The 266,948-nt window shown below is 42.4% G+C and overlaps 5 protein-coding genes and 2 long non-coding RNA genes across 13 annotated transcripts; 5 read left to right on the top strand and 2 right to left on the bottom strand.

The window, feature by feature from the left end:
• Nucleotides 1-34,862: 34,862 nt before the first annotated feature.
• Nucleotides 34,863-40,718, top strand: LOC140917657 (uncharacterized). Its single transcript, XR_012160944.1, has 2 exons — nt 34,863-35,839; nt 37,669-40,718. It is a non-coding gene; the product is annotated as an uncharacterized lncRNA (long non-coding RNA).
• On the bottom strand, nt 35,095-45,569 carry HMGN5 (high mobility group nucleosome binding domain 5). Its single transcript, XM_073360933.1, has 6 exons — nt 45,301-45,569; nt 43,497-43,526; nt 41,893-41,922; nt 40,799-40,849; nt 36,912-37,055; nt 35,095-35,762 (listed from the first exon to the last, which is right to left on the bottom strand). The coding sequence occupies exons 1-6, from the start codon at nt 45,313-45,315 to the stop codon at nt 35,715-35,717; spliced, it is 318 nt and encodes a 105-aa protein (XP_073217034.1). The 5' UTR covers nt 45,316-45,569; the 3' UTR covers nt 35,095-35,714.
• Nucleotides 45,570-79,536: 33,967 nt separating this feature from the next.
• On the top strand, nt 79,537-136,041 carry SH3BGRL (SH3 domain binding glutamate rich protein like). Its single transcript, XM_073360932.1, has 4 exons — nt 79,537-79,710; nt 118,640-118,825; nt 125,509-125,589; nt 132,441-136,041. The coding sequence occupies exons 1-4, from the start codon at nt 79,666-79,668 to the stop codon at nt 132,471-132,473; spliced, it is 345 nt and encodes a 114-aa protein (XP_073217033.1). The 5' UTR covers nt 79,537-79,665; the 3' UTR covers nt 132,474-136,041.
• LOC140917656 (uncharacterized) lies at nt 87,539-89,832 on the top strand. The gene is made up of 4 exons (XR_012160943.1): nt 87,539-88,125; nt 88,253-88,422; nt 88,532-88,588; nt 89,515-89,832. It is a non-coding gene; the product is annotated as an uncharacterized lncRNA (long non-coding RNA).
• A 3,945-nt stretch (nt 136,042-139,986) lies between the features above and the next one.
• On the bottom strand, nt 139,987-143,239 carry LOC140917650 (SH3 domain-binding glutamic acid-rich-like protein 3). Of its 2 annotated transcripts, none has more exons than XM_073360926.1 (3): nt 142,752-143,239; nt 141,649-141,816; nt 139,987-140,531 (listed from the first exon to the last, which is right to left on the bottom strand). In XM_073360926.1, exons 1-3 carry the CDS (start codon nt 142,797-142,799, stop codon nt 140,430-140,432), a joined length of 318 nt encoding a protein of 105 aa, XP_073217027.1. In that variant the 5' UTR covers nt 142,800-143,239; the 3' UTR covers nt 139,987-140,429. The 2 variants fall into 2 exon arrangements, with proteins under 2 accessions (XP_073217027.1, XP_073217028.1); XM_073360927.1 differs by lacking the exon at nt 142,752-143,239 and adding an exon at nt 142,203-142,738.
• LOC140917649 (TLR adapter interacting with SLC15A4 on the lysosome-like) lies at nt 142,348-179,616 on the top strand. Of its 6 annotated transcripts, none has more exons than XM_073360923.1 (3): nt 142,348-142,368; nt 145,105-145,263; nt 154,591-156,275. In XM_073360923.1, exon 3 carries the CDS (start codon nt 154,638-154,640, stop codon nt 155,565-155,567), a length of 930 nt encoding a protein of 309 aa, XP_073217024.1. In that variant the 5' UTR covers nt 142,348-142,368; nt 145,105-145,263; nt 154,591-154,637; the 3' UTR covers nt 155,568-156,275. The 6 variants fall into 6 exon arrangements, 5 of the variants coding, with proteins under 5 accessions (XP_073217024.1, XP_073217025.1, XP_073217023.1 ...); XR_012160940.1 differs by lacking the exons at nt 142,348-142,368; nt 154,591-156,275 and adding exons at nt 142,971-143,719; nt 179,041-179,616; XM_073360924.1 differs by lacking the exon at nt 142,348-142,368 and adding an exon at nt 142,971-143,707 and having other exon boundaries at nt 145,105-145,147.
• Nucleotides 179,617-196,411: 16,795 nt separating this feature from the next.
• LOC140917648 (sodium/hydrogen exchanger 2-like) lies at nt 196,412-261,658 on the top strand. Its single transcript, XM_073360919.1, has 14 exons — nt 196,412-196,691; nt 199,140-199,603; nt 204,198-204,448; nt 212,914-213,131; nt 220,609-220,805; nt 228,890-228,979; nt 235,169-235,239; nt 239,377-239,541; nt 240,793-240,904; nt 242,185-242,319; nt 242,682-242,711; nt 247,046-247,112; nt 257,621-257,755; nt 258,625-261,658. Coding segments are annotated over exons 1-14 (2,217 nt in total). The 3' UTR covers nt 258,627-261,658.
• The last annotated feature ends 5,290 nt before the right edge of the window (nt 261,659-266,948 follow it).

Raw genomic sequence — 266,948 nt, 5'->3', positions numbered from 1 at the left:
GGCATGTAAATGAGACTGTTCACAGGTGGCCACTAACTGTATGTTCCCTGTTTTAGGGGTGCCCAATTTGAGACCCTAAGGCTGAGCACTCACAGCTGCAGCTGAAGTCGCTGCTATATAAAGTGAAGTAGTCTGAAAAATCAGGTCCTACGCATCTCAAATTGGGCACCTGAAGTTAGTGGACACCTTTGACATTAATCTCTGTGTACCTCCATTCTCCATCTGTAAATTGGGAATAAAAGCCACTCACCTCACAGAGTTGTTTTGAAGATACATTTGTCGACGTTTGTGAAGCACTCATACTATAGTGAAGAGCACCATAGAAAAGCCCATAAGGAAATTAGTAATTCTGTATTCACAGCAGGGTTGGAATAGTGTGCAGTAAATAAGGCCTCGAGTGACACACTGAACAATGAGGAGAAAACAAAATTTTGAATAGCTGCCCATTAAGTGAGCACCATCCATTGTGCATTGAATGAGGCAGGGGTCCTATGGAAAAAATATCATGTGACGATGTAATTAAAGCTATCATAATGCATATGCACAAGGCAGTTAAATTAAGCGTGCACAGAGAACCTTAATTCTGGCATTTCCTTACTTCTGAGTGCTTGACTTTGCGACCTTAGCATTCTTATAGCATAGTTCTTTCTATACAGTACTATATATTATATGAATTTAATTGTAATCCCTTTCTGTGTATTACACAGTTTAGTGCTGAACTCATGACTTGTGAATTATGGGAGTATTTGACTAATTCATCTTATTTTGTAAAAGATATGGTTCACTTAAAAAAAAAGCCAGATGGATCCCGTCTCTGCAAGATGTTGTGCCCTGTTATGAGACACCCAGATTCAGAAATAGAGTTGAATCACTGGCTTTGACTTGTGAGACCTTGGAGGCATTGTAGAGAGGGTAAATGTAATACTTAACATGTATTGCTTCTACCTTCCCTATCACAGAAACACCCACACTGCTCAGTCACAGGAAAGCATTGAAGATTTTTGCCTAATTTCTTTCTGTCCAAAGAAGAAAGGAAAGGTATTGCCAGATTAAACACAGTAGAGGAGCAAGGTCCTAGTCATGCTACAGGCTGCAGTGGGTTCCAGGTAGGATACAGGTCAGATAGGGTACAGCTGTAACCATCACATCAGCACTGTCTGTGAGCCTGCTGTAAGATGTTTGAGCTGAGGAATACTTTGATTTTCCTGGCAGGATTAGGTACTGTTATAACTTTTCAACCTGCTGGAGACCAAAGGTGAGGTGTATGTCTATTTAATACATGAGAAGTTCTTAGGGGCAGGGTCTATGGGGCAGATCCTCTGCTGGTGTCAATTGTCATAGCTCCACAATTCGCACCAGCCAAGGATCTGCCTCACGTCTTCATTTATGCTAGTAGAGCGCCTAGCACTGATCCTGACTGAAGCCTGTGAGGTCTAGTGTAATAATAATAATAATTAATCATAATAGACAGCTATCTCCAAATATTAAGGAATTAATTTTGTCTTAGTACTAGATGAGCATTTTTCTTTCTGTTTATAAATTTATTTGTGTGTGTGTGGTGGTCTCTAACCATTTCAGAGATAACCAAAACAATTCAGTTCAAGTCATTCAGTTTCCTATCAAAAACAGGGGGAACTGGATCCAAAAAGTGGATCTGTTCTGCATGACGGGATGATCAGAAAAGGATGGTGGGGAGAAAAGACGGTTAAAACTGAGGGTTGATTTAAGCAAATACATTAAAAAGCCAGACACCCTAGCAATGCTAAATGATTTAGAACTGCAACAAATGTTAATTTCTTAACGTGTTCTAATGTCATAACTATAGAAGCCAGACACTGCCTGTCTTCATGTCATCACAATTCTCTTGCAATAGTCGGTTATTCCCTAATATAAAGCCTGTGTTCATTTTTAAAACAACAAAATTGCCTTTTTTGGTTTGGTTGTTCCCTGAGAGGGCAGGAGTTCTTGGCTGTAATTAAAATGATATCTCAGAATTAAATATGTGGCTATATCAGCCATGTGCTATGAAAAGCATTTGGACTGCCTGGCTCACTAAAAAAAACCCTCTGCCTCAAGTGCAGACCATTCATGTGCACAAAGCCACGGATATTCAAGGGAAGGAAACAGGATGTGAGGTACTGGCACTCCAGTCCTCCGCGGCTTTTCTCTGGATAAACTGATAGTGCGGTGCCTCTGCTCATTGAAGAAAAGTAATAGTTTTCCTCACCTCCAGTTTAATTACTCTCTGCCACTCAACCCATTAATACCGTGGTCCATTCTGAGGTCAGAAATTGAACAATGTTTCCGAGCTTGACCCCTCCCTACTTTCTTTGTGCCATCTGCCATTGCCATGACACTGTGCTTTGCTTTTCATGCTTCACTAGATTCACTGGATATGCAGGGTAATGGGGCTATTTCCCCCCCGCCCCCCAAGGTCTTTTTGGAAGGGAAATAAAAAAAATGAATGGATAAAACTGCTGTGTGCTGCCCTTTTCCTTTTCACTTCTTTTTAAGCCTTTTAGCATACAGTTTTCAGCAATTTAAAGGAAAATTGCCCAGAAAGAAAGAAACCGAAATCTGTCTTATTTTTTTTAAACAAAACCCATCACACAACACAAGCAGCTGCAGAGAATTTCTGTTCCAAATGGATGATGTAATGGGTTTTGTCAGCCAATGTTGTAACAAATAAAAACTGAGACCCTAAAATCATTCCAGCTTTTGATGACACTCATAAGCTTTCTGGTGCAAGTGATCACTAAAATGAACTTTAGCTTGCAGATGTATAGTGCAGTTCTTGATTTAAGTGAAACGAAGATTAAAATACTCTAATCGGGTAACAACTAAAGCTGCTATGTCTTCCACTGTTTATCTGTTCAGCCAATCTTACCGAGTGAAAGAGAAATCATGCATGCTATGCCATTTAACCAAAAATCTGCCACTGTTAACATTATGCATAAATATATTCTCATTCCATATTTCCTGGCATTGTAGTACTTAGGCTTTTGTGTACTGTTATTACATTATTGAGGTGGGGGGAGAGAGGGATTGTGGTATGCAAATAAGCATTACAAAATATATAGACTAAAGAAGAGATAGTAAATGCATAAAATTAAAAGTCTGTTTTTGGTTAAATGGCATAGAATGCACAAGGATAGATATATACACATTCTTACAGAACAGGTGTATGAAGTAAATAGAAAATATGGATGATTTATACATAAACCCTCTACTGTGCATCTATTTTGTTTTCAAATAAATCATTAAATATACTCATGCTAGTCAGAGAAAATAACTGTTGAGTAGTAAATGTGGGGGTTTATATATATTTACTCGTTTTAAATGGTGTAGTTATATGATAACATTGTCAGCCTTAGGAGGTTAAGGATCCTAAAGTCTTCAGCATTTTGTGCCAGCACTTTTCTGCATTACAGACAAGGTAGTTGTTGCTGGGGTGTATTTTATAATTAGTCAGGAGTGAAAAGCAAAACACTGGACTAGCCCAGTGGCCTGGTGCTGTAACGGTCCCCTGGGAGAAGCAGCCATTTTCCTAGTCTCAGTAGCTCAGCCAGCAGGGGTTGGTGTTACTGTGGAGGCAGCCACTCACGCACTGGAGATAAGACATGTCTGTGATTGCTAAGTGGTAACCGTGCCAGCTAATTACAAACTTCAAAGGGAGCCCTCTACCTCTGGAAGGATGGTGATTGTGGACCTGAAGGATGAAGGGCTAGGAAGGGGAACAGTGGAGGCTTGAGGTGAGTGGTGAACCAGGAAACAATGAGGTTCAGGGAAGTGGAAGGTCTCTTTGTGGGCAGAAGGAACTCTTTAAACATTGAAATACATGTAAGTTTGCTTTACATATTGACCAGTGAATGTCCCGCATTAGTGAGGGAGAGAGCCAGCCACCTTGTGCCAAAAATGCTAACATATTGAAGGACGTAAGCCCCTGATTTTTCAAGGGGATCAGGTGTTTATTTCAGGCATCCTGCTATGAGCAGAAACAAAACCCAGGGGCTGTTGAGATCCAGTCCCCATTTTTTGAAAATTTTGGGGGTAGATAAGTTTATCAGTGATTCTAGTTCTGTGATTAGGAGCAAGCAGACACATAGGCTGTGTGCAGCTTATTTAGTATCTCTCTCTCTCATGTTTACATCAACAACCTCATAGCTCCTCTCCTCCACTCTAAGCCAATGCCACAGTAGCTATGGCTCCCCTCACAAGTTCTGTCAGTGCAAAACTTCCCTCTGACATAGCAGTTCTACCAACATGGGGGAGATTTGCTTATTCAAGCTTCTGCTGTTTGATTTTCCCAACGTGTCCCAGCAGTACAGCTTCATCCATTTTTCATTGTAACAGCAAGGCTGAAAGACCAAAAATTCTACTTTCATAACAAAACTCCTCACAGGGACCAGAAATGTAAAGTGGCCTTCCCCACCCCCTCCCCAGCTGCACTGGTGAATTGTTTTTTGCAGTGGGAATTCACTATAAACCTTACCTAATCACTAACCAAATTATCCCCTCCCCGCTGGGTTTTTATATTTTCTGCCTTCAGAGGAGATCTGTCTATGTGGCAATATACCCCTTCCCTAATCCCATAGAAGTTCCTCCAAGAGGTGTCCACAGGCATTGACTTCCACTGTGTGGGAGACATTGAGACTGGGCGCCTTCCTCTGGCCCCACTGGAAATTAGTGCTCACTATAGAGAGAGGACACATGGTGTAGTGGTTGGAGTGCTAGCCTGGGATTTGGCAAATCCAGCTTCCTTGCTTTGTCACAAACTTTCTGTGTAACTGTTGGCAAGTCACTTAGTCTGTTTTGCCTCAGTTCTCCATCTGTAAAATGGGGGTAACAACACTTCCCTTTCTCATAGGGGTGTTGTGAGAATAATACTTTAAAGATTGTGAGGCACTCGGATATGGTAATGGGGGCTATATAAGGATCTAAGATAAATAGAGAGACATCAGCATTAAGGCCTGAGTTCAGCAAGGCACTTAGACTCTCATTTAACCTTAAGCATGAATAGCCCTGTGATGGGTTGGACCCCCGTTTCGGGGTGCCACTGGATGTGCTGGGGTCCCACTGAGCCCACCTGTCCAACCAGCCTGGGTTTCCCTTACCCTGTGCTGCTCTCAAGCCCCTTTCCAGTACACACACAGGCAGGGACGCACCCAGCTGTATAATCACAGAGTCTGCGATTAGCTCTTTTGGGGCGGGTTCAGCTAGGGGAATGCCCAGCTCTCCTGTGCACACACCCTCTGGAGTGTAAACCCAACATTGTATTGTCTTGCACTGTATAGAGATCTATATAGCATAAACTCATAAAAATCATCCCTCCTTCACTGTGGAGGGAGATATGCACAGCTCTCCCGCCCCACCCCAGTTATGAATTGCACAAACTAGGTTTTGGAATAAACAAAAAGTAAGTTTATTAACTACAAAAGGTAAATTGTAAGTGATAAGGGATAGCAAACAGAACAAAGCAGATTACTGAGCAAATAAAACAACACGCAACATAAGCTTAATTCACTAAAGAAACAGGTTAAAAATAGTAATTTTTCACCCTAAATATTGTTTTAGGCAGGTTGGTAGAGTTTATGAAGCTTAGAGTTCCACTTATTTCTCTTCACAAGCTAGACCCCTGTCTCAGCCTGGACTCAGCCCATGCCTTTCTCCAGCTTCGTTCCTTTGTTTCTTCCAGTGCTTTCAGAAGTCTTCCATCTTGGGCAGGGAGGCAATGGAGGAGAGCCCTCATTGACTCACTTCCCAGCCTTAAATAGGATTTACATAAACATTTGTTTCCAGTGGAAAAATACCAGCAGTGTCCAAGGTGGTACTCTATACCAGGTGACATTATCACATGACCTCGCAGTGTTAAATCCACCATGAGACAAGGTTTATTTGTAATGTCAACAAGAAGGAACGCCAGGAAGATGAGAGATCAGCGTCTTCAAAGACCCATTCTATTGTCTTTCCTAATTGCCCATTCAGGCTGATTGCCTACTGTCTGGCGGGTGTTCCTCAAGTACACACACAGTTGTAATTGTTACATAGTCAATATTCCTAATACACGCATACAAATTGATACATGCACACATTCAGCAAATCATAACCTTTCCAATGATACCTCACGTGACCCATCTCTTGATTATGCCATGTTCATATTACAACAATATTTTATAAAGAATATGGGGTGCAGCGTCACAAGCCCCATTGACTTCCATGCTTAAAATTTAGCCTGTGTGTAAATGTTTTGCTGAATTGGGGCCTATCTTTCCTTTGGAGATGTGAAAATTCCACTGAGAGGGATACCAAGGGGGTCGCAGCTGTTTGGGGAGCTCCTGGTGGCCAACTCCTCCAAGAGTCCTGCTACCAAGGATTGAAGAGGGAATGGGGGGAAGCTATGTAATTGGCCTCAGAAGAGCCTCTGAGATCTGTTGGTTTTGGAGGCCGACTCCTTCTCTCCCCTGTTTCTGACATGTCTGTGTAGTTTGCTCCCCATCACCTTATGAAAGAATGTGAAGGAATCTCCCCAGGTGCAAACTCACTGAGATTCCTGTCTCCTACATGGAAGGAGGCCCTACAGGGAAGGTTATGGTTCTTTACACTTATTAGAGTACAGCATATAACTAAATTCAAAATGAAAACACAATGAAAATTAGGCAGAGGGAACGTTTAACACTATTACCACTCCTCTGACTAGCTTACTATTCTCACACCAATTAGCTATACAAACCTATATAATCATCGCTCGCTTGGATAGTAAAAGGCAGGTAATAGGCACAGTCCCTTTGCCAGGCATGAACCTCACAGACAGGCAGCCTGTATCTCTGTTCCTCAGGCTGTACTGAAGAGCTATAGCTTACATTTCCATGTCTATATGGCTCATAGGCAAATAATTATGCACCCCTTTGCTACTGACTGAATGTTTTCCCTTCTGAGCATGCCCAGAAACCTTCAGTGTGCTCTTACGTAAAAGTAACTCTAAGCTTTAACGAAGTTCAAAGCAACAGCTAACTGACTCTAGTGGCTCAACATTTCTTTGGCTTCCTTGCCCCAACGACAACAGCATCTGTTAGAGTCACATGACATCAATGATAGGGTCCGCCAAATCTCTGCATTTCTTCTCACAACAGGGTCATAAAGCACCGTACATTAAGCATGTACATTGGCCAAACTGGACAGTCTCTATGTAAAAAGAATAAATGGACACAAATCAGACGTCAAGAATTATAACATTCAAAAACCAGTTGGAGAACACTTCAGTCTCTTTGGTCACTCGATTACAGACCTAAAAGTGGCAATTCTTCAACAAAAAAACTTCAAAAACAGACTCCAAGGAGAGACTGCTGAATTGGAATTGATTTGCAAACTGGATACAATTAACTTAGGCTTGAATAAAGACTGGGAGTGGATGGGTCATTACACAAAGTAAAACTATTTCCCCATGTTTATTCCCCCCCTACCCCCAACTACAGTTCCTCAGACGTTCTTGTCAACTGCTGGAAATGGCCCACCTTGATTATCACTACAAAAGTTCCCCCCCTGCCCCCGGCTCTCCTGCTGGTAATAGCTCACCTTACCTGATCACTCTCGTTACAGTGTGTATGGTAACACCCATTGTTTCATGTTCTCTGTGCATATAAATCTTCCCACTGTATTTTCCACTGCATGCATCCGATGAAGTGAACTGTAGCTCACGAAAGCTTATACTCAAATAAATTTGTGAGTCTCTAAGGTGCCAGAAGTACTCCTTTTTGTGGATACAGATGAACACGGCTTGCTACTCTGAAACCTGTTTTTTCTGCAACCCTAATTGATGGGGTTCAACTTGTACACTCCATTTAACCAATAAAAACTTAGCTAAGGAGCACTAGCCCCATCTCACTGCGCCAAGTAGCAGCACAGCATTTTCCGCCCCCATGTAGGAAACCTCAAAAGAGTCCGACATCAAAAGCCAAAGGAAACAGAATACTGCTACCCTCACCCCCTCTTTTGTTCTGTCTTTTCATTACATTCCAGGCAAGCACTGAAAAGGGAGGGACTGGAATGAGGGAGGTTAGATCACTGAATCTCAGGTGAGAAAATACAGCTTCTTCTTTTAGTGCTAAATATGAGTGTACAATTATAATTTAAAAAGAGAGAGAGAGAGAAAGAAAATATGCCTCTTTAGCCCTCACCTCACACGATTTATTCAATGATATCAAATCCCTTCAGGGCCTGATTCTTCACTGTCTTGTACCATGCATACTTATTGACACCTGTGCAACTTTATTTCTCAGCTCTATTTCTCATTTATACGGGGTCTGAGATGCCCACAATTCTTCACCACTCCTCCTGGTCCATGACATGGGTTCATTGGTCTTGGAGTTTGTAATGGTCCTGCTACTCGCCCTGAGAAGTTGAATTAGGACAGGCAGGCCCAATCAACCAATTAAGCAGTAAACAGGGGAGAGATGTATGCTATGAGGAGGCTACTAATTGGAAGCAAGCTCACCTGTGAGGGAACAGGTGGGGTTTACATAAACCCAAGAGACTGGCAACAGAGAAAGGTTGAAGAGTGGTAGTTACTCTCTCTGAGGGATAGGAATCCCTGAGATCTAGGAGAGAGGATCTGACTAGGAAGAGTGGAAGCACACTAGGCAGTAGTCCAGTGGCAAGAGCAGTAAGGTGAAGGAAGCTGCACACCTTGACTGCTTGGTAAAGGGCCCGGGACTAGAACCCAGAGTAGAGGGGGAGGCTTTGGTTCCCCTGCCAACCAGTGCCAAGTGGTACTACCAGGGGCAGTGAACTAGCAGACTCTCTGAGTCACAGCAGGAGTCAGGGTAGTTGAATATTGCTTAGCCAGAGAGACTTGGAAAGTATCCTATCTTGGAAGGGAAGAACACTTAGTGACCTGGTCAGGGGGTTGAGACACAAAGAGGAAGCAGCAACTCCTGGAGCAAGAGAGGGGGCCGCAGATAGAGAGGGACGAAGTCCAACTGCTGGAAAGGGGTGTTGGCCAGGTACAGCTAATCCCCAGAATTGCCCAAAGGGGGCACCACCCAGGAGTAAGCAGAGCACCCTGTGACAGAGTTCCAATCCTTTTCCGTTCAAACGTCTCTTGACAGTCTTTCCATTGTATCCTCAGTCTTACACATGCTTTTTTGCTGTCCTTCCCCCCCCCCCCCATGATTTCTTTGCTGGTCATTGACAACTGTGCAAGTTGGGTGTAAAATGCTATCAGTGTATGGAAAAGCAATATAGGTTTGGAATGTGACATACAGTAGAACGTCAGAGTTATGGACACTTTGGGAATGGAGGTTGTCCATAACTCTGAAATGTTTGTAACTCTAAACAAAGTGCAGTTAGGGTTCCAGATCCAGCAGCTGACATTCCAAGCCAGGATTCAGCAGCAGCTGAGCAACCTAGTCAGCCCCTGCATGAGTTTGCAAGCTTGTCCCCCTCCAGGCGGGGGGTGGGGTGGGTGTGTATGTGTGTCCCTGTCCCTCTAGGCACAGTATGGGTGTGTGTGGGTAAAAAGCATATCTCCCCTCCTGGTGGAGGGGAGGTAAAAACAGCATCGCCCCCTCAGGGTGGGGCCGAGGGGGGATAAAAACAGTGCGCCCCCCTCCCGACCAGGGACAGGAAAGAGTAAAAGCTGTGCAGACCCCAGCATTGCTCCTGCTCTGCTGTCTCTGGCTGCCTTGGTAGGGTTGCCAGGCATCTGGTTTTCGACCGGAATGCCCAGTTGGAGCCGTCAGGGTCCCTTTTTGGTCAGCACTGCTGACTGGGCCGATAAAAGTCCAGCCGGAGGTGCAGCGGGGATAAAGCAGACTCCCTGCCTGCCCTGGCTCTGCGTGGCTCCTGGAAGTGGCCACCAGGGGCAGCCAGGGAAGTTGCGCGCACTGCCCCCGCCTCGAGCACCGGCTCTGCAGCTCCCATTGGCCGGGAACCATGGCCAATGGGAGCTGCGGGGGTGGTGCCTATGAGCACGGACAGCACGCACCATGCAGAGGTCAGAACCTCCTCCTACATCCTAATTCCCTCCCAGACCCTGCACCGCAACCCTCTGCCTAAGCCCTGAGGCCCCCCCCAGAGCCTGCAGCCTGCACCCCCTCCTGTGCTCCAAACTTCTCATCCCTGACCCCAGCCCAGAGCCCACACCCCCAGATGGAGCCCACACCCCCTCCCGCACCCTAACCCCTAGCTCTGAGCCCACTCCAGCACTCCAAACCCCTTGCCCCAGCCCAGAGCTCCCTCATGTACCCCAAATCCCTCATTCTGAGCCCCACCCCAGAGCCTGCACCCAGCCAGAGCCCTCACCCCCTCCTGCACATGAACCCTCTGCTTCAGCCCAAAGCCTGCTCCCGCACCCTGGACCCCTCATTTCTGGCCCCACCCCAGAGCCCGCACCCGCAGCTGGAGCTCTCATCCCTTCCCACACCTCAACCCCCTGCCCCAGCCCAGTGAAAGTGAGTGAGGGTGGGGGAGAGTGAACAACAGAGGGAGGGCAGCTGGAGTGAATGGGGTTGGGGCTTCAGAGAAGGGCTGGGGCCTCTGGGAAGGTGGCGGGGCAAGGGTGTTCGGTTTTGTGCAATTAGAAAGTTGGCAACCATATGCCTTGGCTTGGCAGCCCCAACATCTTGCTGTAAGTGGCTGGGAGTGGGGTGGGGGCAGGCAGCCCAGATGTGCCTACCTGTAAGATGCAATACAGGTACAGTACAGTACTTGCTTGCTTGTTTTATTTAATCGCTGCTGCTGCCTGATTGGTTACTTCCAGTTTCACATAGTGTCCGGTTGACCAGTCAGTCTGTAACTCTGGTATTCGTATCTTTGAGGTTCTACTGTAGTGGAAGAAATGTGACTGAAGGGCTTTTAGACATAAACCCAGGCCAGAAAGCTCAGAGATATTTGGATTATAGGTTTTGACTAAGCCCATAATAGAGAGGGGCCTAGCAGTGAAGCTCATATCTGAATCTGAACTGCCCAGCAGTCGAAGGATGTTAGGATTTGAAATTAGGTTCAGATCTATATTTAGTGCTTATAGTTGATATCAGTCCTTTTGATAATGCAAGTTTGAGAATTAGAGTATGAAATTGTAAACTTCCCTTTATATTTTTTCAGACTTTAATAAGAACTTCTCTAATGCTGTTTTTTTGTTTTTATCTATGTGGTTAGGTGTTTTGTTTTGAGGTCACCCAATGAAATTAGTAGGCAGCAGGTTTAAAACAAACACAAGGAAGTACTTCTTCACAAAATGCAGTCAACCTGTGGAACTAGTAGCCATGGGAAGTTGTGAAGGCCAAAAGTATAACTGGGTTCAAAAAAGAATTAAATACATTCATGAAGGGTAGGTCCATGAGTGGCTATTAACCAACATGGTCAGGGACAAAACTCTGTGCTCCAGGAGTCTCCAACTGCCAGAAGTGGGGACTGGACGACGGGATGGATCACACAAAATGGCCCTGTTCTGTTCATTCCCTCTGAAGTGCCTGGCACCTGCCACTGTCAGTGACAGAATACTGGGCTAGATGGACCATTGGACTGACCCAGTATGTTTGTTTGGGGGAAGAGGGGTTGTACTGGCAAGAAACTTGACTTGAGAAATCAAACAGCATATACAGAAAGTATCAATACAGATTACTGCCTGTGCCACAGACAGCTGGATGTTACAAAGGCTACCTGTTTGAAATGTGCGAATACCATGAGAAAACTAGGTACATTCCATATGGAAATGTTGTAAGGGATTTTTAGAATTTAGTGATTACTGGAAATATCTAAATTGGGACAAGTGATTACATTCTTTGTTATTCTGCGAGAGTGTTTTGTGAGTCAAGTCCAATGGAGGCTCCTTTCCCCTATGTGCAGTTCAGTGTAGCTCTTACTTAACGCAGTTATTGTCTGCCTTGCCTTCAGACACTTTAATCGCTATTGTTACACATAGAACATGCAGGAACACACTCATTGCTCTTGATTCTACATATGTTAGTTCCTATGAATGTCCAGTTGACACAGCAGAGGAGGTAGCATGATGTTTGAAGGTGTCTGTACATAAGTACTTATGTTTTCAAATGTAGTATCTAAGGTCAATGGCATAGCTTATACAGCTAGGTAAGAAATGAAAATGTTTGAAATAACATTTGCATTTCTTGGTTTGTTTTTTCTCCCTCCAGGGAGTGTAAGGTCATAGGCTGTACAGCTGCTTGGCTGGCTAGAGAAAGATAAGTGAATGCCTTCGAATCCACAGTGGCAAATACAATCTTCCTAATTGTTTGAGATACTGTCTGTCCCCCTCCAGTAGAACTTCACTATCCCACACAAAAACAAGATCAGATCCCATACTGAGGTGGGTTCTCTTTACACATGTCCTTTTTTGAATGTTGCTGTTGACATTTATCATAAGGAGGTTTTATCTTGCAAAAACATCTAAAGTTCTGAGGCCTATGTATATAAACTATAAATGTCCCATTGTTATCTTATTTAGTCTTTTGTACTAGCACGTCCCCCAAATGTTGCACCACTCCATGAGCATCCACCACCAGAGTGAGAAAATAAAAGTGTGCATTATTATCCCGATCTCTAATTTAACAGGGAAGCATACTCTGCAGTGTACTTTTTTCTCATTAGACTGCAAGAGATCATGCAAAGTGCTGTAGGCTTGTGGAATTTGGAAATAAATTAGACAAATTCTCTGCTCACTTCCATCAGGCAGATCTACTGAGGGCAATAGGATGGGACCAGAACTTTAAAAGTAATATCAGTACTGTAAATCCTCATGGCCAAGAATCACAACAGCAGAGTAGGAACCTGGATATGTGACTAAAAAATGATGCAAGTAGAAGATTTTTCAGTTCCTGTGGCGCTGAGATTCTCTATGAAATAGGCAATTTCAAACAAGTGGGGTTCCCTACATCTAAACAATAGGCTCACCAAAGTACTGGCTGAGAGATCGTAAATTAGAGCTGCGCACAAAATAGCGGGGGATACTTTCCCTGGAAATTTTCCACTGAACAAGCTGAATTTCTATGAGGAATGCAGACACTTCCTGAAGAAAAAAAAAAAAAGAAGTTTTTAAATGAAAAACCAATTTTCTCTCAAAAAACAAGTTATGTTGGAAATTTTTCAGCCAACCCTAATGTAAATCAGTCTGTAAGAAGAAGGGACAAGCATACAGGCAATTGTACAGCACCAGCAAAAATTTTTGAAACAGCCCATTATATAAGCAGATGGGGGAACTGATAGGAAAAAGTATTAGTGAAAATTATAATATAGCCTGGAGTGCAGGGGCCCAAAAGGAAAAAAAATATAGGACAAGGTTTTTACTGGTCCTTATATAAGTGTTCAAATGGTGGTTGGATAAAAAGTCTGTCTCCTCCCTCGTACATACAGGCAAAGGCAAAGTACAATGGCCATCCTTGCACTTCCTGAGCATCAGAACTGGTACAGGCTAGTATAGCTGCTATTAGCCCACCTCTCTAGTGTGTCTCACTGAGCCACAATACTTCCATGCTTAGGTAGTTTGTCTCTGCACTGCCACTTACTGTGAGCTTTCTCCGATTGGGATAATGTAGTTCACCAAAAGTAACAGAAACCCAAGTACTGAGTGCGATTAGGGTCATTATAGATTGGGATTGAGATAAAAACACTAAGAAAAGCAAAACGATAAAGGAAACATTGCACAAGATGGGATGAACTACAAAAACTATTTAAAGCACAAAATCAATGAGGCCCAGCCCAGAAAAGACAGGCCTCCAAAACTTGGCTTGGGTAATACATTGACAGGAACATTAGAGATTACTAAAATAATTAACTGAGTGTTATGCCTCAGAGGCCACCACGGCTGATGAAGAACAGATGACTAAATAAACATTTTTCCATAAGAAGGAGGAGAAATACTGGAAGAAGCCAGGAGAGAAATCAGGAAACCAGAAAGCGCTGTGAGCACTGACAGAACCCAGACAGGACTCCTCCCAGAAACCAGAATGAACAGGGCAGGAGATGGAGAGAGTCAGAGAGAGAGCGCGATGTTTTATTAAAAAATCACTGGAAACTGCTCACAGATTACAAACTTGAGAAAGGCTGGTGGTTAAATAGCAAAGGAGTAAAGTGAGACTAGTTATTGGCCCAAGAACTGTCAATAAGACACATGATCTCTGTAGGTGAAGTTCAAATGTTATGAAGGGAGCACAAATGAAAGCTGGATGCACCAGTTACCCAGGTGAGGGCAGGGCACCCAGTATGCCTGGATATTGTGTGCATGTAAGTAATTCTAATGATGGTATAACTCCTGCGCATAAAAGTAAGCAATTCCTGTAGAATATGTTGCAGTCAAAGCCTGCTCTACTGTGATCCTAATCTCACTGTCACAGTCTCCACTGATAAACAGTTGCTTTCACTACTTGCTCTTTGTGTGAAAGACTGCATTGCCCCCTAGCCAGAGGCCAATTACCATTTGGTGGGGCCCTGGGCCAGGACAAGTGGGGGCCCTTCGCCACCTCTTCTATCTGCAGTCCCCCCTCCCATTCCTCCCTGCTCCTGCCAGGGAAATGGGGTCGGGGCACAGGAGCTTTCCTCACTCTGCCTGCCTGGCACTACTGCCGGGGAGCGGGGCGCAGGGGCGCCCAATTGGCCAGGAGCCCTGGGCACAGGCCCCGTTGGCCCAGTGGCTAATCTGCCTCTGCCCCCAGCCAAACATCATACTTACCCACTTACATTCTCCTGCTAACTTAGGGTGACCAGATGTCCCGATTTTATAGGGACAGTCCTGATATTTGGGGCTTTTTCTTATATAGGCACCTATTACCCCTCCCATCCCCATCCCGATTTTTCACACTTGCTATCTGGTCACCCTATGCTAACTATGTGCAGGAGAATTGGTGCTTAATATCCGTTAATAGATCTTGAAACAACAGGAACTAGGAGTTTGCCATGAGAAACGGACTTCCAAAATTATATGGTTCCACTTGCTACCATGCACTGAGCGGCAGTGCACTGAATACCATTGGGCTCACTACCTGCAAATGACCTTGCTACAGTAACTTCTCGGTCACCTGAAAATCTTCAACATTTCCCTTACAAATCAGAGCTTGGTCCAAGTTACAAAGATCAGGTCCAGATCTGAACCTTGCCAAAGTTCAGAAGTATTTGGATGAAGATTCTGATTTGATTAGTTCTAGAGAAAGTGGCCAGTTGCAGGGTTTGGATCTGAATTCAGGCTTTCCCAAAGTTTGATGGTCCTGTGATCCAAAATACAGGAGCCTTATTTTCTACATCTGTAAAAACAGGGAGACTAAGGGCATGTCTATATGGGAATTTAGTGCATGGCAAGCTGGGTTGTAAATTCATAACCTAACCTGGCACACACAAAGTTCCATAGCAGTAGATCAAAATGCATGATAGACCCAGTGTGCAGCTGCAGGGTCCACATGGTCACTTAGTGTGCAGGAGGTTAGTGGACTGTAGATTTATACCCAACTTGCTATGCACTAAATTGCCATGTAGAGGAGCCCTAACACTACCCCATCTATGTAAAGCACTGAGGTTTAAGGATGAAAAGCATGATCTAAGTGACAAGTATTATTATTCATTTAAACTATATAAAAGTTTTGTACCATCAGACAAGGGATATTCAGATATGTATCATCAGTTCATTCTTAACACGAAACACTGATCTAAGACCAGAGCAGTTCAAAATGAGGCCTATTGACACTGTAGATTGTAACTGGTTAGTCTTGCAAATATACATTAATCACAGAGTTGGTAAAACATACATTATTCATTTGCTCTCCTGTAGTAGCTTTAAGGTAAATTGTACTTCCTTCTGTGTAAACATTTATTTAGATAATTGTTTTAATGTACTTCCATAATTTATTCCATAGGTTGTAAAACATATATGGAGCAATTGCTGTTGGTAGTATAAAGTTTATTTGATTTTTTTTTAAAGGTATCAAACACATTTTTAGATTCATCTTGATTTATCATCTAAATTGTAATTAAATCCCTGATCCAACCTCATTAAAATCAATGGAAAGACTCCCATTGGCTTTAGTAGGAATTCAATCAGACTCTTAGGGCTTGCCTATGCAAACATTTCATTCACTGCAAGGTGGGGTGTAAATTTACCTCACACTAGTCTGCCATGGACTAATTGTCCAGGTGCACCCTGCTGACACCCATTAACCAACTGCTAATGCATGTCAGTAAGGTACACAGACTGTTAGTCCGTGGCAGGCTAGTGCGGGGTAGATTCACACTCCAGCATGCTATGAACTAAATGTTTGCATAGACAAGCCCGTAGACAATTTTCATTGACTTCATCAGAAGCCTGGTAGTTTCCTAAATAAATATAAAGAGAGACAGCTTTTAGACATTGATATGCATCACAAAATCCTTATAAAATGGTTACTTCTAAGTATCCCAGGTATTATAGATTGTTTTCAAAATTCCACAAAGGGTCAAATCCATTGAGCTTAGTTGCTTGACAAAAGCCAGCAGGATGTGATCCATCCAACATAAATGAAGCTAGGAACTGAATACAGGCCAAATTATATTTATGAAAAAATGTATTTTTCTAACTACCAGCACAGCAAAATTTCAAATACTTTCTGGGTTGGGTTAGAGGTAGCTTTTCTCCTGGTATTTCAGGACAGTACCTCCATTTCCAGCCATGTTTTACATCCAGAAGGACCTGATGTCATGTAAAACTGAGTTTCCAGCCTTCTGTAATTACCGGTGTAAATGCTATTATTTAGATATCTGGCTACTTGACCTGCATGTACAAATCAGGTAGCTGGATGCCTATATTCTTGGATTTGTATCCACACTTAACCGGGGGCACAAAACTGGAGGTTAAGTTGAAGTTCCTTTAAAAATCAACCCTGAGGGGTCTAGCAATCAGAGTGAATCGCTGCAATTTTGCCCCTGCAATTAATTTGAGGCCAGATTGATGACCTGTAAAGTTATTTAGCCATTAATACAGAGCAAAATATCCCAGACTGTTCTAGTCTATCTGTTCTATATAGGTTCTTATACTGTGCTCCTCACCATAGTATGCGAGTGCCTTCCATTTTCACGTTGAGCAACTCAACTACATATCTGTCATATGTTGTTTGTTCACTAGAAGCATGTGCAATGGAATCCCTTGTTTTTGGAGGGTCTGGGTTGGGGAGGGAGATTAAAAACCATATATGTATGTGTTGCTATATATTTATAATTTTCACTGAGGCACAATACTTCCATGAAGAGGTGGTTTGTCTCTGCACAGCCACTTACTGTGAGTTTTCTTGTACTGGGACAATGTAGTTTGTAGACAGTAAGGGAAAAAGAAATACTGAGTGGGATTAGGATAACTGTAGATAAGGATAAAAACCTTAAGAAGAACAAGTTAACAGAAAAGGAAATAGTGCATAAAATGTTGGGGTGGCCTACAAAAACTACAATTGAACACCTCATCAGGCACAAAGGGGACTTGAACTTGTGGTTTTCTGCCTCCTGGGTGAGTGCACTAACCACTGGGTTAGAAGGAGGGTTGTCTTTCTCTGGTTCATGGATTGCTCCTTGGGGCTTAGGCAGGCGATAGGTGCCTAGAGGGAGGCAGCAGTGCTCATGCTGAGAGGCAGGAACTTAGGCACCTTGGCAACTATTACTGCAAAAATGTAGGTGCTGAGCGAGTTAGGCGCCTGTGGTGATAGGCAGCAGCCAAGCAGCAGTTTTGTGGATTGCAGTGGCACCTAAAAACAGTATGAGGGTTAGGTGCTTGAGTATCTTTGTGGGGCCATACCTGGAACCTTGATTTTGCTTCAAAATTTTATGGGAAGTTCATGTGGAGAGCACAGGGCAGGGGTGATGTGTTCATGGTAGCCTGTGTTGCTGAGAAGATGTGCTGCAGCATTCTGTACTAGTTGGAGTTTCCTAAGTGTTGAAAGCTTCATGCCCAGGTGTATTACATTGCTATAATCCATCTGAGAAGTGACAAAGGTGTGGATAACAGAGACCAGGTTATCATCAACCAAGACAAGACCTATAAAAGGAGCAGTGTGTGGTTTAGAGGAATGTGTGTGGCAGTGCAAACAGGACCTCCTCAGTTCTCGTCCCAGCTCTGCTAGTAATTCCCTGCACTGGGCAAGTCATTTAGAATGGGATTTTTCAAAAATGCCTAAGTGATTTAGGAGCACATGGCCCATTTCAACTTGTATAGGGAACATCAATGGGCCTTGTGCTCCAAAGACAGTTAGGTGATTTAGAAAATCCCACCCAGTCTCATATTCTACATCTGTAAATTGAGGATGATAATAATAATTATCCTCACTTAGCTCAAATGAGTCTGTCACAGGCTGACTAGCCCTTTGAGTAGGGTGACCAGATGTCCCAATTTTATAGGGACAGTCCTGTTATTTGGGGCTTTTTTGATATAGGTGTGACGTTATTGACAGGAACTGTGACTGTATAGAACATTGTTGCACTTGGTCTTGTACAGAGGAGGCCAAGTGGGGTCTCTATCGAAAGGTTGTAGTTCACTGGTTATAATTATGCTGTCTGTAGGTGTGTATCATTTTTGTATTTGAAGTTATGAATATTGGCTATGTACTTGTTTGATTTTAAGTAGCCTCAGTGAAGCATTTGGTCAGCTTCTTGAGAAAAGACTATTCTCAATAAGTGCCCAATCAAGAAACACTTAAGCTGACAATGGACTTTGAGAGATGCCAATCCACATCTGAGCTTTCTTGGGAACGTTCAAACTAACATGTAAGCAATGGTGTCGGCCTGTAAAGAACTGAGTCATGCATGAACACGTGACTTGCCCATGTGACTCCAAAACTCCATCTTGTAGCTGTGATTCTGCATAGGAAAACACAAGGGGTTTCCACCCACAAGACAGACTATATAAGGCCCTGGGAAACCCCTCCATTTGATCTTCAGCTGGTTCAAGAGATAGCCTCTCCACCCCAAAGAGATGCCTGAAAAAAACTGGAACAAAGGACAGTAACCACAGGGTGTGAGTGATTGCTGGACCCAGACTAGGAGGGAGTCTAGTTTGTAAAAGAAGCTTATAGTAACCTCTCTGAGGGTGAGATTTACCTGCATTTAGTTTCTTACTGTATTAGGCTTAGACTTGCGTGTTTTTGTTTTATTTTGCTTGGTAATTTACTTTGTTCTGTCTATTATTACTTGGAATCACTTAAATCCTACATTTTATATGTAATACAATCACTTTTTACTTAATAATTAACCCAGAGTAAGCAATTAATTCCTGGGGGAACAAACAGCTGTGCATATCTCTCTATCATATCTCTCTCTAACAATTTATGAGTTTACCCTGTATAAACTTTATCCAGAACAAAACAGATTTATTTGGGGTTTAGATCCCATTGGGAACTGGGTATTTGGGTGTTGGAGACAGGAGCACTTCTTAAGCTGTTTTCAGTGAAGCCTGCAGCTTCTGGGGGACGTGGTTCAGACCTTGGTCTGTGTTTGTAGCAGGCTAGTATGTCTGACACAACCAGGCAAGGTACTGAAGTCCAAAGCTGCCAGGGAAAACAGGCTCAGAGGTAGTCCCAGCACATCAGGTGGCAGTCCCAAGGGGGTTTCTGTGACCCAGCCTGTCACAATAGGCTTCTATTAACCTCCACCTCCTGTCCTGATTTTTCACACTTGCTATCTGGTCACCCTACCTTTGAGGCAAGTTAGGCTCAGCCTGGCTTGTGATGATCAGATAACCAATCCCCAGCTGATCCTGACTGTCTGAGGATCAGATGGCTCAATTAAAATTATCAGACACCACTGAGGAAGAGTTGGGTGACTTCCATAAAGGACTGGAAAAGCTCAGTTGTGGAGAGAAGTTGTGTCCTGTGACTTGCCTGAAGGGAAAAGGTAGTAGGCTCCTGTGTCAGGCAAGGGACAAGGCTAACCCGCAGGCAAGCAACCTGGATATAGACTAGGAATAAGGATGTAGTTTGGAGAGAACCAGACCTGGGGGAAAGACTCTGGGAAAGTAGCCCTGAAGGTCAGTGGTTTGGGTAAAAGGTGGGCCTCCAGGAAGAAACTCTGGAGGGTCAGTGCTCTACAAGTGAGTGGAGTGGAAGGGCACCTTAAGAGAGGTAGAAGATGCTTTTGTTTTATGCTGTTTGAACTAGAGGCTGCTACTAGAGAGGGCTTTCTTGTGGGACAGTAGACCTGTTGCGGGGCTATTGTTGGAACTAAGAGGGAAACAGAAATGAAGCTATGACTGCTCTTTGCCACAGTAGGCAGGGAGTGGGTGCTCTCCTAGGCTCTTAGGACTATTCATTACTTAATGCTTATACAGTACTCTGAAGATGTAAACCACACTGCTATTCACAGAAACTGAAGAAGTGTTCATCCACCCATCTATCTCATACCACCCATTTAAAAGATCAGCTCCTCATACAGGCCAATACAGAGGTCTTTAAAAAAAACAAACAAACAAAAACACACCAAAACTGCATACCCAATATATGTATCTTATTGGCGTAGCATAAAACTAGTTAATGGCCAAAAATACGTCCTGTACAAGGTGCCCAAAAAGTTATGCTACTTCTAGCTGCCAAACAAGGGGCTTTATGTCATACAAAAGACACTGGTTGAATCTTGCAACAGAACAAATGGACAGTAAGGAAAAAACACTCTGCCGCTGTTGGAGGATTTTTCTGTTATTTCCAACCTTCTGAACCTCATTTAAAAGAGAGAGGAAGTAATCTGTGATAAAGTGTGACCATGAAACACAAATAAGTATTGCAGGAAAATTCCTATGCATACCATCTGACCGTATAGAATGAGGAAAGGAAAGTGACCCCACTCACAGTCCATGCTATGGCAGCAGAAAGGCTGATTCAGCGGCTAGTACTATAAATCTGATCAAGAGACAAATAAAACCCCGGCTCAAACTAGTAGATGCTGCTGTACCTTACGTATTTATATTGAACCATTAAATATAGCCCCTTTTTGTGGTATTTTGATGAGTGATGTGTGGGATACTAGCATTGCTGGGAAGCAAAATTCCTATTAATGAAAATGGTGAGTGAATAGAGAGCAATGTTAAAAGTAAACCCAGTGATGTAAGACCCCGAAAGCCAGCACCCACACATCACCTCCTCCAGCATATGAGGTATTGGAGATTTTCTTACTGGCAGTTTTTTGGTTGTTGTGCCTGATTATTTACTACTTGTATTACAGAACTGCTTAGGGGCCCCAGCCATAGAGCAGGACTCCACAGTGCTAGATGCTGTGCAAAGACAGAACAAAGAGATGGTCCCTGCCCTGATAAGGTTACAAATCTAGTATAAGAACAGAGACAAAAGGTAGGTGCAACAAACAGACGGGAAGCATAAGAACATCATGTGTCATTACTGGTCAACAAAGTAAGTAGAGGTTACAGTACACCAGCTGCCTAGCCATTGCTAAGTTTTTTTGTCAGTATCATAACAGGTGTGGGTGGGTGAGGGGAGTGGGTGTAATTCCACCAGTTTTAGATAAATGGTTCCTCCTAAAGAAAAGAACTTGTACCATTTAAACAGGCAAGTCTAGTAGGGAGTCTTACACTGTGTAGCTGTTAAATGTTTATTAGGTAGCAGATATTTTAAAATAATATCTTGGAGCCTGATCCAAAGGCCATTGAAATAAATGGACAAATGGGTTTCTATTGATTTCAACGGGCACTGGTTATTCTTGTCCTTAACATTATTCTCCATCAGTGTGTTTGGTGAGCTTCAGGATATTACCTTTCCCAAGCCTTTTCTGAGGGTGATTAATTAGGGAGCTTGGCTGGGGTAATATTATTTGGAGTTGAGAAGTTGTAGGTGGCCTTTGTTAAGATCTAGTGTTATAGCCCTTGTTTGGGCATCCTGCTTTCTTAATATATGAAAGAAGCCTCTTTTATATAAAACCTAGAGTATAAGTGAGGCACAGTAAATAAATGCAAATGACTAAATAAATGTTACCATGGTTACATGATTTTCAATTACTGTAATCCTTCCATGGCCATAAAACATTGACTAAAGAGGTGGAGATTGACATTACAAAAGCCTAAATGCGGATGTCTTTATGGAGATCCTACAGGATCAAGTTTTCTGCCTTGCCACTGTAGTAATTACAACTGATTATCAGAAGTGGAGGGAATGAAAGAACAAAGAAATCTATCAGCCCATTGTGTTTATAAATGAAAATTGTCTCTACATATAAGAATGCTACATTGTAGCTGGACAATATAAACGCAGTTAGACTATAATCTGAAAGGCAGCTCAGCCAAGTTAGTTCTAGATATCTGAAAATTGCAGAAGATCTGCTGCAGAAGTGGTACATATATGATCCTACACTTGCATAGCATGAAAATAGACCCTTAGCAGTACTTACAGCCAGCTAAGAATAGTCTATATGAATGCTATATGCTGTTTTCAGCACAGGTATGCCATTCAATGTAACAAAGGTGAAATCCTGGCCCCATTGAAATAATAGAAGTTTTTCCATCGACTTCAGTGGAGGCAAGGTTTCAACCAAAGTAACTGCTTTCCGTTATGTGGTGGTATGAATATGCTGTGCTATGGTGTCAACTATAATAAATTACCCTATGAAATTCACCTTTGATTTAATTCAGCAAGAGAAGGAAACTTCAAAGCAGAGGTTACCTGAGTAACGTTACTCTCAACCAAGTGCTATAGGAATCTCTGAGCAACATATTATGTTATACTAGGCTCAATGAAGAGTTAAGGACTGTCGGTTAGCCTAATTTAGGAATGTCCTTGCTCCTTTGGGTTTGATATAGAGCCTTGTCTCAATGTGGAACTACACAGGAGTGACTTTTCATGTATCAAAGTACAAATAAATCCCATAATATAATTTGAAGGTATGTACTATTTAAAATATATCATACTGGTGGGGAGGGGAATTTCTTGTTTAAAATTTTAATCTAATTTAGCTCTCCTGGAAGAGGCCAGAATGACTGACACCCCTGGAGTCCAAAGTCCTCTTTTATCCACACGTAGCAATTACTGTGTAGGCAGCAGCAGTGCAAGCTTCCCCACTCCCTGCCTGTTACCACTCCCCAATCCCACCCAGCTGATGTATCTCAACCTGGACCTGGAGGACCCCCACCTCTATGTGATTGAGTATTTTAGTCTTCATACCAATTTGTTCCTTTACCTCCCTTCTAAGGCTACCAAGGGTTTTAATTAGTGTAAGTTGTGGCAGTGGTTTTTGTGATGTGGATACCTGGACTGAGACCATTAACTCATTTTACATAGGCCACTGAACAGCCATCAGATGGGAACAACTTTCAGATACCACAAGCTAAGCCAGATTCAACCAAGTGATTTGCTGGCGATAGTCTCTTGTTCAATACCATTTTTGTGAGATACCCAGTCCCCTTCCTTGTGTGTTTTTTAATAGAATTTTTGTTAAATGATGAGGTGCTCGATTATGGACTTCAGAGTTCAGGTTGTAGCAAACTGCAGCAGTTGAATTACAAACCTCTGGAAAAATGGAATGATAATGGAAGTGTTTTACTGTCCCTTAACTATAATATCAACCTGGGGTGACACTAATAATACTGTGTACTGCAGGCAGAATTATAAACTACAGTACATAGAACTTCCATACAGTACAAAGTGCACACAGGTGTTCTATGCTAAGCTAATGTTTTTAGTGAATTCCTACTAAGGCTAATAGTCTTTCAAATAATTTGGAATATTAATTTATGATTTATTTAATCATTTTCACTTATACAGCACTCTAAGTTTACATAGACACAGCGTGAAATCCTGACCATACTGAAGTCAATAGTAAAACTCCCTTTGACTTGAATGGGGCCAGGATTTCGCCGACATTATTGTTACCCCTTTTGACCTGAATAGTTAGCCAAAATTTAGGGCTTTGTGGGTTGTTTCCATTAGGAGAAGAAATTGATGATGCAGTCGGGTATTCTTTGCTACAATCCTATTCATTTACAAAGAATGAACTGATAGTTCTGTTTCCCTCAACACAGTAGGAATCAAACAGCAGGAGACAGTTTTTTTGCTCACACTCCCAACCCTCTTTCCAGCTAGTGCTTTACTCAAAAGTTCTCTTAGCTTTTCTCAGAGTCATGCTGCAAGTGCATCTCTGGCTATGTCCTTGGCTTTCTGCTGTTTCTCTGTCAGCTTCTCTGGTGTTTTGTTGCTTCCCTCCCACACAGACACACAGCTGTAATCAAATCAATACCCTACCCCTGCGTTTATCAGACTCTTGGGAAACCCAGTGGACTAAATGGCCCAGCTACTGCCCAGGTTAGCATGCAGTCTAGTCTTTGGATGTTGGCTTTCCATTGTTTCAACAAAGGAGCATTTAATTGTTCCTTGTTTAAGCTGAATGGAAGCTAGCTGTCATACCCAGGAGCCTCCAAGGGGCGTATGACAGCGTGTGTAACAGTATGTAGTTGGATTTTTAAAAAGTCCTTTTGCCTTAAAGCTGATGTACATTAAAATATAAACAGATCGTACAGATTAAACCAAATGACAGAACTCTCCTCGCCCTCTGTCCTCTCTGGATTTTTAAATACGACCAGCCCTTTAAAAAACCTGCAAACTCTTAGTCCACCCCTTTCTGGGAAACCTTAAAAATAGATAAAGCTTGTAGGGAGCCCCAGACTCTGTTGGATCAAGGAGGAAATCAAATTCCAGAGTTGAGGACACATCATGGAAAATGTGGCATCATGTAGCACCTTTCTGATTATACTGGCAGTAGGTGCTTAAGAACATAAGAACGGCCATACTGGGTCAGACCAAAGGTCCATCTAGCCCAGTATCCTGTCTTCCGACAGTGGCCAATGCCCGGTGTCCAAGAGGGAATGACCAGAACAGGTCATCATCAAGTGATCCATCCCCTGTCACCCATTCCCAGCTTCTGGAAAACATAAGCTAGGGACACCATCCCTGCCCATCCTGGCTAATAGCCATCGATGGACCTATCCTCCATGAATTTATCCAGTTCTTTTTTGAACCTGTTATAGTCTTGGCCTATACAACATCCTCTGGCAAGGAGTTTGACAGTTTGACTATTTAGGGCAGACAGATCATAGATTCTATTGACAAAGGGCTTAAAATCCAAAGGCAAAGCAAAACAAGTCAAGACAGGACAAATCATACACAGAATGTGGTGTGGCCATTTTCTCCTTCCGTGCTGTTTTCTGGCACAGGTTCTCTGCAGCGGTGGAATGCAGTGGCCTGCCTTTGAAGTGTGGATATTCTACAGAAGTGCTGGCACTTCAGAATGACATCCCTCCTATGCAGGAAAGCCCCAGAGTTGTATTTCGTTTCACATTGTAGGAGCACTCAATGTCCCTCGCTATAGAGAAATCTCCATAGTTGTCCTAGCACCCGTGCCACTACACTGGTTTGAGTGCTGCTCTAGATAGAACATAGGTGTGTTTACCACTGTGTCATCTAAAATTGCTCAGAGGCGGGTTAGATGACATGGTGGTAAATATACCTATGCCCTGTCTACACTAGTGCTCCCACTCTGTTGCTACTACCCATGGAGTTGCACTGGTGCTAGAGTAGTAGCAGGAGACTTCTTTCTAACCTGAGAGGCAGCTAATTGTTAACTGACACCACTTGAAGATTGAATTTTTTACTCAGAATGTCCTATGTGATTACTGAGTTAAACTTACACTGCCGTTATACAAGAATACTCAGACATGAACACCACCTAGAGGCAAGATAATAAATTAAACTATAAAGATTTATAGGTGAGAGAACCAAACTCGTGTGAACCATTTTGGCCTACCTTCAGCCACTGTGGAGCTGAGACCCCCAATATAAGCTGAATATTTTTGGCTGCTTTGCTTCAAACTAATCCTTCTAGGAAAGAGACAACATCAGCTGATGTTAACTGGAGGCTAACATATCACTCAAGAAGTATTACGTTTAGCGAGAACCTTTTGAGAGGGACAATATTTTACATATCCCTGACATTGGGAAGATATTTGTGGGGATACCCACTGGTAACTGTGTGAATCAGGTAATTCAGTCCTTCCTGATCCACTTCTATTTTTTTTTATTTTATTTTATAATATCCACTTTATTTTAGTGGATATTAGATAAAATAAGAGTCAAATGTATCAAAGTGATTATTGGTTAAAGCTTTTTTGAATGTGACTTGTGGGACCTGTGCACCTCATGCCGACAGTTTGAGAAATGTGCATCATTTGACAATTTCCAAGTTTCCAATGATCAGTTGTGACTCCTAAAATGCACTAAGACACTCCCTTTCCCTTTAACTATTATTATTATTTGTATTACCATAGCACCTAGAAGCCTTATTGTGCTAGGTGCTGTACAAACATAGAACAAAAAGATAGTCTCTGCCCCAAGAGCTTACAATCTAAGTAGTTTGCAATCTAACTTACTTTGCTTCTATGACTACAAGGGCAATGAAACATAAGAACCATGCAAACTTTGGTTTAGCTCTGCCTTTCTCTCCCCTCATGGAAATCTCTGTGGGAAGAGATTTGGGGGAGATGGACTGGTAAAACTCCACAAAAATCTTCTTGCAGAATTTTCGTTGGATTGTTTGATCTATAGAAGGCTTGAGGTTCTGTACCCAGGTTCCATTCCAAAGGGTCCCCCCACCTAAAATGTCCCAAGCTTCTGCCCTCAGAAACCATGAATCCTGGAGGGGGGCACAGGAGACCAGGACCTTCCCAGTGCAATTCATCCTTGTGTAGAGGGGGAGCACAAGGCTCATGGACCCTTAAGCTGTCTATTTCAGGGGCTTAAGGAAGATTTAAGTACTCCATAGATCTTGTGCTGGCCCCACTGCACATGGCTCCTTTGGCCACAATGTTGCACTGGGAGCTTCAGTTCAATGGATTATCCACCATGACCCCCAAATCTCTTTGAGTCAACCCTTTCCCAGCTACAGTCCCCCATACTGTAAGTATGGCCTATAGTCTTTGTTCCTAGATTTGCATTTAGCCATATTAAAATTGTTTGCTTGGTAAGCTGGGCTCAAGCAATGGTTTATGCTTACCAAACATTGTTTGCTTGGTAAGCTGGGCTCAAGCAATCCAGAGAGCTCTATATCAGTGACCTGGCTTCTTCTTTATTTACCACTCCCCCAATTTTTGTGTCATCTGCAAACTTTATCAGTGATAATTTTGTTTTTTTCCAGGTCATTAATAAAAATGTTAAATAGTTTAGGGCCAAGAACCAATCCCTGTGAGAGGCCTCTAGACACGGACCTGTTTGATTCCCTGTTTACAATTACATTTTGAGTCCTATCAGTTAGCCAGCTTTTAATCCATGTAATGTGTGCCATGTTAATTTTATATCTTTCTCGTTTTTAATTAAAATGTCATGTGGTACCAACTCAAATGTTTTATGGACATCTAAGTATATTACATCAATACTCTTACTATTATCAACCAAACTTGCAATATCATCAAAAAGATGTCAAGTTAGTTTGACAGGATCTATTTTCCATAAACCTGCATTGATTGGCATTAATTATGTTATCCTCTTTAATTCTTTATTAATTTTGTCTTGTATTATTCCTCCATTATCTTGCTGGGGATTGATGTCAGACTGACAGGCCTAAAATTACATCTTTTTTACCCTTTTTAAATACTGGCACAACATTAGCCTTCTTCCAGTCTTCTGGAAGTTCCCGATGTTCCAAAACCTATTGAAAATCAACATGAATGGTTCAGCAAGCTCCTCAGCCAGGTCTTTTAAAACTCTTGGATAAAAGTTATCTGGACCTGCTAATTTTAAAATGTCTAACTTTAATAGCTGCTGTTTAACATCTTCCTGAGATTCTAGTAGAATGGAAAGAGTGTTATACGATATAACTACATCATCTGGTTTTTTCCAACTATAGAATAGAAATATTTATTGAAAACTTCTGACTTTTCTGCATTATTATTGATAATTGTACCATTTCCACATAGTCATGGACAAATACCACTCTTAGGATTCTTTTCTTCCTAATATACTTAAGAAAATTCCTTATTGTCCTTAAAGCTCCTGACAATAGAGTGCACGTTGTGTTCTTTTGCTTCCCTTATCAATTTTCTACAATTTCTAGCATCTGATTTATATTCATTGCTATCAACTTCCACTTTCTTCCATTTGTGATTGTTTGTGTGTTTGACAGCTGCCTTCTCTCCCTCTCTAAACCAGGTCTTTTTTTAACCAATATTGCTTTCTTCCTAAATTGTGGCTTTTGGGGAATCTAGTAAAGTATTCATATTTATCATTCACATTTTTTTTATTACATTCAGCTGATTTGTATCATAACGATTTTCAGCGTTGTGAAATTGGCCCCTTTAAAGCGCAAAAGTATAGATAGCTCTGGTCTGGAGTCTATTCTGTTTGTATATTATAAATGTGATCAAGTTATGATAATTTTACCTAAGTTACCATAAAGATAAACTGATCACAGAACTATAAATTAATCTGTCAAGACAAGATCTAATATAGAATTCAAGAGTAAGAGAATCAACAGTAAGAGATGTGCGCTGGGGAGCTGTGGGATTTTCTGAAGTGGGGCTCCCTTGATCTCCCCTGTTGAATCTGTTTCACTGTGGATAAATAATGAAAGAATGATTCCGTCCAGATAGGTGCCCTAACCACTGGACCATAGTCATTCTCGCTCGCTCTCCGTCCTCCCCATCCCACAACAGTCAGAGAGAGAAAGTCATGCACTCAATATGTGCAATACTTTACTTTTTTCATTTAAGTACACATCTGAGTTTGATGCACCAAACATACCTTTATTTGGCTATACAATCATAAAAGCCAAGAGGCAGTTTGCACCTGGCAATCTTTCAGATTTGGAGATCATTCTGAAATTTAGATTTACACACCGTCTAAAGAGCTTAGAAATTTTACTCTGGGTGAACAACACCCTTTATAATAACAACCATTCCTAGCTTTTCACTGTGCAGTGGTGTGTTAAACATTCAGGCTAATGGCATGACATTCTGATATTTCTGAGATATAAATGCATTCTGGGATGTATACATTATAGGAGTAGCAATAAATTGCATTTGAAGGGACAGCAACTGCATGCTTGAAAACAGGTGGTCTTAGTGCTCTGAATAGTCCTGTTCCTGTATGTCAAAGTTAAGCACATTTGAGTCTGGTTGTCTTTTAAGTTTGCTGTTTCTCTGTGATTGTAATAGCTGAGAATTTACATTAATCTGTATGTGTATGTATACACATATAGATAGAGATTACACCACGTGTGTCTCTCTCATAAATCGCAGTCATGTGATAAACTGCATTTATACCCTACGATCACCTCCCCTGCACTCCACCCACACTACCTGTAGCACTCCAAACTTCTGATCAGCTTTCAGACAATTGCTACTTGAGCACATAAATCAAATCCATATAAATGTTTCCTTCTTTCCTCACATGTGGAACTCCTCCCACTTTCCTCTGCCCCGACCCCCAAAAAATTACATTGGCTAAAATGGGTAATATTCAAAGCTGAGCAAGAAACAGGATGAAGTTTTTGATCTCTCTGAGTCCTAGGGGCTAGAAACAGGAGCTGTGTACTATTAGAAGATAAGGAATCCCCTCTTCCTTTCTGGTGGGATAAAGCTTTCATTTCTGACTGATTATGAAACACTGGAACTTAAAGCAGTGATGTTCTGATGTATGGAAAAGATAATTTAGGGGGGGAGAAGAGCTGAGCTCTGCAAAGACACGGGCCAGTCATCCCTCCCCCACCCCCGTGGCTGGAAGCAGCTCCCATCCCTTTCCTCCTGCATGGTGCACAAAGGCTGCTGCTGGCTACATTCTGGTTTGAACCCTGGCAGAAGTGTGGGAAAGGGGGACATGTGACTCTGCATGCACCCCCACATGTTGCCTCGGGAAGATGCAGCACAAGAAGCGGGTCCATCCCAGGGGCCCAGCCAGTCATGGCAGGTGGAGAGTATTGGGCAGAGAGGGGAGGGTCGGTTGGTCACCCCATGTCAGAGATGTATGGGAGTGTGTGTGTATCACTTCTCCCCGGGTGTGTATGTTGGGGAGATGGGTGTGTGTGTCACTTCTCCCCGTGTGAATCCTAAAGTCTTAAAGATAAGAAGGTAAATAAAAAGAATCCAACTACACAGTATTTCTTTTTAACAGGTCCTCAGCCAACTCAATGTTAATTTGAACGTTTGTACTGCATAGTTCTGACTGATTGCCGTTGAACTCGCTTGAATATAAGTAATTTTACCAGGTGTCCTGTGTTCAGCATACAGAAATACGGTCACCCTATTGAGACCTGAATTGACAGCCTTTCATCCTCACACCACATCATCTCCACAACCTTGTACTCACAATGCAGATGTGCTATCGTACCAAGACAAAACAGAATTTGCTAAGTAGGTGGTGGCAGCCTTAAGTAGAGGTTTTCTTTAAATCTCAACCTTAATGTTTCAGAGGTTTTATGTTTATTAAATGAAAACATCAACAGCAGCTAGTTTTTGTTTACAATGAACTGATTCTTGTCAAACAGTGCCTATTTGACACCGATTAATATCTAAAATATTACATTCTGCCATTCTGCATTTACTGTTTCATTTTAAAATCCAAGTCCACACTCACTCTTATACACACCTTGTATAATAATTCAAGTGCTATAATGGCATTTTATCACTGTAAATTGTTGCTAACCTGACCTTAAATCTATCCTGCTGGCTAACATTAACCACAACGCTTCAGAACTGTCGCTGTCTTAGCCTCATGCATCCATTCATTACATCATATTTTTTCCTAGGATCTTTATTTTTAATAACAATAACTGAACTCCCACATATTCAATTATTCCTGGCAACTCCGTGACACTTTAACAGTTGTTAAAGAGGCAACATCAAATTCTTCATGCTCTGGGTATTGCAAAACTAAATCAATCCTTTACACCTATAGAAATAAGACTAATTTTAAAAAAACCCTACAAAAATCACAAGAAAAGGTAATGATTGTCTTCTTCTTGCATTCCTGCTGAGCCTTCACACTTGAATTCATTGCCAGTAGCCTTTTCCATATAATAAAAAATGTGTATCCATCTGATTGTCAGTTTAAAGACTTTCTTCCTATTTGGACCTGCTCTAGATAGACCATAAACCAGTCAAGGAAGCTCTAGATGTCAAAGTGGTGTTTGCTTTTCAAACTAGTCAACCAGTGTCCAAATGACAGGATCAACTAATGATGAGGATTTGTTCAGAGAAAAGTAATCTGTTTACTTTGTGCAACTCCTCTTGAGTGCAAGTTTCTATAGCAAAGCCATGAATAACACACAGAGATTTTTCTGTAAAAATTCTCAAGCAATTTTCTTTATTTGTTGGAAACATGGAATCTGATGCTTGCAATTACTATAGAACCAAGAACAACTCTTACATTAGCACCAAAGAGGAGGAAAGGTACAATACCAAACACACACAATAGTGCTGTAACAGTCTGGATACTGAAATGCAGAAATACGTCTTGACATAATGACCGTAACTAGCACATGTACACCCTGGCATATGAACTGGCCCTAAGCTAGAATGAAAATATTATATTCTTTATGCCTACAATTTTATAGATCACAAGCCTTGAAAACACTTCACTTTAAGCAAATAGAGGTTAAATGTGAAGGGAAAAGTTTGTGTTTTGGTTTGAAGAAACATCTTATATTCCTAGCAAATCCAATCCAGATATTTTAAGTCAATTTTAGAAGAAATAATCTTGTTTGGTATATTGCATACATGGTATTATAGTACTGTTTTTTCAGATGTGCATAAGAACATAGTACATTTTCCTCTTATGGAATTATGAGCCTGCTCCAGAGCCCAATGAAATCAATGGGACTCTTTCCATTTGGAGTGGAGTCTTTGGATCAGGTCCTACATTACATGGGTTCATCCAAAGAATAGGCCCCCCCAGAACTGTGGTAGAACTTTACTCATTCAAAAATAGGCTCAATTCAGAAAGTATTTTTCATTTGTAGAGTTGTAATGAATTATCTTCTGGCTGGTTATCACTTCTTAAATTTAGACACATACTTCCAGTGACCAAGATAGAATACTTTTAAAATTTTTATTATGTCCAGCTAAGTATCTAGTATTTGTCATGTACCCCAATACCTTTTTATGTGAGTGCCAATTATGAAATACTATTTTGCAATAACTTTGGAAAACTAGTAGCTATCACTGGAACCATTCCTTGAAATTAGAAAGACAATAATTAGTATAATTTATTTATCTTTCTCCAAATAAATATTATATCTTCTATGATCCAGCCAAATATCTGAAGAATGAGACAGCAACATTTTAGGCAAACATTGAGGGGTTTTTTTTTAATTTAGAAAATAATTCACAATATAGTCTGACCTCTAAAGTGCCTGGAATCTTCACCCCTCTCCCCATACCATACCGCTGCCATTTGAGATCGGGAATAATGCTGATCTGCCTTAGAATAAAAAGTGACCAGGTATTCTCTGTAAGGGTCTCTTTCCTTTGCAAAATTCTCTCCTCAACCTGTTCTAAAAGAGCCCAAATAGAGTGACAGGCACACACAAAAAGTCCATCTGTTTCAGTGGGCATTTGTGGAGGACTGAGGCAGCGGGGGGGGGGGGGATTTGTCTGGTAGGGTGTTGGTGATTAAAGCCCTATTATAGGTCAAATGACCGATCAGATGAGGTGTGGTAGGGTGGAGGGAAGAAGAAACACTGCTGCCTTGATTGATGTTTGGTTACTCCTGTGGTATCAGGTTTTTAAGTATATGTATGGCTTCCCAGAGCTTTTGATAGGCACCCACTGGTATGGAGTTTCTTCTGAACTAAAATCAAAATAGTTTATAAAGATCCAAAAGACAACCCACTCCCCTCTTTCACCAGCTAAATCTAGTAATATCCCTTGACTGAGCTATTGGTGATTATCCAATAATGAACAGGGGATATTCTGTCACTCACAGGAGTTCTGGCCAATCAATCAGCTTCTTCCCCTAGGCCATTATCATATACCTGAGGAGACAAAGTGGTGGACCAGCTGTGCTAGAAGAATAAAAAACACAAGTATTCTTTCTCTTGGGAGTTTTTCCTATGGGAAGGAAAGATCAGGTCCTAAAACATTTACAATCCTTCTTAGTAAAGTTGGGAAGATACCAAAATACTAGTGATTGAAGGTGATTTGGGGAAATTTCAACTAGTTGTCTTGAAACTTAATGATTTTAACTACTGGATACCATTCTTTTAAGCCACTTCTACACAACTGAACAGCATTTTGGGGCAGGGCCTGTGACTATCCTTTGGACAATACTGCAATACAAACTCAATAATAATGACATCAGATAAATGGGTTAAAAATCATGGACATTCCAGGGCTTGTACTAACATACAGGAAAAAGTTAAATTCTGTCTACAGCATTGACTTTGAAGAATGGCCTGGCAACACACATAAATTGGAGCTGTCTATATGGTTTGGTTGCTGTTGCTTCTTTATGGTTCAGAAAGAGGCCCAAGAGGTTGCATCTCTCTGACCACAACCTCACTCATTCTCTGGTCAGTTAGTCTTCCTGGGTTGACAAGAATTGAATTTATAATGCAGAAAAGACAAAACACCTTTTTTAAAAAAATTGTTCAAACCTTCTTTTAAAATAAGCAAGGAATAGCACAAGCCTCATTCCCCCTGCGTATCACTTCTAACTGTTGATACTTGGGTATAGGGGTAATGTAAATGGAGACCATGACGTACAAAGAATGAGGCGGAGGAAGGAGGGAAATACTAACAAATTCTACAATTTATATGCAATGTAGTGAAACAGACTAGTCATGTAAAGATTCTGATTGGAGTGCTGAAACTTAGTTATTTACTGAACACACCCATCTGTTTGTATGCAGTTCTGACTTTGCACACTAAGGCCCAAATTCACAACCCTCATTTTGTCCTCCCCACCCCTTATAAAAATAAATCTAGAAGTGCAGAACATATTCTGTTCTCATAAGCTGTGTGCTTTATCTGTGTCTTTCTCTGCTGTACCTTCCTGTACCAAACCTAGCCTTTTCAAAGGCTTATACTAAAATGTATCATGTCAAGTGATTTCTTGTATTTAAAAGAAAAACCACCACTACAAGCACGTAGTATTTCATGCTTCCGGTTGCTAGATTGTCTTATACAATAAAAGTTTTTAATTCTGCACTGCCAGTCATTTTGCTTCTTACCAGATATATCTGGCCAATAGTGTGAACTGAGCCTTTTGAATAAAAGGAGACTTACGGAGGAAAATTTAAAACATCCTTGATATACAGTCACATGCATAAAATTAGGTAGAAAACGTATTACTCCATACAAACCCTGGCCCTGAGCCTAGTTACTGTTTTCCAATTTAATGAGGCTGACACTAATCAGGAAGAGTGTTGCATTAATGGAAAACACTTTTTTTCCACCTGTAGCCTCCTACTAGAGGAGAGTAGAGGGGCTTATAAATGAATTTCATGAGTACACAACACATTTTTAAATAAGTAAATTATAAACAAGAATTGTGAAAGTTCATAATTTTATCTAGTGCTATAGAACATTCCCCTAGCACTACAGAAAGTCCTTTCTTACTATTGAGGGTTTGATTTAAACCCTTTAAGCCTCGATGCAGAAGCTTGTGCAATGGTCTTACAGCAAGAAGGACTTAGAAAACATACCAGAGGGATAGACAGGTCTAAGTTAAATAGGTTCTGCTCTTTAAATTTGGGAAGATTCATCATCCTAACTTCTAAAATGGTTATGCCATATATTTTAAAGATGCCAAGTACATCATCTTTGCTTAAACGATAGAAGTACCTCACAGGCATTACCATTTGTGAAATAAGACATAAATCTTCACTTGAAGATCTAGAACCAGATATGCTGATTTATACCAAAACGCCATAAAAACCAATGTAGCCATGCTAGCTCTACCAACTGTGGATATGGCCCATAAAGTGGTGTTTGTCTACATAGCTGGAGAAAATGGCTTAGAGGCCCAAGCATTGATCATATTGTGAATTCAAGCTCATCACCTACATGTTTTCAAGATAAAACATTGTGCTACCGATCACCTTTAGGGGAATTATTACTTTTCCAGCAATACAAGTTTACAGCACAAGCAACAAACCACAATCAACTTTCGAGGAGTCTTTTTTATTAAGATAAATCCAGCAAAATTCCTAACAGTGGGTACATACAACCAACCTGCCCTTTTAAAAGAAATGTTTGTATTTCATTTAAAAACATGATTACACTTTATTTTTTTCTCCAAAAGTGACAAAATAAAGTTACATTTGGGAAACAGATTTCCAGCTCCTAGGATTTTCATGAAAATATCTCACCTTCTTTATAAAAGCAACCCACAGAACCACTGGAATGTTTAACGCAGTTATTTGTTTTGAGACCTCCCCACTTTAAGAAACCATATAACACATACAAGGGTAAAATTAAAATCTGAAGTCTGTAAGCATGACTTACACAAAAAGGGACACACTGACAGAAGTCGAAAGCTACCACCACTTATTCTTTCCATGTACCATACAAACTATTACAATCACAAAATTTAAAAACAATGATTTTTTGTTTTGTTTTGTTAGGGATTTAATTCCCAAGTAACCGAGATGAAGATGTTCCATAATTAAATTCATGCTAAAAAAACCTGCATTTATAAAATAGTTGATAAAAATATTCCTCTCTGTTAACAATACAGCATGGAGGTATGGATACCAGATGATGGAGATATAGGGCAAGGTTAACATTACTCGGACTTGGCTTCCTTATCATCGGATGCTTCAGCAGCTGGTGCCTAAAAGTGTTTGGGAAGAACAGAAATGTTACGTTTTCACTCCAGCAAAGCCCCACTCTAACCCACCTGCTGAACAGGTTAGTTTGCAAAAAACTTACCTAACTAGAAAGGGATACAAAATTACTAAGGGAAATATAAACAGACTGGAACCTTGGTTGACAAATGTTACAAATTTTATAACAGGACTGATGCTGCAGCTAACACTGCAATATTAATGTAAATCCAAACAGGTGAAAATTTGGAATATTTTTGAGATTCACATCAACCATATGCTGGTGGCAGGATACAAAACCTCATTTCTATAGATCAGAAAGGAAATCTGAAATGTATATGTAAAACTGCAGTTATCTGCTTCCCTACTGTCCAACTTTTACAAATATAGTTCTTTCTACTGGTTTTTAAAAATGTTCTTACTACAGAACAAACTTAGCTAAAAACAGATTCCACCTGCCCCTTAAAAAAATACTCACAGCCTTTGAAAGACACTTCTGCACATACTGCTCCAATATTCACTTTTTATCATACAGGCTGTTGAGTCAAGAAGTCATTTTCTTTAAAGGTATTAAACAATACAAGGATGTTCAAGACTTGAAGAGAGACCTTTTTTAACTGAAAGCTTGGATACTAAAAGCAGCATGCTGGGAGAGAAGGGGAAGAGAGAGAGAAAAGAATCACCCACACATGATATCTTTTCCACATCCCTTCTTCTCCTCCACTCCCAGCCCAGAGTAAATTTCTGTATAGAAACAAATCTGACCCCACCTCTGCACGTGCAATAGGCTCTACAGAGTGGAACCAGCATGACAGGATTCAGAGGCTGCACAGAGTATGCATATACCCTGCACAAAGCCCAGCCCAGGGTGGGTGAGGGAACACATCAGGGGAGCTGCAGCTACCTAGGTCTTCTGGTTCTTCCCTGACCCAATGGGAGAAAGGAAAGCATGAGGCTACAGAGCAGATGTGTGTTTGAAGGAAAAGTTCTCTCATTGCTTCCAGAAAGAGGCCCCTATTGCTGTTATCCCTGCCAGCCCTTACCCAATAGATATCAATTAACTGAAAGGTAAGAGGAATCCTTTGTCTCTGCAGCTGCAATAAAAACAAAGCTGTTTGTGACTATGCTTTTCAATACATTCACTGCAGTTAAGGTACCTCATTAGTTTTGGTATCTCCATTTTCAGAGTGGTTTTCTTCTTTAGCATCATCTTGCTTAGTTTCATCTTTGCCTTTGGCTCCCTTCTTCCCCTTTGCTGCTGCTTTTTTGTCCTCCTTTTTATCATTTGCTGCCTTCTCTTTCTGTTAGAAGTAATCACATGAACAAAAATGCATGATAGATGCACACAAAACTGGAGATTGCATTAAAGCATCAATATTTTCAAGTCTAAAGTTTGTATAACTAACTACTACTTATTGGAAATACAATTAACAAAGGTGAGGTGCACCAGATGAAAATTTCTATCAAGAAATCCTTTATTCTCTATCCTGTCCTTGATATACTACTGGGAATGAATAATCTAGAGGAACAAAGTCAAAGGTAGTTATGTCTGGGGTTAAAGAAATTCCCATTTTAAACATACATTTTATTAAGTTAGCTAAAAGTGTTGATGAGCTTGCATTTTGGCAGTTGAGCTACCTGCCAAACGACATTAAAAGAAAGACTAATCTAAGAGCATGCACAGTCAATAGAAACATTAGAATTCTTCAGAGATGCTCTAAATATAAATTAGAAGAGTGAGAGAGAGGAAAGCTGAAGTCACCAAAGAATATTGCAAAAATATTCCTTGTTGTTCCAAGCAATATATATCATGTATGAGTTGTGCAAATTCAACTGTATCACTATAGATATAAAGAAAAAAAATTGAAATTAAAGTTTTAATGCATATTGCAATAATTGCAACTTTTTACACAGGAGTCACAATTAAATCAAAAGAAGGAAAAAAGCCCTCTGACACCATAACTCTGAAGTAACAGCCTTCTATACTTTTGGATCAAACCACCGCTTCACAACTCCCACCTACTTCAATTCCAGGGATTTGCACCTGAGTGCCAAAACTTCTGATTATACCAACCCTAACATCTTCTTCCACTCCAAAAGACAGAGGAACCATGAATACTTGGAAAATTACTGCTCATAAAATATCCTTTAAAAGATGATGTGGTCTCAGGGATTACAATTCATAAAAATGTACCTGTTTCTTACAGAGACTAAGTGAGTGAGGTAATGTCTTTTATTGGACCAATTACCTCACCCACCTTGTCTCTCCAATATACTGGGACTGACACAGCTATACCTATTTCTTCAACACTTTTAGCCTAGTAGTGTATGGCAATTATTTTATACTAACGTGACAAAACTCACTAAATGGGACCATTTGTATAAAGCCTCAAGAGACCTTCATAAAGGTTAATGGGCTAGAACATTTGCCCAGAACTAGGGGTGTGGAGGGTCCTCTTCAGGGTCTCTCTCCCTCCTACCACTTCCCAAACAAAGAAACGGTAGTGGTGATCTACCTTCAGAGCACCTTCCTTGTGGAGTCCCTTCCATAGGATTGGGGGTTGATGGTTGAAGAAGGGAATCCATTCCTGCCTCTCTCCCACGGGAAACTAATGGAATCTTATTAACTGTTCCACAGCCTTCTCTTTACTGGGAAAGCACCATCTTAAAAGAGGTTCCAGGAGCAGCCAATGACTCGGGATTTCTTGGTAGCACAACTCTTATGGAGCCATTCTGTCAGGGACACAGGATCTCTACACAAAAAGCCATGGCCTGCCACAGATTCCAGACATCAACGTCAATCCCTGGCTTCTGGGGACAAAACTACTGGCCATTCTGCAACATTGGTGTGTGATATATCTGTTCCCAGAACAGAATGATCCTGCACAAGGGAATCCTGATGGAATTTTTCGTTTCTAGGCCTTCTCCTGCAGCTCTTTCCATGGGAGGAGGGCCAATGTCATTTTAATAATTTTTCCTGAATGAATGGGAAGCCCAAAGATGGCAACATCAGGTGATTAATACATCATGTGATTTTTTTCAACCCTGCTTTATTTAATAAGGATATATTTAAGAAGATGAAAGCTATTCTTATAATTATAAACAAAAAGCTGTTAAAAGAATGTTAAGGATGAAAATGTTAATGATGAAAAGTTAAAATTGGACAGTGCCGGAATTACAGTAGCCTCTGAAACCTACATTTCATCTCCTTGTGTGTACATATTGATAGCCTCGCCCAGCATCTCCTCAGAGTCTCTGAGAGAGCCACGAGTAGAACCCAGCTCCTCTGGGTCCAAGTCCAGAGCCTTACACACAAGAGAACATTCTCCTTTTCCTTGCAACCCACTACTTCATTCACTGTGCAATGAATGAGGCACTACTCTGGGCGAACAAATACTATGTGATCATTTAATTAGACTGCAACACGATGCTATGTACTTGGGGGGGGCCACACTACCTATGGACAGTCAACTTTAATTGTGATATTTCCTAACTGTTGAAGGATTAAGTTTGCACCTAACATTCTATTAACAGGTTTTTTATGTAGTTTCTTAAGTTTTTTAAAAAGCAAATTGAAAAAAACGAAGTGCATCACGAGGCACCACAGTGATTTCTGCATGAGTCAGCAGCAGCAGAGTCTGAACTCAGGACCTTTTGACCCACAAAACAGCTAAAAGGGAAACTCATGGTATCACTAGGTTCTCGTCTTCTATGTAGATTCGCCACTATATGGAGCCAATACACACTTTGCTAGTGACTTGCGCATGTCTGTTTGTGAGACAGGAGAAGAATGCTCAGTCTTAAGCTTCTTAAGTTCTGTTACTGGCTCTGGATTGTGGTCTACTGGCTCAACTGTAGAACTAAGTATGTAGATTTGTAACCTTTGTTCTGAAAGGCACAGTACCTAAGTGGATGAGACTTGGGTCTGCCATATTCGAGACCTATGTTCTATTCCCAGCTGTCCCTGAAGTGACTTCGTGCAACCTTTCAGTTACTTCAAGTGTAAAATGGGGAGGGAGAATAATAGTTGCCTGTCCCTTAAGGTGTATGAGGCCTTGTTTAATAAGGGCTGTTAAGAATACATTATAAACATCAGAAAGTGGAAGCAGAACTCATGATCTCCTGGCTTTTATCCTAACACTCCTTTGTATAGGGTAAAGGATATTTTGCAGTTGCTGCTTTGCTTGGGTATCCATTCAGAGCCACAAAGAGAGCTGTGAGTCACAGAGCATGCTCAGACTGTTGGATTTTTCAGATATTTTAACAGGAAGCCTCTAACTTGCTCTGCTGAGAATGTGCAAAAGGTGATGCTCAAAGGCCTATAATTTGGCCACATCTGGGTGAATTTTCAACAGGTCAACAAAAGACACTTCTTTGATCCCACAACTATCCCCTGCCAAATTTTGAGTTCCTGCTCTAAAGCACCAAGGAGCTTTAAAAAAAATGGTTGGAAATTTAATATTAAAAAAAAAATCAGGAAAAAATAGGTAGTTTTGCTAACTTCATTCTCAGAAAACGTATTTTTTCTGAACATTAAAAAAATATATATCTAGCCTGAGGAGATAAAGCATAGAAAATTTTAATCCCAGTGGTTAAAGTCTGACAAATTAATACGCAACTGAAAACAGGGTCTTACTATGTACAGTGTAAAACACTTTCTTATAGGCATAGCTACCGGCACTGCCTACAATTATGGCTCTGTGGTCTCTATTCCACACATATTGTTAGGAGATTGATGCTTTGAATAGTCTCCCATGGCAAGCAGTGAAAGAATCATCACAATTTGTTTAAAATTTCTTCAGACAAATCACTCAAGAATTTACCATAGGGAATGTTCCTGCACTGGAAGTAGTGTGAAAAAGAACACTCACTAGCTCTTTGCCATCTGTAATTTCTAAGATACTGACAGAGATTCCTCTAACTGGGCAAAATACATAATCTCATTAAAAATATTAAAAAACTAATTGACTCGTTATGCGCATCATTCCTATAAATACATTTTGAAAAAGAAAACCGCTGTATTAAAGAGGTCTTAAATATTTACCTTAGGTGCTGCCTTTTTGGGCTTTGGCTCCGGTTTAGGTGGAGCAGGTTTCTGTACAAAAAGCATATTGTAAAATAAGAAATATACCACCTGAAGAGCACTACAATGGTCTTATTAACAACCTCAACATACTTACTCCGTATGCAAATTTAAAACATATTAAAAGCATAGATGCAGGGCCATATGCTCCCCTGTGTAGTGTAAAGGACCAGAAAAGAATATGAACCATAATCATTTACAAGACTGAGATATATAAATTAGTATGTGTCATTTCACTCAGATACATGAGGAAAATGAAGTATGTGGCAGTGGTTATGACTAAAATATTTAATAAGTACATGTACTGTGTAGGGAGAGATGAGAGTCCTGCACTACTACACATGTGACAGCATCTTAAGTAAAGATCCACAGGATGTGGAAATGGACACTAAACTTTTCTGAAGTCTCTTGCTGTCTGAGATGATTTTTACCCCTATCCTTTGCAGAGGGTTCCTGGTATGCATAGGTATCTTCTGTTTTACCAAAATGAGGTGCAACTTTTCACCAATATGGCAGCATTCATTTTCTTTGTTTCCTGTTGTAATTTCCTTGGTAGCATAAATTGATCCCAATCCTTTGAGTGTTCTGCATGTGGAAGAAGACTGCCAGGCATAGAGCACTTACAGGACTGGGCTTATATAGTACTTTGGCTTTGCCCTGAACTTTCCTGTCTTCAAACGTAATGCCCTCTTTAGAATTTGCAGATCTTAGGCCTCCAATCTGCAGTTCTTGTTCCCAAGAGTTGTGCTGCTGAAATCAATGGGACTACACATGTGAGTAAGGATTGCAGGATCCAGCCATTCCTGAATATGATGGTTTTTATGTCAAACTAGCATAGTGGATTTATCTCACATGTAAAATCTGTGAGTAGGTTCTGTAATATGTTGGTACACAAGCCATGGAAGCATGGACTATGAGTTTTATTTTTAAATGTAAGTGTGAACACATATCTACCTATACTCTTCTCATCACCATGAGATTCTTCCTACTCCAATCTTCCTGAATTGTCATCATCACGTACATCACAAATTCAATTTAAAAAAAAAGATACTCACTGCTGATAATCTAGCTGACCTTCTTTTTGGCTGCATAAAAGAAAGAGGTGTCACTAAAATTTAAAGAAAGAGCCATACATTCTCAGAATTATATCATCATCATCATAAAATAATTTGATGCAACCATTATTTAATGAAGCATTAAAACAAATACCAAGATCATTTACAGAGCTATGGATGTAATGGGTTTGCCTTTTTCCTAAAAAGCAAAATAGAAATGCCTATTTCTTTCACCATTTCCCCCCTTTTCACCAAACCCAGGTAAATAATAAGGACCCAATACTGTAAGCTCCTATGCATAGTTAGATCTCTGTGCCTAAGAGAAGCAAGACTGTGGTCTAAGGACCACATTTAACCTGAAACTGATTATCTTTGGCTGTGGAACTCCAAATTCTCCTGTACCAGGAACAGCTTTCTCTAAATCTGTGCATGTTAGTGCACCGAAGCTTCCAGTTTCAGACAGCTTAACAGCTGGGACAGGCAGTGAATTCTCCAAAATGTCTCTCAAGTTATAGTCCAACAGACTGGACCCAGCGTTCCCTATCACGTGATATTTCATCCCTGACACCCAGAACCTGCATCAAAATCTGCTAGCACAGACCCATGTGACTGCTCACAGACAAGGTTCTGTGCAAACAGATACCTCTATTGGAGTGAGGGGCCTCAGTTAGTAATTTCTTTTAAACCAGTGGTCTCCAATCTTTTTACACATAAGCTCACTTTTTGAATTTACGTGTAACCCAGGATCTACCCCACCTCTTCCGAGGCCCTGCCCTGCTCACTCCATCCCCCCTCCCTCCGTTGCTCGCTTTCCCCGACCCTCACTCACTTTCTCCGGGCTGAGGCAGGGGGTTGGGGTGAGGGCTCTGGGCTGAGGGGTTCGGGGTGTTGGGGGAAGCTCCAGGCTAAGCCTGGGGGGCAGGGTGTTGGGGTGCAGGGGGGATGAGGGGTGCAAGCTCTAGGAGGGGGCTCTGGGCTGGGGCAGAGTGTTGGGGTGCAGGAGAGGATACGGGGTGCTGGCTCCAGGAGGGGGCTCAGGGCTTGGGTGTAGGAGAAGTTCAGGGTGCAGGAGGGGGTACAGGGCGCTGGCTCTGGGAGGGGGCTCAGGGCTGGGCTCCTGCCGGGCAGCTCCTGGTCAGCAGCGCAGCAGGGCTAAGGCGGGCTCCCTGCCTGCCCTGGACCCACGCCGCTCCCAGAAGTGGCCAGCACGCCCCTGTGGCCTGCTGGTGTGTGTGTGTGTGTGCGTGTCTGAGCGCTGCTCCTGCCTGCAGGCACTCCCTCGCAGCTCCCATTGGCCGCAGTTCCCTGTTCCCAGGCAATGGGAGCTGCAGGGGTGGTGCTTGCAGGCAGGAGCAGCGTGCGGAGACACATTTCCCACCCGGGGCCGCAGGAGCGTGCTCGTCACCTCTGGGAGTGGCGCAGAGCGAGGGCAGGCAGGGAGCCGCTGGACCTTTCGCAGCCGGAGATCGCGATCGACTGTCAGAGGCTCCAGGATCGACAAGCCAATTGTGATCTACTGGTTGGTGACCAGTGTTTTAAACGGTTTACCACCACACAAGTTCTGAGAGAAATAAGTTCATTTTATTAATATTTTATAAACCTACCTCCTCCTTCACCTCGCCTTCAGCTGCAGCCTGCATAAAAAAATTAAAAGAGCAAAATGTAAAAGGTTTGCATTCTTTACAGTCATGAAGGGGAAATTATGCCAAATGCTTGCAAACAGGCATTTGAGAATTATCATAGAGGTGACCAGAATAAGGAAGTCTGTGAAAATGGAATTAATGCTGGACCTATTTTCAGTGTGAGGTTGGAAAATACTACATGCCATTTTCTCTCAATAAGTCTACATGCAGCATGGGGAGACCTACTAAAAAAGTAATTTCAAATATATCACAGTCAATTTTATCTTCATGTCTTAGTTCACCAGTTAAAACAGCTCTCCTTGATTTCATATCCTTGCAGTTTCTCGTATTACCAGCTCTTCTCATTGCCCTTCTACCTTGCGCACTTTTTAGTCATACGATCCCCGGCAGTAAATAAAGTTTGCAAAGTGATCAAGCAAAAAATAATAATTGTGTAACTTCTGTTCCACTCCTCCCCCACATCCAACAGCTAAAAATGTGCAGCTGTGCTTTCAAGTCAGATCAGTGCAAGAGCCTAAGATCACTTCAAAGTTCCCAGATAAAAGACTACAACTCCCACAATGCCTCGGGCTCCCACTTTTGTTAAACGTCATTGCGTCAAAGCGTCCCCACATTTAAAAAGTTCCCGCCAAATTACCTGCAACAACAAGGTCGTTGTCAGCCCTATGCAAGGACAATGCTCTACTATCTATGCCCAGAGGCATCCCACTTACAGTAGGGGGAAGAGACAGCAGCAGCTGGATGGATGGGGACCTGCTTTAATGCCCTCAGGATTAGTGGGAGGAAGGGAGGCGTGTCACACATTGCAACACAGGCTACACCCAATTCCAGTACACCCGGAGAAATAAGAGCCCCCAGCAAGTGTATTTCTCAGAAGACAGGAAATGCCCGTGTCGTCACTTAATAGCAGAATGCCTTCAAAATGCAAACATGCAACACACATAAATGAAGGGGAGATGCTGAGATAACCAAGTGTTTGACCCTTAAAATGCACACACGGTCACAGCTACACTAGCGTCTGCTAGGCAGCACTATTTTAGATGTTGGAATTTTAGGGGCCCGGCTGCCCCTTTGCAAACAGCTCTGGGCTTGCTGAAAAGCAAGCTAGGAAAGACCAGCTGCTGAGCAGAGTCAAAGTTACTAATTCTGGTTGTGAATCCTTCCCAGCCTCTCTTCCCTTCAAGGACAGTTTCAAACTCTGCGCCGCCTAATGGCTCCAAATTACCATTGCACAACCATCTGGTATGACAAGAAGTGGGAGAGAAAAAAAAAAGGGAGAACAAAGGCAAACGCAGGAGAAAGAGGCACCGTTTAGACTCAAATCCTCCCAGGCAATGGCCCAATCAACACTAAAATGCCCCCGGCGATTAATGGGAAGGTTCTGGCTGTCCAGCCATGCGCTTTTCGGGGCGCTTGGAGAAGCACAGCCTTCCGTGGCTAGCTCTGCCTGCCTGTATTCTCCATAGGGGCAGCAGCAGCACTATGGCTGTTTGTAATCCAGCATGGAGACACTGCTTAGCCTTCTCCTTGCAAACAAAACAGCCCAAAGTGAACTCAGACGCTCCCCTGCTCCCACAGATGAGCCCGACCGCACATTCTAATCATTGCCCTTTAGTTCCAGCTCCACTTTAGGACATGCACAAAAAAATTAATATGCAAAAACTCTACATACACACGCATAAATTATAGATATTTTTGTAAACGCTCCTCTAATCTCTCTCCTTCATTCCCCATTTCTCTCCCCCCCCCTATTTTTTGTACTTACCTTTCTTTTGGGCATAGTTGCACCTTAATAGTTGATTGCAAAATAGATAAGAGATCTATTAAAAAACAAATGCAATCAGAAAACAAAAAACTGTTTCAACCGTTCTGCAAAATTGCCAAAAAAATTTTATAAGGGACCAAGAGTTAATTGCAGCAGAAACTGAACAAAAAAAAAATCCCCCCCTCTTTATTGCAAACAGTAAAATACACCAACACGCAACCAAACTGCATGAATGGGGAGCGCGAGATGGGTCCAGCCTGAGAGTGACGCACCAGCTGGCCAATGGGAGACTCAGGCAAGAGCAAGGGAGGCGGGGCCGGAGCCTTAGCCCGAGAGAGACTCGCAGCGCACGCAAGGGGAAGCTGCTGGCTTTACGCTGTCTGCGCAGGGGAGCCGGCCTAAAGCGCTCGCTGAATAAGGCTCCCGTCCCCAGCCCGGTGCGGGAGGTAGCGCAGTGGTGGCCTGCCTGGCTGGGTTGACGGGGGGTGCCTGGTGTCGGCAGACAGGGGCTCGCTGGGCAGCGGGAGGGGGTCTCCAAGCCGTGTGCGCCGCGTTGGGCAGCCGCTGCGGGCTCCTTCCCCCCTCCCCGCCGCCCACATCCCCCCAGAGGCTGTGACAGAAACTTCCCTGAAAGTTACCAGGGGCAGCAGGATTGTGTCTGCTCGTCCCTGAGCCCAACAACATGGCTGCCTAGCCAGCTGCACCTTCCCTCCCCCAGCAGGGCCTGGAGCCCAACAAGGGGGCGGGGAGGCAGCAAGGGAGAAAGCAGCCCCCCCCCCCCCCCGTGCCATGGGTTTGGGGCCCATGGAGGGAGGATAAATAATGGGCTGTCTCATGCCATTGGTTCTGAGACAGGGCTCTCTCCACACCAGCTCCCATGGGGGCTTCTGCTTCCACCTTCCTGGCACGACATGGCAGGGCTCCACTGCCAATTTGCAATACCCAGCACAGCCCATTTATGACTGTTATGTGTTACTAGGATGGAGGCAGCTTGTGGCTTTGCACACGGTGCTTTATGCTGGTAGCATGAACCCTGGTGACCCTGCCCTGCCAGCCTCATAAGCCCACCTGTTGAAAAGCACTGTCACGCAGTTTCATTGCTGCGTGAATATGTATATAGTGCATGCCATACCTTTCTGCAGGTATGCTGAATCCTTTTCAGGTCCAGGACTGGCACCAGTTACATTAGGAAGGTGTTTGGGGGGATTAATTATATTTTAAGGTGTGCTTTCTAGATCACAAGAAATTGCATATTAAGTCGATAGGTGCCCATATTTGGGGTGTGGCAAGTCCCCTGCCTCTCTGACTCCTGAAAAAAGCAGTCGCTTTCTTTAAGACATGCAGAATTCTCTCATGTTGGAGTGCATGGTAGAGCAGCCGTCGTCATGAAGGATTCAAAAGCAATTCACAAACTACTGAAACTTGGCACATTGTTCCAAGCACACATCTGGAGTGGGAGGGCCAGGTATTTAGGGTGAGTCCTGCGGTGAATTCTCAGATACAGGTTGCTGCTGTGGTTAAGTTCCACTGATGATTCCACAATAGCTAACTGACACCATTCACTTCAGGATTTCTGCCCCTCCAACCTGCATTTTTCAGTGATAAAAGCACGCAGGTCCTCAAATGTATTTAGGCTCCTAAGTTCCATTGAAACCAACCTAAGATCTTCCGGGGTCGCTTGTGAACATCCTAATGACTTTAAACTGGGACCCAAAGTCATATGAGGCTTCCTGTGAACATCTTTGTGTGGTTGAGTGTTTTGGAAACTATGGGGTTAGTTCCACAATTAACTTTTACATTATGTTTACTATGCTTTTCTTTTCACCTTATTGTTTTACAAAAATATTTTGATTTTTCTGAAAATATTCATGGAACAAATTGATTTTAGTAATCACTAGGAAATTACTTTTCCCTAGATACTTCTGCAGTGTACTGTTATGCTGGAACATGTTAATGGCTGTCATGAAATGGGTCTTTGGTCTATAAACAATCACAGATCTCATTAATTCTGACGGAAATGCTAAGCACCCTTCCTTCAAACTAAATAAAAAGAACAATTAAATATCCCTTGAAGATAGGATAGCTGCAAACTATCAGAAGCCACCTCCCAAGGCAATGGACAACTTAGCAAAGTAATCAAGCAGTGTGGGCTCAGGGGTTTCCCTGGGACTAGTTGCAAGTGGACAGGCGAGGGGGTTGATTGGTAGTAGCAGTATGCATCTTTGTGTGCTAGAGACAGAAAGTGAGGCTACGCAACTCGAGCTACATGAATAATGTAGCTGGAGTGGACGTACCTTAGGTCAAGTTACCGTGGGGTCTACACCGTGGGGGGTCAATGGGAGAAAATCTCCCATCGACTTACCTTACTCTTCTGGTCGGAGGTAGAGTACAGGGGTTGACTGGAGAGCAATCTGCAGTCGATTTGGCGGGTCTTTACTAGACCTGCTAAATCGACCACCAGTGGCTCGATCTCATCTCCATCCCTGCTATAGTGTAGTCCTGCCCTGAGAGAAGCAATTGTGAGTTTTGTGACAGACACTGCAACCACATGCAATATCTTTGTGGATTGTGTTGTATTAAGTGCATGAGTGTTTTTATGTATCACTGTGGGCCAGGGATTGTATACAGCTCTGGAGGGGTGGGGTGGGGGGGCGGATTGTCACAGCTTTGCTAAGAGTCAAGAAAAATGGGGGGTGATTATGGTGAATCACTTAGATTATAAACACCTCCAGAGAAGTATCACCTCTGGAGAAGGCTTGCAGAAACTGGTTTCTCCAGAAACCAACAGACAAAGAAAGGGCTTTTGATATAAAAACACTGTGTTTAAGCTGACTTCAGTCTTCTCTCTGATCCAGCAAACAAATGGGACTTCCTGGCCAAGGGCCCCAAGCCTTGCTGTAGGATTGGAAAGACTTAGGCTTACCAAGGTCCCATAAGACTGATAGGTGACCTTTGGTAAGCTTTTAGCATGTGCATTGTTTTTTATTTATTTTTGTGTTTTGTCTGTAATGCTTTTACCTTAAGAATAAATAGGCTTGCTTAGAAAGAGCTGTGTGGTAATTTGTAACTGCTGGCAATACACTGGTCATAGCCTTTGGAGAGAAAGTGCTGGCCTTTAGGCAGACTGGCTTGCTGGAGATATTGCAGTATAAGACAGGGAGCAGTGCAGATTTAAAACCTACCAGTCAGAAGGGAGCGGGACAGGGGTTCCTGCCCAGAGACAGGTGACAGCTGGAGACCTGAGACCAAACTAGAATCTCCTGGAGTGGACCATGGAGGAAAGGGATACAGGTGCAATTACCCTGAAATTGTGACAAAGCATGTCCTTGGGAGGAAGATGAGACAGAGCTTCTTTTGGACACACTACTTGTGGGAAAAGCAGACTTGGGCTGCCTGCTGTTATTTATTTCTACTATGATCATGGAAACAGGACTTTGTGTACATTCTTTGTAAATAAACACATTTGCACCAAAGAGGTACCTGAGTTGTATTCTCAATTTCTCCTTCCAGTGGAAGCAGCCTGGCAAGTCCCCAAATATTGCCTGACCACTTGGGCCAAAAGGGGCAACAATATGATTGTGCCATACACAATGCATTTTGAGTCAGCCATTGGCCAAAGATGATTTCAGATTAATGAGCGCCAGGTGTAAGAATAAGTGTCCCCACACACTCAGGCCCTGATTCACAAAGGGACTTTGGTGTTGTGACTCTCAGCATTATAATGCCTAATTTTTAGGCATCCAGAAAATAACAGGAACAAGTCTGTGAGCTACAAAGGCATCCTATACAATGTATGGGACGAGAGAGGTGTCTTACAATGTGATTCACAAAGCCAGCATACTAGGTGGGGAGTCAGCTAAGCTAGCTAATGGGAGATGCCAATGACAGGAGCATGTGCTAAACCCTGCCCTTCTCTGATAGGTGCTTCCCTGCAGCCCAAACTTAGGTGCCTATCTCTGCTAACGATTTATGAACTGGGGAAAGATAGGTGCTACTCCATCTAACTCGTGTGTGGGGCCCAATCTGGTAGGCATGCTCTCAGACCACCTAACTCCACACGCAACAGCTGGGGAATTGGTAGATCTCCGTTATCAACTTTAGTTAACCAGAATGCAGGAAACCACTGGTTTGAGTTCCCCCCTCTGATGTTGAGGATAAAGCATTTGAACAAGGATCTGCCACCACTCAGGAGAGTGCCTTAACCCCTGAGCTAAAGAATGGACTGATGTGGGGTTCCCTCGGTCTTGCCTGTTGAAGATATTTCACTTTAATTAAATGTTAATTGGGCCATAGAGAGTGAGATTGACTCTAATCAAGTGACAGGTTTCAGAGTAGCAGTTGTGTTAGTCTGTATCCGCAAAAAGAAAAGGAGTACTTGTGGCACCTTAGAGACTAACAAATGTAAGGTGCCACAAGTACTCCTTTTCTAATCAGGTGGTTAGAGCACTCTTCCATGAGGTGGTAGATCCCTGTTCAAATCCCTTCTCATGGGGCGGAGGAGGACTTGAAGCAGTGGTCTCCCACAGACTGGCTGAGGGCACAAACCCCAGGATTAAAGGAATGACTTGTTGTGGTGAGGAGTTAGACACCTCTAAGCAAGCCTACCATATCAGGCCCCATGTGTGAGTTAGATGGGCGAGTGCCTATCTTCACCTGGTTCGTGAATCACTCTGGAGCATAGGTAGGAGTGAGGTGTTTGGGCACCTACAGTGAGGGAGCAGTGTGTATGCCCAGAGGCAGAAACATGGGTGCCTAGCATAGGTGCCAACTCATGGGTGCTCCGGGGCTGTAGTACCCTTGGGGAAAAATTAGTGGGTGCTCTGCACCCACCAGCAGCCAAGCTCCTCTCCCCCCCACCCCACCTACTCCTGCTGCCGAGCATGTTGCATCCCTGCTACTCCGCCTACCTCCCAGCGGTTCCCGCCACCAAACATCTGTTTGACGGCGCTTAGGACTTTCCAGGAGGGAGGAGTGGGGATGCAGCGCACTCAGGGGAGGCAGAGAAGAGGCAGGGCAGGGGAGGGGACTTGGAGGTAGGGGGTGGAATGGGGGAAGGAAGGGAGCGGGGACTTTGGGGAAGGGGTGGAATGGAGGTGGGGCCAGGGGTGGGGGTGCGGTCAAGCAGCTACCGGTAACAGTGGAAGTCGGCGCTTATGCCTAGAAAAACTTTGCTGAAAAAATGTAGGCTCTGACCAAGTTTAGGTGTCTGCAGAGTTAGGCAGCAACTGAACAGGAGTTTTATGAATCACAATGGTGCCCTAAGAATGAGATTTAGACACCTAATTGTAGAGATTAGTCATCTAAGTACTGCTGTGAATCTGGCCCTCAGAGATTGTTCATAGACTGTAGAGCCGGAAGGGACCATTGTGATCATAAAAGCTAATCTGTCTTCCTGTATTTTAGAAATGTTGTGCAGCCCACATCTTCTTTCTGGCAAAGGTCCCTACTAAGTCTCATATTAGGGGGTAGCCGTGTTACTCTGTATCCACAAAAACAACAAGGAGTCTGGTGGCACCTTAAAGACTAACAGATTTATTTGGGCATAAGCTTTCATGGGTAAAACACACTTCTTCAGATGCTAAGTCTAGTCATTCCCATAGACTGAGGACACACTGAGTTACACTCTGGCCCTCGATACTTTGGTCATGCCAGAATGTTTACAAGAGGTCTAAAATACTCCTGGCCCTGGGCTGTCTTCCATATAGTAACTTGAATGGGGAGAACCCCATAGAAGTCCCACTATGGGACTTCTTGGCCTGCAAACAATAGGTACAATAGCATCTTATCCCAATTTCAGGATTCAGTAGTCACAAATGTACATAGCATTCCTTTAAGTTCCCTGTTAAAGCGTTCTACTAGCCTGTCTGTCTGTGGGTGGTAAACAGAGGTCCTTACTAATCATATATTAAGGGGGGAACATAACTCCTGAATTAGCTGGGACATGAATGCACTCCCCATATCAATTAATATCATATATAGGATCCCTGTTCAGGAAAATACTTTAAATAGCTCATTAGCTATGGCCTGTGACGTTGCCAAGAGCAGATCTTCCAGGTATCAAGTGGCATAGTCCACAATTACTATGATAAACCCACAGGTACTAGAATTTGGATCTCTGTATCGCAACCACCCCTACCCCAATCCATTCGAATAGAGCATCCAATAGCAGAAGAGGGACTAATGGAGACTTGTGACAGGCCTATAATTACCCAGATTGTCCCATTTACCCTTTTTAAATATTGGCACAACATTAGCTTTCTTTCAGTACTCTGGAACTTCCCCAGGGTTCCAAGACTCAAGGAAATCGACATTAACAGTCCAGAAAGCTCAACAGCCAGCTCTTTGAAAACTCTTGGATGTAAGTTATCTGGACCTGCTGATTTTAAAAATTCTTTTTAGTCACTGCTGTTTAACATCCTTAGTGGAAAGTATTTCATCATAACATAATCAACATGATATGGCTGCATCACCTGGGTTTATCCCAAATACAGAACAGAAATATTTTTGAATACTTCTGTCTTTTGTGCATTTTTATTGAGAATTCTATCATTTCCATCTATTAATGGACCAATACCATTGTTAGAATTCCTAATCTATTTAAACTCATTATTATCCTTAACTTTACTGACCACATATTTCCCCTTGTGTCCTTTTCCTTCCCTTATCAATTTTCTACAATCCCTAGCTTTTGATTTTATATTTATTACTATCAGATTTCCCTTTCTTACATTTGTTATATATATTTATAGCTGTTTTCACTTCCCATCTAAGCCAGGTTGTTTTTTTTTAAATCAGTGTGGTCTTCTTTCTAGATTGTGGGATTTTGGCTTTTGGGCATCTACTAAAATGTTCCTAAACAGTTACTATTAGGATAAGTTTTAGGATAACTTTTAACAACAAACAAATCCCCATTAATTTAGAAAGTTTGGGACTTAGGAATTCTCCTGCAGTGCTGGAAGCCTAAATAAAAAAACATGGGGCCAATGAACCAGAAATTAAAATTATCTGTCAGCAACAAGATAATCTGATCTGTTTTTAATTTTGTTGTCTGAGATTAAATAAATAAGCCACATAAAAGGTGAAAAATTTAAATTGAACTCTTAAAATGCTTTCAACTAATTCTAAACTGGTATTATAAAATCATGACTGGTGTGGACAAAGTAAATAAGGAAGTGTTATTTACTCCTTCTCATAATACAAGAACTAGGAGCCACCAAATGAAATTAATAGGCAGCAGGGTTAAAACAAACAAAAGGAAGTATTTTTTCACACAATGCAGAGTCAACCTGTGGAACTCTTTGCCAGAGGATGTTGTGAAGACCAAGACTGTAATAGGGTTCAAAAAAGAACTAGATAAATTTATGGAGGATAGGTCTATCAATAACTATTAGCCAGGATGAACAGGAATGGTGTCCCTAGCCTCTGTTTGCCAGAAGCTGGGAATGGGCGACGGGATGGATCACTTGATGATTACCTCTTCTATTCATTGCCTCTGGGGCATCTGGCATTGGCCACTGTTGGAAGACAGAATACTGGGCTAGATGGACCTTTGGTCTGACCCAGTATCGCCGTTCTTATGTTCTATTATCATTCACATTCTTCTGTTTAAAATTCTTTCTCCCAGCTCATTTGGCTCATAATTCTTTTCACCTTTGAGAAACTGGCTGTTTCAAAGTACCAAATATATATTTTACTATTTTGCACTTTATTCTGATTGCACTCAACAAATGTAATCACATCATGATTATTGTATCTCATGTGAACTAGGAACATTAACTAAATTTTCTGTTGACTAATACATGCTGGTTAGCATAATATCATATTAATAATATGTATTATACACACACTAATATGCATGTTAGTATGCATTAAGGATCAGTAACATTAAGCACAAATATTGTAACAGTAATATAGCCTAAACTGGCCTATACCGTTACACAGACCTTTGACATAAATCATGTTCACTTATGCTATGTATCCCATAACACCTTGCATTTTTTGAAGTAAACATTTGGCATAAACAGGTAGGAAACTTGTCAAAATCAAGATATGTTCATTCTATGACTTAACACAAGTGAGGGAAGTATCTTCATGGACCAGTATCTGTAATGCTAGTATCCCAAACAAGGATAAGGAAGATTAGGGAACTGGGACAAACTGATGGGCTGGATTTTAATGATGTGTAAAGAGATGTGTAATTTGTTAAATCATCATATAAATGATACCAGCTGAAGTGTGTAACTTTGGGAGCCCACCTTCTGCATAAGGTGCATGTAACATCACTGCGTGAGATGGCTTCCCAGAGACGGGTATCACATTGAACCTTTTCCCTGCACTATATTATTAAACCTGACTGACAATGATTATTTGGCCTCTTGAATATATTTCATAACGAACCAAAGTGTGGTCAAATAGTGGATACAATTTATCAACAAACCATTGTTTGAATAAACAATGGACAGGTCACAGATTATGTCCTTTTGTGCCACATTTCAATGCATTTTCTCCTGAGCTGCTTGCTCTTTATCCAGCTCTACTCGACATCCTGGTGGTGACCCCTCGTGGACATCTACTTTGCAATGTCCACAAAAAGACCTTGATTCTTGTGGCTGGCCACAAGAGTTTCATGACCTGATGCTTTTTCCCAGATGGTGATGAGATCCAGGGTCTCATCACTGCTCCAAGCAGCTGCACGAGGCATATTGTGGAGCTTCTGGGGTTGTAATTGTATTGCAAGAATGATGCATTGGGATCCAGAAGCAAATGGGAAAATCTGGCTCTGTGTCAGCTTTTAAAGTGGCAAGGGTGTTATACCGGGACATGGGAGGGCACACAGGCAAACGGACAGGTCAGTAATAGTCTAATTGCAAAACACCATGGGATAGCCGGCAGGAGTCCTGGGGCAGCTGTTGCCTGGTGGCCCCCAGGAGCAGTCCTGGGGCAGCCCCTGGCAGCTGCTGCCTGGCGGCTCCTAGCAACTGGTGCCACTGGCCCCAGCCTTCTACCCACAGCACTGCCCCCCTCAGCATTGCCCCCCTCCCAAAAATACATTTTGTCAGGCATATTTATACTATAAGTTCTGGACAGATCACAGGCCGTGAATTTTTTGTTTATTACTCGAGACCTGCCCATGACTTTTACTAAAAATATCCATGACTAAATCATAGCCTTAGTTATTGCGCAGTGATGGGATGCATCCTGTGTACGCAAGTCTTTTCAAACTGGATTAACTTGATTTGATATGGTTTAAAATCCCAGTTTAGTCAAGCCCTAACTACCACCAGATTTTAGTCCTGTGATCTGTTCCTCGTTAGCTGTCTAGATGAGATCTAATACAGAATTCCCATGTGTTAGATCCAGTACTTTTTGTATTAGGAACTTGTCATATAAAATTTTCAGAAATTAGAGTGGGCCATTCCTTCCTTGTATCATTCTCATTGATAAAATTAAAACAAATTATAGATATCTTATCATCTTTGCTAAATAAAAAAGGACATTTAAAGGTGAATTGCAAAGAGTGTGAGAAACATACATTCCTACGTTGTGGTAGCTATATATTTTATTTTAAAATGCAACCATCATGATATTGTAACTAAATGTGGGGTAAATACTAACATGGATAAACATTTTTGGCAATTTGAAAGATGGAGAATTTTTTTAAAAGTAGTGAATTAAGTTTTAAATGTTTCATTGAAACATATGCAACAAAATCATCAAGAAAAGGGATAGCCTGGGATGGTGCTGAGGCATACAGGAACAGGACAAGGAGTTCACAGGATTCAGGGCAAAGGAAGCACAGATGATCTGTATGTAACCCCTTTGGGGTTTAGAGAGCATGGCCCCTTTAAATCTTTTTCCTAATGGGGAGGGGGAGCTGTGAGAGAAAGGAGGGAAACTCCAGGGTGTGGGTGTGGAGCTCCAGAGAGAATCATAGAATCATAGAATAACAGAGTTGGAAGGGACCTCTGGAGGCCATCTAGTCCAACCCCCTGCCCAGAGCAGGACCAATCCCAACTAAATCATCCCAGCCAGGGCTTTGTCAAGCCTGACCTTAAAAACTTCTAAGGAAGGGGATTCCACCACCTCCCTAGGCAACGCATTCCAGTGTTTCACCACCCTCCTAGTGAAAAAGTTTTTCCTAATATCCAACCTAAACCTCCCCCACTGCAACTTGAGGCCATTACTCCTTGTCCTGTCATCTGCTATCACTGAGAATAGTCTAGATCCATCCTCTTTGGATCCACCTTTCAGGTAGTTAAAAGCAGCTATCAAATCCCCCCTCATTCTTCTCTTCCGTAGACTAAACAATCCCAGTCCTCTCAGCCTCTCCTCATAACTCATGTGTTCCAGCCCCCTAATCATTTTTGTTGCCCTCCGCTGGATGCTTTCCAATTTCTCCACATCTTTCTTGTAGTGTGGGGCCCAAAACTGGACACAGTACTCCAGATGAGGCCTCACCAATGTCGAATAGAGGGGAACGATCACGTCCCTCGATCTGCTGGCAATGCCCCTACTTATACATCCCAAAATGCCATTGGCCTTCTTGGCAACAAGGGCACACTGTTGACTCATATCCAGCTTCTCGTCCACTGTCACCCGTAGGTCCTTCTCTGCAGAACTGAAGGGCTCAGCCTGCAGGCCCTCATAGAGTGAAGCAGCAAAGAACCTGCCTGAAGCCTGGGAAGGGCAGGGCGGTGGATCGGGGACACCCAAGGACAGGAGCCAGGAGGAGCACTGTGCCAGGGAGGAATCACCCGAGAAGGACAGGCTGGAACTGGACCCAGTATCACTGCTGCCCAGAGCTGCATGGGGCTGTGAGTACTGGGGCTTGTGACTCTGCACTGGGAATAAGGAGGGAGGCTGCTAGCTAGTTAAGTGGGGAGGTGGTCGCTCTGTGTGGCTTTGCAGAGAGCGGCAGAAGAGGGCACCGGAGGGGTTTGTTGGGGAAAGTTTACTGGTGCTGAAGATGACCAGGAGCACCCAAGACTCACTACTGGACTGGAACTTTGTTCAGGACTGCTGAACTCTTTGTGCAGACCCATTGCTCAGTGTCTGCCCTTTCACCCTGTGCTACCACTGGGCATGTGGGGCCTTGGTTTGGATGCAACCGTGTTTTACTGATCCTCCGATATTTCCCCTTGTTATTTTTCTCCTCTCACCCCTCTGGTAATAAATATTTCCCTTTCTTATATCCACTGTACTTTTCCTGTAGGCGTGTGTGTTCACTCTGCGGGGTTTGGAACAGAAGCCCCTGGAGTGGAAGGGATTTTTCCTGCTGCATTTCTGCGCGCGCCTTCTCTTGGCCAGAGCTACCTGTAGAGCAGACTCCATCTCGGCCACGAGGGCGCTAAAGTTACATGTATTCTGCAAAGCAAACAAATATAGCCAATTCTAAACAAACCGACCTTTTCCAGTTCAGTACATATTGAAATTTACCTAAAAATGGTATGGAAACTTTTCATACTTTTCTCTTTGATGTCACTGCAGAATTAGTTTCTCCTGGTCTGAGTTCCTGTCACTTCTTTCCTATTAGCAAGGAAATGGCAGCCTCTGTGGAGTCAGAGCAAAGCCATTGAAATATCGAAACTTCCAAGGCAACTTGTATTTCTTCGGCAGTATTCATTTTCAAATTGTACTGACATGTCTAACAAAAATAACACCTGTGCCTAGTGATGTTACATAGTTCTGGTGGGATTTTCAGAAGTGCTGAGAGTTGGCCTAACTCTGCTACCATTGAAGTCAATGGTAAAACTCCCTTTGACGCCAGTGAGCGCAATAGAAAATCCCACCCTATATATTTATTAGTTGACAGCAGTCTAGCTATCAGGTGGGCCTGGCTCTCAGTACTGGCATCAATGATACTCACTAGCCTTTGATCATTTTCTTGGGTAAAATCTATGAAACAGAGTTGGTGACCTCCTGGACGTTTGTACACAGGGTTCTCCCTCAACTGCCCTGAACTCAACTCCCTGCCATTGTCCAAGACAGAACTTTCTGAACCCAGCTTCCCAAACACCATTCCCCGCTTTTAATAGAGGCTGTCAAGGTTCCTTCCCCACTCTGAACTCTAGGGTACAGATGTGGGGACCTGCATGAAAACCCCCTAAGCTTATTTTTACCAGCTTAGGTTAAAACTTCCCCAAGGTACAAACTATTTTCCTTTTTCCCTTGGACTTTATTGCTGCCACCACCAAGCGTCTAACAGATATATAACCAGGAAAAAGCCTGCTTGGAAACATCTTTCCCCCCCCCCCAAATCCTCCCCAAACCCTATACCTCCTTTCCTGGGGAAGGCTTGATAAAAATCCTCACCAATTTGCATAGATGAACACAGACCCAAACCCTTGGATCTTAAGAACAATGAAAAAGCAATCAGGTTCTTAAAAGAAGAATTTTAATTGAAGAAAAAAAGTAAAAGAATCATCTCTGTAAAATCAGGATGGTAAATACAGGGTAATCAGATTCAAAACACAGAGAATCCCTCTAGGCAAAACCTTAAGTTGCAAAAAGACACAAAAACAGGAATCTACATTCCATTCAGCACAGCTATTTTATCAGCCATTTAAACAAAACAGAATCTAACGCATATCTAGTTAGATTACTTACTAAGTTCTAAGACTCCATTCCTGTTCTGTTCCCGGCAAAAGCATCACACAGCGAGAGCGAACCTTTGTTTCTCCGCCCCTCCAGTTTTGAAAGTATCTTGTCTCCTCATTGGTCATTTTGGTCAGGTGCCAGCGAGGTTATCCTAGCTTCTTAACCCTTTACAATTGAAAGGGTTTTTCCTCTGACCAGGAGGGATTTTAAAGGTGTTTACCCTTACCTTTGTATTTATGACAGAGGCCATCCTGTTTTCTGCTATCCTGCTGGTTAAGCCATGCCTGAGATGTATCAAATGTATACAGTGTTACAGTTTAAATCAATAAGACAAACTGGTGACCTTTTTGTGACCTTCAATGGAAAGGCCAAATATCAAAGTTCAAATAGGGAATTTTTCTCTTTTGTCAGTAGCCCATAATGAATGAGAATTGTGATTATTATACCAAATTTCAATATTGTATCAGTGCAAACACTTGGTCACAGCAGCCGCACCATTCCCTGAATCTTACCTGTTCCAGGGGGATTGTAGTCCCCAGTATTGGGGAAGCTTCAAATAGCTGCAGCTTTTATCAACTTGTCATCAGCCTATGATAGCATCCGACACAAGGGCCTACTGCCAAAGCTACCCAGCCTGCTTCAGTGTGACCTGCCATTTTGTGTCATTAGATCAATGCTTTTGAACAGAACGTTCTGTGTCCATCTAGGAAGTCAGGTTAGCAAAAAGCAGAGTCTGCACAATGGCCTCCCCCAGGGATCAGTACTAGTAACCTCCATTTTTAACTTATACATAAGTGATGTGCCTGAAATGATGTGCAACAAGTTCTACGCTGATGACCTGGCATGAATGACACAGGCCGCAACAGTCATGGAAGCAGAAGACACCCTAAATGTTGATCTGAAGAGGATGGAAAACTACTTTCTGTACTGATGACTCAAACCCAATCCATCAAAAACAGTTTTGTCAGCTTTCCATCTGATTAGTTCTGAAGCGAAGAGGATGCAGAACGTAAACATTTGTAGCAGGGCAATCACCCACGATCCTAACCTCTGCTACCTAGAAGTCACCCTTGATTTCATAAACAACATCTGAAGCAGGTGAGCCATAAAATAAAGAGTTGCATCAATATCATCCAAAAGCTAGCAGGCTCTAGCTGGGCTCAAATGCTACGAATGGCAGCGCTGGCTTTAATTTATTCCATGGCTAAGTTTGTACACTGTCCATTGATATCCAATTAATACCATCTTTGAGACTTGTAACTGGCACCCTGAAGTCCACTCAGCTGCCTTGGCTTCCAATCCTCGCAAACATCCTTCCTCCAACATCCTTGCTAACCAAAACCTCCCACTCCATGAAAAACTTGTTAATCTGCCTTGTACTCACCTTAAGTTCCACTGGACCTTTCTGGACAAGGTGTTCTATCATTTAACTTCAACCCAGAAAACACTTATTGGATGCGATAGGCAGGCTCTGATGTAAGCAACAAATGCCTTATAGATGATCCCATCATCAAACTGCCTGGTTTCTTGCTCTGCTGAAGACAGCGGATGACCATAACTATATTAGGACATTATATGGAAGATGCCTGCACCGAATGCGCAAATGGAGAATCAAGGATTCACCACAGTGTGAATATGGAGACCTCCAAACTATCAAACATCTTATGAAGAAGTACCCCATCTTTTCATTTTCATGAGTATAGCAAAGCTGACCGCTGCATCCTCCTGAAGCCCACAAATGGATTTCAAACCTCTCTATGAACTTGTAAATATTGCTACTTCCATATGAAAGAAGAAGGATATTGTTTCTAATGAGACCATGGAAATTAGTTGTTTCAGTCAGAATACCATCTGTACTATATACATTGGAGTTTAACTATTTGACAATTGCTTAATGTACCAAACAAATGGGGCAAAAACATAGCTCCAGTTCTGTCCAAGACACCTCAGCAAATCCCAAGGAAATAAGGATTAATTCCATCTCTGGTAGTGCCTCATACCAGTTATGAAACAGCCAGGCCAATGTCCACAGAAAAACTGACAAGCTGGTTTCTCACTTGAGCTGCCATTTTCACTATTATTAGGCATAGTACCTGTTTATTTACAAAGAATGTACAAACTCCTGAATACAGGAGGAATCAAACACAGGAGATAGTTTCTTAGCTTGCAGCTTCAAGCCCGCTTCAGCCAGCACATGGCCCAATAAGCTCTGTCTCTAGGCTTTCCTCAGGGCCATGTTACCTGTGTTTGTTCAGGCTGTGTTTGGTCCTTCTATCCTAGTCTCAGTTCTTATACTGCGCTCATCACCATAGTATCTGACCACCTTCCTTGCTGCCTTGTCTCTCAGCATCTCTAGTCTTTCTACTGTTTCTCTCACAGACACACAAACCTTCACAAAACAATAGCTAGCGAAACCCGTTCTGAGATGGGGCTTTGTTTTTAGCAGTGACATGCCTGTGTTTGGGCTGGAGGCTGCTATTGTCTCAGCCCCCTGGTTCCACAAGGGAGCTTAATGGCATCTTACAACTCTCTTAAATGAAGAGTGGTGGTTACACACTGTGAAGTGGTCAGATAGGGCATAGCAATCTCCATTCTTTTCTGGTGCCCGCAATTGACAGTCATTCCAGCCCTGCAGTAGTCTGCCCTTTCCGTGTTTCAGCCCTATAGCCAGGTCACACATTGATGTCCACCCCTTTCACGTCATATAAAGAGGCCAGCAATAGGGTAGCCCTCTGGGTTGGGTGAGGGGCTCTGGGCCTCCCTATGGTCAGGGGTCCCAGGGTCTTGACCCTTCTGTTTTCAGGGCTTTTTCTCATCTACATTCCCCATATCATGGGTTGACTTATGCCTTTGACAACACTTCGGTACATAGGGGGACCAGGGCCCATCCTCTCTACCAGGTTCCAATCTAGGGCCCAGTGGTAAGCAGTCAAGTTTCGCACCCCAAAGTGCAGTACTGCTGCCTCCCTGGATCATTTCCTACCAGTATCCTCTTTTCACAATGGATAAAGTTAAGCCCTTAAATAACTGAAATCAAAGATAAACTATCAGTCCTTCCGAGAGTCACCAGTCTCTTCTCTGTGGGTTTGTGCGAAGTCACTGTAGCCAGGCCTCAAGTGGCAGGAGCTCCTGCAGCGCTCCTTGCCAGGGCTCAGAGTGTAGGTCAGCACGCGTACACTGTCTGTCTGTCAGCTACTCAGCTGTAATGCTTTCCTTTTAAGCTCCTTTTCCATTCCATACATGCTTTGCAGGTGTGGCAGGATGGGAGTGCCTGGGTCCAAAGTAGCTATTTAACCCCTTCCTTTCTAGTTTGGAGTTTGTACACCCCATTTTGCTCTCTTTCTTTCTCTGTCCGTCTCACACATAACCGTTTAAATCCAATAAATCAGTTTAATCCAACTCACACCTGTACCAGCACTGAATGGTGCACAGTTGGCACCTCCCCCACAAGAAGAGAATCCCTCCACCTGTTGTGTTAAAAAGAATTCTGTTGATTTTGAACTATGAAGAAGGGAGTGCACGAGGCCAGCGTGGCACAACTGGCCTCAAGTTGTGGTTGGTTTTTTTTTCAAATTTAAATGACTGAGCTCCAGATTAGTAGCAACATAAGCCTCATGCCTCACAACGCACTCAAGGTATGCACGAATAGTCTATTATTGCACACCAGAAAGTGCCCAGTTAAGGTCTCCCCATATATCCCCAAAAGGAATTTTAGTGTTACAAAAACAGGTTAAGGTGATGCTTCACACACCACACAGCAACATCCAGTTCTTGGCTAATGTGCTCAAGTGTGCCAATCAGTTTAGTGAGTAATCAAGCAAATTAATTGAACAATGATGTTATAAATATGCAGATTAAAATCTGTAAATCACCTTTGTGCAAAAAGAAAGTTAAAATCTTGCAATTCTTCTAAAATGATAAAATGTTCTGACATTTTTAATGTACTTTGATAATCAGTCCTGAATCTAGGCTAACACATAAATTCTGTAAAAAACAGCCAATGTAATATGATGACTATCAAGAGGTAATGAGCACAGAGCGTAATAATGAATTAAAATACCAAAAAGAAATTAAGTTCTGTCAGTATTTTAATTTTTTAAAAATTCAGTGACAATAACAAATTCATGGCTAGAAGATGCAAAGGTATACCTCAAAGCTGGTCAAATGTTGCACATGTGGTAAGCATGTCTATCGAAAGTCACAAAATGGTGGGTAGTCCAAGCAAGATGGCCTACTCAGAAGATTGTAGTGGTGAAGGGGAAAGAGATAATTGGAGCAGAGACTCTGTCATTGCTTTATGAAATACGAACACTTTCTCAAGGAGAGTAATTTGAAAAGGACTCTGATGAGTCAAGGACATGAGATGGTGAGGTGACAAGGCTGCCCCAGCCTCTTTACAAGTCAATTAACATTGATAACCTCTTTCCACTCTTTCAGTAACCTGAACTAGCCTTAAAATATTGTAAATTATAAAAAATAATTAGTTAAGCATATCCCACAGGTATTGTATTCATACTTAGCGTTTCATACATTCATCATAATTGCATATGTAATATATATAAATATATATATATATATACATAAAAGTAGTCGGTCATCTGTAGAGCTGAACATATAAGAATTGTGAATTATTTATTTACATAATTTTGTATCTCTTTTCCTCATCTTGGATATTCCATAATCTTATAGTTTTACAAAAATGTATTTGATCTTTTGCTCAATAATTCCTACAAATAATTCTTGTGGTCCACAGATTGTGTGTGAGCAGTTCATTATGAGTATTCAGAATTTCAGCTGTTTTGATTAGTTATTAGTTGGACATAGTGACATGGTATGCTCCTGTTCCCAGTTGGATTAACTTAACTATGAGAATCAGGATCCTTGTGTTTATGAATTCAAGATTCACTTTTGGTGAATATTTTTTGATATTGGCTTAAAATTAATTGTTTCCCCTATCATCCCTGTAGTGTGAGGATATAAACACAAAGAAGAGCCATGCTTTAGCAACAAGTAGAGAACTCCCTAACCAGAAAGTTCCTACGTTTATTAAGCTTCCTGCTGTAACACATCCTGTTCTTTCCTTACTGATAATTGTAGAGGATCAGGAATTCTATAACCACTCCATAATTCCCTTTTTTTATAATAAAAGATTTAAACTTAAATTATAAACCAATGTATACATGCACAACACTTCAAAATAAACTTCAAATTCCTTAGAACTATTTACAGTTCTTACACTATGTCTCCTTATCAAGTCTTGAAATTAGGTCAATTTTATAGAGTTGATTTTTAGAAATCGATTTTATTCAGTCAATTGTGTATGTCCCCACTAAGCGCATTAAGACGGTGGAGTGTGTCCTCACTACCATGGCTAGCATCGACTCACAGAGCCATGCTCTGTGGGAAGTTATCTCACAGTTCCCGCAGTCTCCACTGCCCACTGGAATTCTGGGTTAAGCTTCCAATGCCTGATGGGGCAAAAACATTGTCACAGCTGGTTTTGGGTACATGTCTTCAGTCTCCCTTCTCTCCCTCCCTCCCTTCCTCCCTCCGTGAAAGCAACTGCAGACAATCATTTCATGCCTTTTTTCCTGGGTTACCCCTGCAGACACCATAGCACGGCAAGCGTGGAGCCTGCTCAGCTCACTGCTGCTGTTGTGAGCGTTGTAAACACCTCGCGCATTATACTGCAGTATGTGCAGAACCTGGCTAAGAGATGGCAGCATGAGGACGATTGTGAGGAGGACATGGACACAGACGTTCCTGAAAGCATGGGATGTGACAATTGAGACATGATGGCGGCAGTGGGGTTGGTTGATACAGTGGAACACTGATTCTGGGCCCAGCAAACAAGCACAGATGGGTGGGACCGCATAGTCTTGCGGGTATGGGATGATTCCCAGTGGCTGTGAAACTTTTGCATGCGTAAGGCCACTTTCCTGGAACTCTGTGAGCTGTTTTCTCTCACCCTGAAGTGCAGGAATACCAAGATGAGAGCTGCCCTGACAGTTGAGAACTGAGTGGCAATAGCCCTGTGGAAGCTTGCAACACCTGACTGCTACTGGTCAGTCGGGAATCAATTTGGAGTGGGCAAATCATAGAATATCAGGGTTGGAAAGGACCTCAGGAGGTCATCTAGTCCAACCCCCTGCTCAAAGCAGGACCAATCCCCAACTAAACCATCCCAGCCAGGGCTTTGTCAAGCCTGACCTTAAAAACCTCTAAGGAAGGAGATTCCAACACCTCCCTAGGTAACGCATCCTAGTGCTTCACCACCCTCCTAGTGAAAAAGTTTTTCCTAATATCCAACCTAAACCTCCCCCACTGCAACTTGAGACCATTACTCCTCATTCTGTCATCTGCTACCACTGAGAACAGTCTAGATCCATCCTCTTTGGAACTCCCTTTCAGGTAGTTGAAAGCAGCTATCAAATCCCCCCTCATTCTTCTCTTCCGCAGACTAAACAATCCCAGTTCCTTCAGCCTCTCCTCATAAGAATACTGTGGGAGACGGTGTCAAAAGCTTTGCTAAAGTCAAGGAATAACTCGTCCACTGCTTTCCCCTCATCCACAGAGCCAGGTATCTCGTCATAGAAGGCAATTAGATTAGTCAGGCATGACTTGCCCTTGGTGAATCCATGCTGACTGTTCCTGATCACTTTCCTCTCCTTTAAGTGCTTCAGAATTGATTCCTTGAGGACATGCTGCATGAATTTTTCCAGGGACTGAGGTGAGGCCGACTGTCCTATAGTTCTCCGGATCCTCCTCCTTCCCTTTTTTAAAGATGGGCACTATATTAGCCTTTTTCCAGTCATCCGGGACCTCCCCCGATCACCATGAATTTTCAAAGATAATGGCCAATGGCTCTGCAATCACATCTGCCAACTCCTTTAGCACTCTCGGATGCAGCGCATCTGGCCCCATGGACTTGTGCTCGTCCAGCTTTTCTAAATAGCCCCGAACTACTTCTTTCTCCACAGAGGGCTGGTCACCTCCTCCCCATGCTGTGCTGCCCAGTGCAGTAGTCAGGGAGCTGACCATGTTCGTGAAGACAGAGGCAAAAAAAGCACTGAGTACATTAGCTTTTTCCACATCCTCTGTCACTAGGCTGCCTCCCTCATTCAGTAAGGGGCGCACACTTTCCTTGACTTTCTTCTTGTTGCTCATATACCTGAAGAAACCCTTCTTGTTACTCTTAACGTCTCTTGCTAGCTGCAACTCCAAGTGTGATTTGGCCTTTTTGATTTCACTCCTGCACGCCTGAGCAATATTTTTATACTCTTCCCTGGTCATTTGTCCAATCTTCCACTTCTTGGAAGCTTCTTTTTTGAATTTAAGATCAGCAAGGATTTCACTGTTAAGCCAAGCTGGTCGCCTGCCATATTTACTATTCTTTCTACACATCGGAATGGTTTGTTCCTACAACCTCAATAAGGATTCTTTAAAATACAGCCAGCTCTCCTGGACTCCTTTCTCCCTCATGTTATTCTCCCAGGGGATCCTGCCCATCAGTTCCCTGAGGGAGTCAAAGTCTGCTTTTCTGAAGTCCAGGGTCCATATTCCGCTGCTCTCCTTTCTTCCCTGTGTCAGGATCCTGAACTCGACCATCCCATGGTCACTGCCTCCCAGGTTCCCATCCACTTTTGCTTCCCCTACTAATTCTTCCCGGTTTGTGAGCAGCAGGTCAAGAAGAGCTCTGCCCCTAGTTGGTTCCTCCAGCACTTGCACCAGGAAATTGTCCCCTACACTTTCCAAAAACTTTTTGGATTGTCTTGCTGTATTGCTCTCCCAACAGATATCAGCGTGATTGAAGTCTCCCATGAGAACCAGGGCCTGCGATCTAGTAACTTCCGTTTGTTGCCAGGGACTGCTGTGATTCACATCTACTGTGGGGCCTGCTGTGATCCAAGTAGCCAATGGAATCACTGATGTTCTGCTATCAAGGGTAGTGACTCTGGGAAATGTGCAGGTCATAGTGGATGGCTTTGCTGCAGTGGGTTTCCCTAAGTGTGGTGGGGTGATAGACGGAACGCATATCCCTATCTTGGCACTGGACAACCTTGCCAACCAGAACGTAAACCGCAAGGGGTACTTCTCAATGGTGCTGAAAGCACTGGTGGATCACAAGGGACGTTTCAACGACATCAACATGGGATGGTCGGGAAAGGTGCATGACGCTCGCATCTTTAGGAACTCCAGGCTGTTTGAGCAGCTGCAAGAAGGGACTTACTTCCCAGACCAGAAAATTACCTTTAGGGATGTTGAAATGCCAATAGTTATTCTTGGAGACCCAGCCTACCCTTTGCTCCCATGGCTCATGAAGCCGTACACAGACAGCCTGGACAGTAGTAAGGAGCAGTTCAACTATAGGCTGAGCAAGTGCAGAATGGTGGTACAATGTGCCATTGGACATTTAAAAGCTCGCTGGCACTGTTTGCTGACTAGGTTAGACCTTAGCACAACCAATAATCCCATTGTTATTACTGCTTGCTGTGTGCTCCATAATACCTGTGAGAGTAAGGGGGAGATGTTTAGGTGGGGTGGGAGGTTGAGGCAAATCACCTGGCTGCCAATTTTGAACAGCCAGGCACCAGGGCTATTAGAAGAGCACAGCTAGGCATGCTGTGCATCAGAGAGGCTTTGAAAACCAGTTTCATGACTGGCCAGGCTACAGTGTGACAATTGTGTGTGTTTCTCCTTGATGCAAACCCACCCCCTTTGTAGATTTTAATTCCCTGTAAGCCAACCACCCTCCCCACCTCAATCACAGCTGGCAAAGGAAATAAAGTCACTATTGTTTTGAAACCATGCATTTTTTCTTTATTATTTAAAAAAAAAGGGAGAGAACTGATAAGGTAGCCCGGGTGGGGTAGGATGGGGTGCGGGAGGAGGGAAGGACAAGGGCACATTGCTTATTGTAGCCACACTACAAATCAAAACTGTTTGAATGACAGCCTTCTGTTGCTTGGGCCATCCCTGGAGCCTCCCCCCTCCCCCGTGTTCTTGGGCATCTGGCTGAGGAGGATATGGAACTTGGGGAGAAGGGCAGGCGGTTGTACAGTGTATGCAGCAGTGGTCTGTGCTCTTGTCGGCTTTCCTGCAGCTCCATCAGACGCCTGGGCATGTCTGTTTGCTCCCCTGTTAGCCTCAGCATTGCATCCTGCCTCTTCTCATCATGCTCACTTAATGCTTTCCTGGACTCTGCCACTGAATGCCTCCATGCATTCAGTTGTGCCCTATCAGTGCGAGAGGACTGCATGAGCTCAGAAAACATGTCATTGCGAGTGTGTTTTTTTCACCTTCTAATCTGCGATAACCTCAGGGACGGAGATGATAGGGGGAGCATAGAAACATTTGCATCTGCAGGGGGATAAAAAGGGAGAGTAAAATTTAAGATTATAAATTATAACAAAAGGGAGACTCTTTCACAGTGAATCAAGCAATTCACAGCAGACAGCACATGTGCTTTAGGTACAAGGTCACATTTTGCCGTTTATATTGAGTGCCTGCCAGTAGGGTGACACATCACACACGGCTGGGCAACAGAATTCAGTTTCCAGGCAGCCATGGTAAGCCTTTTGGTACGCGTGGTTGGCTTCTTACGCCTTCATAACATGTGGGAATGTTTTCAAACTGCAGCGTCCTCCTTTTCCATGGCAAGCAATGCTGGTTGGGTTTGCCGTTTAAAAGGAGGGGCTGTGGTTTTCGGGTGGATGTGCAGCACACACATCCCTCCGTGTGGCTATTTGGGATGATCTTTTCACCCCTCCCACCGCTGCATGGCTATATGATGATCCCTTTTAGCCAAGCACAAACAGCCCAGCATTAACGGGGTCCTTTTACTGTTCCCTTACAAAAATTCCCCTATTTCAACCAGGTGACCATAAATGATATCACTCTCCTGAGGCTAACACAGAAAGATAAAGACCAGATGTTGCTTGAATGCGACCAAAACCCAGGACCATTCGCTGCCATGCTTTGTGCTGCAATGATTCCAGACTACTTGCTACTGGCTTGGCATGGTAAAGTGTCCTACCATGGAGGATGAAATAAGGCATCTCTCCCCCAGAAACCTTGGGCAAAGGCTTTCAGAGTACCTCCAGGGGAGCTTCATGGAGATGTCCCTCGAGGATTCCTGCTCCATCCCCAGACATGTTAACAGACTTTTCCAGTAGCTGTACTGGCCGTGAATGCATCCCAAGGCTTCAGGGCAAATCAAACATTAAACACTATTGCTTTTAAACCCTGTACTGCAGTTACAAATGTGCACTCACCAGAGGTGCCTTCTCCGCCTTCAGGGTCAGGGATCCTGCCCTTAGAGGGTATTGTCTCCAGGGTGATGAAAAGGTGCTGGCTGCCAGGAGAATGGATTCACCTCCTGCTGCGCATTCTCCTCCTCCTCCTCTTCCTCATCCACAAAATCCTCCTCAGTTTTGCGTGAGACTCCCCCGTTGCAGGTGTCCACAGACAGTGATGGGGTAGTGGTCATGCCATGCAGCTGATCATAGAAGCAGCATGTCTGGGGCTCTGACCCAAAGCGACCATTTGCCTCCTTTGTCTTTTGACAGGCTTGCCTGAGCTCCTTGACTTTCACGTGGCACTGCTGTGTGTCCCTGTTGTAGCTTCTCTCCATCATGCCCTGTGCGATTTTGGCATATATATTAGCATTTCTTCTTTTTGATCAGAGTTCTGCCTGCACAGATTCTTCTCCCCACACAGCAATCAGATCCAGTGTCTCCCTTTCGGTCCATGCTGGAGCTCGTTTGCGATTCTGGGGGGACTGCACGGTCACCTGTGCTGCTGAGCTCGCTATGCTGACCAAACAGGAAATGAAATGCAGAAGTTCCTGGGGCTTTTCCTAGTACCTGGCTAGTGCATTGGAGTTGAAAGTGTGGTCCAGAGCAGTCACATTGGAGCACTCTGGGATAGCTTGCCAAATTCAGCCCTGGGGCAATTACACTGGGAAGTAATTTGGCCTGTATGGATTATGGGCCAATGCTGTCCTTCTCTTGAGCTAGTCTACCTGGAGTGAAAGTGGCCGCACTGCACAGTAATTATCAGCATGTCTGAAAATCATGAGCTCCCATTAATAATCACTAAAAAGTATGAAATTTCACCACAATGTTCAGCTATGCAGTCATTTGACGCCCATTAACATTGGAACAGCAAGGGCTAAAAACTGCTTTGCATGCCTGGTGTCACGGTTCCTCCCCCACTCTGAACTCTAGGGTACAGATGTGGGGACCTGCATGAAAAACCTCCTAAGCTTATCTTTACCAGCTTAGGTCAAAACTTCCCCAAGGTACAAAATATTACACCTTGGACTGGCCGCTACCACCACCAAACTAATACTGGTTACTGGGGAAGAGCTGTTTGGACACGTCCTTCCCCCCAAAATACTTCCCAAAACCTTGCACCCCACTTCCTGGACAAGGTTTGGTAAAAAGCCTCACCAATTTGCCTAGGTGACTACAGATCCAGACCCTTGGATCTTAAGAACACTGAACAATCCTCCCAACACTTGCACCCCCCTTTTCCTGGGAAATGTTGGATAAAAAGCCTCACCAATTTGCATAGGTGACCACAGACCCAAACCCTTGGATCTGAGAACAATGAAAAAGCATTCAGTGTTTTACAAGAAGACTTTTAATAAAAAATAGAAGTAAATAGAAATAAAGAAATCCCCCCTGTAAAATCAGGATGGTAGATATCTTACAGGGTAATTAGATTCAAAACATAGAGAACCCCTCTAGGCAAAACCTTAAGTTACAAAAAAGATACACAGACAGAAATAGTTATTCTATTCAGCACAATTCTTTTCTCAGCCATTTAAAGAAATCATAATCTAACACATACCTAGCTAGATTACTTACTAAAAGGTTCTAAGACTCCATTCCTGTTCTGTCCCTGGCCAAGACGACTACAGACAGACAGACCCTTTGTTTCTCTCCCTCCTCCCAGCTTTTGAAAGTATCTTGTCTCCTCATTGGTCATTTTGGTCAGGTGCCAGCGAGGTTACCTTTAGCTTCTTAACCCTTTACAGGTGAGAGGAGCTTTCCCCTGGCCAGGAGGGATTTCAAAGGGGTTTACCCTTCCCTTTATATTTATGACACCTGGTCATCCAAGGGCAAATCATGCCCACCTGTCAGCATGGAAGGGATAGGATTGGCCCATAACTGAATACAGGCCAAATTATCTCCCAGTGTGATTGCACCAAGGATGATTTAGTTGGGGATTGGTCCTGCTTTGAGCAGGGGGTTGGACTAGATGACCTCCTGAGGTCCCTTCCAACCCTGATATTCTATGATTCTATGAACTCAAGTCTTGGCAGGTAAGTGAAGGAGGAAGTGCTTTTTGAATATATTTTATACGTCCTTGTAATTTTTACTGTGGCGTGCCCATTCTGTTAGCTGTGTGGGGTTTTTTTTCTCTTTTTCTTTTCCTTTGTAAAACCTTTGCAGTTCACCTTCAGTGTCAGCTGTCTGGCTGACACTCTGTGCAGCAAGTCGAAAATATTCCCATAAGAATTTGTAGGAACTCAAGATAGGCTGAAGTAGACCCTTGCTAGCAAAATGATGGCTTGATACTAGTTGCAATGAAGACTCGTCAGTTTTTAAGAGTATACTACCTAGCTTTTGTATTTTGAATTAAAGTGCAGTTAAACTGATTTCCTTGCCTAGAAGTTCTTGAAGGTCTCTAACTGCTCCAGTAGGTGTCTCTGTTTAGTTGTAAAGTTATTCCTCTACTGTAATGATCAAACCCACAAATTTCTGACTTCAACTATTCAGAATTTTATTTCACTCCAAACTAGATATTGCGGCCTGATTCACTCCTTGGGCTGTGACAGGCCATTAATCTTTCCCTTTAGACTCTTTAAAAGATTTAGAATAGAGGCAGAACTTCATTCTGCTTTCCTCAACTATCAACCTGACAGCCAAGAGTGACAGTTCAGTGATCCTTTCTGCTTCTTTGTTACAGTAAGGGGAGAGAAATTTAAATTAGTATTGGGTCATCTACTTCAAAGGAACTACTCTAGTGTACATCAGGATTTCTGGTCAGCTTCCCATATTAGCTGCTTGCACCAGTGACTCCACTTAAACCACTGTTTAATAAAATGTGAACATACTTTACAATAGCTTTAAAATTCTCCTTTATGCCAATGTGTTCTGCATTCCCTGAGTTCTGCTCTACATCATGAGATTGGGCCTCTTGCTCAGAAGGCACAGAAGTGACAGCTTCTTCTGAGAGACCATGCATATTTGTGGAGGTCTGAAACAGTGACAGGGATATCTCAAAACTGATTTGAATATTAATTTGAACATATATTTATTTTTATGTAATAAATGCTTAATTATCTAATGTATTCATACTGGGTCACTGCAGTTTTCACAAGTATTTGGAATTAACCTATTTTGGGAGGAAAAACGAATTGTCACAAAAGCCACAAATAGCTCTTTATCCAAGATTTTTTCTCATATGGTCTGCTTCATTTCCAGAGAGAGCACTTCCTTCTTTTTAGAGGTATGACCGAGCTTTGCAAGGGTGTCTGATATTGGTCTCCCCCTTAAAACTCTTAGGGCAAATATCACTGCCTTCAGTGGAGTGGCATTAGAGATGAATTTGGCACAGTAAACTTGTTATATAAATTCATACTAGCTCAGGTTGTAACACAAGTAGATATTATTTAGGGTACTTTTGTTGGTTTTATGTCATATCTAAATGCACTTTTATATTCCAAAGAGTCAAATTCAGATCCACTGTAAGCAGGGCTAACTCCTTTTGTCCTATGATTGTAAAACAAATAATCAGAGGCAAGAGAACACAAAATGAAGCTAGCACTCTGTTCTATATGGTTCCCAACCTCATATAGGGACAGGCTGTGAGCTGCCTTACACAGCCACACAGGGGAATAAGGGGATATAAAGAACTTCCTTATTATCTTTGCTCCAGCTACATGAAATGCAGACAGCAGTGCAGGGGGGAGAGCCTAACCTTTTGTAGAAGATGAAGTCCACTGGTGTTCAATCAAACATTTAGTCCCCAGATCTTTATACATCTGTTTTTTAGATAAAGACGCAGTTTATCTGGTCTCTGCTCAAAGACCGTCACCACTCTCAGGCTTCAGAAAAGGGAAGATTTTTTTTTCTCTCACTAGATGCAAAATTCTTCTCTGAGGCCTGCCTAGATTCACAAACCTACTTAGGCACTTAACTTCCTTTGAAATCAATGAGAGTTAAGCACGTAAGTTGCTGTGTGAATCTGGCCTTTAGATTCACAGGCAACCAGCAAACCATATAGGAAGAGCAACAGATTTATGTCAAGATCCAAGGCACATTTAAAACCACTCCTGCTCTCACAGAAGGCAACGGGAGTGTTACCATTGACCTTAATGGGAGTAAGATCAAGGCCTTGGTTTATGATTATAGACCTACATATATATAACATAAACTAAAATCGAATGCAACTATTTTAATTTTCCTTTATTTTGTGTCTGCAGTTTGTCGTGAAATGGACAGTAAATGATGAAGGGAGGGAAATAGCCTAACATGAAGACCCCATATGCATATATACTACATTAGCAGCACAGGGATAACTCTTAGCTCTGAGCACTTGAAACAAATAAAATAGGTGTTGCTTTGGTGGCAGCATAAAACATTTACTTTCCCCCCTAGAATGAAAATACTGATTCCCTTGTTTTGGCTGTGGTTTTGGTTTGCTGTGAGGAGGATAATTAAGCACTTCAACAACTGATTAGTAGTGAAAACAAAAATAGCATGGATTTTAGATGAGTGACATGGGAATAGATAATATGTAATATTCTGCCAATAGTGTAGAAAATGTCTTATTATGAGTCAGGAAAACTTAGTTATTATAATAATACTCAGTGCATTTATTGCTGTTAACTTAATACATTTTCCTTCATGAAGCTAAACTGCCTGTTAAAGTGCACTTTGGAGACTGATGATTAGAAGAGGTTTTTTAGCAGGCAAGGAAGAGAGGGTACAGCTTGAGTCACCAGAGTGTCAACACAGAAAAACACTGTTTTTATGAGGGAGAGAAGAGCTGATGAATAGATATTCAACTAACTCTCTCCTTATATTCCATTCAGAACTGTCCACTTCCATGTTGTCTCCACTCTGCTTCACTTCTAGCCCATTGAGAATGGTTTATTTCAGTGTTTGCTGTGAGAGCAGGTGCTAGCTGTTAGAATTGGAGCAAAAGGCCCAAAGAAAACCTGCAGGCCATAATGTGTCACAATGTAACTGCATAGTACTTAATACTTACCTTATTATTTTGTTTCCACTGCAGTAGTACCCAGAGGCCTCTTCTCGTGCTAGACAAATATATAATCAAAGACAATCCCTGCCCCAAAGAGCTTATGTACAGCCGCTGTCCTGCAAGGTAGTCCATGTGGCTGCAGTGTTCTGTCCAAGTAGATGGAGCTCCTTGCATGATTGGTGCCTAATTTAACATCTCAGAGCAAACTGTGTTGTAGCTAAAAAGTTACCATAATGCAGACACTTTTAATGGTGACTGACTTACACAATAAATCTCCATGTTCCCAGTGAGCTAGAAACTTGACATTTGGAACATTTACTCATTATGGAACTTAAATTTGAATTTTCTATAATAGGTCAGCAAAAAGTTGTCAGACTAACCATTTAATAAATTATATGAATTTCTTCTGTGAGGTAGCCATGTTGGGTATGTGTCCTGCAGATGACAGAAATTAAAGTCATCTGAGGTCATCAGTTCCATTTATCAGATTTTAGCTAAGAAAGTTGTTGAAAGAAAGTGAGTGTGCAGCAGAAGTTGATGCTGATAGACACATTCTCCCAATGAGTGGACTGCTCCCAAGTAGTATTTTCATAGTGATGCATTATTTGATGGGATTTGTACTCATTCTGTACATTCCACTCACCTCTTTGAAAACATACACCTATGTATGTTATTATTACTATGTTATTATTTCATACATCTGGAATACATTTTGTTATTAGGTATTGCAGCAACTCCATGGTTAACGTAAGACAGTTACCATTGTAAACATTATGAGCCTCAATTTTTCCTCCTCCCTCAAGTTAAAGACCATCTTTTCGGTCTGAAATTTCACATATGAGGTCTCTTGACAAAGAACTTCTTTTTGGGAGAAAGTCTGATATGAGTTGGAGAAGTCCTGAGATATGAGAGTTTGAAACAGAGAGGTTTTTCATGTTTTAGAAAAGCGTTCCAAGGTCTTTTTGGAACAGTATCTGTGATCTCAAAAACTTCTTGAACTAAAAATGCCACATTTCTTTTATTCATTTGTCCACAATAAGGTCTAGTGCACACTATTGTGTATAAAGTTATGTGCTTAATTTTGGAGTTATTCACAATGATTATCTGAATCTTTTTGAGACTGCCCCAAGGTTTATGTAGCATTTACAATCTAGGGTCCCAACTAATTTATTTGGGGCTCTGCACCTCTGATTGGATGGTGGCTTTGCCCACTTGAAGGTATGTAGATTTTTAAATTCCATAAACCAAATGTATCTTATTCAAGGTGATAAAAAATTATACAGGTACAGCCAGTAAAGCATGTAAACTCTTTTAGCCAAGAGATCTGGTTCAAGGAATTTAGAAGTTTAACAGAAACAACTGGTGTAGTTTCTACCCTCTGTAAAATTATTAGTTTTGGTTCCAGGAGATTAGGATGTAAATTTTTCAGGGAGTGTTTCTTCAGATGTGTTTGTACAGATCCGTTCACAATGGGACCCTGATTTGGATTGGGGCTTTGAGTATTCCTGCAATAATAATAATAATAATAATAAGTAACAATTAATAACAATGATAAATTAATAATTACAGTTTCTACAGAGTCCTAGTAAAGCACTATGGCACTGGATGGCATTATATAAACTACTGATTATTAATAAAAATAATAATAATTAATAAGCATACAGCCCTTAGAAAGAATGTGAAAGAACAGGTGGAGAACCTGTGATATGTGTTTCCTTGAACTCTGGGATTAAGTGATTGCCATTAACTCCATACACAGCAGCTGTTGGCTGGGAGGCCCTCAGGACAGCTATGAAGAAAGAGAAAGAATTCCTTTGCAGTGCAATTGTTTAGATTAACATTCTATCATTTTAAAACTGTTTATACACAACTTCTTTAAATTTGCTTGATTTATTTTTCCAGAGGGTGATTGTTTTAGTGGCACTAATGTGTATTCTATTGATATTTAATTGTGTATAAACTACATTCATATAAATGAGAGTAGTCTAAGGATGGGAGCCTTTTAACTCTATATGAAACATGCAAGTAGCCCTATATTTTTGACCAGGAGCAAAATCTGTTAATTTAAAAAAGAAACCATCACACTGGAGTTCATTTTAAAAGAAAGCACTTACAAGGTGTAAATCCTGTTGCTTCTTCCTCTGCAACATCTGTAAAATCCCCAATTTCTTTTCCATCCCTCCTGCTGAAATCCTCATCCATTCTTTGGTTCTCTCTCCTCTCAACTCCTGTAACTTCTTCCTGTCTGGTCTCCCCAGTTCTTTCCCCTCCATTCTAATTTAAATGCTACTGCCAAGAGCAACTTTCAATCATTCTGCCCTACCGATCTTCCTTCATTTCTTATTCCCTATTGCCATTCCTCAAATCTCTGTTCTGGGATACTCAGTCAGCACCAGATTTAAGCCTTCTTTTTGTACCCAGCTTGTAGGGTCTGCACCACTACACCTCTGTTCCTGTCTGTTACTGGACACCCCAGCCCACTCCCTATGCTCTCCTTATGTCTTTTGGGGTCTGATCCTGCTCCATAGAAATCAATGGGAGTTTTTGCCATTAACTGAAATGGAAATAGGAGTAGAAGGCCCTTTATCTCCCTCACCCATTCCTGAATTTGTGCCTTCTTTTATGCCACATCTTATGGTTGAAGGAGTCACCTTATTCATCTTTCCCAGTCTCCTTTCTTAAAAAGTTCTGGAGACCCATCTGTTCATGAAACATTCCTGATACAGAGATGAGCCCGGCTGTGCATTTGTTCTGTATTTTATTTTCCTCTCTTTACACCTATGCTTTTTCGTAAGTTGTTTGGAGCAGGGAGCTCCATTTGAATAGCACTGTGTTAGCAAATATCTTCAATAACAGCAAAGGGGAGACAGAAAATTACTGACTGCAAAGTCGACATAATGCAATGTCACAACTGTATACAAAAGCAGTGTAATGCAATGACCATATACAAAAGCAATACACGCTCTCCCCCTTGTTGTTGCTGAAGATGTTTGTGCCTGAGTAATAGCCCATTCCTGCAAGGTGCTGAACATCAGATGTGTGGGGCTGAGCCTCCTAACTCCTATTTGCTTCAATTTGGAGCTGAGGGGACTCAGCCCTTCCCAAGAGGAGCTAGTATCTTGCAGAATTGGGTCCTAGAATTCTTCCTCTCACAGCTCCTCTTTCAGCTGAACACTGCAATTAATTTATAATTCAACGTTGATTATACTGTGTTACTGGGCGTCGTGGAATGATTACAATGTAACAAGTCCTGTAACACAGTACATGTAACATCATCCTTTACTTAAGGATGATGAAGTTGCAGTGGCTGTGAAGAAGAAAGACCTATTTAAACAGGCATATATATTTAAAAATGAATCCACGTGCGATTCAGTTTTCATTTCTGTTCCCCACACATGCATCATGGTGCATTTTAAAAAATCTGCTCGTGTGCAACGAAAGCTAGGAATTGTAGTGATTAGATTTCAAGATTCATGCCATATTTTTTAAAAAAGATGTGGTCTCAATTTAGAAAATGTCTGTGGGTTTTGTTTTTTAAATTTTTGTTTACAAGTAGGGCTGGGGCACTGGAGATTTGTCCTATTTTATGGCTGCTGCATTGTTAATTAGTGGGGGTAATTTGTGTCTGCAACGAAGGCTATAGATTATTTTTTAAACATGGTCTCTGCGTGCAAAGTTTGCCTGGTTATTACTGCTAGTTGGCAGGGCTGATTGCCTGGAATTAATGCTGTTGCCTGGTGCCATGTTTGCCTTCGTGCATGTCAGTTCCTTTCCACAGTTTCTGGAGCATGCTCTCAGGTCTAAGCATCCGGGAGGTGTTGGCAAACCCTGGACTGATTTTTACACCAGTTTCTGTTTATAGAATGGAGAGGGCTTCAGGTATCCTCCTAAGTACATCACTGATCCTACTAGCAACTAGACATCATCCTTCCATGAGACAAGCTGCAGGAAAACATACCCCCACAGCTTTTATTTTCCTTATTTGTTACTTAGGTGCGGCATTTTAATGGGTAACCCTTAATGGACTTGGAGGATTTTTTCCTGTGCCATCCTGTGCTGAAAGGTGCATCCTGACACGTCCCCCACCCTGCCTGCCTGGTGGAGAGGGTAGGGAAGAGGCATACCTCAGCAGCCACCCATCTCTCCACATATCTCGCAGTGCTAGTCGAGAATTCCCTGCACCTTTTCACCATTTACACACTATGAAAATCTCCTCGCCTCTTCCAGGCTCTGGAGCGCTGAGTGCCACACTGCCTGGCCAGTGAGAGCCAGCGAGCTGGCTGGTGTAGTGTTAAAAGCCCACTACTGACACATTTTGCTACAAAACCTGCATTACAATGCAATCCCACCAGTTGGAGCTTGTTTCTCAGGCCCAGAACTGGTACTCCACCATCTGCAGCTGCTCCAGGAATGCCACCAACAATTTTGAATTGGTTGTTGCTATGTCCCACAGCAATCTGTTCTGCATGGAATCATCATGTTCCCACTTCTATTCTTGCAGCTCTGCAAATACAGCAGGATTGTGTACCCTGGACTTCCAATGCTAGTCGTGACAATAGTGCAGAGCCATGCAGACTCCATGCTTCTGTCTGTGGGATTTAGGAAAAAAAGCGCAAAAATTATGTATAATTTTACATATGGGGTACATATAAAATTAGGGGATGGTGAACACTGCAGTATGTGAAGTTGATCTCTGTGTGCCCCATTTTAACCCCAACAAACTTCCAAAAATACAGTATGGTGGACGGTGGCGAGTTGCACAGTGGGACACCTATCTATGGTGCACCACACTCTGGATCGATACAAGCATTTCTGGTGAGTACGCTCAGCAGCGACACAAGGAGTCAAGTAGGCATGAGCACATGACATACTAACTGTGGCGATTCTATGGTGACATAACTTGATTTAACATAAGTTTGAAATGTAGATATGGCCTTGGGTATATGAAATGTATGGGAGAGGTAATAGGAAAAGTATGAGAATAGGCCAAGATTCATTCAGGTGTTTAGGCTCCTGCTTTTGTGGAACCGGGCCTACTGCACCCTAAAGACTCACGAACAAAGAGGCACATAAGAAGAACCCAATATCATTTCTTTCTTTTTTTTAAATTTCATGACTTGAAGGTGTATAACTCCTGATTCTGGAATTCTTGTGGTTGTGAATCTATCTTGGGGTTGTAGATGTGTGTTCATTATATTCTGAAAGCCAAAACAATAACTGAGTTCAAAACAGAATTAGATAAGTTCATGGAGGATGGGTCCATCAATGGCTATTAGCCAAGATGATCAGGGATGCAACCCTTGCTCTGGATGTTCCTAAACCTCTGACTGCCAGATGCTGGGAGTGGACAACAGGGGATGGATCACTTGAAGACTGCTTGCTCTGTTCATTCCCTCTGAAGCACCTGGCATTGGTCGGACTCGCTACAGCTATTCTTATGTTCAGCAAAACTTACAGAAGATTTTTGCCCTTGAGAAGGATGTAATATGAGATAGTACAGTGCCCTTATGGAATATTGAGAATCAGGTTCTATGCACAAGCAATGACATGTGAAAAAGCACTAAGGGCTGGATTGAGAGACAAAATAATAGTTGCAAAAGGCAATCCCCATTGGTCGATCAAATGCAAAAGACGTTTTGACACCAGGCTTGGAAATCAGTCAGACTGGAAGTCACATGAGCCAACAGAATAAACTTCTACTGGAAAATAAGAAGAAAAAGTTAGAATTAAAAATTCCAAATTAAAAATTCCAAATTAAAAATCACAGTAAAAAATACAGCAAGTGCTCCATTAGAAACACAATGTCATTGGCTAAAACTACTAGCAACTATTTACTTATAAATATTTGATGAGTGTTTGCTATTAAAATAAAAATTAAATGGCACAATGACATCTGCACAATGATAACAAAGGTTCATGATCAAGTAATAAGAGTAATAAAAAAAAACATTTTAAAAGGTGCAGAACTGTTTAAATAGATTACCTTTAAGGAAGGGAGTGCAACTCAGGGCCCCACAGCAGCAGGTAAGGCAAATTTGTGACCTGTTATGAGACTTTGTGTAGACGTACAATCTCAGAAGGGATTCTTTTAACTAGCCACCATCCCTGATTTTGCCCTTCAGCTGCTTGACCCCCCCCCCGCCAGTAAATTTCCGCCCCCTGCTCAGACCCTGCCCATCCCCCCTCCGGTTTGCCGCCTTTGAACCCCTCTAAAGCAGCAGAGTCGGGTCCCAAGGAAGGGCAGAGTGCGGGCAGCGGCTTCAGCAGCTGTTACTGAGCATGCCCGGTGCACCCTCAGCGGCCCCCTTCGGACAGGGAGCCGTTTGTGACGCTACCCCGGTAGGCGGGGCGCAGCGGCCCCGCCCCCCTCTCCCCCCGCGCTGCCCGGGGGCCGGGCCGCCCGCCTGCCTGCGCTCACTGCCCCGCTGCGGCGACTCGGCCAGCGCACACCCAGCACGAGGCGCCCGCGTCCCCGCCGCTCCGCTCAGCATGGTCATCCGAGTCTACATCGCCTCCTCCTCCGGCTCCGTGGCGGTAAGGAGCAGCCCGCGCCTCGCCGGCCCCGGCGCCCAGTTGCCACTGGTCCGCCAGCTAAACCCCGCCTCGCTCCCTTCTGCAGGGGCGGCGAGTTGGGGCACTGCGGGCAGTTTGGGGGCGTTTTCAGCTGGCGGTGTTCGTGCCTGTGGGTGTGAGGGACCTGGGGTGAGCCCGGATCGTACATCCGTCCGCAGGCGGGGGGAGGGTGAAACATCTGGCGGGGGGGGGGTTATTACACATCAGTGCAAGGGTGCTGGAACAGTTTGTATGGGGGGGCTGAGAGCCATTGAACCGAACTGTAAAGCCTATATATGATGGCAGCCCCTTCAAGCCAGGGGGGCAGCAGCACCTATGCAGTCTGGGGGGAAGACGAGAGGGTTACACATCTGGCTGGGGGAAGTGGAGAGGAGAGGGTTACACGTGTCTGGGGCGGGGGAGGAGAGCGATACGCATCTGGCAGGGGGGAGGAGGAGAGGAGAGGGTTCTATTTTGAGACTGGGGGCCAAATCATGAGAAACCCACAGCAAAACTCCAATTGGCTTAAATGGGACCAGGGATTGGTCTATGTATGCCCAACTTCTGCTGGGAAGGTGGCCCTGTGTCTTTGTGATGCCTGAGTTCTTTTCTCTCTGGTTGCTTGCGCTGGGTTTTTCCTCTTCTAGAGAGATCCTCTTCTTGCAGTTCAAATGCGTCAGTGAATGAGGAAACACAACTGTACAAGTGGCTTCCGTGTTTGTGTGTGTGAGAGAGACAGAGAGAGATGAAAGTTCTCTGGATATTTTAATGCATACTAAAAACTACTACAAGTTGCTCATCTGGAAACATGATAAAGAGGGTGAAACCTGAATGGTGACAATGATAAATGTGCAAATGTATGTTGCCTTCCCTGAGAGGCAGAGTTGGGAAAGCTGAGGTCTGATATAGGTAAATACCTACTTCCTGGTTTTTCTCTCCACCCTCCCATCCATCCGTGTTTGCTTCCTCACCCATCTCACTGGACCTTTCCTCACAAGCTCCAGGCCAGTGACAGCACATTGTTGTACCAATAAAATAAAAACCAGCAGGATCTTATTAAAGGGAAAAAGGCAAAATACCACATTTATTGTGAATACAGAAAGAATCATAGTAAGCAGTTAGTTATAGCTATAACATTCCATTCAATCTCATATTTAGTCACACATTCATTCATTCATACAAACACACACACATACACACCCACACACACAGGTTCTGCAAGGTTGTTATCATAGTTACCAGCCTTAGAGTTGCTCATGCCAAGCTACTGGCCAGGTGGCCTGGACATGAGGAGGGAGCAGGGCCTTGTCAGATGCTCATCTGATGCTCCTGGAAGTTGGTTTGCAGAATCAGACCCCAAAGTTCTCACTTTTTAGAGTCTATTTTTATAGGAATTTCTTCCTATGCCAGTCTATGGGAATTGCTTCATCATGCTGTTGCTGAATCAATCAGCAGATAGCACATTCCTGACGGCTCCAAGATGTTATCTTGTTCTTTGGTTCTCCCATTCTTGAGGCTGTTGGGTGGATTCCAGTCTGCCCTCTGGGGGGTCCTCTGGTTATTTCCACTTGATGCCTTCTTCAGCCGATGGACACTGGATTCTTAGGCTGGCACCTCCCTGATCATTCACTTATTATCCACACCAAGCATCCATCCACATACATCCTCTATCTCTATTTTAATCACAATTATTAATACAACAAAAGGGTGGGGAGTCTCTGGGTGCTGTTTCTGTTGTTAGAGTATTGCTTTGAGTCTCTCTCTCTGTGAATTGCTTTGAGAACAGACTCTGTCTTAGAATGTACTAACACAATTAGCAGCTTGCAAGTTTCACACATAGAGGGAGAGAAACAGTCCCAAAAACCAAGAGACCTCTTAATTAGTAATACCCTGGAATGTAAACTCTGGGGAATCAAACTCATTTGTGATTTTAATACAGAACTTCTTTAATATGATCCAACAACATCTCCAGTTTTATACCTGAAGAAAGGTCATGGGTGAGGTTGAGATCTTTTTTTTCTGAAAGTGCTGTTACTTTCTAAAACTAAATTCTTTCCACCTAAAAGAGATGTAATTTTTTCTTGTTTATGGAGAGAGAATCTAAAAAGTTAGTGGCTTTTTTACTTGTCCATTAAAGAGATTAAAATTATACACATTTTGCAATATTTCCCTCTTTTTTTTTCTTTTTCTTCTCAATCTCACTAGGAAATCCAAATATCTACTGCTTAGTCCAGCAGCAGTTTTGCATTGTTGAAATTCCTGCAATGTAATCATAGTGGAGTTTCTAAGTCCTTTTAAGCATTATAATAAACTCTGTATGAGACTTGAGGAGAGAGAGGGGGATCAGACAGTTGGATTGTGTTCCTTTTCTTGCCATGAAATGGAATATGCCTTTCCCCTTTTCTGCCACATTCCAAGCTTATCCCACAGGACAAGCCCAGTTATTTATAAGTGGGTAAACTATGCCTGCGGGCAGGTCCCCTTCCAGGCAGGAGTCCCCTCACTCACCTCTCTGGAGTATGGAATGCTTGATTAATAATTAAAGAGAAATTTGCAGACTGTTCCCACTCCAGGTCTTATTCTAAATGGGAGGAGCAGCCTGTGTTTGAAGGTGTCCTGTGTTTACTGTTGCTGGTCACTGAAAAGAAAGCATTATTTCCTTTGTGATTTAGGAGTTTGCAACCTGACTTTTAATCTGACCTTCCACCACTCACTCCCAAATACTCTTCTTAAATAATTTCAGTGGAAAAGCAGTACATTTTTCACAGGCAGCCTCCTGCTGCTGGAATGTTCAGGCAAACCACAATGTTTATTCCTAAAGCTAGAGACAGTTGATCATGTCAGTGTTCTGTTTCAATTACTTTATTTCTGCTATGCCAAGTGATTAATGATGATGCTGGAAATATGTCTGGCTGCTGCTGTAGTGGTTTGAGTTTATTACTGTACTACTATGGAAATACTGAATTTTGAATTGTACACACTGAAACTTGTTCTATGATCAGTCGCAAACAAAGTTTAAAAATAAATACACAAAACTTTTTGTGCTTAGGGATGGGTAGTTATTGATTCAAATCTTCCTGAAGCTGGTAGTAACTAAAAGATGTGGACATCTGACTCTGTTTTGATTGTCTGTATTAAAGATGGTCTGTCTCAGTTCAGATCATAGTGGACTTCACAAAAATCAAGAACACACTTTGGCCTGGTCTACACTTGAAGGTTTTGCCAGTACAGCTATACCACTAGACTGTGTTCCTGTGGATGCAGTTTATACAAGCAAACCTGTTCTTTTGCTGGTGTGGCTTATTCCAGCTCCCTCCCCGTCCCACCCGGCGCAGCTAAAGCACGGTTTTACTGGTATAACTGCATCTACACAAGGGGCCTTAGTGACTTTTGGAGTCTGATAATTGAAACCAAAAGGCCAGGAGACTAGACTAAACTAATCTTTCCGATGAAGTGAGCTGTAGCTCACGAAAGCTTATGCTCAAATAAATTTGTTAGTCTCTAAGGTGCCACAAGTACTCCTTTTCTTTTTAATCTTTCCCTGTCATTGCTGGTTAGTGTAGTTTGGTTTGCAGTGTTGTTAAGCTAGATGGAAATCATTTTCAGAGGAGGACTGTGAAAAATATACAGTCCTGTTCCACTAAATTTTGCCTCTCCAGTTCCATGGATTATATACAAGTACTAGAAATCTAAATACTAAGTTGGGTGAACTAGAGCAGTGGTTCTCAACCAGGGGTGTGTGTACTCCTGGGGGAACACAGAGATCTTCCAGGGGGCACATCAACTCATCTAGATATTTGACTAGTTTTACAACAGGCTACATAAAAAGCACTAGCGAAGTTAGTACAAACTAAAATGTCATACAATCACTTGTTTATACTGCTCTATATAGTATACACTGAAATGTATAGTATTTATATTCCAATTGATTTATTTTGTAATTATATGGGACAAATGAGAAAGTAAGCAATTTTTCAGTAATAGTGTGCAGTGACTCTTGTGTATTTTTATGTCTGATTTTGTAAGCAAGTAGTTTTTAAGTGAGGTGAACCTTGGGGATACACAAGACAAATCAGACTCCTGAAAGGGGTACAGTAGCCTGGAAATGTTGAGAGCCATTGAACTAGAGAGCCTGGCATTAAATGAGGATAATGGCATAACAGGCATCATGGAAACTGGGAATGAGGATATTCAATGGGACATAGTAATACAAGGGTACAAAATATATAGCAGAAGTGGCCAAGTTTACTGCTCTGAGCCGCATATGACAATCTTCAGAAGTATGAGAGTTGAGGGGCGCCTGCCAGGGCTCGGGGCTTCTGCCCTGTGGGAGGCATCTGTAAACCGCATTTTAACTATAAAAGAGTCGCCTGCGTCTCGTGAGTCATAGTTTGGCCACCCTTGATATATAGGAATGACATAGTAGGGTGTGCTGTTGGGGGATTGGCACTGTATGTTTAAAAAAAAAAGCATAGAATCAAATAAGGTGAAAATCTTAAATGAATAAAACTGTACTATAGAATCTCTATGAATAGACATTCCATGCTTGAATAAAGAGGGTATAGCAGTACGAGTATGCTACTGAACACCTGACCAGGATGGTGACCGTAATTATGAAATGCTAACGGATGTTAGAGAAATGCAATAATAATGGGTGATTTCAACTATCCTCGTATTGACTGGGTACATGTCATCTCAAGGCATGATACATGATACATGCCTGATTCTTAGAGCTAGTTCTGGAACCCACAAGGGGAGACGCAATTCTTGATTTAGGCTATGGCTACACTGGCACTTTACAGCACTGCAGCTTTCTCACTCGGGTGTGAAAAAACACCCCCCTGAGCGCAGCAAGTTACAGCGCTGTAAAGCCCCAGTGTAAACAGTGTCCCACGGCTCCCAGCACTCTAAGCTAATCCCCTCATGAAGATGGAGTACCAGGAGATGGAGTACCAGTACCACACTCGCCCTTCAAAGCGCCCCCGCTGCAGCGCTTCAAAGTTTTAAGTGTAGCCATGCCCTTAGTCCTAAGTGGAGCACAGGATCTGGTCCAAGAGGCACTTATAGCTGAACCATTTGGTAATAGTGACCATAATGTAATTAAATGTAGGATCCTTGCAAGGGGGAAGATACTAAAAAAATCCCACCACAGTAACATTTAACTTGAAAAGGGGGAGCTACTCAAGGACACTAGTTAGACTGACATTAGTTGGACTGAAATTAAAAAGAGCAGGCCTAAGGCTGAAGGGCCTGCAAGCAGCATGGAGATTACTTTAAAACACCAGAATAGAAGCTTTGTCTTTTTTTACTTGGGTTATACATTAAAGTCTGTCAGAGGACCAAACGAATGCTACCATGGCTAAACAGCAGAGTAAATAGGTCATTAGAGGCACAAAGACATCTTTTAAAATTTGGAAGTAGATGCTGATGTGGAATGTAGAAAGATGCACAAACTCTGTCAAATAAAATATAATAAGGCAGGCCAGGAAAGAATTTGAGAAGCAACTTGCTAAAGATGCAAAAACTAACAGTAAAATATTTTTAAGTTTCTCAGGCTTCTTGCTTCTGATGAACAGGCAGGGGAGCCTATAGATGACAAAGGTATTAAAGGAGCATTCAAGGCAGACAAGACCATTGTGGAGAAGATAAATGAATTCCTTTCATTGGTCTTTACTGCAGAGGATGGCTGGAAGATATCCACATCAGAGAGATTCTTTTTGGGTGACAAACCTGAAGTACTGTCCCAAATTGATGCCTCAGTAGAAGAGGTTTTAGAACAAATTGATAAATTAAACAGTAGTAAGTTACCAGGACTATATGGTATTCACTCAAGAGTTCTGAAGGAATTCCAATATGAAATTGCAGATCTACAAACTGTACTGTGTAACCTATCACTGAAATCAGCCTCTGTACCAGATGACTGGAAGGCAGCTAATGTAATGACAATTTTTAAAAAGAGCTGCAGAGGAGATCCTAGCAATTACAGGCCAATGAGCCTAACTTCAGAACCGGGCAATTTGGCAGAAACTATAGTAAAGAACAGAATTATCAGACACATGGATAAACAGGATTTTCTAGGGGAAGAGTCAGCTCAGCTTTTGCAAAGAGAGGTCATGCCTCACCAATCTATTAGAATTGTTTGAGGTGGTCAGCAAACATGTGGATAAGGGTGTTCCGGTGGATATAGTGTACTTGGATTTTCAGAAAGCCTTTGACTAGGTACTTCACCAAAGGGTCTTAAGGAAACTAAGTAGCTATGGTATAAGAGGGAAGGTCCTTTCATGGATCGGTTCTAAATTGGCTATTACCATAGGAAGTGTTATGAACTTCAAAGGACTGTACTTAACAATGTGGCATGCAAGAATGGACTTTTGGAACGAACAGAATCAAGCGATTTGCTTGGGACTCTCTAGAGGAAGGTGAATGTAAATTTCTCCCCACCCCCTGATTATGCAAAAATCCAGCCTTTTGAAGCTATGTCCTGATTACCTGTTCCAGAAGTCTGAAGATCAAAGGCCTGAGCAGTATAAATGAAAGACTAGTCTGTGCATGGGTTTGCTTGTACTGGGCTAAAGCTGTTAGGAACTTGTAACCACAGAAAAACCTCTTTGTGGAGTTTGAAGGACTGTCTGCTGGAGTTAGGGGGTATCTCTGGTAAACTTATTAGCATGTGTAGGTTCTTTTATTGTTTTTAACATGTTTTCTCTAATGCTTTCACCTTAAAGAAATTATACACGTGTTCTTATAATTGCTGGCATTTGTATTGTTCATAGCCTTCAAAGAGAAAGCAAAATGCAGACAGTGGCTGTCTAAGCAGTCTGGCTTGCTGAAAGTATCACAGTATAGGCAGGGAACTTTGCAGCCTGGAAAAACCTCAGTCAGGAGCGAGAGAAACGTGGTCTCCACCCAGGAGAGGTGATGGCTGAGGAACCAAGACTTGAGTGGTTCTTTGTGGATCACAGAGGGGTTATACAGGTGCAATTTCTCTGAACGGAGACAATGTTGATCTCTTGTGGAAGGAAATTCTGTAGATGTGAGCCACACAGAAAACCGGTGTCCCTACTTCTGAGAGTCTAGGCTGTGTTTTTGACAATTGCACGGTTCCTGATACTAAAAGCCTTGTCTTCACTAGTGAATTACACTGTTGCAACTTGCACCTGAGTATCTGAATCAGTGCAAGTTGAAAGGGTGCAGTGTGTTGGTGTTTCTTATCTTACTTTGGGTGCAGAGAGTGCACTAAGTCCTCCCAGAACATTGCCTGCCAGCATTGCAGGGCATGTGGATTCATTGTCTCTATCCTACAATTCCCAACAGAGCTCTCTCAAGCTAGGCATTATGTAGCACCAGAGGCAGATTAAGATTTATTGGGGCCCTGGGCACCAAGTAGGGTTGCCAACTTTCTAATCACAGAAAACAACACCCTTGCCCTGCCCCGAGTCCTGCTCCTTCCCTGAGATCCCGCCCCTTCCACAAGGCCCCGCTCACTCCATCCGCTTTCCCCCCCGTCACTCGCTCTCCCCCACCCTCACTCGCTCATTTTCACTGGGTTGGGGCAGGGGGTGGGGGGTGGGCTCCAGGATGGGACCGGAAACAAGAGGCTCAGGGTGCAGGAGGGGCTGGGGATTGGGGCCAAGCGGTTTGGAGTGTGGGAGGGGCTCTGGGATGGGACAGGGGGCTGGGGTGTGGGAGGGAGGGAGTTCAGGCTCTGAGCTGGGGGTGCAGGCTCTGCAGTGGGGCCAGAAATGGGGGGTTCAGAGTGCAGGAGGGGGCTCAGGGTTGGGGCATGGGGGGAGGGTGGGGGTAAGGAGTGCAGGCTCTAGGCAGCGCTTACCTCAGGCAGCTCCTGGGAAGCAGCCGGCGTGTCCCTCTGGCTCCTAGGAGCCTGGTAGGGAGCCTGCCAGCCCTGCTGTGCTGCCAACCGGATGTTTAACTGCCGACCAGAGCCGCCAGGGTAAAAACCAGACACTGGCAACCCTAGCATCAAGAACATTCAGGTCCCCCACATCCCACTCGCCACAGGGCCCCACCCCCTCCTCTGCCCCAGTCTAGAAGCCAGAGCTGGGCCATGGTAAGGGCTGCCCAGGAACCCCGGGCCACTATGGGGCGGGGGACATGTGGTGGCTCTTGTGTTAACTTGCCACTGCGTAGCGCACATTTCCACCTCTTCACATCTTTTTGTTTGTTCCGACGGATGCTTGGAATGGTTCTTTTGCAAGGTGATGCGCACATGTGCCATGAGGTGCAAGGGATGTGCTGTTATACCCTCATGCTACCAGTGCTGAAGCCATGGTGGAGAATGACAAGCCTTCGCCTGAGCCAGTGCCATATAGACTGTGTGCTGGCATATCTGGCTATTAGGAAGAGCCCGTCACCATTTTGGGGGTGGATCTCAAGGAGGTGAGGACCTAGATTTCATTATTTTCATTTATAAATTCAGTGTTTTATTAAAAACAGTGTTTTTGTTTTATTTTGCTGCTCTTTTTGGTTTGGAGTGGAACTGATTCTTTCTTCCTTTCCCCTTTAGGAGCCAGACATAGGATTTAGTCCTGGTCTGGAGAGAGGACATCTCTAGTGAGTAATCCCATCTCTCTTCCCCCACATAATGTAGTGGAGTTCACAGGGGAATGTATTGCTTCTTGGTGATGGCTGGAGGAAGGGAACAGCAGCAAGTGGGTTCTGGAGCAACACAGGATGGTAAGTGGATTTACTTTGGGGAAGGGCCATGTGAGCTACGGGGTGGGTAGATTTGCTGTGATTCCTGTAACTCATGGTCCTTTTCTGTATTCTCTTTTCCACATATTAGGGCTGTGGGAGAGGCTGATGAGGCATCACCCAGACTTGTTATAGCAGTCCCAATAAAGTAAGTATATTGGTGGAGTTTGTGTGTCTACCAAGTAACCATGATTCTTGCATTTTGTATTTTTGTAGGTGAATTCCTCTGGACATCCCTCTGTCTGTTCCCATTTCCCCCAAATTAGGAAGTGTTCGCTTAAAAGAAAAAAATGAATAAACCTTTTTTCCCCATTCTGTTTGTGTGTCTTGCTGTGTTCCTTTTAAGTTTTGGTGGAGGTTTGCGTGGTTCTGTTTGCACAAGCAATGCAGAGTGAGACAGCATAAGCTGACATGGTGCTTAGCCTTGCTAAGCAAATGCAGTTACATTTTTGTCTGTGGATGTATAGTGTTTTACAGGCATCCTTTGAGATGCAAGGATGGAAGCAAAGCCAGAATGCAATGGCGTGAACAAAGCTGAATAGCATTCACTGACACTTGTAATCCAAAAGCCTTAAACAGAAGAAGCATCCCTATCTGAACTGTGTATATCTTCTTTTCTGATTGTGTGTTTAGTATAAATCAGTCCTGCTAAATGATACGAAGAAGAAAATACTGGTAGACATCTCATTTTATTTTTCATCATACTGTGACTAATCTGGTGCAGGCTTCCATTGAACTGCATAATTTGGTGGAAATCAAATGGATGTGTAGTTTTAAGAACAATCATTCATTTTTTAAAACATATTTATATTTTATTTAATATATACAACATAATACGATTGAGCATTGACTTTTTAATGGGCACACTACTGAGTTTAGTTGCACATCTTCTGTAAACAACATCTGCATGAGGTATTCCTTTATATTGCTAGTAGCTCCCACACTGAATGTCTCTCTTGATAGAATAATATTAATTATTCTAAATAAGGGCTATCAGATGGTGGAAAATGAAATGTTACATGAATATGTCTGAATGGTTAACCTGGGATGCATACTTTTTTTTTTTTTAAATAGATCTTCTGATTTCCTAAAACAAAACACCACAAACCACTATTCCAAACCCTGGAAGGGAAGATGGAATGATTTAAAACATTACATTCAGATTTTCAACGGAAATCCAAAGATTAAAGTGATTGGAGTTGTTGCAAAAGCTGACAACAAATTGAAATAAAAACCGCAGTGGCAGGCATTCTACTATTTTTAAATAGAAAGGATTTACTAAATAAATGAGTAATATATACACAGATATGGGGAATTGTACTGCAGAAAGAAGGCTGAAAAGGGCTTTCTGTTAAGAATATTTATATGCTGCATATGTAACTATGAGAAATACCTGCTTTACAGGGTGTATGTTTTCATAGCGCTTTGATGAAGTAGGGCCCAATCCTGCACGGAAATGAGTGGACTCCACTCGCTTTGGTGAGCATCTACTTTTAACTGAAGTCACTTTGCAAGCTCTGACCCATACACTGGCATGTAAGTGTTAAGTATGTATTGTATTAATAAATATTTACAGAGTTAAAGCAAATAAATTTATTTTCCCTGAGGCATTGACTGAAGCATTCAGGTTACACTCGCCAAATTCCCATAGAAATTAGTGGAGCTGCACATATGAATGAGGGTGGAGGGTGCCAAAACAGGGTTGTATGCAAGGTTGGTGTAGAAATTTATTATGTTGCTTATCCCAGTTTCTCCTTTTTTGCTTTTCGTTTTTCTTATTTAGGGTAGTGGGGTGGGGGGGAGAGAATCACGACTGAGACCAGCACTGTAAGGAAAACACAGAGCTAGCAGAAATGTCTCCCTGTATTTTAAGTGGGAGATTCAAGATTTTGACTCTGATTGTAGCAAGGATATTTATTACCTTCACCATAGCCTTATGAGGTTACTGCTCTTTTTCCAGGTGCATTGTCTAGATTAGTGATGGTTTTCCATAGATGGGTCCCTTCTGGCCTCAGATTGTGATAATTTAGCCTGACCTCCTGTATAATACAGGACAGAGAACTTCCCCCCAAGTAATTCCTAGAGAAGATTTAACAAAAAAAAATCCAATCTTGATTTAAAAATGGTAAGATGGATCCACCACAACCCTTGGCAAATTGTTCCAGTGGTAATTGCTCTCACTGTTAAAAAAAAAAAATGTATGCCTTATTTCCCTTCTGAATTTGTATATCTTCAACTCACAGCAGTGTTACTTTCCTAGATGACTGTATTAGTCAGTGATCTGGAAAATTAAATTATCTCTAGATCCTATAGAACTGTTACATTATTTAAAAAGGTTTATACTTAAACAGGAAGATGTTTCAAGAGTGTTGTTTGCAGCACTGGATATAGTCCTGTTTGTGGTGGTGTGCACCCATATTTTGGGCAAAGGCTGGAACATCTAAAAGGGAAGGCTTAAAAAAGGCTGTAGGACTCAGCGGAACATATCCAAAGAATACCAACAACGAAGAGTAAAACAAAAAGGAGTTGTGGTCAGGTCAAGAAGTCTTGGATACACCGAATGTACCTGAGCCCTGATTCAGGAAAGGTCTTAAGCACGTGCTTAACTCCATCCCTGTTCAGGACTGCCACTTCAGACCATGCTTGGTCTCATGGACTTAAGTGGGACTTCAGTGCATGCTTAAGTGCTATCCTGAATAGGGGTGCTTTTTTGAATTGGGTCTCTAGTGCTGGAACATTTAAAAGTCTGTCAGCATTACCATTAGAAGCACAATTTTTCAGCATGGCTCTTTATGTGATGGTAAAAATTCACCAAGCCTGAAACTTGGCAGATACTTCTTGGTTTAGGACTGTTTAAAAAAATTGCTTAGCAGCTACTTTTATACAGTTCACTTGACAACCTGGAGAACTTAAACAGCTTCTATTTTCATATGTAATAAATAAATTACAGGTTGAAGGAATCATGGTTTAAATCACCAGAAAACTTAATGGAGGAAAATTCAAGTCTTTTACTCCCACAATTGCAATAAGAGTATTTTTAGGCAATACTTAAACATGAAACTTAAACACAGCAGTTTTCTACCAGAGATACTCTGAATGTGACTCATTGCTGTGGTTAGAACCACAGTAGAAATGTTAACAGCAACTAAGTTTTCCGAAAAGTTTTTTGTGCATGCTCTCCCATACTGAGAAAAATTAGGAATGCAGAAAGTAGAGCTGTAATTGATTACTCCTGATACCATCATTCAGAGGTCTTTCTGCAAGAAACCCTCTACTCTGTTAGAAATGGGTGTGCCACCCTGTCCACAGGCGCCGCCCCTGCAGCTCCCATGGGTCACGGTTCCCAGCCAATGGGAGCTGCGGGGGCAGCGTGCGGTCTCTGTTGGCTGCCCCTACACATAGGAGCTGGAGGGGGGACATGCCACTGCTTCTGGGAGCCATGAGGAGTGGGGCAAGCCCCCAACCCCACTCTCCGGCATGAGCTCATGGATCAGATGAAATCGTCTGGTGGGCCGGATGTGGCCCCCGGGCCATAATTTGCCCACCCCTGATCTACATGGACACCTTCATTTTATACATTTTTTTTTAAATTATTTTCACTCTAAAACAGAAGGCATCAGATGGACACAGCTGATGACCCAGACTTCATCAGACATAGAGATTGGGATCAGTCACACACTTTACTTGCATCATTAACAGAGGTTGTGAGTGTATATCACATTCAGACGTCAGACTTAGACACTACGGTAGGTTTATTGAAAACATCCATTGCCTTAAACATAAATCAAAATAAATTGATAGCAGCATCGTAGAAACACAAAACAAGCAGCCTCAAGGGAAAAATAATAATTTTCACCTAATACCACATTTTTATGCGTTTGATGGTTTCCAGGCTGCATTAAATTCCTGGGATGAGCTCCCAGCCCCACTGAAGTCAGTGGAAATTTTGCCATTGACTTAGCAAGACCGAAATTTCATAGTGGTATGCAGGACTTCATCATGCCATTGATCTGTACTTTATCATTGTGACAGGCATATTGTAGGCCAGGGCATCTGACAATGTGACCACAGCTGCAGATGTATTTAGAGGAACAGTAAATGTAAGAGGAAAATCCAAACTTTCTCAGCTGGCTTGGACGGCAGCGAAGCTCATGTTAACTTGTTCCTTCAGAAAGAATGAACATAGATTTTTCCAGATAGGAAACAGAGGCAACATAAGTGACTAGAAATAAATATGGTGAACAAGTTACTCTGAGAGTGGTTGTGAATCACTTCTTGTTAATGGGTATTGAAAGTCCTGATTATATTCTGAAATCACCTTTCTGCCCTACATGGCAGATATGCAAGTAGTCTGGGGGCATAAATTCATAAACAACCTTCATATTTGATTCACTTTTTCTTATATCTCTGCTTCCTTTCATCTTGGTAGCTTGCTCCGGAGTTAACAGGCAGATGCCCATGTATTACACACAGAGGACTGAGGTTTGTGTGTGTGCATGCTGTGTGAAGATCAAACAAACGCCATAAAGCCACTGTGGTGTAACACCTGTGTAAATGGAGAAGGGATTGTACTGAACACAGGATGCCCAAATATGTGTCAAAGAAAATGATGTTTTGGGGCCATAATTAGCCCCAAACTAGAACAAGGCAAGGAAACTAGAACAGCCAATACTTGATGCTATTAGCAGAGTCAAACCAGCAGGGTGAGACTTGTGAGCATGGGGGACTGGACTTTCTTGGCTGCTGGCTCACGACTGTAGAACTCACTTCTACAATGAATAAGAGTGGCTGTGGGCCGTAGTTCTTCTAAGCCACGTGAGTTCTGCATTTTGCTCTTGCTTATGCACATGAAGTACATAATAATAATTTTTAAACTGAGGGAGTGGGAGAAAAACGTAAGTAATAAAATAAAATCAAGTATTCAAATGGTGAAGAGCATGGTCTAAAAATATGGAAGAGATGGGAGGGGAGCTTCAGAAGTGACCCTCAGATTGCAGCATTGTGCTTGATCTTGTCTGAAGTTTGAGTCATCATGGGACACCAGTAATGGCGTGTTGTTCGGGACAGGGTAGAAGTTAGCTGTTATGCTAAAGTTGGCATGAGTAGATGCAGAGAGAAAATGATGGAAATGGATGAGAGACCACTGCTCTTGCATTGTTGGTGAGGATGACTCTGCTGTACAGGGCAAATTCTGCTTTCTTTATTCATGCAAATAGTGACTTCAGGGGAACTGCTTGTGAGCCAAGTACTTCAAAGGGAATAAGGACTTCAGAGTTTTTGGCCCTGTGTCACTAGGGTAAGCAGGATTTGGCCATATGACTGTGGCTACAGAAAATAGTTATTCTAAAACTTGCCGTGTTGCCCACTCTCACAAGTCTTAACGTTAGTTGGTGTTTTTCTTAAAGCCCCAGCTCTTCAAGTCATGCTATGTCATAAGAATCTTTGTTTTCATTTTTAAAAAATAAGTTTTTCTAGCCCTCATGGTTATAAAGAAAAGAGCTGAAGGTATCCTATAGATCAGTGTTTCCCAAACTTTGGATGCCACTTGTTCAGGGAAAGCCCCTGGCAGGCCTGGCCGGTTTGTTTACCTGCCGCGTCCGCAGGTTTGGCTTATCGCGGCTCCCAATGGCCGCGGTTCACCGCTCCAGGCCAATGGGGGCTGCGGGAAGCGGTGGCCGGTATGTCCCTCGGCCCGTGCCACTTCCCGCAGCCCCCCATTGGGCCACGGCCAGTGGGAGCCGCGATTGGCCGAACCTGTGGATGTGGCAGGTAAACCGGCCTGGCCCGCCAGGGGCTTTCCCTGAACAAGCAGCATCCCAAGTTTGGGAAACACTGCGTTAGATTAAAAATCCAGAACACAAATAAATAAAAGAAAATTAAAAAAAAAAAATCAAGGATTTTTGAAAGCCTGGGGTTTGCTATTCTGGACTTGAAGTTTCAACCATATTGATTTTGTCCAGAATGACTTTTGTATTATTTTCCTGGTTATCTTTTCAAACTATTTACTCTTTACATTGAGCTAGTCCTGTATCTCCATTAAAAAAAAATAAAATAACTTTCTTTTCATTTTTCAGAGAAAAATGGCTAATACAGGCTCACATTGGTGATTTTTCAATACTGAAGACATTGTTTTAAGTCCTATAAAATATGAATGCATTAAAGATGGAAAGTAACAGATCAGCAACAGTTTGATTTACATTAGGTTCCTATAGTTTTTATTACACTTTTTCTTAAGAGATTTAATTTTAAAGATGAGTTAAATACAAATATGTTCAGTAAAGCAAAAAATTGGTATTGTAAACTGCAGATCTTTCAGTCTTACCAGAACATTTATTCTCTCTGTTTACTTGCTCTAAAAATATCCTTTTTCTTACTTAGCTCTTGTGGTTTGTAAGAAACTTGGCTACATTTTTTTAACTCCATTGTTAACCATAGCAAAGTTATTCTTTCATCATGTCCTCCCAAAACAAACATCCCAAGCCCTTTCATTCTGCTCTGTACCCCTGAACACAAAGCTCATCATCACCACTGCAAAGTCACAAATCCTGGCAAATATCAAATTCTTTGCAGCTGTTTCCAATAAATAAATCTAAACTTTAGCCTTCTACTGTTCATCCGTTTATGGAGACTCCTGATTTAAGGTTGACTGCTCCAGCTGCTTCTCAAGGAAGTGATAGCCATCGCTGTGTAGTCTGGGATAACGGAAATTTCAGAGTGGAGTGAATTTGACCTACGCCTATGTTTTTACTATGGCTCCAACATTATGGCAGTTAACCCTCTCCCAGATTTCAGCTGCTTCCAATTTTTCATAGGCTCAGATTCAATCTAAGCCTTCTTGGAGACTCTTTCTTTCCACACATTTACAATCTGCAAGGGATAATCTTGGCTTTCAGAATTAGACTCACTGAAAACATGACTTTGAACAGTGCTCGACAGCCACAATCTGGTCCAGATTTTCAGAAGCTCAGTTCCCACTTTGGCATGTAAATAAAGTGGCTGTGTTTTCACTAGTGCACAGCACCTAAGTCACTCCCACTCAGTAGGAGCTGCTGGGTGCTGAGCACTTTTGAATATCTAAACCAGGGGCGGGCAAACTTTTTGGCCTGAGGGCCGCATCGGGTTTCTGAAATTGTATGGAGGGCCGGTTAGGGAAGGCTGTGCCTCCCCAAACAGCCAGGCATGGCCTGGCCCCCGTCCCCTGTCTAACACCCCCCCACACACACACACACGCTTCTTGCCCCCGGCGGCAGTCCCGGGACTCCTGCCCCATCCAACCCTCCCTGTTACCTGACGGCCCCCTAGGGACCCCTGCCCCATCCACCCCCCCCCGCTCTCTGTCCCCTAACTTCCCCCTGCCAGCCCATCCAATCCTCCCCCTCCTTCCTGACTGCCCCCCCCTCCTGGGACCCCTGTCCACCCCCTCCCCACACGGCTCCCTGTCCCCTGCCTGCCCCTGGCACCCCCATCATCCCATCTCCTTCGTTATTCCCCCCCCCCACCCCGGGACCCCTGCCCTGTTCCCCGGCCCCTGTCCACCTCCCGAACTTCCCTGCCCTCTATCCAACCCCCTGCTTCCTGACCCTTTACTGCGCTGCCTGGAGCACCAGTGGCTGGCAGCACGGCTGTACCGGGACAGGCAGCTGCGCCATGAAGCACAGAGCACTATGTCAGGCTGGGCTCTGCAGCTGCGATGCCCCAGGAGCTCGCAGACCCGCCGCCCAGAGCATTGCACCGGCAGTGCAGTGAGCTGAGGCTGCGGGGGAGGGGCCAGGGGCTAGCCTCCTAGGCCAGGGGCTCAGGGGCCGGGCAGGATGGTCCTGTGGGCCAAATGTGGCCCGCAGGCTGTAGTTTGCCCACCTCTGATCTAAACTTTTAATTTTGTCATGTCCCAAAAGAATCTTGGCTCCTGGAGGTGGCTAAAATCCCGCAGCACCTAAGTATCTGCCCCTGATCACTAGCATTGCTGCCTTGGTCTAGGTGCATGGGCACCTATCGCAGAACTGATAATCCCCAGAGTGATTCTCACACCAGGTGAAACTAGGCATGGTCCCAACTTTCTCATCTGCAGGGCCAATCCAGTTAGGACTTCTCAGAGCACACCTAACTCTACACAAACTCCTTCCCCCTAGATCTTTTAGTTAGGCATGGACTGCTGTCATTCTTGCAAGAAACAAAGTAGGCACTGGCTACAGGAGAGGGTTGCCAGCTGAGTCCGTAGCAGAGATAGGCACCTCCCTCCAGCCTAGACTTAGATGCCTAAGTCCTGGAGGGAGGGGGAGAGCCTTAGGATCTGCTCAGCATCTGTTATTGGCTAGCTTAAGCAGCCCCTATCCTAATGTGCTGGCGCTTGTGAGCCCACTTCTTAGGTGCCTGACTCTCCCCAAGCATTGTATAGGGAGTCTGGGTGCCTAATATTCACTGGGCTGCTGGGTGCCTAAAAACTAGGCAGAGCAATACTTACCATTGCGGCGCCTGTGAGTTTCTGTGAATATAGTCCTAAGTGACTTGTTCTAAATCACAGGAAACCTGGGGGTGATAGAGGTGGGTTGGGAGCTCAGGAACTGCTTGCCCTGTGTTCACTCCATTAGACTGCATTGCCTCTCCCGTATAACAAACATTCATTACTTAAGCCTTGTTTCAGAGTAGCAGTCTATTCGCAAAAAGAAAAGGAGTACTTGTGGCACCTTAGAGACTAATCAATTTATTTGAGCATAAGCTTTCGTGAGCTACAGCTCACTTCATCAGATGTAGCTCACGAAAGCTTATGCTCAAATAAATTGGTTAGTCTCTGAGGTGCCACAAGTACTCCTTTTCTTTTTACTTAAGCCTTGCAACCCCCCTGTGAGATAGTTAATTATTATGCTTATTTTAGAAGATGGGAGGAAGAGAAACTGAGGCACGAAAGGGGGTCTTTTACCTGGGCCGAATACTGAGTCACTAGATGAGAACCAGTCTTAGAACTCCGAACTTCCTGACCATCAGCATTTATTCCTCCCAGCCATGGCACCTCCCACAGAATAATAATCAGAAAAATCTGACCATGATAAAATCTAAAATGCAGTACAAAGGCTTAGAGTTGAAGTGTAGTGCAGTTCACTGATCCAGCTTTTAAGCTAAAGCAACAGACAACAAAATCTAAGAATAAATGATGAAAGAGTGAAAATTCAGAGGAGGTTGTTGCGCCAGGTGTCTTATACGTCTGGCTAAAGTGCTCCTATGAATTCAATTGGGGGCTACTCCTGGAACCCCTGCCTTTCTTGCTTGCCTTACATTCTGTGCTGGCAGTTAAGACTGGCTAGGGTGTCTGCAGTCAGTACCTGGAATTGAGCTGTCGTGGCTTGTGGCAAAGCTATTTCCGCTGTGGGCCCCTGACTTGCCAGCTTGTTCTCCTTGGCAGTCTGCCACAGTCTGTCAGCTTTGGGAGCATGGCAGTCTTCAAAGCATAATGTAGTGTGTATTTATTTGGTTAAATGTATGTGTTGTTCCTGGCATTCTGATGGCTTCATATATTTTGACTCACAGCAGTTATGGTAGTTTTGTGCTACTTATAGTGGGGAGCTGGCATAATTGGTTCTTAATTTAATGTGATATAATACTTAGATGCTATGACTAGAAGTGCTTTAAAAATAAGTAAAATAAAATGTACCTAGCAGAAATGGAAGTAGGTCTATGTGTGTGTGACACAAGAACAGCTGTAAGTGTGGACGTGATTGGGTTCATATTCTTCTACTGGCTGTGTTTGTTAATGGATAACTAAGATAAGAGTTGACAGTCTGACCATGGGGAGGTTTCCTCTGTGTTAGTTTTGGACCAGACAAAGGCAGTTTTGAGGCTTGTAAAAGTCAACTGTCACTCGCCTGATTTGTGAAAGGGGACAGGCTCTTTCATACTGTAAGGAAGTAATTTGTGTTTGACCATGATAAGTTTGGGTGTTGCTCTGCTCTGTTAAAAGGCAGAACACAGATGCCGGAAGGCATGGTTTGGCAATCTGACAGTATTTGTTTGGGTTCTGGTCTTAACCAACATTGTCAGTGTTTTAGGCCTGGAAGTTTGGTTAGTAAAATGTATGTATATTTTTATAGAAACTAATAGGAATAGAAACCTTTTCAGTAACTGAAATACAAAAGGGCTATTTTGTTTTGTATTTCAGTATTCCCTCCCGCCTCTTCTTCTCCCTGCACTGCTCCCCCACAGGCTGTGTGAGGAAAAGAACACATATGGGAGAGGTGACTGCATGTAGTGGAGGAAGAGTGACACTGACTCTGTGCAAAGTGCTGTCAGATGCACAAAATAAACAGTGGAAGGAGAAAGGAACTTTAATGAGTCAGTTTTAGCAATTTTAGGGGTTACTTGTAATAAAACAGAAGGTAAATATATTCAGGCTGGAGTGTGCACTGTTTTTTAAGGTGAATGCTGTCCCTTTAACACAAGCAAAACAAAAGCCCAGTTGTAGACAACTCTCTCAAAGCCCCTGGACTATTCCACAGGCAATCTTTCCCCTCTCTGTCTGCCAAACATTTAGTTTATAATCTTTTTTTTTTTTTTTTTTTGGTCACCTGTGCAAGGGGAGACAAAACTAAAGCTAGGGTTAGCCCTCTTGCACTCTTCTTATCACAGGGGTACTTAGATTTCATTACTTCATGTTGACATTTGCAGTTTGGAAACACCCTGGCTTCTCAAATAATAATCTTTGATTGGTACTAAGAGGCAATAGGCTCTATTAAAGTATAAAGTTCAGACTAATCAAACAATGGTCCCTGTGCGGTTGTTTGCAGGAGTCACAAAATAGGAGGTGTGGAAAGAAAGGCCAATGCTGCTAATCTCATTTCACAAGATGATACTTGAAGCCCATGGTTCCTTGGGAACACAAAATTATGCATTCTGTGCTATGTTTATCTGTAAAATAGTGAGTTTTTTAGATGGGCTCATGTTGCACAGAATGGCATCTCCAGTAGTTGGCTGTTCCTCTTTGCTGCACACTGCTTGGATTGCATAATATTGAATTGAAGTTAGAACACACTTAATTAGCACAAGCAACACATTTGTTTTCTCTACATGAATTAGTTCTTCAATCATTCTCTCTGGCTAGGAAAAGGAGAAGATGAATGTTTAGAAAGAGTTGACTGTAACTCCAAGGGGAGGATACAGATAGTCTGGAAGCTATTTTTCTGTATTTTACTCCAATTTTTGCATGTTAATGTCTATAAAACTTTTGTGAATTGTTTTACATTGTTCTGACACCTTTCTGACTGACCTTCAGCCTCTCGTCCAAGAAAATAAGTGTAAAGTCACCTCAATCCTTGGTAATGTGATATGAGAGCCGAAGAAGATATCATTAGACTTAAGGAAAATACTGGGGACTGAAATTTATAACAGTTTTAGTAACATCCATGACCACATGGTATCTCTTCATCTTACTCCACTGCCCATTACAACCCTTAAAAGGTCACATATGTTTAATCATATGTTTAATATCTTGTCACCTCATTGGTCATTTTGGTCAGGTGCCAGCGAGGTTATCTTAACTTCTTAACCCTTTACAGGTGAAAGGGTTTTGCCTCTGGCCAAGAGGGATTTTATAGCACTGTATACAGAAAGGTGGTTACCCTTCCCTTTATATTTATGACAGTATGTGATTTTAAATGTTTAGTTGCATTTCTTTTTTTTGCCCTCAAACATGTTTAGACTGCTGTGTTTGCTATAAAAAATGTGTATATGTAATGATATTTACTGGTAAGATACCTTATTTTTGTGGATTTAAGTCTTTATTATGGCTTCTGGTAGGGTTTTAACTCCTCACTTTCTCACTGTTGCATGGGTGTGAGCTCACTGAGGGACCTGATGTATTGTGTGTCATAAAATACATAGCACAACTGGGTGAGCTACCATCCTGAGACCGAATTTCTGTATCATTAACCCAAAATATATAGTTTAAAATAATATTTAAAGTTCTGCATTTAGATCCCTGAAAATAATTTTTTGAAGTCTAGACCCTAAACTATAACAGTCCTATCAGGCACTTTTGTCTTTATCTGCATGACAAAAAGTTTATCTCTTGATACATAGAAGGAATATATTTTAGAGCTGTGACTGATGGGCCCCATGTGCACTGTACATCAGCCACTGCAATAAAGCATACTGGAATATTGATGTATCGGGAACATCAGTGTTTAAAAATCCAGATTATTTACTGTCGGTGCATTCATTGTCTAAACCACAGCTCTGGGAATATTTGTTCTTATTCAAACATATGGCAGTTCTGGGATTATTTGTTGTTGCATTTTAGTGATTAATATCTGATTGCCAACCTAGAGCCTGTAGATTGAATTCCATTTAAAAATCAGTTTAACAATGGCCTAATGCAGGCTTTCTGTCAATAAGGATTTGACCCTGCAAGGTTTTGAGCAGTCTTGTGAAGGGTGGAGAATCTTCAACTCCCATTGTCTGCAATGGCGCTTAGCTCCTTGCAGGATTGAGCTCTTTAACAATCCTGAAAGTATACCTCAGAAGCCCCACAGGGATCTTCATGGCTGATGCCATTCCTTTCCACTTCAGTTTCATTTCATTTGATTTTTTTGAGGCAGGACTCCCTTGTCCACGCTACATACACCTACCCTATAAATCTTTCTGCAATGTCTGTTTCAACTTCTAAAGCTGCTTGACTCCCAACTAACCTTGAGGGCTTGATTCTGTGTGTTGAATGTGAATGAAGCTTGAAACTTGTCAGCTGGGAGTCTCAGCTGACATCTTTGCCTCCCTTAAGAAAACCAACTACCTCTTATTTTACCTTCATTTGGTCATTAGAAAAGATGTGGTATTTTGGTCTGTGATGGATGGACTAAACGGGGCAGCTACTCCACCCCCACCTCCCCCCCGGCTCTAGAACGACATCACATTTGAATGTTAAACAATTTGTCCATTATAATTAACCATCTTATTGTGAAGGACTCATTGTTTTTAGTTTATTAATGTTGGACACGGTGTATAAAAGCATGGAGCCAAGAATAGCTTGAATATAATGAATAGAGAGTTGAGCCTCTTGAGTGTTTATCCAGACTACCACCCAAATTAATTTTTGGGCCTCAGGCTGTTTAGCAATTCAGCTCTTTCCTACAAAGTAATCTGACCATATCACTTATGGGCCCCCAGCCTTAATGCAGAGAAGCCATTATTTTTTGTACCCTCGGCTCTTGGAGAAATGTGTGTGTGATGATAGCGAGCCTTTGCCTGTTTTGGTAATAAAACACTGAAATAAAATAAATATTTTTATGTTTCTGATCTTTTAATTAATGTTTTGGCACTTTGAACTGCTACGGAGAGGAGCATTTAGTAATTAGAAAATGCAGTGAATAAATATTACTACTATTTTTCTGCATAAGGCATAGGAGGAGAACCAAATCCATCCAGAATGTAACATTATAAGCTCATGCTGTAGAATTCTGGTTCTACACCCTTGACTTCTGTTATCTTCTCAGTTTTTGGCAGGCACTTGTTAATTCTGTAGTCTGTATATTTTTTTCAGCCAAGAAACAGGAGCGTACATGAAGAAATTCTCAGTGAAGAGAAGCCACCAGAGTTGTCATACTCAATTTACAGCATGCAGACTGCATCTAGGCTGGATGGCCATATGTGTTGCTCTCATGGGTTTTACTGCTCAGTGAATCGGAGTATTGCACAAAGCAGACAGAACGCTGTTCTTTTGAATTGGCAGCCTAGGGAATATTGAGAGGAAGTGAGCTGTAGCTCACGAAAGCTTATGCTCTAATAAATTGGTTAGTCTCTAAGGTGCCACAAGTCCTCCTTTTCTTTTTGCGAATACAGACTAACACGGCTGCTACTCTGAGCCAGTAGAGTGGAGTGTGGGGGAGTCGCCTCAGTGCTTACATAGGAGGGGCAGGCAAAGGGAGGAGAAAAGGAGTAAACAGGAACTTACTTCAGTCGGTGAGAAAGGAGCATCCCCTCTTTTTCTCTGCAGCTGGGAGCAGGGCTGTAAGAGAGGGAGTAAACAAAATACAAACAAACAAAAGTCTTCCCAGACTGGCTTGAGTTGGGAAAGAACTTGCTGCTGTGTTGTGATGATGCATTATTGTCATGTCGTGTATCAGAGCAACACCAGGAATTTAGTAAACAGCTCTGTTGAACTGTCTGAAGCTCTGTATTGACAAAATGCCTCTCCGTATGTTAAAAGCCCCATACCTCTGCAATAGCCTTTTGAAAGGCTAATATCAAAGGACAAATTCTTCTCTCAGTTGGACTACTGCATCTCCCATTGACTTAGTGGGGGTATTGTGCATGTGTTTAAGGGCAGAATTTGGCCCAAGCTTTGGCTGTGTACTGAACCTGAAGGAAGATGCCTTCGTATTCTGTAGATTTAAAATATATTAAAAATGAACTCAACCTTAATTATGCAAGTGCTGCCACAATTCCACAATCTCTTTTGTACTTTAAGAGCACTGTAAATTAAACATACATAGGGCTGATCAGTATTTATAAGTTTGAGTTTGAAACTGTAACAGCAGCAATAATTTTTTAAAATATGTGGCATGTGCATTATCTGTGAATGTCTCCAAGAGAGCCTGTTTCCTTCGCTTTAAGGCGATAATGGGCACAAATTGCAGCTAAGAGAGGCTAGGCAGTGAGATTTTGATTCTGTATATTAATTAATGGACAATCAAAGGAAGCAGCAGTCAATGCAGCTGAACATAATCAGAAATGAGTTGGACAGGAAAATGCTATGGGCCGGGGGACAGAGGGAGGCATGAAAGCTTGCAGGGATAAGTAGACTAAACTAGATACAGATGGATCTAGACCCACTGGAAGCTTTTTAGATTTTGTCCAAGTTATTGAATTGGTGCTAGGAGAACCAATGGTGTGATGTGTTGCATCCCAGTAAGGAGCTGGGATGCTGCACAGTGGATAGGCTGGAGCACCTTTTTTGCTTCCACCTTAATTCCCCAGATAAAGCATATGGCAGTAATGTAGCATGGAGGTGATGATTGCCCGGATCATAGTGGCAAGATCAACGTTGAAAATATATGATCCAGAAAAAAAAATTAGCATTTGAAAGCAGCTTCTTTGCTAGTAGAGGACAACTTCAACAAGATTTCATTACTGTAGCAGGTATGCAGGATACTCGTCAGTGTGCCTTAGACTTCCAGAAGAGCCATGGAGGGAGAAAATGGGTGCATATGGTGTCCATCTGAACAGTGACTATCTTGCAGAAATAAGAACAAATGTATTCAGCTTCTGCAGCTCTGCTGAGATGAGCTTTTCAAATCCTCAACACTTGGTTTAGTTCACACGCTTTCTTTCGTGTTGACATGGCTGTGGTTGCCGAGAATGTTGTACCTTTATGGCAGAGAAACCAAGCATTAGAGGAGATAAGGGTGGCATTGGTATGTGTAATAGTTGTCTTAAAATAGCCAGCCCAAAGAAGTAGTTAAAGTTCTGTAGTGATAATTGTCCAGTTCTAAAAATAGCTGTGTTCTATCAGACAGTGAAATAGAATACAGTACTGAGATTTATAGAATAATGGGATAGACCTGCAGGGGCCAGTCCTGCAAAGTTCTGAGCTCCTCCTGTGGGGGCCAATGAGTGCCTGTTGCACTGCTTTCATCATGGAAGTTGTGGTTGGACAGCATCTTCAAAATTGGGGTCCCTTAGGTTTGAAAACTACATTGTAAATATTTCATGGTATTTGGCATAATGTTATATATAAAAGCTGGTTCTTCGAGTGATTGGTCATGTCCATTCAACTTAGGTGTGTGTGCTTGCTACATGCACCGTTGCTGGAAGTTTTTTCCTCAGCATTATCTGTAGGTGACTGGCTCTGGCGCCCCCTGGAGTGGCGCGCATATGCCACGGCATACAGGGTGCCGCTGCGCGCCACTGCTCCCCTTTCCCCCCATTTCTTCTTGCTGGCAGTGATGGTGTATGGAACTGTTGCTGTTTTAGCTAGCGCTGTTGCTTCTCGTTCGTTCATTTACCTCTTGTATATTACTGTATATAGTTTCCCTCTAGTTTTAGTTTCACTATCTGTTATTTAGAGACTTAACAGGTCATGAACGAGACTTTGCCTCAGGACGGGGCATGCCCCAGGCCACAGGCTTTAAGCCCTGTGATCACTGTAAAAGGCCCAGGCCCATTAGCAATCCACATAACAGTTGTTTATGATGTTTGGGCGAAGGTCACATTACTGATAAGTGCAGAATTTGTAATTTCTTCGTCACGTCAAGCCCAAGACGAAGAAGGAGCGTGACATTCGCATTGAAAGCACTCCTTATGGAGTCTGCTCTTACCCCGATGCCGGAGCAGTGCTCTGATTTGGCGCCAAGCACCGTGACCTCAGTGTGCAGCACCCCGCTGGTACTGTCTACAAGCCGGCACTGGTCCCCTTTCAGGGCTCCAGCCAAGAAGCCCAGGAAGATGGGGCAAGGAAGTTCTCCAGCTTCCTGCAAGGGAAAGGACAAATCTGGGGTTGACCAAGGCCCTGTCTTGGGCACCTCTTCACGCCCTTCGGGATCTCAGGCCCTAGCTCAGGTCAAGCGGTGTAGCCCAGCTCGCTCCCCACTGACTACCGTGGATAGTGACAGAGGTTCTTGTCAACTCTGGGTGCCATCCACGCCAGGGGCCCTGCAAGCGGTGCAAGAGATTATGTCCCTCCCGATGCCAACCACTCCGGCCCCTGAGGGCTCCTGGTCATGGGGTAAACCTGTGTTTGGACCACCATAGTCCCCATCTGTACGGCAACAATCCCCGTTGCGGGGGACGTCCCACCAACGGTCTCCCTCTTGCAGCCGACATGCTTCTGACCATGACAGGCAGAACCTTCTCAGCCCCATCCCGTCTCTGGACCTCGGACAAGGGTAGAGAGACTTGAGGCGTGTCTTGCCGGTGACTGGGTGCAGACCTGTGGACGCACGCCTCCCCTGCAGGAGTTTCGGAGTCGGCGCCTGGAATCTCCGTGGCACCAGTACTGCTTTAGGGAGCAGTCGAAGGACCGACAGTACCATTCTCCAGATCGTCGCTGATCCCCCAGGGTGGCATCACCGCTTGCGGGTGCATCTTCACAACACCAAGCCCACTCTGGTTCTCAGTCCCTCTCCACATCCTGGTACTGCCTGTCAAGCATGAGGCATAGATTGCTGGGCCGGGGCTGTTGCTGATCCGCCGAGTGCTGCCAGTCGCTGAGACCCCGATCCAGGCGCTCGTCAAGGTCGGCCAGATCCAACTCCAGGAGGAGCGACCGATACCAATTGGGACAGAGCCACCAGCCACCTTGGTTGCAGGGGAGTGATGTTCTCTGCCCTGTAGCTCCAGCCAGGGTAGCTTTTCCCCTACATGAGGGGAAGAAGAAAAGACAGTTACCTGTTTTCGTAACTCATGTTCTTTGAGATGTTGCTCGTGTCCAGTCAACGACCTGCTCTCCTTCCCCACTGTTGGAGTTTACAACAAGAAGGAACTGAGGGTGGGGGGTCCGGCGGTGCCCTATATGCAGCAGCATATGCATGCCATTCCAGGGGGCGCCAGACCCAGTCCCCTATGGATCCTGCTGAGGGAAAAACTTCCGGCACCGGTGCATGTGGCGAGCACACACGCATCTAAGTTGAATGGATGTGAGCAACACATCTCAAAGAACATCAGTTATGGAAACAGGTAACTGTCTTTTCCTTGAATATTATAGCAATAAAGTGGGGACAATTCTAATGCAGGCAAGGAATGGATTCTGCTTACAAATATTCGTTCTCAGAAGGGAGTCTTGGAGTTATGTTATCACTGGTGGAGGACAGACTTGAGGGGGCCTCTAGGAATCCATGACCTTTAATTGCTTAACTCAGCTGCCATGCTTCTGAACTTTCATACTTGTGTTGTACTTGAAGACAAAATTATAAACTTCCATCAACCTTCTTTGCAACTGATTTGCAGGTATTAGCTTCTGCTTTAGCAACCTACGTGATGGGAGCAGGAGGACACTAGTGTATCAGAAACAGGATGCAAAGTGCAAAAAGCAGATTTTTTTTTCCCTATCAAAATATGGGTTTGAACAGTCACATTTTTAACTAGTTAGAGTAGCATTCACTGTGCAACAGAGGTAGCCAAATCTGACAAATTGTCGCCAGTGACACTAGAAAATTGGTATGAACTTTTTAAATAAGAATATTTGGCTTTATTGGTTATTGCCATGCTGGTTAACTTCTTGGACTGCTTAGTGCTGCCCTTGTTTAACCGTTGAAGTAAGACTGAAGCACAGCAGTTGTTCTCAGCTGGACAGTTTGCAGTGTGTATTATTGACTTGGATCTGTAAGTACATTTCTAGTGTTCTTTGGAATGTTAGTCTAATGTACAACACACAGTTAAGACCTCAGTCTGGCTTGATTCCCTGTGGCAGATTAATTTGTCTTGGCACTGGTACAGTATTCTTTGTCATAATTTTCCTTTTCAAGGAACAGGGTTTCTCAGTATTATCCCCTCTGTTGCAGCGATTGAAAGAGCGGTGCTGTAGTATGGGGATTTACTTATATATATTAGGGCTGTCGATTAACCGCAGTTAACTCATGCGATTAACTCAAATTAATTGTGATTAATTGCGGTTTTAATCACACTATTAAACAATAGAATACAAATTGAAATTTGTTAAATATTTTGGGTGTTTTTCTACATTTTCATATAAATTGTATTCTGTTGTAATTGAAATCAGTGTATATTTTTATTACAAATATTTGCACAGTAAAAATAATAAACCAATCAAATTGTTTAACAGTGCAATTAATCGCACAATTAATTTTTGTTAATTTTTGACAGCCCTGATATCAAAATTTAAAGGATCAACAGTTGTTGGGAGCTATTGAACTTTGTATAAATGTTAACTCTATCTGAGGACTTGGGAGCATTTTTTTTCTTTTTTTGCCTTCCTATATAAATCAGATCTCATCCTATTTAAAACCTCTTTATCAAAAAAATGTTCTAAAATATTATCAAATCCTGCAGGAGGCATCATTCATTAAAAATATGACACTGAAAAAGCTGAATGAGTGACATGTTTCGATTTTAATTTCATCATCACTGATAACTTGAATGTATTACATTAGAGGGTCTAGTACGTAGTTATGGATGAACCTTTTAAGGTTTTGGAGTGCATGGGAATCTGCAATTTGAGAAGCCTATTCAAGTCCCTGTGGTCCTGAAATCAGTCGGGGAATTGTGTGAATTCAGAGCAGTGTATCCAGTTCTATATCATGTTTCATGATGCTGGCAGAAAAGTAATAAAATGTAGGATGCCCTCAAGTGTGTCGGGTAGAAGAAAATGGAGTTAATCATGAGACATTCTAGGCCAGATTTTTTGAGCCCTTTAAATCTGCGGCTATCTGCTGTATATTCATGGACCATTTTTGCGTATCGAGGATGGATGTGGATCCAAATTTTATATCTAAAGCCCTGCAAATCCATGGATCATTTTTGCAGATCATGGATTGGATGCAGATACAAATTTTGTATCAACGCAGGGCTCTACAAATCCTCATCTGGTGTAAATTGACAAAGCGCCACCAGCTGATGATCTGGCACAGAAGCGGAAGGTTAATTTTCAGTGTTAATTTTATATGTATGTAATCTTTTTCTAATCAAATTATTTTAAATCCTCACAAGGTGAGCCAGTTTTATCAATAGTTACAAATATGACCTTGGGTCACTTCCATTCATAGAGATTGGGATACATCACCCTTAACTAATGAAATAGAATAATGTATGCTAACTGCACCTGATATAACCTAGGCTCCAATCCTGCAGATACTTATGCATGAGAGGAACTTTATGGACATAAGCGGTCTCATTGAGTTATCCAAACATGAGTTCAGTGGCACCACTCAATCCATAAAATTACTTAAGGTTCCATTGGTTCGTGAATTGATTTCCAGAAGATTTACACTGTGTGCTGTGAATTGGTTTATAAACAGAGAAATAGGGAGACTTGAAAAAAATGGAATCCTTATACAAAGGTACAAAATACTGTTCTTTTCATCGTACTCCCTGGATGTGTCAAAGTCCTACTAGATATAACGGGAATCTCTCTGAAGCTCACTTTGATAAATGAATAATTAACAAATAGAAAATAAACCTTTCCTTGCAGCAAAATACTGTTAGGAGTGGCCCTCTGTTCCTTCCAGGGAACAAAATTGGTAGTGGAATAATAATCCATTGTTTTCCCATTTGTTAAACAGAAATATTCTGCAGTCATTCCTTTGCTATTGTAGGTGGGGGAATAGTCCAGCTATTGTGGGGAACTTTCCTGGCTTCTGTACTATCCCGGTGAAGTGGACTCGCGAAAGGATCTGAGTCCTCACTCCCACTTCCTTTACCCAGTGGCCTCCCTGCCCTTGAGGACTCGCCTTCCACTCTCCTGTCCGGCGTAACCCCAACAAGGCTGGGCCCAGGATTCCTGGGGGGCTCGACCCCCAACCCTGCTGTGGTCACCTAGGACAGGGGCTAGGGTGTCCCCACTTCGGGGTACTCTCTCTGCACTGGGCACTTCTCTGACCCACTGACCATTACATACAATTTAAAGCAAATGCAAGTTATTTAATCAACAATTAATTTTACAAAGAATAAGGAAAAATGGGAAAGGTTAAAGGAAACACATGAACCTGCTCTGTGGCAAGGAACATCACAAACAGTGTCTCTGGAATGTCAGGGCAGTTCACAGTCTGTTCCTTGTAAGTCTCACGCCTTCTTCTCAGGCCCTGGGTGTGCTGCAGGGATGCTGTGGGTTGGATACTTGCTCTGGTGATGGCCACATACTCTCAGGCTCTAAGTGGTAGGACCCTTCTTCCCAGTGTCGCCCCCGCCCTGTCGGGGTTACGATCCAAGCCTGGCCTGCAGAGCCTCTTGGCTGAGGCATCTCCCTGTGCTGGGCCCGCTGCCCAGCCCCTCGCTCTCCCCAGCTGCTCACCACACCCAGCTCCGGACTGCTCCAGCCACAGCTCCACCACTCTGCACTGCTGCTGCTTCTGCTGCTCTGCCTCCAGCTCCCTGGGCTGCTTCTTTGGTCCCTCTGGCTCTGGTTGCTACAGCTCTGCTCCCAGGACAGGTCTGCTCTGCAGGTTGTTTCTGTGACTCTGCTCCCAGCACTGACCTGCTTCGTGGGCTGCTTTTCTGGCCCCTCTGGCTCTGGTTGCTGCAGCTCTGTTCCCAGGACAGGGTCTGCTCTCTCCGGGCTGCTTTTCTGGTCCCTCTGGATCTGGCACAGCTCTGCTCCCCAGCTTAGCTTGGGCCCCTGCTTTCTCCTTAGCTCAGCCCCACTCTGTCTGACCCAGGCAAATCCAGCTCACACGGAGGACAGGACCTCCATGGCCTCCTGACTCCCTGATTAGCCTGCTCGCTCTGTCATTCAGGCTGACCTGGAACATTGGCCTCTCCCCATTGTTCCTGGGGGCTGTCAGTCTCAGGGTCCTGATTCCCCATCGACCCTTCCCCCTTTTTAGTACTGGGAGCTAGCAACTAAAACACCCCCACTGAATGTTAGTAAGGGGGCAGCAGTCCCCTTACATTATTCTGGGCCTGTGCTCCTACATATTTCAGAGTAACAGCCGTGTTAGTCTGTATTCGCAAAAAGAAAAGGAGTACTTGTGCCACAAGTACTCCTTTTCTTTTTGCTCCTACATAGTTAAGCTTTTCCTGTGGCTTTGACGGCATCTGCAGTGGTGTAAAGCTGACCAGAACTGAGCAGTCCTAAACAGTGTCAGACTGTAGCTGTCCCCCAGGTCCTCACCTCTCCTCTCTACTAGCATATGTACCCCTAATATATGGATTTATCACAGGCTAAGGGACCTTTTTTGGTGGAGGCAGCATGACAGTGCTTTGTTCCAACGCTTTCAAGTCTGCTGCTTTGCCCAGCTCTTTCAGAGGTGCTTTTCTCTAGTGAACTGCAATACTTGCTTCACTTGACAAATGACTGATCAAATATAGGTGTAGACTTAAATTCTAAATAAATCCATTTGTAAGATGGTCTTGTTGGGCTTTTTGCCTGCTGAAATCTGGGTTTCTCTTGCTTCAGTGAGAGCGTCAGCTGTTGCAGAATAAAACTCAGAATCATTCGTTTAGGGTCCTGCTAGTAATCAAATGAGGGGCTGGTATTTTCATAGTGAATAGCTCTCAAACATAATGTTTGTCTATGCATGTGTTATGTTAAAAGCTTAAGATCTCTTAAACCAGTTTTTAGTATGTATATAATTTTAATTTCACTCTGTGCGTGTGTGTGTGTGTCCTCATCACAGGAATGAGATTATAGTAGATTGTCAAGTAATAAAAAATGCTCTGGGAGAAGTATGAAGCTTTTTTTTTTTTTTTAATGAATTAGAGAACGGACTATTTAAACATCATCCCGGAGCACAGTAACAAAGCGTTCTTGTGCTCCCAAAACTTCCATTAACTTGAGTGAGTGGTCTGAATGAACTAGGAATGAAGAATTGGTGGGCTTGTAATGTTTTTAATGCAGATTTTGAGTTCCAAAGGTTCCAGTTTCATAATAACAGTAGTTTGCATAACATCCAACTATTTTTAAATAAGACCTAATGGAAGGGTATTTCCTTCATTAGAATAGAGAATGAAAGATGAAGTCAAACAGGGAAATAAATTAATGTGGTTAAATTATTCCTTTCAGCGCTGCCTTAGGAACATGAGCAACAAGTGTAGGATTTCCTCTAATTTTTGTAATTCTAGATATTTTGCAAAATGAATGTCACACTGAAAAGCAGAAGCAGAGGTGTTTTTGAGATTAGGCAACTGTGTGCTTTAATGGGGAAGAAAAGTAAAATCATCTAGATAGGAAATGCTAAGGAAAAAAACATAGCTTTTGTGAGAGCAGTATTATCAGCAGTCAAAAATTGTGAGTCTGGCTTAAAAATGGAGATTAAAAAAGCATAATAAATCACTTTTCATTCTGTTCTGCCCAGTGACTGATTGTTTAGGGAAAGACCACTCCCCCCACTTTGTGATCATTTTAAATTGACTGTTCATCCTTAAAGGAGCATACACAAACGCAGGCCTTCCTCATGGCTACTTCAGATTGGGACTTCAGTTACTGTCATTTTTTCTCTCCCCATCAATTTTCTGTGTCCAGCTTGCATGCAACATTCACTCAGCCCCCACCTTTTCTCTCCTTTTCTCCAACTTCACATTCCGCTTCCCCCCATGACTGTCCCACAATCTCCCTCCCACCTTATATTTCTCTTACCTTCTCTGTCTTCACATTCCCCTGTACACTCCTCAGTCTCTGTGCTACTGCCCCACATTTATCTCTCCTCAGCCTCCCTCCTGCACTCCTTGTTTTCACGATCACCCCATTCCTTTAGTATCTCTCTTCAGTCTCTCTACTGTCCCTACCCTTCCACACCCATTCCCATGTATCTTCTGGGCTGGGAAAGGGTAAACATGTCTCTGCACTCGTAGACAAGGACAGTTGTGTTTAACATCATGTTAGCAGGTTATGCTTAACCATGACATCTAACACGATTTAAAACATGACAGCCATTGACTATACTAAGCCCAACAATTTCAAAAGTGGCAGGTGATTTTGGGTGCCTCCATTTTTTGCATGTCCAACTTGAGACGCCTGGAAAAAGAGCTGATTTTCAGAGTGTATTTTCCCAGCGTCTCAGGCTTTTGTCTCCTGCGTGGTCCACACGTGGACATTAGGACTGTCATCTTTATTGAAGGATTACCTAGCTTTTGGCCTACTGAAAACAATAGGAGACTGTGGCCCTTTAGAATGAGTCAAAACTTAGTGAGATTGCTGCAGTGTATATTGGTGTAGCTAGGTACTTACATTGCTGTAGTATGTGAGCATCTGAAATCAAGAGAATCTTTTTTTTAAAAGCACATAAAATGATGTGATAGAATAATGAAAGTTGGCAGCTCTGCAACAACTGTACCCAGTCATTGAGATGATGTCGATCAGGAGTAATTCTGGCATTCATACAGTTATGCAAGCATCCTGTCACTGTGGTTGAAATGTTTGTTTTAGGAACTGGGAAGGCGGTGTTGACTGTACTGATCAGATAGAGTAAAATGAGTTAGGTTCTGACGGCTTAGATTACACCCTAATACTCCACACTGGCAAACCACCAACCACTCCAGCAGCAGTCACTTGTTTTTGCTCAAGGGGAACTCTTATGGTCAGCTGCCTTGGAAATAGAACTATTTCCCATCTCAAGAAGGGTGACTGACAGCAGTGCTGAGACTCTTACTCTCTGACTGCCTTCTCCATCACGCCTGGCCTAGCCTAATATACACTTTTTTTCCTCCCCAGCAGCTGCAATTTTTTTCACCTTCATAGATAAGGCAAAAGAAATCAAGAATATTGTTGTTTTTGTATTGCAGTAACACCTGGGAGCCTCAGCCATGGACCAAGACTCTATTGTGCTAGGTGCTGTACAAACATAGAATAAAGAGATGGTCCCTGCCCCAAAGAGTGTGCAATCTAAGTATAAGACAAGAGACAACAGGTGATACAGACAGACATGGGAGCACAAGGAAACACTGAGACAACAGACAGGTGTATCTCACAGACACATAATATGAATAAAATCTTCCCTTCAAATATTGGAAACATGTCATCTTTCTTGGCCAGGTACTGTGAGGTGCTGGGCACCTACAGCTCCCATTGACTTCAATGGGTGATTCATAGCTAAACTTTGAAGTCGATGGGAGCTGTAGGCATTCAGCACCTCTGCACAGTTGTGCTGTCTGTATGATTTACGTATCTGGTGAAGAGTATTGGATGCCTAATATAAAGAACGGTACTTGGAGGACATTTTATTATTTATATTGCAGTAGCACCTTGATGGCCCCAGGCAGGGATCAAGACCCCATTATGCTAGGCACGGAACAAAAGAGTTAAAGACAGTCCCTGTGCCAGAGAGCTCACCATCTAGGATTGTGACAAGATACTACTGGAGGGTAAACAGGCAAAGTGGGGTTTTGGGGTGATGAGGTAACAATACAGGTGGGCATGATTGCATAAACTAGCGATAGAAGTTTGTGATAATCTTAGAAGCCTCCAGATGGTAGAGATTTGTTGTCATTTACGGCAGAGGTAGGTTTTAACAGGAGATTGGTAAGAGAGTAAGGTGGTGGCTTTGTGAATCTTTACTGAAAGATTTTAAAGTTCTCTCTCCAATTAGGGTCTGTTTATATTCATCCTTGTTGAAGATGAAGGAACTGAGGCTACTGGAAATTGTCTAGATCAGTTTTTGTAAGCTGTTAATGGCTAAGTTATGGAGAATCCAGAGTTTTTTGTTTTTGTTAAAGTAAGCAAATGCCCTGATCATCCACCCAGGCCAGTACAGTGCATTAGGTACTCTTCTCAGCCCACAGTTATAAAGGCCACTCTGCTATTCAAGGTTGGCATTTGTCAAAGTGCCCTTTAGAACATTTGTGGGGAAAATGCAACACTTAAAACCTTTTTTTTAGGTCTTTATAACTTGGCTGAGAAGAATCTCCTCTCTGCCTCCCTTTTTCTCCTTCCATTCTCTCTTGGAGGCAGATTGCAGCCTGTTGAAAAATGCTTTTGTGCTTAACCTAGAATGTGAACTACTTCCACCAGGTGGTATTAACCTGACCATTTTATTTATTTTTAGCAGTGATTTTTCAGCTAATGCACAGCAATATTGTCATATTTAGTTTTCGCATCCAGATTTTAATCCTGTTTATGAACTACTCCACTGACTCAATATTCTGAGCCATAATTATTGCTTTGGATTTTGCAGTCTCCAGGCAAGCAGCTCTCCTGATGAAGTCAGGGGAACATTATTGCCTTCTTCAAGACTACAGCAGTGGGCGCCCTTTGATGATTTTAAAGTGCTGTTGTTATAAATAAACTGTTGGGATTTTTAAGTGATATCTAGCTAAACATGGAACTGCACCATATTATGGATCGACATACAATGAATTTTAATGGCTACAAAGGAACCACTAAAATTTGAGTAAATAGATGCTTTAGAATTGTCTAGATATGAAATTACACAACCAAGTTCAATGGCATCTTTTGAGATGCTGTATTCTGATGGCTAGACATCTTATGTATTTCTGTGGTAGCTATTTTCCCTTTAAATACCTCAGAAACTCAACCCTGTGTGCTTAAAGGGTCCAACTTTTACTCCCCAAAGCAAACTATAAAATATACAAACCCTGCTCTAAAGTAAATGGTCTAATAGGCATTATGTTCTGATCTGAGATCTTACAGTCAGCTAGGGTTTGTGGCTGTTGCTTTCTTTTTAAACGTCCTATTGCAAGCCGGGGAGCTCAGCTACCATATTTGGAGCTCCTATGCCTGTCCACTGACCTCATATCTGCTTGTTTGAGGGTTTGTGTGTTTTTACTTGTCCATATATGGACAGGCTGCTTGGGGAGTCTGGTATCTGACCTGAATTAGAAGTAATTCAACATCTGTATGGAGTTCAGCTTTTGTCAGTATGCACTAATTAGGCTAAAGCCAGGGCTTCAGCTGCTTTCACTGGGAAAGAGGCAGTACGAAGAAGGCAAATTTACTGTTAAATCATGCTTTTTCGTTATAACTCATACCTATCCTTGAAAACAGTCTCCTTCATCCGGGTATAATCATAAAGAAGCAAACCAGAGCGTAAACAGAAGAAGTCTCTTGATCAGGAAACTAATATTTCATGAATGACAATAATCAAGGCCAACTTTCATGTGAAGCCGTCAAAATCTTTCACAGTAGAGATCCCTGTTTCCACTTGGTGTCACGTGGGAGCATAGGGGCGGCACTGGATTGGATGTGAATGGATCTTGTTCGCTCCATACACTTCCTTTAAAGTTTTCCCTTGAAATGAAGGCAGGGATGAAAAGCCCAGCTCTGAGTAATTCACAACAGACAGAAGGAAAAAATAATTGTGAAAAGAGTAGGAGTTTGTAACCCTCTTCCCCCACCACGTACATGGACATGTTCCCATTGCTTGTGTGGATGTAATATCAGAAGTATATTTCCTGGGAATAAGGATTGTTGTAGAATACTTGAACAATGATGATAAACATGGTGGGTGAAATCCTGGCTTCACTGAAGTCCATGGAAAACTTCCACTGGTTTCACTAAGGTCAGGATTTCACCCAGTATCTGATGTGTAGCACCACTCATTCTAATGGGCGTCACAAAGCCCTTCCCAACAGACACCTGTATAGCACTGCTGAAACTTGGCCAACTCTGGAGTGGAGGGATAGCAGCCAGTCAGCACACTGCACAGAAGTGGTGGGAGGAGAGGTTTTTAGGCCAAAAACAATTGAGCAAGCCTCATATCTTATGGAAATTGCCAAGGGGTCTTCAGTGTAATCGCTGAGCAAACAGGACCTCTGTGTTGTAGGGTCTTAGCTGAAAGATCCACACATAGTAAGCTGTATGGTCCTCAGTTTGTCTGTTTCAGAAGGATGAAAGATTGAGTCAATCCTCCTGGAACTTGAACCTGTAATTGCCGTGGGTCTGTGTATTTTAAGTCAGAGGCTTGCACCATGAACTACCTCCTCAGCAAACTTGACTGTAGTTAATAAACTACAGTTACCTGGATAATCGTTAGACATATTGGTATGGCCTCCGCAAGACCACCAACCTCCCTTTGTCTTTGGACAGATATAACTGACTAAAATGTGAAATTAAAAAAATGTCTTTCTCAGTGTAACCTCCTAATTTAAAAATATGCCCTGGTATATTGATGCATGTATCTTTTACAGTAAGAATCTCTTCTAGCTCAAGAGCCAGAGGGAATATTTTGGTTGTCTGTCTGTGTATAGAATACTCACAGGTGTACATGTACAATGCCTTTCAAAGGATGTCTTGTAAATCATATGGGAAGCCAAATGGAATGATATCTTTGAAAGAGACTCAACTCTTGGTGTAACAGGCAAGGGGCTTAGTCAGGCCTGCTGAGAAGCAACTCTTCATTATAGGCAATGATTGTTAAATTACTCTGCATTATGTGATGGTGTGGCGTATACCTTGAGTCTCCAACTTCTGAAGTACAGAAGAAAAATGGGTTTTGAATTTTCTGAGCTTGTGGTCCTTTGAGGGCCTTGTTTTTACATTCCAGTAATCCTCCGTGTTGACTCAAACACACGTGTGTTGAATACAATACAAATATCTAGCATTTGGATTCAGCTCTTCTTTGGACAATATTTGATTTCTCTGAGGGACTATTCTCATTCCTGTCTGTAATCCCTGGAGTGTTAGAAACAATGGGTTACAATTTTGTAGGGCTCTATTTGTTTTCAAGGGAATTAAGGGGAAATTCAAATGATACCTGCTTTTGAAGGATGGGTTGTGACATACCTGTGCCTACAGATATAGCAGTGGGCTGCACACATGCACCATTTACTCCTGAGGGAATTCTGCGCCAAAAAAAATAAATTATGCACTCAATATTTTAAAATTCTTCAAATTTTATTTATCAATAAATGTGACTCCAGCATGGCAGTGGGGATCACAGGCCACTGGCTGCATTGATGTGGGAGATCACCCTGAAGCCCCCACATCCCCCAGTACAGGGACTTGGCAGTGAGGCTGCACTCGACCCTCACACAGTGCAAGGGCTGGGCCTACCCCAGAAACACCCCGGGGCCCTGCCTCTCTGCACCAGGTGTGGCTGGGCAGGCTCAGCCCAGCAGGATCCAAGTGTGGGGGTGAGAGGTTTCTGTGTGGGGCAGTCTGGGTAAGGGCAGCTCAGTGGTAGATTTGGATGCACAGGGGCTCATTGGGAGGTTCCGGGTGCAGGGACAATAGGACTTTGCGGGGGATCCAGGTGATTGGGGCTCAGCAGGGGATCTGGGTGTGGGGGGCTCAGTGTGTGGGACTTGATGGGGGGGGGGTCCAGGTGCAGCTGGTTGGGGATCAGTGGGGTCAGAGTCTGGGTTTGGGGAGCTCGTCAGAGGGGTCCAGGTGTAGGAGAATAGGGCCTGTCAAGGTGAGGGTTCAAAGTGCCTGCTTAACGGGGAAGCCCCAGCTGCTGCCGAAGGGACGCCGCATGCCGGGATCCCGCCTGCCCGCAACCTCCCTCCCGCAACCTTCCCCTCTTTCCCCTCTTCTTCCCTCTCCCATGCCCTATTCCACTCTTCCTTCGTTCCCCACTGCCTTTTCCTCCATTGTGGGCACTCACTGTTGCACAGAAAACAGGAAGGCTCACAGCACACAGAAAGGGAGCATGATTGGCACTAGGACCCAGGAGGCAGGGTTCAGCGGAGCCCAGATGCAGCCTCTTTCAGCTGGGCAGCTCTGCACTTGCAGAAATGGGGGGGGGGGGGGCGGGGAAGAGTGACATGCAACCCCATGTGCCCCCCCTAATGCCTTGCCTCTGTTTGAGGGGCAGTCTCCCCCCCTAGAACTGCGCCCATGACCCCTCCCCCCAGCTTCCCTTTGCTTCCCTGCCATTTTCTGCGAGTGCGCAATCCCACAGAATTCACCAGGAGTAACCGTTGGGAAAGAAATCAGGAGAGAGGCCTATATACTTGTTTTTTTTTTTTACTTTCTTGGCTGATGGTTGCAGTAAGACTCTTATCCATATACAGGTCAGCCACTAATCAATCCAGTATATTATAGAATGTGCTAATCTTAGACCAGCAAAGAAATACATTAGGAGGGCAGCCCAAGTTTTGGTAGTGGTTGAAAGTAGTTCTATCTGATGGCCATTCACTGCTGTATGTGAAATGGTTTGGAGAGTGGAGAGAAGTCGCAGCGTACTTCCTAGAGGACAGGTATCCTCAACACACAAGTTATCATCACATTTGGAATACTGGTAGGCAGCCTCATCAGAGGAGTTGCAGATTCAGTGGACATAGAGACTAAACTGCTCTGCCCCCACTAGAAGTAGTTCCTCTACTACAGGGCTTGCAGCACCCTGCTGGGCACTAGGGAATGTTTGAGTAGTAGTGACCCACATTTTATCTTTTCTGTGCAGGGTCTGGTTTCCTGGGTTGTCGTTGTGGCACTTTGCACTAATGTACACTAAAAAGAATATTAAGTGGGAGTGAGAGATGTACAATGGACTTTCTCTTAAAGGCAGTAACTATGCCTAGAGAGAGAATTTGTAACCGTGCGGAGTGACCTGCACCCTTGGACTTGCACAGACAGATTGCTCTGCCTTTGAGCTTCTGTTTGATCACTGACTAGTTTATTTCCCTCTCTCCCTTTGCACATCTTTTATTGTAGATCAAAAAACAGCAGCAAGATGTGTTAGGCTTCTTGGAAGCCAACAAGATTGAATTTGAAGAAAAAGATATTGCAGCCAATGAGGAGAACCGGAAATGGATGAGAGAGAATGTCCCGGAAGAGAGCCGACCAACGAGTGGAAATCCATTGCCCCCTCGCATCTTCAATGATAGCCGATATCTGGGGGTAAGAGACCATTTTAAGCTTCTCCTTGGCCTCCCCATTCTGACTTTCCCAGACTTTATCCTGCTGCTAACTATATGCTATAGTCACTGCTCTGACTATAGCATATGCCAGATGCAACAGAAAATCTGACATCAGGAATCCTAACATTCAAAAACTGGTAGAAGAACACTTCAGCCTCCCTGGCCACTAGCTGTAAAAGATTTAAGGGTGGCAATTTTGCAACAGAAAAGCTTCAAAACCAGACTCCAAGGAGAAACTGCTGAGCTTGAATTAATATGCAAACTAGATACCATTTACTTGGGTTTGAATAGAGACTGGGAGTGGCTGGGTCATTACACATATTGAATCTATTTCCTTAAGCTAAGTATCCTCACACCTTCTTGTCAACTGTCTAAATGAGCCATCTTGATTATCACTACAAAAGTTTTTTTTCTCCTGCTGATAATAGTTCATCTTAACTAATTAGCCTCTCACAGTTTGTATGGTAACTTTCAACTTATCTGTGTGTTTGTGTGTGTATATATATATATATCTTACTATATGTTCCATTCTATGCATCCGATGAAGTGGGCTGTAGCTCATGAAAGCTTATGCTCTAATAAATTTGTTAATCTCTAAGGTGCCACAAGTACTCCTGTTCTTTTTGCGGATACAGACTAACACGGCTGCTACTCTGAAAGAAGATGTGAGTTATCAACAGAGAGAAAATTACTTTTTGTAGTGACCCAGCCACTCCCAGTCTTTATTCAGGCCTAATTTGATGGTGTCAAGTTTGCAAATTAATTTCAGTTCTGCAGTTTCTCATTGAAGACTGTTTTTGAAGTTTTTTTTGTTGAAGAATGGCCACTTTTAAGTCTGTTATTGAGTGTCCAGGGAGATTGAAGTGCTCTCCTATTGGTTTTTGAATGTTACATTTCTTGATGTCTGATACGTCCATTTATTCTTGTATAGAGACTGTCCGGTTTGGCCAATGTACATGGCAGAGGGGCATTGCTGGCACATGATGGCATATATCACACTGGCAGATGTGCAGGTGAATGAGCCCCTGATGGTGTGGATGATGTGGTTAGGTTCTATGATAGTGTCCCTTGAATAGATATGCGGACAGAGTTGGCAACAGGATTTGTTGCAGGGATTGGTTCCTCAGTTAGTGTTTCTGTTGTGTGGTGTGTAGTTGCTGGTGAGTATTTGCTTCAGGTTGTGGGGCTGTCTGTAAGCAAGGACTGGCCTGTCTCCCAGGGTCCGTGAGAATGAGGGATCGTCCTCCAGGATAGGTTGTAGATCCTTGATGATGTGCTGGAGAGGTTTTAGTTGGGGGCTGTAGGTGATGGCTAGTGGCATTCTGTTACTTTCTTTGTTGGGCCTGTCCTGTAATAGGTGACTTCTGGGTACCCTTCTGGCTCTGTCAATCTGTTCTTTCACTTCAGCAGGTGGATATTGTAGTTTTAAGAATGCTTGATAGAGATCCTGTAGGTGTTTGTCTCTGTCTGAGGGATTGGAGCGAATGCCCAAATAAATTTGTTAGTCTCTAAGGTGCTACAAGGACTCCGTTGTTTTTGCTGATACAGACTAACATGACTACCCCTCTGAAATCTTTTTTGTAGAGCTCTCCGATAACATTCATAACAGCATGCAATTATATAGAGTATCATCTTCTTTCCCACAGCACTCCAGAGCCCATGTGTATACCTGCAGGGTCACTACACAGATGTCCTTTACCAATGAAAAGCAGCCACCTTTACATTGCAGAGCTGCAGCTGTCAAATGAAGCATGGCATTGTTACACAGTGGTTTAGCACAGGGAATGAAGAAAACTATGGAACTGTAATGATGGGGGATGCCTCTCTGTCATGCATATTTCTAGGGTACTGATCACCATTGAATCAGAGTTCCATATACAGTAATGAGGATTGGCACAGAATTATAGAGTAGTTGATAATAGACTCTTCTTTGCTTCTCCCTGGTTTGGTGGCATTTGCTTATATTGTATTTTGTTGTTGTTTGTTGGGTACTGAGCAAAGGTTTTTCCAGTGTCCTCTGCAAATGACCAGCTGAGCATTTGGTTCTCTCTCCTCTGGTTAGTTGCCCATAGTTGAGCTTTGGATCTACTACAGGAGCACAGCCATGCTAAGTCCAGTTTGGTCTTGAGCAGCCAGAACCTTGGCGAGAAGGACTGAAGAAAAGTGTGATACATGTAGCTTGAAGAGAGCAAGAATGAACATGAAACAAGAAGGGAGAAGGCGTTACTGGCAGTTACATTGATTGCTCTAGAAAAAACATTAAGTAAAAAACAAAACCTAATTTCCAAGAGAATAGGAGGAGATTCCCCTCAAGGCTAGAATGCAGTTAAAGCCCTCAGCCATCTCTCTTCCTTAACCTTTAATTGCTGAGTCCTCCTGAATCACTGGTGGCCTGGATCCTAAAACCTCAGGGATATCACAACATGAGTTCTTTCTCTTTCATCACTTCTGTGGCAGGCAATGGAAATACTACATTAGAGGGACTCTCTGGCTAGGACGCCCAAACTGACAGGGCTTTGTGCTGCACTGAAGTTGTACTGTGTTTGATACATGGAAGGGCCCCTTGACACTTGAGGTTCTCAAGTTTCGTAATGCAATGAGAAGTCTGGGAACTATGGACCTGCTCCTTCAAGGTGCTGAGCTCTCCTGGAACTGTTAAGTTCCCTCAGCTCCCACTGAGTGAGATGAGTTCGCTTGGCACCTTACAGTATAGGCCCCTATGTTCTCCAGGGGAAATGGTTTCAAATATCATTGAGTGTAGGACTAAGCTGAAGATCCCAGAGTCCACTCCTCCTTACAAGGAGATTTTTAAAGCTTTGTAGCACAGCCGTGCAAAGCAGTTACATATATGTGTCCTCTCCTCCTTAGGTCATTACTAGTTAGATTTTAGAGGCACCTGCTGATGTAGCTTTCAGTGTTTATGAATGCAGCAGATCAAGAAGAAAGTAGTATGTTATCCAGAGTGGCACTGCTGCATTCCTCAGAGCCTGTCAGCCCTCTATTTAGGGACCTAGGACTGGAAGGGACCATCTGCGTCATCAAGTCCAGTCCCCCTCCTATCGCAGGCAACACGGTCATACAAACACCTTCATAAATGTATCAAGCTCTATCTTAAAACTAGGTTGGTTCTTCATCCCGACTATTCCCTTTGGGAGGCTGTTTCAGAACCTCACTCCTCTGATGGTTAGAAACCTTTTTCTAATGTCCAGCCTAAATTTATTCATGGCCAATTTATACTTATTTGTTCTCATGCCAACCTTGTCCATTAGCGTAAACACTTCTTCCCTAGTGTTTACCCCCCTGATGTATTTATAGAGAGCCGTTGTATTCCCTCTCAGCCTTCATTTTGCTAGGTCAAACAAGTCACGCTCTTTGTAGTCTCCTCTCATAAAATAGGCTCTCCATTCCCCTGATCCTGGTAGCTTTCTTTGCACCTGTTCTACTTTGAATTCATCTTTCTTGAACATGGGTGACCAGAATTGTAGATAGTTTTCCAAATGAGGGTTTACCAGTGTCCTGTGCAATGGCATTAATACTTCCCTATCACTACTGAAAATAGCTTGCCTGGTACATCCTAGGATTGCATCACATTGGTTGTTCATAGTCATCCTGTGGTGAACTAATAAACCCAGGTCTTTCTCCTCCTCTGTCATTTCCAACTGATGAGCACCCAGCTCATATTAGAAATTCTCAGTAGTCCCTAAGTGCACGGCCTTGTACTTTATACTATTAAATTTCATCCTATTTCTGTTACTCCAGTGCTCAAAGTCCTCCAGGTCTTTGTGAAAGTAGAATGAATTATATTGAAATTATAATTCATTAAAGAAATGCTGCTTGAAAGATTTGTTGAAATATAGTTGTCAGGAAGAGAAACATTAAGGAGTGTGAGACAGTGGGTCCTCAAACTAATTAACTTAGAGCTCCTACTGATCTAGGAGGTTGGTAAACGTTAGTATGCAAATAAGATATGTATGTATATTTGTCAGTTTCTGCTTCCTTTTGTCTCCTATGTTGGATTGGCTTTGGCTTGTCTGTATAAATGGGTTGGCTTGAGCTTTTTGCAGGAGGCTCACATATATCTGGGTGCATTGGCAAAGCGCTTTGCTAATAAGCAGAGTGGTCTGACAAATTCAGTGAGTCTTGAATCTGACTTTGACATCTTCCTGTATAATACTCCGATCCTTCTCTGTGTTGACAAGACCTCCCAACTTTTTGTCATCTGCAGATTTCATTAGCGCACACTTACTTTTTGTGCCATGATCATTATTGAAAATATTAAATAAGATCAGTGTCGAGACTGATCCTTGGGGAACCCCAATAGTACTTACTCCAGCCCAATAGTTCTCTCTTCAACACAACCCATTTTTGTTTCCCATTTATCCAATCAATTATTCACTTTACAATGCTTGTACTAATCCCCAGCTTCACCAATGATTTCCTGCATGGTACAGTATTAAATGCTTTACTGAAGTCCAGATAAATGAGATCTGTTGCAGTTCTCTTATCTAAATGATTTAATGGATCAAGTGGCAGAGAGGCAGATTTTTCTACCCATCATACAGGAGATTTCTGGTACTCTAATCTACTGGTCTAGAGTATGGTTCCCATAGGTTCTAATCCTACCAGGTGATGAGATCCCTGGCTTCCATTGAGGTTAATGGGAGATGAAGCTACTTGCTCAGGCCCTAATAGGCTAAGATAGATGTTGTTTCTTTTTATATGTAAAGAATCATCACCTAGAGGAGAAATGCCAAGAGAGCAGCAAGCACTCTATTACTGTAAAAATTCTCCTGAATGATGATTCTACTTGGCAGTTATTAGGAAAGACGCCATCAGCTTGGATAGCTGGATCCAAATCACAGGAATTCAGCTTGCAGGAATTTACCTACCTTTCTATTTTTATCAGTTCCACTGTAAACATGAATTGGTACCTGCTTATTTTACCTGGGGATGCATGTTCTGTGTGTACACGAGCAACATGCACAGCAGAGAGGCTGTGATTATAAACTGTATGCATCAATGACTTGCAATGCAAGAATCACACTCTTCTATAGCTGAAAGGGTTGCTTTCCTAGTAGTTGTGCTAGGAATCGGGTTGCTGGACCATGCTCAAGCAGGACAATCAAAACACTTGTTAGCAAACGATTCCAGCATGTATCAGCCGAAGGGCTATAGGGAGGATTTAACAAATCTGTACACATTATTTAAAAAACGAAAACCTGAAAGTTACACATTCAAATTTAACAGCAATCGAACTTCTCCGATCTCCAGTTCATGCAAACTGGCAGTTCCTTGTTCCGCCCTCTCTTCCCAACTGCAACAGAGCCTCACGGGTTATTGCTCCTGCCCACAGCATTCCCCTGCAGATTCCAGTCTACAGCATTCGGATTCAGCTCATTTCCCATGCTTCTGCCTGTAGATGGAGGGGCATGTGAAGCAGCCTGCCTTCAATGGCAGCTCCCTCACTAACTTCAACCCACAACTCAGCATTCTCTGTATTACTGGCATTCCACAGCTAGATGGCTCGCCAGGATTCTTGCATCAAAAGCATCCCCATCTGACGCAGAGAAAACCAGTGTTACAGCTTCAGTGAAAAGGGGGAGAAAGGGTAGGAAAAAAGCCTACATTAGGTCTGTAATGTGACTTTGGAAATCAGAGCTAGGGATGTGTGTGGTAATCGAAATGATGGGTGGCTTACACAAGCCTCCGAAGCGCGATTAGCCAGTGTTTTGCAACTGTGTTTGTCAAAACCAGTTTCATTGTGTAGCTCTTTCCACACTTATCAGACCCATGAGCATAGAGTCTCTGTGCTCAGGGCAGACTTGCATTTTGTGTGTCAGAAAATATACTCTCTGTATGTGTGTGGGTGGTGGTGGTGGTTTCTCCCTCATACTCCACCTCCCCTTTCCTCCCTAGAAGTGGCTGTGTATGTTAGTGTTGCAGTTCTGTAACTTTAATTGAGCACCAAACATTATAAGGCAGATACGTCTCGTGTTTACTGAGCTAGTGCATTAACTGAGTTTACCTCACAGCAAGCTTAACCAATACATGTGCAGTGTGTAAAGGCAGATATTGGCCTTCAGAGTGAGGAGAACCACTTGCTTTGTGCATTCACATTCACAAAATCATTGAAAACAATGGCAGTGTAATGCCAAGGCTGTGACTTGAGGATTAGTACCTCAAAGAAGTGTAGATTTCATTTTCAAATAATAGATTTGAATCTGTCTCAGATTAGTAGCAACACTTTGACATCTCCCCTGATGAAACAAATTAGGGGGCTCAGCTCTGTCCTTGTGGAGAGCCATGTCCATGCCACAGCATTTGCCACCTCCATCTGGCGCAGTTACAGCAGAGAGACCAAGCACTGAGTTGCCATGAATGTGGTGCTCCCAAGGTTGAGGCATACTGGTGAAGCTGTCACTGCTTGTGGTTTATCTGTTGCCATGCTGGCATCTTTTGCAAGTACATCATTTTAAATTTACGGATACCAGAATTAGTTCTGGAAATATGAACTGACCCTCTGAATTGTGCTTTAGACCACACAAGTCCTGAAAAGTTTTAGTTTTCTCAGTGTGGGCTTGGGTAAACTGTATCGAACTAATCCTTTATTATTTTTGGATGGCTCATAATCTTTCTCTCTCTCTCTCTTTCTCTCCCATGAAGGATTATGAAGCTTTCTTCGAAGCTAGAGAGAATAATGCAGTGTATGCTTTTTTAGGCTTGACTGCTCCTCCTGGTTCAAAGGTAGGTGGTATTCTGTATTGTTTCAGACTAGTGAATACAACTTTTATTTACACTCTTTTAACAGGGTAGCTGACCCTTTATAGGCTAGAGGCCCCCGGGGGGCCAGCCAGTCGTAGTTACTAGGGTTAGTGTTTAATCGCAGTTAACTCACGCGATTAACTCAAAGAAATTAATTGTGATTAATTGCAGTTTTAATTGCACTGTTAAACAATAGAATCACAACTGAAATTTATTATATATTATTTTTACATTTTCAAATAGATTGACTTCAATTACAACACAGAATATAAAATGTACTGTGCTCACTTTATATTATTTTTATTACAAATATTTGCACTGTAAAAATGATAAATAATATTTTTCAATTCACCTCATACAAGTACTGTAGTGCAATCTTTTTTATCCTGAAAGTGCAATTTACAAATGTTGATTTTTTTTTTGTTATATAACTGCACTCAAAAACAAAACAATGTAAAACTTTCAGACCCTACAAGTCCACTCAGTCCTACTTCTTGTTCAGCCAACGGCTAAGACAAACAAGTTCGTTTACATTTTAAGGAGATAATGTTGCCCTCTTCTTATTTACAATGTCACCAGAATGTGAGAACAGGCATTTGCATGGGACTTTTGTGGCCGATGTTGGAAAGTATTTATGTGCCAGATATGCTAAACATTCATATGCCCCTTCATGCTTCGGCCACCATTCTAGAGGACATGCTTCCATGCTGATGATGCCCATTAAAAAAATAATGCATTAATTACATTTGTCACAGAACTCCTTGGGGGAGAATTGTATGACTCCTGCTCTATTTTACCCACATTCTGCCATATATTTCATATTATAGCAGTCTCTGATGATGACTCAGCACATGTTGTTCATTTTAAGAACACTTTCACTGCAGATTTAACAAAACGCAAAGAAGGTACCAATGTGATAGATACAGAACTCGACCCAAGCTTTAAGAATCTGAAGTGCCTTCCAAAATCTGAGAGGGACAAGGTGTGAAGCATGCTTTTAGATGTCTTAAAAGAGCAACATTCTGATGCGGAAACTACAGAACCTGAACCACCAAAAAGAAAATCAGTATTCTGCTGGTGGCATCTGACTCAAATGATGAAAATGAACATACATTGGTCTGCATTGTTTTGAATCATTATCGAGCTAAACCCGCCATCAGCATGGATGCGTGTCCTTTGGAATGGTGGTTGAAGCATGAAGGGACGTCTGAATCTTTAGCGCATCTGGCATGTAAATATCTTGCAACGCCGGCTACAACAGTGCCATGCAAACATCTGTTCTCACTTTCAGGTGACATTGTAAACTAGAAGCGGGCACCATTATCTCCTGCAAATGTAAACAAACTTGTTTGTGTGATTGACTGAACAAGAAGAGGGACTGAGTGGACATGTTGGCTCTAAAGTTTTACATTGTTTTATTTTTAAATGCAGGGGGGTTTTTGTACCTAATTCTACATTTTTAAGTTCAACTTTCACGATAAAGAGATTGCACTACAGTACTTGTAATGAGGGAAAAATGCTATTTTTTGTTTTTTTACATTTCAAATATTTGTAATAAAAAATAAATACAAAATGTACAGTGCTCACTTTATATTTTGTGTTGTAATTGAAATCAATATATTTGAAAATGTAGAAAACATCTGAAAATATTTATTTAAATTGTATTCTATTGTTATTTAACAGTGCGATTAGTTGCATGATTAATGGATAATTTTTTTTTATTTGCACAATTAATCGCGATTAATTTTTTTAATCACTTGAAGCCCTACTAGTTACTAAATAGGCACACTTCAGAAGGAATGAGATGATTCCCCTGTAAAGTGCAGCAGGAAGCTGCAGGGAGTGGGGAGTGTCTGAGGAGACAGAACTGAAGGAAGCTGTGGCAGAGGAAATGCAATGAGCCAGAAGCTCTTGGAGGAAACCCTTTGCTAGTGGGGAAAATTTTGGGCCTGGAAGTCAGAGGGCTAGGGAGAGCAGACTCCAGAGAAGTATGGGGAGTTGCCCCAGCAGTGAAGGGCTGGGAGGGGCTTGCTAAAGCATGAAAGTTCCTGAGACACCTGGGGAGTTTTGAGACAGTACCTCAGAGACGAGGTTCTGTGCTCAGCTTAAGGCTATGGATAGACTTTGTGTGTGTGTTTATTTTGAATGTCATGCCCATAAAACCAGACCCTAAGGAGAGAGATTTCTGAACAGAGAGAATCCTTTTGTGAGTTATTGAGGGGAAACTGAGGTAGACTGCCTGTATAGTGACCTGCAGGTCATAAGGGGGTGCTTGCGAAGCAGCAAGCCTGTTCATAGCTCTCTTGTCCAGTCACAATAGGTAATATCGTGTTTTGTCTGTTAATGTGTTGTGGTTGCTGTGTATATGTATTCCAGTGGATCTGACATTCACTTTCTAAAGACTTTTGCTTTGAACGTGGGCATTACTGCTCCATTTATTTGGAGGATGCAGCATTCACCAAGAGGCTTGTCTACCCTTCTCTCCCTCTCCCCCACCCCCCAACACACACACACACACACACACACCCACCCCCTCCTTTAGATCAGGATGATTCCGTGTGCAGACTTGTTACTGTAACAGTTAACATTGGTTTTGTAACTTCACGATGGCCCCAATCCTGATTCCATTTAAGTTAATGGCAAAGCCCCTGTTGACTGAAATAGGAGCTAGATCAGGCCCTGCATTAGTTTTTGATGCCTCTTGACTTTGGACAGTGTCTTCTGTACAGACCCATAGGCAGACACAATCCCTGCTCAGAGGAACTTCCATTCTAGTAAATTTCACTAGAAATCCTGTGGAAAAGAAATTGAAACAAAGGCCAAAAAAAAACAAAAAAAAAAAACGAGAAATTCAAATAAACAAGCCACTAATACTTTGCAACGGAACATGTCTTGAATATGCTGCTCATGTGTTTTGCAACCAATTTGCCATAGAGAGATCAATCTTAGAATGTTCTTTTCTTCCACACCCTCCGCTGCCTGAAGCTGTCTCTTTTCTTTACAATTTATAAAGTGGGTTGCTGTAATACAGATCCACCAAACTGAATTCCTCCCTTGATTTTGATGTGATAGGACATGAATGCTTTATGCATTTTACTGGAGGGCATTAGGATCCCTGGGTCACTGTCAAGGTTTTCAATACCAGCCCTTTTGTTCACATGGATAAACTTTATTTAAGAATTAGGAGGTGACTTGAAATGCTCCATTCTGCATACATTTCACACAGACACCTGAGTTAAGATAGTCTGTGTGCAGTTAGTATTAACAGGTGCAGTTGGAGGTCAGGCCGAGGGTCAAAATTCTGGGGGCCAAATTAATCTCTTGAGGTAACTCTATCGATAACAGTGGAGTGACACTAGTGATGAATATGGCCCATTCTTTCTTTTGTCTCAGATCTACAAAGTTCCAGAGTAACAAAAGACAGTATTAGATGCCCATATTAATGTTTACTGGGGTCAAAAGGCCAATTGCACACAATGCAATACTTATTTACATTCCTTCGGGTTATTTTAAATGCACTCATGTCAGGTTTTGGGAGCACCTGCAGAATATTGAACAGAATTTGGACAAATGCACAAAAACTAGCCCCAATCACTCAGCCCTCCAGGCATTGAGGTTCGTGCGTGCAGTGCAACCAGTGCATTGCTACCACGTAGGAGGCCCAATTTGTAGAGTAAAGACTTTGGCTCCTTGAGGGCTCTATGATCGTTGTCATTCACAGGGCTTTTGGGAGCCGGCCGGAGCTGCTGGAGCAGGAGCTGCTGCGGCAAGAGAATTCCTACACACCCACATGCACACCATGTGCTCAGAATTCTCTCCGCACACAGCCTGCCTACTTGGGCTCTGCATTTGATGTTCCCCCAAAGGAGTTCAGTCAGACTGAAAGACAAAAACATGCTGGGCCAGATTCTGTTCTGTTACACTGAAGTCAGTGAATTGTATATGTATCAGTAGAAGCAGATTGCTCAATCTGAGCCTGATCCTGCAAGGTTCTGAGCATGCTCCCCTCCCACTGAAGTCAGTGGGCTTCAGTGGGACTGGTGGGCACTTAGAGGGCTGGATCCTGTAAGGGGCCATCTCTGATGTCCCGTGTAGAAACATCACATCTGACATAACGCACTTGATTAATTCTTTGACCGACACTTAATAACTGCAGTGAAGAAAAACACACTGGTGGGCGTGGCCATTTGTCAGCCTGATTAAGGGTGACTAGAAGGAAAAGATCATTGTAAAAAAGAGAAACAGACGCAGTAGCATTATTTATTTAATCCCTATATTGCCTCCTAAATTTTAGGGGACCATTTAGTAAATGGAGATAACCCTATACTATGTGACTTTGTACGCACAGAATTGCTATTACTTTTGCTATCAGCCTAACTTCTGGCAAGTATGCTCCCACTAAATGCTAGCAGATCAAACTGATAGGCTGTTGGTTAAAATGAGGAATTTACCTTAAAATGTTTGGATATCAGAGTATGGCAGACAAGGAAAACATCCTTGCAGCTGGAGGGACCATGCTTGGCTACATTATATAATAGCTATCTACATAATCCCTTTGAAGAGTGTTATGTAAAGTGGAAGGAGGTATCAGAGCAGCTGCATCGCACACATCTGGGAGAGATGAGTTTTGACAGCACGCCCTCTGTGTTCCATGAGAGGTTCAGGGAATTTGTTTGACAGCAGTACAGGGGTGTTATGTAAAGTGAATAGCATTAAAAGCCAAGCCTAAGCAGCATTATTAGAGATACAAATAGCTATTTATTGAGCATCAATGGTTTGTTCAATGTTCTGCACACCTAGGGGGAAAATACATGATCCTATAGATAACACTGGAATAAATTAAATACAGACAGCTTGATACAATTATTGTCCAGGCTTCAAGGGATACTGGTCTCTTCCACGCATGCATGACTTGAGGAGTTAAAGCTTATGACTCATTGTTTGTTAAGGGCTGACAGTGTACTCAGTGAAAGGCATCATGGGAGAAATTAGCATTAAGGAAGGATTTGAAACGGGAGAGTGATAGTGGGCAAACAAGGGCCTAGTCCTCTGAAGAGCTGAGCCCTTCCTAAATATCTTGCAGGACTGGGTCTGAGAAGGGAGAGGAAGTTGATTGTCCTGTTTCTCTCAAAGGTCAATGTGTTTACTGTGGAGTGCACTTTGTGATGGGAGGGGTGTTCTGAGTTCCCTGCTCCCAAAGGCCTGGACTGTGGTGCCTTTCCCTCTGGCATAGCAGGCTGGCATCTGCCCAGAGGGAGCTGCTAGAAACTGACAAGAAGCACGACACCTTTCATCTGTTCTATGCTGCTGTGTGAGATACTGCTGCTCTCTGGAAAACATGGGCATCTTTTTCCTCCCCGTCCTATTGCCCCTCTTTTCTCTCTGCTTCTTTCCCATCCTCCTCCTCTGCCACCTCCCCACTGAATAAACTTTGTGTGGATGCCTCCCATACCACCAGGTGATTGATTCTCTGCCATCAGAGCAGAGCACAGATTTCAGGGAGTATAGGAGACCTGAATCAGTAGTGCAGAGCTACACGTTGTTCTCACACTCTTGAATTTAAAGGGAGTAAGATATGATACACAGGCAAATGGCCAAAAAAGCCCTAGAATCGTACAGATAATGGAAATATGCAGGGCACGTACTCCTCTTTGGCTGAGGTCATTCACTGTGTCTCTTCTCTTCTCCTTCACATGAAGAATTTTGTAAAAATTTTGCATAGATTTCCCTTTTCTGAGTATTGATTTACTTTTATTGCATATTTATAAAATAGACGTAACTGTTCACACTCATGATGTAGTGCCAGAGTTTCAAAAGAGCTCTACTCCCATTTAAGCACCAAAATAAATGGCCAGATTTTCAAAAAAGCTCAGCACGTTGTGTGATGGCCTGTTTTTGAAAATCTGGCCATACGTACCACAGTGGAAGGTCCTGAGTGCTGAGCTCTTGGAAATCTGGCCCTTAGTGTGAAGAAACTTGTAGTGGATCTAGTTGGCATTAAAATCTAATTAAATTTAATCTTCATTTTCATTAAGAAATAAGGAGGACAATAGCAAAAATTATTTTGAGAAAAGTAAGTCTCCTTTTGCATTCCCTCCATTTTGTCAATCTGTTCCCTTTCCTTCTGAAGACCAGAAGGCGTGGGGTATTTTTTTAAAAACATTTCTTCTGAAAATTCTCATTACTAGGCAATTCTAGAGCTTAGTTGACATGTTTGTTACATTGTTTCTGTTATGACAAAGTTAACTAGCCACTTCTCACTGCATCATAGTATTAATTTAAATCTCAACAAGAACCTGTTTTATATTTCCATAGTGAAATTGCTTCATTCTTTTTTATACAAAGTCCCCCCCCATCTTACCTAGCAGTCATGCTTCAGAAAGTCTTGTCATCCTCGAGGCTTTAACAATGTTTTAATCATTTTTTTGTAGCCTAATGTGAATAATGAAAGGAAATATGAAAAATCTGATCTTTTACTTTTAATACACAGTTTGGATAGCAAACATGACCTATCATGGTCTGGAAAACCTAGCAGCTAGTGGAAAGAACATGCATTCTTTGATTACACCTGCAACTCCTATTTGAATTCAGTGGAAGTTGAGGATACTTACCACTTTAGGGGAGTGGGCCCTTATCAGTGTATGGGAGGACCTTGCCCCAGAGAAGTAAATGAAGATCTTCATTTGACTTAAAGGCTCAGAGCGACTTGCTTTTTTGGCTATGTATCACTGGAATTTTTTTATCATGTAGTACAGATGTCCACTCATAACAAAAATATATACAGGTTGCTACGTTTGATAAAGTACTCATTAATCCTTATTTTATTATTTCAGGAAGCTGAAGCACTGGCGAAGCAGCAAGCATGAATTTCAACTGCCTTAAATGTTCTGTAAAGGGAACTTCCACAGCTTTTTATAAAATAGTAAAATTGTCTCTGCTTCAAGAAAAATAGATTTAATTTCTAACATTTTGATTGGTGCTTGCAGCATCCACAATATATGAATATAAATATGAACCTGGTGAACATGGGAACATTAGGGTAGAGAGCATGGAAGACACTATTGCAAAGTTGGAAGCATAGGAAACTGAATCAATTAGAAGTGATTGATTTAAAGTCATTTAAACTATGTCTGGGCAATTGTGTCCATTTTTGTAAGCTTAAAGAAAACCTATTTTAGTACTAATTATGCAGATAAACTTACACCTAGAGATCCAGCTATTTAAACATAGGGGAAAACAAGCAACAACATAAAACCTTATCAAATAACTCTAGTGCCTGAATTGCCTCAAATGTTATTGAACAATACAAAAATACAGTAATTTCTCAATGTCTTTTTAAATAGTGGTTTAAAATGAAATTGTAAGTGTTGTGTAGCGTAGTAACCATAGTAATCGCTTATGGAAATTATGACATTTGTAGAATGAAGATTTGAAATTGTATTGTAACACATTGTACAGATCTAAAAAAACCCGTTGCCATGTATTTCTCATTTAAGTGACCAATGTGGGCCCTTTCCACAAAAAAGAGATTGAGCAGTGGATAACATTTCCATTGGCATGTTCACCACATAACTCTCTAACCATGACTTGATTATATGTTTGTGTACTAGATTTAGTGCACTTCAGTGAAAAGTACACTAATTCCTAGGCAGTGTCACAAATAAGCCAAAATGGCCAGAAATGGCATTTCCTTACACATGTAAGAGCTAATGCCTTTCATGTAATAGTTTACAAGTTCACATTGTTTATAGTTTAGGCGTTTGGTTGCACATTCTAGTCGTTGCTAGTTAGTTGCATATAGTAGTTTTTCATATGAGGAACTAAAAGTAAATGTTTGAGTTGTAAGAAGTATTGTAATTGAGTGTGTGGTGCGGGGGGGGTTTCTTTCAAGTTTTAAAAGTTGATTTGTATTGCCATGGAATTAGTGAATCCTATTAAAGAACAGCATTCTGTATCAGTGAATTCACCAAGTGCAATATTAATCCATTACATGCCTTAGGTATACATCAGATATTTGGCAAAAGGGCATTCACATAGTTTGCATATTATGGCCATCCACTGGAAAATCATGAAGACCTATTTAAAAGCCTAACCATACATGCACCTGAAGTGGTAAGGAGTAGTTTTAAAATGTACATGTGTGATTTTAAAATATACTTTGCACAGTATAAGCCACTCTTACTTCCCGAATGCATCAACACCATAAAACAGTGATATGTAGCCTTTACTGTAGTTGGAGGGGCATTCTACAAGCACAGCACACACAGTTTATTTTCATCTGCTTTATAACAACATAGAAATAGGTGGTATAGATCAGCAAAAGACTTATAAAGGTTTTATGCCACTTGCAAACCGTAGCATATCCTGGCCATGCAGTTACTTATTTTGATGCAATAAAAGTTACGCAGTGCTTTAAAATGCTTCCTGAGACCTTTATAATTCTAAGATCCAAAATTAGTAACAGGATAGAAGTAAAGAGTTAATTATACTCTACAACAGAATAATTAAATATTTTCCTCTTGCCAGCATATTTCTTTTGGGCTCTGCATTTCCCCAGCTGGTAGAGGTGTCTTCATCAACACCTAAATAAGTAGCAGAGAAATGTTTTCCCTTGCATTGTTGTGAGAGCAGTCTGGCTCCCACACAAGTCAATGGCAAAATTCCCATAGATTTCAGCATGAGCAGGACTGGGCCTGTAATGGTGTTTGGAACGTGTCTAGTTACATTCGCATTTAGTCCATGTTTTTCTAATTTTGAGCCTGGGAATAGACATTTTGTAGTTTCTGCTTACAGATGCCTGGCCCATTTCCCTGTCTGTATGGAAGTAGGACAGTTAAATGTTGCCTAATCTTCAGGATGAACCCATATCATATTTTGTGCTTTCTCTCTAGCAGGTTTACTATTAATTGCTGGGGTGGGGGAGTGGAGGAGACTATTGTTGGGTTTTTTATTTTTGTTGTTTTAAATCAATTGTCTGCCTTCCATGATTCAGCATGACTTAGTCTTTCTATATAAGATCTCTGGTATTATTGGCAGTATCTCTTCTATGCCTAAACCTACTAGACGAGTTGAGGAAATGAATAAGAATATTGAAAGGAGTTTTGTGAAGAAAATGGAATTTGACACACTCCTGCTGATTTGCTGTGTTTCCTGTGTAAACAAAATGTGGCATTACTTTTTGTGAATTGCATCTATTATTTGAGGAAGCTGTAACTGAAAATTATTGCCAAATTTTGTCAGCTCAGTGACACAAAACATTCTGAAACAAGGTCATCTCTATTTCTGATCTTTGAGAAAGTTGCCAAGTTTTAAGAAAGCAGTGTCGTTCCCCCTTCCAGTCCCTCCTCTTTGCCAGATGGTAACACTCAAACTGCATCTGCATTCCTGAGGAAAGCAGTGTGAAGACGGGGACTGGCTTATTTCTTCCGGTGTCTGGGGGACAAAGCATGAACACAAACTGAAAAATATCTAAGTGGTCTGTTCTTGTTTTGGCCTGTATGAAGAACTCAGATTAGTATTAATATAGATTTCATGCATGTTTAGGAGTGACGGAGGTGAAAATATACCTGTGTGGTGGTCTCAACACATTGGTTCTGTTGTTCACATTACTATGTTTTTAGGTCAATTGTGGATGTTGTATCTTAAGGAGAACTTGTTAATTTCTTCCTGCCTCTTTTTTTTCTGTATAGAAGGTAAGGTGACGAGGCATCAAACTTTTTCTTTCTTACTAATTATTGATGTATCATTCCAATAAATTGGTTTTAGAATGTTTTCTCATTATATTAGTTTGATTTTTGTTGGGTGTTTTCGGCTTGGTATTTTCAGTGTTGGAAAGGATCCTCTTTGTTTAGCTTGCAAAGCAAATCTGAGGATATTCAACCAAAAGAGCTGCTTTAAAATTTCAGTATCTGTAGCAGCCACAAAATTAATGTAGTACACACATTTCCTTACCCCATCCATTACTATTAATTCATGTTAATAGTTTTGTGTCCTGTTGCTGGAATTAAGATTATTAGTCTAATAGCTGTATCTACACCACTTAAATGATCTGTGTTAGAAAATGTGTGTCAAATACAGTTCCTACCCCACATCTACACTCCCTCCCCCAAACTGATGTTGAATCCAATTGATCTAGATCAGTGGTTCTCAACCAGGGGTACGTGTACCCTTCGAGGTACACAGAGGTTTTCCAGGGGGTACATCAGCCCATCTAGATATTTGCTGGGTTTTACAACAGGCTATATAAAAATCCCTAGCGAAGTCAGTACAAACTAACATTTCATACAATGACTTGTTTATACTGCTCTATATACTGAAATGTAAGAACAATATTTATATTCCAATTGGTTTAAAATGAGAGTCAATGTTTCAGTAATATTGTGGTGTTACACTTTTGTATTTTTATGTCTAATTTTGTAAGCAAGTAGTTTTTAAGTGAGATGAAACTTGGAAGGGTACACAAGACAAATCAAACTCCTGAAAGGGTACAGTAGCCTGGAAAGGTTGAGCGCCACTGATCTAGAGTGTATGGATAGGTCAACCAGCTTCAGCACCTTTTGTAGTAAAGCTTGTTAGACAACCTAGCCTGCTTTGCCACAGTGGATACTGAACTTGGTTGAACCTGTCTATAAGAGTGGGGATAAGTATGTTCTTACCAGTTGCAGGAGGGACAGTGGGTCACATGTTTGATGTTACATTAAACTAAAACATAGTTCATTTTTGTAATCTGGTGATTGCTGCAGTGATACTAAGTAGGTGGGACAGAAATCTAACATTCACCTTTATTGAGAGGTTCTGTATATCAGCTCTGTAAGATGATAAAAAAAGTATTTGTCTTAGGGCCCAACCCTGCTATCTTTGTGCACGTGAAAGTCCTGTTGAGTTCAATGGCAGTTTTGAGTTTGAATCTGACAAGATCAGGCTATATAGATGCAGCTTCAGAATGAAGTTCCCTGGTAAAAGAATCTTCCTTCAGCAGATCAGGAAACAACATATTAAGGGCCTGGTCCTGCAATCCTTACTTATGTGAGTAACCCTGACTCATAAAAGAGTGCTTATAGGAGTGAGGATTTCCAGGATTGGGTTCTAACTCACTGCAGTTCTAATATCTGATCTGGCTGGTAGATTCAGTAGCCAAATGATAGTCCTCAGAGGGTCTGTGTGCTTTGTGTGTTCAGTTATTAAACCAGCTAGCAATCTTTCTACTGCATGCTGTAGAAGCACTAAACTGAATTCCCAACCATAAATTGTACTGTACATTGTCACCAGAATTCCAAACTATAGTCACGTGTTTTCAGTTTAACTATTATTATTTGTATGTGTGTGTTTAGGTTTTTAAAGAATGTTTTTGAATGAGGAAAAGGCATATTTACTTACCTATTTATAGGATGAACTTTTTTCTTGTTTCTAAATCAGAATTGGGAGCAGTTATTAAAGTTACTGTCATGTCTTTGAATAGTGTCTTAGTTCTGTTGTCTCTTCCACTCTCACTTGCCATTATTTGGTATTTTAATAAGTGGTCCATAATGTCATTTAGGAAAAGTGTCTTTTGTGGTCTCTCATCACAAGGAATCCCATTTGCATTTGCCTTATATGTTTCACTTGTATAACAGATTCATTTCATGTTTTGTTTACTGTTTTTAAAATAGTCTTAAATGCAAAGAATATTGTTACTCAGAAATGCAAAGCTCTTCAATAAAAAATGAATTCCAAAAATCTGTAATAAAAACTGCATGTCTGCATTTAATGTTTACTTAACTTGTCGTTTCAGGGTACAGTGATGTGCACTGTAATAATAAATTTTTACTATACACAGTTTTCTTCATTTTTTAAAAATTTTCCATATATTTTGTTGTTGTTGAACCATTTCAGCGTCATGTACTCATTACTCAATTATTTGGAAATATACTGGAAACTGGAATGCCTCTGCAGTATGTATTGCTAATTTAATCCATGTTTAACTTGGATGTAGAGGAGTCCTTGCTCGCAATTTAGTAGGGGTTATGAATTTTGACTTATGTTTTCACTGCAGAGTTAACTTGAGTTATCTACACTCAAGTTACTTCTCTCAAGTTAGTCTACTTTGAGTGAAAGTGGTCACTCTGCAAAATAACAGTTGAGCTGCTCTGTTCACACTGGCACTGCAGTTCCTCAGGTGTGGCACTAAGACTTCTGGGGGAATATTTCAGAGTCTTTGCACTGTGGTAGACTGAGCTGGTCTATGAATACTTTTCCAGTGAAGTGTGGGAGAACTTGTCTGTCATTTCTGGGTACACTTGGGGAACAGTGGGAAAGCATTGGAGGACTAGTAGTACTCCAGTGGAAGCAGCCTGAATCCACACTACACAGTGGCTATGTTAGCAGCTGAGCAGTACTAACTCGAGCTTTAGATTACAATCCTCTTTATAACAGAAGACCATTATCAGATTCCCACCTCACTCTTCTTTTCTCAAGACTTAACATGCCCAGTTTTTTTAACTTTCCTAATAGGACAGGATTTCTAAACCTTTTATCATTTTTGTTGCTTTGCTCTGGTCTCTAATTTGTCCACATCTTTCCTAAAGTGTGGTGCCCAGAATTGGACACAGTACCCCCAATGAAGCCTCACCCATGCCAATTTGACAATTAAAGTACCTCCTGTCTTACTTACAACACTCCTGTTAATACACTTCATGTGAGCCTTTTTTGCATCTGCATCACATTGACTCAATTGGTGATCCATTATAACTCCCAGATCCTTTTCAGCAGTACTATCACCTAGTCCATTATTCTCAATTTTGTAGTTATGCATTTGATTTTTCCTTCCTAAGTGAAGCACTGTGCACTTGTCTTTATTGATTTCCATCTTGATTTCAGATCAATTCTCCAATTTGTCAAGGACATTTTGAATTAGTTTTCTTGTCCAAAGTGCTTGCAACCCTTCCCTGCTTGGTGTCATCCCCAAATTTTATAAGCATACTCTCCATTCTTCTATCCAAGACATTTATGAAAATATTGAACTGTACTGGACCTAGGACTGACCTACATGGGGCCAGAGTAGATATGTCCTCTCAGTTTGACAACAAACCACTGATAACTACTCCTTTGAGTATGATCTTTCAACCAGCTTTGCACCCACCTTATAGTAATTTAATCTAGACCACATTTCCCTAGTTTTTTTTGAGACTGTCATGTGGGATTGTGTCAAAAGCCTTATTAAAATCAGGATATATCCCATCTACTGCTTCCCCTCCCACTCCCATCCAGTGGGCTAATAACTCTGACAAAGAAAGAAATTAGGTTTGGTTTGGCATGATTTGTTTGTTAGGTTTTCCTTAAAATTCATCATGCTGTTCCCTAACTTAAGGGATCTGCAAAGAGAGGGAAAAGTAGGTTTCACTGACAAGATCAGGCTATACAGATTCAGCTTCAGAATGAAGTTGGTTTTGGCTATAGATAGACAGATATGAGAGAGAGAGAAAACTGGAAAGTTTTTATATATATAATATTTTTGTTTCAACATTAGTACCCTGACACTGTGGATGAATGGACAACTATTAGGTTTGACAAAAATACTAAGGAAATTAAATCTGATTAATTGAGAGGGGAAGTGATTTTTATTCCTATAATTTAAGCCCTTTTAACACTTGTTTAACTAAGACACTTAATGGAAAGGCTCTTTGTAAGGATTCAACACTGTGCCTGTTAAACTCTTAGGGCTAGTCTACACTGGCAATGCTAAAGCGCTGCCATGGCAGAGCTTTCACATGCGTTGTGTGGTCATGGCGCAGCCTTGTGTGGTCCACGAGGGCTGTAGCTGGTGCACGGTCTACACTGGCGCTTAACAGCGCCGAAACTTGCTGCGCTCAGGGGGGTGTTTTTTTCACACCCCAGCACTGTAAATTGCCAGTGTAGACAAGCCCTCAGTTCCACTGCCGCTGGCTCTGCACTGTGGCTGCATGCCCACATTCCTTTCAAGTCATAGGTTTGGTTCTGCTATGATCCACAAAACTGGCAAACCCAGCAAGCACTTAAACTCACTGGACTGCAAAGTCATTCTCTCTCTCTCTGTGGCCCAATGACTGTTCCACTGTGGATAAATACTTAAATAGTCACTGAACCAGAGAGCAAGTGTGGTAGGAGAGAATGACTTTGTGGTCTAGTGGTTAGGGCACATACATGGGAGGTAAGAGGCCCTAGCTCCATACCCCTGCCCCAATCACTCATCTATCCACAATGGAACAGTTTCAATTAGTGAGACTGTTTTCCAAGAAAGAGAATATACAGAATATGAAAGTAATTCATGTGTCGTAAGAGTAGGATGCAGTACTATCCCATGGTGGAAGAAAGATGATATGAGGTAGTACTACCAACAGAAAATAATCACAGTTAAACCAAAAATGATTATTAATTACTATACTCATTGCCTTTTATTGAAGGTCCCACATAAATAAAACTGCTCAATGAATATAACAATATAATATTTCTAGATATACTGTATTAGAGAAAAATCACCTCATGCCAAAGATGATACAAAAATATGTATGAATTACTTTGTTTAATAAAAGACCGCTGAGAAACATGGAAAACAGTAAGTTGGCTTTCAGAACAGAAGAGGGTTAGAAGGCCTTTAGGACATCTATCTTCTAGTTTGGTTGGTTGAAAAACTGCTTTTGAATGGTACAGTGTGTAGTCTATCAAAGAAGACCTGAATCTGCTATACTGTAATATTAAAACACAAAAATACATAAGATTTATTTACCCTGAATAATTAACAAAACAATTAAGAAATAAATATATTTGGTTCCTGAAGAATTATTGGAGTTCAGATCTGGATACACCCTTTAGACAGTAATTTCCTCTCTTGCAGGCTTGTCTATTGATGCCATCTTCAGAAACTTCCAAACTTCTTCATTTTCAGTTGCTTCATATAACATCTCAAAGTCCTAAAAGAAATGCAAATCCATGTGCTAATGGCATTAAATCCCAATTCTGTTTTTGTAAAACCCAATATGTCTGTGTGCTTTCTCAGCAGTAACACCTGCGTACACTAACCTCTGGCAAGATTGTTTTTGTCTTGCACAAACATCATTCCAACATATTCCAATTCATAACTCTGATGATATGAAGATTTCAGAAAGTGTGACCATCTGCATTTATTGCACACACAACTACCTAATGTCAAATCCATGGTCAGTAAATGCTGGCCATCTCCTTACTCCCAACAAATTACAAGATAACTTGAACTAAATGGAACTTTTGGACTGATTACTAACAGTGCCATATCCATGTTAAAAGCCTACTGCATAAAAAACATTACAATTTGTTTTGTATAGCATCTTTCATACAGCAGTATGAAGTCTTTCCTCTGTTACAGTTGTGTAACTCCCAATGAACAGTTGGAGTTTCACCCACCTAAATAAGGGTAAAACTCAGCCTCTGTGGCTAAATTTTGTCTCTGTACAAGAAGGAAAAAGCATGCAGACAGCCACTAAGGCCTTGTCTACACTGGAATTTAGTCATTGCTATAGATTCACTGATACCAACCTCTAGTGAGATTTGCACTGCGGAAACTTACCCTGTCTTGAAACTGGGTAAAATGTATCTGCAGAAATCATCTACACTAGTGGTTTGCATCAGTGCAGCTACACTGGTGCCTAATCGCACTGTAGACCAGACTCAAAGCTAGCACAAGCAACCTTGTATGTGATGTAATTAGCCAGAAAAAAGCCCAATTAATATTCTGAGGCATGCACCATGGTTTAAGGGATTTGGTTTGCTGAAAAATGACATGGCTAGCAACTCCAGCAGAACTCCTTGTGAACAAGGTGCTCTCAGTAGTATCTGTGATGCCCTTCGCTGTGCAGGCTGGAGGAGGTAGTTTCCAGTCCCTAAAATGCATGGTTAGAATGTTTCGTCTTTTTTAAAATACTGTTATTGTGTTTATCTGATAGCTGAAGTGAATTAGCATGCAAAATTCATTCAAGGCATGTAAAATTCTCTACAGACATACTTATTGTACACCTTATTGTTTAAAAACAAAATCTAGATTTTTTTTCTTACTCCACAGTAGTCATCACCATTGAATATCTGAGGAGGTATTGCATTAGGATTACCAGCCTTCGCCCTCATCTCTTGAAGCAGTTGTTCACTGAGGGATACATCTATTAACTCGTACTTTGTTTTGTTAATGTCCAAAATGCGAGTAACTTCTGCCTGTTTCTGCTTCACCTAGATAAAAAAGACAAATGTTAAAAACAGGCTTTTATTCCTGTTAACAGCCCCACTTGTTTTAATTTTTTTTAAAATAATTCCCTCACACTGAAATATCATTCTATCTAAATAGCTAATCAAAAACAAGTTAGGAAAGCTCATGTGCAGTATATATTGCTCAGATTTTCCCTTTTAAGTTGTTTTGTTCAGACTGGAACTTGGCGCACATACTCTCAGCCTGTGAAAGATTTGTTTCCAAATATTTTTAACAAAATTAGTTGAATATTTTCAGGTTTCAAGGATCATTTAAGAACCTTATGGGGGTCAGAGATCCCATCTCTTCATGGTGGGTGGGTGGTGGGGTGCAGCCTTTGTAGGTGGGAGGACCCTATTTCACTGCTCACCATGTGGGGGTGCGGGAAAGTCATGTTCAAGGTGGGTGGGAGGTTAGGGTGGTGCTGCCCTATGTGGGTACTGGAGTCATGCTTGATGCTAGCAGTGACTATGAAGTTGAGAGGGCCCCTCTTGCTTCTGGTGCGTGGATGGCGAAGTCCCTCTTGGTGCTGCTAGGTGGGTGGAGGTGCAGCCTCCCATGTGTGGAACTGGGGCCTTTCTTGGTGGTGGAGGTGCAGCCCACTGTGGGTGGAACTCAGGTCCCCCAAGAGGCTCTTGGTACTGGGGGTGCAGTCCCGTAGGGGAGGTGCTGGGCCCCAGGGTGTTGGTGGAGGGGTGCAGCCCTGAGGGGGTGGCGCTGGTGGGGAGGGGCGCAGCCCCAAGGGGGTGGCGCTGGGCCCTGTGTGCAGAGCTGTGGGGGCGGCGCTGGGCCTCGGGTGCTGGTGGGAGGGGGGGTGCACCCCTGAGGGGCTGGCGGCGGGGGGGGGGTGCAGCCCTGAGGGGGAGGCGCTGGGCCGCTAGGTGCTGGCGAAAGAGCGGGGGGAGGTTGCCCCGCTCACCTGCCTGGATCCGGTGACGCTGGTGTAATAGACCCTAACGGTGCCCATGGTGAGCGGGCCAAAGCCACTCCGTCCCCGCCCGGCCCCTCCTCCCTCACAGGCCGCGCGCCACACGCGGTTGCTAAGGCAACGAACGGCTGCCGGCGCGGAAGGGCCAGGCTCGTTTCTTGCTTCTGATTGGCCGATCCGGGCTGTCAGTGAAAGTCAGCCCTGCCCCTCAGCTCCTGGCCTGCTGCTCCGGTCTGCGGGCTGGTGGTCGGATTGCGGTGCGCGCGCGCCGGGGAGCGCTCTGGTTTGCCGAGCCTGGCTGGGGCCGAACGGGGGAGCAGCTGCTACTGTACCGCCCGCCCGCGCCGCGTCTCCCGCAAGGCCAAAGCGGGCGGCTGCTCACCCCCTCCTCCTTGCAGCGCCCTGGTTTGGGAGGCCCAACCCCGAGCAGGCGGCCTCCCGCCCTGCCCGGTGTCTTCTGGGCTCCCCGCCAGCTGCCTTCCCTGCCCGACCCAGCCACGCCTCCATGGCTGTGGGGCTCCTGCCCCTGTGACTTGGGAGTGCCAAGGAAGGCGAGGGCTGCCCCCATTTCCAGCCCTGTCATTTGTGGGACCCCCTGCCCCACCAGCAGGTGTGGCGCCTCCTCCCCCAAGACCTGCCATGCACACCAGGGCCCCAGGGAAGAGCTGAATCCCCTCAGCCCCCCTACTGCTCATGTCCCCATTCCCAAGCAAGAAGAGGGCAGCCCCAGATGTGACCCTACAATACACAGGGCTACTAAGCCGGAATGGGGCTCCTCTTGGGGCTCAGATGTCAGCAGCCCCTGCCTTGGCCCACATTTCACAGATTCAGCATTGAGCCTGAAGATCTGTGACATCCCACAGACTCTCAGCATCCCAGCAAAGCCAGCCTGGTGATTTGTGAGGCCCTGTTGCCGGCACCCAGGGCCAGAGGCGAACAACAGCAAGGTTCGTTGCCCGGTATGTGTGACCCAATGATCACAACGGGGTGGAGAAGCAGAAAAGTTTTATTTGCAGCTGCAAACAAGATACAGGGAGAATAGAATCTCAAATCCTGCACACAGAGCAGGAAGTTACGCAGGCTTTTATACATCCTTTCTTCAGCATACTTATCCAATAGCAAGCTGCCCTAAGTATCCATATAGCCAGCCAATCCAGTTACCAGCTAGTTCCCTTGTTCTCAGTACCATCTGTTAAACCATACATAAAGCTGCTTTATTCAGCATTTTTCTTCCATATCTGCCCTGTTTGGCCTTGTTTAGTTTCAGGCAGTCTGACTCTGCAACATATTGTTGCAGAGCCTCAGCATAACTGCTGTGAGTGCCTCCAGGCGGGGGGGCAAGGACACTTGGGCCTAGTGCGAGGGGGCTTCATCGACACTCGTGGTCTTCCGTCCCCTCGAATTACCTAGTGGTCATGCCCAGTGTCCCCAACAGCCCTATTTGTGTATCTTTGTTTTTTTTAAAGACATATGGGAATGTCAGGCCAGCAAAAGAGGTTAGGTGATAAAGAGATCTGGGTTCCTTTCCCAGCTGTGTGCTGTGGACTTCAGAGCAAAATATCTGCTGATGAAATGTCAGTGGCTGCAATTGCTTCATGTCTGACTTTGGGCAATTTGTGAGACTTTTTCCCCATCTCTGAAATGGAGTAACAGTACCTGCCTCACAAGGAGTATGGCGAAGCTTAATTTGTTAATGTGCTTTGAGATCCCAAATGGAAAAAGGCTATTAGAATTCCTAATGTTACTGCTGTATAAATCCAAATTTATTTGTGCCTGCTATATCTTTGATTTGCCACAACTTGTAAAAAGGGAAGAGACAAGTGGGTTTTGAAGAAGTATGAGAGTAAGCACTAAAGAAATTTGTCATTTTTGTCTATGAAAAATGCAACTAGGCCCCAAAGGTAATGAACAATGGTAGGAGCTGAAACAATACAGTCAGTAGGTGGTGCGAAAGAGACATGATGCTGTAGCACAACTAAAAATCTCACAAGGAACATGTAGTTATGTTTACACTAGGGGAACAGGAGGGGGCATCTGCATAGATTTATTTTGTGAAAGTGACACACCATTCTTCCCCCTAACACCTCCTGGACCCAAGACTATGCAGGGGAACTCCCTTTTGGGGGCCCATAATAAACACAAAGATTCTGAGTGTTGCAGCCTGACAAAGAAAGATGGAAGGCTTCTTGCACCTTTCTGCCATTCATGCAGGGGCATATCAAGCCACAAGCCTGGTATGATTTAGGGCTCAATCCTGTTTCAGTGGGGGAGGGATCCTGCTTTTAGTGATTTTTATGGAAATATGTGTGTTTGTTAATAACGTATATACTTTCACAATAAACAGATAAACAGAAGAGGCCTCACTGAGAAATTGGAACACATGGGAGGTGAGCTGGCAGTTGCTTCAGGAACCGAGAGGTATTAGAGGAGTTGAAAGAGATTAGGGTTGCAAAAAATGCAATGTTGGTGCAGTGGGTGAAAGAGGCAGATAGACCTACACCAGGTAAGTTTGAAAAATCAATCAGTGTAATCAATTTCTATTTCATATTTGTGTATAAAAGGTATAGTCTTAGATGAAATATGGGATATATTTTGGTTTTTTTGGAAAAGATTATGTTAAATCTCACCCTGAGCTGCTACTAATTATAATTTATTTTTAATGAAGCACCATAGGTGTGCATGGCACTTTACAAGTAAATAAAAATGAGAGATCTCTGCCTCACGTAGCTTACAATCTGAAAAAGTCATAATACTGCAGGAGATGACAATAAACAATGGCTGAAGACAGAGATATGGGAGAATGAGTCGCAACAGAGGAAGATCATAAGATATGCCTGTTTTTACCTGTTCATCATTTTAGCATGGGACTAGAAGGAAGGCTTCATTCTGTTTGCATTTTTCTTACCCGAGTTTCTATAGTCAGATATCTTCATATATCTCTTTCCTTATAAATTCTGTTTAATGTTTTAGACTTGTCATTCAAAGACCTGCACTAACACATTTATGTGACTTTGTCACTGTTTACACTTCCACTTGTAACCTGCATTCACCTTCTCAGCTATCTTTGATGTCTCCTTTACCACATTTTGTTAGTTTAAATATTGGGTCTTTGGTCGAGGCTGACACATTACGGTGGAAATACCTTCTTCCTCCCTCTGTGTGCTGCTGACTCCTTGGCACACTTTAATACAACGTTTAATTGTTGTTATCCTCCAAATTATTATTTTACCAAATCTGGTTGTCTGTGTGTTATCCCTGTATTGCATGGCTCTAATTCATAAACAGTACTGCAATTAACACTAATTTAGTAGCCTCAGTAGAGGAGCCCTGGAGTGAGTTGTATGGAGTTTGAACTACCCCGTCTGCTCTCAAAGTTGATTCCTCCAGGTCAGGGTTGAGACGTGTTAATGAAGATGGAGAAATGCTTATTTGTTATCAGCACTGAATCTGTTGTGTAGAAAGAGAATTTCACTCATGATGATATAGTGGAAATAGTTACTTCAAATAACCTTTAAATATTAATTATTTTTATGAGTTCAGTTGGACTCAGCTCTGTATTAAATGTGTTTCTTACATTCACTTAGAACACAGTATGGATGTATAAGGGAATACATAGAATCATAGAATATCAGGGTTGGAAGGGACCCCTGAAGGTCATCTAGTCCAACCCCCTGCTCGAAGCAGGACCAATTCCCAGTTAAATCATCCCAGCCAGGGCTTTGTCAAGCCTGACCTTAAAAACCTCTAAGGAAGGAGATTCTACCACCTCCCTAGGTAACGCATTCCAGTGTTTCACCACCCTCTTAGTGAAAAAGTTTTTCCTAATATTCAATCTAAACCTTCCCCATTGCAACTTGAGACCATTACTCCTCGTTCTGTCATCTGCTACCATTGAGAACAGTCTAGAGCCATCCTCTTTGGAACCCCCTTTCAGGTAGTTGAAAGCAGCTATCAAATCCCCCCTCATTCTTCTCTTCTGCAGGCTAAACAATCCCAGCTCCCTCAGCCTCTCCTCATAAGTCATGTGTTCCAGACCCCTAATCATTTTTGTTGCCCTTCGCTGGACCCTCTCCAATTTATCCACATCCTTCTTGTAGTGTGGGGCCCAAAACTGGACACAGTACTCCAGATGAGGCCTCACCAATGTCGAATAGAGGGGAACGATCACGTCCCTCGATCTGCTCGCTATGCCCCTACTTATACATCCCAAAATGCCATTGGCCTTCTTGGCAACAAGGGCACACTGCTGACTCATATCCAGCTTCTCGTCCACTGTCACCCCAGGTCCTTTTCCGCAGAACTGCTGCCTAGCCATTCGGTCCCTAGTCTGTAGCTGTGCATTGGGTTCTTCCGACCTAAGTGCAGGACCCTGCACTTATCCTTATTGAACCTCATCAGATTTCTTTTGGCCCAATCCTCCAATTTGTCTAGGTCCTTCTGTATCCTATCCCTCCCCTCCAGCGTATCTACCACTCCTCCCAGTTTAGTATCATCCGCAAATTTGCTGAGAGTGCAATCCACACCATCCTCCAGATCATTTATGAAGATATTGAACAAAACCGGCCCCAGAACCGACCCTTGGGGCACTCCTCTTGGTACCGGCTGCCAACTAGACATGGAGCCATTGATCACTACCCGTTGAGCCCGACAATCTAGCCAGCTTTCTACCCACCTTATAGTGCATTCATCCAGCCCATACTTCCTTAACTTGCTGACAAGAATACTGTGGGAGACCGTGTCAAAAGCTTTGCTAAAGTCAAGAAACAATACATCCACTGCTTTCCCTTCATCCACAGGACCAGTAATCTCATCATAAAAGGCGATTAGATTAGTCAGGCATGACCTTCCCTTGGTGAATCCATGCTGGCTGTTCCTGATCACTTTCCTCTCATGCAAGTGCTTCAGGATTGATTCTTTGAAGACCTGCTCCATGATTTTTCCAGGGACTGAGGTGAGGCTGACTGGCCTGTAGTTCCCAGGATCCTCCTTCTTCCCTTTTTTAAAGATTGGCACTACATTAGCCTTTTTCCAGTCATCCGGGACTTCCCCGGTTCGCCACGAGTTTTCAAAGATAATGGCCAATGGCTCTGCAATCACAGCCGCCAATTCCTTCAGCACTCTCGGATGCAACTCGTCCGGCCCCATGGACTTGTGCACGTCCAGCTTTTCTAAATAGTCCCTAATCACCTCTATCTCCACAGAGGGCTGGCCATCTCTTCCCCATTTTGTGATGCCCAGCGCAGCAGTCTGGGAGCTGACCTTGTTAGTGAAAACAGAGGCAAAAAAAGCATTGAGTACATTAGCTTTTTCCACATCCTCTGTCACTAGGTTGCCTCCCTCATTCAGTAAGGGGCCCACACTTTCCTTGGCTTTCTTCTTGTTGCCAACATACCTGAAAAAACCCTTCTTGTTACTCTTGACATCTCTCGCTAGCTGCAGCTCCAGGTGCGATTTGGCCCTCCTGATTTCATTCCTACATGCCCGAGCAATATTTTTATACTCTTCCCTGGTCATATGTCCAACCTTCCACTTCTTGTAAGCTTCTTTTTTATGTTTAAGATCCGCTAGGATTTCACCATTAAGCCAAGCTGGTCGCCTGCCATATTTACTATTCTTTCGACTCATTGGGATGGTTTGTCCCTGTAACCTCAACAGGGATTTCTTGAAATACAGCCAGCTCTCCTGGACTCCTTTCCCCTTCAAGTTAGTCCCCCAGGGGATCCTGGCCATCCGTTCCCTGAGGGAGTCGAAATCTGCTTTCCTGAAGTCCAGGGTCCGTATCCTGCTGCTTACCTTTCTTCCCTGCGTCAGGATCCTGAACTCAACCAACTCATGGTCACTGCCTCCCAGATTCCCATCCACTTTTGCTTCCCCCACTAATTCTACCCGGTTTGTGAGCAGCAAGTTAAGAATACATAATACAGCAGAAAGTATGCATTTCTGATAGTTGGGGCAAAGCAGTGGAGGATCTACACAGAGCGCCTTCAAATCCTTGTTCAAGCAGTGCACATGACATAGGTAGTGAAACTCTTCAGAGGAATTTAGAAAGAGGAAATGGACAAGTCACTGACAAGGGAACATGGTTGATTTGGGTCATGCAAATGCAGATTCACATAGCCAAAACTGGACTGTGTCTGTTTCTCACCCTATATCCAGCAGTAGCTGATAGTGGACAGATACAAGGATGCTGGGATTCTGGAACATATGTTGGAGCTGAGAATTCTTTACCTTAGCAGTGCTGCTTTGAAGATCATTTCCTCCCAAAGCACTTTTTCAGGATAAGGGCCTATGAGATATTGTAGTTGCCATATAGTTTACATGCACTGATTTTTGGAGCCTGGATTAATTTGGATTTGAATATTTGTAATGCATAATCCCATCTGTGTTAAAAATCTACAGCATAGTCCAGTTTCTCACATAACCAACTTCACTTTGCACAAGAGGAGAGCTGGAATGCCTTTGGTTTAGCTGTCTCTAGTTTCATTCAAATAAATGTTTGCATACAAGCGCATTATTATTTTGTATCACCTCAAAGTGTGCTAGTTGCTTTATCAAATACACAAAAAGACAAGGTCCTTTTGTAGAAGAGTTTACATAAAGGATGGTGTCTTTGCTGAAGAGGGGACAGCAGTCATTCTAACAAGATTAGATTGGAAAAACAAGGAAGGCAAAAGTTATATAGGACCCTGCTTCTAGTTTATTTTAATTCATAGTTAGGATACATTGTCTGTAATACTTTACTACTGAGGAATCAATAAATTGGTTGTGGTTATTGAAATGTAAAAAGAGGGTACCACATTCAGGATGTCTAATGTATTACACATTTGTGTGTTTCATTTGTACATTTTCCCTCCATCAGCATATGGTTAAGAGCTTTATTCTAGTACTCGCAAGACAATTAAATTCTTATTATCCACCAAAGAGAAGGAAACTTGATAAGGGAACCAACCAAAAACTCTTTCAGTGCCTGTGTATCTATTAACTAGTGCTTGAGAGCATTGTACAATGTTAACAAACTGCTTTCCCACTTGGAAATCCACATGACTTGTCAGTCATATCAGTTGGTCACTGACTGATTTGAAAACCAAAACTACATTTGTCTTCCGCCGTTCATGAGCTTGTTTGTTCTATGACTTGGGACTAGTGGCACTTTATATTTTGTTCCGTACTATTTCATTGGAAGGTTTAGGTTTTGTTAGTTTTTTTGCCTGATTAAACAGATCTCACAATATAATCTTAGTTCTGCAACTAAAGAAAGTACCACTGTGTTCTTGTAAAACAGCCCTTTAATTTAAAGAAAAAAAGAAGTAACTAAGTTAGTGAAGGATAGACATTTCCCAATTTGCGGTCTCATTTTCCTGTATCTGGAGACTCCCTGTAATGTATGTCAATGGAAAAAACTGAGGAGCTGAGCCACCCATAAGTTTTACATTTTAGTTTTAGAGAGTTTGCTATCCTGATTATGCCAAATGAATCTTTGTGTGTACTTTAACATACTACAGTCCATTCAGTGATAGGGCACTTGTCTGAAACTGAATTAGCTTCATATGTCAAGTAATCCAGTTACAAATGGAAATGCTATAGGAAGAATAAGCCTTCTATTTTCCACAATAGGAACCTCATTTCCAAGAAAATTTGAAGTTATCAATTTAACTTGGCTATTCAGTTTCATACAGCAAATTATAATCTCTGCCCCTGCTGAATGAAACCTAATGGAGAATTGTAAATTAATTCCTGGATTTTATGTTTTCATTTTATCCACTGAAAAAATTAACTGCGTAAGCAATATAAAATGGTAGAAAACAATACTGATTGCCTTGTCTATGTATAATATATTACAACATAATCCTGTAGGCTTCTGAGGGGCAGATATCTCACTGAGGTATCTGGGAGTTTTTACTGTGGGCCAGATTCTGATTACAGTACTAAAATGGAATGCGAGTAAAGTTCTCAACGAATAGTCCCATTGGGAGACAAACACTTGCAAGATCTCTATCAAGCATTTTACAACTACAATACCCACCTGCTGAAGTGAAGAAACAAATTGACAGAGCCAGGGGAGTACCCAGAAGTCACCTACTACAGGACAGGCCCAACAAAGATAATAACAGAAAGCTACTAACCATCATCTTCAGCCCCCAACTAAAACGTCTCCAATGCATCATCAAGGATCTACAACCTATCCTGAAGGACGACCCATCACTCACAAATCTTGGGAGACAGGCCAGCCCTTGCCTACAGACATGGTTGCAGTAAAAAAATCAGATATTTAGATGTCTAAATGCTATAATATGTCACTGCAATTCATCGGGAGTGCAGAATTAGTCTGCAAATTTGGAGGCTAGTTTTGAAATTCAGCCTCTAATTTGAGCTGCCTTTGCTAACCCATGAAGCTCACAATTACTGCTTCCCTCCTGGCTTGGAGGAAAGAGAAATGAGAAAGTGAGAGTTAGTTTTCATTTAAAAACAAAATAAGTTTCTAGCCTTTTTCCTGACAAAGAAAACGTAAGAAAACCAATATGAGTTTTGAAAGCTTGTCACTGATTTTTTTCCAAGATTGTATGTTATCCACAGTGCCTTGGCTTCCAGTCAGCCATGGTTGGCCTTTAGGGTCTGGAGAAGTGTAACCATGGGTTGTTTCATTATTGCGACGATCCCAAATCATGTCACAGCTGAGGTAGTCAGTGGTCCCAGTTTACAGTTGCTAGGACTAGGACACTGCAAACTGCCAGCTGTGTGCACTCTGGCTACAAGGAGGGACATAGGAGCATGATCTACAGGCTCTGATTTGAGCATTACATTTTAAAAAACAATCTTTATATTTTTACCCTCACTTATGCACTGCAAATGAAAAAACTTGTACCTACAAACATTTGCCTCTGCAAATCAGAGACATCTAATTTAATAACTAAATTCAGATTTTTGTAGATGGAAATGAACAATAGAAGCCTTGATTGCGTCCTTGCATTTTCAAATGTACTACGAGCATAGCCAAAGGTATCCAATGGAAATCTACTAGATACACTAATCTTTTAGTAATCTTATAGTAATCTTAGTTATTTTAGGTTTCAGAGTAGCAGCCGTGTTAGTCTGTATTTGCAAAAAGGAAAGGAGTACTTGTGGCACCTTAGAGACTAACAAATTTATTTGAGCATAAGCTTTCGTGAGCTACAGTTCAAGAGACTGCTGAATTGGAATTAATTTGCAAACTGGATACAATTAACTTAGACTTGAATAAAGACTGGGAGTGGATGGGTCATTACACAAAGTAAAACTATTACCCCATGTTTATTTCCCCACCCCCCAATGTTCCTCAGACATTCTTGTCAACTGCTGGAAATGGCCCACCTTGATTATCACTACAAAAGGTCCCACCCCGACCCCCCCACCCCGCTCTCCTGCTGGTAATAGCACACCTTAAGTGATCACTCTGGTTACAGTGTCTATGGTAACACCCATTGTTTCATGTTCTGTATGTATATAAATCTCCCCACTGTATTTTCCACTGAATGCATCCGATGAAGTGAGCTGTAGCTCACGAAAGCTTATGCTCAAATACATTTGTTAGTCTCTAAGGTGCCACAAGTACTCCTTTTCTTTTAGTTATTTTAGTTGACATATTGCAAAATTAAAAAGCAGTCATGCTGGTTGTGAGCATTACACCAGAATCAGTCCCATCCAGACACATTTTTTACATCCTCTTTTGGATTTGGTGTCACTACTTGTTTACAGACCACACAGTTTTCCACTGGTGACAGCACTTCTGTTTTAAAAGTTGTGCAAAAAGAGGAACAAAATTGTGTGTGCTCCAATTATTGCTTACACTGTCTGCAGTGAATAAAGAGAATTTATTCTGAGGTTGCTGCAGTTGTTGTAATGGAATGTTAGGTTATGTGACTATCCACATCTTATACTGATTCTGAAAGGGTAAGTGTGGTTTTCTTTAGTTTGTCTCAGCTTATTTTTTGTTAAGAAATTTAGAGTCACTTAAAATAACTTAAAAAGTATATGTATTTTTTAAAGTATGCTTGCTAAGGTTCCCATATTTTTGACATTTTGCTCAGCTACCAAGCATTAGAGGCAAACTTTTCATAAGTAACTAAGGTTGGATCCTCAAAACTGTTTAGGTGCCTAATGCCTATTGAAATCAATTGGAGTTAGGCACCTAAATACCTTTGCACATTTGGGCTTAACACCCATTTTCAAAAGTGAGTCAGGCACGTAGTTGCCTAAGTTCCACTGACTTTCAATGAGATGTAGGCTCATAAGTGCCTGTGTCTCTTTTGAAAATGACACTTAGGCATTTAAAAATTTTTTAGCCTGCATCTTTGCATGTGTGAGAGATATATAAAATAAAGTAAAATGGTTAAATTATTTTAACTGCTGAAGGATCTGTGTACTGTACTTTTTCTGAGCACTGTTGTCAGTCTTATGACATCTGAATTAGAGTGCGCATATTAATATGTGGAGTACTTAAAATCAATTCTGCTTTGGAAAGAGTTATTTTAAGGTTGGTTCTGGTATCACACCTGCTCTACAGAAGTGTCGCTTTATATTAAACAGCTATCCCCTGATTTAAATGTTTTTAAAGCGCTGATGTGAGCCCTGCTAGCCCAAGTCTGTCAACTCTGGTCTGTGAGGCTGTGAAGACATATCCTGAGTGCTCCAGAGATGCACAAAGGGAGCAGTCCCCTTGTGCTGGGACAACATTCCACAGGCATTCAAAGTGAAGAGGAGACTTTTGGTGTTCTCCTGCTTCATTCTCCCACGTAAGGGTCAGCCACAATGTGGTCCTCAGTGAGTGTGGGTCAGAGCCAACTCCCACTGAAGTCAAAGGAAAGAATCTTATTCATTTCAATAGGAGATGGATTGAGCCCTAAAGGCTTGCTCTATCTAAGTCAATTGGAGTTTTACCACCGACTCCAAAGGGTGCTGGATCAAGTCTTGTGTGAGCAAATACAATTAAAAGGCGAAGCTAAGGAATCACAAAATATAGTAGCTAGCTATTTTGAGATGTGTACTTTAGTTTTTAATTATTCATAATAATGTTTCATAATGTACTAGTGAATGAATGCAGTGAATTTAGTAAAATTGTGGACCCTTAGTAATACAAGAGCTCATTACCATATCTGCTTAAATTTTAGCTAGTAGTTCAGCGATATACCCAATATTTTAATGTAAATAAGCAAGATATTCCTGCAATTAGGGCTCAGTCCAGCAAGGTGCTGAGCATTCTTGGGAAGTGATGAACATCTTCAGCTCACACTGAAGGCAGTGGAAGTTGCGGCCACTCAGTATCTCACAGGGGAGCTCAACACCTGGCATGATTAGCCCCTTAGTTTACTGAAAAAAGGGTGTAGAGGATTGATCATCAGTCAGAACTTCAGCTGGTGAAGTCAGTTGTGCTCTTGCTTTCAGTAGAACTATGTTGATTTTACGCCAGCTGAGGATCTGGCAGTCGTCACCAAATGAAAAAGACTTCATTGATTAAATCTTACTGAGAAGAAGTCGTGCAGAATGTAGCACAGTTGTCACAGTTCAGAAGAAGGGTCCAAGACTGACCTGATATGAAAAATGAAGGATCAAATTATTGGCCTAACTCTTTTCTTTTTCAGAATAATTTTTGTTGACATGATGGCTTTACTTTATCTGGCTATAAAAATGAAATTGGTGAAAACAATTAAGTTACTGTTTGTTAAACTAAAAAACCCCACACATTGCAGTCTTCATGAAGCATACATTTTTAAAAAACTTTATCAATTAAGGATAAAATAGCCCTTACTGTTACGCTTATTTTGCATTACTGTACATGGCTTCTTTGTATTTGCAGGAATATAGTGAACTCTGCTGGTTAGTGAGCCTCTAGCACTGATCAACATGTTGGCAGAAGGCATCCTAACTGGAATCATATACAAAGAAAGAAAACAGAACATAGATAAACCCCACAAATGTCACATAAACAGAAAAGATGAAAGGGAACCCTGGAAAGATCACCTTATAGATACACCAGCAATTAAAGATTTTGCTTCAGAATCTGAGAAGCAGAATGAGATCATTGCAAAAGGTAGCAAAATTGAAAACAATAAAGATCTTCAGTGGACATCTAAAGAAGAGCTACCTGCAAAAGAACATAGTGCTCATGTTAAAGGAACCATATCTGCAGCTTTACATATACCAGGAAGAGAACAAAATCATGAAATCCAGCTGGATTTGTATAGATCTTGGTCATGCCACAGTATTTATCAAAACTATCCTGACTTACATATTGGAGGAGACCATGTAGGAGGCTATATGCAGGATTCAGGTTGCATTATGGACCACATAAGTGATGAACTTGTTGATGGCCCTGTTTTACTGTCAGGAGATATTCTATTGGGTCATTCCCCTCAAAATGAGCCTCTTGAAAAAACAGCTACAAAGTCCTTGAATGGTGATGAAGGTGGAGAAAGAAGTATGACACTCCACAAGCAGCCTCTTTCGAATTCCGTGCTGAACAATTACATGGATACAAAGGTGCAAGAGCTCTATAAACAGTTTTTTGAAGAGAACCTGACCAGGTGTGGTTCTGTAACAAACCTTCTGACTTCCAGTTTGATCATGAATAACCTAAATCAGATAAACCTTCAGATCTCCCAAGAACAGACTATAGAAAAATCTAAAGCTAGAGAAGTGCTCTTACAGTCTCTAGCTTTGTTTAGTTTCCACAATGCTGCCAGTGGAAACAGCTCTGAATTTAGCACTCCAAATTTACAGTTCTCAAACTCACTAAGCAAGAGAAAGAGCTCCCGGATACAGTTTACATCATGACTGAACTGTTTGGTTACAGCAGTGGTTCTCAAACTTTTGTACTGGTGACCCCATTCACACAGCAAGCGTCTGAGTACGAACCCCTTATATTAAAGAAGTGTTTAATTTATATTTAACACCATTATAAATGCTGGAGACAAAGCAGGGTTTGAAGTGGAGGCTCACAGCTCGCAACCCCCCATGTAATAATCTCGCGACTACCTGAGGGGTCCTGACCCTTAGTTTGAGGATCCCTGAGTTACAGCCTAGTCTTCAGCTGCCGTCTCTTCTCTTTCAGGATTAGTTTGTGAAATGTACCAAAATTAGACACTACTGACTTCTTAAAATAAATTTTGACATTTAAACCACACTTTGTCTGTGGTGCAACTTCATTGCTTGTTACCGGACTAAGATAACGATCATGTGCCTTTGTGGTGTTGAATGTAATCCAAATGAAATTTTTTACAAAATCCTATTGAGCCAGATTTTCAAAGTGGTTTAAGACCAGCTTCTTATAAGAGTCCATCCCTGCCAACACCTAGTATGTGAGTAATTATACATAGGACTAGTACTTATTCAGTCAAAGTTAGTCACATGCATTAATGTAGGTAAGATAGTCCTCTAAGAAATTAATCGAGAACCCAATGAAATCGATGGTTAGACTCACACTGATTTCAGTGGTCTTTGGATCATGCCATAAATTTCAACCCATAATTTTGTGCATTTAAATTTAGAGGTTGCTATTGCAGATTTCACCCATTATGTCTGAGAAAATGGGCTTCTCTTTTGAAAATCCTGTTTAACAATTTGGTTTATTCTGCATAGCATTTTACATATATCAAATGTATATAAAAATGTTTATCAGAAAGGAAACCCAATGAGCACACTCTATAGCAGCGGTGTCCAGTACTTTCGCCACTATCCACATGTGGCTAATAGGCTATTGAATTGTGGCTAATGCATGTGGCTTTTTTATAATGTGGCTAATAAGAAAAATTCAAAACCACAAGTGTGGCTAGCAGTGTGGCTAGCATTGAATTTCTATTGGACACCGCTGCTCTATAGAAAGATGCTATGTGCATTTATATGAGGTTAATAATACATGTTTTGTATTATACAGGTAAGGTATATTACGATGGAAAACTACAGATACATCAGCTTCTAAAAATTTAACAGATCAAGTTTATAAAATGTTAAAAGTATTTCAGTTACTGTAAAGGTGTCATTTCTATTCATTTAAAATGTCATTTACTTAAATAGAAGTTTCCATATATTATACAACAAAATCCACTCAGATTCCCAGAATATATCAAATAATTACTTCTGCCTACCATTTGCATTATAAAAATAGGACTCCTTGTTGTCTTTTTCTGAAAAATACACCCTTATGACCTCAGCAAGTTAAGTGTGTGTTGCAAGGTTACTGAAAGGCAAAGATATTGCAAGTTTTGTTCCTATTACCCTAAATCAGTGGTTCTCAGAGTTTTGTACTGATGATCACTTTCACACAGCAAGCCTCTAAGTGCGACCCCCCCCTTATAAATTAAAAACACTTTTTATATATTTAACACCATTATAAATACTGGAGGCAAAGCAGGGTTTGGAGTGGAGGCTGACAGCTCGTGACCGCCCATGTAATGAACTCGTGACCCCCTGAGGGGTCCCAACCCCCAGTTTGAGAACCCTTGCCCTAAATGTTACATGCATATTTCATTAGGAAAATTTGTTTACTTCGCCTGCAGCCATCCTTTCCTGCTGCAAAGGTCTTTTGTTGTAAATTATCACTATGTTGATATTATACTGTGATGAATGAACTGAAGTTTGATATCTCAATTGTACAAGCAAGTTTTCTCTCAGTGGGTAAGCTACTGCTCTGACACACCAAAACCAATGAGGTATTTTGAGGCACCTGCAGTTCTGTGCCTTCAATCCTGAACTCAGTGGATTTACCAGTGTAAATGCTAGCAGAAAATGTGGCTTTTTATTTAACCTTTAGGCTAATGATAAACTTTCAGAATGCATGCTGTACTGGTAGTTAAACCATTTTATCCAGAGTTACTGATGTCAAGCAACACCTAGGTATAGGACGCTGTTTTATAAATTAGTGCTTCTCAGTGAAATTTAATGTGTAATAGTTGATGTAAAACAAAGTATTTTTTTCTTCTGAAACATCTGCTAAACTGTGTAGCACACAGATTCTAAATCTGTCAACCCTCAAAGGGAATGTGAAGGATCTTGTGACGTTTAAGTAATGATATGTCAAATGCTAATATCTTTGTGTTTATAAATCAAGATCCTCTTCATCTGATTGGTACTTTGCAAATAGTAAAGTGTTTCTTACTTAGCATCTTTATTTATTTTTAATAAGTCATTCATGATTTTGTTGCAAGTCACAATAAAAATATCAACAGGATTTAAAGAACAATTATCAGATGAGACACACTTGAATTCATAAAGGGTCACTTACTCAAGTGAGTTATCTTCATTGGTACTATTCACATTAGTTAAGGCTTCAGGACTGGGGTATAATTTGAGATTGTCAATCCCTTGACCTGTAGAAATCGGGTAACTTGCAGAAACAGTGTATTTCAGTTTCAGTGGAGCAAAATGAGAGCCATATCTTAAGTATCTTTTCAAAACTGGTTCATGGCACAGCATGATGGTACTAGAGATGGAATTAACTGGGCGAAAAAGTGCAGTTTTGGGGGCACCAAAATTATTTGCAAGTTCATATTATATTCAGCAAACAGCTTTGGCTGAAAAAATGATTTTTTAAAAACAGTCTAACCATTTCATTTTGGCATTTCTGGACTGAAGCATTTTGACTTTTCATTCCAAAATGAGCTTCTTGTTTTGAAAATAGCCAATTTTTTAAAAGGCTTTAAAAAGGGGCTAAAAATCCCCAAGTGATAGAGGGCGGGGCCAGGCTTCCCAAACCAGCCCTCCATATCGTTTCGCAACCCCGATGTGGACCTCAGGCTAAAAAGGTTGCCCACCCTGATTTAAAGACTTCAAGTTAAAGAGACTCCACCATTTACCCTAGTTCAAACCAGCAAGTGACCTGTGTCCCATGCTGCAGAGAAAGGTGAAAATCCCCAGGGTCTCTGCCAGCCTGACCTGTGGGGAAATTCCTTCCTGACCCCAAACATGGTGATCAGTTAGACTCTGAGTATGTGGGCCAGACCCACCAGCCAGAGACCTAAGAAGAATTTTCTGTAGTAACTCAGAGCCCTCTAGTGCCCCATCTCTGGCTGTCAGACATATTTGCTAATCGCAGTCACGAATGGGACATATGCCATTGTAGGCAATCATATCATACCATTCATTCCATAAACTTTATCAAGCTCAGTCTTGAAACAAGTGAGGGTTTTTTGCCCCCACTACTCCCCGTGGAAGGCTGTTCCAGAACTTCACTCCCCTGATGGTTAGAAACCTTCATCTAACTTCAAGCCTAAACTTATTGATGGCCATTTTATATCAATTTGTTCATATGCCAGCGCTGGCCATTAATTTAAAGAAGTCCTCTCTCCCGGCCCCTCTGATGTATTTATAAAGATTTCATTTCACTGAGTCTCTTCAAGTCATTAAAACTAGTCTGGATGATTCAGCTGAATGCATGTATTTGATGTCTAATGCTCATATTCAGTTGCAAATACATGTATTTGACATCCAATATGTATATTCAGACTACTCACTTTGAAATCAAATTTCAAACCTCAAACACTGAGTACATCAGGAACTGTGCAGATACTTCAGAGCTATTATTTGTTAATTTAATAGATTCCCATGTTATGGAATTGATTCATAAAGGATTTGTGAAGAAAAAAAAAAGCTACAGTTCACTCAATTATGTGTTTAGGAACTACTGTTTGACCAGGTGAAACGAAAGAGGTAGGCGTTTAAAAATATAACAGACATATTATTAAATTGTTAACTATGTGTATGGTGAGATTATTCAAAACAATTAGGGTTGCAATTTCCTCCATGCTCTGTTTGGAGGTCTCGTGTTTGAGAATCTTAGGAGAAAGGCCAGATTAACATTATGTGTAGTTTAGCCTGGCCATTTGAAGAGTGAACTCTTTTCTAAAATGGCTGTTTTTATGGATTTTTATATTGCTGAACTGGTTTTATTTTGCTACTCTTTTTTGGTTTCATTTTACATCTGATGATGTTTTGGAACACTTTTTCTCTGAAGATGTTAAAATTTGTGGGTGAGATGATAATGCCCAAGTCATTGGACTAAAGTCAAAGGAGCTATGCTATTTTACATCAGCTGAGGATTTGGCCCATTAATCTTTCTATCACTCAGTTTATTCAATTTAGGGGTTCTCTTTTTTAAATTTCTTAATTATACTCACTTCATTTTTTTAAAAATGAAGTTCTATAGCTTAGGGGCAAATTTTCACAAGTGTTCATCCAAGCCTAATGAATTGCCCCCACAATTTTATGAATGTAAAAAATAATCTACTGATCTGTTTTATACAGTCACCCATCACTGCAGTATCTGAGCACCTTCCACATATGATTAGTAGCAATACTAAATTCTTGTGACAAAGCTCTGTCCTTGCCTCTGTGAGTCCCACATTTCCTGGCGGATTTTGCTCACCTCAGAGGCCCACTGTGACCCTCCACATAATCCTTCTCTCTAGAGACAAGGGTCACAGTCTACTGAGCCATTTTCCTCATAAGCCAGCAAGGGAGGTGAGAAGTTATCCTTCCTTGCACAGTCTCTGTTGTCTCCCAGTCTCAGTGATTAATCAGGGGGCAAAGGTGCGGGGGGGAGCCCAGGCCCACTCTCTACTCCAGGCTCCAGCCCAGGGATAGTATCAGCTATGGTAGCTGACCTTTTAGAAACATGACATGTACAATTCCCTGGACTACTTCCCCCACAGCAGCCCTCGCTTCCTAAAGCTCCACTTCACCCTTACCTCATATGAGTGTGTACTACTCAGCCTCTCCAACAGCACAACTTCCTTCCACAATTCCTGACATGCACACTCACCTGAGTGACTGGGAGGCTTTTAACTAGTTTCAGCCAGCCCCTGATTGGCTTCAGGTGTCCCAATCAACCCAGCATTCTCCCTGCCTTCTGGAAAGTTCTTAATTGGCCCCAGGTGTCTTAACTGATCCGGAGCAGCTGCCATTTCACTTAACCTGGTACCAGGGATTTGTTTAGCCTGGAGCTAATATATCTATCTCCCACTACTTTTCTATAGCCAACTGGCCTTTCCCCGTCACATTCTGTAGTGGACTTCCTGGAGAAGTAATAGAACCTAGATGCCTGACAGTCTGATCAATTCAGGTATCTGCATTTTATTATTTGTGCTTGTAAGTGATTGCACTTAAAATTGCAGGCACAAAACAGCTGGTGCCATTGTAGAGGCTGTTTTTGAAAATATGACTCAAACATTTATAGGTTGAAGTAGATCTGAGCTCTCACTTAAAATATGATATGAATGGCTTGAGACTTCTCTTAGCCAATCACATTGAGCAATTTGTTGCCTTATTATGAAACTAAATAATGGCCTTATTGCTAAATGGTATGACAGTATCCTCTTTTAAGAAATACCCCATTAAATTTGATATGATGATGAAAAACTTATCTGTAAAAACTGCATGATTAAGCGAGGAAAATATTAACTTAGCAGCTTTCCCTAGTAAATAATTCCTTGTGTATTAGTACTGCTTTTTTCAAATGTCCCACCTACCTCTTTTCTATTTATAACTGAAAAAAAGCATCTGATCTTTACACAGTTGCTGCTGGGTTCTGTTTTCTTATTTCCTGAAAGGGAAGTTAACCAGTCTCTTGCACAGAAAAATCAATTTGGGGAAATGAAGATATCCCTATAAGAATGGGCATACTGGGTCAGACCAAAGGTCCTTCTAGCCGAATATCCTGTCTTCCAACAGCGGCCAATGCCAGGTGCCCCAGAGGGAATGAACAGAACAGGTAATCATCAAGTGATCCATTCCCTGTCACCCATTCCCAGCTTCTGGCAAACAGGCTAGGGACACCCTCTTTGCCCATCTTGGCTAATAGCCATTGATGGACCTATCCTCCATTAACTTACCTATTTCTTTTGAACCCTGCTATAGTCTTGGCCTTCACCACATCCTCTGGCAAGGAGTTCCACAGGTTGATTGTGCGTTGTGTGAAAAACTACTTCCTTTTCTATGTTTTAAACCTGCCTATTAATTTCATTTGGTGACCCCCTAGTTCTTATGTTATGAGAAGGAGAAAATAACACTTCCTTATTTACTTTTTCCGCACCAGTCATGATTTTATAGACCTCTATCATATTTCCCCTTAGTCATGTCTTTTCCAAGCTGAAAAATCCCAGTCTTATTAATCGCTCCTCATATGGAAGACGTTCCATGCCCCTAATCATTTTTGTTGCTCTCTTCTGAACCTTTTCCAATTCCAATATATCTTTTTTGAGATGGGGCGACCACATCTCCAAGCAGTGTTCAAGATGTGGGCATACCTTGGATTTATATAGAGGCAACATGATATTTTATGTCTAGTTATCTATCCCTTTCTTAATGATTCCCAGCATTGTTTGCTTTTTTGACTGCTGCTGCACATTGAGTGGATATTTTCAGAGAACTATCACCATGACTCCAAGATCTCTTTCTTGAGTGGTAACAGCTAATTTAGACCCAATCATTTTATATGTATAGTTGGGATTATGTTTTCCAATGTGCATTACTTTGCATTTATCAACATTGAATTTCATCTGTTATTTTGTTGCCCAATCACTCAGTTTTGTGAGTTGCTTTTGTAACTCTTCACAGTCTGCCTGGGACTTAATTATCTTGAGTAGTTTTGTATCATCTGCACATTTTTTCACCTCAGTGTTTACCCCTTTTTTCAGATCTTTTATAAATATATTGCATAGGACTGGTCCCAGTACAGACCCCCCCCGGGGGACATCGCTATTTACCGCTCTCCATTCTGAAAACTGACCATTTATTCCTACCCTTTGTTTCCTATCTTTTAACGAGTTACCAGTCCATGAGAGGACCTTCCCTCTTATCCCATGACAGCTTACTTTGTGAAAGAGCCTTTGGTGAGGGACCTTGTCAAAGGCTTTCTGAAAATCTAAGTACACTATATCCCCTTGTCCACATGCTTTTTGACCCCCTCAAAGAATTCTAGTAGATTGGTGAGGCATGATTTCCCTTTACAAATACCGTGTTGACTCTTCCCCAGCAAATTACGTTCATCTGTGTGTCTGACAATTTTGTGCTTTACTATAGTTTCAACCAGTTTGCCTGGTACTGAAGTCAGGCTTACGGGCCTGTAATTCCTGGGATCATCTCCGGAGCCCTTTTTAAACATTGGCATCACATTAGCTATCCTCCAGTCATTTGGTACAGAACCTGATTTAAATGATAGGTTACAAACTACAGTTAGTAGTTCGGCAATTTCACATTTGAGTTCCTTCAGAACTCTTGGGTGAATTCCATCTGGTCCTGGTGACCTATTACTGTTTAGTTTATCAATTTGTTCCAAAACCGAACCTCAATCAATGACAGTTGCTCAGATTGTCACCTAAAAAGAATACTCAGGTTTGGGAATTTCCCTCACATCCTCAGCCATGAAGACAGATGCAAGAATTCATTTAGTTTCTCCGCAATGGCCTTATCATTCTTGAGTGCTCCGTTAGCATCTCGATTGTCCAGTGGTCCCAGTGGTTGTTTAGCAGGCTTCCTGCTTCTGATACTTAAAAAAAAATTTGCTATTACTTTTTGAGTCTTTGGCTAATTGTTCTTCAAATATTTTTTTGGCCTTCCTAATTATATTTTTATAATTTGCCTTTATTTGCCAGAGTTTATGCTCCTTTCTATTTTCCTCAATAGGATTTAATTTCCACTTTTTTAATGGATGCCTTTTTGTCTCTCACTGCTTCCTTTACTTTGTTGTTTAGCCACGGTGGCACTTTTTTGGTGTTCTTACTATTTTTTTGAATTTGGGGTATACATTTAAGTAGAGCCTCTACTATGGTATCTTTAAAAAGTTTCCATGCAGCTTGCAAGGATTTCACTTTTGGCACTGTACTTTTTAATTTCTGTTTAACTAACTTCCTCATTTTTGTGTAATCCCCCTTTCTGAAATTAAATGCTACTGTGTTGGGCTGCTGTGGTGTTTTCCCTGCCACAGGGATGTTAAATGTAATTATATTCTGGTCACTATTACCAAGCGGTCCAGCTGTATTCACCTCTTGGACCAGATCCTGTCCTGCACTTAGGACTAAATCAAGAATTGCCACTCCTCTTGTGGATTCCAGAACTAGCTGCTCCAAGAAGCAGTCATTTAAGGTGTCAAGAAACTTTATTTCTGCATCCCGTCCTGAGGTGACATGTACCACCAGTTGAAATCCCCCATTATTATTGAGTTTTTTATTTTTATAGCCTCTCTAATCTCCCTGAGCATTTCACAGTCACTATCACCATCCTGGTCAGGTCCCTACTGCTATATTCTTATTCTTAGAGCATGGAATTACTATTCGTAGAGATTCTATGATACAGTTTGGTTCATTTAAGGTTTTTACTTCATTTGATTCTACGTTTTCTTTCACGTATAGTGCCACTCTGCCACCAGCACGACCTGTTCTGTCCTTTCGATATAGTTTGTTCCCTGGTATTACTGCGTCCCATTGATTATCCGCATTCCACGAAGTTTCTGTGATGCCTATTATATCAATATCCTCATTTAATACGAGGCACTCTAGTTCACCCATTTTATTATTTAGACTTCTAGCATTTATATACAAGCACTTTAAAAACTTGTCACTTTTTAGCTGTCTGCCATTACATGATGTAATTGAATGGGATTCTTTTTCATTTGACTGTTTCTCATCAGATCCTACCTGTACTTTATCCTCGTCCATTCTCTCCTCTTTACTAGGACATAGAGAATCTCCATTAATAAATCCTCCCCTAAGGGATGCCTCTGTCCAAACCACGGTGCTCCTTCACACCTGTCAGCTTTCCCCCCACCCTTAGTTAAAAACTGCTCTATGACCCTTTTAATGTTAAGTGCCAGCAACCTGGTTCCATTTTGGTTTAGGTGGAGCCCATCCTTCCTGTATAGCAGGGGTGGCCAAGCTGAGCCTGAGAAGGAGCCAGAATTTACCAATGTACATTGCCAAAGAGCCACAGTAATACATCAGCAGGCCCACATCAACTCCCGCACCCATTCCCAGCGCCTCCCACCCACTGTGAGCCCCACCCATCAGTGCCTCCTGCTCCCTCCCTGCATCTCCCGATCAGCTGTTTCGTGGCGTGCAGGAGACAGCGGAGGGGAGGGCGGAAAGGAGTGAGGGCATGGCAAACTCAGGGGAGGGGATGCGAAGGGGTGGAGTCGGGGCAGGGTCTGTGATAGAACCAGAGGTTGAGCAGTGGGCGCCCCCCGGCACATTGGAAAGTTGGCACCTGTCGCTCCTGCCCCAGGGTCGGTGCCTATACAAGGAGCTGCATATTAACTTCTGAAGAGCCACAGGTTGGCCACCCCTGCTGTATAGGCTCCCCCTTTCCCAAAAGTTTCCCCAGTTCCTACTAAATCTAACCCCCTCCTCCCTACACCATCATCTCATCCCCGCATTGAGACCCTGCACTTCTGCCTGTCTAACTGGCCGTGCACGTGGAACTGGAAGCATTTCAGAGAATGACACCATAGAGATCCTGGACTTCAATCTCTTACCTAGCAGCCCACATTTTGCCTCCAGGACCTCTCCCCTATCCTTCCCTATGTCATTGGTACCTACATGTACCACGACCACCAATTCCTCCCCAGCACTACACATAAGTCTATCTAGATGTCTTGAGAGATTCGCAACCTTCGCATGTGGCAGGTAAGTCACCATGTGGTTCTCCCAGTCATCGCAAACCCAGCTATGATCAAATCTCCCACAAATATTACCTATCAACCATTCGCTGATCAGAACCTTTTCTCGGGCTTAATGGGTATTCTTTTCTAGTGTAGAAAGGACCTTAGAAAGTGGGAAAACAGTGCCTGGAGCAGGGCCATCCCTAGCTATTTGGGGGAGGGGGCTGGCCTCAGGCCTCCATGGGAGGGGGGTGCTGGCCACTTGCTGCAGGAAGTGGAGTGACCCTGCCCTAGCCTGCTCTGCTCCCCTGGCTCCCAGCCACACTGCCGGTGAGTGCTGGGGGGCGGTTCCCCGCTCCCCCCAAGCCTGGGAGCCAGGGGAGCGGAGCAGGCTGGGGCCGGGTCACTCCACTTTCCGCAGGAAGTGGCCAGCCCCCTTCCTACCCCCGTCCCCCACGGAGGCCTGGGGCCAGCTCCCCCAGCTCCCACCCGTGGAGAACCACCCCCCAGCACTCACTGGTGGCGCAGCTGGGAGCCAGGGACGCAGAGCAGGCTGGGGCTGGGTCACTCCACTTACCATGCCGTGAGTGCAGGGTCGGGCCTGGCTGCAATCTTCAGGGGAGTGGGGGTAGGGCTGGGGCGGGAAGACGCGGGGTTGGGGCGGAGCAGGGGTGGGGCCTGGGAAAGAGCCAGAGCAGTGGCTGGAGCAGCACACAGCTGCACAGGGCACCCAAATTTCCTGGTGCCCTACCCAGCTGCGTGCTTTACGTATGGGTAAGGACGGCCTTGGCCTGGAGCATAGCAGCGTATAGCAGTGAGGTTTTGAAAGTGATCCGGTCTCCAGCTGGCACCTGAGCGTCTAGACATCTTGGGCACTGAGTGCTGAGAGCATATTTGGAAAGAGCACATCACAATCTGCTTTGACAATCCCCTTTCTCAGTACCCACAACTTGGTGGAAAATACAATGCAGAGCTTCCAACAGAGGCATTTTGAAATTTCCCCTGAAGGGGACTTGCCCAAGGTCATACAGGAAGTCTGTAGCTTTCAGCCAGGAATAGCATTCTGGTCTTCAGGCTTCTAGTACTGTGCTTTTACCACAAGATCTTCCTCCTCCTCTATGTCATCTTAAACAAATACAAATACAGTCTGACAGTAGAACAACAATGGCTAACTGGAGATATGCATTTCTATTAATTGAGCCTTTCTGTACATAAATATTGCCTATTCTAATATCTATCTTCTAAATTTTATTGTTAGTTTCTCATTCATTGTACATGTATAGAAAAAGCTTGGCAAATATACAATTAATTAGGTATATTTTTAAAGGTAAAATGCAAGTCTAAGATGATGAGATATATTTCCCTCTAGATACATAAGGATGTATATGAGCTTCCTGAATGTTGAGATCATGTGTGAATTCCTAAATGAGAACAATAGTATTTCTTGTACAATCCACATTTCTAAATGCACCGTTCAAGGGAGGTCTAAGAGCAACAGACATATTAGTCCAACTCCATTGACATCAACAGAGGTTTAGTGATTTAGACTGGCTGAGTATCTGTCCCCATATGTGAAAACACACCAGGAAAGATAGTTTCTTTGGGGGAAAAATGGGGGGTGGGCAAGGGCAGATAAAGCATTCCACCAAGAATTTGTAAAATATATATTTTTCAAGTGTTTCGGCCTGGTTGCCTGAGTTCCTCCTGTCAAGTGATAAGCAGCCTTGATTCCCATTAACTTCAGCTGAATCTCATGGTGGTCAGCATCTTATGAAGGTGCTCAACATCTTGCAGCATTGGGCCATTCTAGATTGTGCCTATAGCAACACTTATAATTAAGAATGTCCGACAACTTCCATTATAAAACCCTGTTTTCAATTGTTTCTAATATTGCCCCACTGGGATTTAAATTTGGCATGCTAGGTGTATGTTTCTAGCTGACTTCTAGAAAACTGCAAAAACAATTTAGGCATTTCTCAGAATGAGGCTAGGGAAAAATACATTCCTTTTGCCCATGTTAAAAAAATTCTTATCTTTTTAATTGAGAAGATCTATACATGCCCCATACATTGGAACAAGAAGGTGACCTTTGGCAGGGGGATTGCTCTGATGTTAGGGATGGCCTTCTGCTGTCCCCATGAAAATCTGATGAAATTTGGTCAAGGTATGAGCTTCTGAAAATCTCAATTTGCACATGCTCAGAAGACACTTTCTAGTTTGGCAGCTAAATTCTCTGAAGATTCTATCTGAACTGAGGATGCTCCTTCTGAAGATTGTGGGGGATGAGCAGGATTTTCCCTGCTGTGGCACTGGGCACAGGAGCTGAGTGCAGGGAGATTCTCTCTCTTGTGCTCTCACTGATTCTGCTGGTGCCCAGGGAGTGGGGAGGAGAAGGAGGAAACTGCTTGACAGAATGGTGAGGAGCCAGGATGAGGGGACTACAAAGGGTATGTGATGGGATCCACCGGGGTACAACCTGGAACTGGGGTACTGCTCTGCCCTCTTAACTCTCCAGCCTGGGCTGTCTCTCTCAATGTTTTGCTAGTGACAAGCAGCAAACCCCTCCAGGTGCTGTTATCACTCATGCTCCCTGAGCTACTCTTGAATCACACAGAGAAAGGTATCACTAAATCTCCCCAGCCCTGTACCCCAGAAGCCTGGCCAGTGTAAGTTCATTACCCAGTCCGCCCCTCCCTCAATGTAGAGAGGGCACGTGCTAGTCTTTGTAAACTGAGCAGAGATTTCCCAATCACTTCAATCAAAACACACTGTTTTAGGTTAAACATATAACAGATTTATTAACTACAGAAAGATAGATGTTAAGTGGTAGGCAGAGATAGTTACCAAAGAAAGGTCAGAGATAGTTACCAAAGAAAATAAAAAGGTAAGCATGCAGTCTAAATCTTAAACTTTATTAGTCTAGGCAGTATTTGGGCCAAGTAGTTTTTCTCACCCCACTGGATGTTTCAGGTTGTTTACAGTTCTTAATATACAGGCTTCCCCTTTAAGCCTGGGACCAGTCTCCTCAGTTCAAGTCTCTGTTTTCCAGCGTTCTTGTTGCTTCCAGTGGAGGAGGGGAGGAGAAAGGTAAAGACATGATGCCGCTGTCCCTTATTTTATATCCTCCGTCCATGTGCCTGGAAAACACTAGCCCAGACATGTCCTGGTGTGCTCTGCTGGGTCACAGGGTTGAGCAATCCTCCATTGTGTGATGCTTGCACAACTCTTTTACAGCATTGTAAATCCCTTGATTACAACTCCCCTGCTGATTAATGGTCGTTTACCACCCTCCTGGGAGTGGGTTACCTCCTTTGTTGTCACTGGAGAACTAGCAGTGGAGACTCTCAAACTACAACATATTTCAGTAACAGTCATACAGCAAAATCTCATAACTTCCTACACTCTAATGATATACATATTTTGACAGAACACTGGGTTTCAGCAGATCATGACTTTTCATTTGATATCTTACATGGCGTGCTTTTTATGAAATATAATTATATGTTGGGTGAATACGGGGTTCCAGGGTACGGCTTTGAGATACAGAGTGCCAAAGGTGGAGACTGGGATGAGGAACTGGGAGGTAGGGTATCTGAGACAAGGAGCTGGGGAATTGTGTTGAGGTGCTGATGGGGTTGTAGAACAAAACTGGGATTTGGACATGCAGAGGCTGGACAAGCCAGGGGCAGAAGAGGTCAGGCATTGAGGGTACAGGGGTAGAAGGATCTGTAACCAGTAGAACACCCTCCCCATAAAACCTGGAATAAAACCCAGTATTCCTGGGCCTCAACATTCATCTGTTGTCAGCAAACAGCTGTGAAACCAACCGAAGGGAGTTAAATACTCAACTTCCACTGAATTCCAGTGAGAGTTGGGCACCTGTTTCCTTTAGGTGTCTTGAAAACTTCAGTCCTGCTGTTTATGTTCCTCACCTTAATACCATACTTTCTGTCTTAGGTATGTCTACACTGCAGTTAAAGGTGTGATTGCCACATGAGTAGTCATGTGTGACAGATATTAAAACCGCATACAGTATTTTTCGGGCAACATATTGTATGAAGTTTATGTATCACAGTGGGCCAGAGATTGTATGTATGGTTGTGCTCTGTTCCATGGGGGAGGGTTATTGCAACTCCTTCAGGAATCAAAAACAGTAGGGGGTGCTTGAGGTGAATCACTTAGGTTCTAAACACCTCCAGAGAATTACCACTCCCAGAGAATCTTGCATATACTGGTTCAAACTAGGTTTTCCAGAGAGCAACAGACAAAGAAAGGGCTTTGGCATAAAAAGGCTTCATTCAAATTGACTCAGGGCCTTCTTTCTGGTCCAGCAAACAGACAGGACCTGCTGTCTTAAGCAGGATCACAACTCTTGCAGAAGGATTGAAAAGACTTTGGCCTATTAGGGCCCCATAAGATTGATGGGTGACCTCTGGTAAGGTGTTTGCATGCATATAGGAACTTCTGTTTTTTTACATGTTTTCTCTATAATGCTTTTGCCTTAAGAATAAATGGGCTTATTTAGAAAGAGCTGTGTAGTAATTTGTGATTACTGGCAATAACCTCAGAGAGAAAGCAAAGCACAGGCCTGCCCTTTTGGCAGACTGGCTTGTTGGGGATATCACAGTGTAAGGCTGGGAGATGTGCAGCCTTAAAACCTACTCAGAAAGGAGACAGACTTGGGTCTCTGCCCAAGAAAGGTGACATCTGGGAACCAGAAATCTTATGTGGGTGCCCTTGAGTGACCATGTAGAGGGAAGACTTGTGCAGTTACCCTGAAACTGTGACAATATAAATATATATATTAGTCTTGCTGGTAATACTGAATCTCAGCTGAACTCATCAATGTGGTGTAATGGGGTATCCAAACCCCACACTGGGCTGAAAGAGGTTAAAGGACAGTACTGAGCCCTGGTAGCCCCATCCCTCCATCCCTGCAGACCATGCTCCAACTGGAGAAGAGGTTGAAAAGGGAGCAATCCCATTTAGAAGGGGGAGGTTGAGGAACCTGACAGACTTATCCTGAAGGCTCCTGAGAAGGGTGCTGGAGAAGCCTCCCTGAAGGAGTATGACTGTATGCTGAGTCCGTTTGGGGTAATGGTTTGGTTACCTTTTCCTTTTCTTTTCACTGTATCTGGGACTGACCACTGAGAGAGGAAAGCAGCAGCAAGAAGTGACCAAGGGGAGGTAACTCAGAGGGCACCTTTGGGGGCCAGGCACTGTTGACCCTCTTAGGGCCCTGGGTCGGAGCCTAGTGGAGTGGGTGGGCTCAGGCTCCCCTACCACTGCCCTTACTACAGGAGGGACTTGAATCACCTATACTGCTCACTGTACCTCTGAGTAGAGGTGAGCCAGCACTGTGAGACTGACTCTCTGGGAGAGGGTAGTAGGTGAGCTTACCACTAGGCAATCTTAACCCACAAGGACCCTATTACAGGGGGTGTTATGGGGCCCTGAAAGAAGGTAGATGTTTAGATATAAGAGAGCAGTAAAACCACAGCAATATGGTAAGTGACTGACTGTATGTACAGAATTCAGTTCTTACAGAGGAAAGATAGTGAGTGGGCTGTGACTGAAAAAGCAAGAGATCTTCTATCTTCTATGAAGAAACTGACAGCAAAGACAGCTGATAGAATCTAGCAAATTAATATCTCCTGGAATTATATTATATATGGAATCATATTATATATATGGAATTATATATAATATAAATAAAATCAACAAGTAGACTCCTCCACATCAAGGGTCTAGTCAAGCACTCCTTTCTTACTCAAAACTCCCACTGACTCTATTTGGAGTTCAGGGAGCACAAGGAATGTAGGATCAGGCCCCTAGCTTCTTAGCGCCTAACAGAAGAGAACATTGCTCTTCCCGTACATTGCTTTCATAGCATTCTAACATTGCTCTTCCTGTACATTGCCCCTAAATTCACATACCCTCACAATCACTTTCTCAACTTGAATAGTTAAATCAGGTCAGGGGTCTGGTGAGAGTGAGAGGTATAATTAAATTCTTGCAGAGTCCAGATGTATTCTGGGAAGTTGTTCGGTACAGGTGCAGAGAATGTGTTTACTGATGGTGAGAGGAAAAAAATAGGAGCAGTGGGAAAGTCACCCATGTCTGCACCCAACCTTGTGAAGGGCTGTCCTGTGCCATTTGGGCGGCCATGACCTAACCTTTTACCTGTGTAGTTATAGTTCAAACCAAAGACTTAAAAGAAATTAATTGGCTACAGTTCTAGCTCAGGGATACTGGGAATATGAAGACTAAGGGCCAGATTGATCTGTTACATCTTTATAAATTCAGAACAAGCTCATTGACTTCAAGCATAAATGAGATCAGAATTTGGCCCTCGGAAATGCAAACGGAGAAACCCACCTTAAAGGATAAATAAAGCTCTGTGGTTCTGGTCCTGCTGCAGTGAAGTCAGTGGGAATGTTAACACTGATGTTAATGGGAGCAGAAACAGCCACTAAGTGCATTGAGCTGTAACAGACGGAGAAATCTGCAGATGCCTGCCTACTCTGATAATTATTCAAGGAATCAGGTAGAAGAAGAGTAGGTAATTTGGGAATTACTATACTCAAGGGGAAAATATTTTTTTCTGCTAATCTATTTTGCCTCTTTTCACAATGCCTGTTTTAGTAACGTAAGCAAGGGGCTGTATAAATGCATATTCTTACTTCTTATGACTGTGGAGCGTATGTTCCACTTTGATTCTGTGCATTTTGACATGTGTCAAAGGATTATCTGTATTGTTTTTTCCCCAGTATGCGTTAAACTATTTTTAATCCATATTTTCAACTGAAAACTCATCTCCGTGCTTAGGAAGTGCATCCTCACAGCAGAATACTTCGAGTCGGGGAAAGCATAGTATTTCCTGACTGGTATGCACATGCCAGAAAATCTGAAACCCAATGGGAAATGCAGGAAAGGATTTCTCCACTTTGAGTTCCAGTCCTCACGCTCAGACCCATCCAGAAACACTCCTCAGGCACTGTGACCTGAATCCTGGAGGATGTTAGGTGCTAAGGCTCTTTAGGAAATCCCACTCAGTGCCTACCTGCAACTTTCAACACCTACATACCCTCAAAAACCATGCCCATAGTGGCCGCTCTTGTGCCAACACCAACGAGGGCCTGTGGAATAGAGTTTTCAAGGAAAGTGGTGGGAGCCCCATCTCTTGAGATGAGAGCCAGGAGGAAAATATTCAGCAGATAATTTTTGAAAAATAATATATTTGTATTCAGTAAATTACCTGAGGATAATTTCTTTCCATTTTTCCTGGATCCACAGATTTTAAGGACAGAAGGAAAGGACCATCTAGTCCAGTGGTTTTCAACCTGTGATTCGTGGATCCCTAGGGATCTGCAGACTATGTCTAGGGGGTCATTACCATAAAACAGTGGTATTCAACCCGTGGTCAGCAGACCCCTGAGGGGCCCCAGACTATGTCTAAGATTTTCAAAGGGGCCACATATCCATTCAAAATTTTTTAGGGGTCTGCACATGAAAAAAGGTTGAAAACCACTGATCTAGTCTGATTTATATAATACATTTGCCGAGCTTTACTTGACACAAGATTAGACTAGATAAAGCACTAGACATTGCATTAGAGGCCAATTCTGCCTTGAGTACGGGATGGGCTTTCTATCATTGTAACTCCATTGACACAGAAGACTTGGGTGCAGTGTTCTTCTGACAGTCTACCTTTGTCATTATTAACACCTGAATGGAAACCTCTCTATAATTTCTCTCTGTGAATCCTGTTTATTTGTATGTACTCTTTTGTGAAGGAAATGCATGACATGCAATGCTTAATGGAAAGCATGACTCTTGTGTACTGACATGTCCTTTGCAGTTTAGCTTTGGTGTCTGGATAATGAGGAAATCATGTGAAATGATTCATACTGAAGCTGTAAACTGGAAGGAATTTGAAATGAAATCAGTACAAGAGCAATTTTGAGGAATAGCAAACTGATAATAGAAGCAAGCTGAAGGAGCAGAATTATTTATTTCTGTTCCAAATTAACTTTTATTATTACATTGAGTTCATATGAGAATAAAATAATAATAATAAAGTGTTTTTCTGTAGCACCTTTCAGTTAAGGATTTCAAAGTCTTTTACAACATCAAATAATTACACCATCCATTCTATTCCCCTTGGAGTGCAGGATCCCTACAATAAAAGTTACCCACCTATACAAGGTACAAACTTGAGAGTAACATTTAGGTATCCTGAATTTTTTCTAAACTAGAGAAAAATTATAGGAGTTCAGCTGTGTCTTCAGTGCTTGTATTTGCAAATGTAATACAGAAGCCTGGAGAATTTCCACGGATGAATATTATTATTAGCTGGCCAATGCACTGATAGGGATCAGGACAGAGCCATGGGAAGTCAGAGCTGCTTTCTGTATTTAGGTTCAGTCCCTTGTTAAAGTTCCCCCTTCTGGGGGGAATGAGAAAAAGTGCAGCTCTCCCAAATGCCTCCCAGTTATGTAAAACAAAACATGTCGCTCTCAATTCTGACCAATACCCTGTGCAATTCTACGGGGGAGCAATGGGGTAAGTCAGCAGAAGCTGGATCATGTTTTTTTAGATATTGCTATGCAGTTTAGCCACAAAGGGATCATTAGTCAAACAGTGTGATTGCTAACTTTTATTTTCCCTTACTGTTGGACTCCATATCATGGACTGAGTATCTGTGAATTACCAACAGGAAATCAATTTGAATCCTCTGGAATTAGTAATTCTGGTATGAAAGTAAACTTGTGCTCATTGAAGCTGAGGATCTTAACTTTATATGAATCATTATGAATTGCTAATTAAGCTACAATGAGCTTCCATACTTTTGTATTAGTGTTTTCTACAAGGTCTTCAGGTCTTATTGTTTCCATAATGTTACAAGTTCTGAATAGATTTTGTAAGCTTCAAGTCACTGTATGCAATTGGAATTCCTTGTATGGTATTCATTCAGTGCTTTGTTTTTACCTATTGGATCTGATTTATAAATTATTATATTGATCCCTTGAAAATTATTAACAATTAAACTAGTTTGAGTGTGAGTGCTTGGAAGATGTGGTAGTTCACTGTTCTCAGAGGGTAGACGGTGAGGTCCTAACACTGGTTACAGAAGTATAGCAATTCTTTCTGATTGTTCTGTTTTGCATTAAGGGATTTACCAGTGTTTCCTCTGGAATGTGGAAATTCACTCATTATGTAAAGCTGCTACTAATGCAAGCTGGGCTAATGTAATCTTTGACCTTGAAATCCCACTTTGAAAACTTTTTTATTTTGTGCAACAGTATGATTACCTAATATCCTGTGCTATTATTGTCTAGTGGTTAGAACAGAGGAATGGAATCATTTCTGCTTTTCGTTGCCAGATTTGCAGATGACACTCTGCAACCTTGGACATTTTATTTATTTAACCTCTTTGCACCTCAGTTTATAGCCTCCTATAGAATGGATATAAAATTACCTGCCTCTCAAGCCTGGTCTACACTATGAGGTTAGGTGGAATTTAGCCACATTAGGTCGATTTTATAATGAATGCGTCTACACAACCAACCCCCTTCCACCGACCTAAAGGCCTCTTAAAATTGACTGCTGTACTCCTCCCTGACGAGGGGAGTAGTGCTAAAATCGAACTTCCTGGGTTGAATTTGGGGTAGTGTAGACACTGTGCTGTGCAATTTGATGGTATTGGCCTCTGGGCACCATCCCAGAGTGCTCCAGTGTGACCGCTCTGAACAGCACTTTCAACTTCGATGCATTAGGCAGGTACACAGGAAAAGCACCGGGAACTTTTGAATTTAATTTCCTGTTTGGTCAACATGGCGAGCTCAGCAGATCACTGAGCAGATCACTCAGCAGGTGATCATGCAGTCCCAGAATCGCAAACGAGTTCCAGCATGGAGCGAACGGGAGACTCTGGATCTGAATGCAGTATAGGGAGAAGAATCTGTGCAGGCAGAACTCTGATCCAGCAGAAGAAATGCTGATATATATGCCAAAATTGCACAAGGCATTGTGAAGAGAGGCTACACCAGGAATGCACAGCAGTGCTGCATGAAAATTAAGGAGCTCAGGCAAGCCTACCAAAAGACAAAGGAGGCAAATGGTCGCTCCGGGTCAGAGCCCCAGACATGCTGCTTCTATGATCAGCTGCATGCCAGTCTAGGGGGGGACCCTACCAGTACCCCAATACTCTCCGTGGACACCTGCAAGGTGGCAGCCTCACGCAACACAGATGAGGATTTTTTGGAGGAGGAGGAGAATGCGCAGCAGGCAAATGGAAAATCCTTTCTCCCTGGCAGCCAGGACCTCTTCATAGAATCAGAGAATATCAGGGTTGGAAGGGACCTCAGGAGATCATCTAGTCCAACCCCCTGCTCAAAGCAGGACCAATCCCCAACTAAATCATCGCAGCCAGGGCTTTGTCAAGCCTCACCTTAAAAACCGCTAAGGAAGGAGATTCCACCACCTCCCTAGGTAACCCATTCCAGTGCTTCACCACCCTCCTAGTGAAAAAGTTTTTCCTAATACCCAACCTAAACATCCCCCACTGCAACTTGAGACCATTGCTCCTTTTTCTGTCATCTGCCACCACTGAGAACAGTCTAGATCCATCCTCTATGGAACCCCCTTTCAGGTAGTTGAAAGCAGCTATCAAATCCCCCCCTCATTCTTCTCTTCTGAAGACTAAATAATCCCAGTTCCCTCAGCCTCTCCTCATAAATCACGTGCTCAGCTCCCTAATCATTTTTGTTGCCCTCCGCTGGACTCTTTCCACTTGTCCACATCCTTCTTGTAGTGTGGGGCCCAAAACTGGACACAGTACTCCAGATGAGGCCTCACAAATGCCGAATAGAGGGGAATGATCACATCCCTCGATCGGCTGGCAATGCTCCTACTTATGCAGCCCAAAATGCCGTTAGCCTTCTTGGCAACAAGGGCACACTGTTGACTCATATCCAGCTTCTTGTCCACTGTAACCCCAGGTCCTTTTCTGCAGAACTGCTGCCTAGCCACTCGGTCCTTAGTCTGTAGCAGTGCATTGGATTCTTCCGTCCTAAGTGCAGGACTCTGCACTTGTCTTTGTTGAACCTCATCAGATTTCTTTTGGCCCAATCCTCTACTTTGTCTAGGTCCCTCTGTATCCTATCCCTCCCCTCCAGCGTATCTCCCACTCCTCCCAGTTTACTGTCATCTGCAAACTTGCTGAGAGTGCAATCCACACCATCCTCCAGATCATAAATGAAGATATTGAACAAAACTGGCCCCAGGACCGACCCTTGGGGCACTCCGCTTGATACCGGCTGCCAACTAGACATGGAACCATTGATCAATACCCATTGAGCCCGATGATCTAGGCAGCTTTCTATCCACCTTATAGTCCATTCATCCAGCTCATACTTCTTTAACTTGTTGTCAAGAATACTGTGGGAGACCATATCAAAAGCTTTGCTAAAGTCAAGGAATAACATGTCCACTGCTTTCCCCTCATCCACAGAGCCAGTTATCTCATCCTAGAAGGCAATTAGATTAGTCAGGCATGACTTGCCCTTGGTGAATCCATGCTGACTGTTCCTGATCACTTTCCTCTCCTTTAAGTGCTTCAAAATTGATTCCTTGAGGATCTGCTCCATGATTTTTCCAGGGACTGAGGTGAGGCTGACTGGCTTGTAGTTCCTCGGATCCTCCTCCTTCCCTTTTTTAAAGATGAGCACTACATTAGCCTTTTTCCAGTCATCCAGGACCTCCCCTGATTGTCATGAATTTTCAAAGATAATGGCCAATGGCTCTGCAATCACATCCGCCACCTCCTTTAGCACCCTCGGATGCAGTGCATCCAGCCTCATGGACTTGTGCTCATCCAGCTTTTCTAAATAGTCCTGAACCACTTCTTTCTCCACAGAGGGCTGGTCACCTCCTCCCCATACTGTGTTGCCCAGTGCACTAGTCTGGGAGCTGACCTTGTTTGTGAAGACAGAGGCAAAAAAAACATTGAGTACATTAGCTTTTTCCACATCCTCTGTCACTAGGTTGCCTTCCCATTCAGTAAGGGGTCCACACTTTCCTTGACCTTTTTCTTGTTGCTAACATACCTGTGGAAACCCTTCTTGTTACTCCTAACATCCCTTGCTAGCTGCAATTCCAGGTGTGATTTGGCCTTCCTGATTTCACTCCTGCATGCATGAGCAATATTTTTATACTCGTCCCTGGTCATTTGTCCAAGCTTCCACTTCTTGTAAGCTTATTTTTTTGTGTTTAAGATCAGCAAGGATTTCACTGTTAAGCCAAGCTGGTCACCCGCCAAATTTACTATTCTTTCTTCACATCGGAATGGTTTGTTCCTACAACCTCAATAAGGATTCTTTAAAATACAGCCAGCTCTCCTTGACTCCTTTCCCTCTCATGTTATTCTCCCAGGGGATCCTGCCCATCAGTTCCCTGAGGGAGTTAAAGTCTGCTTTTCTGAAATCCAGGGTCCGTATTTTGCTGCTCTCCTTTCTTCCTTGTGTCAGGATCCTGAACTTGACCATCTCATGGTCACAGGTTCCCATCCACTTTTGCTTCCCCTACTAATTCTTCCCTGTTTGTTAGCAGCAGGTCAAGAAGAGCTCTGCCCCTAGCTGGTTCCTCCAGCACCTGCGCCTCACCCTGGAGACAATACCCTCCCAGGGCCTATTGTTCCCGGATCCTGATGGCGGAGAAGGCACCTCTGGCGAGTGCACATTGTAACGACACTACAGGAGTGAAAAGCAATTGTGTTTAATGTTTGATTTGCCCTAAATAATTGGGATGCATTCGCAGCCAGTACAGCTAATGGAAAAGTCTGTTAATGTGTCTGGGGATGGAGCGGGAATCCTCCAGGGACATCTCCATGAAGTTCTCCTGGAGGTACTCTGAAAGCTTTTGCAGAAGGTTTCTGGGGAGGGCTGCCTTATTTCGTCCTCCACGGTAGGACACTTTACCACGCCAAGCCAGTAGTAAGTAGTTTGGAATCATTGCAGCACAAAGCATGGTAGTGACTGGTCCTGGGTTTTGGTCTCATTCATGCAACATTCAGTCTTTATCTTTCTGTGTCTACCTCAAGAGAGTGATATCATTCATGGTCACCTGGTTGAAATGGGAAGTTTTGTAAAGGAACAGTAATCCCCTCTGTTTGGTGATCCCCGACACATTAGACCCCCGGGCATGCTGGGCTGTTTGCACTTGGCTAAAAGGGATCATCCTGGAGAATAGTCACGTGGGGGGAGGGGTGATGCACATCCACCCCAAAACCGCAGCCCCTCCTTTTAAACGGCAACCACAGCCCCTCCTTTTAAATGGCAAACACAACTGGCATTGGTTGCTACAGGAAAGGAGGGTGCTGCAGTTTGAAACCATTCCCACATGTTATGAATGTGGAAGAAGCCAACCCCACGTAACTTTTGGCTTACCAGGGCTGCCTGGAAACCGAATTCCATTGCCCAGCCGCGTGTGATGTGTCACCATACCGGCAGGTGCGCAATATAAAAGGCAAAATGCGACCTTGTACCTAAAACACATGTGCTGTCTGCTGTGAATTGCTTGATTCACTGTGAAAGAGTCTCTCTTTTGTTCTCAGAAATGTATCTTCTTAAAAGTCTACTCTCTCTTTTTTCCCCCATGCAGCTTCAAATGCTTCTATGTTCCCCGCATCAACTCCGTCCCTGAGGCTATTACAGATTAGAAGGCGAAAAAAACCGCACTCGTGATGACATGTTTTCAGAGTTCATACAGTCCTCCTGCACTGATAGGGCACAGCTGAATGCATGGAGGCATTTGGTGACAGAGGACAGGAAAGCATACAATGAGTGTGATCGGAAGACGCAGGAGAAGATGCTGAGGCTAATGGGGGAGCAAACGGACATGATGAGGCATCTGGTGGATCTGCAGGAAAGGCAATTAAAGCACAGACCACTGCTGCAGCCATTGTGTAACCGCCTGCCCTCCTCACCAAGTCCTCACCCAGATGCTCAAGAACACGGTGGGGAGGCTCTGGGCACCCAGTTACTCCACTCCAGAGGATGGCCCAAGCAGCAGAAGGCTGTCATTCAAACAGCTTTGATTTGTAGTGTGGCTACAATAAGCAATGTGGCCTTGTTCTTTCCTTCTCCCCCACCCCACCCGTTATCAAACCCTTTGTACATTGGGGCTTCCTTTTCCTAGTCAGCATTGTCAGTGATCTCAAGTTTTTTTAAATAAATAAAGAATTAATGGATTCAGAACAATAGGGACTTTATTTCCTGTGCCATCTGTGGTTGAAGAGGGGAGGGGGTTTGACTTACAGGGAAGTACATTCACCAAAGGAGATGGCTTTGCATAAAGGACAAACACACACAACTGTCACATCGTAGCCTGGTCAGTCATGAAACTGTTTTTCAAAGCCTCTCTGATGCGCAGCCTTAGTGTGCTCGTCTAATTGCCCTGGTGTCTGGCTGTTCAAAATTGGCCACCAGGCAATCTGCCTCAACCTCCCACCTGCCATAAATATCTCCCCCTTACAGATATTATGGAGCACACAGCAAGCATCAATAACAATGGGATTATTGCTTTCGCTGAGGTCTAACCTACTCAGGAAACTGCGCCAGCACCCTTTTAAACGTCCAAAGGCACATTCTACCACTATTCTGCACTTGCTCAGCCTATAGTTGAACTGCTCCTTACTTCTGTCTAGGCTGCCTGTGTACGGTTTCATGAGCCATGGGAGCAAGGGGTAGGCTGGGTCTCCAAGGATAGCTATTGGCATTTCAACATCCCTAACGGTAATTTTCTGGTCTAGGAAGAAAGTCCCTTCTTGCAGTTTTAAGAACAGCTGAGAGTTCCAAAAGATGCGAGTGTCATGCACCTTTCCCAACCATCCCACGCTGATGTCGGTGAAACGGCCCTTGTGATCCATCAATGCTTGCAACACCATTGAGAAGTACCCCTTGTGCTTTATGTACTCTTTGGCAAGGTTGTCCGGTGCCAAGATAGGGATATGCATTCTGTCTATCGCCCCACCACAGTTAGGGAACCCCATTTCAGCAAAGTCATCCACTATGACCTGCACATTTCCCAGAGTCACTACCCTTCTTGGCTGAAGGGTATTGATTGCCCTGGCTATTTAGATCATAGCTGCCCTCACGGGAGATTTGCCCACTCTAAATTGATTCCCAACTGACCAGTTGCAGTCAGGTGTTGCAAGTTTCCACAGGGCTATTGCCACTCACTTCTCAACTGTCAGGGCAGGTTTCATCTTGGTATTCCTGTGCTTCAGGGTGGGGGAAAGCAACTCACAAAGTTCCATGAAAGTGGCCTTACACATGCGAAAGTTTTGCAGCCACTGGGAATCATCCCATACCCGCAACACTATGCGGTCCCACCAGTCTGTGCTTGTTTGCTGGGTCCAGAATCGGCGTTCCACTGTATCAACATGACCCAGTGCCACCATGATATCTCAATTGCCACATCCTGGGCTTTCAGGAACTTCTGTGTCCATGTTGTCCTCATAATCTTCCTCGTGCTGGCGGCTGCTAGCTAGGCTCTGCACATACTGCAGGATAATGTGCAAGGTGTTTGCAATGCTAAGAAAGCAGTGTGCAGCTGAGCGGGCTCCATGTTTGCTGTGCTATGGCATCTGCACGGATAACTCAGGAAAAAAAGGCATGAAATGAATGTTTGCCATTGCTTTCAAAGAGGGAGGGAGGGAGGGAGGGGAGACTGATGATATGTACCCAAAACCACCCGCAACAATGTTTTTGCCCCATCAGGCATTGGGAGCTTAACCCAGAATTCCAATGGGCAGCAGGGACTGTGGGATAGCTACCCACAGTGCACTACTCCATGAGTCGATGCTAGCCATGGTATTGAGGACGCACTCAGCCGACCTAATGTGCTTAGTGGGGACATGAACAATCAACTGTATAAAATTGGTTACTAAAGACTGACTTCTAAAAAATTGACCTAATTTCATAGTATAGACATGCCCTCAGTGGTGTGGAGATACTTAGTAGTGCTGGAGGTGCACTTTGAAAACCTCAGGTAAAAAGTGGAGCGACTCGGCCCCAGCCTGCTCCGCTCCACTGGCTCCCAGCCGCGCCGCCGGTGAGTGCCGGGGGGGTGGTTCCCTCCTGCCCCCCAAGTCCCAAGGCTGGAAGCCAGGAGAGCAGAGCGGAGCGGGCTGGGGCCGGGTTACTCCACTTCCCAACGCCCCATGAGTGCGGGCTTGGGCCCGCCCTGCATTCACCGGGTGGCAGGAAGTGGAGCGACCCGGCCACAGCCTGCTCCGCCGGCTCGTGCTGGGGGGCGGTTTCCTTCCTGCCCCCCAAGCCTGCTCCTGCCCCCCACTGACCTTGGGTGCAGCCCACCCCTGTGGAGGCCTGGGGACAGTCTTCCCCCACACCCAAAGGGGGCGCTGCATAGGGCATCACAATGTCTAGGGACTGCCCTGGGGGTGGCAGCCTCCCCACCTTTAGGCCAAGAGGCCTGTATTAGTCTGTCGTCCACCCAAGCTAGGACACCGGATGGTTTTGCTGTCTGCCCCGCGGGAGAGCTGACCCCCCTAGACTGCTGTGTTGCTCTGCCTAACTGCAGGCCAGAGCCATTAACTATTTGCTGCCCTGTCCTGATTGAGGGCCCTGGGCCTATAGACTCATTGTTGCTCTGCCTGACTGCAGGCCAGAGCCCTTAATTGTTGGCTGCCCCGCCCTGGTCGAAGGCCGGGGCTCACAGACCCAATTGCTGCCTGACCTACACTGCAGGCTTGGGCCTACTAATTGTCGGCTATTTCCCCCCTGAACTGAGTCGCTCCAGAGGCATTTTAGCGAGGGGGCATGGTCTCCTCTCTGACGGATGGGGAGAGAGCCGTGACCGCCTTTCAGGTGCCAAATAATTGTTACTGTGATGGGGTTAGCTTCCCTCAGGCAAGAGTTTGATCATGGGCAAAGTTATGGTGCTAAGAGTAGTCCCTAAAGTAGTAGCTAAGGGGGTGAGGAGTCTCTGGCTTTCTGCATGATTACTCATTCTTTCTGTGTTTCTTTTTACATCTCCTTTTCTGAGCCTGCCAAACCATCATCTTTATTTCTCTAGGCTCAAGTCACTATTGTGTTGCACTTTGTGTAGTTATTCACAGCAGTTGTAGAATGGATGTAAAATGCTACCAGATTAGAGTGAGCGAGTTTTACACCTACTTTGCACTCACATTGCAATGGTGTAAATGACACACTTGGGGCAGGTCTACACTTACAACGCTGCCTCGGCACAGCTGCACTTGCTGTAATGCTTTAATGAAGACACTCTATGCCGACAGGAGAGATCTTCTCCTGCCCTTGCAGTTAATCCACCTCCCTGGAAGACGCTTTCCCACCAACACAGCACTGTCTACATCAGGGTTAGGTGAGTATAACTATGTAGCTCAGGGGTATGGATTTTTCACACCCCTGAGCAACGCTGTTATACTGATGTAAGCCTATAGTGTAGACCAGACCTAGATGTTGGGCAATTGTGATTCAAGAGCCTCTGTTTCTCCTTTTCATGCCATCTTCTTTCTCTGGTAAACACTACGCAGGAAAGTTTTACTCGTTATAACAGTATAGTTATGGCTTATTCAGGTATAAGTCAGCAGTATCTCCTGTAAAAGTAAACATACTTGTTTGTCTTAGCAGTTGGCTGAACAAGAAGTAGGACTGAGTGGACTTGTAGGCTCTAAAGTTTTACATTGTTTTGTTTTTGAGTGCAGTTACGTAACCAAAAAAAATCCACATTTGTGAGTTACACTTTCATGATAAAGAAACTGCACTACAGTACTTGTATGAGGTGAATTGAAAAATACTATTTATTTTGTTTATCTTTTTTTACAGTGCAAATATTTGTAATAAAAAATAATAATATAAAGTAAGCACTGTGTACTTTGTATTGTGTGTTGTAATAGAAATCAATATAGTTGAAAATGTAGAAAAACATCCAAAAATATTTAATACATTTCAATTGGTTTTCTATTGTTTAACAGTGCTATTAATCATGATTAATTTTTTTAATTGCAGTTAATTTTTTTGAGTTAATCGCATGAGTTAACTGTGATTAATCGACAGCCGTAGTAAATACAGTTTGCTCCTGCTCTGTTTACATATTCATCATTTATGGCTGTGTCAAAGGATCAACTTTGGCTGGTGTTGGCTACAAATGACCTTAGTACTGAGTGCAGGGGTAGTGAAATATGATTACCAATGTTGTAATTATTGTAGCAATACAGGAAAGCAGGACTGTGCTTAACATGTCCCAGATGAGGGGGGACACCCTCAGTTGAAAGAATGTTGTTAAGCAGGGGCTTAAATGTCAGAGCCCTGTGAAAGTAAGAGGGATGGGGACAGAAGTCCTGGTGCCCTGGTTAGGAGGCTGCACAACCTTCTGGGGTCCTCTCTAGACTGGCTTAACCTGTTCTTCCCAACTCTTCAAAAAATAGAGCTATGTAGGCTTTATTAGGAGCCTCTTTTGTTATTTTAATTGCTCAGTCAGAGCTGAAACTAGTTGTGTTAGGACTGTGTTTCTGCCCTGCCTGCAACAGAGCTGAAAATCCGTGAGAGACTGATGTGCAGAGGTCACAGCAGAGAGACAGAAGGTGACTGACAGCCAGCGGGGTGGCGGTGGAGAGGCATGACAAGCAGCCAGCAGGTCGGTGGTGGAGAGGCGTGATGACCAACAGGGCAGCAGTGGAGAGGCGTGACGAGCAGCCAGCAGGGCAGCGGTGGAGAGGAGTGATGAGCAGCCAGCAGGGTGGCTGGTGGAGGGGCGCGATGAGAGCGGTGAGCAGGTGGGCAGTGAGCGGCCAGCAGAGTGAGTAAGATGCCTCTTTACCCCTCTGCCTCAGGGTGGGAGGTGAACTCTGAATTCTGGGTCTGCACTGACCAAGGACAGCAACTGTGAGTGGGGTGCAGAGAAGCAGAGAAGGGTCAGGCATGTGAAAGGGACTTTTGGGTTGCTGGACTTAAGAACCTGAGAGGAAAAGGGCACTGCCCAACCTACTTGGCAGTGGGTCTTTTACTCATGGTTTGTATTTATGAACAGTGTTTTCCCAAATTAACTCCGAGTTACTTCCCTTCTTTTATTAAAAGTTTCTTTTCTACACTCAGACTCTGTGCTTGCGAGTGGGGAAGTATTGCCTCTCAGAGGCACTCAGCATTGGTGTGTAATTTCCCCAGGTTACTGGGTGGGAGCTGGAGCAGGCTCTGTATTGTATCGATGGAAAGGAACCCCTGGATCAGGGGTGGCCAACCTGTGGATCCAGAGCCACATGTGGCTCTTCAGAAGTTAATATGCAGCTCCTTGTATAGGCACCAACTCCAGGGCTGGAGATACAGCTGCCAACTTTCCAGTGTGCTGGGGGGTGGGGGGGTGCTCACTGCTCAACCCCTGGCTCTGATCCCCACTCCACCCCTTCCCACCCCCTCCCCTGAGCTGCCGTGCCCTCACTCCTCCCCCTCCCCCCAGAGCCTCCTGCAAGCCATGAAACAACTGATTGGGAGGTGCGGGGAGGAAGGGAGTGGGAGGTGCTGATCGGGGGAGCTGCCCCTGGGTGGGAGGCGCTGGCAGCCAGTGGGAGCTGATGCGGGGCTGCTGACGTATTACTGTGGCTCTTTGGCAATGTTCATTGGTAAATTTTGGCTCCTTCTCAGGCTCAGGTTGGCCACCCCTGCCCTAGATATTGAACCGGGCCCTGGTTTCTGCTGGCTTCACCTGGCAAAAGGGTTACACCTACATAGGAAGAATAGAGAGGGGGGAAGGCAAAATCAGTTGCCACACATCTACATTTTTGTAGCTGTTAAGTAGAATACAACTTAGTCCACTTTCTGTTTTCAAAGGGAATAAAACTTGTGGTACTTATTAGAGATCGACAAATACCATAACAAATTTCTATAAATATTGAAATGAATTCATTTGGCCTATACTTGTGCCACTTTCCTGTTTGCTGGATCAAGCAATCAAGTTTTACTCGAATGAAAATTCATGAAGTGTAAACTTCACAGCCAGATGTACAAAAATTGCAGAAACTGAATTTTAAGTTCATATGCATGACTATTTGCACAGGAAGTGTTTGCATGCTCAGTCAAGGAGCGGAGACAAAACCATGTTGCTTACCTAACCCATCACAACTAATTAGCTCAGCTCAATGACTGAAAATCAAATACAGGGAACTGTTCACCATCAACCCACAGAGCTCATGCACAGTTTGCCAGCAAATTTGTTGAATCCATCTACGTAATTAATACATTCTAGGGAGTTGCCACCTGCTCATGGTTATTCCACAAAGAGAAAAAGTGGCTACATTAATCAGATATAATATTAAGTGCAAACCACTCACGCTCTTGTAGTACATACCTGTCCCAAATCAGATTCCATTGCAGTACAGGATCTTGCTCTAAGATAATGTTGTTGCAGAAAGGTACAGTAAGTCCTGCATGGTTTTGCGAATAAGCCAGAACCCCAATATTACCGTGAAACAGACTAAGTACAGAAACTTGAACCTTTTAATTCTTTTTTAAAAAGTAGAAAACATTTTTGTCCTGCAAGTACCTACAAGTGTATGAAACTCCAGATGATCTTTTAAATGCCTGTGAATCACTTACCAGATGTAACTATTGTGGTCTGATTATATGGTTCACTTACATTATAGTTCAAAACCCATTGATGACAATGGGAGTCTTTCCATTGACTGCAGGGGCTTTGGCTCAAGTCATCTGTCTTTCTGACTTAACAACCATTGGCTTCTCACTTCATCAGGTGTCAAGTCCTGTCTTTCTCTACTTTCCAAGCTGCGTGTCTCGCCTCCAGATCTCTTCTCTGTCTCCTGTGTTCTCCCCTCTTCTATACCCTGTGTCACTCCTGCAGGATGCAGTCTACTATTAGCCACTTTCCCTTTCTGTGACCATTCCTCCCAGCCTATGTCCTAACATCACAGCCTCATACCTTAAATGCAACATTCTCTTGTTTACACAGACCTTAGCAACAGCAAAACGTAAAGGGACACCATAAGATGCAGGACTGAGGGCACTTTAAAATAGGTGCTATCCAATGTCTGCACCAGCTGGCAAAGCTTACAGCTGTGGGGATAATCAATATATCATCATGAGTCAGGGACACAAAGGGGGCACCAGCTAAAGGGGGGCATGTGAACTCCCCACGTGACTTGTCCCTGCCCTGCACGTAACCCCCTCACGTGACTCCTCCCTGTCCTGCCCCCACATAACCCCCCCACGTGACTCATCCCCGTCCCACCCCCAGCCCGGGGGCCCCATGCTCTCCCTATCCCCTCCCCATCCCAAGTTAACTGACGGCAGGGGCTCTGCTCCAGTCCCCTAGGCATGTGTGGAGTCATGCACTAACACACTCTCCCAGGCAGCCTCCAGCCACGCAGCCTGTGTGGAACGATGCCTTTGGTGCGGCACGCAGTGACTGCTCTCTCCCAGGCAGCCTCTGGCCATGCTGCCTGCCTCGGACGCTGCTCAGTGCAGCACTGGCAAGGCTGATTCTCTGCTCTGGCACTCTGAGTGCAGAAGGTGGGGGCCTGCAAGGATTCTAAAAATTAATACTGGCCACTCCTGGATTGTATTAAACTCCCACGGTTACAGCTTTTCGCTGACCATGGATTGGTAGATGCTGCCACCACCCAAGAGCAAAACCCCTTTGACAACCCAGGAAGGCGCACTTGGGAATTCCTTCCTGGGGGGTATCCTCAAGCCCTTTCACCCCTGCTCTGGGGAAGAGCCGAGAAAAAAACAAAGAAAATCAGCTGTGTCCGTCAGCTAATTACACAACATGCGCACAAACCTCTTCTGACACAAATATCCAATTTTGTTCTTAAAAAAGGTAAATTTTATTAAATAAACAAAAGAAAGAATATATATCTGGGAATTTAGGCTATTGCTAGATTTAAAAAGAGCAACTACAAAGATTAAGCATCAAGGATAGTTTCTTGAGGTCCAGCTTAAAGGTTACAAGCAAAACACAAGCACCTGGAGTCCACAAGCCATAAAGAAATAAAAGGGATAAACCTAATTGTGTCTTCCTAGACATTTCCTGATTTACTTACATATCTGGGGTTTTAAATGAGTAGCTTCTAGGTATGATCCTGATGATTTTTTCATACCTGGCCCCAAGCTCCTTACAGCATAGTTCTGCCCTGTCCCCTCGCTCCCAGAGAACAACCACAGACAGACAAAAGGGGAGTCTTGTTTCAATTTTAAAAAGTTCCAGCCTTCCCATTGGCTCCCTTGGCCAGGTGCCCACTCACTTCTTTTAACCCTTTACAGGTAGAGCAACCAGAGAACAACTACTAAGAGGGATTTTATAGCCAACTGGCCAGCTGGGTCCATAAAAGGGAGCTGCTACCCCCTGTTTCATTTATTACAGACACGCAACAGCTGCTCTCTCCTGGGCAGCCTCCGGCCATGCTGCCTGCCTGGGACACTGCCTGGTGTGGCACACAGTGGCTGCCTGGGAGAATGCAGCTGCTGTGTGCCGTTCCAGGCAGCATGGCCAGAAGAGGAGGCCGGAACAGGAGAGGCTCTGGTCCTGCCTCTTCCCTTATGGCTCTGGCTCTGCCCCTTCATCTCCCTGGCTGCTGGCCTTCCCTCCGCCCACAGCATTTTGGGGAGGGTCATGTGACCACCCCGCAATGGGTCACCATTGCAAGTCAGCATGCATTAGCCAACAGTTACAGGCAGGTGAAAAGTTATGTTATAAAAGCAATAATGTATCAAACTGTATTAATGTACTGGTACTTCTCACTGGTTTGAGCCCTAGCTCCCCCACAATGCACCCTGACATGACCACAAGCAGTGCTTATTGACTTCCACACTGACAATGCTATTCTAAAGCATGATAATATCCCCCAAGTGCATTACTTTCCATGTTTGTTTGCTCTTGTTAAAATGATTAGGGCTCAAAATTGGGTTCAAAGTTAGAGGGGATGGTTTACCTTGTTGAATACATAACATAATTGTTCATGCGTCCACCCAGCCAAGTTCCTTAAATTTATAATGATCAGTGGAACAGAATACCTTGGTAAATGAATAGTTTTAATTTTACTACCAGTTGCAATGCATGTTGCCGGAGTTAAACAATTAGTGCTTTGAAACTCTAGAGGGCAGCAGACACAGCAAACTAGCTCAAATACTGGCTCACAGCCCCTTTATCAGTTCACACTCAAGTTTGAGGTGCTTGCAGCTTCGTAGGTATCTTTGCCTGGTCCAGTGTGTAGCATTGACAATGTTGTATAAAGAGACCTGATATGGGTGCAGAGGCAGGCATCAGCTAAAGAGATGAAACAAAAGGGACTAAAATGGTAGCTAAGAAAAGTCCCTTCTTTGCTATTTTGGGCCTCTATCTGTAATATGACAGGTTTCAGAGTAACAGCCGTGTTAGTCTGTATTCGCAAAAAGAAAAGGAGTACTTGTGGCACCTTAGAGACTAATATGTAATATGTAGAAAGAAAAAGAGACAGTGGTTTGCTGAAGCCCCCAGAAGCTTTTGGACTGATTTAAGAGGAAAGGACATTTGTATTAAACCTAGCTGTATTTCCAAGGGATGTCAACTGAAGCATTATTTGGATGAATTTAGGGGCCTTTGGGTAATCTGATCATTTAAAAAAAGAGATGGGGGGTTGATGGGAGGGGGACAGAAGTGCCTTCATATTTTTAGGGGATAGACATTATTCTTACCAGAACATCATGAGTTTCAAAATATTCCGTTTGCAATTGCTGCAAATTGCCAGAGGTGTCTCAAAGAACTCAAACTCTGGGATTTAAGTGACATACAAATATTTTTGTGAATCATACATAGATATATGACCAGAGAGTTTGCCTATTTGTCATTTTACTGAAGCTGCACTTATGGTCTTCTCTAGAGATAATGATGAAGAACAAATATTAGAGGCCATTTGCAAATCATTTAAATGACTGCTCAGAGTGTATGAGTTGGTTGCTGAGAAAAATACAACACCACAGAGGTCAGGGCCAAAATTATTAAAATGTACTCAGCCTGTATTTGTCCTAGAGGAATTTTTTAAGTCAGTACTAATTGGGTGGCTGTAAAGTTGTGACACAGCCAGTCTGAATGACTGTACTGTCAGAACTGCTGCTTGGAGAGGAACATAACCAGACTGGTGTATCCGATCGTTATGGGAGATTTGAAGGGCCATGGGAAAAGAATGGGATACTAGGTAGGGAGAAGGTTTAGAAGCAAGTAATTCGTTACATTTCAGATCTCTCTGTAATACAACTTGGATCTCCAAATTCCTGAAAAGTAAAATCAGCTATCAACAGGTATAATTCTCATGTTGTGAATATATGCAGAAATGGTCCCTAAAGTCTGCATAGAGCAGAGTATAAAATCTGCGCACCTTTCAGATTGTCAGAGAGTCTTGGGATACAGATAATGTATGTCTCCTCTTGATTATTTTTTTCTTTGCTCATTTCTTGTTAACATGAATGAAAGCTGTAGTTTTCTCAGTGTAATTTTTCATTAGTTCAAATTCTTTGTACATGTGGGTTGTCGAGAGAAGTCACTGTAGATTAATGAACTCGTACAAGTTTATCCTTCCGTGAGATCCACAGGGAGCATATGAGATCAGCAGTAGACAAATTTATTTAGCTCAGCTGCACTGTGGAAATGGCTTCACTGTGTTCACAGGGCAGTGACCAGAAGGACAGCATTGAGGGCTTTCATTCTGGGAGGCTGGTGATGGCTGGGGCTGGGACTGTAGTGTCCTCATCAGAGATCACCAGCCAGCAGGGATGGTGTAGTCTTAGGATGGGCTGAATGGGATTCACTTTGGAGATGGATGCAACATGTGTGCATCCAATACAAGTGTGGGCACAATGGTGTCTGGGTTGCAAAAGCCAGCAAGGCACACACAAGACAACATCTTTCACTTGGGAAAGGATTTTTTAAAAATAATATTTTATAAAGCATCAACACCCTGGTGTTAAAACAAAACCTTTTGTGCAGAGCTCTATAGTTGGGGATTGCATGGGCTTATGTTGTCCCTATTTTTTTATGCTGTTGTTAATAAGTAAAAATCATGTTTAAGAATCAACACTATGGAGGTTAATAATATGTTACAGTGACTTTATTTTTGCAAAACAAGAAACAGGCAAAAGTAAAAAACACAGGCCAAGCATAAGGAGCTTTTGTTTTGCTGTTTTACTTTAGCACTTCTGGCTTGAGAGACAGATGGAGCATTTCCTAGTTAAAAATGCATTCTGGGCCCAACATAGCAGAATGAACCAATTTAAGTGAAAACAGAAGCCATATATTTTACTTCTGTCAGCTACTGTAAACATAACTACCTAAATGGAAGTTAGCATTTCTCCATCTGAGCAATAAGGCCTGGATCCAAAAAAGCATACAAGCATGTGCTGAACTATAAGCATGTGAGTAATTCCATTGATTTCAGTGGCACTGCTTATGTGCTTAAAATTAAGCACATGCTTAAGTGCTTTGCTGGATCAGGGTCTGAATGCCCTGGAAAGACCTTCTGGGAGCAAAGATAAAAAGCACAGTACCGATGACTCATTTCCATGTATAATGTATCTGCTTTACTCAGAATGATATGATGCATGAATTTCAGTAGCTGATATAAATTAGCATAGGCTGTTCGTGTTTCATTACATGATGTGTGCATATACATAGCGAAGAATAGAAGTTATGAGTTATATGCCCAGCTGTGCCTAATACTGTCCTTATCAATGCCAGAGCAGCAGAACTAAGAGCCAGAAGGGATAAAATCCTAAGTCCCCCTCCTGTTCTTTTCTTTACTGTAAAAGTAAGGAACAAGAAGAAGTTGGCACTAATGAAATTAAGGCGTATCATATAGGACCTGTTAAAATGCTTAACTTAATTCAATAATTTAATCGCACGAGCCCAGATTCTGATAACCTTACTCATATTAAATAGTACTTTACTCTTCTAGTAATGCCATTTAATTTCAGTGGGGCTGCCTGTGGAGCAAGGTACTAGTCACCATGAGTAAGGGGATCAGAATCTGGCCCCAGAACCCTATGAATATGGGAAAGAATATGACATCAGAAAAAGTAAAAGCACATCAATAAACATATGACCAAATGGTACTCCCATTAAAAAGTTCAATACCCATTAAAACAAGAGGAATAAATATCTACATACTGCAGGCTTTAGAAAAAAATCAGACTTTGACTTTACAGAGAAATTATTCCACAATAAAAGGTGACGACTGAATAGTTAAATTCTTGAGGGAATTGGTGGACTGATTTGTGTCAAACTTCAAAATAGAACCGTTCAAAAAATAAAAATACATCATATTAATGAAATGCTAAAACAAATTCTAAGACTAACTAAGATCGCACCCAAAATTAGACGTTATGAAGACCCTTTCATTATGTCTCTAGATAGATTGGCAAAGTAAATCAGTGATTAGGCTGAGGATATCAATGGGAAAAGTTGAGTGCATGTATCAGGCTTTTCAGGATCGGGGCCTAATTGCACACAGAACCTGCAAGGCTGCAGTTATTGGAGTTGGGACTTCATGTGAGCACAGGGCTCCAGCTGCTTGGAGTTTATTGCAGGATCAAGGCCATGATCACAGAAGTCTGAGAATACAAGTGAAGGAGATTCATTCAAAACTCCAATAGATATTGGCAAAAAATGTTTCACATTCTTTTCTCAGATATGATTATTTCCCACAGTACACTTTGTGTTATTCAGACGGGCAATTTTTTAGTGTAATTCTGCATGTGTAAATTGTCATGAAATCGCGCTTGCAATTTTTGCGCACACCTCAAGCTTTTGGTTTTAAGCATTTGGCCTAAAACATATTTTTATTTTTAAATAACCACATGAAGCAAATTTTAACATTATTTCCCTCTGATATTCCCTCCACACCTTCCCTTTTCTAACTGCTATTTTTGTTGTTGCAATTGATTAAATGGGCATTGATTTGGCTGGTAAAACATTTTGTAGCAAGCAGTATTGAGCTCTGCTTTGCAGCTCTGCCCTCTGCTGTAATGCAAACCTTTCTGTTTTTGCATAGGAGGAACATGAGTGAAAGTGAACTGGAAAAAATGACTCTTGCATTTTCCTTGGAGTAGCAAAAATCAAAACTGATCCTTTTGTTTCACAAAGCTCTAATTACCTGGCTCACCAAAAACAGAGCAAATCTTCCAAACCCAAATTTCATAACCAGAATGTTCTGCTGGGTGGAGATTACCTCATAAGGAGAAGCATGAGCTGAGGTCAAGTCTGCTTGTTCTGTTCCTAGCTCTGCCACTGACTTACTGGGTAGCTTTGGGTGTCTCATCTTGTCATCTGTGCCTCAGTTTACTCTTCTGTAAAAGGAGTAGAATTAATAATTATGTAAACAAAGAGATCTTTGGTGAAAAATGGAACCATGGTGATTATGCTTTACTACTGTTATAGTTATCATAGAAAAACTCTCAAGTCAAGAGGGGCCCCGGGGAGATGAAAGCTCTATGGCGTTTCCCTCAAGGCCTTTTCCCCATATTGATCTGTCAGAGGGAGAAGGTGTTGCCCTGTCAGAAATGGCAGAATTTTGGCCCCCCAAAGCCATGGATCAGCCAAGATCTATTGTGTGCTTCCTTGGGGGATGTGCCAAAGTCATGGCTCTCCATGCAGAGCTCTGTGTCTGCCCTGACTCTTAGCTCCCTTGGGCTCTTTGCTGTCTCTGCAGTTATTGCTGTACTGCAGGATCTGCTGACTCTAAGAAGGTGCTCCCAGGATCCTGGGCTATGCTATAGGAGCACTCAGCACAGCTCAGGAGGAGGGGGTGAAGCAGTGCAAAGGGGGCTTTTGACAACCTTTGTGCTTCCATGATCCTCATGGTGGTGAGTGCTAGGCCAGTCCCCAAGTACAACTTAAAGCAGCCTGAAGACTAAGATGCACTGAGTGCCAATGCCCTGCAGCAGTCCCCTTACCAGTTCTATCCCCTTATTCCCTGCCATGCCACTGGCACTCACAGCCAGGATGGGGGTTGAGGTAATAGCAAGTATGGTGTCTTTGAGCCACCCGAGAATTCCCTTTGCAGAGGGAAACCTCCACTGGCCAGCTTAGGGAAGTTTTGCACTACCCTAATGATATCAAGCTCCAGTAGGATCTCAGGGGCTCAAGGCCCTTTTGGTTACTGTGGACACTTGGGCACCAAACTTTGAGCACGTGCTGTATTTGAGAGGGAACCCCAATCAAAAGAGACTGCAGACACCCCCAGCTGAGTTAATGGGGTAATTAAGGGGGAACTGTGGGTGCCTCTGTTATTTCCCTAGCACAGAAATCAACAGATGCAAATTTCTGGAAAAGTTTTGGTTTTGATTTTTTTATTATTGTTTTTTGTCAAAGACAATGAAGGTCTCAATCATCCCCTGGGATTCCCATGCAGACAGGGCCCACCCCTGCCCAAAGAGGAGCGGCCAGGAGGGGCAATCATCCATCTCTGCAGCACTATCTCCTTTTTCTCAGACCTTACAGAGGGGATGGTTCCTGCACATGGGGAGAAGGTGGGTAGAGTGTCAGAGAGATGGACTTCATCCTTCCCAAATCTGCAGGGAATTTACTCAAAACTTCATGCATTCTGGGGCATTAACTTTTCCATGGCCTCTTCCCTGTGGAAGAACCTAACTTTGTGAGACAGGGTCCAGTGGAAGACATCTAGGAACCAGAGAGAGGACTCATAGCTGGTGCAGGTGGTCCTGGCCTCCTAGGTAGGGCAACCATATGTCCAGTTTTGGCTGGGACAGTCCCCTTTTTAAGCCCTGTCCTGGACATCCCAACATTTTTTGGCAAAAATGGACATTTATCCCACTTGCTCTTGACAACTGATGATCAGCTGGCAAGAGCAAATGGAACAAATGCTCAGTTTCCCCCAAAAAGTGGAGTGCACACCCCCAGGGGGTACGGAGGAACATTTGTGGGGGCTGGGGAGCAAGTGGCAACACGAGGCACTGGATGGCAGAGCTCGGACTGTCAGCCCTGGGCAGCATGGGACTTGGGCAGTCAGCCCCAGCCTCAGGCGGCGCGGGGCTCGGGGGCTCAGCCCCAGCCGTGGGAGGCACGGGGCTCAGGCGAGTGGCAACGGCAGGTGGCTAGAGCCACCCAACACAGTGTCCCTTTTTTACTTGGGGAAATATGGTCACCCAACTCCTAGAGTTATCCCAAGAATCTTTGGATTCTGGAGGCAGAACACCCTGGTAAATGATCACAAAGTCACTTTCTTCCGACACTGAACAAGGAAATTTATTAGCATGTTCTCAAGACTCTTCTGCCTCTTTGTGAGTTTCACTATAAAGATTCTGCCTAGATCACTTCAGCCCCCTGCCACCAAACTTCCTGTTTAATATTTAAAGGAACAGTGCACATATGCTTAACCCCCATTTGTTCCAAACTGTGAGGGGCCTTGTTCCCCACTCCAAGGAATGATTATGGAGAAATGCATAAAGGGAACCCTGTCAGGATTTCCTCCTGTCATTTTTTTCCACACAAAAGGAGATTTTTTTCCAAAACTCTTGAAATCTCAGTTTGCCCAGAGGTCAAGACATCATTTTCTTTAGTCAAGGTAGAAATTCCTGTTAAAGGCACATTATAAAAGCAGATAAATAATGTTAAATGGAGGGGCGGGAGGGTGCCTTTCAGAATGTATCACTGTTTCCCAAGATTCCTGTTTATTTTTCTGCCCTACAAAATAATATCAGAAATTGGGACATGGTGTGTTATTGACAAACAAAGAGTACATACATGTGTGATTTTGGTCTTCCATCTAGCTCTCCATTATAGGAAAAATGGATCATCAATATGTCATTAGCAGCTTGGGTTTGGTGTCCTTTGGGCATCTGAAGAAAAAAATGGGTCATCGATTAGTCCAGCAGCAGCCTGGGGCCCCCATATTTTAATTGCTTGTGCTGCATGGGCTAAATTCATCCCTGGTGAAACATCACTGGTGAAATCATGGAGGGATTTGGCCTTCTGTGTTTCGCCCTCTATATTATTAATGTGTCTGATAATGTGTCAAACAAATACTCTGCTTCTCAAAATGAGTGCAAGAGTATCCCCTAAAGTCAGTGGATACCTATCCCTGAACCTTCCCAGTGGCCACACCGGCCACTGCAGTATAAGAAACTGTTCTGAGAAGAAATGGCCAAGTAATCAAAAGCCCCTGAAGTTCAGATATGGTAGTTAATAACATCTCTCTCTCTATGCCCATTTTACATGCCGCTCCCCACCCCCGTCCCTGTGGTAGCTGAGTGCCGTGCGTGAAAAGTAAACACAGAAATAGCTCTCTCTTCTGCTCCTGACAGCAGAAGACAACAAACTATTGCTGGAATTTATTCTTGAGATGCCCTCCATCCTAGACCCTCCAGTTGCATGCTTAATTAAGTGATTGTATTAGCTGGTTGTAGTTATTTTTGTTGGATACTCTGATTTGCATTTGGTTTACCAAAGGGAAGATGCATCGGGCAAAGGTGTCATCTATACCAGTTCTCTGTGTAAGCACTAGACCTGGGGGACTGGGGCCCGAAACCAGCCACCTCCAGCAGTGCCTGAAGATCCAGGTTTTTATGTTGCCTCTAGGTCTGGGGTTTGGGGGGGTGCAGAAGGAACAGTTACACTTGTTCTCCATTTAGGCAGTGGAATTTGGGTGGCTGAGGCCCAAAACAGTAAGGATCCTGCTTTTATCTTCCCCGCCCCTTCCCCCATACACACACAGAATCACACAGACTAAGAGTTTGTGAGGCTTTCCTGTAAGCAAACACTAAGCACTTTGTGGCTGAGTGCAGACTTTCCCTGTGTGCGGACTTGGCCCTGTTCCCCAGCTCTCCAGGGCTGGGATTCACTGGGCTGCTTAGTGGCTCCTACCTTCGCACCCACCCACACAAGTGGCTCCTGCAGGGCCTGTTAGGCTGGAGCCCTGCCCAGCCACTCAGGGTCAGAGCAGCAGCAGCAGCCAGGAGCTGGGAAGCAGCCAGTCACCAACTTTCCAGGGCTCATGGAGAGGCAGAGGCTGGGATGGGAGGCTGCAGCAGGATGGATGCTGGGGCCCTGCCTGTCCTTGCTGCTGGGTGCTCCTGTGGTCAGTGCACTCCAGGGACCGTTGCTGCTGCTGTCCCCCGAGGACAGTGGCACAGAGAATGCCAGCTGGGGGTCCCAGGAAGCCCAGGATAATGAATCCTCTGTGCACACAGTCTTCTTCTCCCTGGATTATCAGCACGTGCAGGTTCCCTTTGAAATAACGCTCTGGATCATGCTAGCTTCTCTGGCCAAAATAGGTAAGGAGCCAGGTTTCTTCTGGGCTACAGCAGGAGGAAGAGGAGAAGGGCAGAGCTCAAACAGGGGAGGGATACTCTGAGAACTTCCCTGCATTGGGTATCTGTTTGTCAAACCCCAGCTAGGGTGGAAAGTCCTTGCCTAAAACCCTCCTCACCCCTAAATCTGTCTGTGAGATTTTCAAAGTCTCTGAATGCCCCATCCTGCCCAGTGCCTGACTGAATTGCCCTGGCCTGGGAAAGACAGTCAACACATGCACTTCCCAGCCAGCTTCTCATAACCTGGGGAAGCTCAGGTGGGAAATGAGTTATCAATAATATTTTTAAATCTTGGGCTAGATAGAAGAGAACAACTTCTTCCCTTTATGGTCCTGAGCTGCTCAAGCTGACTGCATTTCACCTCTGCAGCGTCAGGTAGGGCTGTTTGTTCACAGGATACCAAACTAGATAGCCCTCTGGGCTGATTGTTTCTTTATCTCCCCCTTTCCTCCAAACACACATACAGACACACAGGGTTTGTGAGGCTTTCTTGTAAGCAAATGCTAAGCACCTTGCAGCTGAGTGCGAGACTTTTCCTGTGTGCGAACCTAGCCCTGCTCCCCGGCTCTCCGGGGCTGGGTTTCAATAGAGTACTGTACATTAAATTGCCATATTTGCAAATGGAAAAAAACCCCACAAAATTGCTTGTCAGCTTGTAATACTGCAGCTGCAAATGATAGTGACATTTCCAAAGCCACGTGTAAGTTTATACATGCAAAACTTATGAACTGCACACACGTATCCATGGGAGAGGAGAGTCCAGAAAGGATAATGGGAGTAATTGTGTAATTATATAACTGGAGTCACAAATGTGAATAATAATCCTGAACTATGTGCCTGCTTTCGCAACTTTTCTGCACACAGGTCTCCACTGATGTCAATGGGAGTTAAGAATGAGGAGCGGGTTGGATCAGGCCCATCACAATGAATAATTTGGGCCTAAGAGTAATATGGTATAAGAAGGGAAATGATAAATACAGGCTATGAGCTCCATTAGTACTGCAGAAGCCCCTTAACCTTAATTTAATTATTCAGAAATATGAAATATCAGATGCTTACTTACATTGTAAGGTCTTTGGAGCAGAGATAGTCTTTTGTTTTAAGTCTGTATGCCACCGAGTACTCTAGGAGCCCAGTTCTGGTAATACAAACAAACAATACAAATAATGATTAATACGATTTTTTTCTAATTTTTCCATTTCAGTTTGGTTTATTTCGGTTTATTTCTTTTCATGACTTGTGTTGCATGAATTTCTTTTTAAAGTTTAGATCTGTGCAAAGTAGCTGGATGTACCTCTTGTCCGGAGGTGCTGAGCTCACTTTTCACAATGTTGTATTCTAACTGTTTAAAGAGCTAATGATTAGTGAATATTAAAATGCCCTCCTTTATAATTAATAAGAAGGCTTTCTCTGACAAAGAACATTCGTTGGAAACATGGAACACAATTTAAAAAAAAAAGAACTGTTGCTCTCTACTTTTGTGATGCTGAAGAGAGTATGCTATTTAGACCCTACGCCATCTATTATCCTGAATTCCTTCATGTATATTTATCTTAGGTAGATTGTTTTCAGTGCCTACTGTACTGTTATCTAAAATATATAGCTTTTAACCTTTTGTTGTGATGAATTGAGGAATATACCAATTGTAGTTATTAAAAATCTCCTGGCACTTTTGGCAAAATTAGAGGTGTGCTAGCCTAATTCCAATTTAGGTAAATATACTCCACCTACTTTAAATTTTCCCTCATATTTTGAATTCTATATGCTATTCTTCAGCTTCTCTTTAAAAAAATGTTGTCTACTGATGTTGTGTAGCAAGATAGCTGTATTTCACCCCAGATGTGGCTGTGTTTCAATAGAGTATATAAAACTGTAAAGCACTTTGGGATCTTCCTGAATGAAAGGTGCTATAGCAGTGGTTCTCAAACTTTTGTACTGGTGACCCCTTTCACATAGCAAGCCTCTGAGTGCGACCCCCACTTATAAATTAAAAAAAACTTTTTATATATTTAACACCATTATAAATGCTGGAGGCAAAGCAGGGTTTGGGGTGGAGGCTGACAGCTCGCGACCCCCCATGTAATAACCTCATGACCCCCTGAGAGGTCCCGACCCCCAGTTTGAGAACCTCTGTGCTATAGGATGCTATTTATTTATTAACTTTTCATTTTACCAACATTTGCAGCATTTTTTAAAGTCACTTCATGCTCACCTAAAGAATCCTACTGGCATTAAGTGGGAAAATTATTATTTAGGATAAACAGCATCAGTTCACACCCCACAATGCTCTCTTCTAAAAATGACAACGTGGAGCGATTCCTCTTTTGTATTATAAAAAAGTGAGATGAAATGATGATGTCAACATATTATGCTGATTCTGGATAATGATGTAATCTTTTTACTGTTCACCAGCATTTCATCTGTTTAACAAGCTGCCGTCAGTTGTGCCTGAAAGCTGTTTATTGATATTTGTGGGGCTCATCATGGGAGGAATCATCTATGGCTTAAACGACAAGTCCCCACCAGTCATGGACAGTGATATCTTTTTCCTCTATTTACTGCCACCTATAGTCCTTGATGCAGGGTACTTCATGCCCAGCCGTCCCTTTTTCGAGAACATTGGGACTATTCTTCTGTATGCTGTAGTGGGAACTATATGGAATGTGTTTGGGATTGGCTTCTCACTGTATGGGATATGCCAAGTGAAATCCTTTCATCTGCAGGATATATCGTTGCTCCATAATCTCTGGTTTGGCAGTCTGATTGCTGCAGTGGATCCTGTAGCAGTGTTATCTGTGTTTGAAGAGATACATGTCAATGAAAAGCTTCACATTTTGGTTTTTGGAGAATCACTCCTAAATGATGCTGTTACAGTGGTAAGTACTATCTCTTATGTTGGTATTAAGTGTACGGAGGAAGGATGGTCCTGTGGCTAGTGCTAGCCTGGCACTCAGGAGACTCACATTCAATTCCCTGTCCTGCCAAAGACTTCCTGTATGACCTTGAGCAAGTCCCTTAGTATCTCTCTGTTCCTTAGTTCCCCAGCTGTATAATGGGGACAATAGCACTTCCCTACCTTACAGGGATGTTGTGGAGCTACAAGCAGTGGTCATTACAGTAGTGTAAGGTTTTTTTTTAGTGTAGAAAGGGCCCATGGAATCTGGCCCATTGATTTTTATGGAGAGCTCTCATTAACTGCAGTGCGAAAGGGTTAGGAGGATATGATCTATAACGGCGTAGTATCTACAGTCTGTTCTCAGTAACATTCCCCTAGAGCCAGTATGTGCACATGAAGACACTAAGATATGAAGAGAAAAAGTAAATTTGTGGAGAAGCCTAACAGGTTTTGTTTCAGAAACATCGTCAATATGGGAATTAGATTGGCAAAAGGGGCGGGGGGAGGAGGCAGGGAGAGGGAGGGGAACCTTTTCAGTGACCAAACTATAATTAAAAAGTAAAACAAAAGTATCTTGTTGCTACTATTATTGGCTACAAGAAAGCATGATTCTGGTGCTGAGCTGCCTCAGCTCCCATTGAAATCAGCTGCTCTCAGGGATGAGTTATGCAGGAAGTCAGACTAAATTATCATCATGGTCCCTCTGGCCTTAAAACCTGTGAATCTATAAAGTGTTCTTTGGAGCCAACTCAGCACCTTGCAGGATCAGGCCCTAAAATTGTTATTTATTTAAAATGTTTGGATGGACACTTGCTGCATTGTCATAACAGGAGCAGACATGTTTTGAAAGGACAATCTGTTAATATGTACCTTCTTCGTCTTTCTACTATGAACTAAATCTCAATCCACTTAATAGTTACTTTATTTAAAATAACAAGAGTGACTTTCCTTTGTGTCTCATCTTCTGAGGAGCAAAATCCAAGCCTGGTTCCTGATTTAAAAAATGACTTATTTAGTTTAAAAATGAGTTATTTTCCCTCTTCTCCACTCTAGCTGCAGAATCCCATTCTGAACTCACTTAGGGCCTGATCCAGAGCCCACTGACTGCAATGGGGGTCTTTCCATTGATGCCAGAAGGTTGTGGATCAAGGTCATAGAGTCCACATAACGGTGAGCATGTATACAGTGGTGAGCTTTTACACAAGAGCAGTCCCATTGAGTTCAGTGTTCACCAGGGTGGGTAAAGACTGCACAATTTAGCCCCTGAATAGTGAGATCCCTGAGAAACATCCTCATATTTGTACAGTGCTGAGTAGACTATCAGCACTCAATACATTATAGTAATAAATAAAGCTTATCAGATGAAGTGTCTCTATTGTTATCTAATGTGCCCAGTCCTTTGTTTCTTGTGAGGTTTGGGCATTGAGGAATACAGGATTGGATCTAATATGCTGACTCAGTCATACCAGTTTCTTCAAGTGGGTTCAAAATAAGATTCTGCAGCTGGAGTCAGGCACTGCCTATCACTTTATATTATGCAGTGTCTTTTATACTGCATACGGTACTCTTTTATACTGAAGAATTCTAGTCAGGAAAACACTAAGTTAAAGACTATTTCTCAACAATTTAATTTCCCTATAAATAAAAGGGACAGTAAAAAATCAGGACCTGTTATGCCCAATACTTCTACATCAAATTCGGGTTATAGAAATAGTTTAGCGTGAAATTGTCCATTTTAATCAACAGCCAGTGTTTGCAGGAAGATATTTAGGTCCAACATCTCTGCAAAGCTCCCCACTTCAGGAAGTCTCCTGTTATAAAGTCTGTTGTAAAGCCCATTGAAGTTGATGGAATAATTCGCCTTGATTTCAGCAGGTATTGGGTCAGGGCTTATCTGCATGCCAGAATGTTGGTACACCAGAGTTGCCACTCATGATAGTGCACTCATTGCTTTCAGTGATTGGTATAAAACTGCTGGTATCATTGGCTGCATCAACAGCCTGATGTACAACCAAAATTTGACTTGATGGAGTTACTGTTAATGTTTAAAAAGAACAGGAGTACTTGTATAGACTAACAAATTTATTAGAGCATAAGCTTTTGTGGGCTACAGCCCACTCCATCAGATGCATAGAATGGAACATGTAGTAAGAAGATATATATATATATACATACAGGTAAGTTGGAAGTTGCCATACAAACTGTGAGAGGCTAATTAGTTAAGATGAACTATTATCAGCAGGAGAAAAAAACTTTTGTAGTGATAATCAAGATGGCCCATTTAGACAGTTGACAAGAAGGTGTGAGGATACTTAACTTAGGGAAGTAGATTCAATATGTGTAGGTTTCAGAGTAACAGCCGTGTTAGTCTGTATTCGCAGAAAGATGCATCCGATGAAGTGAGCTGTAGCTCACGAAAGCTTATGCTCAAATAAATTGGTTAGTCTCTAAGGTGCCACAAGTACTCCTTTTCTTTTTGTCAACATGTGTAATGACCCAGCCACTCCCAGTCTCTATTCAAACCCAAGTTAATGGCATCTAGTTTGCATATTAATTCAAGCTCAGCAGTTTCTCCTTGGAGTCTGGTTTTGAAGCTTTTCTGTTGCAAAATTGCCACCCTTAAATCTTTTACTGAGTGGCCAGAGAGGTTGAAGTGTTCTCCTACTGGTTTTTGAATGTTATGATTCCTGATGTCAGATTTGTGTCCATTTATTGTTTTGCGTAGAGACTGTCCGGTTTGGCCAGTGTACATGGCAGAGGGGCATTGCTGGCACATGATGACATATATCACGTTGGTAGATGTGCAGGTGAACAAGCCCCTGATGGCATGGCTAATGTGATTAGGTCCTATGATGGTGTCACTTGAATAAATATCTGGACAGAGTTGGCATCGGGCTTTGTTGCAAGGATAGGTTCCTGGGTTAGTGTTTTTGTTGTGTGGTGTGTGGTTGCTGGAGAGTATTTGCTTCAGGTTGTGGGGCTGTCTGTAAGCAAGGACTGGCCTGTCTCCCAAGATCTGTGAGAGTGATGGGTCGTCCTTCAGGATAGGTTGTAGATCCTTGATGATGCGTTAGAGAGGTTTTAGTTGGGGGCTGAAGGTGACAGCTAGTGGTGTTCTGTTATTTTCTTTGTTGGGACTGTCCTGTAGTAGGTTGGTATACCTGCTGAAATGAAAAAACAGATTGACAGAGCCAGAAGAGTATTCAGAAGTCACCTACTACAGGACAGGCCCAACAAAGCAGGTATACCCAACTGCTGAAGTGAAAAAACAGATTGACAGAGCCAGAAGAGTACCCAGAAGTCACCTACTCCAGGAGAGGCCCAACAAAGAAAATAACAGAATGCCACTAGCTGTAAAAGATTTAAGGGTGGCAATTTTGCAACAGAAAAGCTTCAAAACCAGACTCCAAGGAGAAACTGCTGAGCTTGAATTAATATGCAAACTAGATGCCATTAACTTGGGTTTGAATAGAGACTGGGAGTGGCTGGGTCATTACACATATTGAATCTATTTCCTTAAGTTAAGTATCCTCACACCTTCTTGTCAACTGCCATCTTGATTATCACTACAAAAGTTTTTTTCTCCCGCTGATAATAGCTCATCTTAACTAATTAGCCTCTCACAGTTTGTATGGCAACTTCCAACTTATCTGTATGTGTATGTGTATATATATATATATATATCTTCTTACTACATGTTCCATTCTATGCATCCGATGAAAGCTTATGCTCTAATAAATTTGTTAGTCTCTACGGTGCCACAAGTACTCCTGTTCTTTTTGCGGATACAGACTAACACGGCTGCTACTCTGAAACCTGTTAATGTTTAGGATTTTAACTGCACTGGCATGTGAGTAGAAGGAAGATAGTGAGAAATAATATGTATTTAAATGCTTTGATTATAGATATACAATGTAAATGTGTTTGTATTTATAATCCTTCATGGATCAGCAGCAAAGGTAGGAGTTCATCTCTTCCCGTTCATTCACATCAGTAAGGGGTGAGCTTCATAGTCTAATTGGAACCATTAAATTGAGACGTTCCATCCCACAGACAAATTCTTATTGCTAGTTTCTTTCATACAACAAATCTTTAGTGGAGACTTAGAGGGAGAAAATCTCCATGAAGATCTCCTTGCAGAACACCCCCTAGGTATCATTCCATGGGGAGGGTGGGGTTTGTCCCCCATGTGACAGGCCATGGAGAAACTCTGTTTTTCCCCAGGGATCTAAAGGTCTAGGGCAGGCCGTGAGGGAACTGTATGCCTTTACACCTGACCAAGCTCCTGGCAGGCCGCCCCCACCACTCGCCACATCCATTGAAACCTCAAGAGCCAAGGTTTAGGCTGCTTTATCTTTTCTTGGAAATCCTTGCAGGGCCATAGGGTAGATGATGTAAAAATGAGGCAAAACCCATTGGTTAAAAAGAACAGAGTGTTATTGTCATAACACTAGGAAAGCATTTCACCACATAGGCAGAAGTGTCACAAACATTTAATGATGTGTCTGTTGCCTGTGGTCATCTCTAGCTAATGTTTGTTTTTCTCTCTCTTTTTCCTTTTATTTTTCTTCTAGGTGCTGTACAAGCTGTTTAGATCCTTTTGCGAAATGTCAACAATCAAAACTGTGGATGTGTTTGCAGGAATTGGGAAATTTTTTGTGGTTGGAATAGGAGGGGTATTGGTAGGCCTTTTATTCGGGATGATTGCTGCCTTTACCACACGATTTACCAAGAATATCCGTGTAATTGAACCCCTCTTTGTCTTCCTGTACAGTTACCTTTCCTATCTCACTGCAGAAATGTTTCACCTCTCTGGTATTGTGGCGTAAGTATATGCACGGGTTTTCTTATTCATGCAATTAATGCTTTTGGCTATATTCAGAAAAGAATCAGTCATGATTACATCAGCATTGCTTAGCGTGAGATGTATGATAAACATCTCAGTATTAAGTGAAACAAAAAAATATAAAAGCCTTTGAAATGGTACTGGGACATAACCACATTGCATGCATTATACAATTACACATAAATGGTGATATGCATTCTTCAAATGCGCTCACATTTTCTGAGGATTTAAAAGACAAAGAAATGGCCTTAGCAGTGTTTCACAGAACAGATGGCATCTGACTTTAAATGATTTGAAATGCTAAAGGACTTAGGTTGAAATTTCAGGGTGTAGAGATTGGAGCCAGCTTGTGTATTTTAAAACTGGAAATCATAAATAGCCCTGATTATTAGAGCTGGACAGATTTCAAATGGTTCATCTATTCAGTCAGGCATCCAAACGTCTGCAAGCTTATTCAAGCTTGGTTTAGTGTCTTTGGTCTGGAAAATGTGCATGGTCAGTATGTGTGAGACTTCCAGTTCTTTGTGGTTTTGGCTGGGCCAGAACAGGCTTTCTAGTAGTATTTTGAGTTCCAGTCAGTACCAGGATATGAAGAGGTGCACTAAGTGGTTGATTGGATTCTTTGAACATCAGAAAAAATTGGGTTTGATCTGGGTTTTGGGCAAGACTTAAGTCCATTTTAACTTTATCTCCAGTGATTTGCCCATCCCTACTGATTAGCTTATTTAGGTCTATATCCTGCCTTTACTTTCTGATGGTATGATTGAGCAGGCAGGATTGCTCATGGTGACTGGGATGACTGTGTGATAGGTTACACATTGCTTCTCCTTTAAAAAAAAAAGAAGAAGATTGCACACTTTCCCCCACTTTGTGTACACTCCAGCATACATGGTACCTGGCCAAGACGTAACTGCATTCCTGGCCTGCAGCCCTTGGGGCTATAGCACTTCAGTGCACAGCAGCCAGTCCCATAGCACTCTGTTGAGTGTTCGTTATTCTGTCCTACTGTTGCTAAGGTGATCTTTTCCCCTCAGCATGCCCCTGCTCAGCCCAGGGCAAGATCTGGCTCCTTGTGTTTTAGCTTAGTTTTTCAAAATCAACACAATTCACAGGTATACTTTCACATACCGTGAGTGTCACAAAACAGCATCGCCAACAGTTACAACACAGTGGTATCCACGATTACCAGTTTTCCCTACACTTAGATTATGAAGTGGCAATGTGCGTAATGACTCTTTGATTGTAGGTAGACAGATAGACAGGCGCACACCCACTGACCTTGATGCTATCATGCATGATCAGGGACCGGATTCGTCTTTCTGTTAAACTGATGTAAATTAAGAATAATTCCACTAACCTCAGTAGAATTATACAGTAAGTCCTTGCTTAACGTTGTAGTTCCTGAAAAATGCGACTTTAAGCGAAACAATGTTAAGCGAATCCAATTTCCCCATAAGAATTAATGTAAATGGGCGGGTTAGGTTCCAGGGAAATTTTTTTCATCAGACAAAAGACTATATTATATATATATGTATATACACACTGTATAAGTTTTAAACAAACAGTTTAATACTGTACACAGCAATGATGATTGTGAAGCTTGGTTGAGGTGGTGAAGACAGAGGGTGGAAGAGGGTGGGATATTTCCCCTGGGAATGCCTTCCTGCTAAATGACGAACTAGCACTCGGCTGAGGCTCAAGGGTTAATACATTGTTGTTAATGTAGCCTCACACTCTAGAAGGCAGCACGAATGGAGGGAGGGGAGACAGCACGGCAGACAGAGACAGAGACACACACCCTATGTGTGGTAGAGAAGAGAGAGAGATTCACATTGCCCCTTTAAGTATGCTGACACCACTCTAAGTACACTGCCATTTTAAGTAGACCAGCAAGTTGAGACAGCAGCTGCTGCCTTCAAGCTCCCCCCGTCCTGAGCCCTGTTGTGTGTCCCCCTGCTCTATGGAGATGGGGTAAGCGGGGGGCAGGAGCAGGGGGGAGGGGGACACCCTGACATTAGTCCCCCTCATACCCCACCCCGCCCCCGCACAGCAAGCAGGAGTCTCCCGGGAGCAGCTCCAAGGCAGAGGGCAGGAGCAGCACATGGCAGTGGGGGGCAGGGACAGCTGAACTGCCGGCAATTGATAGTCTGCTGGGCAGCTGTCACACAGGGAACTTAGGGGAGCAGGGAGCTGCCAATCCACCCTGGTTCCAACCACCCACCAGCTAGCTCCAATGGGCTGCTCTTTCTGCAAGCAGTGGACAAATCAGGCGGCTGCCAAACAACTTATAAGGGAGCATTGCACAACTTTAAATGAGCATGTTCTCTAATTGATCAGCAATGTAACAACGAAACAATGTTAACTGGGACGACTTTAAGTGAGGAGTTACTGTACCTGATTTCAGTGGCGTAACTGAGAGCAAAATCTGGCTTGTAGCATAGTGCGTATGAATTAGGATGAGTGTAACTATGGGCTTGTCTACAACGTGGGGTGATGCACTCTATGGGGGTGTGATTTGTTTAGTGCAATGTCATACTGCGCATTAAGTAGTTCGTGTAGACCAGTGGCTCTCAACCTTTCCAGACTACTGTACTCCTTTCAAGAATCTGATTTATCTTGTGTACCCCCAAGTTTCACCTCACTTAAAAGCTTACCAAATCAGACATAAATATACGAATGTGTCCCAGCACACTATTACTGAAAAATTGCTTACTTTCTCATTTTTACCATATAGTTATAAAATAACTCAATTGGAATATAAATCCTGTACTTACATTTCAGTGTACAGTATACAGAGAAGTATAAACAAATCATTGTCTTTGAAATTTTAGTTTGTACTGACTTTGCTAGTGCTTTTTATGTAGCCTGTTGTAAAATGAGGCAAATATCTAGCTGAGTTGATGTACCCCCTGGAAGATCTCTGAGTACCCCCAAGGGTACATATACCCCTGGTTGAGAACCACTAGTGTAGACCCTGATGGTGCTCACTCAGGGTTCTCTAGTGTATCAAACAGCACTATGCTAAAGCATACATGGGAACCTGTAGGGAGCTCCTTCACTGGTGCTTCTGCTGCTTCCCTTGAATGTTGCATTCCTGACTTTGGCCCTGGTCCCTCAGTGAGCTCCATATGATCAGACCACTGTGCCAATGCGAAGCCCTTCAGCCACTGGGACTCCATGCAGTCTCAGGAGTCAACACATACAGGATGTTTGGAGATTCCCAACTCTTGTGATTTCATCACAAGTCTCTTGGTATTCAGTGGTTTTTGTAAAGTTCCAGCACCTGGAGTCATAAGATTACTGACTGTCAGTAGAAAACTGAGGGATACATAAATGCATGTTGTTCAACTTGTAGTTGATCAGCCCAATGCAGAGGGTGCTGAGGATGCCTTCTCTAGAAGTGGAGAAGGCATTTGACCATACAGAAAGAGATGATCTTTTCCATAACTGAAAGTGCATGGGGAAGTGGCAGCACTGAAAGGTCACAAGAGGAACCTGGTATTTGTTGAACTATCTATATCTACATTTTGTTTCTGAAAATATTGGAGGTTGATAGCCAAGAAGATAAATGCAAGATATTGATATCTGATCTACAGTTAAAATATGTGGCTCCTTTAATAAAGATTTTTAAACATCAGAAATTATTTTTGTTTAAATGTTGCAAAATCATATCTGTACTTTAGTTTCAATGCCAGTCTAACAAAGAATTCAAGAAACTGACTCATCTAAGGAATGGAGACACCTTTCCTTTACAAAACTCCCCTACAAGTCTCTGGGGAAGCTAACTGGAGCTATCAAGGTTCTTTAAGTACAGCTTTATATAGTAATTGAGAGATGCTAGTTTTTAATTTGAAGAAGTTGACTTTAACCTTAGGAACATGATTAACTGTGGGCTAAATCCTTCAATCTTGAATCAGACACCAAAACGCCCACTAACATCAATGAGAATTGTGCCTGAAGAAGAACTGATTTAGTCCTGCAAAACTCGATCCAGTATTTCTAATGGACAAAGAGATCTTACTTTAGAATCAAAGGCAGTATAGATGGAAAAGACTGTATGAGGTCATCCAGACCGTTTCCCTGACAGTGGTTGCTAGCTCTGACCCTGACTCAGGAAGTGGACTCATCTAGTGCTGACAAACACAAAAGTAAAGATATTTAGTATTTCCCTAATGACTGTCAAGTGCACCTAGACTCCAGTGATATTTGCCTTATAGACAACTCCAATATTGATAATACTGATGATGAAAAGAAAATGAAACATTAAACGTCCACCTACCAGTTCAATACAGCAGTATCTGGATGATCTATGTTGAAACCAATGATACTACGCTGTGTAAAAATAGGAATCGTCTATACTTTGCAGGTTTTGTTTCCTAGATGGCCAGTACAAAGCAATATTTCAGTATTGCTGAAACAATTATAGTTCAGGGGAAAAGGTAAACTAAGGCTCTGTTATAGTATCATGTGACTGAACAGTGAAATAAATATGCTGCATAATCAGCATGGAAGGAGAAGGCTTTCGGACGTAATGGTGTTTCCTTCTGTCACGGGGTACTGTACCCAGCATGGAGCCCATTTTTTTTCCTTTTCAATAATGCATCATTTCTGGATCAAAATGGGTGCTTGGACAGCTACTTCCTTGTCATAAGAAATTGAGATTACAGATAACGGTATATTTTAAGATTTAAATATAAGTAGAAAGACACTTATGGCTCATTTGTGTTTCTTAAGCCTTTTAAACTACCTTCCAAGAAGATGTTGTCAAGCACATTTTTTGTATTGCTCTCTTGTTCGTGATACCAGTTTAGTACCCTGAAAATATTCTCCCCAAACTAACAGTATTTTTATTTTGTGCTTTGAAATTAACATCACGGTTGTAGTTTAACTTCATTGTTTTGCTCTGTAAATATCTGCACAGCTGGGTCAATAAGGGTTTGTTAATTAGCTGCTGCTGAGCCAGCAGAGGGGGAAAGATCACAAGAAGATGAGCCTCATTTTGCTCTTGCTAATAGCAGTACAAACCAGGAATAACTATGTTGAAATTAATGGTGTTTTACTAGTAGCAGAGGACAGAGGAGGCTGGTGAGAGGAGAATCAGGCTCATTGGTTTTCCATGGGTTGCAGAAAAATAGTCATGTGAGATCTCATCTCATGGAAACCTTGGCCATTGTTGCTGTTGTCATCCTTCTGTTCAGTTGTTGAAACACACTATTTGCTGCCCTTACAGATAGCGCTCCCTACCCATATTATTAATGCTCAGTACAGATCTTCACATCCAGGCTTCCCAGTGGCCACATATTTCCCCTATTTAGAAAAATTGACAATTTCCAGCAGAAAATGATCACATTTATTCCTGAGGTCCTCTCTATTCCCACTGTACACTAGGATGTACTTTGCCCAACGTTTTGGCAGTGAACACAGAAAGGACAGATGAGCTCCTCTCCCTGCCTCATTTCACTGCATTTCATTGCAGTTTAGAAGTGGAGGCAAAAAAGTAGTGGTTTTTTTTTTTTGCCAATTTCCTGGGACTCGCATATGAAATAAGAAAGGATGGAAATTACAGGTAAAATAAGACTTAAAAATGATGAGATTAAAATCAAAGAGAGGGAGGGAGGGAGGGAGGGAAAGAGGAGAAAGTTGGACAGAAATGTTCTCATTATCTCTCTTTTTCATGCCCATAGCTGAACTGTATATTCACTGGGAGCTGGCACACCGTTGTGACTTTGCCAATAAAGCCCAAACACCCAGTTAGAATGTGTTTTTTGCAGTCAGTGTCCAACGCTAATCTCCTCGGCAGTGTATACTGCTTCCCACTGAGTAAGTTTGTCATTCTGTGGTCCCTGTATTATATGCCGAATGACCACCAGCTGAGAGCATGAATTATGAATAGAATGGACCAGCAGTAGTCAATGGCTATTTGGAAAACAGTGGAGTGGCAGTCACCAGTAAAGTAAAATTTAAAGTCAATAGGCTAGATCCTATGTAGATCAGACCAATTTATCTCAGTGTAATGTTAGCAGCTTCAGGGGAGTTACTCCTGATGTACACGGATGTAGATTAGAAGAAAACGAAGCCCTTTGCTTCAGAGAGTTGTTGTCAAAATAGCAATGGTGATGAGAATTCAGAAATTGATATTTGTCTTGCCTTCATTCAGCCAGTCCTTTAGTACAATGCGTTTCAGTCAAAGTAACATGCCCTCACCGCCCCCCACCCCAACCAGTGCTTTGGCTCTTTGATTCCAACTGCTTTGACCTTCTGAGATTGCTAGGCTGAAATTATACTGATTTGAAAAGCTGATGAATTAGGCTAACCACATGTATCCTGTAGTTTCAATAACCAATTATCCATGAACAATTAAAGGGTAAAAGTTTTAATTAAAGGGTAAAAAGTGCTTCACACTTCTAAAATGACCTGGTATGTACAATACACGAAGAGGTAAAATGTTACTGCTGTAGTGACACTCTCTAATTTCCTCAGTAGCACAGTGGTCCTGTTGGAGGCCCGCTCTGTGTTCATCATGCAGCCTAGTGAATGTTCAGTAAGGTTTCTTTGATATCAGTTGAGGTCTCTGTAGTCCTTCAGCTGATTTAAGGGGCCAGCTCCTCAACTGTGGCTAAAGAACGTAGCAGCTCAGGATGGGGATGGGAATGTAAAATGCACTTCCTCCATCCTGGGCTGGCTGTGCACTGGGCCAGTCCCTGGTGTTAGTTAGAACAGCTTGCAGGCTACTCATATGCTATGTTGGCTGCCTCTGGCCCCGGATCAGCCAGATTTGAAGAAGCCCTCTTCACACCCCTCATGCCAGCAGCACAGGAGCTGCTACCTCAGGTCTCTGTATTCTGAAGGTTCCTCTGTACTGGGATGATCTTCTTGTGGCTGATTATGATGGTTTTAGGGCCAGAATTCACCAGATATGCTTCCCAAAGCATCAGAGAACAGTGCAGAATCTGGGTGATTGCCTTTGTGCATGACATTCTCCTCAGCCAACCTCATCACATGCTACTTCTCAGCACAGCCCTCTCTGAGAATGTGTGGAAGCTATGAAAGGGCAATAAATGCTCAGCTCATCAGCATTATTCTATGTGCCATACTGATCTGTGAGTTAGAGCTGGTTTCTGTGGGCACATGGGGTGGCACGGGAATGGAGTTATAAAAAGACATGATATACAGAAAAACACTGGAAATACTCTCAAGATTTTTTTTTTAAAGAACTTATGCTTTTAAAAAAGAAATTATACCACTATTATGCTTTTGAGAGATCAAAATTTTATGGGCCAGATTCTGGTGTCATAGTGGTGTAAACTCCACTGAATGAGCTGAATTACTTCAGATTTACACTGGTGTAACTTATGTCAGAATTTGCTCCCGTTCCTTTTCTGTAATTCTTGTCTCTTCAGTATTGTCTCATCATTTCCTTATGCTCCCTACTGCCAGTTTTTAGCATCCACCCATTGTCTCTGGTCTTGCACTTGGACTGCAACCTCTTCAGGGCAGGGACTGCCTCTTTGTTATGTGCGTCTGCAGAGCCTAGAACAGTGGGGCGTGATCCATAACTGGGACCCTGAGGCACCATGGTAATACAAATAACAATGTACTGCAGAGAGCAATTTGTATTGTGTGTAGGGAACAGTCCTGCTATGACAGGGAAATGAACTTGGTTATTATCTAACAGGCCTTTTGTATATCTAATATTTATGAGTCTTTGATTCCAAAAATTGAGGTTAAGTCTTGATTAGAATCTGTCAATGTTGCACTGCTGATGGCAAACAGATTACAGGAAGTGGACATATGCAATATATTAATAGTGATATTAAAAAGCTACATTAAAAGAATGTTACAAAGTTGCAAAGTAAAACACTCAAAAGTTAGGAAATGCTAGAAATAAGGAGGCCCATGGAGGAGGTGCTAGATCTTCTCAATGAAATATTTGTAAGAATATTTTAACATAGGCAAACCAATGTATTTTTCCCCCTAACCTCATTCTGAGAAACAGCTGAACCTTTTTTGCTGAAATTTTCCAGAAAACATCAGCTGGAGGCAAATACCCAGGATTGAAAATTTCAGCCCAAATTGTTAAAGTTTGCCAAACTTATAAGGAACTGAAAACAGGGTCTTATAATGGAAAGAGTTGGGCAACATTAGCTATAGGTGTCCTACCTCCCTACAATAAATGTAATAACTTAGCATTTATTTATTAAGGGCCAGATCCAAATACCCTTACTCACACAGAGTAGTCTCTTTCTGCACAAGTAGTCTCACTGATTTTTAATAGAATGACTTGGGGAGTAAGGTACTACTGAGTGAGTCTCAGCATACCAGAATCTGCCCTAAACTAAGTCTTACATTGTCTTGGAAAGGCTATGATATAATTTTTGCCTATCTAGCATGTTCCTCCAACCAAGCTATGTACCATATATAATTGCTTTATTTTCTTTCCTCAGTATTATTGCGTGTGCCATGGGCATGAAACGTTATGTGGAGGCGAACATCTCTCTAAAGTCTCACACTACAATCAAATACTTTATGAAGATGTGGAGCAGTGTTAGTGATACCCTTATCTTCATCTTTCTTGGGGTCTCTACCATTGGAGACAACCATGAGTGGAGTTGGTCTTATATTTGCTTTACCGTCATTTTCTGTCTTATTTGGAGAGCGCTAGGTATGGTGAAAAAGCTGATTTTTCTTTGTGGGAATGAAATGTGCAATTTCGGAGTTTATTATGTATCACATTTAAGTGTAGGAGGGGAGGGACTCTTTGAAAAGTACTGGTTGCCTAACATTCAAAATGTAATCTTTAATTCTAACTGCTGGTTCATTTAGTACTTCCCTTTGTATTTCTACCATGTTTCCAGTTCACTTTATCACATCCTTCAATAGAAAATTTGATTGACTCCCTTTGTTCGTGTACTGGTTAAGATAAACTGGTTCTTGAGCTAATGGGGGTGATCTTGTTGTTTTTGGAGCTGATCATCTTGAGCGTGAATCTTATTGTCTCTTCTTAATATGGTTGTAGGTCTTGGGCGCAGACTGATTCAGATGAGTGCCTCAGGATTGGCTTGGATTCCTGAGTACTCAGCTGTTCTAAAGTGTATTCAAGGGCAAATGCTGTCTTAACTGGAAGAAATAAGTCATGTATTGGCTTGGTTGCATGTGAATCATTGCCATTAGCTGGGAAGGTGGTGGACTGGATGTTATGTATAAGCAGTTCTCTCTGCTGGCTGAGCTAATGAGCTGTATTGTTAGCTGGAGAAGCAGAGGCCTGTGTTTTGCAGTGAAATGTGAATCCCCATGCGCATCTATGTAGCTGGGTGATCAATCCAGAGTCCTTATACACAATGTGTTGCCATCTCTTACAGTAGATGTGGGATGGACGTATTTTAAAACTACTGCAGTAACTGTACTTAAACCCAGGCCAGATTCTGCCTGGCCCTTATGTGGGTACAGTGGGCAGAAAGCATGTGAGAAACCCATCACCTGCTTGTTTGGTAACAAGAATTTCAGTTCCTGCACTGACAGTAGCACAGGAACTGCTCCCTCCTACTGCCCTGGGGCTTGCACTGTGCCCCAAAGAGGGCAGGGAGGATGGAGGTCCATGACTCCATCCATCTGTGCCCTGTCCAGCAGAACTGGCTACCTATGCAGGAGGAGCAAGCTGTATCCCATAAAGGGATGTGACATCTGGCACACAGGATCTCTCTGTCCTGGAACTCCTGGACCATTCTGCTTCCCTGTGGAAGAATGTCTTCCACTGAGATGGTATAGCGGTGCACTGCCCATTATTATGAGCTATGTCTCCAGTTGAGCCTAGAGATAGGAATCAGTTTGGCTTGCTTTCCTGAATAGATCTGAACGTCACCACGGAATAATAGTAAATGGCTAGTAGCATTGATACAAAATGTGAAATCTAGCAGGATGCAGCATTTCTGAAGTCATTTCCTCCATGTCACCATCACTACAAAACACATGACTTGTGGTGTATGAGCCATATATACCATAGGCCAGATTTCACCACCCGCACTCAGTGCTGGCTTCGCATTTTACTACTTTAGTTTTCAGTCAGTAAAATCCCTGTCAAACATGTTTGGAATAGTTCTACTGTGGAGACGAACTTCCTTGTTGTCCAGAAATATAGAGAAACAGATTTCTGCCCCAGTCCTCCAGTCTGACTGAGCGGTGTCAACTTTACATTCCTGCCCCTAATCCTGGGGCTACCTCAGTGTCCGACACAAGTTCAAGCACCCTCTGTGCTGCTCTAATTTATGTCAGGTAATTATGGCCCTTAAAGGCACTTACACCTGCTATAGATTGCAGCACTCTGGACATGCCCCTGTCCTTGTCAACTTCCTGGTCTGCTCCCTGCACTGGGTATGTGATAACCAGGAATTTTCACCATATTTATTTGTTGGTATCTCTATTTTAGGTGCTTAGATAGACTCCACTGGTCTCACCTGCCCCCCTCTTAGTGTATCTTTATAGTCCCTTGGTGGCTCCAGCGTGGAAGGCATGGAGTGTAGCTGGGGCTAGAAGCAGCAAAGAGCTTGGGGCCAGACAGCAGTGTAGCGGCAAGTAGGGTTGCCCAGAATCTCCAGGAATGAAAGATTAATCTTTAATTAAAGGTTATGTCATGTGATGAAACCTCCAGGAATACATCCAACAAAAATTGGCAACCCGAGGGGCAAGGCATCTCCACATGGAGTCCCTAATGTACTCAGGTCTGAGGGGTAGAACCCCTGGCCTCTTCTGTGAGAAGCATTGCCCTTAAATGGGAAAATTGGAAGGAACCTGTGAGCTGATGTCCATGGAGTTTCTGTTCTTTGACACAGGTTTTTCCTGCATAGAAGAGCACTGGGGCCTTAAAATGGAGGCGGCCAGCAAAAATGTGAGAAGCCCAGGGTTTGGTAAAGTTTTGAGTTAGCATGTCTAAGAACATAAGCAACTGAGGGGAGCTGCAGTTACATCAAGATATTTTTTGCAGAGGATAATCCACACTCTCTGCAGCACATGAGGGAAATGATATGAACCAAGACCTCTGCAGCTGTAAATTCTCCCATAGGAACAGCTTGGAAATGTTAATGGGCAAATGGTATCCTTGAAACGGAACAAAACTGGAGATTAAACTAGGCTTCAGAGCCGGGCACTGCGATGTTCAGGATAAGATTCAGTGGGTAACAAATAGTGGATGAACACCTCCCCTGATGATCATGTGGAGGCCCCATGATTACTTTTTCTCTCATCTTATATTTTTAAAGCAGAGGGCTAAACCTCTCCTTTACTCAGCAACCCTAGGATACTCCCAACCTTATTTTTTTAGGGATTCTTCCTTGCTGTCATAAAAATAAAGGATATAATATAAATATAAATAAATATTTTGGAGGAAGACGTCTCCAAGTGGGCTCTTTCCCTGTTCTTTGTTTAACACGCTTGGTGGTGGCAGCATACAGTTCAAGGAAAAGGCAGTTTGTACCTTGGGGAAGTTTTTAACCTAAGCTGGTAAGAATAAGCTTAGGGGGGTCTTTCATGCAGGTCCCCACATCTGTACCCTAGAGTTCAGAGTGGAGAAGGAACCTTGACACTTGCCATAAAGGACACAACACATGCTCCTAGCCCAGAGTTTGGAGACATTATATAAACAAATACTATGCAAATATAGAGACTTAATATATAGCCTAGTATTGTGCCCTGTTGTTCTATGTCTTTGTTCTTCTTTCTTTACCTACCTGGGCACAATGTATAGAGTGTTTTATATAGGAGAGATTTTCCCTCTCACTATGGCCACTCTTTGCTCCATAAAAGCCCCTTGGCCAGCAGTAGGAGAATTCCCCTCATGCAGTTATGGGAAACACAGGGTCCCTTGCCTGTCCCAGTATGTTGGGGTGCCCCATGCTACAGCAATTCTGAGCAGCTCTGACTGTCTGACTTAGAGCACTTCAGACACCTAAATAATGCTGGGGTCTCACCAGCCCAGAATTCTAATGAAGTAAATGTGGCTCAAAGCCTTAAAGTGAGGAAGTTTACACTGCCAATGCCTGGGCATTTCCTAAGCTGTAGCTAATAAGAGGACTTCCATTTGTGGGTTTGTGAGTCAGGCACCTTTCACAACCACTTCAATTCATATAGATAGTTTGTTAGAGAAACAACACACCTTTTTTCATATAGAGCCATGACAGCTAGAACTCAGGCATGCTAGGGAAAGGTTAGCCATTTAAATGGGCAAGTTAAACAAGACCCAGGGCTAACTTGCTCTCCCCGTCACTAGCTTATAAACTCACACCTGAGAATACAGAGTCACTCATGGGTGGGGAGACCAAGACCAGGTTCTAAATGGGAGCGTAGGGATAGGCCCAAAATCCTTTTCTAACACACTTGAAGTTGAAAATGATCTTCTTAAATCCTGAAAAAAGGCTGTGCCCTAGATATTTGCTGGCTTTTACAGTAACCAGACAAAAACCAGACCACATGTAAGCAGGTGCAACCCCCAAAGACATTTTCCAGTGTTTGTAAATGGTCAGGAAAATGGGTGAAAGTAGTAAAGGAGTGTAACTTGCACTGATTTGACATTCAGGGAGCATGATTCTCCACTGCCCTGCACCACATGGAGTCACTGACATCTGTGCAAAGTCAAGGAGGGGTGTTTGACAACCACTTTGCACAGGTGGAAGGGACCCCACAATGGAATGGAGAATCAGGCCTCTTGATACTGGGATTTAATCCTGGAGCCCATATAGGCTGATCAGACAGCAAGTGTGAAAAATGGGGACGGGGGTGGGGGATAATAGGAAACTATATAAGAAAAAGCCCCAAATATTAGGACTGTCCCTATAAAATCGGGACATCTGGTCACCCTAAGCTTGTAGCTACCATGCAGTCTCTTTTCTCTTTTAGGGATGCTTTTTATAACTTTTAATCTTAAATTAAAGATGCTTTTAATCTTAAATTAATGTACAAAGTATTCACAAGCATAGCACATTTTTGAGAAGAAAGGTGGCACCTAGAATTTGTGAACGCTGCTTCGTAGGGTGTCTGTTTACAAACCACTAAAGCAACCAGAAATACCTTTGTGGTTAAAACTTGACCTGACCTTTAATAGGCTCATCAACAAATTACTTAAATTGGATACTCAGTGATTATCAACAAGACATGGCAGGATGTGCTTTATTGGCTATTAATAGATGACTAGATTTGCTGTTAATGACTGAGTGCCATAAATGCACCTGGAAGCACATTTATTGGTCAATTATGCACACCCTTGAGTGTTTTACTATGAGAAAATGGTTTCCTTTGTTTAAAATGTTTGTTTTCAATGAAATGAAGAAAGTATTCTGAATTATTTGGACTCCCCTTGTTTGAAAACAGCTCATGGCAGGAGGGTGACAAACAATGACAGTAACAAACATTAAAGTACCTAACAAACTGCTCTGGTGTTCCAAGAATAGGCAGTAAACCTCAAATTCTCTATTTACTTATCACATGACCGGAAACGGTTTAATATTGTAAACAGAAAGAGCAAAGAAGAGATGACACCAAAATCAGCCCTGTAATAATTAGGTGCAATTCCCATTGACTTCAAAGAGCGCCAGGCCAACATTCATGCAGGGTTGAATTTCATTAAACATTTTGGTCTCTGGCTCACCTATTTACAATATTTAGGGTATGTTTGCGCTTGGAGCTAAGGGTGCAATTCCCAGCTCAAGGAGACATACTCACACTAGCTCTCATCAAGCTACCATGCTAAAAATAGTAGTGTAGCCATGGTAACTCGGGCAGGGGTTGGGCTAGCACCCCCAAGTGCATACCCATTGGGGCCTGGTGGGTTTGTACTTGGGGTGGCAAGCCCCTCTCGCTACTTACCACTACTCATGTTTCTTTTCTTTTCTGTAAGAACGTTTGTAGCTGGGTTTTTTTGGCAATCTGAAGACCTTAAACCTGAGAATAAAGCTCTTGTGAAAAGGTCTTTCTGGCGAGAAATTTTTGATCTGATTGGACCAGCTGGGCCCTCTCCACCAGGTTCCAGGTCCCCATCCCACTTGTAGAGCCACTCTGATTCTCTCGCTGATGCTGCACTAAATCAGGAATAACTCTACTGAAGCCAGCAGAGTAGAGTCACACTGGCATAAGTTGGAGGAGGTCTGAAAAGTGAAGAAAAATGAAGCAGTTGAGAGGGTGATAGCAGCCCCCAGGACGCCAATATTTTGCCATTCTTTAAACAAGTTAGAATTTTCTGCTATCAGTTTGTTATGGTGCTTCTCCAAAAGGAGAAATATTTTGGCCCAAATAGTTAATCATATGCTACGTCTTCAACCAAACAGACCCTGAGTTAATTTAAGGGACATAAATGATAATTGACTGTATGACTGGAAAATGTATTTATTACTAACCAATCCTACTTAAAATTAATTTGAGTGTGAATTACTGGCTGCGTTTGGCTCTGGTCTAGTTGTGAAATAAGTTTCTATGTAGCATTTTTTCAAACTAAAAGTATTATTGTCAGTTAGATAGAACATTAAAAATGACAACTGGAGTCCTTGTCATTATCTACTCCTCTTGGCCTTAATTCCCAGGTGCTTGGGAGCTGGGAATACATCATGGACACAGTTCCAGTTAATCATGTTCGCTATTCCTGAATATTCCAAGATTTCTTGTTTTCTCCAAATTGTTCCTCTGTGTGATAGAAATTGGTTATTGCTAGTTATCAGAGCGTATGGGGAGGTGTTTGTATATTGTTGTTTTTAAAGTTTATTTCCCAACAAATAAGGTGGATGATGTCTTTAAAACATTTTTAAAAAAAGCTGTAGTGATTTGAGGGGGCAGGGGAGAGAATTAATGACCCTCTTATGTTATCAGCTCTCAAACCAGCCATTAATCTTGAAGATTAATCTTCAAGAAATGAAATGTCCAGGTTCTCTGTTGTTATTGCTTAATTATACTCACTGTTTAGTGGTTAAGGGCCTGATTCTGATCTCATTTGTACAGGTTCCATTGGTGTAAATGGAGTAAGGCCTGATTCACACAGGTGTTAATGAAGTCAGAATCAGGCCCTAGAAGTTCAGAGCCATGTACATGTTTCTTTCTCAGTTTCTGTAACAGGGATATTGTCATTAATAGACCCACAGTTTGACCAACTGTAACTTTTTTCTTCTGTTTAATTGCAAATGATTATAAATTGCATCAATTGCTGTGGCACCTTTCATAAACTTCAAGTTCACATAGTATTAATCTCGATGAATTAGAGACTGCCAAATACCCCAGTTTAAGGTAATTTATATATATATATATATATATATATAATATTTCATGTGCCCTGGCTGTTGGTTAAAACTAAATGCAGTTCAAAAGGTAACTGTAACTAAATTATTTAAATAAACCAGATTGCCAGTTTGCCCTTGAGAGAGTATTTATCACCCAGAAAATCCAATAATTAATTACCAATCAGAATGAATCAACTACTGTTTAAGTCAATTCCCAGGGTCAATTTCCACATTAGTATATTGATGAATATGAATTCTTGGACCTGTTCATTACTGTTAATATGAAACAAAGTGACTTTTAAAATATTTTTTTAAACTGCCATCAAAACAAATATGTTAATACACTGTATTGTACTATAATAGTTATTATTTATTAAATACTCAGTTAATACTTAGCTCTTATTCACTAACCTAATTTGTATATTTTAGGAACACCTCAGTGATGGCTATGTACATAAACTAAAACTCTGGGTAAAACCTCATTCTTGTTCTAAAAGGAACCCCAGTTTTAAGAGTAGATCCTGACATCACACAAGGTTGACAGTATCCGACAACGGATATTACCAAAAGATCAGTCTAATGTCTTATATATATGAGACCTACCAAACCATGGCCATTCAACACTATTTCCTGTCTCCTCCAAGTCAGACATAACTGGGTCTGGATTCTTAGCTATTCTGGGGCTAGTACCAAACAGATAGAAACCCAGTGGATCTGGCCAGTGGAGGAGCGTAGTATATTACCAAATTCTTCCCTGCCCTATTCCTACTTATGTGTAATTTGTTCACAAATGTAATAGCCACTTCTTTCAAGCTGTTTCCTGCCATTATGAATGCTGTATAAGTTCTCTTCTTGCTTGCTAATTTCCCATCTTCTTTCCTGCTTTAATAGGGGTTCTTGTATTGACTTTCTTCGTGAACCGATTACATGTAAACACCGTTACCAGCAAGGATCAGTTTATTATAGCATATGGGGGTCTTAGAGGTGCCATCTGTTTCTCTCTGGTTTTCTTGCTCCCTGACTTCCCGAGAAAGAAGCTCTTCATTGCAGCCACAACTGTAGTTATTCTCTTCACTGTGTTTGTACAGGTAAGAATACTATCAATATGATAGAATGCCTACATCAGTCCAATTATTGCACAGTGCATGACAGTGTTTTTGTTTCAGATACATGGCTGATACTGACACTTTAGATTTAGTGTGGACTCTAATTGGACAAAAGAATTGAACATAAAGCTATCAGACCTTTCCTTGTATCAGGCATACGGAGGTTAGAATTCTTACTGAATGAGGTAGGAGTTGGGAGAATGTGTCTTATATTTGTGGTTGACAACAGTTGCTGAGTACCACTGTTAGGCCTTGTCTACATGAGTCTTTTCCATATTGACAAATTCCATCTTTGCACTGGTGTAGCTCTACCAGGGTAATAATGATGAAAAGGTTAGTAGGAAAAAGCTAATGTAGATATGCCTTTAAAGCGAGGCCCTTAGGTATTTTACCAAGGAGCAGAATGAGCACCAAAGTAAAATACACTCTAGGATTTGATACCCGATTAAGGAGAAAAACAGGTGTTATGTTGGGTATTGTCACAGAGTTGCCATCTCAGAGCACCCCCTCCTGGCATGGGATGACCCTGCAGGAGCTTTTACCTCAGTTTCCTCTTCTCAGGGCTCCTCAAGAATACTTCTCAAACATACTCTGGACTATGAGATGGGTTAATTTATTAATATCAAATCACAAAATAAACATCAGTGCCATAACTCAAAAGGTTCTGGCTTCATTGTCTTTGGTGATCTGAGGCTCTTTGTCAGTCTCAGTTTTGCTTTAGGCTGGAGGGCTCTCATGCTTACCCCCTGGAGTCCCCCACTAGAGTTCAAAAGCTCAAATGAAGCAATAACACAAACACCATCCATCCAACCTGGGCTTAATAAAAGCCTCACATTCCTCCTGGGCTTTTCCCAATTCCCTGCTTGTTGCAGGGCCGGATTAACCTTTTGTGAGCCTGGCGCTAAACATATTTGTGGGCCCCCATGGGAGCAATTGAGCGTGATGTGGGGAGAATGGTCTCCGGAGCCAGGGGCTGACCAGGGGCCTGGCATGACAGGGGTGGCCCCACTCCGCCGAGCCCAGTGCGGGGGCACTATTTATAAACCGGTAGTTGCCAGATGCACAATGGCCTGCCCAGTCCTGTGCTGCCAGCATGTCCCTTCCCCTCAGGGGTGGGCCTATGCCACGCCACACATCCCCCCTGCCCAACACCGGAACACCCCCCCGATTCCCTATGGCGAGAGCCCCCCCCGGCCTCGCTATGCCCAGAGCCCCCATCCACCACAAATGCACAGTGCCCTGCACACCACCACCCCTGCCCACCACCCCCCTGCCCACAGCCCCACCACAACTGCCCAGCATCCCACACAGAACCCCCACTCCTGAGTGCCTCAACACAGAGATTTTTCCTGCTTTCTCACAGCCCACCCCTACCCACACCCTCCAGAGACCCACTCCCACACGCCCTGCCTCCCGGCTGCACTCACCGGCCCTCTGGGAGGTGACTGTGTCTGCCAGGCTGAGCTACCAGTGCAGCCAGGGCATGGAATCACTCCAGCCCCTTGGGAGTGCTGCGATCAGCCAGGCCAGGGCCTGCCCTGGCTGGGCTCCCTCAGAACCCACTTGCCTGGAGGGGCCCAGCCAAGCCCTCCACACTGCCCGCCCCCCTTAACTGGCCAAGACTGGCCAGGCTTCTGCAAAAGTCCCAGGCGGCTCAGCTCCAGGGAGACAGGTGGAGCCCCACAGGTGATGAGAAGCAGAGACTTCCCGGAGCCGGAGGAGCACTGGGGTCTGGCCAGGAGGCAGAGAGAAGCCGGTGGGTGGGGCTAGGGGGTGGCAAAGAGCCCTTGGCCAGTCGGTGGGGAGGACGAGAGGAGCAAGTGGTGGGCGGGGGAGGAGAGCCAATGGGCTCCCAGGGTTTCAGGGCGCAGTGCAAACAGAGCAGGCCGGGGCCCCTTCTGAGCATGGGCCCAGTTCCATGGCGCCACTGGACAGGGGCCACAGGGGCACTTCCCAGCACTCCCTCTTGCTCCAGCGGCTCCTCCCATTCCCCAGGCCATCCAGCTAGTGGCCTGTCTCCCTATTCTCATGGAGCACCTGCAGAGCTTTCTGCTCTCTGCATTCATTCTCTCAGGCAGCGAAAGCCCCACCTCTGCTCTCTCTGCCCTGACTCATCCAGACTCCTCTGCTCTAGGGCCCAGGTGCCCTCTCTTAAGCCATCTGAGCATCAGCTGACCGTCACAGGTGCACTAGCCTCTTCCCTCTTAAAAGGTCAGTGCTGTCCTGTGACAGGCATATTTGGATTTGTAGTAAGATGGAACTTTAGTTAAACCCTCCTCCAGACAAGGTCAATTCTCACTACACCAGGGGAGAGAACAAAGGAACGGAAGCATTCTAAATCCACTTATCACTAAGGGCAAGATTTTTAAAAGTAACTAATGATTTTGAACATCTCAGTTTTTGGCATGAGACAACTTAAAGGGGCCTGATTTTGAGTGGGTGGTACTGATTTTGAGAGGCTCAGTACCTTCTGAAAATCAGGTCTCTTTATGATACACACAACAACTGGGGCAATCAAAATCACTAGTCACTAGAAAATCTTGGCTTTAGTATATATGTCAGAGATAGCTTCACATACATATAAAAAGGGAGGTGTTAGCACTTTATGATGTTTCACTGAAAGAAGGCCCTGCCTTTGTGATAACTTTAAATTGCCATATTGTCTTGCATTGAAAAAGGATGGGGATGTGTAGCTAGTTAGATAACTAAGAAAAATCAGACACAAACAAAATAATGGTTCATTATAGTCCAGTTCATGGAAAGAGTGGATTTTTAAGGGGTTTATTATTCCTCAAGAATAATATGACAAATAAGATGATACCACACACGTTAGCCAAATGCTCTTGTCTTACAGCCCAAGGTGGCTCGAATATATTATCTTACTAGTAAGATAAAAAGATCGAAACTTTGCCAACAAAGCTGAGTTTGGAAGCATTCTGACTTTATCTAGATGTTTTGTAATGATAAGAAATGGAATTATGAAAAAGGATCCAGTGAGCTAACAGCACAATTGTTAATCTCTGTATCTCACAAATGATGTAATTTTTCATAGATGCTTCTGATTAAGGTTCAAAATTTGTTTCCATGTTTACTTAAAGTGAGGTAAATTAGAGAATCTGCCACGAGTTGCCATGCACTGAAGTTAGTCCTGCTTCTGTTCCTCCGAATCTGTGGATATCTGCTTTATAGCTGTGGATATCTGCATTTGTGGACCATGTTTGTGGATCGTGGATGGATGCAGATCCAAATTTTATATCTAGAGCTCTGCAAATCTGTGGATATCCGCGTACCTTGTTTGCGGATTGTGGATCAGATGCAGATACAAATTTTGTATCCAGACAGGGCTCTACCTATTTAAATCAGTGGAGGTTTTGTTATAGACTGGAATAGAATGGGGATCGGGTCCCTAGAATTTTAAGAGTAATTAAATGGCCCTTCTGTTAAACAGGGGTACTGGAACAATTTGTATAGTATATATTGGTAAAGTCTGTATATAGTGAAAACCATTTCAAGCCAGGGAGTGTGGCAGCACTCCCCACACCCCAAGTTCCAGCACGTATGCTGTTAAATGATATAATTTTACATTGGGATTCTAATGGCAATCTTTTTTAAAATGTTAGTTTCAAAATACTTCTATCTATATGAAATTTCTTGCTTATATAATTCTGTTTCAATATATGTTGGTCTCTCTTTTTTACAATGTCCCACTTTTATTTTAAAATGATGACTAATTCCCCTTTCTTATATGTAAATGAAGGTGAAAGATTTCCCATCATTTCAGTGTATGCTAATACTGAAGGTCATTAAGACCTACTTTGATTGTGGGGTCCGTTTATAACTTGTGTGCTTCCCTTTAAGGAAAAATGAACATCTCTTGGCATTCAAGTGCCATCTAGTGGTTAAAATATTGCTAGACACTTTTAGTTTGCTAATGAGTTTGGCCCTGATTCTCTGCTGTCCTGCACCCTGTGTTGTAATCATGCTGCAGCAGCAGTGACTCCATGGTTGCATCAAGGTTCCTGATTAAAGCCCAGATTTCATCCTCCCTAAAATGCACTTGCACAGTTAGTTCATCTTGAAAACTGGTACGTCAGGTCAGGGCCCAAGCTGAGTTTGTGGTACAAATTTGGGATTATCTGGTCAGGGAATTCCCAAAACTGTCCTGTTTTTAAAAGTACAGGGTTAGGTTTAGGGCCTTTATTTCCGCGTAACTGCTTGTGGGAAGCACATGGTGCTGATATTCTTGTTTCCTGGAATGAACATAGCCTTATCTTCTCACTTTCCCCTGTTCCACTGGTAGAGTTGGATGAGCAAAGCAGCACAGTAGATCCCAGGGCAGTTCTGCTGCATGTATCTATATGGGGCAAGATTCAAAAGGTCAGTGAAAGGGGTGGCACCATTTAACACAGCTCCATGGGGGTTTCTTGCACCTGTGTGCACAAGCTCCATACAGATTCACCAATCCAATGGCTGCCCTCCTCCCCGCACCCACGTCCCATCCTGTAGAGGGTGTGAAGCAGCTGTTGAGGCTTCAGAAGCCACATTTAGAGATGCACAGTGGCTTCACTGCTGATCCACACCCAGTGGGAGAGAATTTCTTCCACATGTACCCCAGCACACTGCTCATGCTCAGGCTGCATACGAGGTAAAGATTCACACTGGTATGTTTTACAATTAACCTCACACAGCAAAGCTTCTGTGCCTCCTCATATTTGATACGACCAATTGGGCAAAACCAGTAATGATCTTGATATACCAATGTGACTGGGCCTGGAGTTGAGTCAGACAGGCAGCCAGATCTCTATTGTGGAACATAATTTTCAATCCTATCTGGCAGACTGAATGGAGTGAGTGGAGGCCGGGGGTGGGAAAAGGGGAATTGGGTTTAGGTTGACAAGTTTTAAGATGCAAATGTGGGTGAGAAATTGAAAAGATCTGGTCACTTGGCAGGACTGCTCCTGCAGAGGGACTGAGTCCCTGACAAAGGTTGCTCTAAGGCAGCGGTTCCATTCCGCAGAAGCTTCGTAAAATAATTCTCAGGATAGTGGAAGGGCTTTTGTGTAACCTCAGAGCTCAAATGGTGATGTCATCTCCATGAAAAGGGTGGGACTCCCCTGTGGGTATGTGTCAATAGAATGACCCTTTGACCTTGAGTCATTCAGCAGAAACTTAGTATTCATGAAGACTAGCTTGATTCAGATTCTTGGTACCTGTGGCATCATGTAGCAGAAACAGCCAAAAGAATCAGAAACATTTAAACTTGCTTAGAGAAACAACAACCTTGACATGCCCCAGCATAGAAAAAAATATAAAAACGATAGATCAGATATTAAAGAAAACCTTTTAAAAACCACCGAGTGTAAATTGATCCCATACCCTATGAAGTCAATGGGAGTGTTACCAGTTACATCAGTGGATGCAGAACTGGGCCTGGAATGATTACTTCAGTGTCCCAGCATTCTTCATAATGCATTTCACCTTGGATGGAAGGGGGAAGAAAGAAATGATTTGTTAAAAAATAACATTCACGGTGCTGTTGTTTTTAAAGCTTTTTCTTTATTGATGTACGTCAGCAGCTTGTATTAATAATGGTGCAAATCCTGACCTCAGGGAGAGCTTTTGTGTGACTAAAGACTGAGTAAAAATGGCAGGGCATAGTGTAGTTGGTCTTGATGCTGGTGCAGAGGGGTAAAGGGATGTGCAAGGAATCTTGAGGGAACACAAACTGCTTCTTTCTCTTGGAAAGCCCCAGCTGATTATCTGGCAATGCTTTTACTAGACCCAAAACATTATATGTAAGCAGTTAGGTGTGGCCATGCATGGTTATAGCCATGAAGTATATAACCCAGTCATAATGTCTATTTTGGTCTGTCTGAACCTGTGGCAAGTGCATCCTCATCATTCCTAAATTTACACAGCAGGACTGATCAGTAATTTTGTGAAGTTTTTTGGGCAATTGAAAGATGCTCCATGCTCCCAGACTGGCCTGATGTATGCCATTTGCACCATAAAGTCCTCAAAAGAGCCTTTGGTTTGTCCTGAATGCCACAAAGGAGCTTCACTGTTTTTTCTCTCAATGTCATTTAAAAACTAAATGCCATGTTCTCCATTTATAGTTCACTCTCTCTGCCTATTCAGACCGTGACTTCCCTGGTGAAATTGCTAAGGAGGAACTGTTAAATTGTAAAGGTTTTTGTTTTGTTTTTTTTGTGTGATGTGGACACTTGTCCACTAGCAACTGGATTGACACCAGTAATACATTTCACACAGGTTATATACAGCCATCAATCTGTACGAAGGCCATGATCCAGCAAGTTTATCCATGTGGCTGCAGGAGTCTCCCTCCCCTCAGCCCCCCCGCCAGAACTCTGTTGAAGTCAATGGGGCTCTGCACAAGCACAGGGGCCTGCTCGTATAAAACAACACTCAGGATCAGAGCCATAGAAATCTCTTTCTGTGTATGTGAGAAGTTGGGAGTCATGGTCACAGAACTCAGTACTGTCAGTTTAAAATGAAAACAAACCCAGCTGATTATCCAGCAAAAGACAAGAGGCCAAATTACATAGGCGCTGCTTAATCTGCAATCTGTGTTATTTCTAAATTTGTAAGATTTATATTATTTACACTGAATGTTGATGAATTCTGTATTGACATTAGTGGTTAAAATGACACATTAATTGTTCTTGCAATTAAAGCTGTCCTCCGTGCCAACTCTTGTGACATTCAAGAGAGCATCAGCGACTGTATCATTTCTGCTGCAGGCATAGCATAGGAAAGCCATTTTTTAAAGTGGCAAACTTAAGAGATATAATGGATTGTAATCACAGCAGAACATCAGAATTTCTCATTCATGAGGCCATGGAAAGATTTTTTAAAAACTTTTTTCCTCCTCCCTCACCAGTTAGAGTCATAGATAAATCACAGATGCTGACAGTAAAGATTAATAACAGATGACACAGTAAATCAAAAAGTTAACGAACCCAGGACCCTCTTCACAACAGGCAAACACTTAGCTTGGCTCTGCAGGATGTGGAGTCCCTCCTGCAAAGTGCTCAGCACTGTCATCTGTTAACCTGTTTAAATTTTGACTAGACCTCTTTCTACAAGACATGCTAGTGCTCACATGGAAGTTTTAGGCTTTACAGCTGCATGAAATTTGTCATAGGAATACTTTATTCACCAAAACAGGAAGTTTCAGGGTGACCAAAACTTTTTAATGGATTTAGGTTTAATTTGGCAAATAGTTTTGACTGAATGAAAAATGAAAAAATGCATTGTATTTTTTAAATCACAATGAACTGTTTTGACATTTTTGAAATATCATGCTTTGATTGTTCATTTGGAAATGACATTTTCTTTCTAAATTTAGCTAGATTTGTTTGAATTATTTGCAAAGGGTACAAAAAAACCCACCTGAAAATGTAACATAGTAGAATGAAAAAAAAAAATTTTGGATCAAACAAAATATTTTGTTTATCCTGAAATGTGTTTAAAAAATTCTTTAGGTGAGAAAAAAATAAAAAAAATCAGTTTCAATTAGACTCTAAATGTTCCCCCCTCCCCCCCCCCCAGATTTTTTCAGTTTGGCCACCAAACTGAAAAAATCAATTAATTGTGGCTTTTTAATAGACTTGAGGCAGAAATTACTGAGTGAGGTTCTGTGACCTGTATAATGCAAGAGGAAATGCAAGTCCCTTTTGCCTTAAAATCTATGAATATGTGACAGGACTGGAATCGTTAACATAGCTTGTCTGTTGGTAAATAAAGTTTTTGGGCTGCAAACAGGTACAGAGTTTTTCACAGGCAGTGGCTTCACATATTGAAAAGAGCAAAAGAGCTGAGGAGAGAAACTGGCCCAAAGAACTCTTCTCCCTGGAAACAAGTCAGGATTGAGTGCCTCGGGAACTGTGTTGCTATGCTAATTTTGTGTTGACGTGGGTGATGCTGTTCAACAGCAAATTTTCAGCACAGGATAAAACATATATAACTAGAAAACGTGCTGGTCCTTTGAAAAGTTGCTGTGTTGTGAAGAAAGCCTGATTTGTGTGTGTGTCATTATGCTGCAGGGAATGACCATCCGTCCTCTCGTTGACTTATTAGATGTGAAGAGAAAAAGAGAAAGTGCGCCCACAGTGGGAGAACAGATTCACATCCGGGTAAGTGGCTCAGCAATTTATGCCTAGCCAAAGGGTGGGTGTGATTGCAGCATTTCAATTTGGTTTGCTAATAGGCCCTGATCCTGCCAAGCAAATTGGCTGTGAGGACCCTTCGGCCCTTGCAGAGTCCTATTTAGTTCAGCGGGGGTTTCTGAATGCAGATTCCTTTCAGGCTCAGGGTCATATGAAGGTAGTAAGCTCTGCTATTCTTTATTTGTATTGCAGTAGCACACAGGGACCTGATCAGGGTGCCATTGTGCTAGATGCTATACCTTCCCCAAAGAGTTTACAGTCTAACCTAACCTGGTCCTTTCCGCCTGTCTGGAAGGGATCAAGGAGGCAATGGGGGGAGGGGGCGCTTTCCTAGTTGGGGAATGACCCGGCATTGGTGCCCTGTGCACCAGGCACTAGCCCCAGCTCTGAACCTAGTGGTAAGAAGTTAGCATATAGGCTTAGTTGTAGCTCTGTTTTTTGTGTTTCTGTGGGGGTTCTGGCTGGCCACTAATAATCACCACATGCTAGAAGGACACCCTGCAAAAGAAAAGAGCTGACACCAAAGGAAAACACAGCCCCAAACGTGGTCAGAGCTCTGAGTTGCGGGGACTGGCTGGGACATGATAGCAAGTCGAGTGGTAATGTATATGGATATATTCGTATACATGGCAATTACATCTCTCAGCTTCGATCCCTCAGCAGCAGCCTGCTCCAAAGCCCGCTGAAGTCATTGAAAAGACTCTCATTTGATTCATGCCACAGAAGTAAGAGCAATTAATCCTATTCTTGGGATGAAGATACTCCTGACACAAAGAAGGGCTCCTGTGTAGTAATTTTCCATGTCCAGCATTTGTTGTAAGTCAGCTTTAGCCCACATAAGCACAAATATTCACCCCCCCACACAAAAATATACATTGGAAATGCCCACTTTAAAGGCTTTGCAAACATAGGCTGGGCAGGGGCTGAGAAGTCCCTTCACCTGGTTTATGCAGAACAGCTACCACGCTGTTTGCTGCCCTGCTTGTGTGCACAGGTTCTGCACAAATAGCCCGCAAAGAGTTGTCAGGTGAGCCCCAGAGCAAGGCCGGGCCCCGAGGAAGTGGTAAATCTAATTGGATGTTAATTTGTAGCTTCAAATTGCAAGGGATTATCACACTCGAAAAACCAAATGTACATCGTTTCCCTAACACAGCAGTACAGAGTTCTAAACTAATTTAATTTGGTGGACTTGGCTCACTTCCTATTTGAGGTTAAGTATCAGCCATTTCTATGAGCCTTTATGTAATTGGAAAACTTTATTTAGTGTGTTTCAGCACTGGTAGATCTGAGTTGGTGTAATATTAACAGTTTCTAAAATGTGAGAGGTGAAAGCACTACAATTATAAAGATAACCTCCCTGAGGTCACTTTTAAACAGCTACACGAACAAGAGAGGAAACAGGCACAGAGAGGCTAAGAGACTTGCTCATAGTCAAGCAGCAGATCAGTGGCAGAGTCCTCAGTAGATCCCATAAGTTTACACTCCCTGGACAGTTCCTTTATCTACTGCATCTAGGACAAAATGGGATACATCCTCAGCTGTGACAAATTTCAGCTCAGAGCAGCTGTAGGGAATGGGGAGGACACTATGGTGGCTTTACACTTGGCTCAATCTCAGTGCTGGTCTAAGTTCCCATGTGGTTGTTATGCCAGCTGGGGATTGCTCGAATGAAGTGTGCTTTGGACAAGCTCCCTACTACCTCTGATATGCCCTCACACTAAGGGGCCAGGTAGGGGTGATGTAGAACTGGCTACACCAGCTACTCGGACAGAGGATTCCAGCATGCCAAGGGACTGCTCAGCTGCCCATTTAGCATAGTTTAGAGTACCTTTGTACCACTGCAACAGCCAGAGAGTCTGCAGTGTGGGCCAGAATCTAGCGCACTGTGTCCTACATATCACAACAAATAGGATGTTTAAACATCATTTGGAATCTAGTCCATTTAAAAACCTGAGTCGGTAGCAATTCCAGGTAGTACCCTTGTTTCTGAGTCTCACTGCCAATACTGATGGTATTACAAACACAAATGAAACAAATAGGGGAATTGGTATACAAGGAAAACAGCTCGTGAAAGTACACAAAATGCTGCCAAACTCGCCCATGAAACAAACTGGAGAGGCTTTGTTTTTTCTCTGGTCATGGCAGTGGGATATTTTACTAGGCAGTGTCCTTGAAGCATTTTGTCAAAGGTAAAGTATTAGTTATGAATAGAATTTTTTTATGGCAAAGCATTTTTACCTGAGTACTAATTCCTAAGGAATATTTCTTTTCTCTTTTTGACAACAACAACAAATAAAATGAAAACACAGGTGTTTGCTCTGAAAGCACTTGTAGGAAACAGGCTTGGCATTTTCCCAATTAGTATGTATTACAGAGCTTTGTCTAAGGTTAATGGAACAGTTCAATAGGCTGAAGAGGCTTTTCCTATAGCAAACAGGAACCACTTCCTTCTTTTGTTAGAGCATGAATGGTAAATCATCTCTAAAGATGTGTTTATTGGGTAATGTGAGCTGAAAATAGGTATGTGCTAATTAAGTAGACATGGTAACGATACAGTTAGCTAGAAAGCAGGCACTCAGGAACCCAGAGGAAGCTTTCTTCCTTTAATTTATTTCTTCAGAGGGGATAATTGTAATGCTCTGCCTGGGATCCCTTTTTACCATTTTGACTGAAAGACACAATTTAGGATTTTTAAAATGAAATATTTGCAGTGTTAGTGTTATAACAAGCGGGTCTAATTCTGCAGTCCTTAGACAGCCTGAACTTTTGCATGCAAGAATGGAAATGGATACCCATAAATATGAGTAGATGTGCCGATCTGCTGCCTTGGTGGATCAGTGACCGCTCTGTGACAGTGGCTCCGAGTGAACTTCACTCCATCAGCAATGGTGATGCACAGTCACAAATGGAGAGCTTCCTATTCCTGCCTTGCTGGCTTGGCCTGGCTGCCCCGGCATCTTCCCATTGTTCACCTTTTTCACTAAAAGCTTCCCCTGCAAACTGTCCACCCTTCATGTTGCAGCATGCTCTCCCCCACCTCCACTTTTCCTTCCCCACCAATCCCTATTTCTTGCTGTTTCCTAGCTGCCAGCTCTCCCTAGTTCTAACTCCCCACAGGCCAGCACCCTTTGAGAAAGAACTGCCACTCCCTCTTGACAGCCTGCCCACTCCTCCCCTCCCAACACCTTTCTAGCCAATGTACAGAATGTCTTGTAGCCACCCTACACTGGGGATCAGTTGCCTGTCAGCACCATACTGCTGGTGCTGTACAAATAATAATAATTAATACCTTCCTGTAAATGATTCTGGCTTCTGATCCTTGCTGATCTGAAGGCAGAAAGTGTAAAGACGGGCCAGAGATGTAGTATCTGTTGACATCCCCTAAGATATAATGGGTATATGATTCACCCAATTCACTTACTTATCCAAAAATCCTGGAGGGAGGTGTTATACCAATAAAATAAAAACCAGCAGGATCTTATTAAAGGGGAAAAGGCAAAATGTCACATTTATTGTGAATACAGAAAGAATCATAGTAAGCAGTTAGTTATAGCTATAACATTCCATTCAATTTCATATTTATTAACATATTCATTCATTCACACACACACATACATACACACACACACACACAGGTTCTGCAAGGTTGTTATCATAGTTACCAGCCTTAGAGTTGCTCATGCCAAGCCACTGGCCAGGTGGCCTGGACATGAGGAGGGAGCAGGGCCTTGTCAGATGCTCATCTGATGCTCCTGGAAGTTGGTTTGCAGAATCAGACCCCGAAGTTCTCACTTTCTAGAGTCCATTTTTATAGGAATTTCTTCCTATGCCAGTCTATGGGAATTGCTTCATCATGCTGTTGCTGAATCAATCAGCAGATAGCACACTCCTGACGGCTCCATGCTGCCAGATGTTATCTTGTTCTTTGGTTCTCCCATTCTTGAGGCTGTTGGGTGGATTCCAGTCTGCCCCCAAAGGTCCTCTGTTTATTTCCACTTGACGCCTTCTTCAGCCGTTGGACACTGGATTCTTAGGCTGGCACCTCCCTGATCATTCAGTTATTATCCACACCAAGCATCCATCCACATACATCCTCTATCTCTATTTTAATCACAATTGTTAACAAAGCGAGATGAATACAACAAAGGGCGGGGAGTCTTTGGGGGCTGTTTCTGTTGTTACAGAGTATTGCTCTGAGTCTCTCTCTGTGTGAGTAGTTGTTACAGAGAATTGCTTTGAGAACAGACTCTGTCTTAGAATGTACTAACACAATTAGCAGCTTGCAAGTATCACACATAGAGGGAGAGAAACAGTACCGAAAACCAAGAGACCTCTTAATTAGTAATACCCTGGAATTTAAACTATGGGGAATCAAACTCATTTGTGATTTTAATACAGAACTTCTTTAATATGATCCAACAGAGGTGGGGTTGGGTATTTGTTACTCAAACTAAACTCAGCCTGGGAGACCAAGTATTGTCTCGTTAGCATTGACTACCACTAGCTAAAGGGAAAAATGAAGCCCTATAAATGTAATAGGAGAGAAATGAAAAGGAAAACTTCTGTGGCATCAAATGTCATGGACTCCCACTCCCAAACCACCTTTTAAAGGTCCTGGTTTGATGGGCAAAAAAAGTGTGCCTCTCAGGTGTGTTAGCTCAGTTGAGTTAGTTTAATGTGACAGGGTTTGTCTAGAATTACCAGGGGATTGAAGTACGGTGCTTGATCCACTGACTGTGGATATAGCAGGTCTAGTGAAACCCTGCTAAATTGACCGCCGATCGTTCTCTCATGACTCCAGTACTCCACCTGACCGAGAAGATATAAGGTAAGTCGACGGAGGGTTTCTCCCGTCTACTCAGTGTGGTGTAGACACCGCAGCAAGTCTACCTAAGGTACGTCAACTCCAGCTATGTCAGTGGCCCATCAGGGTAATCTAATTGCGGACTGCAAGACATTTTGCTGACATTGACCGCCCACAGGCATGGCCCCCCACCACTCCCAGTGGCTGTGATTCACCATTCCTGGTCAATGGGAGCTGCGGGAAGCGGCGGGCTGCGGGGACGTGCTGTCTGCCGCTTCCCACAGCTCTCATTGGCTGGGAGCAAAGAACCTGTCTGCGGATGGTCAACGTGAGCAAAACATCTTGTGGCCTCCAATCAGATTACCCTGATGGGCCTCATGCGCCCCGTGGGTCGCAGATTGCCCACCATTGAACTACGTTATTCATGTAGCTGGAATTGTGTAACTTGGGTCGACTTAGCTCTGTAGTGTAGACCTGTGCTGAGAAGCCCCTGCGCTGAGAAGCCCCAGTAAGGTGCAGTCTGACACATCTGAAGCCATGTTAGGTTGCTGTGTTGTAGCCTCAGGGGAAGTCAAAGATTGGAGGAGGCTGGTTTAGCGAGCACTGTCACATGATTAACACCTACTTGCTGAAAGCTTAGCATATCCCTGTGTGCAAAAGGAGATTTCTCTAATTAGAGCTGGTTGAAGCTGCACAGAAATAATTGTATGATGGGGGTAATGAACAGTGGCATAGCAGAGTCTGCTGCCTGTTGTACTGGTGACAACAGTGGGGGAGGCAATTTGGGACATTCAGGAGACTTTTTAAGGTTGAAAATTTCCCTGTTCAGAATATTTAACATAGAAATAAGCCGCTTGTGTTTAAGACGCAATGTAGTCATTGATTTTATTTTGCAGCATGGGGGTATTTATTATTCCAGGAGAAGCTCCAGCCCTGTGTAGTCAGCACCTATGCACCAAATATGTCTTTCTCCTGAAACACGTTGCTCTCCAAACATTCAGTATGAACTTCCAGTGTTTTTCAAGTTGCACTATGCAGGGCATGCAAGGCATTGGCCAACCTGCATGTATCATAAAAAACATGTAACATAAAAATCATGTCCCTCAGTGATTATTCTCTGCTTGCGCACACTTGAAAGAAAGAAGCCAAATCACTCATATTCTAGAACCAAGGAATAAGCATGGATGATTGAATGGGGAATTATGCAGACAGCTCCTGTTCTTGTTTACTGTTTACTGCACCTAGCTGAAAATGTCCTCCATTTTGTCTGCTGGCTTTTGATATTATCCAACAGAGTTTGTTATATATGCAATAATAAACCAGTGTATAGCAAAATCCTCTCTTCTGTTTAGTTCTTGGATCATTTGCTGGCTGGCATAGAAGATATATCTGGACACTGGGGACAGTATTACTGGAAAGACAAGTAAGGATTTGCCAAAAATACAACTATGTACATGTTTGGAAAAAAAAGAGTCTGGTTTCTGTTTCTGTACGGTTCCACCGGGGATAGCTGAGCTTCATTCATCCATGTATCATAAAGCAGATGACAGCCACAAACAAAGAGGGACAGCTTTTCTTTTCTTTCCTTAAGCTCAAAAGGTGGGACCAAATCAGAACAGACTGTTCCTCGTCCCGTCCTCCCCCAATTTGGATGTCATACATGGTGGTACTTCACTGACAGAGGGCTCTTTTCTTCTCTTCCCAAAACCTTCCCCCTCAGTCGAAACAAAAACATGGAGATGTTGTAAATGAAGGGCCCAGGTGTCATGTCAACACCCTACATAACACTTGTTGCTTCAAGGATTGGTCTGCTGGCACATTCCTGTGTTGTGCTGATTAGAACCCTGCTCCTGCAAACACACACATACTTAACTCGCCACATTTGAGTAACCCCATTGACGTTGAAGGGGTCATGCACATGCGTAACGTTAAGCACATCTGGAACAGTTTTCAGGGCAGGAGCTCTAGCCCTTCCTTTCCAGGGAACCAGCCCTTCCCGATAGGGTGCACTGGTTTGATATAGCAGGGACTCTGCCACAGGGCTTTCACCACTTGGGCTCTTTCATACACTGGTGAGACAAAGTTGGGACAAGCGACAAAAAATCATATTTCTCATTTACTTTGGTTTTAAATGGTCCAAATAACAAAGAGGGACTAGCGTGCACCAAAGTAAAGACTAAAATGCTATCCTGAACCAGGGTTTACCTCACTAGAAATAGCTAAATCTTAGACTATTGATGTCCTTCCAGTGTGCTCAGTATCTCTTGGTTTGGCTATTTGTATTATTTTTGTTTCTTCTTTATTTTAATTTTATATATATGGGTGTTTCATGACCACTTTTTTTGCTGTATTACTGGGAATGTGGGGACACAGACTGTAGCTCATTTTTGATCCTGTTAAGAATTTTAGTTTTGGTTTTAATGGACCATGCATTTCCTTTAAAAATAAAAACTAAAGGCAAAGACAGAAAACATGGGATGCCCTATCCAGACTTGGAGATCCAGTATTTGACATACTCAAGTGCAATATGAAAGAATTAACCATAGCAGAGTCACTACTATGCTATTTTAGTACCGCTAGTCATGTGATAAAATGTAAAGATATGTGTTTTTATGAGGAGGTACAAATACAGCGGTATTATTAGTAGGGCTGTCAAGCGATTAAAAATTAATCTCGATTAATCACGCGATTAAAAAAAATCAATTGCGATTAATCGCATGGTTAACTGTGCTGTTAAACAATAATAGAATACAATGTATTTAAATATTTTTGGATGTTTTTGATATTTTCAAATATATTGATTTCAATTACAACCCAGAATACAAAGTGTACCATGCTCAGTTTATATTTATTTTTCATTACAAATATTTGCACTGTAAAAAACAAAAGAAATAGTATTTTTCAATTAAACTAATACAAATACTGTGGTGCAATTCTTTATCATGAAAGTTGAACTCACAAATGTAGAATTATGTATAAAAAAAACTGCATTCAAAAATCAAAAAATGAAAAACGTTAGCCCCTACAAGTCCACTCAGTCCTACTTCAGCCAATTGCTCAGACAAACAAGTTTGGTTACAATTTGCAGGAGATAATGCTGGCTATGTCTTGTTTACAATGTCACCTGAAAGTGAGAACAGGTGTTCGCATGGCACAATTGTAGCCAGCGTCCCAAGGTATTTAAGTGCCAGAAGCCCTAAAGATTCATATGTCCCTTCATGCTTCAACCACCATTCCAGAGGAAGCTGCGTCCATGCTGATGATGGGTTCTGCTCGATAACAATCCAAAGCAGTGAAGACGAAAGCATGTTCATTTTCATCATCTGAATCAGATGCCACCAGCAGAAGGTTGATTTTCTTTTTCGGTGGTTTGAGTTCTGTAGTTTCCGCATCGGAGTGTTGCTCTTTTAAGACATATGAAAGCAATCTCCACACCTCGTCCCTCTCAGATTTTGCAAGGCACTTCAGATTCCTAAACCTTGGGTCAAGTGCTGTAACAATCTTTAGAAATCTCATATTGGTACCTTCTTTTTGTTTTGTCAAATCTGCTGTGAAAGCGTTCTTAAAACGAACATGTGCTGGGTCATCATCCGAGACTGCTATAAGATGAAATATATGGCAGAATGCAGGTAAAACAGAACTGGAGACATACAATTCTCCCCCGAAGGAGTTCAGTCACAAATTTAATCAACACATTATTTTATTAACAAGCATCATCCGCGTGGAAGCATGTCCTCTGGAATGGTGGCTGAAGCATGAAGGGGAATACAAATGTTTAGTATATCTGGCATGTAAATACCTTGCAACACTGGCTACGAAAGTGCCATGCGAACACCTGTTCTCACTTTCAGGTGACATTGTAAATAAGAAGCAGGCAGCAGTATCTCCCGTAAATGTAAACAAACTTGTTTGTCTTAACAATTGGCTGAACAAGAAATAGGACTGAGTGGACTTGTAGGCTCTAAAGTTTTACATTGTTTTGGTTTTGAGTGCAGCTATGTAACAAAAAAATCTACATTTGTAAATTTGACTTTCACGATAAAGAGATTTTGCACTACAGTACTTAAATGAGGTGAATTGAAAAATACTATTTCTTTTGTTTATCATTTTTACAATGCAAATATTTGCAATCAAAAATAATAATATAAAGTGAGCACTGTATACTTTGTATTCTGTGTTGTAATAGAAATCAATATGTTTGAAAATACAGAAGAACATCCAAAAATATTGAATAATTTTCAATTGGTATTCTGTTGTTTAATAGTGCAATTAATCGCAATTAATTTTTTTGAGTTAATTGCGTGAGTTAGCTGCCGTTAATCGACAGCCCTAATTATTACCATTATTGTTTGTTATTTGTTATTAGTTATCTTTTATCACTTCATATTAGGAATCTGTACAGTTGCATTTGTTGAACCTACAGCTGTTCTTTACATTTAAGGTTTAATTATATTTACTCCTCCTTCCTTTTGCTTGTCCAACTCTCCTCTTTCCTGCCAGTGCTCCTGCTGTAAGTCATCCTTGTGTTTAGATCAGTGAAGGGTTATGAATCTGAAAATGTAGCTTTTCCTTGTTTTTCTTGTAAATAATGTAAGATCAATGCTGGTTGGAACAGTGATTGAAGACAGTTGTGTTACTTTGAGGTATTGAAAAATCATGGACCATCCACTGAGATTTTCATAACAAAAATGCCAAATTTTCATTAAACATGAGGTAAATTGTATATACATGTGCATTTTGTTTTTGTAAAGAAAAAGACCTTTAAAGTGCACTGGTAATAATTTACCATGTTTTACTATTTGCTCTACAAACATGCACACCTAATTTCATGGTAAGGATTCTTGTATGTGTAATCTGACAGATCCTTCTTTTGTTAAGAATGACTGTTTTTGGAATGACCACTAGAGGGTGTTGAAAACGCTGTCTGCTAAGCAACTCAGGACTGGCTCTTTCTGAACGTACAGTACCTACCTAGTACCTGAACCTTAGTACCTAGGCTAAATTGCTGGCTAGAGAGAGACATATGATGCCAAACAATGGCCAAACTTGAGTATCTGTACAGGTATGTGAAGTGAACTAGATCTCCTTCAAGTACTGAGCTGGGAGCTGCTTCGAGAGGGGATTCTGGAAGCTGCTGGACTGATCCCAGTCACTTCTGTTTGATCGAATGTAATAAGCAACGGTAATGGAGTTCACAATCATTTTGGCCCTTCGGAGGCATTTTATTGCATTACAAATTGCATTCTGAGAAGCTCTAACTTGCTTCATGTGCCAAATTATAGAATTAATATAGAGCACAACCCTGTGCTCTTTGCACACCCACAAAGCAAGGTGGGCCGGACGGGGCTCTTGACCCACTAGTTGCTGGAAAGCAGATGTCTAAAGGAACAACAGCCAATCTGCCAGAACCAGTTCTGTGTCCTGGGGAGGAAAGAATGAGACAGTGCAATTTTGTTCAAACAAAGGTTCAGCACAGCAGTGTTTCATTTTTGTTTTCTTCAAGTCATGAGCGTCACAGTATCAGTACAGCAGTGTTTGTTTGTTTTTTGTTCCTGAACAGACTGGAATATTTCAACGGCAAGTATCTTCAGAAGTTCTTACTCCGAGAGTATGACCAGCCAAAATCAAGTATTGTGCTGCTCTACGAAAAGCTAGAGAGGAAACATGCCATTGAGCTAGTAGAAGCAGGGCAGTTAATTCATGAGCCGTCCCATACATCTTTGCTGTAAGTGTTTTCCTAGCCTGGTGTAATGACACAAATAGTACTTCAGAAAGGCTGATGGGAGGTTGATTCCCTGCTTGGGAGTCCTGACTGCAGGTGGGCTGTGTCCCTGCTCGTAACACAGACATTAGCATGTTTGTGGCATTAGGTAAAATATAAATGACTACATATTTTTTTAAATTGTAAAATTTGGTTGATATTTTCTTGTTTAACCATTTGAACCAGATTCAGTCAATCCATGTTTGATTTATCCATACTGTGAGATAGGGCCCTTGAAAGATTAAAGTGCTAGCCAATCCCCTGGCACGTAATGGTTGTATAATAACTTTATATCAGAACCCTTTAAAATCCTAATGGAAATTGTGGTATGATTTGGAGTAGCTGGGTCACCAGATCTGATTAGTTGTCTGCTTGGGGTGTTAACGCAGATAGTTAATCTCGCTTACAGGTGTGGAGGAGGCATAACCTGGAGGCAGGGAATGGGACATGGGCAAGGGACCCTCACACATATCAAATCTTAAAGCAGCATTTTCTGCAGGTCAACCTTTTGCAGCTGCAGCAGCTGCAGAGTGACTAAGCAGCGCAGCTTGTGGGCAGATGATAAGGGGGCCAGGTTGACCATGTTTCCTTGCAGATGCCTCTGCGTCCATTGGACGAGGACTAACCTTCCCTTCCGAGTGGATACTCAGGATCTGTGGGGTTGGGAGTCTGCACCCGCACATAGCCCACCCTGCCTGGAGGGAACAGTTACTTGGAAACCTGGCAGAGTTCCCTGCTCCCTTCGCCCCTCCTTGCTGGCTGCTCTGTGAGAAGAGATGGTGTAGCCCAGACAGATATAAAGAAAATGCTTTTGGTGAACAATCCCATTGCAGTGCCAGAGGAGCTAAGCTCTCAGTCTCTACTCCTGGCAGGGGTAGGTGTGTAACTCCCAGTGAGTTGTGCTGAGGTTGGACCTGAACAATCAACACTTACATGCATTTGGTGGCAAACTTTAAAATCATTGAAAAATTATGGAGAAAATAATGGCAAGTTTGGGCAATTATGTCAGAAATTAAAGTAACATGACTCTGATCCCATCTCCCCCTGACATTTCTGCTCTTTCATGGTTCTTGCTGTTCACCAATCCAATCTCCTTGTATTAGCCTATCTACTCAACAAACAAGCTGCTAATTGTAACTTCAGCTTCATTAAGTGCCTTTGCAATTTATCTCATGCACTACGCACTGATGAAGAACCCAGGTGTTTTCTTTGCAGTGACAGCCACAGGTCTGCCACAATGATCAAAGAATCGGACTCTCTGAATCCAGATGTGCTGGAGAATATACAGAAAATATTGGCAAGGAACCTATACAAAATAAGGAGAACAGTAAGGTTTTTCCACTCAAGCTACAGTACAGTAGTTACATGAATTGTAAAATATTATTAGTATGATTTTCAGCAGCATGCACAGATATTGGGATTATTTAGATGAGCTACTAAAGGTCTCCCTCTATGGAGAGCGAATAGTTGACTAAGCAAAGTGAAGACTAACACCCAGCTTGTTCCTCTGTTTGTCTGTCTGTAATGTGGTAACTTTAGCTCTGTCCATCCTCCCCATACAATTTAAAAATGTTGACACCCTGAAAGAGAGAGAGAGAGAATGGTGGGGGGAAGAGGGATTGCATGTGCATGCAGAGCCCCTGGCAGGGTGGGAGGATGGGGGACTATGGTTTGGGGGCAAGGGAGGTAAAGAGAGGAAAGGGGGAATGAGAGGGCACACAGAGCCCCCGGCATGGGGTAGGAGACTGTGGTATGGGGGAAGGAGGGCATGGGGGACACATAGCCCTTGGCATATGGCAAAGGGGCAATGGAGAGGCACACAGAGCTCCTGTCATAGGGGGAGGGGAAAATGGGGGCCATACAGAACCCCTGGTATGGGGAGGGGGCGATGGAGGGATAAGGTGTTGGGTTTCAGGGAGTCCCTGAAAGAGAAGGGGATGGGAGGGTGGTGAGAGGGGAGTGGAGGGATTCAGGGTGCTCCTGGTGTGTGCAAAGAGTTCGGCCAATAGCAGCAACAGGTGTTTGACCCTATAGTAATAATTAAATGAAAAATGTTTTAAAGCTATTCAACAGTTTTGCCATGAAATGTTTACCCTTGGGTGCATAGGAAATCCTGCTGTTTGCAGAACAATTGCACTATGCTATACTATACTATCTAAGAACTGTTTATATGGTGGTATGTGGAGCTTTATCTCTTAAACGCAACTAAAGCCTTTGCTTTCTTGGCTTAGGCATGAAATGCCAAATCATTAGGAATGTGGCTAATATGGGTATCTTGGCACAGAGCTACCACCTTTTGTCTTGCTGCTGTGCTAAGAGATGCAACAAGATAAGGCTTTTGGGGAAACATTAAAAAGTGGGCGCAAAGAATCAAGGTCTGGTTTTTGCTACCAGTCTGAAGCTGGAGTATGGCCAGTGTAGCCAACGGAGATACTCCAGGTCTACACCAGGGGAAGTGAGAGCAGAATTGGGCTATAGAAGTTTACACCTGGGAAATTTATTTTTGTGATGTTACATATGGTGCTGACCCAAAGCCCATTAAATGGAAAAACTCCCATTGACTTCAGTGGGAGCTGGATCTATATGATTTATGATTTATGTGAGCAGGTGCCAGCATATAACAGGCATACGCTTCCTGGAGAAAGTGGGACAGCAGAGCAGGCAAAGGAGATCCTGATTCTCAGACACAGGAGCCTTCGAATCCCTATGAACAGAAGTGACTCTGATCACTTTAGAAAGGAGGTATGGAGGGCTGGGAAATCTTTTAATTGTAAAGAGGCATGATGCATGATTCCTTTTCATTCTCTTGTATATTCAGTGGTGAGGAGTCTCATACTAACAGATATACATGTTATCACCAAACTCCAGAAAGTTGTTATTTTAAAGAAAAGAGATTCTGGTACCTTTTAATAAAAGTTTCTATTAACCTTCATCTGAATATTAGTGAGTACAAAAGTCTTGGGTTACCTGAAAAATTCAGATCCCTTGCAAATGAATGAGCAGTAGCACAATTCAGCTAATGGTTATCGTATATTCTATCAGTGTTAGGACAGTTATTTACTTAGCAGTTTTAATGAATTGACACTTGGCTTTTCTGTTATAAGGGCCTGTTTTTCATGCGGGGAGGAGATCTGGTAAGATTTCATAACAAGCTGAAACTTGGGGGCACAAGTTATCATCAATCCAGATGTACTGTAAATATATATATTTTTTTACAACTTTTTCAGAAAGACAGAGCCATTTTTGTAAGGCTTTTATATCACAACTTTGACGTTATTTTTTAAACTAGTTACAGTTTTGAGAAGCCTTCAAGAAATAAAAGCAAATCAAAGGAAATATAGTATACCTAAATCCTAAAAAGCCCACTTTAGGGCCAGATTTACCATTAACATATTCTGAATTAAAAAAGAAACTGACAAACTATTTCACTTTAACTATTAGTTACTGTGCATGATTCAAACAACTGTGACTACTTGATGACATCCGTTACTTACATTGACTTCAAGCAAACGAGCAAGATCAGGACCAAAATATTTAGCTTCCAAAGCCCCAATTCAGCGGTTCATATCTACTGAACAAAGCACTTTAGCATGTGCTCAATGGGAATAAGCACATGCTTAAATGCATTGCAGAATTGCTGTCAAGTGTCCAAGGGCAAACTGTGACTGTTAATGTGTATAAGAATAAAATTATATAACAGAGGAGAAAAGTATGGTAGTTAAATGATTAATGATTATTTAGCTAGTGATTTCCCGGACAGCATAGACCCTCTAAACCCCCATGAGCTTTATTCCCCTCAGATTTCTTTGTTGAAAATCCAGTCACTGAAGAGCCAATCAAAATATCAAGTAATGTACCAAATGCCTCTACTTCTAGTCCTTCATTCACAGAAAGGTGTTTCAGCTGTAGAAGCAAACAACCAAAAAGATTTAATTTGATCATTTACATGCTGATTGATACTTATAATTAAAAATAGATAGAAGACAACATGGCATTTTCTTGTAGAACATTTGGTATAATTAAATTGAAAAAGAGCTAAGTTAAACTAATGCTAATGTTGTGAGCAAGATTATATATTTTAAGTAAGGACATTCAGCGATTAACCCTTTCACACCATCATAGACCTCCTCTGTTGTGTCTGTTAGATATTGCAGTGCACATGATATTAAACTCGGGAAGATTCTTTCCCTAAATAATTCTATTGGGTCTTTAAGATGACAGAACTTTGTTATGCCCTTTAGTAAAGGGAGCAAAAGCCAGAACATTTGTGTTGTATCTGGTGAGTAAGCGATGGGTCGAGTCAGCAAAATGGCTTGTACTGTATTCATGCTCACTTTGCAAACTTGTGAAGGAAGTAGGTACCCCAAGATACAGTCCAGGCACTGATCCTGCAATAGGATTTATGCAGATAGAGTTCATTACTGGACAGGGGACTTAGTTAGCATACTTCAGGGTAGTATACAGCACTGCAACACGTCTCTTTACATTATGTTAATTGTAATATGAAACTGTCTGAAAGTTAACACTGATATTTAGAAAGTTAAAGTTAACAAAGTTATGCTTAAAGTGACTGTCATGTCACCACATTTTGGTGATAACTGCACCATTTTTGGACTCTGTAATTAGAACAAATATAAATACTGAGGCCCTGATCCTAGAAACACACATGGAGTAACTTTACACACGAGAGAAATCCTTTGCAGTCAATGGGACTACTCACCTATGTGTTTTCACAGTCAGGGCCTTTTCTTGGTAATTTTCTGATGTCATTTTTACAGCAAACAGAAATGAAAGAAATGTGATTAATGTCTGAAAATTCTATGAAGATGTCTCATATGTGTTCTAAAAGAGTCTCAGTGTATTAACTTGGAATGATATGGAGTGACAAATTATAGCATTTGATTGCACACAAATGATTTTTTTGCTGGATTAAATTAAAAATGCATTGATAAAAATAGATTTAAAAAGCCAAATATTTTCAGATTATGTCATTTAGGCTTAGAGTTTTATGTCAAGTTGATACACACAGTCCATATACCTGCAGAAAGGATTCATTATTGAAAACCCTGTAGAACTCTAGCTAGGAACTTTTGAGCACTAAAGTGTAATTAAGGGTCACATACTATGCTTTATGTGGATTCCAGGGAAGAATTTGACCCTCAGGATTTTATCTGAGACAGATATGGACCATTATACCAGAGAAAAGTATGTGTTCTTGTTCCATGCAGTATTCTATTCTGCATTTTACCACAAGGTGGAACTATTACAATTATACTTACTGACCAAATCTGAAAAGAAACCTGAAAGAAACTTGTTTTGTATATACCCTCTGACTGATCAGAAGAATTAAGAGGGAAGTAGGAGCAAGGTACAAGGGATCACGCTAACGCATCCAGTGCTGGTGGAATTTGCATGTCGTCTTCCATTTACAGTCTAGTAGAAAAGTGCTGCCTGATGTAGCAGAGAAATCCAATAAGAGAAAATTAACTTTGAATCATATCTCAACTCTTTTAACAACTTAGGGGCCTGAGTCTTCAACCACTTGGCACCTTTTTTCAGGAAAAAATAAAAGGCAGATGCATTTAAAAGTTATTACTCATTAGAGCTAGATAAAAAACAGGTGAATGATTTAATGAAAATTTTCAAAGATGTGTCTGTTTCACAGGGTTTGAAATTGATCCATTTTCTGGTTTTTTTCTGATTTTTTTGGTAATATTTTTATGACAACAGTATTTGAAATCATTTTCAAAAATTTTCATTGACCAAAAGCCCAATTTTCAATAACAAAATGTGGATTTTCATAAACAAAAATGTCTGTACAGATTTCATTAAAAATTTCTGGAAACATTTTGGTTAAAGTATCATGAAAATTTTCATGTAAAATGTCAGTAATGTCAACATGTTTTTTGTAAAGGACATTTTTTCCACTGCAAAACGCTTTTCATGCAAAAAGTTTCTACCAGCTCTGCTTTTTAATTCGAGTAGTTCTACAGTAACAATTAATGAGCCGGGCCCCATTGTGCTGGTCACTCTACTTATACATATACATAAGAGTCCCTGCCCTGGAGAGCTTACAGTCTAAACAGGCCAGTCAGATGAAGAAAGGAAATTTAATCACCCCATTTTCACAGGTGAGGAATGGAGGCACAGAGAGATTAATGGATTTATCTGAGGTTACATAGGACATCTGTGGCAGAGCTAAAAATTTAACCCAGATTTCCTGAGGGCTAGTTCAGAGGCTTAACCCAAAGACCATCCTTCTTCTCAAAAAAGTTCAATTTCAGGTCTTAGTTTCACCCTCTCTCAGGGGAAAGAATCATTGAAGAGCGCTGACCATTCAGGGATAAGGTCTCCTATTACTGTTTGCTGTAGATATGTATCACAATGCACGCTCTATATTACTGTTCATGTTTTGGGTTTCTTTGTACTGCACATGTGGGATATGATCCAACCCAAAATCTCATAGGTGTTGTGGTTTCAGAGCCTTAGTACAATACCTAATTATTATTCAGCACCCAGAAAACACTTGCACCTGTAGCCCTTGAAATTTGTACTAGCTCTTCCCTCTGTTCTTTTGCCAACACACATATAGTCCCCTCTCCCCTTTAAATGGCTCATTTGGAGCTGCTTGTAAGGCATGGCCATAAATTACATATTGCCTTTAGTAATTGTGTCAGAGGGACTGAATGGAGCACGCTCTGAGAGTCCTTGGATATCCTTGGGGATGGCTTTCCAGGGAGCTAGGCCACTGCTGTTCAACCCTGGAAGCCATTGTTACTAAAATAGTCAACAAAACTGCAAACAATGGATTGAGGGCATCAGGTCCCTGGTTAAAGGGAAAAAAGAAAGAAAACAAAACTGAAAACTGGGCTGGGAGGTGGCCAGAAGTGATTTGGCAGCATGGGTTTCTGAACATACAAGCCAAATCATGGCTGCATAAAGGACTTATTTCCTGTTAAAACAATATCAAAGAATTCTAGCTGCATTGTGCTAATAGAAATTCCTGAGAAGTGCAGATTAGTGCGGAAGCAAAAGGAGAGAGTGCTCATTAGCATGAGCTCGCTACCTAGCAAGCTTTCCACTGGCTACTTGGCATAAAGCCAGGGAATAAATGTATGTGGCCTTGCCAAGTTTCTGCTCAGTCACTTGGCTGGGTCCTCATCACTCCAGATCTGCTGCTTTCAGATCGTATCTGCTAAATTGCTCCCTGAGAGTTCAGACCTCTTTCATCAACATGAAACAAATAAGTGTCGGTAAACATTTCCTCCCAGAAATCTATGCTGGGTATTTAATCTATTTTTAGAAGCATTTCTTTTTGTTTTTCTTGTATTCTCTTGGCAAAATTAAAACAAATGGAAACAGAGTGCATGGGAATCGTGAATGGCTTGTGTCTGAAATATGAGTATCATTTATAGACTTACAGGCTATCTCCATAAAAGTCCTAACCTACTTCCTTTTATAATCACAGAAGGATGACTCCTATTCTGCACATCATGGATCTGACACAAAGCCTAAACTGCGCCGTTCCTTAAGTGGTAAGTGGGAAAACATATGAGTGACCATGCTGATGTTTTCCCCTTTGGTATATTCAAGAAGAAGAAATAGTGTTACATCAGTGATTCATTAGTTGGGTTGTTGGGATTCACTGGAGCACGGGGGGCAAAATTTTCATTTTTGCACACTCCGATGAAGTGAGCTGTAGCTCACGAAAGCTTATGCTCAAATAAATTGGTTAGTCTCTAAGGTGCCACAAGTACTCCTTTTCTTTTTGCGTATACAGACTAACACGGCTGTTACTCTGAAATCTTTTCCCTGAGGAACTGATTGCACTTAGTAAAGTGGGTGGGCAGCTATTTTACACACACAGATGAGGCTGTCAGTCAATCACCTACCCAATTTGTATGTGCCAGTCTGGGTTTTTCACAGGTAAATTGGGAACATGGCCACTTTTTTGGTCACAGTCTGTAGCATGCACAAGCCGAAATGGGGGCTGTAAATATAGTAAAAATATATAGTAAATATGTAGAGTAAAATAGTCCTAGCGTATAGAGAGTGGAAAATAAAATATGCAGCCTTAATGTGTGCACTATCAGCTAAAATACACAGACACCAGATATCTAGCTTTCCACTGTCTCTGAGTTACAGGAGAGGGGTTGAGGATAGAGATGGGGCAACACTATTTCTGATGTCCACAGCTAGGGCAGATATAATAGGGTGGGACACACGTATTCACTCACAGCTAACTGTTCAGGTAGTTCCCACTACTCTTTGTGTTGTCCCCTCCATTATGGGGCAAAAGTCTACAGGCGAGGAGTGAGAACGTGCCCTGCCCCGAGTGAAGAACTGTAGGTGAACAAAAGTTCTGCGAATCTGTAGGAGAATAACATGAAGACTTGGATTTGGAAAGTTACTGGGAACCCAAGTTTCGAATGTGGGCACCAAAATGAGATGCCCAGTCCTTGTGCAGGGATTCTCAGATTAGTACCTAGGCACTTAAATGTCAATGAATGAACATGCTAAGCAAGACAGAAGATGTGTCCTTTTGTGACATTTAAGCAGTGATATGAGGGACGCTGAAGTCACCCATTATTATCATTTTATTCAATTTTCTTCCCTTTTTATCTTCCTCAGCATTGTATGCGCAATGTCCTTTTCATAACCAGAGGCTGGTAGGATATCACCTTGCTATATTCTGTTGCACAGCTTTCCCCCTCATTCATTACTGATGGGTCAATACCCTCATCTATGGAAGTCGGAGACAGTCCAGGGCTATCGTTGTAGGCTCCAAGACTAAGCTCTGCCCTCAAGCCCAGGCCACCAGGTTTTCTGCCTCTGGTGGCGAAACCAATTGCTGGTTCAGTTTCTCCCAACCATTTTGTTTTAAAACCTCTATTTGTAATTGTTTTTGTGCAGTTATGACTTCCTCCTCCTCCTCTTCCACCCCTCCCGGATCAGATAAAGAGCAGCACAGTGACTTCAGCCACCTGGATCTACTGACGCAGCACCTCCCTGTTTGAGTTCTCTGCCCCAACTCAGGCATGGCAGAGTTGTCCTGCAAACAGCTGGCTTAAGTCTAAGTGGTGTTCCCTACACAAGGCAACATATATGGGCTCTTCAGAAGGTGAATTATTCCCTGCCAGTTCCCAGCCAGTTGACCCTCACACTGCCAGGGCATGGGGCTCAGAGCTAGACCAGCATGTCGGGCCCTTACCCTGCTCTGAGGAGCTCCCACTGCAACACTGAAAAGCCCAGTGAGGAGCTTCTGAGCTTTCAGAGGGAGTCTAAAGATGGGGAGGAAGCTATCCAGCCAGTGTAGGTGGTAAGTTCCGCAACAGACCTGGGCTGGAAAGGGGGGAAAATCCTGAAGGATCCAAAATCCTTCTCCTCCCCTCTCCCCAAAACTGAAGCTGGTCCTCAGCTCCCTGGGGAAAGGAGCAGCCCCCTTTGCTCCCACTTGGAGTCAAGGGATTTTCATGATACTCAGGAGTAAGTCCCACAAACCCCAGAGACTCTGGGTCCCAAAACTGAAAACAAGCAAATGTGTCCTTTGCAAGGCAGCGATTATTGTTGTTATTGAACAAGAGGGGTGAAATCAGGGGGACACCCCTTCTCCTTTGTGTTCTCCAGCACAGAAGCTGGGTTTGCTGGGGCTTTTCTCCAGTACAGAAGCTCTCCCAAGGCTCTGTGTCATGCTCACGGCCCCTCCCATATCTGACAAGCCTGTCCTTTCTGTGCAGCCCTGCCTCTGGCTTTGGACAAACCCATGACGTGATTTGTGATGAGCAATGGATTCTAAGCTGGTGGCTACAAGGAAGCCATGTTACACGCATGAATAGTTATTGATCATTCTAAACAGGTATCTTGTGCCTTCAAACTTACAGGTGAGGAGCTATAGGAGGAAACATTAGAGAGTTTAGTAACTGAGATTGCAGAGAAGCCTCAGCCTCATTATCAAAGCTAGCATAGCAATCCATTGGTAGCTGCCAATACCCTGGGTATTCAAGAAGGTACTATCACCTGGTAGAGAGGAAAAATCTGGAGCAGAAGCTTCCAAGGAAACCTAGATAAAATTTCCTCCAAACTAACAATCCTCAGCATTTCAAAAACAAATGGAGTATTTGTGTAAGAGAGTTCACAATTCCTGTACAAGACGCTTCCTTCTGATCTGACCTCTGCCCTACCAGTACCTGGTAGCTCTCACAGCAAGGCACAGGTCACACGCTACACACAGATAAGTACCCTGCCCAGAGATACAGACCTATTCATAACTGGACAGTTGCTGGAAAGGATTTATAGCCACCAGTTCGTCAAAATCAAGAAAAGCTTTTGATATCAATGCAGAGAATTGCTCACGCAGTGGTCAAAACAGACATAGTTCTGGCCGTTATTTGACCATAATGGTAAAGATTTGCAGAGATCCATCATTGCATAAGTAATTTCCTGAGGGGTCATCAGTATCCAGTTATCTCCAATGGCTAGGATTACTGGTGCATCTCAAGGAGGTTTCTCAAAGTGCACCTGCAGAAATTCCTTCTGAGGACACAGAAGTATACACTTGATGCAGTCCAAATTTAGGTGCCATTCTCAGGTTACCTCTGAATTCCACTTTATGGGCAGGTAAGTACAAACAACATGCTGAAAGTGAGCTCAATGTCCACTCTAGATCTTTGTATATTCACTATGAAAACAAGTATACTTGGAAGACAAGTGTTCAAATCTCATGGTATGCATCCTTTTGATTGATTTTGAAACCTCTACCAGGGTATGTCTTAAAGGAAATAAAAGGAAACCCCACAAACATGGCCATATGGGATTGGAGCAGTGGTCCTTCAAGTTCAATATCTTTTTGATGACAGTAACCAGTACGTCAGTAGAATTTGCAAGAACCATGAAGTAGGCAATTAAGGTACTTGCAGAGGAAGTCTCCTCCTACCTCCCAGTAGAGGTTGTCTTATAATTCAGGCATGAATGTTTATATCCCTTCTGAAACCAGGAAGTAACCAGAGGTCAAAGCTTCTCCATGGCAATAGAAATAATGTCCTGGGTAGAGAAGAATCTCCTACCTTTCAGGACAGTTCTCATAAAGGATGCAGAAAAGTGGAAAGTGGAGAGTTTAAGTCCTCCTTCTTGTCCTCCACTGGCCTAGAAGGCATTTTGGACAGCCACGGTCCTCACATTGTACCTGCAGAAAACACCAGACTTCCTGAAGCAGGGACTCCTTCACTCAGACTGTGAACACCTACAGTTAACAACCTGGACATCGGAAGAGAAGTGTAGTTCAGCATGGATTCTCCATTAACCTCTGATATAGTTTGGTACCCAAACAAAACTCAATCAGAATATTTCATTCGTTGATCTGGTCAAATTTACATTTCTGGTATGAGGGGAAACAGAAAACTCTTTGGGGCACGGATTGCATTTTGTTTATGCAGTACCCAGCCCAATGGGGCCTTGACCTCTACATGCTATTGTAATACAAATATAATAATAATCCCAAAGTTCTGGTGATCTCATTCACATTAGAGTTTCTCCAGGAGGCTTGGCTGGAGTCCTACATCCATGCACCTTAGAAATGTGAGTACTAGCCCGAGTGACATTTTGTAGACAGAAACATTGGATTCTCTATATGAGTATCAGGTGCCAGGTTTAATCAGAGTGACAGATTAGACAAGCCTGTGGCTGGCCTTTCTCATCACCATTACCTCCAAAAGGCAAGTTTTGGAATTAGTTCCCATGTCATTACAAGAAGCACTCTGTCTTCGTCATGAGGAAAAAATTATTCTTAAAGCTTCAGAAACCTTTCTGTTCAAGGTAAGTTCCTCTTTCCACAATTCCTGAGAAATAGTTCTCCCATAATATGGTTCTAACCCTTGGAAGGTTGTGCCATAAGTGGGACTTTCTAGAGCTCTGAAGATATATCTCAAGTCTATGGAGTACATATGCCAATTATACTCTGTTCATTTCATTTAATCCAAAATGCCAGAGACTTACAGCCTCAAAGTTGCTGCAGGCACAATGTAAAAGTCCTACACAAGTTGGCATGTTAGGCACCTGGGAAATTATTCACAGAAGTCGGTAGAGTCATTGTGGGGAAAATGTATGAGCCTCATCTAAGGAAGATTTGCAAAGTTTTTGTCCCTCTGTAGGGGCATCCTTTGGTAAGAAGGTGCTACTAGATTGGTTCCCACATAATTCCTTAGTTTATAAAACTCATGTTTTATATGGTGGAAAACTTATATTCCTGCCTATTATTTTGCTATAATAATTTATCTCTGCTTATCCTTCCCTTCCCGCCCCCACTCCCCCGCAACCCCATATGACTCAGTGCTCTCTACTTCCCATTAGTGATGAATGAGGTGAGAAGCTATGCAACAGAATGAGAAATTTCTTATCTGATAATTTTTTTTGTTAGCAGCTTTTCTCCAAATTCAACCCACCCTGGTAGCCTATAAAGACCAGTACAGACACTGACATTTTTCTCTAAAGGGAGACTTATGTTGTCTTAAGGTTAGTGTCATACCTTATATTGATTTGTCTTAGTGCTAATAATTGGTTGCTGCAGTGTTCCTACAGCCGTGGAAAAACTCTTCTAGTGGCCAGAGCTTAGTTCTGGACCCTCCAGCAACATTAGATCACCTCCAGATTCCATAGGTGGGGGCATTAATCCATTAGTAATGAACTCAGAGAGACGTTGCTAACAGAAAGAAAGAAAATATTCAGGTAAGAAACTTGTCATTCTTATGAACTTGGACTTGTCTGCATGTAGATTCTTGTGTGTGGTCCTCTCCACCAGGAATGCTATGAAATTGGGTTCTATGGAATATTTTAAAAACAGTCCTGTGACTTACTGTGTCACCTCTATGACCTAATCTGCCACCTGTACAATGTTAATAATGCATTTATAATGAATACAGGAAATGCCCAGTCTCAAAGGTAGCCTTATCACTGTCAGCCAAGTTAATCGATCCATTACCCTGAAAAAACCCCCAATATGGTAACTAAATTACAGCTCCATTGGGAACACTTTTAGTAACACAAAAACTCGAGGTAAGACTTCCTGGCGATGGCACAGCTGACTGTGTCATTACTGCAGCTTTCTCCCTTCACAAGAATTAAAAAAAAAAATCCTTATTAGTTATGGTCTTGAATCAGGAAACCATCACTATTCAGCAAAGCACTTAAGCTTGTGTTTGATTTTAAGCACATGCTTAAGTTCTATTGAAATCAATGGAACTTAAATATATGCTTAAAGTTAAGCGGCTACTTAAGTGCTTTCCTGTATTGTTGTTTATTTTTGCAAAGTGCCAACGTGTTCTTTACAAGTTACCAATACCAAGACAGTCCGTGTCTTGATGGGCTTGCAGTTTAGAATGCAAACATAGAAAGACCAGAGGCAGCTGGCTTCGTGCGTTTTCACAATCACACCTGTCGCCCTCAGGGAGCTGAAACCTTCTTTTTCTCACTTTTAAAATGTTTTAATGTTAATGAAGAATCAAAGAAATCTACATTGCTACATAAAGAAGCTCAGGTTTATTGTATCTGGAGGAAGTATAAAAGAAATCCTTAAGGATACAGAGAAGCAGTATCCTTTCATGCTTTGAACCACAATGTAATGTTCAGTTCCTAGGTCTACTACAGATACTGTGTGTGAGATATTGAACACTGTGAGTTTTCACAGTGCTTGGTACACAAGTATTTAGCACAAATGTTTCTGTATAATTCTGTGGAAAATTCTGTGTTTATTGACCGCTTCTTCCAGCGCAATGAGTGTGTGCTGTAGGGAGGGGATGGATCTAGTTTTAGTATACAGAGTATTTCTTGTACAAAATATCTACTGTAAAAATATAAGCAAAATAAGGATATTTCCTTATACCCTTTGCTTCTTTCCTTATCCTACTATTTCCCTCTCCCATTTCATTTAAAATTTTGAAGCAACTTAGTTTACTAAAACAAGCTGATGATATGGTAGTCATCCACATCGTAACCAGACCTACTAGCACTGTGTTCTGGGATGTTGCAAGAGGGGCTGAAAGGAATGCAGTCAGTTGTGTGACATTTGTGAGTCCATAATGTAGTCATCAAAATGTGCACACATTATATCCTGTAGGCATTTTAACTTGTAGTTTATTTTAGTTATTCAAGCAGCATTGTTGTTCCCCAGAAAAAATGTGGATGTGGCCTAGTGATCAGAGCAGAGAGGTAGGAGCTAGAATTCCTAGGTTCTGTTCCCATCTCTGTCATTGAGTCAAGGAATATTTCCAAAATACCTCTGAACAGCATACTAATCCACAGAGGTCTCCCTACCAACACTACAGAAAGAGGGATTCTAGGTGGACTCCTCCTGAAGGTCGAAACAGCAGACTGGACTTCTACATAGAGTGCTTCCGCCGATGTGCACAGGCTGAAATTGTGGAAAAGCAGCATCACTTGCCCCATAACCTCAGCCATGCGGAACGCAATGCCATCCACAGCCTCAGAAACAACTCTGACATCATAATCAAAAAGGCTGACAAAGGAGGTGCTGTTGTCATCATGAATAGGTCGGAATATGAACAAGAGGCTGCTCGGCAGCTCTCCAACACGAGTTTCTACAAGCCATTACCCTCTGATCCCACTGAGAGTTACCAAAAGCAACTACAGCATTTGCTCAAGAAACTTCCTGAAAAAGCACAAGATCAAATCCGCACAGACACACCCCTGGAACCCCGACCTGGGATATTCTATCTACTACTCAAGATCCATAAACCTGGAAATCCTGGGCGCCCCATCATCTCAGGCATTGGCACCCTGACAGCAGGATTGTCTGGCTATGTAGACTCCCTCCTCAGGCCCTACGCTACCAGCACTCCCAGCTACCTTCGAGACACCACTGACTTCCTGAGGAAACTTCAATCCATCGGTGATCTTCCTGATAACACCATCCTGGCCACTATGGATGTAGAAGCCCTCTACACCAACATTCCACACAAAGATGGACTACAAGCCGTCAAGAACACTATCCCCGATAATGTCATGGCTAACCTGGTGGCTGAACTTTGTGACTTTGTCCTTACCCATAACTACTTCACATTTGGGGACAATGTATACCTTCAGATCAGCGGCACTGCTATGGGTACCCGCATGGCCCCACAGTATGCCAACATTTTTATGGCTGATTTAGAACAACGCTTCCTCAGCTCTCGTCCCCTAAAGCCCCTACTCTACTTGCGCTATATTGATGACATCTTCATCATCTGGACCCATGGAAAAGAAGCCCTTGAGGAATTCCACCATGATTTCAACAATTTCCATCCCACCACCAACCTCAGCCTGGTCCAGTCCACACAAGAGATCCACTTCCTGGACACTACAGTGCTAATAAACAATGGTCACATAAACACCACCCTATACCGGAAACCTACTGACCGCTATTCCTACCTGCATGTCTCCAGCTTTCACCCTGACCACACCACACGATCCATCGTCTACAGCCAAGCTCTGCGATACAACCGCATTTGCTCCAACCCCTCAGACAGAGACAAACACCTACAAGATCTCTGTCAAGCTTTCTTACAACTACAATACCCACCTGCAGAAGTAAAGAAACAGATTGATAGAGCCAGAAGAGTTCCCAGAAGTTACCTACTACAGGACAGGCCTAACAAAGAAAATAACAGAACGCCACTAGCCGTCACCTTCAGCCCCCAACTAAAACCCCTCCAACGCATTATTAAGGATCTACAACCTATCCTAAAGGATGACCCAACACTCTCACAAATCTTGGGAGACAGGCCAGTCCTTGCCTACAGACAGCCCCGCAACCTGAAGCAAATACTCACCAACAACCACATACCACACAACAGAACCACTAACCCAGGAACTTATCCCTGCAACAAAGCCCGTTGCCAATTGTGCCCACATATCTATTCAGGGGACACCATCACAGGGTCTAATAACATCAGCCACACTATCAGAGGCTCGTTCACCTGCACATCCACCAATGTGATATATGCCATCATGTGCCAGCAATGCCCCTCTGCCATGTACATTGGTCAAACTGGACAGTCTCTACGTAAAAGAATAAATGGACACAAATCAGATGTCAAGAATTATAACATTCATAAACCAGTCAGAGAACACTTCAATCTCTCTGGTCACGCAATCACAGACATGAAGGTCGCTATCTTAAAACAAAAAAACTTCAAATCCAGACTCCAGCGAGAAACTGCTGAATTGGAATTCATTTGCAAATTGGATACTTTTAATTTAGGCTTAAATAGAGACTGGTAGTGGCTAAGTCATTATGCAAGGTAGCCTATTTCCTCTTGTTTTTTCCTACCCCCCCCCCCCCCCAGATGTTCTGGTTTAACTTGGATTTAAACTTGGAGAGTGGTCAGTTTTGAAGGGGTTTTACCAGCAGGAGAGTGAGTTTGTGTGTGTATGGGGGTGGGGGGGATGTGAGAAAACCTGGATTTGTGCAGGAAATAGCCCAACTTGATGGTCATGCACATTGTGTAAAGAGTTGTCACTTTGGATGGGCTATCACCAGCAGGAGAGTGAATTTGTGTGGGGGGGTGGAGGGTGAGAAAACCTGGATTTGTGCTGGAAATGGCCCACCTGATGATCACTTTAGATAAGCTATTACCAGCAGGACAGTGGGGTGGGAGGAGGTATTGGTTCATATTCTCTGTGTATATATAAAGTCTGCTGCAGTTTCCACGATATGCATCTGATGAAGTGAGCTGTAGCTCATGAAAGCTTATGCTCTAATAAATTGGTTAGTCTCTAAGGTGCCACAAGTACTCCTTTTCTTTTTGCGAATACAGACTAACACGGCTGTTACTCTGAAATGAGTCAAGTATATGCACAATAGATCTAGGTCAGGTTCTCAGGACAAATTTTTTGGTGGCCTCAGAGTGCAGCCACCGACTCTTGCTGGTGGCCACTCTCACACTTTTTCCTAAAATACTTAATTAGCTTTGGGAAAAAAGAAATACATATGCACATTCAAATCATTGTAATTTATTTATTGCTAGCTAGTAAGTCTGCTATGAAAAGTGATATTAACAAACATATAAGTATCACTTTTTGCAGCAGACTTACTCAGCCCTGGCAAGCCTAGGGACAAATTAAGCCCTGGATGGGGATTAAGGGGAGGCAGTGGGGAACTGAAGCCTGAAGCCTCGCGGCCAGAGCCCGAAGCCGCGCAGTCAGGAGATGGGGCCCGGGGACAGAGCCTGACGTCGTGCGGCTGGAGCCTGCTGACCCATCACCTCAGGGCTGAAGCCCAAAGCCTGAGTCCCACCGCCCCTGGGATGTTGTGGAACTCACTGGCTGCCTGCTTCTCCGGTGCTGTGCCCCCGGTGTCTCCAGAAGAGGGCAGCGCCCAACCCCGGCTGGTGGCCCAGCAACCAATACCAAGGTGGTGCATCCAGGAGCATCAGGGAGGGGGAGGGGCCAATACTTTGACCCCTCTCCCCCATCACAGTCCAGGAGACTGTGGACGCAAGAAAAGCACCTGGTGGCCGCATGCAGCCACGGTGGTTATATTGAGAAATGATGTCATGCAATTGCTGACAGAACTGGAAGAGAATGTAATCCATCCAGTCCATTAGTTGTACATCTAAATGCCCACATTAACATGGCTTGTTTTGGAGGTACCGAAAATAAAGTGTTCTTCTGCCATAAGATTTGTACAGAACATCCGTTTCTTTAAAATGTTATTAAAAATTGCTCATTGTCATGAATGACGGGTCTTACAACACTCTGACTAAGTATTCAGTGGTTACCAGTGGGGACTGACAAAAGAATTACAGTATTTGATTCCTGGTTAAATAACATATTTCAAAATTCAAAGCAGCTTTAAGGTTGTATTTTTACGTCTATCAAAACAGTGCTGCTTGCCTGCTAATTGTTTCTGTAACTAAAAGATAATCATTGTAACTGGATAGTTCAGCCCAGCATACAGGTAATAATTTAAACTAGCTTTAAATATTTCTTCATTACCATTGACTGACAAATGGAAAAAATTCTCAGCAGAGTCTGTTTTTTCTTCCTCTCACAGTAGGGAATCCAGAAAAAGTACCAGGTATGAAATGCAACCGATCAAAGTCTATGACCTTCAGCTCACCTCCACAGCCTGGCAGCACTGAATTGGTTAATGAAGAAGAAGCAGGAAAAAAGGGTCACATGCAGAAATGTAAGAGTACATGTTTCTGGCCGCCTACCTATGGGTCTGACTCTGTTCCTGGCTGTGTAGAAGAAAATCTGTTCACCTTAGTTTAGAAAGGAGTCAGCAATGTGATGCTGTTGTAAATAAGACTATGTGTATAGTGGGCTGTAATAATAGGTATATTACATATAGAGGAAGCAACTGATCTGTGTCAGCTGGATCTCTGTTAGAACATTGATTTCATTGCTGGATGCCACATTTTTTAAGGGACATTAAGAAACTGCAGAGAATTCAGAGGAGAGCAGCAGCAATGAAAGATAAAAGTCAGAGGGAAGCTTAACAGAAATTAGCATGTTTAGTCTGAAAAAGGCAGAGGAAAAATGCTGTAACCGCAAGTACAAAAACTGATATTTAAAAAAAGAAGAGGGATCAGTTATTCTCTGGAGTCCATGGGGACAGAATGAGCAGCAGGGAAGATTTAGATTAAATGTTAAGAAAAACTTTATAACTACAGGCAGAGTTTCATTAGGCAGTTGAACAAGCCGGCAAGGGAGGCAGTGCAATCACTATTAGTGATGAGATGTGGGATTGCACTTCCCACTCATCGGTACTTAATGTTTCAGGAATAAGGAAATCAGTCCTGGAACATTTGAAAACTAGCTGTGTCCTGAAGGTCAGGTGCCATGCCTTACTGGACTAGCAAGTCTCACAAACACCGGACTATTAAGGGGAATCTAACACAACAGGGTTGAAATTGAACAAAGTTATTCTTATTGTTTTTCTAATGTATTTGGGGCAGGGAGGAAGGGGACTTTACGGCATCAAATGTAATATTTCCTGCAGAAAAATCTGGTTATATTTACTTCTGAGTCTTTTTAATATAAAATTTGTTGCAGAGAAATATATACAAAGGAGAGATAGAGAAAGAAGTTTGCTGGACTGAGGTTCTCTTGCCCACACAGCCACTGCACGTCTGCTGAGAACAGGCCCAAAAACCTGCTCCAGGTGAAATAAGAACTAATCTGAGTGTTTGTCCATGCCATGAAGAAAACCTGGACTATTCCCCTGAGAAAAGTCTCCCTCCTCTTCCTTTTTGGTCATGGTAACTGCATGGTAACAGTCTGGGGGTTCCCAGCAATGATTCATAGCACCTGGGAAGCTCCAAATCCTGCATCAGTAACAGGAGAATACCAGAGCACAATCACTTACATAGAGACAAGGTCTAGGCTAGCACTGTTTCTGCTGGAGGAAAGGCAGCAAAGCCTCCCTCAGAAGATTTCCGCTCCTGCTGCTGGTACTCGGGCCTAGGGACAAAGAAAGCCTGAGTGAGGAGGCTCTTCTCAAAAGATTTTTGGAAGAGAGTAGTCCTCAGAGGCTCTGCTAAAAAGTGCTGCTGTCAGGGAAGGAAGGGGGATATCCTCATAGCACAGGCAGAGGTTAAGCGGAGAACTGAAGGGGCAGAGTGTGAAGATAGATGAAGTGGGAAACCTCGATATTTTGGACAATTCTTAGAAACTCCAGCTATGCATCCAAACCTTGGAGTTTTGCTTTGCCAAATCAAACCAGATCTCCAAATATGTTAGGTTCGCCCATCACTAACATCAATCCTTTTCCTTCTCTGCCTATTAATCTGCACAATAGAAGGTATGGGGAGTTTAACAAAACACAAGTAAATAAATAGATCCTTTATGAAAAAAAATTATAAAGAATGTACCAAAGACCTCAGTCCTCTTCTACGTGGCACAATTGGACTTTCACAGTCTTTATCCTCCACGTACAGTATTATTCCACTGGGAAACACTGTACCACTAAACCAGATGCATAATTCATTTTTTAGTTAATCACACCTTACTGATTATAATTATTTTTCAAAGATTTGGGGCCTGTTTCTCATTACACTAAGGCCCTTTCACAGTGATCTGGCAGTGAAAAAGGCTTGAAAGCAGACTAAATAAACTTAATTTACTTCCTTTTTAAGGCTCTTTTTTTACACTGACCAATCCATATAAAATGGCCTTAATGCAAATGAGAAGCTGACACTTTAGCTTTAATTTAATCAGGATCTGCTTTATATTTTATTTTATATATATATTGTGTGTATATATAGCTAGAATATGCAGTCATAGGAGAAAAAGAGTAGGTTAGTGGATTACAGATTGTTGTATGCAGTAATAATGGGCCACTCTACCTTGAATAGTCCCTTATAACATGTGCTCACTACTTATAATATGTGCTAAACAAACTGTTCCACCTTGCATTCTGCTGTCATGCCCTGAAGAAGATCTCTGTGTGGCTTGAAAGCTTGTCTCTCTCACCAACAGAAGTTGGTCCAATAAAGATATGACCTCACCCACCTTGTCTCTCTAATATCCTGGGACTGACATAGCTACAACTACACTGCTTTGTTTATTGACACTAGTAATCATGTACATGTGCATGTGAGATGAGAAGAATCAGAAAGCTAACATTTTGAAGGAGGCATGTTCATTTACAACTGATATCTCTGTTTTGATTAATTAGTGAATGAATTTTAATAAATAGTGAGTTCTGCCTTTTTTTTACCTATAGTTTAATTTTTACATGGTTTATATTACTGTTTACATTTTACATGGTATGTATAATTATATAAAGGTTTACCAAGGTGGGCATTTTGAGGTTTTTTATCTGGAGAGCAGAAATGCAGAGAATTTGGTATTTGAGCTAAAAAATGTTGGAACCGAAGAATGGAAACTTTTGAAACCTCTTGGCTGATTTATTGGTATCTGTAGTGATGACCGTATCATCTTTATGTCTTGTGAGGTACCTAGCACATTTTTGGGTACTGGATAAAAAAATAAAGAATGATTTTTTTCTTTTAAATTATGATTTCCATGTCTTGTCAAATAACTTATCTGTGGTAGTATTATTGGACAAGAAGCCTATCAAATGGGCGATTTTTCACCAGTTTTGAATTTCTTTCCAAAGCTGCAATATATGGTTAATAGAACTAGTCAGGAATTTTCTGTGGGAATGATTTTCTGACAGAAAATTAAATTTTTGCAAAATTGAAATTTTCCATGGAGGACAATCAATTTTGCTCCCAAATTTTCATTTGTCATCAGGAATATCTAAATAAAATATTTGTTTTGGGTTGGTGAAGAACATCAGAATGGCCATACTGATTCAGACCAATGGTCTGTATAGCCCAATAGCTTGTCTTCCAACAGTAGCCCTTGCCAGATGTTTCAGAAGGTGTCAATCTAAGCGCTCCTGTATTCACACCTACACACTACTGTAATGATGTGTGTAGAAAATATGCCTTGTAAGGTATCATTTGAAAACTAACAGCACGCTGGTCATTAATATAAATGCATGTGTTAACCTTATATGAGAAGTAATGAATTATCTCTGTATAATGTTACTAGAACCTATTTCAGAAGACAGCCTATCCTAGGTAAAGGTGATAGACAGAGGGATGTGGATTAACCTTAATTTACATATTAGCTTTAAACAAAGCTATTAAAAAACCAGTGGGGCTGTCTTGTGCCTGAACTCGAGAGACAGAGAATTAATATGGCTTCTGCACCTCAGAGAGACACAGACGATGGAGTCCCCCAGGAGCCTTCCTAACTTTGAGAACAAAGACAATTCTTTGGGAATAAAAGGTCCAGAGAGAGACTCCATATTTATCTTTCATCTAAGAAGACAAGGGAAACCAGTACCTTGCAGTTCTGTGGAAGGTACTGACTGAGAGACAGTCAGCCATGCTGGACAAAGAATAATTGGTGAGAAAAACCATCTTAAACTAAGACTGAACCTTGCAAGATTAAGTTTTAGAATTTTAGATGTGTGTTTTCAATTTTATTTGCTTTTGATGATCTCTGCCTTTATTTCCTTTACTCGGCATCACTTATCCTATGTCCTTCTGTTAATAAACTTGTTTTATTTTAATCTAAACCAACCCAATGCTGTGTTTTGAACTGAAGTAATTGTTAACTCCAGTTAATGTGGCCAACTGCTGGTATTGTCTCTTTAAAGGAGCAAACAAACAGTATTATTTCTCCAGTATTTGCCAACCGCAAGTGTTGAAAAATTATGAGTCAGGTGCACCAAAAATCATGAGAGTGGCTTTAAATCATTAGATTATGTAAAAATAATAGATTTGATGTTCTTTTTATTTGCCTTCTACTTTTGAGCCTTTAGAGTGCACTGGGGTCACATTTTGAAGCTTTCTCCATTGCCACGAGGGCTAGAAACTTTTGCAGGACTGGGGTTGTAAAATAGATCTCTGTTGTGTTAACGTTTTGCGTGATCTGCAGAAAAGACAGTATTTTATACAGTGCATATTTTCCCAGTGATTCACTCTGCCCCAAATTTAACCTTCCAGAAAGTATGGAATATTTTTTAAGCTTCTTTAAGCAAAGTATAATAGCTCAGCCAAAGCTTTCATGAAGTATTTTCCAGTTGCTCAGTGGCCCTAGCCTTATGACCAATATAAATCCCAGCCTAGAATACACTTGGTAATCTTTGCCCGTATCCAGTGTTGGTGGTCTTGAAATCCTACAATTGAGTGGAAAACTGTTAAATGCTTGGGCTTCAGTGCATGGCTAATTAATTCTTTGCAGAGTTTTAGTCCTTTAAAAAGTGTTTAAAACATTGATTCACTGTATCATTTAATATTGCATGGTTTTGTGGAAATAAATTTTAACAGTTTGATTCCCTAAGCAGTTCATAGAGTTATTTCTCTTTGGCTTACACAGAAAGTGTAGAGCAGTCTTCTAAACTTTAAGGTCAAAATATTCATACTGATATTGGGTGCCTCCCTTCTTGGGTGCACAAGACACCTTACATGACACCCAAAACACTGAGGCACACAATGGCAGTGGTCGCTGTTAAAAGTATGGCTATACATCTTTTTCACACTAATTCCTCTAGGAATTGGGCACAAATTTAATAATTCATAAAGATGTCTCTGAAATGTGGCTTTTTTTTATTGGCCTCTTGTTCTCTGGAGACAGCATTATTATTACAAGGATGTATAATATTACAACTAGGGCTGTCGATTAATCGCAGTTAACTCGCACAATTAACTAAAAAATTAATTGAGATTAAAAAAATTAATCGCTATTAATCACAGTTTTAATCACATTGTTAAACAATAGACTATCAATTGAAATTTATGAAATATTTTTGATGTTTTTCTACATTTTCAAATATATTGATTTCAATTAGAAACCAGAATATAAAGTGTACACTGCTAACTTTATATTATGATATTTGATTACAAATATTTTCACTGTAAAAATGATAAAAAAAAATATTTTTCAGTTCACCTCATACAAGTACTGTAGTGCAATCCCTTTATCGTGAAAGTTCAACTTACAAATGTAGATTTTTTTTTGTTACATAACTGCATTCAAAAACAAACCAATGTAAAACTTTAGAGCCTACAAGTCCACTCAGTCCTATTTCTTGTTCAGCCAATCGCTAAGACAAACAAGTTTGTTTACATTTATAGGAGATAATGCTGCCCTCTTCTTATTTACAGTGTCACCAGAAAGTGAGAACAGGAGTTTGCATGGGACTTTTGTAGCCGGCATTGCAAGGTATTTAAATGCCAGATATGTTAAACATTCTTACGTCCCTTCGTGCTTCGGCCACCATTCCAGAGGACATGCTTCCATGCTAATGCTGCTCATTAAAAAAATAATGTGCTAAATAAATTTGTGATTGAACTCCTTGGGGGAGAATTATAAGTCTATGGCTCTGTTTTACCTGCATTCCTCCATATATTTCATGTTATAGCAATCTTGGATGATGACCGAGCACTTGTTGTTCATTTTAAGAACACTTTCACTGCAGATATGACAAAATGCAAAGAAGGTACCAATGTGATATTTCTAAAGATAGCTACAGCACTCAACCCAAGATTTAAGAATCTGAAGTGCCTTCCAAAATCTGGGAGGGATGAGGTGTTGGAGAATGCTTTCAGAAGTCTTAAAAGAGCAATACTCCGATGCGGAAACTACAGAACCCAAACCACCAGAAAAGAAAATCAACTTTCTGCTGGTGGCATCTGACTGAAAATGAACATGCTTTGGTCTTTACTGCTTTGGATTGTTATTGAGCAGAACCCGTCATCCGCATGGACGCATGTCCTCTGGAATCGTGTTTGAAGCATGAAGGGACATATGAATCTTTAGCACATCTGGCACGTAAATATCTTGCAATGCTGGCTCCACCAGTGTCGTGAGAACACCTATTCTCATTTTCAGGTGACACTGTGAACAAGAAGCGGGCAGCATTATCTCCTGCAAATGTAAACAAACTTGTTTATCTGAGCGATTGGCTAAACAACAAATAGGACTGAGTGGACTTGTAGGCTCTAAGTTTTACATTGTTTTATTTTTGAATGTAGTTTTTTTGTACATAATTCTACATTTGTAAGTTCAACTTTCATAATAAAGAAATTGCACTACAGTGCTTGTATGAGGTGAATTGAAAAATACTATTTCTTTTGTTTACTACAGTGCAAATACTTGTAAACAAAAATAAATATAAAGTGAGCACTGTACACTTTGTATTCTGTGTTGTAATTGAAATCAATATATTTGAAAATGTAGAAAACACCCAAAATATTTAAATAAATGGTATTCTATTATTGTTTAACAGTGTGATTAATCACAATTCATTTTTTAAATCACTTGACAGCCCAAATTACAACTTTAACTTGTTCTAGCAGCTCCACAGAGCACTTACCAATAAGGAGACAATTCCTTTAATATAAGGGAGGAAAATGAATTCAAACACCAACATTATCATAGCTAATTATGTGTAAATGTATATAGATAGATAGATGGGGTTTTCAGATATGCCTAAGTGAGTTAGGAACACAAGTTAATCCCAAGTCCCACTGACAGTCAATGAGATTTGTTCTCTTAACTCCCTTTGGCACATTTGAAAATCCTACCCTATATGTATATGAATGCTGGATGTGCCCCTGTTTTGAAACAGTATTTTTAATTATCCCATGGATAAATTAAAACAATTTAATTGAAGTCCTAAGCATGAATCATGGGGCATATTTTGAAAATATAAGACTATCTTTTCTATTAAGATGAATGCTAGGTATAAATGAGGGTCTGAGGCCTAGCACACAGTTTTGTTGTCTTTGAGGTTCAGGATTTTTTCCAGATCCTAATGCTGAAGAATGCATGTATGGGGCATGCTGAGGAGAAAGGGAAGCTAATTAAACAGAGAGACATTCTGACATTCTAAACATAATTCCTATTCTGCATGTTAAGAATTTGGAAAATATTTTGCTATATGCATAACAGTCTAGCTAGAGCAAGCACTGGGTGCTTACAATACTTTACCTCAAATACACACAGTTTTTCTGCCAAAGGGATTGAGTTTCAAAAAGGAAACTTTCCAAATGGAAGAAGGAACTAGATTGCAACTACGTATTAGAATTAATATAAAAAATTCAAAGCCACATGCAACTGATTAGAAAGCATACACAGCACTATGGAATAAATTCATTAGGACCTTTTTAAAAAAAGGAACAAGTGCCCATATTGTGCTTTAACTTAAGGATCTTAGATAATTATTTAATAAGATACCATGCAATCTGTAAAAAGGATCTCACATCTGCAATGCAAACCCACATCTTAACTGAGCATTTGAAAACATCCCCAAGGTTTCCAACTCCAGTTATGTTCAACTTTAAGATATAGGTCACCAGTACAGAAGGGAACTGATTTTCCATGTCATTTAAAACAGGTTTAACCAGTATTACATGTTAGTTAAATGGAAACTGATTTAAATTACATTTATTGAGGATTAATTGATGGGTACTTGCCATTTTGTATTTAATTAACCATTTTCTATTCAATCTAAAGAGGTAATCTAGTTGTAATAATTGTTGCCTTCAAACTAATCAGGTGATTCTAAGATGAGTATATATTGCTGAGGTTCACAACTATGTAAAAGTCTGCATGTGTGTGATGGATGACTAGGAATTGGCAGGAACAATTCTGTGTTGCTTAGGTGCAGAATTGCAAGAGTCGCAGGACTGGCCAGCTGTTATGAATTAAATGATCCTTCCCAACCCTTTATAAGGAGCAGGTGACGAGAGGGGAGATGGTTTGCTGGTAGTTGGGACAGGTTCATGTTGGGCCTGAAAAGAAAGGAAGATATCAGCTCAGTTCAGCTCCACTCTGCTCATCTACATTCTTTCTTCTTCGAAGCTGACTCATGCTTTGGCTGTGCAAAGCCTTACTGAGCTCTCAATTGAGAACTTAGCTGTAGGGATTTTGCTTGGTTTGATCAGAGTTCTAAAACTAGGCTGAAGAGAGCTTTTTCTCGTAAACTGAATTCAGCCCTGTGTTCAGATACATGCACATAGTTCTTGTTGAAATGAATGGGAATATCCAAAATGCATCTCAAGGCAGATCAAACACCTTAGTTCAAAGTCTGTGGGGAAGCTATTTAGATTATTTTGAGTTGGCTCCAAAAAGCTCTGATATTATGCATGTTGCTGGGATTGAGAATGCCTGGTGTATGGGTCCCAATCCTGTTGGTGACTTGTCTGACTGATCCTAAGACTATATGAGACTAGCAGTCTTCAGTGAATGTCCTATAAATGGCCCACAAGTATTGCTATCCATGGATGAATGCACTGAGGGAGAGAAATTACACTGAACAAATATGACTTTTGAAAACCCTCTGTTATCCATCCTCTCCCTTGCATGGTGGGCCAGGGACTATGAGTTGGGGGTGATAAGAGGGCACAACAGGGCCACCAAATGTGCAAACAGAGAATCAGTGAGCAAAATGGGTGTAAAAACCAGACTATATGGGAATATCTCTTGTGCAGTTCCAAAATCCTCCTCTCCAGCACTGTCAAAACATCTAACTCTCTGCCATGCTACTACTGATTCCCCTAGTGGCAGTGGTTCATGTGACTTCAGCATATAGCTGATTTTAACTTCTTCAGCAAACTGCAATGTAAATTCTGTGAGTTTAGGAGGGATCATGTCATGTAGTGTGATGGGTCCCTGACTCTTCCTCTCCTTTGACTGGCGTGTTGGGAGGGTGGGAAAGAGCAGGGGATGGCTACCGAGTGCAATGGTCTGAAACATGTCTCACTTCTCCTGAAGCAACTTTTCCAGCCTTTCTGTATGTAACTTAGGCTCATCTTCCCCTCACCCCCGACCTCCCGAGCTGTGTGGTAGAAGGG

This window comes from Lepidochelys kempii, chromosome 9 (genome assembly GCF_965140265.1).
Source record: "Lepidochelys kempii isolate rLepKem1 chromosome 9, rLepKem1.hap2, whole genome shotgun sequence".
Taxonomy (NCBI): Eukaryota; Metazoa; Chordata; order Testudines; family Cheloniidae; genus Lepidochelys; species Lepidochelys kempii.
Note: the sequence above shows the minus strand (reverse complement) of the source record. Positions and strands in the feature narration are given on the sequence as shown.

Bases quoted from the DNA above. Each gene is read 5' to 3' on its own strand.
- LOC140917648 (XM_073360919.1), top strand. From the start codon at position 196,412: ATGGAGAGGCAGAGGCTGGGATGGGAGGCTGCAGCAGGATGGATGCTG. The intron at 204,449-212,913 runs GTAAGTATATGC...TTCTTTCCTCAG, and splicing joins CACCTCTCTGGTATTGTGGC to TATTATTGCGTGTGCCATGG. The intron at 213,132-220,608 runs GTATGGTGAAAA...CTGCTTTAATAG, and splicing joins TCTTATTTGGAGAGCGCTAG to GGGTTCTTGTATTGACTTTC.
- SH3BGRL (XM_073360932.1), top strand. From the start codon at position 79,666: ATGGTCATCCGAGTCTACATCGCCTCCTCCTCCGGCTCCGTGGCG. The intron at 118,826-125,508 runs GTAAGAGACCAT...TCTCCCATGAAG, and splicing joins ATGATAGCCGATATCTGGGG to GATTATGAAGCTTTCTTCGA. The intron at 125,590-132,440 runs GTAGGTGGTATT...TTATTATTTCAG, and splicing joins CTGCTCCTCCTGGTTCAAAG to GAAGCTGAAGCACTGGCGAA.
- HMGN5 (XM_073360933.1), bottom strand. The intron at 41,923-43,496 runs GTAGGTTTATAA...TCTTTTATGCAG, and splicing joins AAGGCGAGGTGAAGGAGGAG to CCAAAAAGAAGGTCAGCTAG. The intron at 40,850-41,892 runs GTGAGTATCTTT...CTTTTTGTACAG, and splicing joins GGTCAGCTAGATTATCAGCA to AAACCTGCTCCACCTAAACC.
- LOC140917649 (XM_073360923.1), top strand. From the start codon at position 154,638: ATGTTGGCAGAAGGCATCCTAACTGGAATCATATACAAAGAAAGAAAA.
- LOC140917650 (XM_073360926.1), bottom strand. From the start codon at position 142,799: ATGGGCACCGTTAGGGTCTATTACACCAGCGTCACCGGATCCAGGCAG. The intron at 141,817-142,751 runs GTGAGCGGGGCA...TTTTTTATCTAG, and splicing joins GCGTCACCGGATCCAGGCAG to GTGAAGCAGAAACAGGCAGA. The intron at 140,532-141,648 runs GTAAGAAAAAAA...CATTTCTTTTAG, and splicing joins ATGGTGATGACTACTGTGGA to GACTTTGAGATGTTATATGA.